The sequence below is a fragment of the Cyanistes caeruleus genome, chromosome 4 (genome assembly GCF_971803275.1).
Source record: "Cyanistes caeruleus chromosome 4, bCyaCae1.hap1.1, whole genome shotgun sequence".
In the NCBI taxonomy this organism is placed as follows: domain Eukaryota; kingdom Metazoa; phylum Chordata; class Aves; order Passeriformes; family Paridae; genus Cyanistes; species Cyanistes caeruleus.
Window position 1 is genome coordinate 57598717 of NC_141704.1, and position 239063 is coordinate 57837779.

A 239063-nucleotide genomic window follows, 5' to 3' on the forward strand; every position below is an offset into this window, starting at 1 on the left:
CTGTTTCATATTACCAATAATCTTATTACTACAACTGCAACATTCATTAAGCAAATGGAGAACAATAAAAATACATGCAGTAATAGCAATCAAATTAAGTTTGAATCTCACATTGAGTGATGGATAATTCTGGATCAGATTGTTCTCATAGTTTCTTCCCCATTATTTTCTAAAAAGGTTTAAATAGCTCAAAAAATTTCAATTACAAGGTTCTCTTCTAGAGTCTGGCCATTTTATGTGAACTGGTTACTGCAAAATGGCACAGTCAGGATCAGAATTGGTTGCAGAAGCTTCCCCTTGTGAGCAGGGAGAACTCTCAGCAGAGACAGCATTGCTGGGTTCCCGTGGGAAACACCAGTCCCTGCACAGGCCAGGTGAACTCTGTGACAGTGATCTAACACCTCTTGGGTATGTCAGATGCTTCCAGGTGACATCCTGAATGGGCTTGCATGGGATTGGGAAGCCATCTCTTCCTTCTTAACATGTAGCGGCTCCTGATGTTGCACTGAGCAAAGCAAGACCACGGATTTGTTCTGAGCCGCCTGTATTTAAAAGATCTGGGGCTTGATCCTCAGCTCAGGGGAGTAAATGGAAATGCATTCATGAAGTGCAGATGGGTAGATTTTCAAGCTGTTCTTGCCTATCAGCTGTGCCAGTTTATATTTAGGTCTGTTACACCTGCACGGAGCCACTTGAACATGTATCAAAACAATTCCCGTCCCTAGCTGTGATCTGTGCTCTCTAGTCCAACAAGAGATCATCATTTGTCTCACTGGTAAAATAACTGCTGAGGAATATAAGTGATTTTTTCCATCTGCAAATGCACAAAAAATATATTTGGAACATTTTATGGGTACATTGCACACCTGATGGAAACATTTATGACTTCTTCTCTGGGTACATCAAAAATATCCTCAGCCAACTTCACTGTTTTTATCAACTCTACTCTTTTATTCTATGTTCATTCTGGCCTGGATTTTTTTTTTTTTTTCCCTGAGCATCACAGATGAGTTTGTAACCACTTTAGTATGCTCTGCCAAATGGTCGTAGAAGAAATCCAGCCTCTAAAGTACAGTATATCCCATTAAATCAATGAGGGGATGGTGTGATATATGCTTATGTGCATGTGAAAATTGCTGTGTGGGAGAGGGCCAAGGCAGAGAGAGGTGCCTGGATTTGGTTTGGACTCAGGAGAGGCTACTGGTCATTGCCTTTTTGTGATGGCCCAGTGCCTTCCTAGTTTGTGTTCCTCCAAATAATTAAAATCCTTTTTTCTTTTTATATGCAAGTTTGCATTTGCCTCTATAATTCAGTACCACTACTACAAATATCATAGAAATACAGCTATGCCCAAGTACATTTTTCAGCAAAATGGGAAAAGAGATAATAAATAAGAGTTTTTAAAAAGATAAAACTTTCCTGGATCCATAAAGAAAGAATAAAATGGGAAGTTGGAGCACAATATCCCACACCTGATGGTATGGCAGCCTGTAAATCTCCTGTCCTTTTCCCATTCATGTTGTGTGACCCTCCTGCCTGGGCTGTACTTGCCTATGACTGTGGTCTTGTAGAGAAATACATCCCAGATGATGTATGCAGCCAACTTTAGGAGGAATGAGGTGGGTCCCAGGGGCTCCCACTATGCTGTTAAAAGAAACACAGGTCTTGTGGTGTGTTGAAAGGAACAAGAGGTCAAAAGGAATAAGCTCTCTGGCCAGCTCCCCATCACTCCTCCCCATCACACACTGCCAGCATTTGTTCTGCTGCAATCCTATCTGGGCTTAGGCAGGAAATGCAAAAATGCTGTCAACTTTAAGAAAAAAAGTGACATGTACCCCTGGTTTAGTGTTTGCTACGTGTTGGGAGCCATCTGCCAGCCCAGTGCTCTGCCTGGATGGAGGTTCCACTGAGGACCCTGCTTCATCCTCCTCCTGTCTCTGTCTGGAGCTGCTGAGGGAGAGGCTTCTGATCTCCAACACCCTCATACAGTTTAATGTGGGCCCCCCTAGGAGGCAGAATTTGTAGGAGATCCCTTTCCAGCCAGCCCTCCTGGGGCTGCAGGAGGGAACCAGGACAGAGCAACGCTTTGTCACCTCTCACTGTGGTTTGCAAATTTGGAGATGACTCATGGGGAGCTGGAAATCAGTAACATGGCTCCTCCTGGCCATTCTCTTGGTGGATGGAAGCTAAGCTGCAGACCTTGGGAGCTGAGTTTGCCCTCAACCTCCTTGGATCTCTGCAAGCAGAGGGCATGTGTTTTCCGAGCTGGCAGGAGCAAATGTGACAGGCGAGGAGAAATGAGAGAGGAAGGAGAACGAAGGGCTCTGCACAGAGGTGACACCCTTGAGGGCAGAGCTGGCAAGCTGAGACCTTGGTCGCTTTGTACCACCGTTGCTATTTGCGGCTGGATGCAGACAACAGTGAGGCAGTAAAAGGCCTTTTATTTAAGGTGGTGACACCTCAGGAGAAAATGAGAAAAAGAGAGGTGCTAAAAGAAAAACACATTGCTTCTCATTCCTCTGTCCTTTCACTTCTTCCTTAAATTTTATGGGATGAACTTGGTCAATTTAAGTACTTGTCAGCAAAGGTCTGACAGGACAACCAAGAGCCATCCACCATGCCAGCTGGGAACACTTCCAGGGGCCAGGAGCTGGCAGGTACCTTGGCATTGCCTAAAGGGAGAGCACTGCTTCCCTCCTCCTTCTCCCCTGTCCCCTCCCCTCCAGGCAGTGAACCTGGTGCACGACTTCACATATTCCCATTAGCAAGCCCTGCAAGCCCCTTGGCTGCAGGAGCACGTTCTTTGTTCAGGAATAGATTAACATGCTCCTAATAAGTGTGCAGCTTGAATCTAGCTGTGCAGAGAAGTTGTGGGACTGGTGAAAATTAATTTGTTATTGGCAAAATGGCAAAAAAAAAGGGACTGTTTTATACAGACTGGGACTATGCCACCTGGCAACATTTGAGTAGCGCTACCTCAGTCTATTTCTCAGTAAGCCCTTGCAGATGTTAGCATCCAGCCCTGCTTACTCTTGGGCAAGGCAAGGCTGGCAGGTGGGTTGCAGGGTTTCCTGCAAGGACATTTTGGATGGTGCTGTTACAGCTGGAGGAGGGAGGAAATCCTGGCTGACTGCCTGTCCTGAGATACAGCTTCCCTCAGGGCATCATCCCATCTTTGCAGACGTGTTTCAACTTGCCAGGTGTACCTTGGGAGCTTTCAGATCCTGACTCAGACAAGGTGGATCTCCATTCCAACCATGAATATTCCTGTATCATCCTCCCTGGTGGGCTCCTCTTTGGGACTCAGTCTCAGAGCAGACATCTCAACAGCAGCAGAGCCTCCCAGATGAAAGGAAGAGCCCATGTGATGCACCTTTGGCAGTAACAATGACAGCTGTGACAGACAAAGGTGTCACCCAGGACACAGGGCTGCTGCTGCCACCTGCATCCCCTGACTTGGCTGGGCCTCCTGGGAAGCTGCACATCTTTATGGAAAAAGCTGAGCTCTGAACATAATATTTTTAGACTGGTTTCCTAAGGAAATGAAGGTTCTGTCGCTTCATGTCTGCCCATCTGTCCCCATCAAACTTTGGATCCACTGGTTATTTGTGAACGAGTTTGATGGAGCATTAGAAGTTTCAAAAATATTTAGATTTCTATTTGTGAAAATTGGTAGCTGGGAAGAGACAAGAAGTGCAAGGTAATGCACGAATCTCTGACAGAAGGGAAGGCAGGGAGGACTCAGCAGTCACCCGCTCTGTCTGAAAGCTCTTTACAAACCTCAGCACGTGGTTTTTCTTGCTGCAAATACGGTGGGTAGAGATTCCCAAAGGGAATGAGCTAGGTTAAATGAAGCAGAAACTGCAGCCTGTCAGAAACACCCCAAATGTGAAACTGAGAACTTGAAGCTTTGCTCAATGCACAGGGCAACACATTTCACTCAGCCTCCTTTGCTCTGACAGGTTTGCAGGAAGCTTGTAAGAAAACATAAGAGAAAAGAAGGAAATCTGCATCACTGTGAAGGTGGATCTTTGGGATTGTTTCATGTTTTACCCACTGAGGGCCTTTGTGTACTTGCCTGTCTGTGCAAATAAATTACTTTATTTAGTCATTAGAAGGCATTGAAGTACCAAGGGGCTTTCTGTGCATAGTGGGTTCAGATATATATGGCCAGCTCCAAGTGCCAACTGCTGCTATGAAGACTTTGCCTTTGTGTTTTACACCCTTCTCACCCTCTGCCTGCCTCTGCTTTTTCAAATCACATGCTCCTTAAGGCAGGGCTTATTATTTTTCCCTTTATGTTCCTGGCATACATTTTGAGTATTGCTGTGAACAGTTAGCAAAAGCCAAAGCAGGATACCTAATGCCTTCAGTTCTCCTGTTTAACATCTCCTGAAATACCCACCACCACCTCTGACTGAGAGGCTTGTCTCTGGGGAACTGAGCAGGGAAGAGATGATGGCCCAGAGCTTGGACTCTGTGACCTCTCTCCAACCATATCTGCTGGCAGTAGAGCTCTCCTGCTGCTGGGCATGCCTTTGGGCCACCAGCTCATTTCCTGGTACAGAGCTGAGCTCTGTGAGAGACCTTTGCTATCACAGGCAGTGCAGGCTTCACTCTGAGCAGCCTGCTCCCAGTGAGGTCTGCTTTGAATTTCAGAGCTGAGAAGGCCAAGGGTTTATCTCAGGATGGGAAGAAATAGCAGGGAATTAAACAGTCAAAGGAAAAGTGCAGTTTCTTACAAAGAAGCGGTCAGTGGTCAGTCTTTGCAAGTCAATAGCAGAAGCAGGGAAGCAGAGATGCTGTGTTTGAGGCACGCTGGGGATGCTGGGACAAGTCAGGGGCCATGGTGAGCTCTGGGGCAGCAGCAGCTTCTGCCACTCCTGGCTGACCACAGGCTCTCTGCTTTGTTTGGCATGGGTTGGCAGACTGATAAAATCAGAGCTGAGCTGGCTGGTTCTTCCACTTCTGTCTCATGCAAATGAACAAGACCACGCTCCCTCTGAGCAGGGAGGGAGCAAAAATTTTAGTAAATGTAGATTGTTAGGTGGTCTGGTTTTGGTCTCTGCAGGAAAAGAGCTCAGCCGTGACTCTTTAGAGGGCCCCTGGGGAAGAGCCCGATAATGTAACAGAATAATGAGTGTCAAGCTATGAAAGCATTTCATTACCAGCATCCTCACCCCATGCAGCCCCAGCCTGCTGCAGTTATCATGTGTGTCTGACAAGAAAGGTCACCGTGAGATTATCCTGCCTCTGAAACAGAGCACTTGCATTCCAGCAAGGGGGTCCTCACTCCTGAGTGGGCAAAAAACATTAGCAGATCCTCAAAGCAAAGGGAAAGCTGAACTTTGGGATGCTCCTCAGGGACGCAGCGGGTGATTTCTCTGCTCTGAAGAACTGAGCTGTTGCCACCTGTCCCTCGGTTCAATCTGCTGAGGCCCCACTGTGTTGCACATGAAGCTGACAAGCAGATTTCTTTCCCCTAAACCTAATTCTCAAAATTTGCATTATTTTCCTTCCCAATTCAGTAGTTTTTTCCCTTCACAACCAGCTGAAATCTTGAATAGATGGTGTTCGTTCAGGATAGGAGTTGGACCACGAGAGACGAGCACTCCTGCTACGCTTGCCAAACTGAGCTGCCAAGTCCAGGTGCCCAGAATTGTTGGGGGACAGTGTCTGTGTAAGACAGCCTCAGCCCTTGCCTTCCTGACTGAGACAAGGGCACAGCAAACCCCTGCTCTCCCATGGGTGGCTTGTGTGATATTGGGCTATTGAAATCCCTCTGTTTATTTCCTCTGTGGTGAGCTACGGGGTTACAGAGTTTTCCCTTCTCCTGCTGTCTGCTTTAAACAAAGATGCATTTCAGGCTTCTCTGTGACCCTGTGGCCATGCCTGGTGTATCCTCTCGTGCCCGAGAGCCGGACCCCAGGATGTGAGCATCAGCCTGGAAAGCACCAGCACAGAGCTGGCAGCAGCAGGGCTGGGCTGCTTGGGCACTGCAGGGAGCAGCAATGAAAGGTGGGCTTAAAATTCAGCCCTCACATTGCTAATACAAACCTGGACTTTTATGCATAAATCTTCCTTGTAGTCAGGCCACTTCCTTTCTGAAATACAAGCTCTTCCATGACAGCAGCTCTAGTTCAACCTTCAAGGACCAACTGGCTTTTTAAATTCGTGTTCTTCTTCCCCCTTCCCTGTACAAGCACCGTGCAGCTGAGCCCTCTGCCCCTGTGGCCGCACTCCCGAGGCCTTCCGTGCCATGGCTGGCACCAGAGAGGGCACCTGCTTTCTCCCTTGCCACAAAGCAGGCTCTGCAGACTTCCATTTTTAGCACAGATGAATCACGTTTCCCCTGCTGATGGCAGAGAGCAAAGACCCGAGCAGCCCCCAGCAGCGGCATCGCTGCTGAACGTGAGCGGTGTCACCGAGCAGATGAAAATGGCTGGGCACCTGTGCCTGGGGGCAGGAGTGGACAAGGACAGGAGATGCTTCATCCAAAAGCTTTAGTTGTGAATTCATATTGTCATACCGGCTTTTTGGCAAGTATTAGGATGAATGTTATGTGTTATATGCTTTTGCTATGTCTTTTCTTTCTCTCTTGCTAGCAAGTTTTAGGTCAAGAAGAATTTTGAATGTTAGGGCTATGTCCCTCTGTACAAAGCAAGATAACCCCAAAGGACAAGACAATGGGGCCCAGGCTGTTATCAGCACTGACCGCTTGCAGAGGAAGGAACCACAGCCCAAATAAAATGGTGATCAGAAGAAATCAAACTTCTATGGCACGTGCTCTAAAAAGGTGAAACCAGGGAGTGGTAATTCAAAATACTTCTTGGGAAAGTTTGAATATGCTTTGAACCCCCACAGCAGGATGGGATTAAAGGAGTGTTCCAAAGATACCAGGTGTGCTCTTGGCAGCGCACCAAGGCACCCGGCCATTTTAACCCTTTGCTTTATTATCTTTTTCTCCTAATTGTCTTTTTGTTTATATTAAACCTCTTAAAATCTATTAAGCGAATGAACCTCGTTTTTCACACCAGCTTCTGCACTCCCAGCCAGTTCTTCCCTGCTCCTTCTCTCTGCTTCGCCCTGCAGATTTTATTTGCAGCAGCAGGAGTGTCATAAGCACCGGCAGTACAAGTGGCTTCTCTCAAAAGGTGGCAAAAATAGGCACTTTCTTGGAGTTCTGTGTTTGGTATAACACCAAGATTTCTCCCTTCCTCAGCCACTAGTGCCAGGGAGGAGGTCAAGGAATTTATACCAGTACTGATGGGGTTTTTGACAGAGAATTTTCTTTTACACTTCTCCCTTCTGATCCTTCATGTGGTTCCTTACTACCACTGGTATTTTAGATGGGACCGCTTTGGGGTCAGGAGGTACTCCATCCTGAAACTGAAGGAAACTCTTTGTTTTGCCACAGCCCAAAGTCTGTCCCAAAAAAACAGTCAGCCTAGGAAGAACCATGAGGTGCATCCTAATTTTTGACTTTCAGGTCTTTTTAGATGCAATGCCTAAATCTGGCAAAAAGAGTCAACACAGACATTTTTGATATTTAACACAATAGCCAACAAAATAATTGTGTTTAAAAATACTTTGCCATCATTTTTTTAATAGTTTAGTTCTAGATTAACTAATTTAAAACTCAGTAATTTTTAAAAAAATAGTATTTGTGCTTTTCTCTTTGATCCACTCTTTTGCTTTTCTTCTGCTAGGACACTTGCAAGCACCTTTGTCTATTTATTTTAATTTCTTTTCTATACATTTGGGGTAGTTTTGATACCTTTCCATTTGTTATGAATACCCTGGATGTTGGGTGTTCAGCCTGGGACACCTGCAGCCCAACTCTGGCTGTACACGAGTGTGCATGATGCACGTGTGCATGATGCACGTGTGCATAGGAGAAGCCCTACGTGTGTGTCTGATACAGGATTGTCTGTCTGCTGCATGATTGTCTGCTGCATTGTTGCTGGCCTGAGGACACAAGTGCAGTGAGGAAGCGCTAACATCAGCAGCCTTGTGCCTGCCAGGTTTCCTGAAGCCCTTACAGCTGAGCACTGGAGACCCGACAGGCTCCAATCCATATTCAGTTGTTTATTTTCTGGGGGAAGGTGCGAGTTAAACTACTCTGATGTCTCTTTACATTTCAATCAAATCACATACTTCAACACATTAAGTGGCTCCAAAAAGATATTGATGGTGTTAGAGCACATGCAGTGCTCCAGCAGGAATCAATCCCTTCCTTCTCTGACAGACAGAAAACCTCCTCATAAACAGTCACGTTGAGATCCTGCTTATGTTTCGTAGTGTTTTGTGCAGTGATTCCCATCAGAAGCCATCTAATCTTTATTGTTGTTAGTTTTCAGAGAGCATTTCCAGTACCCCATAACTCAGACACCACCCACCTCCCAGTTTTGCTCTTTATCCTACATCCTTCTGTGAGGATGGGGATGGTGAGAGGTGTCCGGTCCCATTCCTGACACAAGCAGACGCAACCTCTTAAAACACACAACATGATTTTTTTTTATTTGTTTAATCAGTTTACATTCCACAACTGACAGTTTACTTATTATTTTTTAATTTTCCATGAACAAGTTGTTTAGTTAGTTACCAGACAAGATTTTAATCGATGGAAATACAGTATTCTGTGCCAATCTGAATAAAACCAAAACCAAAACAAATCAAACAAAAAGGAAACTGTAAGATGTAGCCAGTTTTTCAGCAAAGTCCTGTGATGCTTTCTGCAACTCTTGTCTTTCAAAGTTATAGGGGTTTGTTCATTCTCCCTATTAGTTTCCTGATCTTAACTCTGCCAGTAAAATGTTCCTTCAGGGCCACAGTCCTGCAAACACTGATGCACAAACACAAACACCTGTGTGTCTCCAGATTAGCACCTTGGATTAACAGAACAAGAAATTTGGGGGTCTTTCATGTTTAAACAAATTCTGATCACCTCTGCTGCAACAGATTACGGGAAGAAATGGAAAAGTACACTACACTTGATGTCACACTACTTGTGAAATTAGCCACCACACTCATATCTCACCAGAACAACCGAACAAAATAGTCAGTGGTTGTTGATGTATTGTTAGCACCGATGGCCACAGGAGCCACTTCGCCCCTTACAGCAGCACAGAGGTCCCAACCTCACAGGACATGTCACTCTCTATTAGTTCTGACAACTGGATGTTACTACTCAAAAGTCATAAAACTCTGTGTGTATTGGCTAAAAAGCGCTCCACTTGATTGAACAGCTGCAAACAGAGCTCAGATATTCTTTACAATGCCCTAACCATAATCAGAAATGGATATGGTTTTGGACTTTTCAAATATGTTAAAGTTTTATATATTTCAATGTAATTCCCATCTAGCAAAGCACTTAGGCATGTACCTAGCTTTAAGCATGACAAAAGCATCCTTAATGGGAAATTTATGCTTGAAATTAGGCAAGTGCTTTGTGGGATCAAAGCTCTGTAGCAGTGCTCTGAAGAAATCAGGATCCTGAGTGTCCTAATCCTGGCTTTCCTATTTACAGATTTGAGTAAACCAGCTGCAGTCTGGATTTTCAAAAGTGCTAGGAAGAGAAGGCTCCACCTGCAGCTGGTAGAACTTGTGAGGGGGCACCAAACCACTTAATAGAAGGTCTTTTCCCAGGCTTTTGGCTTCCCATCTCCAAAATGGCTGTAATACCTACCTGCCTCAGATAGGTCTGATGGGACTCATAAAATTTTCTATAGAGAAAATATGCCAGATAAATGTGATGTATTGCTGCATTTCTCTGAATATGCCTGAGTATTGTGTCATTCTGGGTCTTTCTTAATCCAGCTTTGATGTGTGTGTGCTGCACTTAGAGGAAACATAAACAGCTGGCCAAGATGACAAATGTCCTGTACCAGTCATATTATTTTACTTGGGAATGTCCTAGGAAAGTGCTGACATACTTCAATTTGCAGGCATTTAAGTGAATTATTATCCTAAGCTTCCCAAACTGTCAATTAGAAACAATGATGACTGCAACTTTCATCATCATCAAGGATGATTATGGGAACTGCTTCGTTTCTTCTGAGCAAGGGAGAAAAAAAACATAAGGAAAAAAGGACCAATGAGAAAGTGAAGAAAGGGAAACCCTCCAAAAACTTCTGGCCAGTGTGGCAGCATGTGGTTAAGCTGAATATTACTTGGGTCAGAAGAAATCCTGAAGAGCAAATATCTTTGTGAGATGTGTCCACAGTGGATGGTGGGGAGTCCAGCGTGTCTGGTTTCTCCCTGCTCCTTGCACCCAGCACTTGTGCCCTCACATAGACGTGTTTTGCACATCCACACCCATTTCCCATGGGCACAAGTGGGAGAGTGAGAGTCAGACCCTTGCTCTGAACTGGCCCAGAGGTTCACGAGCAGCAGGAGAGCTCACAGGGGAAGGTGACACTGGAGCTCTGGTGGCCTGAGAGCTCCACCCATTCTCCTTCCTTACCCCCAGGATCACCCCAGTGCCAGGCACTGCTCTGTCCCCTGGAGCCTGGGCATTTGCTCTCTGTGGCAGGGTCACAGGAGCGCTTACAGCTCTCATTAGGACGTGAGATGGGTTTTTTGAGAGAAAATGGAAAGTTATCCAAGAAGATAATCCAAGTGCAATCCCAATGGTGGGAGGTCAGGCAGGCTCCCCTTGGCAAGCCACATCTTGGCAAAGTGAACCCAGAAGGGAGGAGAATGTGCATGGCTGTATGCCAGGACTGTTGTAACGAATGGGAAACAAAGATAAACTGGTATGGAGTCGCCCCTTAGAACCTCCTCCCATGTGATGCTGTGCACTGACTTTTTAAAAGGAGGTTTTCTTTGACACTAAAACTCTGAAAAACCTGCAAAATCCTTGTGGGACACTGTGAGTCAACAGTTTAAAGAGCAACCTTTGAGAGTCCCACATCCCAGTACCTTCCTCATCCCTCTCACAGAGAGGGAGGGCAAAAGAGTGATGATGAGAATTTAGGAACATTCTAAAAAATCTTGCAGAAAATGGTGCTACATCTGTAAATTTGATATATTCTCAAACTCCTCCTCATTTCCAGAGTTCACTCTTAAAGCCTTTATTTCTTTACCACAGACATCTCAAATAACAAAACAGTCACATATGCAAGAGCTGGTATGGAATGAAATTTAGAGAAAAATGTCTTTACAGGAAGTATGTCTGTATTCTTACACACAGGGAGGAAAAGGAAGAGAGGGAGACAGAGATACATATCTTACTCCTCAAAAAAGGGAAAGGGAGAACAGGAGAAGAATGTCAGGATGATACACTACAGCTTGGGCAAGGTAGTACCATGCTGAAAAATAATATTTGATCCCTGGAACTCAGCTTTATCTTCCACTTTCTAACTAAAGCCTTTCCTTAAGTACTAGTACACAATATTGGATCTTTATTTTACAATTCCCTGCAGGTCAGCTGAAGCGCCTCTTGTCAAAACCTTAACAATATTTTTAAAAATAAAGTTGTTCTGAGAGATGGGTGAAGATTGTCGAGTCACTGACTTAAATTTAGCTGTAGAAACAAATAGTAGTGACCATAAATTTGTACAAGATCCAAAGTTCATTTAGCCTTAGAGTTTTCAGAAATCAGTTTAATTTCTCCACTCCTCTGACTGTTTCTTTTATTCAGGTAATATATGGGACTTATATACAAGAGTTTCAAAGTTCTAATACTAGATTAAACTGCTGGTCCTTCTAGGTAGACTCACTGTCAATATGCAATTCCAAATTTTGGCTCTGAGAGACTCACCATGAGATGGAGATGTATGTTCAGTCTTGTCAAAGCAGCTTTCTGAATAATACAGCCACAGTTCATCCTCTTTTTGAGTCCTCATCTTGGTTTTTCTGAGGACAAGAATAATCCCAACAATAAGGGATGAAATTGCAATCTCTTTAATCTCCATGTAAGCTGTTTGTAAAGCAGTTATTAACATTGAAAAAAAGAATATGAAACTACCCAGACTGTATCTTGGAGGAGAATTTTTTGATTATCACTACCAGCTAGATGACTTTTTCAGTCCAGTTTGGGGAAAAATAAAGCAAGAAAAGTAACCTTTGAGCAGCTCAGCTGTTCAAACATTTAAATTTACTCTTTGAACTGCTTCAGCAATGTGCAGGACTGGCAGAGAAAGGTGAAGAGTTCGGACCAAAGACCTCTGACCTCCAGCACTGGGTTCACCCAGTCATCTGTGCCTGGAGGCCATCACAAGGCACTCACCTCAAATGCTATTTCCAGGGGTTGGGACAAGCCCTATCCTTTTGCAATCATGCTGCAGTTCGGGAGGGGAAGGCTGTTGTGAACATCTCCTTTTGTTCCAACTGGATTTCACAATTAAAACCTGTGTTTTACAGGTGAACCCAGGCCATGCACCCAAAGCACACAGACATGGCTGATCTCCATATGGATGCTCTTCTGCACTAGGTTCACCTAAATCCTGGTTCACCTCACCAGGATTTAAGATCTTTTAAGATCTTTGGATCACCCAAGGCAGGTGAGTGGTCATTGCATGAAGCAAGAAGGAGCTCCTAAATCTTAGATGTCAGTTTTTCTAGGTCACCACCTGTAAGCAACTGTCTCTCTTCCCTACCTGTACAAGAAGCCAAGGGAGATGGGCCCATTAACATCATGAACTCAGATAAATGTCTAAGGTTAATGGGGACAAAGGCAGGTCAGAAAATCCTGGCCTTTCGGTGGCTCAGGGTCACAGACCAAGGCGCTCCTCCCAAATGTACACCTAAAGAGAACAGCATCTGTACAAAGGGCCTCCTAATAAAGGACAAGAGAATCAATTGAGAGAGCTAATGCTGAACAGAAATCCTACCATTGCTTTTTCAGTCCATTCCTTTTCCTTAAAAAAGCCCTTGAGACCCAGTTCTTTGACTGGATGTACGTGTGTGGATGTGCATGCCGTTGGCTTGAGTGTGGTACCCCTCCTCAACTGGTTCAATGGCAAAATGAGGATTTTCCTGGGAAATAGTACTTTTTAGTTTGTTTTGGTTTAAAACTGAGATACATGAGGATCGTGAAAAAAAACCAGTCCTTTGCCTGAAAATCTGTACATCAACCTCAGGTTATTTCAGGCAATCACGATGATACGGACATTTTTCATAAATTTACAAATATACATACAAATATACACATATATACAAGTATATGTGTGTCAGCCTATGGGCTAGATTTAATAATGCTTTATTCCAGCCACACACAAGTAAAATGGTTGCTTTTTACAAAAAGAGATTGGTAGAAAGTTGGAGTGACTTAGCAGTGACTTTTCCTGCATCTATGCAAAAGATCCTTAAGTGGGCTGACATAGAAGTGCAGCCCCCTTACCCAAGTCCCCTCATCACATGTACATATAAATAGGACCCAGTCTTACATCTGCTAATGAAAGAAATTTCTCCTTGATCCAAATGACCTGTAATCAAAGAGGATTTAAAGAACTGAAAGTTCTAAACCATTTTAGATACAGTTTACAGTTTTGAAAGTTGTAACATCTGTCATACTAGGCCTCAAAAGGCTGTAAAATAATTAAAGTTACTGCAGAAAAATACCTTCAAAAGTTCCCAAATATGCTTTTCTGTGTAAGTAAGGGAAATTTTGTCCTGCAAAAGATCAAACCGCAAATACATGGATTTAAACACTCTAAGTGATGGAAATTGCCAAGTAAAAATAGTAACAGTTTAAATTAGATATCTGGGATTGCTGTTGGTGCCCAGGAGTTATAAATAATTCAGTACGCTCTAACTGAACAGTCTAAGGCTGCACTTTTGTTGTTCTGATTACTCGAACCTTTTTCTTATGATCTACATTGTTAATGAATAGCTCTTTGTAAAAAAAAAAAAATACAGCCTTATGCTCTACAGACAGAAGAAAACTCTTCTTGAGATAAAACATCATGAGAGTTTAAGCAAATTAGGAGTGTGTAAGTTTTTTTCAAAAAACATATAGGCACCAAAAGCACTTAGTGTTTTACTCAAGTGTCTGAAGAGGAATTGGGTACTGAAGCTGTTTGGTGTATCTGGCCTCAGGAGACTAAGCCATAACTGAGTCACACTCCTTGGAGTCTGCATAGTTTTGAAACTGGGGCAAAACCCACAGGTTTTTGAAGGCTTAGCTCTTTATCTCAGCTACTGCAGAATTGCTGCTGCTGCTTGAGCATTTCTGACCCACTGGCATAGTAATGAGGCCACTTGAAGGAACTGCCTTTACAGAGATATTCCTGTGTCCTGCTGCTGCAGGTAGGGCTCAGACCCACGAGATGTGAAGCTCCCTGCTCTGCCCAGCAGCTTCAACCACAGTCTTCATGCTGCCAACAACCTGCACGAGCCCTGTGCAGGTTCAGGGGTGTCCTGCCATGGCACTGCCTCTTGGCACAGTGGGATCGCTACACAGTGGGATTGTAAACATTTCTGATTTGGAGGGGATACATTGGAAACTTTTCCTTAAATAGCCAAACACTTTTTGATGGAAAATACCAAATTTATCCCAGTTGTACTGTGCTCCCTCATGCATCTCCAGCAGAGAGTTTGCATGTGATCTGCGTGCACAACCCAACAGGGTCACAGATGGCATCTGAACTGCATTGCAACTCCTGAGTTAAGTGTAAAAGAACAAGAACAATCATGCTGCATTTTGCTATGTATTTTCTGCCTATATTGGACACTTTCACAGGTTCCTGGCATCCACATCATGTGGGATGTGCACATGTGTGTGCTTAAGGAAAAAAGGGAGGGAGGGTGCCCGTTTGTATACACCCTATGCAGGAACACTTTGGAAGTCACTTTTTGCCACTGTGCAGGAGTGTTAATCAGTGAAGGAAGAATATGAAAGTGCAGTCCTATAAGGGACTGACAATTCCTGCTGCTAATGCTGAGGGTGACATTGGAGTATTCTCACAGAATTCCACCAGTTCTGAAGCAACTGCTGTTGGGTCTCCTTTTTTTCACTCTCCCACTTTCCCCTGGAGATAATCTATCTGAGACTGATATTTTCATTTAAAGTCTTTCCTGAGCGAGGGAAGGACAATTGATCTGTGATTTTGGAATGCTTTACTAGAGGTGACCAGAATTTAATTTCCCTCTTGTGGCCTTTATTGAGGCAGTCGTCTAGACTCTTTCTCAAGTTAAATCCTAAACTTGTGCAAGGCATACTGCAATTAAATTGACAGCACTGTATCAGGCTCCAGTTCTCCAACTGATGTCAACACAAAGCTGAGAGCCCCCTGTCAGACCCCCCTGGCACCAGCAGCATTTGTTGTCAAAATGTTGCAATCACTAATTATGGCTCTGAAGAAGGCTGCTTGATTGTGGTGTTAGTGGGGCACACAGGATAGAAACTCTAAACTGAACTGGGGGAGTGCCAGGGAGGGAGGGAGGCAGGGCCATCTGATGACTTCCTTTCTAAAGCCAAAGAATAGATGTTGTGAGTGTATAAGCACACATTTCATTTTTTATGTTAACCAAGACAGCACTGAAACGTTTTCTAAGGCACCTGAGCTTTCTAAGAACCTCAACAGACTATGGAATAGTTGTGTTATATTCCTGGCTGTGACTGGAAACAATGGACTGCAAGTTTTGAGCTAAGCCCTGGTTTTTGAGTTTTCACCTTAAACTGGCAGAACCAAGATTTTATATGGATCTGGAGTTAGCAATCAAGCTTTAGGCTTTTTTGAACTTTGGTTCCTGACCTTAGAAGATCATCTGTCACTAATCTTTATATGCTGTTTGTGTTTCATGCCCATTTTTTACTCTTTGTCTGTTGTTGGTGCCTGGCAATCGTTCAGAACTGTCTCAGTCTTTCACCTTGAGTCTTCCCTTGCTGGCTGGATGAGCAACAGCAGTGTGGACCACGAAGGGGTGAGAAACTTGGGGACAAGAAAATGCAGTGGTTGTTTGTGTGAATGTGCCTGAGCACTCCTGTAGCCCTTCGAGGCCTATGTAGAGATCCAGAGAAGAAAGAACCCGAATAATGTGTGTCTTTATTTAGGCTATACTTGGTAACATATTATTTTCCCTCCATTTCGCTGCTGGCAGTTAGCGTGGCGCTCAAGAATTAAGGACAGATTACAGTGATTTTCTTCTGAGCTCTGCTTATTAGTGGGGCTCCAGGGATGAGCCTGATTCAGAGGCACTGCACGGTGGGTAAATGGACAGCCATGGAGACACAGTCTTCCAGGAATGCTTGGGAATCTGAGACAGCCCCTGCACATCAATCTCCTCCTCCTTCACCAGCTTTGTTTTATTCACCATCCACTGAACGGCACATAGCTAAAAATGGTCCCAAATGACTTGCATCCACAGGAAAGCAGGATACCTGCACTCTCACAATTCACTCTTGGGAGGATGAGGATCCTCTGTTTAGAGTACTCTGAGGATGCTGTTTTTTCCCTTTCGTTTTTTATTGCAGCTGGAATAACATTTTAAAAAGTAATGACAATTTTTCAAAAGCGGTATTTCAAAGAAATTGCTCTGGTCACTGGTGGTTTGTGATCCACTTGTGCCTGTCCCTGGGGCAGAAGGAAAAAAAAGCCCAACTAGAAAAAGAACTGGAGGGACTGTACTATTTAGATGAGGAAAGATCAGTTGTGTGTTTGCAGAGAGGAAGAAGGGATCGATGATATATACAGGTGGCTAATATGGGTCAGGAAATTTAGCACACAAACAGCTGTAGCTTAAAGAAGGTGGTGCACTATAGGGTACATAGGATACAGGGCATGTGTGCTGCTGCCACATAGCCCCTTCACATGTACAGCATCCCAGCAGGGATGGACAGCAGAACCCCTGCAGCTGACTCCTTACAGTCACAGGGCAACACAACTGAGTCATTACACACAAAACCTCAGCCTGCAGATGGCAGTGGGTTCAACCAATTCATCCTGCATCCTTAGGATGGGCATTTTAGGGTATCTGCCTTCACTGCACTCCAGTGGCTCTGTGGTCTCTGGAGCATAGAGATTTATTGTCCCAGAAGTGCAACCTGAAGGGCTACGTGTGGGAAAGAGCCTGCCAAATATGGATCCTGCATTTCCACTTCACAGAAAGGGAAACCAAGAACACACTGGTTGTTCAGGCTAGGACAGAGTGTCACCTTATCTACAGGGCAAGGACTGGAAAAGAAGAGCGTGGGCTGGACTCTGCAGGAAGCTGAATATCATCCAGGAAAGCACATTCTTGACTTAAATATATGAATAGTCAACCAAAGTTAAGGGGATTAGTCACATGCTCCAAGTAAAGCACTTGCTTAGGCACTTGGCCAGAGCAGATCTGATGGACAGGGTCAAGCCCCTTAATGCTGGGATCACTGATAACAGATTTTTAATTAGCTGCTCCTACAACTTAGAAACCACGCCCTAGTAAAAAAGCTTCAATTTCTGTTCAGGAAAAATACTTCAAAGCCTACCCCAAAATACAGAAACTCAGAGTAGCTGTGAGTGTGCTTCAGCTCAGGAGAGATGGAGACACTAACCCTCACAAATTTGTATCTGGATGTATTCTGGATCAACCCTGCTCAAAAGACAAGTCTGAGCACACAGAAGGCGTGGTGGGGCTCTGACCCCTATTCAGGGGTATGGAAGCACATGGGACTCCTCCCAGGTCTTCGAGAAGCATGGAGGGAAATTCACAATCTCCCAAAGGGGTTCTGCCCTTACCTAAAGCAATAATGAGAGAACTGGTGCTTGGACAAGGGGTCCTTTTGGGGATCCAGCTGGAGATTAAGGTGACATGATCACCTGCTGCTTCAGATGGAGCTTTTAAGATGCTTCATAGCCACGCAGGCCTTACACACCCTATGCTAGAGCAAGTGGAAAATCACAGAACTGCGCCAAAGATTCAGGGTGAACACTTTTCTGTTGCAAAGAAAAATAACCATAACCCTCTTCCACCACTGCCACACACACAGACAGACACACAGGCTTATATACAGCTTGTAAACCAACACCATCAGAGAATACTTCATCAAGGCAAAACTGGCTTTAGGCCAGCTGCAGAAAAAAAGGAAATCTTTGAAAATCCATCAAACAGCAAAATTACTTCCATTTCTTTAAATCTTACTGCTATACCTCTTTCAAAACTATATCTGTAAAATACACCCTGTGAACACTGATGGACCACACAAGGATACATCATCACAGGAGCTGCTGTACTGCTCTGCCTGCCACAGGGCCTGATGGTAGACTCCAGATAGGTACCTCTGTGACTCTGGTATTCCTGTGTCACTCCAGATATCTATCTCTATTTACGTGAAACAGCTTTCCTATCACATTTAGCACTGCAGAGGAGGAAGAAAGATTTCATTCAAAGCTGTTTTAATTAAACAGCTGTAATTTTCCTAATAATTCCTTATCAATAAGTTGTTTTTTTTAAAATTTTTCATGCTTTGAAGAAATTAACCATTTTTATAGGTCATTTTTGGTTTCCATTTATTGGTTTTTCAGCTTTCATTTAGATCTCCAAGGCTGTTTTTGTTTTAAATTTCCTTCTTCTGTTCAATGGTAATTCATCAACCTCCTTACCAAGTAGGCACTTGCACAGTCAAATGATTTCAAAACTTTTTGAAACCATTCTATTTGAAAACCTTCCCAGAAATAAACAAAAAACCAAACAAACAAAATCCCCCAAAACAAACAAACAAACAAAAAAAAACCAAACCCAAACCCCAATCTGCTTAAAAAGTAAGCTTCTTCAAAAAGCTTATATTTTCAACTCAAATAAATAAGTAATTTCTCTGGTCACATGGTCACATCTAATGGAAAATGAAATAGTGAAACTTCAGTTGACAGGGGTGGCACTTCAGTGGGAACACACTGAATTAGCAGCTGGCATTGGCATGTTTGGGGAATCTGGAGACAGCAGAAAACAAAAGCTAGGTAGCTGAGCAAGAATGGAAGAACCCCAAATCTACTCTACTCCAACATACCCTCCAGAAACTTTGTTTCTTTGAGCACTATCATACAACTACATGTGTAAGAATTATTTGTTAGCTGGATATTTTTAAACCAAGAAATACTGTTTCTTGCCAGCTGTGTAAATGGTATGACCTGGAAATTAATGCCTGCATTTCTGTGCAGCAGGCACAGGCTTCTTCTCCTGGTGAGATATTTTAGATGGAGAGGATGACTTTTAATTGACTAATGAGGACTGATATCATGCAGCTATCATGTAATAAAGGATTGCTGGTACTATCCCTGAATTAAGAGCTTGTTGGGTTGGACTGGTTTTGGGGAGACCTTTTTTCTTTGTCCTGTCTCCCTTTTTTGTCATATTTGTCAGTGGTGCCTCACTCCTGCGCATGGCAATTCAGTCATCCTTCTTCAGAGTCCCTTTGGCTACACCCTTGGCCCTTCTTCCCCACCTTGCCCTCAGCCACTGGTACCCTGCAAGGACCCACTATCCTCAAAGCCAGAATTCTTGTCTTCCCCTAATGGCATTCACCCACCTCTCCAGACTTAGCTGTTTGTTTAGCTCTTCTGGGATCTATGACCTGAACGATGGGAAGAGCAGAGGGAAGGAAAAAGGAGACAGTAGGAAAAAGGAGTAGCAGGAAAAGAAGAAAGACCAAAAAAAGAGAGTTCCATTTGCAGATTCACACTTATATCATACAATACTTAAGCTCATGGGAAATGGACCTCTGTTCTCTGCATCTAACCCTTTCATGTCCATCTGTACACAGTTCTCTCAGATGGAGAGAGGAGATGTCCAGTGAACCAGGGCAGTTTCCAAAGACAGGATATGGAAAGGTCTTATTTGGCATACATGAACACAATGAGAGGCATCTCTTACTTCTCTTCTACAGAAATTAGCTCCCTTTTCCTCCTCTGCAATGGCTTTTTCCCAGTTGTCTCGAACATCCAGGTGGGAAACTTGATGAAATCACATTCCAACAAATCCCCAGGAAGAACAGCTACCAGGCCTCCCCCCACCTCCCTTCTCCTTGGTCAGTCTTCCCCTGGATCCACCATCCTGAACTCTTAGAAGCTCCGTGAAAAAAAACACAATAACCTGCTGAAATCCACCAGAGAAGATGCGCTGTCTCAGACCTGACGGCTTTCCTCACGCTTCTGCCGCTGCAGTGCCTCAGTCTTGGGCCACAAACACAGCATGGATGGTTTAGTGGACAATCACATTGCAATGTTTTAAATTTTTCTTTTTGTTAAAAAAAAATAAATTAAGTAAGAGGGAAGAAAAAGTTATACACACATGTATCACAGCATTTTCAAAAGGCCTTCTGCCACATTTGCATTAGCAGTTCAGCCTCGGTTGTAAGCCTGGATGTAAGGCAGCTGGAAGATTAAAACCGCATTGTTGGAAAGTCCGCTGAGATGTCCTCTTGGAGATTTTTATTGTTTTCTGGTTTTATTTTCTTAGGTTTTTTTTTATTATTATTAATTATTATTTTCACTTGTTTGCTTCTCTCTAAAGTTTGGCAGGCAAAGAGAAAATGCTTTTCTACGTTTCCTCACACATTCTGTCCATTTTGTTTTCTGTGGAAAGGAGGAAAAAAAACCAACAAAACCTCAAAACCAATGACACAACAGGCTTCTGTCATTTTGTTTTAAGAAAGAAAAAGAACTTGGGTGGGTTTCTGATAATGGCCTTGAGGAGGTACGTTGTTGAAGTGGCTCAAATGCTTCATTTGTTCCTTTGCTTGCTCTTTGCATTTTCCCTTCTGGCTGCAATGGACACGCTTTTTGTGTCATTCCCCCCGCGCCTCTGCCCCCGCCATGTTCTGTACAGATTCTGGTTCCAGATTCCCCACATGGATCCCCTGTTCCCCCTCCCAAATGGCAGTAGGTAGGTGCAACTGTAGGTTCATTTGACCTCTAAGGTATGATGCTGAAGTTAAGAGATGGATGGAAGAGCCACGTGAGAGAAAAGCTTTCCCATCACTGTGAGAAAGAATGAAGCAACACAGAGTCCAGTGGAGATGTGAGTGCCATATTGGACTCAGCTCTACCTTGGCACTGGCATTAATTTGAGATTTTATATATATATATAATTTTATATACATATATATGCATGTATAGGCATACATAGGCATATATATATATATATGTCTGTGTGTGTGTGTGTGTTATTTGTTTGCTATTTGCTTTAGCACACTGTCCCATTCTCAGGTCTAGATTTGGGGCAGTTGGTCCTGGGGACAGGTTGGACAGAAGGGGCCAGAGTGCAGAAGAAGCCAGAGATGAGAGTGAGGCCCAGGCCCCCCCACGCACAGAACATGGACCAGCCATAGCCATGGCTGATGTCGTCGGGAAGTCCGTACAGGTAGCGGGGGTAGCGGGAGAGCTCAAAGTTGATTCCAGCCACGCACGTGCACAGTGAAATGATGCAGAAGGTTCCTGGAGGAGAGCGGGAAGGGGAGAAGGAGGGAGGAGAAAAAACAAAGAGAAGTTAGAAGAGTGATAGACACAACCCTTTCCAAACTGCCCGAGAGGAGCTGGTGCAAGCAGTAAGGAGGTGCCTAAGGGAGGATGTCTGCACAGAGAGTGGCTTAGTCTGGAGGCTCCATGGGGAAAGAACTCAGTACCACCAGAGCCTTGAATATTGATCTGCTGCTGAACAGAGCTGTATGGGAAACTTCAACAGGAACAGTTTTTCATTAGGAGCACTCCCTTGGGAACCAGAGTGCTCCATGGAACCATCGATTTTTCTAAAACTTTGCTTTAGACAAATAGAGAGTGAATAATCTTGTTTTGACATTTTTTGGGAGGGAAAGTAACCCTAAATTTTTTGTTTCGTTCCAGTTTTTCAGTGATAGACTTTATAGAATATTACAATATATTTGACATGTTCTGGCTCTGTTGAAATGTACATTTGAACTTACGGGGGAGATTCTCTTTATTCTTTCCTTATATCAATACAGAATTTTTCATTATGCAGTCTCCTTTTAAATATCACTTTAAAAATCTTTAAATCCTTCACAAAACTCAGATTCTGCCTCCTGCATGATTCCTAGTTTCAATCTAGATGCTCTCTGCCATGTCACTGAAACCTTCAAAATATCCTGTTCTTGTTTTCCATCTCTGCAGCAATATTTCATTTCTTATTTCTTCTTGAGAACACTGCGAGGACAAACTTCATAACTCTGTCAGGTGGTATTATGGAAAGACACACATATCAGATGAGGCTGAACCTTATCCCACCCAGATGAGTCTAATTTTGATCTTTGGCCTCCAGCTTCTTCGAAGCTAAACTCTGAGCTCCTGAAATGTCACAATTGCCACCCACACACCAAATAATGGATAGATACAAATGCTACACACCTGCCGCAAGAGATAGCGACTCAAGTCAGCATGAAGTTGGCACTTTATTTTTCCTCTCTAATCCCTCCCTTTGTGGGCCTCTGAATTCCCTGGAGAGCCCTGGGCACGAGAGATGACCTGCAGGACTCGTGCTGCAGGACACACACGGTCAGTCCTGCGTCTCCTCGCTCTGCTCGTGCATGGATCGGTCACGTGTGACGTGTGCTACCTGCGCAGCACATCCTGCATCTGTTCACTAGCAGCTGCTGCTGAGGAATCTCTTCTTCCTGGTCACATCCCTAAACCAGCACAACTTCCAAAGCAGTCACAGTCAGCCTAGTTTAAGTGAAACATCCTGTGTTTCGGTGCCCTTGCTTCCTTCTACTCCTTCCTGCCCCTGGCTCTGCTTCTCTTCTGCAGCACTTTTGCTGTTGTTTCTCTCCTGCTTTGCTCTTTTTAGTTGCAGTTGCATTGACTAAATGAATTTGACACTCCCCACTCTGATCACAAAGGTAAGACTATTTGGTGAATTCACATGCAATTCGGTTCAGAAACTGGAAGCATTGTCAGGAGCATACATACATCATCAAAGCGTGTGAACTTTCCACTCTACCCACCTTGTTTATTTAGCAGCAACCTCACATAGGCATTAAATCTATAAATCTCTATCATGGACCTGCTGTGAGATCACTGTTATGGTCCTCTCTCTGTTCTCTCTTCTGATCACTGCTGTGCCTGTTTGGATGGCCTTTTCTCCACTATACTTTGGGAAGTCACTTGTAGATAGTCTCTGCTGTAAAGGTCAGGTGCCTCCCCTAAGCCATTGAACAGCTGCCAGATGGCCCAGGATATCCATAAATACTTATATTATGGGAGTGCTACTGGGTACCAGTGAGGACCAGTGAGCTGCTGCAGTAGTACTATGCCTACTTCATTCCAAACAGCCTTCTTGCCCCCCACCAGCACCCCATCAGTCTGCAGTCAGTGGTCTGGACTCTTACAAAAACAATCCTGTGAGATCCCAGGCTCTGGAGTTGTCCTATACTGCTTCAAAGCACAGAACAGGATAAATGGGGAGATCTCCCTCCCACAATCCATTAGTCAAAAATCAGGGTGTTTGATTAAAAACCACATGTCCTTTCCTTGTTTTACTATGTCACTTAGGTTATTCAATAATATGAAGATGTCTGACCAGAATGCTGTGTTCTATGTCAGAGTGACTAGTACATTGTGGGATCAGGGAAAAAAAAAATGATGCCTCAGAGGCACTGTGCTCTGAATTGGCTCATTTCATATGGTTGTGGTTAGAAAATGACAGGGAAGGCCTTTCTTTGCTAGTAAGAACATGGTAATTTCTGCTGTCTCAAAATAGAAGATTTTTAAGAGAGGTGGGTGGGAAAATCTGTGTGGCCAGACTAAAGCTGCATTTGCTAAGTACAAAAGGGAAGGAAATAACTTAGGATTTCAAATACTCCCCGTGCTTGCACTCTTTGTCTTGGTGGCTTTGATCACAAGCTCTTCAGTGCAATGAGTGTTGCATACTCTTCGTATTTGAACAGTGCCGATATATTGGCACTCCACCTTGCCGAGGGTATTCTGCCCCTTAACAAGGGAACAACAAAGAGGACCAAGTAACAACACAGAGAACTAAGCAAATCACAAGCATGAGACTTCTCTAAAAAAAGCCTGGGTTCTTTCTGGAGAATGTGCTAACCCATGATGACAAATAATGCCTGCCGTGCACAATGTCACAGAGTGCAGAGTACAGTCCTCAGCCCATCGCCCCCCTGTGCCTCTGCAGGATGTCTTGTACGACACAGAGTTATCTGTCTCTCTGGCACTCTTCATTGCAGACACAAAAAATGCCATTTTACGCCATCTAGAAAAATCTTTATGGCCATTTTATGAGTCCTATGTGTTGCTTGTGTTCAGCCAAGCAAGGAAGTTCCTGCTTATAGTTAATCTGGCCTCTCACCAGGAAGGCTACTGATGAAAACCGAGTAAGGTTCCTACCTCTTGACTGTTCAGTAGCTTTTCCTCATGAACTGGCAATCATAACACAAAAGATTATCCTTGCAAATTGCACAGTTGTTGGCCATTGTAGTGGAAGAGTCATGGGTAAAAGGATGCAAAACCTGAGCTTACCCGTGGAAATGAAGCCTCTGCTAGTCCAGGTATGACATGGAGCTGAGGTGGCAGGAGGAGGGAGGCTGTCACTCCTGCCCATGACACTCTGCACTACAGACACGGTGCTTCAGAGGCAGCAGGACTGCAGGAGGTCATGAACATTCCCAATCCTAACGATCCTTTTCATCCCCAGAAGTCAAAGTGAACTCATATGCAGTTTTCTCTCAAGTTTTTGCTGTCAGTGAGGTATCCTCCTACATGTGCACTAATGCCCCAGATCCCCTGGAAACTGCATTGAAACAAACTTCAATTTCTTTGTGAAAAACACTCCCCATAGCTGTGATTCAAGCAGATGACCAGACCTGAAGGCTGGCAGTTCAGCCACAGCCCTGATGCACAAAAAGTGAATGGCAGGTGGCAATAAGAGCTTGCTGGTACATGAGCTGCACAGGGAGATAAAGGCCATCTCCTTCAGCAGCTGAGGGGAGCAGAATTCACAAAGTTCCTTGTGCTGGGATTTGCACATTATCCTCCTAAGTGAAACTTAATGAACAAGACAAGGCAACAGTGGGATTTTTGACAAGTAATTCATGTGCCACTGCAAAATGCTTCAATCATGTGAGAGATGAAATTTCATGTAAAGCTGTGTCTGTGCCATAGAAACTGCTGTTTGACATGTAGTGAAACCTCCATCCTGATTCCTTGTCAGGTGGCCTCCCTTCATCTTGGCCTGGTTCTGACAGTGCCTGTCCTGCTAATGGGCTGATGATCATCAGTGGTTTAAGAACCTGAGCTATTAAATACCTCTTGGTTATCTTGTGGCTATCTTTCTTATATATTTCAGAATAATATAAAACCTTACACTGACTGTCCCTTTCATTTAGATTGGAAGGGTTTTTTAGGATAGAGATGAACTTATTTGCTATATATGTATATAAGATTGGGGTCCTGCCTTCCTTGCTGCAGGGGGAGACATCATCTGAAGAGGGATGGCAGGGAAAGGTAATATCAGTGCTGGTCAAAGCCTAATACCATGTGGATTATGAGTCAGAGCCTTTTGCTGTAGTTGTTTTCAAGCATGATTATATCAAGCAGTGCCATGGGCCTCTGCTGCAAGGAATTAATTTTTTCTTTTTTGTAAATGTCCCTTTCTTTCCAATCAGCCCAGCTGTGTGAGGGTCTGCGATGCCTCCACAGTTTTTAAACCTCACCTCCAGGGGAGACCAAAACTGCTTGTGAGTGAACTGATTCAAACACAAACAGGCTCAAATCATCCGTACCAAATCTGTTTGAATTTTCCCTAATGCTAGTATCCCCTTGAGCCGTGTCAGAAGCCACGTCCTTCACCCACAGACCTGGCTCCACTTCCCCAGTGACAGAGCTTGTGGGATTTCCCAAGGTCCATGGTGTTTTGTGAGACAAGAACTAAGCCTTTCTTAGATGCACTGCAGATGAAGGTGAACCTTTGTGGTGCTAGGCACAAACAGACCCAGCTGGCAGGAGCTTCATCTAAACATCCTCATCTTTATTATAAGGGAGGAGGGGTCTGACTGAAACCTGAAGGAGACATCGTCAATTTGAAGGTATGGGAAATCCAAAAAGTGAGTAAAATGATCTGGGCACCAAGCCCATCTCTGAGACCCTCCTCTAACAGATCATTTGTCTCATGATTTGGAAATAACTTCTTTCTCATCTGACAGAATGTTGTTCATCCTCTCCCTTCCCCCCACAACGGATAGAAATGACTCACAAACTGTGCTGTCAGATGTACAAAGTAAACAACCCCAAAAACTGATTCTTCTTGCCCTCTGTTATTTTTTAAAGCATATAGAAATGTCAAGTATTACTTATAAATTAGTAGATAAAAAAAGAACCGCAAAGGTATGGATTTTAAGATGTCCTTTGAAACCGTGCAGCTTTCAAATAAACGTAAATCTCTGCCTTTTAAAGTATTTCTAGTAGCTTCTTGTGGCCACTAATGTCTTTGGAAGGAGTGCTGTTTACTTAATTATCATCACTTTCTTTTATTATAGGGCTATGGGAGAAAAAAATCTCACAAGTGAAACATTACCTTTACTTTCTCTCTGCCCTACTAGCTTTTACTATTTTCAAGGTACATCAAACAAACAAACAAACAAAATTAGGTCTGATCCTAAAGTGGAGTGTGTAGCATTAACTATTTAACTTATATCCCAATCAAATGAAATTATTAAAAAATACACCAAATTCCCTCCCAATACAGTGACGACAAAAGCCTTTTGGAGGGAGGGAGCAGCTTTGCAGTAAACTCCTTCTGTGCACGGATTAAACGCCCCAGCAGCACGCAGCTCTTGAGAACACTTTATTGCTCTGTGCATACACGCACAGAATATAAATTATTGCTTAATTATGTACTGTTCCAGCAGAAGCAGCTTGCAGCATCACCAATAGGCTGCAGAATAGCAAGGGGTTTACTGGAAAATTGCCCTTATGAAAAAAGCGGGGAAGGAAGAATAAATCTGACTGGTGGAGGAGATTTAGTGCTGTGTCCTTGTGAGATTACATCCCCACCTGGGCTGGGATTTAATGCATTTTTATCTTATACCGTGGACCAGATAAGCTGCAGGGTTTGTCGTGATATTGCATTCTAGCCACTCTCAGAATGTGGTTTGCATTTGGCCTCCTGCCTCACAAGGTGCCAGAGGTGGCCAGCGCATGCCAGAGCTGCTGCGTGTCACCTCCCCAGTGTGCCTGTCTGGGGACTGCTGCTGCACCAGCTGCAGTGTCTTATGGCACCAGAGGATTGTGTGTGCTCAGCCACAAACCCAAACGCTTCATGGGGACCATGCTAGGCCTGTGTAAATCAGTATCTCATGCATGGGAGCAGTGTTAGAGCAGCTGAGGGCTGAATTCCAGTTTGCTCTGCCGATACGAGTGTCAGCCCACGTTTCACACTGCAGATTTGCACTTGGTGACATTTCTGTGACCGTATTCCCTCAGAGCATGGGGTGACACAGGGAGTGGACACCCATGCTGTGCACAGCTGCAGCCAGTGAGCTACAGCGATGAGCAAGCACTCTCTGAAGCTGTGAGCTGGCACATCAGGCAAAAGCAACTCTACTTAGCTAAAGGCACAATGGTTTGATGGACTAGGGAGAGAAGAAAGCCTCCAGATCAAAGCCTGAGTGAATAAACTCCAGAGTACTGTAGCAGTGGTGATTCCTATGACCCAACCAAAATAACCTAGCAATAATAAAATGGGTTGACTACGGCCATTAAGCAAACATAACTGGTCATGAACTTAAAGCTACAACACAGGAGACAGCAAAAATTGTGCCAGTTGTAGTAGTGTGATAATTATTCCAGTTTTACTGGAGCAGAAAGGAAAGAAAGGACCTCAGTGTCAAAATGAAGAAAAATCCTAATCCAAGGTTAGAAAAATGATCCCATCTGCGCATTGGCAAGCACAATGCTTGGCAACATACAGAGGCTTCTGGCAAGTTCTCTTATCTTCTGCAGTGTGGAGCTCACAGCATGACCCTGGAAAAGGCCACAACATTAAAGAGAAAGAGGCACTGGAGATCTGAACAAACTCAAGTGACTCCATCACACCTCAGGTTTGCCTCAGATGATGACACATAAATTTAGTAACAAGCTGTGCCTTAGGCAGGTGCTTCCCACCCTAGGCATTTGTCAGAGCTAGAGGGAAACTTGTGGGGTCAGGTTGGGTTTGCCTGGTCACAGGGCATGTCCTGTAGCATCAGGAATCTGTGCACCACATTGCATCTGGTCTTTTGGTAATGAGGTCCTTGCACCTCTAAGTATGTAAGACCATTTTCTTCCAGTCAAAAAACTGGACGTCCCTCAGAAGTAGCCTCAAAGGATTTGTGTAATCTTTTTTGGCAGGAAATCCTAAATTGCTGAAAAGTTCACTGATAGATGTTCTTCAGTACAAGTGAGACTGGAGAACAGGTACAGCACAAGTAAATTCAATGCAGCCTTCTTCCATATTGCTTAATGTGTGCCACTATAAATACTCCTAGAGGGAATACTTTGAGGTCTAAAAGGACAGTTAGTCACATGCTTTTTTAATCCCTTTGTTTGCTGAAGGCGGTGCTAAAAAAGCCATTGGGAGCTTGGGGTGATGGTGGTGGCTACCTCATTGGGATACTCTCCCCTTCTGGTGCTGGAGAAAAGCTTATCCATTTGTTTTTGTCAAGTGACCAAAGGACTCTTTCCTTGTACAACTTTCAGGATCTTTACTGCAAAACTCTCTGGGCTCTATTACTGTTTCCCTGAGCTGACCTCAGAACAGAACAGAAAAATCCTTTCTATATGTAACTGATACAGTTACTGGGATAGAATAGTCAGAAATCAAAATAAGATGCAATTTTGTCTGATCAACAAGAACCACTTGTTGCAGGGCACCCCTGATGAAGTTTACATCATCCACATAAATGCTTGCAAGCAACAAACTAGACTGACCGTGTACAGCCCTAAAGGATCAGGCTGAAATCTCCTTTCCTGTTGCAGAGGAAATACCTGTTCATCCTCGGTAACTCACACAAGTGCATTGGCATGACTGATCTCTGTATGCCCTGGAAGAGCCAGGCTGGGCAGAAATGAGGAATACCCTACTCATTTATAGTTTTTTCCAGGTCCAATTGTTTTTTAAATGCAGTTCCCAGTGTCCAGTTAGACTCTGTCCAGGCAGATTAGACCAAGCGGGTATGACAGTGATTTGCCCAAGAGGAATGTTGTTTTCTCAGCTGACAACCTGAGGAGCCAAGAAAGCAAATCTAAATCTTGCTTCAGCCCCTGCATTTAAAAAAAAGGTTTGCCACACACAGAAATTTCCTCCTTATTCCCTCTGTAAAATTTTCTTTGTGTCTAGCAAATCATGCCAGTATTAATCTTCCTTCTGTTGCATGTACAGTCTTTCCTCCTTTATGCCTTGCATGCAAACAACTCAGCAAAATTTCCTTTTAAAAATACCAACCCAATAATAAATGCCAGTTTTGTTTTGTCTTCCTTTGGTTTTGGTGCATCTTGCCATTGGAATGCAGAAGCCAGCAACAGATCAAAGACCTAGTGACATTATTAAAGGATAAGGGACAACCACTGAATTTTAAAACACACAGAACTTGTTTTTGAGGGCTGTGTGTGGGAAAGTACTTTGTATTTCTATGGAATCTGTCTCCTCTGCTTTATTTATACTTTATTTTATCTTCTGTCAGCTCCCCAAAGACTTACTGACGTCCCTGAGAAGCAACTTGATTGCATGCCCTGCACGAACTACGCTAAGTTGTCCGTTCTCGTAACTTTAGAAGGTACTGATGCTTCTGCCAGTACCTCCCATCCTGGTCAGGGAGAAATTACAAGCCAGTAGAGCTGACTTAAAATGAACACACAGAGGAATATGAACAGTTCTTGCTGAAAAGCCAGATAGAGCTGACTCCTTAATTTATTGTACACAAAGTTCAGGGAGACAGCTTTGAGCTAGGACAGAAAAACAATGAGTTTAGAGGTGTGCATACACTACTTGCCCTGTCTTTTGCTCCAGAGTATAAGATCTCTTCACCTCATTGAAGAAGCTTTTTCTCTCCTTCACCTAAATTCCAGTGCGTTCCTGTGATCAGGTACAAGGTTGGTGGAATTGTTATTGGTATTTCTTCGCCCACAGCCTGCAAGTGCACATCTAGGAGCATCAGAAATAAGCCACAGGAAAAAAAAACAACCTACAACATATTTGAAGGTTAACTTTGAAGTCAGCTGATAATGTTTCCATGGAGATCAAATGCTATGGCGTTGACAATGAATTCTCTTGTTGAGCTTTTCCTTCCAGGGGGGAAAAAAGCCCCAAAGAACAATACTTCAAAATGACTACACACTGCAGTACAGTTGTGTTATTGACTTGCAAAAAGCCACATCTATATCCCTCTGTTTTCTTGCAGAGATGTTAACTCTTAGGTCTCAACATTTAAATGCCAGGTGTGCCAGTATTCACCTAGAGAATCAGATGTATTCCTGAGGTACTGGAAAAAAATAGCATCTAGTGAAAATAACATTCTGTGAGATAAAAGATATAACTCTGCATTTGAACGTTGTAGTGAGAGTTATGATTCCCCTAGAGGAGTATTATAACATGAAATTATAAAAGAGTATTTCAGCTGCTGATATGCAGTGACACACAGATGTCTGTACTACGAAAGTGGGTGATCTTTCATATTTCCAGAGAGTATCCTATTTCCTTTTCAAAATGAGTGCCAGCATAAATAAATAAATGCAAAATGTGTTGTTGGTGCACCAGAGAGCAGAGGGAATTACTAGAAGTAAAGATGTAACATGGACCCCCAGCTCTGCCTTTTCAGCCTTGTCCTGCCATCAGCTGAGCAACATCTTTCTAGCTGGGAAATGATCAACAGGCCATCTTGGCATTATATTAACTCCAAAATATGGCAAAGGGGATGTATGTCTGCCTGGTGATTTCCTAAATATTTATTTTTTGAGTGAAAACAGGAAATTAGCATTCAAAAGGCAAGTGAAAACAGTTGCTAAAGGCTGATTACTAATGGTTCACTGGTCTGGATGATGAAGCACTTCCAGTTCTACCCCCTTATCAGGACATGTGTATGTACAGTGAACTTGTACCCATACATACATGTCTGGACATGTGTCTATCAGTATCCTAGTTTTGAAAGATGCAAGAAAAGAAAAGCCACACTTCAGAAAACTGGCCTAAAATGGGACCAAAGAAACCAGGTCTGTGAGAGATACCACAAACTGTACAGGGAGAGATGTTTTAAAGGAATTGCTTAGGTTGGAAAAGATCTCTAAGATCCTCAAGTCCAACCACTAACCCATCACTGCCAAATCCACCATTAAACCGTGTTCCTAAGTACCACATCTACACATCTCTTGAATGCCTCCAGGGATGGTGACCCTTTCTCTGGGCAGCCTGTCCCAATGCTTGAACACTCCTTTGGTGCAGAGGATTTTCCTGTTATCCAATCTAAAGCTCCCCTGTTACAATTTGAGACCATTTCATCTTCTATCACTTGTCACTCGGAGATGAGACCAAACCCTTCATGGCTACAATTTCCTGTCAGGTAGCTGTAAAGAGGAATAAAGTCTCCCCTGGGCCTGCTTTTCTCCACAGTTAGGAACCCAAATTTCCTCGCCCACTCCCCATAAAGAGGGACAAACCTTAAAGGCAATGGAAAAGGACATTTCTAGAAACAGGTTGACTCTTATTTCCTGAATATAAATGCTCTTGGCCTTGTTACATTACTTCCTGATGGGCACAAAGCCTGTGTGACTGCTTTGAGTTCTGCTCTCCTCACAGGTCCAAAAAGACCCTCATCAGCTCCTTTTCTGCCTTCCAGAACACCCTTGTCATGTGTTTGAGGGTTTTAAACAACCAAGAGCCTTTGAGAGTTTTAAACATTTAAAGCCTATTAGTGCTGTACATTAACTCAAGCTTTTTCCAACCCAAAGCCTTAAATCACTTTAGAACATAATGCAAAATTTAACCAAAAGCACAGTAGGAGCCAGGGTGCTCACGTGTGGGGTGGGGCAGGCATGGCAGAGGAGGGAATCATTTTGTTGTGCTGGGGCTGGTCTCAAAGACTTTCATAACCCATTTATGGCATCTCTTGACACAAACCAGCCTTTGTCTCCATCTGGAGGTCAATCCACATAAATAAAAGTTAAAGTAAAATAAAAGTTCTCACAATGGTCTGTAGGGAGTTTTGCTAAACTTTTAAGCTCCTCTGCAGTCATCATTAATTTAGTACCTCCCACAGGAATAAAACATGATTAGCATCTCATTTTTTTTCCAGTCTTCCAATATTTTTTGAATTGTAAATACTCTTCAAAGTGGCCAAAGGTATTATGCCTTTGAGAAAAACTATCCCAAGCTGCACAGTTCATGTTATTGCAGATCTTGGTTTTTCTAAAGATCACATACTGCTATTTAAAATCTGCCTTGTGTCTTGTGCACTTGTGCACACACATGTGCATTTACACTTGGCTTTCCACAGGGGAAAAAAAAGGATGTAAACTTTCTAAAACTATTCATTTTTATTAGGAAGAAGCACAAGAAACTGAACTTTCAAAGAATAATGTTGTGTAAATGAAAGAAATATATATGTGATCAAAGGAAATACCTTCCATATTCAGTGTTGTGGTTGCTCATGTCACCAAAAGTAAACACTTTGAAGAATGGATAAAGACCATGATTATTAATGAAAAATAGAAATCTTAGATGCCCTGTGGGACATATCATATTTCCCAATGATTTACAAAGAATGGCTTTTCTTTCTCCCTTTGTTTATCTTTCTCTTTGCTTCCTCTTGGCAGCTTCTATGAAGGTACATCATAACTGACTAGAAGATGTCAGTCACAGAGCTTTGCCTTACACTTGCAGCATTGAATTGCTCCATTTTTGTTAAATTATTCAGCAGTGGGACGATCATTTTGAGACGGCAGGACCACAGTTGTGTCGAACAAACACTCTTATTTTCTACCGCTACGTGCTATTTTCAAAGTACAGCGCGTTAAATTTGAGACTCAAATGACTCAACAGCTGGTAACGATACATGGCTGCAAATACACAGATGCCTCCGCTGTCATCTCCTAACATATGCACAGCCCAGGCAGGGGAAGCACAGCACAGAGGCTCGGGGATTTGGAAGACAAGGCTCTCTGTGGAGGCAGGAGTGAAGGAGGATATGGACGCGTGCAGCACAGCTACACCGACAGCGGGGCTGCACGGGCTCACAAGCCCTGTTTTGGAGCCCCACTTTCTGATGGGGTTGGCATCCCAGCCTGGCCATCAGCTCCTGAGCACAGTGAGTCTGTGCTGTGACAGCTGATGGCACTGGCACAGAGCCCTGGGTGTGTCCTCATCCCTGCTGGCAGCTTGTGACAGCCCTGCATGAAGAGTGGCACACCTGGGGCACGAGAAGGTGACCCAGTCTAAATGGTCGGTCCATCCTCTGGCTGCGAGGATAATAAAGCATTTTGCTGCTTTACCCCTGGACTGAGGAAAGGAATACTTTGGAAGTATTTCTGAGAAGGCTGGAAATTACTAATTAAAAGTTATTTCTCCCTGAACACACTCATAACATACATAAGTGGGTTTTTCTTTATTTCTTTAATAAACATTCTCTCCTGCATATCTGAAATAAAGCATTACATTATGCCAACACACCTGCATAACTTAATTTTTTATTCCCTCTCACACATCTTTCCTGCCTGCTTATCTTTACTGCAGCAGCCACCATTGGAGAGAATAGGTGATCACCTCTGCTGTGGGAAGGATTTGAAGCATTTCTAACCCTGACCTAGATCCTCTGAATATGGATGGGCTACAAAGAGTAATGTCTCTGCAGCACTCTTAGAGGGAGTCAGGAGAAACCCAGATCAGTGGCAAAAGTGGAACTGGCAAATGGCACTTGAAACCTCCAGGCTGGCAGATCACCACTGGTGAGGAGGGAGGAGGAGAGGATGAAAGAAATTCCTGATGTTTTTGAAAGCAAATGCTAGAGCAGAAAATCAGGCCAGAAGAACTCCATACTACTACTGTATGTGTACAGCATGACTTCCAGGCCTTTCAGAGCCAGTAGAAAAGGAAGTTTCAGTCTCCCAAGCAAAGCTCCCAGCCCAGTACCTCATGCAAAAGTACAGCAAAGACAAGAAATGAGCTGCTATATGAGACTCCAGGTCGTTTTATTACAGATCTGCATGGTGAAGCCAAATCACATATGAGGGTATTTAACAGCTGGAATAATTTCCAAATAGACTAATTAGAGACTGAATTATTAATGGTAAAATTTCTAATTGGCCTAAAGCAAGGTTATAGCAAGAAACTCTCTTGACTTTGCAAAGAATAATGAATATTTGCAAGGCTAGTAAAATTACATGCTTCTCTAAGGAAATAGTTAGCAAATGGGGAAAAAAAACCCAAAGTATATGTCACAAGACAAAACTGATAAGAGTGAAGAGAACAGGTAAACCAGTAAACAAATGCAGAGATTATTTATTACATTCATTTGCAGTAAATTTGGAACAAAATAAGACAACACAGAAGTCTCTCCCCGAAGGGCTGGCTTGTTAGGCATGCAATAAAACCCCTAACTATTTTACCAAAATGTGTTCTCAGTACAAATTACAGACTTACAAAAGGAAAATACATGGATGTGCAGCTGAAGGACAGAGCTCTGATAAGGATGATAAAACATCATTCTTTGTCAGTCTTTTAATACATTTACAAAGGCAAGTGATGTAGCTTTGGCCAGGGATAATTGTGTGCTGAAGCAAGTACCAGAACAAGATATTGGAAGTGCCATTTTGTATTTCCAGCTGGGACAAGAGACAGCAGTTCAGCAGGGAAGTGCACAAGGTAGGGAGGGGGGGGATTAAATCACTGCCAAAACAGTGGATCATGCCACCAGGAGGCAGCCATCCCACCTTCCCCACAGCAGTCGCTGATGAGGAGGAAAAGGGCTTTGAAGCATTTAGCTTCGAAGTCAGCACTGCCCTCAAATTAGAAATAATGCAAGCCATATTATATTTCAAAACAGCTGACTGAAATCAGCTGACCTGGGAAAACATCAGGCTATCAGAGATTGTCTTTAAAAGATGATTTTATATAGCAGGAACAATAACAGAAGATGTGGTGAGGTTGAGTTTGCATGACTGCAAACCTAGCAGCATCTGAGATGTTGAAACAAGAAAATCCTATGGATGAATGTGCTGGAGAGCAGGTAGGAAAAACCTAGGGTGAGATGGATCAGCTTGTTCACTGATCATGACACAGGAAATATTCACAAACAACGTGATGGAGAACAGAAAGAAGGGATTCCTGGAGACCATGGAATTTGCCCTGGTAGAGTTAACAGTGTGGCAATTTGTAGCATCTCAGCTCTTTGGAGCTGGAACTAAAACTGACATTTGACCTCGACAATATTGGCTAAATTAGATGTTGAGGGACTGAAGACACCAACCAAAAGAATTGACAGGTTTGCTATGATAATAAACCCAAACAAGTTAAGGATTTGAACATTCAAAAGAACTGCTCAAAGCCAGAAAATGTGAGTACCACTTCCTGGGAACTGAGAAAGTGGCCACATCCAGAGTTGAAAAAGCAAAGGCACAGTTTCGGTGCAAATAAATTTACTTTGGTCAAAACAAAAAGTATAAAATATTCCATGTGCATTCCCTCAGGTATCAGATGTTTATCTGAATTCCTGTTAGACTAGGTACTTGATGAGCATGAAAGCATCATGTTTGCCACAGGACTCTGACATTTGGAAGTAGTGTTACAGATGCTCCTAAGGTTCCAGAAATTGTTATAAAATTACAAAATGACTGGTTGGAGCTTTTTGTGGTGCACAGATTTTCAGTAATTTGCATGAAGAGAAAACACAAGAACCTGCAAGAGGATGTGCTTGGAGTCATGTATAATTTGAGTGTGACCCACTTCTGTAATAGAATTAAACAGTCTCAAGTAAGATGAATCAAATGAACTAATTACAGCGAAATTTAAAGGCACAATTCCAAATGGAGAAACTCTCAAAAAGGGAAACTCTCCTGCCTTGCAGGGTAAAATGATACTGACAGTACTGGAATGTAACGACAACAGATAGTGTAATTCTGGGTACAGGAGGCTGTGCAGCAATACCATCATGCAAAATGAGATAAAAAGTGCTAAACATAATTTACAGTATCCATCTGGCTCTGTAGAAGACAAGGGACTGAAAAGAAAGTTCTACTATGGTCAGGCAAACACTGTTGTTCAAGATAAGGAATCCAAGTATAAACTGTACAATAAATTCCTAAAATTATGGAAAATAACCATGGAAGCCATAAGGGATCTGTGATTGCTGTTGATACAGATACATTTGGACTAAACAGAAAAGATGAATTATTAATAATTTTTAGCTTACAAAACATGCAGAGTAGCAGTGTAAAGCAGACTCTAAATCACAATTTACGTGTCCTGGATTCTGGAGGAACTAACACCAAATAATGGCCTGTGTTTTGTAAATGACTTGTTTCAGCAATTTGCTTGAGAAATTAGATCAAGCAAAGTAAAGCAAGTCCTTATGAGGCACTGACACATGGGTTAGCAAGAAGACTGTTTGGTAAATATAATAAAAAACCAGAGGTCCAAGCAAATCACGTCTGGTTTTATTAGATTATTATAGCATACTTCTCAGTGTTCTGTTGAGATTTCCTGTTCAAAGAATTATGGGCAATAAGGGACAAACCCCATAGATATGCTAAGCTGGCAGTGTTTGCGCATTGCAAAAGAGCTATTTGTCTAGAAATAAAAACAGAACAAATTCTACAAGCGTGGCCAAGACGAGTGGTGTTGAAAATGGAAAGAAAGGTTAGATTTCAGCCTGATTCTATGGCTACCAATTGAGCACAGTCTCCTCTCAGCTACAATGAGGTCAGATGGCAGAAACCTTCCAAATCAGTTTTTCCATTATTGGACCTGAGAAAAAGTTAGGCAAAACTAAGAGGCATTCTGGCTCCATGCATTTTAAGAAACAGTACAGTAATATGTTGACAGCATTTATGGCATGACAGAAGCAACAGTTTTATATTCAAACACCATCCAGCAATAAAAAAGTTTAAATTAAAAGACTCATTGGCTGTAAAAGGAATGACTGTGTAACACATGACACCATCTGACAACATTGATAGCTACTGACTTTTAGATTAGATGGCTCTAGTTGTGTATTTTATTAACTGACTGCTTCAGTTTGTAAATGTTACTTTATGCCCATTTGCTGTTAAAAGAAATCAGTATAGCTGTTGCTATTGACTTGTGCAAAACAAGAAAGAGCTTAACCTTTGGGTAATGCTGATCCACGTGTCTGCACTGAAGCAGAAAATAAGTTTGATCTCTTCCCAGCACATCTTTATTTATAATATTATATATCTTGACAGAATTTGGCAGATAAAATAATCTGGTGCCTCTCATTTCAATTAGTTTCAGGTTCCAACTGCTGGATCTGGTTATTATTTTGTCTATGCAAAGATCATGCTACTATTAGATGGCTTCTCACTGCATAGGTACTTCCACTCTGTGTTCAAGTCAATTATAAACCTTCTGGTAAACAGTTTCAAGCAATTGGCTTTTTGTGGCATGCTGTCTTTGTCTTGTTTTTCAAACCACAACTCATTTTTGTAGCTCTTCTGCAAACCTCTCCCGTTCTTTCCACATCCTTCTTTAGCATTGACACCTGATTAGGATGTCCAGAAATAGTTTTGCTTAGCCCAGAGACAACCCCACCTCATGGTCTCATTGCATATTCCATAAAAAATAACACATTTAGCAGCTGCATTGCACTGAGCTTTGTAAGCTATGAGTGACCCATTCCATTACACACAGTTAAAATTGAATCTCTTTTCACCTGAAAGCTTTACCAGTCATCTTTCAAATCACTCACAAATAACATCGAGCCAAAAGGTAACCTCTGCAGCTGCTTTGGAAACCAACCCATATATAATGATAATTTCCGAATAGTAAACAAGACATGGCTAGTTTCTAGAAAATTTAAGTTTTCTGTATTTATTTAGTATACTCTCAATGTTTTAATCTGAATGTTGTGCTGTAGTAAATTGAACAGATTAGAGCAAAATGGCTCCTGTGCAAACTAAGCTTTTAAGTAAATAAGAAACACCAAGCTCATCTGGCAAGCCATCGCCTATAATGTTTTGACACCCGAAACAAACCATTTAGAGACATCCCCACAAAGAGCAGCGTGTGCTTGCACAAGGTCCTAGCAGATTTCAAATGTGTTTGAGGGCACAGAGAGAACTGATGTGTAATGTCTCTAGCACAACATCACTAGAACATAAATACTTGTTACTCCAGCACTTAACTCCTCTTCTGGGACTACAGAATCTTTCCTCTATGTCACACACGGATCTGTGCCACACCACAGTACAGATAAACAGATGATAAAATGCACTGAAGTGATGATCTGCCTGGAGGGCAAAAACCCAGCTAAACAAAAAATCACCAGCAGAGAAAAGAAGAGAGAACAGAAGCGGTGGTGTTCACTTTGAGGTATTCACCCAGCAATGTGTTTGGGACTTGACTCTCACACCCTTCATTTCAAGTAACTGTGCCTTGAAATTTGCTGCAGACAGAAATTTGGATGGCATTGGTAGTAAGGAAGGCTGGTACATTACATGGAAAATGTTGGATGACCTTGAGGGCTGGTGTAGTAGGAATGGGAAGAAGTTCAAAAGCACAGAGTGTCAGGGCCTGCAGCTGGGGAATAATAAACAAAACTTCTTCTGTAAACTGGGAGAGCCTCAGTAGAAAAGTACAAAGGTGGAGAAGGGCCTGCATGTTTCATCCAACTGCAGGATGGCTGTGGGTCTCCAGTGTGATGCAGCATGAAAAAAGCAAATACAACCACAAAATACTTCAGACAAGGAATTACCAGCAGGGGAAGGAAAAACCATCACACCACTTATATAAGGCATTGATTAGACTTTGTTAGGGAATGGTCCTTCTCATCCATATTTGAGAAAGTACAAACAGGAACTGGTGGCAGAAAGGGCTGCTGGATTGATAATTGTTCTTACAGAGAGAAGTCTACAAGAAAGTGTATATAGAGTGGGAAAATGAAAACAGAGAATGCTCTTCATAGGTACAGCAAAAAAAGAGAGATATAAACTAGAGGTTTCATTTGACTCAAGAAAAACTGATGAGTAATAAATAGAGATTATAACTCTCAGTACAGTTTCTAGGAATCAAATTGTCCCACTGTGAAATAGGATAGGGGTAGGAATAACGTCTGCATAATCTTTGGATTTGTATTACTGAGCTTACTAACTGACAGCATTACTTCCAACAGGGGAGCACTGTACTAAAAAACTCAGATTACCCTTTCTACTACCATGAGTTACAAACACTCCAGACAAGTTTTGTGGTGGAAGTTAAATGTAGTTATGGCTGGCTGATTCTTGATATGCACCAGAAAGAGCTCGGATTGAAAGCAAGTCCAGATCAAGTAAACTAACTCTGAAAACACATTTTCAGTGACTTAGAAGAGGGACATGTGGAAAGAGGGAACAGGAAAACAAGAAGAAAAATGCATTTCTTCAAACACCACCATCCTTACCTCCCATGAGGAAGAGAAGCCCTGCCACATACTGCATAAGGCCTCGATCCCAGCAGCACCCCAGCACGCCAATAATCCATCCAAAAAGGATGATGGCCACAGCCATGCCCATGAAACCAGCTGTCATCCTGCGCAGATCTGCAGTGGGGAAGACAGAAAAACAACGTGAGTGGGAACAGTGATAAATCAGCATCATCAGAGGTTCATAACAGTCTTAATCCAAAATGCTACTGATCTGTAAGGACTTCAGTGTGTGTTGGGATGATTTAAGTAAGGATGATTCAGAGCAAGGACAAACCATAAATTAAGTCACTAACTTGGAATGGGTAGATAGAGAGCAGGTGACAATTTTACCACACAGTGAAGCTCAGTGCAGATGCACTCAAGTGACTTGTGACAGCTTGCTCAAGAGCTAGAAGTTGTAAAATGGCCTCAGTGCAATGCTGTGCCTATTAACTGCAGTCTCTGGGCGCTAGCACAACATCTGTTTACATCTTGCCTTCCCATCTCTGGCCATTACTCCTCGTCACCCTGCTCAAACTGATCAGCAAAGCAGTTTCTGTGCTTTGTACCAGTACAGACATGACAGAGGATTCACCTCAACTGTGACCACCTGTGTGATTTTGGGCAAGTCACTGAGCCCCTCTGGGCTTCCCACATGGGCCATAGCATCCAGTGGTGGTGGGAGTGAAACGTGGTGCCTCCAGAACAGTGAGGCACACCGACACTCCGGTGTCAGACATCACTGGATGCACTCCAGATACACGGCTGGGACAGAGGACATATCATTGTCCTCTCCTGTACCTAGATGGTGACCTTGCCAGGTGATTTTTGGTGAGGATGTTTTTGACTGCTCCAGGGAGCACTAAGAGTAGGAGGAAGGCACAGTGCTGGAGCTAAACATTTTTGCTCATCAAGTGGGGACTGAGTACATCTGATGTGGGTGACAGGAGCTGACCTGCATTTATTTCATAAATAAATGAAAAGGCTCCCCAAGTCCTAATGAAAGGAATCCTTAAATAAAGACCTGTCTGTGTTGCATATTTGCCTTCTGCAAAAGGGATGGGACTATGGGACAGCTGGGAACCCTCTTCCTGCATGTGCTGGGAAAAAAATCCTTCACAGTTGGTTTGGATGTGAAATCTGGGCAGTGAGACCACCTGGCACTGAAAGAGCAAGGACTATGTGAGATAAAGAGCATATTCACACCCTCAGATAATGAAACAGATGGGGGCATCTTCACTAACATTTGATTATTCCCTGTCCCCCTTCATGTAGGCATAAAAAGTTTAAGCACTGATATGTCAAGAGTATATGTACAGTAAAAATTCCAACCAAGTCAACTCTCTTAACATTTGTTTCCTTCTTGAAAGCTTTTTTTTTTTTTCACAGCAATGATTTTACTTTTTTTCTCCCAAGAAACAGAATGCTTATGACAGAGAAGAAAGATTTGAAAACTGTGAATCATCCAGCAGTCTTTATGGCAGCTTTTCTCTTTGGCTGGCCTTTGACTATTTCTCCGTTTCTGTTATTTTTTGTTTTTCCCACAGCGGATAAAAGGACCAGCAATACTTACAGCTCAGATTCAATTAATTTTGTGAAGAGTGATAAATTACCATCATCAGAGGTTTATAAAACTTCATATTCAGAATGCTAGGTGTCCACAAAATCTATAGGAATGTTGGGACAGCATGACTTGAAGGCAGTTTACTCAGGTCCATGTTCATTACAGCACTTTTTATGCAAGATCAAGTTGCAGAATACAATCTGCAGAACCCTTCCCTTGAAGCTATAACTCCTTCCTGTAGATTGTCATTGATTTTCCAAGGAGCCTCTCTGACAACATAAAGATAACCAGGTCTTCAGCCCACCAGTAACCAGCCTCTTTTAACAAGATCCACATCTTAGAATAAGTACGTTTATCTTAGGTTTTGTGACTGCCCCACCACATTTGAGTATGTTCAAGGAGCTCTAGTACAGAAAAAAAACAACAACCTAACAATTCCTGCAGAAACTTATACTTCCCCCAGGCAACATCTGTGTTCCTTGGAAATTTCTCAGAGTGATTTCTAAAACAAGAAATGTTAGTAAGTATCTTTGATGGCCAAGTGTCTTCCTACTTTTTCAGTCCATGACGGCCTGGGTTCAATTTGAAAATGAAAACACAAAATCTTTACTGTCCCTATATCATCTTCCATAACAGCACAACACATCCCTCCAAGGTGCTGCACAGCATTTTTGTGTCAGCCCTACAAACCTCTTGCAATTTAACTTGTGACTGCTGACTCTGAGTAACACCATTTGCCTGTCCTAATGGAAACATACCCTAACAACCTGCTTCTAATGAGCTCAGCTTAAATAGCTTTATTCAGCTACAAGATGTCCAGAACCCCTGCCTTCCTGATGACCCAGTTTTCATAGGCCCCAGAGTGGATCACAAGCATCCTCACATCATGTATGCCAAACTCAGGAACAGGGTTTATCCTGCAAAGATCTGTGTGAACTTTGCCACTAAACAGAAAAGTTAAAGGAGTAGGGCCAAGATTTCTAGGCCAAATTTTGACATTTGTTTCCCTCACCCTCTTTTGCTGATGGATCCTGAAATTCCCTTTCTAACACAGCGAAATCTAAATTGAACTTCTTTATGAACTCTTAGTTCTCACTAGTTCAGTGAGCTTAGTTTGAGATTGCCACTGCTTATGCCAGTTGCAAATTTGCTCCTCACAAGTCCATCCACTAGGGATTATCTGAAGCAAGTAAAATATGAACTTTCTTTTCTATTTAAAACAATTTGGCTTTTGTCCTGCCATAACATTCCTTGAGGGGAGCACTTGCAAATGGCCATGCTGGGAAAGGGGGTTGTAAAGCCGGATTCGACATCAGCCTGCACTTGTCCAACAGCATCTTCCTGCCACTCCTCACCTGCCAGTGCCCACAGAAGCTGAGTTCAGTGCTGGGATCAAGTCTATTCAAAGTGATTCTTTTGTGGAAAAGCACTCAATGGATGTAAATTAATCATCACCCTCAGGCTATTTAGAGGAATAGGAGCCTATATTCCCTAGACTCAAACCCTATTAATGGGGCTGCTTATGATTACTGTTTGTTGGTGTGGTGCTTGACATGGAAAGGACAGAAGAAAAGCAAAGATTTGCATTGTGTATTCAGGCAATGTCTAAATTTGTTCTGCTAATTGAGGATGGAGGGATGGCATATAAATAAACAATAGCTCATCAGTACAAATTGATGGGGTTTTGTCTGAATTTGATTGGCACTGATAGGACCTTTCCTGAATGCATCCTGCAAAGGTAAAAAGGGTCATGCTGTCATGTAACACCACTTTATGACATTTGAGCACGTTCTGGGTTTGGTTTATTTTTCTGAAATTGCTTTTGTTTATTTTTAGACTATGAAATTAATAGTTCTCTGCATTCTTTATTTTTGAAAACCTCTCTGAGTAATAGGATCTCAGGGTCACGGCATGACAACACCAATCAACTGAAGGAGTGACTATGCCAGCAAAATGCATTATTGAATCTTATACAGCCAAACGGGAGCTGCAACAGCAAACAAACTTATCTCAGTGCATTCATGTGCATTGCTTAGCTGGTCCTGCAGCTCATCTTCTCCTGGGTACCCATCCCAAGTCCTCACAATGTAACAAAGTGCACAGATTGCAGGGACACTGAATTCCCCTTCCCCACCATCCAGCAAACCAAACCTTTAGAAATGTAGCTACATGGTGGAAGTAAGGAATGTATTACATTGCTTATTCCATAACCTACAATACAGAAGTTAATTTTTAATGCTTTTCCTGTATGACTACTAGTTTCAATGATTCACTGTGTGGACATAGATACCAAGATCACTTGTGGTTGAAAATACAATATTATCTTTCCAAACATTTTTTTAGAAACATCTTCTTCATCCCTTTTTCTTTTTAATGCCAGCTAAAAGCTATGAGTGACTATCTTCTCTTTGGGAGACTTTTCATGTCTACCACTGCTACAGGTGCTGCTGCATGTAAAAGGAAGGGAACTCAATCCTGACTCAAAAGCAGTGTGGGTCATCGGGCAGGGAATACAGGTACCATGTTCATGTTTGTTGGGAACAACAAACTTCTTGACTGGTAGCATTGGAGAAGGGACAAAGAATGGAGTAATCCAGATCCCACCATGGAAGCTTTATCATTTCAGATAAAGTTGAAAGCTACAAGCTTTGTGAATCCTGATGAAGAGAGAAACATTAGCATTTTAGACAATGTTGTTAAAATACAGACCAATTCTCATAAGCCAACATGCATTTCCTAAAAACATTTTTGTTTTCTGCTGGGAATATTATTAACTCTATGTATTTCCTGCAAATAAAGAAAGGCAGAAAAGCTGATTAAGAGCCATTTATTTCCAAGCAACATGTGGTGGAAGGTTCTCACTGTCAGTCTGCAAGTGCCCCTGCCCTTCCTTTCACCCTGATATCTGTCCATCTGTATTTGTTATGAGCAATAAAGTAATTTGTGCTGGTTATCACATTGTGGAAGAAGTTTCACACCCCAGCAGCTGCAAACATAACATGTTCTGATTCAGCTTTGCTTTTTAAAAATTTCATTATGCCTTTTTGACTTCTGATGTTCCGTCCTCTTCCTTTAAATTGCAAGTCATGTTTCTAAAGCAAGGGCTCAAGTCTTCCTGCTGATATCTACCTTTCCACAGAAGTTAACAACACCTCCAAAAAACTAGAGATTGCTTTCCTCACGACACATACAGGAAGGACTGTATGAGACTCTTCTGAAAGATGGGGAAACCAAGTCAAGAATGATCAACATGGCCCCAGCTACGTGAAAAGTTTGTGGGGAGTGTATAATCAAATCTGTATTAGCAGGATTTCTGGACAGCCCTTGAACTACACAGCTCTGCTTTTGCTTTCAGAACGGCTTGTTCTCAAGTGTTTGTTAGCAAATCAAACTACAGTGCTTGTTATCAGACCCTCAGAAAATGCAATATTGCTGCAAATAATATTTCAGATAGTCCATCCTGCATTTCCTCCTTCCTTCTCCCAGTAGAAGAAGGTCTGCAGGGACTAAGCACCCTGAAGTCTATATCAAGAATATCTAGAACAGCTTAGAAGAGATTCTGGGTACAACACAGTTCTTTCCTGAGGTGTCCCAGAAAATGGGAAAATCAAAAGGGAAATCACAAATGCATTTCTGTGCCCGTCTAGGAACAGATGTCAGGATATGATAACGTCACAAGTAGAAATAGACTGGGATGGAATAATTCTTAAGCATAATCCTTCATTGCAGGTCACTGTGATCTATATCCTCCTGTACTAAATTCCCTCTGATTTGTCTTTACCAGGGATTGAGAACATTTGTACTTGAAAAGAGTCAAAATTACTCCTTTTTCTTCCTTTTCCAAACAAATATATGCATTTGGAAATTGTTCAAGAACTGCACACAGCCCTAGAGCACAATTTACCAGATTTCACTGAGCTTTGTTTAAATTACTTCTCTTATAAAAAAATCAGCAGCACAGAGGTATCTTTCTCTGGCATAATCCCTTCTCTTATCTCACCCCAAAACTTCAGGGAGGGGGGCAAGATAGAATTGGACAGACATGTCTTCCACTGAATGCCAGCCCTAGCAGCTCCCAGGTACAATGAACACGTGAGTGTTAATGCAGCTGGTTTTCAGAGGCATCTTCTGGCTCTCACTATTCTCTCTGCAGAGCTTAAAACTGTATTTTGGATGAGGCTGGCAAATAGAGGGTGAGAGTTTTAATTATTTCTTTGCAGTTCAGGTATGAAGAGATAAGAAAAGAAATATGTATTAGTCTACCTGAGACTCTGTTAAAATCTCTGAGTGCCTTTCACTGAATCATGTGGCAGCCCAGTCTTCAGTTCAAAGACTACTCTAATGCAATCTCAGTGACTACAACCCACTTCAACCAAAGTAACAGTAGATTATATTTACATGTAAGTACCTGCACCAGAGAGACTCAGAAATACACATGACACAAACATACACTAAAACATAACTCTCTCAAAGCTGAGAGAAAGAACAGCAGAAGACCTTCTTCACCTCTTTCCAGAAGGGAAACTATCAGGATTTTAAGAGAGATGTGACCACTGGGAGATGTTTTAAAGCATTTCTTCTTCTTCTTCTTCTACAGGCTCATGAAGGTGTGATAACATCTTCACCGTGTTCACTAGATGTTCATTGTCAGTGGTCACAAGACCACAGGTTAAAGGGTCTTTTAAAGGTTAATTAGCCAATAAACTGCTACAAAATAATGTTTCTACTTTCACACCAATAGTTAATTATTTTGTTTTATACGTCTCTGTCATAATGCAGACGTTCTTAACCAATCATATAATGACACACAAAACTATTTGCTATACCTTAAAACTTCTTATTACCTTTACAACTACTTCTATATCTTTAAAACCTTAAAACTTTGAAACCTTAAAACTTTCTATCACCTAGCTTAATGTTCTTCTATCTAAACTACAAACCTGCATTCTTGCTCACGGCCTGAAAATCCAGAAGCCTCCTCCAAGGTCTCAGGTCAAATATTTATTTCTGTGTTTGAGCCTGCATGCACAAGATTTTGAGAATTTTCTCTGCTTGGAATTCCCCACAGGAAATTGTCATCTGTCAAGGATGAAGTGAGCCTTCATGTCTCAAGAGGTACAATGGCCTTTATAAGACACATGGATAATTTCTCCTAAATCACAAAATCCCACCACCTTCTGTTGACTAGAGACTGTTATTTGTGTGATGAATTGTTAAGTGTTTGATTGCCAGCAATGTCTGAAACTGCCTATAAGGAAAAGCTGGTAGGAAGCTTCACAAACTGGCTGTGATCTAGTTCACATGTCCCTCGGGATGAGGTGTATGGAGAGTGGACACCATGAGTTTGATTTGTTCTTGTCAACCTATATGGATCTCCTCCATCAGAGCTCTTAAGTGTTCTTACAGTTATTTAAAACAGAAATAATCACAAAAGGAAGGTTCCAGCTACGCACTGCTGGCACTTCTGCCTGCCTTCCCTCATAAGAAATCCCACAATTTCAGAGTCAGTTGAATAGTACATCAAGGGAGGAATGAAGTCATGTCTTCTATAAAGGCTGACACCTTCAGAGGTTTATGCTGGCAAATAGCAAACCCCACATGACACTGCAATTTCATATCTCTGGCGAGCTGTCATAAAGCACCAGAGGAAAGGGGATCTCCCAGCCCAGGTCATATACTGGTGTTACTGTCTGAAAGCAATTCCTCCACTATTTGGTGAAAATTACAGGGGTCTAAGAAATTCTGCAGTGGCTGAAAGCACTATCTGGAGCTCAAATAACAAGTTCTGATTTTATTCTTGTCTTTACTCATGTAGAGCAGAGAAGAGGAAAAAGAAAACCCCTAGATGATAAGAGAGGGATTTAAGAGAAGGAAGGAAACAAGTTTAAGTACAGGGCAGAAAAGGGTGAGAAAAAGTGTCTCATGAGGGTGAAAATATGTTTTTGTCTTCAAGAGACTTTATGATATGGGTGTTAGAGAGTTCAGTGCATAAAGGGGACATTTGTACAGCAGGAATTTAACACGTCTGAATCAGCTCCACTGTGGAAGGCACAGGATTTATGTCCTGGGAGAAAGAGGGCTGTGAATACCACCCCATAGAAGGGTTCAGCCTTTTACTCCAATCCTGCTTTCTCTTACACTCAAAAAGAAACTTTGGCCAGAGAAGAAAAAGGGTATTTTTGGTATCTGTTGTGCTGCTACTCAGCTCTGAGTGACAGAAGGGTAGGAAGAAAAGCAAAGCTTTGTCCTTACAACCCCTGATCTAGTGGGCCAGAGTAGCTGAGCCTATGCCAAAGCATAGCTCAACTCAGCTTTACTCTGTCCATACCCTATTCTACCCTACCTCCTCCACACCATTCCCTCTCTTTCTCTGGTTCTGGTGAGGAGATTTTATTGGAAAGTACCTGATGCTGATCATTTCTGTTTCTTCAGCGATGTTCAAGACCTGGTTTTAGGAAGTCTTTCTCTCCAGATTTACTATCCGTGATTTCAGCACTGCAATATATGATCATCTAGGAATATTTCCAAGCTTTGGTCCCAGCAGAGTACACTTGCTATTTGCCCAGTCAACCCTTTCATCCCTCTTTTCCCTCTCTCCTCAGAAACAGGGAGGTCTGAGGCACCTGCAATTTTGGCCACTCTTCTTCATATTCATAACTTTAATCCTTCCTTCTCCTGCTAGGTGAAGCAAACATTTCTCAGTTGTGACCAAGCTAAGAGGCTTTTCATTACACAGTTTCCATGGATTATGCAGGTGTTGAAAAATCTGAGGCATTTGAAATAAAATGGCTTCTGCTCAATTTCAGTGAGGACTTTGGGACTTTATGACATCAAAGCTGTGCCTTTTTCATTTTCCTTCCTTCCTGTACTTTTGAAAAACTCAGGTAATACACACTGCTTTATGTTGGTCATCTCTTAAGTGACCTCTACCTGGAGCCACCACAGCACAAGTATGATCTTGATGGGGAGGAAGGACAACAGAGTCGTTCAGGATCACACTAGGCTGACCAGAGGGGTCCCTCCTGGAGGATGTGAGGTGCTATCTCCCTGCTCCCAGCACCTCCACCCCTGCTGGTAGTGGGAGAAGCCAGGTGAAAAGCCCATTTCTAAATGGAAGTTTCTCTGCATTCTCCAATGGTCTGAAAGAAGTCTGTGATGGGCTCTGGGTTCAGGGCAAAGGTGACTCCCTTCTTTGTAGAGTGCTTTCAGTGCTGGTGAGAAGTGCTGAGACTGAATACTCCATTTGCCCCCACGAGCTACAGTGCACAGGAGGCAGAGCAGAGCAGGGCCAGCTTCACCACACAGCCCTGCTGCCAGGCTGTCACAGGCACCTAGAGACACCCTGGGGACAAGGAACTGAGCATCACTGAAAAGCCCAGTGAGCTATGATTTCCCTGAAATCAGTGGGAGGGTTCCAGCTCCAAAGCTTTCCTCTGAAAATCAGACTTTCTCCCATCTCCCAGGGGGCCATGGAAGCCAGTTTACCACTTTTTCTTCATAGGCATTCAGATAATAATGACATACAGCAGCATTTGTATGAAAATAATCTGGACAAAGAAATCCCTATAACATATTCTATATATTAGTTACTTTATTATTTAGTTTACAGGATTGCCCTTTTGCTGTGAGCAGACTCTGCCCTGTTACACTCTGCTTTTTATATGCTGGTCACTGTCACAGTATCTGTATATGCAGATATACATGGAATTTTATTCAGATTTAATCTTCAGTTACTATCTCTCAAACCACTTCTTGTGAAGGCAGATAAGGCTCACCAGGGCCAGAAGGAAGCAGAAGGAAAACCAGAACCTTTCCTATCTCTTTCAGTGAGGAAAGAAGAGTGGACAAAAACAGATGGATAATTGATGAGAGCAATGAGAAAAATTAAAGAAAAGCTTGCATTAAAGAGGAGAAATAGAGTGTGACAAGAAGCAAAAAACGTAGCTGAATGTAGAACTCCAGTATCAGACCGTGTTAAGTGTCTTTTGTACAAAGCTGATTTACCCTAAGCTTCTCCCAAAGATAAATGGAGTTGGAGACATGCAGCAATGGAGCAGAGGAGGAGCAGGAGGGGTAACACAGAAAGAGAGAGACTTGGTAACTTTGTTTTATCTTCTTCCCTCTGCATTTGACTTTCTTCCTCTGCTGCCTGTCCCATCACCAAAGCTTTGCTCACAACCAGGAGCAACTAAAATATTATGCTAAAGGTTTTCCTTCCTTTTCATCCCTTGCCCCAAACACTGCACAAACCTGAGCATACTCCCAGCACAAAGCATTCAGAGCAGAGCATTTGATAAATGGCCAGCATGAAAAAGGCTGGAGGTGGAGGGATGGTATCTCTGCTTTATCAGTGCCCCAGCACTCTGCTCAAATACACTCAACCCACAGATCCCAGCATTAAACACTTTCATTCAGGAGCTCTGAAAGATGTATTCTTGTTTTCAAAAAGACTATTTAATGCAAGCGAGGTTGGGCTGAGGTGTAGGAAGAAAGGAAGGAGGATGGAGGAGAAAGAGGAAAGAAGTAGAGAAAGACATTTAGAGCTGTGAAAAAAACACTGTCCCTTATGGAGAAATTTTGATTTTGAAGTTTACTCTTCTATTAACATTTAAATTGAAAGGCGTTTCTTCCAGGCTCCACACATGAAACCAGAAAATCTGCATTTAAATAGATACCATTTAAATGTGGGGAAAAATATATATCAGCATTGAATACTTTCCCATTTGTCTGAAAAGAACTTCTCTTATAGATGATTATTAATTTTTTTTCTTTTTCCTTTGTGTGTGCTAAAAAGAGAAATTGGAAGTACATTAAAATTCTGCTTGGCACAAGGAAGAGGTGGGGGATGGTTGCTTGATTGACCAAACCCCTTATTCTGAGCTCAGATTTTCTCCAGGAGGGCTGCTGGGGTTTGCAGGAGGCTGTCTAGCCTGCTGCCAAGGTCAGGACCAAGAGGGGCCCCTCCTGCCTGGTCCTGGAGACAAGGTAGCCATGACCACGGTGCTCCAAACCCCACCACAGTGCCCATCTCATGGGGGATGTCACCAGGTCCCCATTCCCAGCTGGAGAATCAAACTTTCTGCAGTATTGTTGGATACCTCTGTGGCTTCAGGACACCATCTAGAAAACAGGGACACACCTCCTCAAAAACCACAGAAAGTCAGGCTTCCTGTGCCTCAGTTTTCATACACTGGAAGAATCTCACCTCACCAGGTCATTTTGAAGATTAATGCATTAAAGACTGCAGCTAGGCTCTCTGTAGTGGTAGCCCCAGAAGCCCTAAAAAGGTCTTGGACAGATAAAAGCTGCAGTATGGGAATTTTTTCAGTGGTGATTTGGATTTCATTCTGATTAAATCTAGAAAAAGCAGAGAGATGTAAATAAACAAAACAGTAGCTCTCACCTAAATACAGGCATCTAGAAGCTTGGGGAGAGCAACTGGAAATCGTGACTCTTAAGGGGGGCCAAGCTGGTATCATGGAACAAAGAACCCATAATCTCCCACTTTGACACTGGGTTTTCATCAGACTCAATTTTTGCAGCATGATCTCGTCTCTAGCTACTGGATTGGTGGCAATAAACATCTGTTGTCACTCAACACTCAAATTAATTTGGCCAACTTGTCCCCATTGCCTCTCCATCTACCTCTCTCAGCTTGCTGGAATCTCACAAAGAACAGCCTCGTTCTTCATGGGGTCTCCAGCTGATTTTTGTCCTATGCAGATGGCAACCACTTTCTGAAAACATATATGTGACAAGAAGAAATTTTAGTAGAAAAAGCAGGTGCCTGGAAAATGGATTCCCATTTGTCCTTCCCTGCCCCTCTCCAAAACCCAATCATTTCTGTGTTAATAAGCTCACTGACTATAATGTGGCATTAACCTTTCACAATTGATGCCAGTGACATTTTGACAGTTCCACATATGGGCCTGCCAAAAGCAGAAGGAAAATAAATTTGCAATTTGGTGAAAGCTGGGTGAGCAGCCAAAGCAGCTTGGGGGAAGGAGAAAAAAAACACCAAAGAGCCAAACAAAAGCCCACTGCACAGATGTTACACACAGCAAACAGGAAAAGCACACCCACAGCTGGAGTACCCCAGCAAATATGTGCTTGGAAAAAGAGCCTTAGGCACCTATTAAGCCCAGTCTAGCTTGAGATGCCTCCCAATAAATTCTTCTCACGTGGCAAATGTAGAAGTCTTTCCTAGCATAAGGGAAATGGGGCACGGCCTTCAATCTGTGCAAACTGGTTAATATCAGATATTGAAGGACTCAGCAGTTGCTCTAACAAGGAATCTTCAATATCCCCACCAATGTGATCAGCTGTAGGGAAACAACTATTTTCTAACACTGTTTTGTGGGGTGCCTTTGAATTTACTTTTCAAAGTATCACTGCACATCCCTGACAATTCAGAGACTGACTCAGCTACTTGGTGCCTGTATCACACCCCATCTTTTTCAAATTACATATATTGAACCTCATAATATCTGGCTAAAAAAAAATAACTTCCAGGAAGAAGTCAAATCATCATGTGACAAGATGAAGAAAAGAATAATCTTATTTGTTCAGTTTGTTCAGGTGGTTAATTAACCCCCAGTTTGGAGAGGCAATCTGTTCTTTCAGCTGAACATGTCCAGTTTCTGCTGCCAGGCAGATAGATGATAGATGGTGAAATAAGGGGTGCTGTGATCAGCCCCCTTCCTTCTGATTCTCATTTCAGCAACACTGAAATAACTTTTCTCCCAGAATCAGAGTCCTATGGCGTTTATGATGCTGCACTGATGCCTTGGTGGAAAATGTGAAGGTGTGTTTTCTGTATTTGTGTATGTAAATAGTTGTGTGTTGTAATGGTATGACTGATGTACAAGGCTAACCAGAGATGCAAAATTACTCTTAAAATATATGGTTTACTGAATTTTGTTTAGGACAATGTAGATCTTCTTTGAATACCAGGCAGAAAAGCATCACAAGGGTCTAGACAAGCATACCCCAGCTTGCAACTGAGAGGCAATGGAGCATGCTCTTCCCACATTTGGAAACAGAGCCAAACATGGAGTCAAAAGGATCTCTAACAAACCCTAAAACACGCCCTAAGCAAGGGCAGTGGGATTCACTGGCCAGCAGCTGCTGGTGGAGGTGGGCTGACATTGAAAGCACAACTTCAGAAAGCTAAATCTTCACACAGGCTGAGGACAGTAAGCCTGATGAAAATGTCAGATAGACTCTTTCCAAAACATTTTCCCTGAAGCATTTTTGTGTTGAAGAAATAACTGCAGGGCAGCTGCTGGACCAATGTATTAACCATGCTCATGGGGAGTGTGAACTCCAAGGCCTTTTCAAAGTATTGTCACTTGATAGGCAGGGGACTGTGGCCAAGGCTGGACCACCTGTGGGTGTTTGATGTGACTGCAGGATACAGGTGACTTCTTCCAGCCTAACATTTGTGTGGGGTTACACCTGGTGGAATTGGGAGGTTGATGGAGGTCAGAAGTGCAGAGTGTCCAGCAGTTGTGACAGAGAGCATGCTGGATTTCATTATGGTGAGCTTGATTTGAAGCCATTTACCTGTCAGACTTGGGGAAACAGCATGGAGCTGCTTCCAAAGCTAGTATACATAGCTCTGACTGATTCTGGCAACACATTCCTTCACCTAAAATAGCTGGTAGGATCCAACTTGGCATGTGATACTATCTGGCCTCATTACATTAAAAAAAAAAGTAGGAACTTAGTCATTATTTGGGCACAGCACTGCAAGCAGGTGGTGTTTCCATACCTGGCATGGGTGAGTGAGCCCTTACCTTGTTCTAGCAATGCTGCTGACACAGAACAGGTGTAGGTGCCTAGCCAAAGCTTTCTCCTAAAGACAGCTTGTTGTCATTTTGCAGAGGGCCTCCCTGTTCCAGCACACAGTTCCCACTCCCCAGAGGGTTTCATTTCCTTCCGTGACTTTCCGTGCTGCTATTCACACTTTTTCAGGAAAGACCTGTCCGTGCACAGGCTTCTCTCGTGGCAGCAGCAGCAGTGGAAACACTGGTTAGCAGCAGATTTTTCTTCAGCTCATATCAGCAGTCCTGCTGCTGATATAATTTCACAAGCCCACACCGAACTGGTGAAACTGTGAGAGATTTTCTGAGAAATTGTCCATTCTAAACAGCCTCCATGCACTGACTGACAGGGTAGGAGACTGAACAATCTTGGAGCTGTATGTGGTCTCACAGGACCTGCTGCCTTTTCATGGAAAGCACCTCTTGATCATTGCTGAGGAGAAGAGCGAGTGCTGCTAACGCTGCAGAGTCCTGCGGGCAGCGCTCTGACTCAGTCTGACAGAGTGGTGTGAGGCCATGAGACGTGGCTTCGGGTCTCTGAAGGGACTGATATTTGCATGGCAAACAGGATGGAAGGACCCAAGTTCCTGAGGATACCAGTAAATATTCTAGCAAGTTATCTAAGGTCACCTAAGCCCAACAAACATTTCCCCCACAACAGCACCAACAGACCCTGGTGGTGTTCCTTCATACCATGTATTTTTCAGCTGTCATCCCACTGGTTATTATTGTTATATAATCAGCACTCCCAAAACCAAAAGCCCCTATGGACCTGTCTGTGAAGTCTGCAGAATGCACAGCAACGTGAGGACAAATGTGACCATCCCCCACCTACCTCATCAATCAGCCAGGAGTGGGGCTGATTATGTGTTTGGAGACAGGCAAGAAGAGAGACACAGAAAGTGGTGACAGTTATAAATGTTTTGCCACTTGAATGTGACATTAATGTATGTATGCTGTGTGTTCACAACGTTAGGTATTTGTGCACAACCCTAATAAATACCTTGTTTGACAGCAGTTTCACAAAACCACTCAATGAGCTAGAAGAGCATGCCAATGAGACAGAGTTTCTAGTTTTACTGTAAAAAAAAATTAATATCCCAGTATTAGTCAATCCTGGACTTAGTGGAAATCTAGAGAAATTCCAATGAGCTCCAACTAAACTTTAATTACTCAAAACCATATTGAAATGACCAGATAGGTAAGTGATAAAAGCCTGCTCCATAAAACATATTTAATTTCTATTCCCCAGAAGAGAGCCTTAGTAAGCTTCTGAGTTAGAAAGACCAATGTGGGATGAATGGCACTGTAACATCTCCATCTCAGGGACTTTTTTGGGGGAGGAAGGTACAGTTGTCCTGCTTCTTTTACTGGATGATGATCTGGTGGCTTCTCTCCAAAGTCAGAAATTCATCATATTACATGACTTGCCTCATGATTTTGCCTTAAAGGCCAAGACTGTGATACTGGCGTGGATCACAGAAGTTTTTAACACAAGTTGGAAGCTGTCAGGCAATTTCCTCAGACTGCCCAGGGGCTGTGGTGCTGCAGGTGGACACATGTGGGACTAATTGGGTGCTGTCCTCTCTGAGGGACAGCCTCACATGTCCTTGTCAGCAGAGCACCCCAAAAGCAGTGACACGTGTCTGTGCAGTTATCTGCTTGATTCTGCCTTTCTATTGCTTTTTGAGATTTTACAAAAGAGGGAAAGTTAAGAATCACTTAAAAATTATGATATACTTCTTACAAAAAATCCAAAAGGTCTCATATAGGCATTTTCTTACAATAAAGCTTCTGACTTTTCATTTCAAACAGCCCTTCTTAAAATTGCACTTACATTTAAAAGAAAGAAAGATTCATAAGTGTTAAGACAATTAAAGCACCTCAATTCAGCCAAAACTCTATTGGCTGCTCCAAAATAAACTGATGTTCATTTTGCTGAAAAACTTTTAAAAGCTACCTGCAGCCCTGCCATCATGCTGTTTTATTCACTTTGCCTTCCCAGCCAGAAATCCTTTTTATTTCAATAGCCCTGTCCATCAGTGCAGCACCTGAGCAGTGGCAGAGGGCTGATAACAACCCTGGCAAGAACGAGAAAGCTAAACTGGGAAGCTAAGCTTTGACAGTGGTGGCAAAACCAGAATTGATTCTCAAATATTTTGTTTCTGAGATGACATATAGTTCCATTTTTGTGCCTTCACACAAGTGACTCAATTGATTTGGCATCTGAAATCCTTGTAGTACATTTTCTCACTTTTAAGAAGCGTCTTGGTTCATCTGTATTGGCTGGTTTGCTCACTTCCTAATGGGTCTCCCTAGATCTGATACAGCATTTGAAGCTGTGGTGAGTACCTATGTGAAGGAGGGGGAACAAATGGAGGAAAGGGTCCATTGTGCATTGCTAACAGTCACACATTTCCAAAAAGCTGTGGTTAGGAGATCCTTAATTCACTTAACCTCTTTGATCTCATCATGCACTATGAGATGCTGAAAGGGAAAGAAAAGATTGCAGGCAGCTCTGCTACGTTTACACATCAAAACACGCGCCTCAACCTAGTACAGAGCAGCAGACAGATAGAGTAAACACACTTGTGAGAGATGGAAAAAACAGCTTTTGATCGGGAAAGAAGAGCTTTCTTCCTGGTTGTATAGTGCTCGTGTATGTGCAATAAGAAAAAAAACCCAGAAAACTCAAAGTGCTTCAGGAATCTATGCACATGGGGGCCAGGATTCACTCCTACTGCACTCCACCAGGCTGCAGGCAGGATTTATCTCCCTTTATCCCTCGGTAATTAGCAGTACAGCACAAGGCAGACGGCTGAGCCTCAGACAACAATGACCTGCACCTTAAAAGCACCTACTCTGCCAAATGCTCTGGCACCAAAAGATGAGATGCATTTTATCAGGGTCCAGAGCCCCATTCCCTTTTCCTTTAACTGAGACCTGTCTATCTAGAAAGCCGAAACACAAGTCCAACGCGTGCCAATATCTGTACTTTAGGAAAATATAACACCCTTCCCTCTACAGCTGTCAACCTGCCCCCTCCAGCCATCTCCCCACCTTCCTTTCTATCTGTTCCTCCGTCTCCACCTCTGATGTAAATCCCTCCTTTTCTCTGCCCTTCTCTGCTTGTCTTCATTTTGCATTGTCTTTCACTTCTCCTTTCTTAACACACCCCTCCTTTTCCTTCCTAACACCCCCCCTATAATTTCCTCCCATCTCCTTTCTCTTTCTCACTAAGCTGACACATCTTAACACCCTCCCTGTGACTTTCAAGACATGTGAAAAGCTGTAGTCAGGTATTAGATTCCTTATCAGGTCAAAAGAAAATATTAGGGAAGTCAGTGGACAGATGCAATGATTATGGTTCAGTGTGGACAAGAATGACATTAGACTCTGTGCTTCCAGATGGGATTTAAATTGTTGGTAAAATGCATCATCATTGATTTTCCACTTCCTCCTTTTGTGGTATCTCTCCAGGGCTAAGGTAAGAGAGTTTGGGTACCTTATCTCTGCATTTCTTATCTCAATGCAGTTGCTTTCTCTTATATATGAAGTCAGCTATGAATATCCAGAGTTTGTGTAGTTAGATATTGTCCTCTACTATTTTTATTGCTAAGTTACTGGTCCTCTTAACTGTAACAGCACTTGATGCTTTGCTTAGCAATTTCTTTACTGTGCTTGCTTTTATTTTTTATTTTTTTTCAATCACTCCTAGTGAAGCATAAGAAAGCCCAAGAGAACCCTACCTTCTGATATTTCTAGTGGCTTGATGTCCTGAAGTACTAACTTTATATCACTTCTCCTAATTTAACCTTTTTAGGACATGGTCACTATATTGCTGTGGTGTCACACACACACAAAGCACGCTCCTGACTTTGGCTTTTCACCTTTGAACAATGTTTTCATTGGGGCCCTACACATGAGCCTCTCACTCAGCCAGGGGTGCAGAGGATGCTCAGATGAGTTTCGGTGTCTCTGTGCAGGCTCCGTTCTCCCATGGCAGAGGGAAAGACAGGGAAATCCTGCATGATCTGGAATTGTAGTGCTGTGGAGCCATCCCCAAGGCATGGTGGTTTTCTAGGTCCTGGCATATCCCTGCCATGGGATCTCCTCCTCCAGGGCAGGGACATCCCTGGTGCCAGCAAGTGCCTGCAGACCACCATCCTGCTGTGTTGAACAAGCCACAAAGGAAACACAGCAACAGCTTAGGCTCCTTTATCTATAAATCCAAGTGACCCAAGTCTGGCACAGACCCCAATCACCACAGCATCTAGACATCATTAACAGCTTAGCTTAATTACACCCTAATTCCTTTACAAAGAGTCTATGAGTAAGATTTCAATTAATTTTAACTATATATAAGTTTAACGTGTCTCTATCATTCCATTAAGATGATCTGGGACGAGACAAAGATAAACATAGATGTCAACATTCTATAAAGTATGAGATTTTTAATTAATTTTAACAAAAAATTAATTATCAAGTTATTTATAAAGCTCATAAACTTCATTTTCTACTCACAGAATGTACTATCTGTACATTTGGGATAGTTTTGTTCTGTCTCTCAGACAAAACAGAGATTCTCAGCCCCTTTTGATCTAATCTGGTTTTACCATGGAGCATAATCAGCAATTCTTATTAAAAAGAGCTTTGGAACCCTCAAATCAAAAACCCATCTAAGTGCAAAGTCCTATTAATGTTTTCAGTGAACATTTTTATTACCATGTGGAGCAAAATAAGTTTTAGCTGAGGCAGGAGCCTGTTTGACTGAACCAGAAACTCGTCTTGCTGGGAGCAGCAATGGGAAATATGCCATGCCCTTAAAATGAAGCTCCTTTGAAGTCAAGCTCTATTCTGGCCCAAACAAAGTCACTGCATTCCCAGGACAGGGTTTGAAGCTCTGCAGGCAAATCACTAAGTGGGCATTTTCAAGCAAAGGATTCCACATGATGAATCAGAAGATGCATCAGTCTGTGGAAGAGGACGTGTCCTGAGTTGAGACTTTGGACTCGTTTATTAAGAGGGCAGCTCAGCTTCGGAATTGCCAGGTCAGGGTTTGCTGGCCATTAAAGCTGCCCTGTTTGCTGGCTGTTAATTTTAAACATGACTGCATAAGCAGCCAACAGCCTCCCATGTGCCACTGCTGAGCCAGCAGCCAGGTTTCCTGGCCACAGAGCTGTCACTTGTAGGGATGCTCAGAGCCTGGGGGTGGCATCTCGAGGGCCTCACCCAGGGACAGCCATTCCCCACATTAAGGGCAGAGTCTGACTGCACCCACCTGAAAATACCTTTATGGGGACATTTCTAAAACTGTGGGAAGGTTTTTTTAGTCCACCCCCTGGCCCCCAGAAATGGTTCTGAAAAAGACTAAGGGATTTGCTCCAGAGGAGCCAGACTTCTTTCTCTGGCACACAGCAAACACAGTTGTACCACTGGGCTTGCTGTACTGAGAAGCCCCAATCCTGAATCTCCTTCAATCCTCCCCAGGCAGGCTCTGGGGTGAGAGGCTGGGTGCAGCCATGCCAGCTGCCATCCCTATGATCAGGGCCAGCAGAGGTTTCCTCTCCCTGGAGCAGGTGTCAGGGCACTGCTCAGGGGAGACAGGAAATTAAGGAGGAGGAGGAGGAGGAGGAGGAGGAGGAGGAGGAAGGGAAAATACAGATGACTGGTGGAAAAACACTGTCTGCTGACACTCCCCCCAGAGCATTATTTCCTTGGCTAGAGCAGACCACACACTTTGTAGTCAGGACTGTGTATTTTGTCTCCAGAGAAATGCTCGCCTTGGCATGACTAATAGCAAACCAAGCAAACCCAGCACAGCAGAAATGTCACCAAAATCTCTCCCACACAGGACCTGTGATTACCATAAGTGAGTATTCTTAACCTGCTGCACCTTTAATGGATAGCTAAGGAAAGATGGGAAGGAGGAGAAAATTATACTGAGTTTTAGCATCTTCCTGATTCTCGGTAAAAACATGGCTTCTGGAAAAAAAAAAAAAAAACCAAGCAAATTCAATTCCCTTTCTACTGCTGATTCCCAGCTTCCAAGCACTGGAAAGAAACAGAGCAAATCCCTGACAAAACCATATTTCCTGACTGGGAAGACAGTGAAAACAAGACTGAGGGAGAGGTTTAGTTCCCAGCCCACACCAACTGCTACACCAGTGGGGAGAAGCATCTGAGGAAAGCAACTGGGAACAAAAAGTCTTTAAATGGTTTTTGTTCCTCCAGAGTCACAGGGGGTGAGAATCCATAGTCTAGGTAAATCTGGGTGTAAAACGAGCAGGGACCCAGCTGGAATCAATTTAGTGATATAAAGACACATAGTCTTAATTAAGGGAATTGTGATTTGCCAATGAAATCCCAGCAGGGCGTCTGTCTGCCTGATCAAAGACTCGACTTTCTGATGGAATCTTAAGTGCAAGAGCCATGAAATTACTTTTTGAAAAGGGAACATGCAGCACAAAGAGGCAGAGCGAGAGGGGAGGAGGCAGAGGGGAGAAGGGAGGGAGGTAGGGAGGGATGGGGAGCAGATTGGAGCTCCAAGGGATGCTGCTGGGAGCCTCCATTCCCTCCCTCCAAACAAAGCTAGAGAGGGGCAGGCTGGGGAAAAAATTATGTCAAACTACCAGCAGAGTCAGCACCTAAAATCATTACCCAGCCCACTGAATAAAGACACATTCCTAACTTGCTTTTCTTTTTTTTTGTGTTTTGGGATTTTTTTGGTTGGTTTTTTCTTCAGCAACACAACACATTTCCCTCATTTTCTTGCAGAAGAATGAAACAATAAGGATATCTGCTCTGAAAGATATCAAGCTTTTCAGTATACATGAAAGTGTTTTGGATCACGTCCCAAAGTAGGCAAATCCTGCATGATCTGGAATTATAGTGCTGTGGAGCCCTAAAACACTGAAAGCTCCATAAATCAAGACACAAAGTTGACAGAACAGACACAATCTACCAGCTTCATTTATCATGTCTGTACCACATAAGCATTCCCACAGGACTCAATAAACTTTCCAAGTCCCACCTCTTCATGTAGCAGGCTCAGTACAAAGTTACATGGAATTAACCCAGAAAAGCCTCACCTCTGTTTACAAAAGTCTAGCTAGGCATGTAGGGGACATGACATTTCCAAACATCTTACACTGGTCTTCTCTGACATTTGAAAGTGTATTTTTTGAAAAAGCTCTCTCATCACCAGAGTAAAACCCAATGTAGTTGTTACAGAAACTATTATATCAGAAAAAGCCGACTGTCACCTTGTCATATCATCTTCCTCAAAAATGACTGAAGCAACGGCTTTATGCACCTGCTGTGCAGGGCAGGGCTACATTTAATGGAAGAATAGTCCCAGGCAAACACACTGGGTTGTATTACTGGTCAGGCAACAGCATGAACCTAATAAATCTCAATCGGTACAGTGATGCCATGCCAGGATCTAAAGTAAAAGAGAAAATATGCAATCAAGCCCTATGAATTTCTAGCTGCGTTTAAAATACCTGGAAGAAAGCAATGGACCTGGTAAAATAGAAATAATAAAATAAAGATTAAAGCAGTGAGAGGAAAACATTCCATTTTCAAGCATCTCCAACCATTTGTGTAGCAAAAAGCCTGTGGGTTTCTGACAGGTGGCTGCACAGCACAGAGAGCAGCTCTGATCCTAGCCTGGTAGAAGGAACATGGTGCCTCCACTGCTCCCTACTGTTCACTTTGTCCTTAGTGACGCTGTTAGATCTACAAGGAAAACAAACCTCAGCAACATTCCCTGAGTCAGCTCCAAAGCTCTGCCTCATGACTGTGCAGCCCTCAAGAAAAGCTACAGGTTGAATAAATAAGTGCATCAGAGAACTGAAGCATTCACCTTAATTATCCTATTTAGACCTGTGGGTGTCTCCCTTCATGCCCCACTCAGAAAGCATCAGTCACCCCGTTAAATGAGTAAGGTGTGGTCAGCTATGCAGCAGCTGCACAACACCTGCTTCTGGAGCCAAATGGGAGCTGCCACAAACCAGAGGTGGAACTCCAGGTCATGGGTGCTTTGCTTGCAGTGGTAGAAAAACCTTTGAAATTTGCACTGGTGAAAGAAATATTTTCCTTGCTGCTTTTTTCCCCACAACATCTGCCATCAAGAGGCCCTTCTCTGCACAGCTTCACCTCTGTGGGATGAAAGAGCCTCCTTCACCACAGCTGTGGCCACCAGCTCCCTTTCACTCAACCAGCTTCTCCCACTTCTCAATCCTTTCAGAAAATTCAGGGAAATGGATTTTCTCTCTTGCTTCTTTTCCCTCTCTCCTGCCACGCTTACTGTGTGCCAGGTGTTCCAGTACTTGAAAATTTTGAAGAGCAAGTTTATATAAGAAATACAGCCCAAAGTATAAAGGAAGGTGTTTTCCAGGACCATATAACAAAAAAAGAAAAAAAAATAGCTATTTCACATATGTGCCATCTTCAAAACACTTTCTTCTCACTGTTAGAACAGGCTTCACAATGAAGCAGCAGTTTACAAGCTTAGGTTTTCCAAGCAGGTTCTGGGCTGTGCTTGAAGGGCTAGTTAGAAACACCAAAGCACACTATTAATTTGTGCATCCTTAGTCATAAACTGCTGGTTCTGCTGTCCATCCCCAAGAATGCTTAAGATCTAGAGGAAAATATCCCAACTCCACCAAATTCTCAGTTACTCACACTTTATTTTCTGAGCCAAAGAGCAGCGAGCAGCCACTCAGGGTCAGGAAAATATCTAAGTTTCCAGTTGCCTTGACAAACAGAACTTCTTGTGCCTGGGACTTCATGTTTTCTCAAGGTTTCTGAGTCAGGAGTGCCCAGCACCAGCTGTTGAGCCACCACCTACATCTGTGTGTGTGTGTGTGTGTGTGTGTGTGTGTGTGTGTGTGTGTGTGTGTGTATGTGGCAGCTGTACACATGTGGCTGTTAATGCTAAAATATGCACACTACACAGTCTTTGAAAATTTCTCTGAGGGGCTTCCTTTAGGATACTCTTCTGTATTTCCTTGAAAAACCTATGAGGCCAGAGTCTTGTAATGCCACACCAAGTGCCTTTTATCACTACAGGACTAGATCAGGAGGAGGATGGTTTTCCAGTCATGGCAAAATATGAATGTGAAGGAGAGGTGAATCCTGCTCCTGGACTTCAGCTCTCCACCCAGGACAGTGCATATCCCTCCTTTCCTTCCCTCCCTCCCTCCCATAGGGTGAGTTGTCACCTTTTCAGATGCTACAGCTACATCAGACCAAATGAAAACAACAGGAATGAGGTTCTCCTGCCCTTCACAGACCATGTTTTTTAATTCTCTCCTTGTGATGGTATTTCTGAGCACTTCTGCTTTCTCAGAAGAACTCTATGAGTGTGGACAGCAATTTCTCTTTTTAAGAATAAGGATTGCTTGCAGAGAGGATAAGGGTTGCTGGTAGAGAAGATGTGATCAACAGTCATTCCCTGTGTGCAGGTACTAGCTAACTTGCAGTTCATACTTGTTTTTGTTCATCAGGAGATTCCCCCTCCCCCCATTTCTTATATAATGAAAAAGTCCTAATCCCTCCCTCCCCACAAACACTCTGCTTAAAATCAGTGCTCATTGTAGTTGGTCCCGAGATCTCAAAGGGCATTAATTGCTTTGGGCTTCACCTCAGAGCAGTTGAATACTGATAATAACTGGTTTGCCTGGGCTTAGTGCCTAAATAGCTGATAATTACAGCCCAAGAACAGCAAGGAGCATGCTGTCTTTCTGCCACAGCCGTCTGTCTATCTGGTTTGCTAGGCATCTGTCCACCTGTCTCTAGGCAATTGTTCCTATTTCTACTTGACTTTCTTCCCCATTTCTGTCATTTATTTTGCTTTTCAGTCTTTCTTTTTTGTGTTGCTTTTTTTTTTTTCCAGAGTTCTGACATCTTTGGTCTCTTGTCAACAAAGAACACAGCTACACGTTCAGAGATCCAAACATTTTATCATCCCCCAGAAGCAGGGGTGATGTGCTCACTCAGGATGTGTCAGGTGAAACGTCAGAAACAATTAGAGAAGAAGAGAGACTTTCCAGCCCCCAGGGGAACCATCCTGTCTGCATTCTGCGCTTCACCTCCTGACTCTGCAGGAATCGGAGCACTGAGCTGCCGCAGCACCCATCCAGAGAGACAAGTGGGAAGAGATATAAACATGCAGGGAAGATGTTAGAGGTTTGGGACGATAAAGGGGGGTGTATCCTGCAAGGTAAACCAATTGGATCCTCATCTACCATCCTCTTTAGCTGCGACAAAATGCAGTCATCCCTGTTCATCTGAGAAAAATGTGCCCCCAGCAGAGACAGTTTTCATATAACCTCACTGTGTTATTGTGACCATCTGCTCCCCCATCCTTGCCAGACTCCCATGGACCAAGAGGATCACCACACTGACCAGGGAGTCAGGCACTGAAATAGAAGCACAGTGGTACAAGCCAGAAGGGTGATGCAGAAATTTGGGTTGTGCTATAGCTCAGTGCACTGGAAACTCAGAAGGATAAAAAGAGCACAGAAGCCTACTGGTAAGGTGGGCCAAAACCCAGGGTTGGCATATTGGTTTGCAGACCATGGTGAGAATCTGTGGAGCGTCTGATGTCTCCACAGCCTGCTGAGTACAGTGGAGAGAAGAAAGGGTTGCCATGCCTGCCACTCTGTCACACCATCTGAAGAGTCACAGGCCACCTGGGACTGCTGGGATGTGTTGTTTGTACAACCCAGAGCTCCCTACTAGGACTGCCACATGCTGAGGGCTTTTCTACTAAAGGAGCTTACAGAACTTTTACTCCCCACTTGGTTGCCTGAACAATGTAGATGGGCAGCAGAAGGAGCTCTGGACACTGCTGTGCACATCTTCCCACAACTCTAAAAAAGTTGTCATTTGAATCCTCTGTGAAAGTTTAGATCCAAACTCCCCTCCTGCCTTTGCCTCCCTCTCTCACACACAGGTTCTAAGCAGGCAGCTGTTGGGTCCTGGAAGGAGCAGCCTATCTCTGCCCTGAGAAATTAGCTTGCTCAGCTCCTCTCTTTCTCCTATCAATTGTACAAAATATTTTCCCTGCAATCTCTTCTTCCACCTCTTTTCCTGCATGATCCAGCAAATAGTCCTTTTTTTCCCTGTCAAATAGCACCATTGCCTCTTGTGTTGTGCACCCTGCCAGATGGCAGGGGGAAACAACTATCTGCACAAGGAGGCATTCTGGCTCTGTGTGCACATGAAACAGCCAAAAGGAAAAGGAAAAACACTTGCAGATGATGTGCCTCCTGACAGACTGATACAAATCCAGGAGGCTGATAGTTAAGCCTCTTGCACTTGTCCTTCATTTCATTTTTTCCTGTGCTTTGATCTGTTGGAATAGATGACTGCCAACCAGCAGAGGCTGGAGAGGAGTAAAGGTTCAAGCTCATACAGATGCTGACCTAGAGATTTATGTCATGGCTGTTTTTTTCCAGCCCATGGCTGTTGTAAAAAAAATGGATGGGGAAAGAGAAAGCCCTTCCCACTCCAGCTGGATAGGCTTTCCCTATAAGTCATTCACCCTTGTCCAGAGGTGGGATGGAGGTTGTGTTTGCCTGGATAACTGTTGCAATGCCATGGACAGTATTTCCTTGTTTGCTAACTTCAGACAGGATATCTGGGACATGAGAGATGTTTAGTCATGTTCTTGTCACAGCATGATGGTTCTTTACTGAGGCTGTGATGGCATGGATCATATCTTCTAAGTCTTCCAGGGCAAACAGCCCCAGAGCCATCTGTATCTTCAGCCAGCCTGATCCTAAAGACTTCACCTCAGATTTGGACCTGAATATGCACCTTGAGGGAACATGGAACATTAACCTGATGCTGACAAATGCATATACAGCAACATTATTGCTGTGGCCTAAGGCAACACAACTATATCCTCCACTGTTCTGGTATAACCATGTCTCAGTCAGCCTATGGAAAATATTCCATATTTGAAAACCACCTTTAAAAATGCGTGTGGTGTGTATGTGTTCAGATATGACTTTCCCGCGTTGTTAGTGAAAGAAATTCAGCTTGAAAGTCCCCTTCAATTGACACTGTACCTAGGAGAACAAGGACAGGTTGCTTGGGAAGTGTAGATCTCTTTATTCCTAGGTTGTCTGGAGAAGAAAACTGCCTGGCGTCTTAAAATTTTGAATGATTCAACCTCTAATAGCAGTGAATGCAAAACAAAACAAGCCTGACGCCATCTTCTCAGTGATGTGCCATGGCTTATTAGGAAGGGGTTATAAGCTGCTTTCCAGTGAACTTGTTCTCAGACAGATAAGCTGACTAGTGGGAAATCAATCACTATGAATTTTGATAGCAGTGCCTGCTGAAGTAATTACTTCAAACATCAATAATGCTGCTCACCTGCCTGTGCAGTTTTCAGTCATGCTGAAGGTTAGATTAACGCCACGGAGCTCCTGGGGACTTTTGTGTGTTTTGTTTATGTTTTCCCTATCTTTTTCCATCTCCTTCCTTAAATATTTTTATTAAACACTGATTTAATTGAAATGTCACTTTGTCCATTCCTCTCTTTCTCTGTCTTCTCACCCAAGTCATCAACAAGAGTTTGCTCATATCAGTGAAATTGTCTCTGCAATTCTGTGCATACAGGAGCTGCTGCTGATCCCTCCTGGCAGACTTAGTGAGCGTTGAAAGCTCACGTCACATCTCTCATCAGCTGCTTGTGCCAGTGTTTAAGTTAATATATATTTAGGGAGAAGGTCAGAAACACTTCGGTGCCAAATGCTCTTTTGAGAATCATGGAATAATTTAGGTTGAAAAAGACCTCTAAGATCATTGAACCCAACTCTTAGGCTAGCACCATCAAGCCCACCGTTGAACCATGTCCCTAAGTGCCACCTTTAGAGAGCTCCAGGAATGGTGACTCCACTGCTTCCCTGGGCACCCCGTCCCAGTGTTTGACAACTATTTTGGTAAAGACATTTTTTCTTATATCCAATCTAAAACCTCCCCTGGAACAACTTGAGGCCATTTCCTCTTGTCCTATCACTTGCTCCTGGGGAGAAGAGCCCAGGCTTCTGTGCTCCTTTCAGGCAGTGGTAGAGAGCAACAAGGTCCCCCATGAGCCTCCTACCTTTGGCCTCGTTCAATCAATTCAGCCTGTCCAGATATTTCTGCAAAGCCTTTCTACCCTGCAGAAGATCAGCACACCCATCCATCTTGCTGTCACCTGCAAACTGACTGAGAGGGCATTCATCAGGTAACTGATAATGATACTACACAGGGCTGGCCCCAGCTGAGCCCTGGGGAACACTGCTAGTGACCATTCACCACATCTCTCTAAACCTGATCATCCAGCCAGTTTTTTACCCCCCCAAAAAGTGCACCTGGACAAGCCATGAGCAGCCAATTTCTCTTGGAGAATGTTGTGGGAAGTGGTATCAAAGGCTTCAACTAAAGTCTAGTGGTCATCATCCACAGCCTTTTCCACACCCACTAACTGAAGATCCTCACCATGCCCTGCATACAATGTGATTTTAGTTCCCATGTCAGGTCAGGTTTTGCCACACAGACTGGGTGCACTGATAATCCACTTACTAAAATGTTAAGGTGATACAATATCACATAAAATGTCCCTGACTCTAAAAGAAATCCCTTTGGAAGCGACAAGAGGACAGTTGATAGAACATGTGTTCTCATCCTTGTATGTTCAGCATATGGTAAATTAAAGAGGGTATTAGTCCACAGAGAAACTAATTATTTCATCTAGTTACTAAACACCATGATAAAATTATAATATTACCAAAATGTGTATAATTTTCATTTTAAATACAATGAATGATCTGAGTTTTGGACTACTGTGCTTCACAGACTGCAACCTCCTCCATTTGCCACATCTCCTAAGCCCCTGGATATCTCCTGCTGCCTTATGCTAAATATCTTCCAGGTCTCCCACTGCTGCCACTTTTGTACCCAAATTTCACACAGCCCCAGAAGTTCTGCTCTCTCTGCTGGAGCAGCAATGTATTTATTACTACATCATTATTGTATTTCAGCTCGCAGCTACAGTAAATTCCATCCTGCTGTAACCCCTACCTCCATCTACCATTAGACAGCCTGGGATTCCCACAGACTTGGCAAATTTGATAGATTTGTTTATCAGCTCATCAGAACTGATGCGTGCATGGACTTACTGCCTGACTGAAACTGAAAGCTGGCAGAGATGTGCCAGGGGGTACTTTTCTCACTTTCTTTATCTTTCTCCATCCAGTGTGGAGAGCAAACAATAGTAATACTCCAGGAAGCATTAATTTGCATTCAGGTTTCATTCCAATAAACAGCCCACTCCTCAACAATTAAACATTCTGGAAGCTCCCTTTACTGTCCATTATGCTGAGCTAATACAGCTAATATCTAGTTTATATAGATGTCCTTTGTTTATAGCAGTGATTGAATACACATCAAAGATTTCAGCAGAGAAAGTCCTCTGCAGATCCGATATCAGATCCAGAAAGTGTCCTGCTGATGATTGCCCACATAAATCCAAGCAAGGAAAGAATGAAAACCAAGTGCTTTCCTGTCTGAATGGCAATTTCCACTCCCAGCAGAAGATGACATCCATCACTTTAGCACCACTTAGCCCATCACCACAGACCCAGTAAGAAGGAAAGAGCAGGGCAGGGAAGAGTACTCGAAACCATGAATAATCAGGATTTTTTCATGTAGGTTTCTTACTTATCACTTAGCTGAAGGTAGCCAAAGGGAAAAAGAAAAACTGCACTTTTCTCTAAATTCTAGTCCCATTATCTGAGTATGGCTTTACTGAAGTCAGGTAACAGAACTGAATCTGGTCTGTACTGTCCATAATGACAAATCAGTCTTTGCTGACCTCCTGTGAGAATGTCCATTCAGTTTATTAACAGGAAAGTGCTCTTAGTTGACCTGACACTGTTTATACCATTGTTATCAAAACTCCTCCAAAACTAGCTGTTGGAAGAAATGGGGACATCTCTGCAAAGAGGAACTTAAGTAGGAGAAAGAAGCTTTTGGTGGCTGAGAAGGGGATTTCAACACTACCCAGACAGAGAACAGCAGGTCACCACAATGGTTCCTACCTCTGGATTTTACAAAAGATTTTACACTACTCCAAAATACATCTAGAATCTTTAAAAAATTCTCCTCTGTCTTTGAAGCAGCAGGAAAATTTCATGGTAAAAGATCTGAGATTTTTGGTATTTTTTTGATTTTTGGTATTATTTTTTTGGTATTTCAAATAAACATGTTTAGAAGGGATCTATGAAAATGAGTGAAGAGGAGGTGACTAAACCTCCAAACAATGGCATTTATTTTGATCAAGAGTGAAGAAGTTGATAAAGGCGTTCAGCTGAACCTGGTAAACCTGTGAATGAGCACAAAGACAAGAAAGACAAGAAATGAAACTTGGTGCTGAAAAATGTAAGGTAACAGAAGGAATTATTTGAATTCATTGCACACATTAAACATTACTGACTTAGTAAATTATCTATGAACTCCATGGATAGTTCAGTGTGGGACAAAAACAATCTTCAGGAAAAATTAAATATCAAGGTGTATGATGAAAAGAGGAAAGAAGAACATTGAAATATGATAGTTTCTTTATAGTAATCCATGATATCCAGATAGGGAAAGAATTTTGTTTAAAAATTGGAAGGGTATGACTGGAAGGAAAAAAGTCAGGGGAGTCAGTTACAGAAAGAGCAACTGCTACAAGTCTGGAAACACTGAGGAGAAAAAATACTGTAATGACTGTTCAGAAGAGGAAACCTCATCCCATAGGGAAGAATTGCGTGAAAACAAGAAATGGTGTAGAAAAGTTAAATTAAGAGATTCTATTTCTCCCTTCTTCCTATGAGAAGATAAATTAATCATTGGATTGAAAAATGACAGTTGCCTGGAAACCAGCTATCACGACCAGATTACAATCAATAAGGGCAACAAAAGTTCACTATCTGCAAGCAATACTTGCATACCCACATGCATACAAAGTACACAGGTACCAACAAATGGTCTTTAGGCTTCAGGAGAAGGTATTTAATGAAGGTTTGAGTGGAACTGAGAAGGGACCAAAGATTAGAGAGGTAACAAGACTGAAAAGTAATAGTACTTTATATAAGAGGAGTTAATTAACTAGTGAAAATGCTGGTATCACAGTGAAAAGCTTACAACAGTGGATAAGAAAACAATGCTTGGTTTGATGGCAAATAAAGCAGTAATTAGAAATTAAAGCAACATATGGCGAAATGGAAGGCAGCAGTTACAGGTGGCAGTCAATATCGATGAAAATGGTAGGGTGTAAGTAACTGATCAGGGAAACTGAAGAAATTAGGGGAAAATGCCTGCCTGACAGAATTAAGAATAACAAAATTATAGAACCATTAAGGCTGGGAAAGACCTCTAAGGTCACCGACTCCATCCCTTGACTGAATTCCATCATACCAACTACACCACGACCCTAAGTCCAGCTGTTTCTTAAATGCTTCCAGGGTTGGTGACTCCACCCTGGGTAGCCTGTTCCAATGCCTAACCACCCTATCAGTGAAAACTTTTTCTTGATGTCCAACCTAAAAATTCCCTGGTGCATTTTGTAGCTATGTCCCCTTGTTCTGTCACTAGCTGAAGGCAGAACAGGCTGGCCCCAGTATTCCTTGGTCCTGCTGGCCATCCTACTACTGATACAGGCCAGGATACTGGCCTTCTTGGCCATCTGGCCACAAACTAGCTCTTGTACAGCCACTGTCACCAGCACTTCCAGATCCTTCTCCTTTGGGCAGCTTTTCAGCCCCTCTTCCCCCAGCCTGGAGCACTTCAGGACATTGTTGTGACTCAAGGGCAGGGTCTGGCCCTTGGCCTTGTTGAATCTCACACAGTTGGCCTTGGCCCATTGATCCAGCCTGTTCTGATCTCTCTGCAGAGCCTTCCTACCCTCCAGCAGATCAACACTCCCACCCAGCTTGATGTCATGTGCCAGCTGACTGAGGGAGCACTTGATCCCCTCATCCAGGTAAAGATATGAAACAGGACTGGCCCCAGCACTGAGCCCAGTGACCCACCACCAGCAGGATATATCTCCATTCTCCATCATCTCATTCTCTGGGCCCAGTCATCCAGCCAGTTTTTCACCCCCAAAGAGTGCACCTGACCAAGCCATGGGCTGCCTGTTTCTCCAGGAGAATGCTAAGGGTATCTGAAAACACTCTGAGAGAAGAAGAAATCTGCAGGTAAGTGGAAGTATGATACTAGATAAAAGTGGCAAAATTGTTAACGCCGAGGTATCAAAATATCTTATAACCATTACTGTGGCTGATTAATACACTATGTATACATTTAATATTTACTGAGTTGGCAATAATTAATTCCAAACATATTGGGAACCAGGGACAAGTTCTATAGGCCAAACATGCAATGCCCATAACTCTTGAAAGGCTGGCTTGCAAACATCCCTAAGCACCATGATGTTAATTTTTAATACGCTGTAGAATTTTGAGGAATTTGGTAGGACTGAGGGAATCTTAATGTTGAGTCAACAGTCAAAAAGGGCAGAGGAAGAAGGGAGGGTTTTCAGCCTGACATTACTCCCAGGAAAGATCAGAAATGCTGAGTCAGTGTTAAGTATATAAAACAGTTTCAATGAAATTCATGCCAAGAAACACAGGATTATGGAGAAAAAGTATTTTTAAAGCAATAGAGTTTCATACTCTAATTAAATTACAAACTCCATTGACAAAGGTAAGTGAATATCCTACAGAAATTTTGGCTTTTGTAGAGTTTGTGACTTATTATCTCTTAGCAGTGTGATTTAAATTGCATTATACCTTGACAATAAAGTACCTATTCAATGAATTGAGGACTGTCTGAGGAATCTCAAAAAGGAACAAAGAACAGAATCATCATTCAGTAGGAGGATTTGGTGTGAGGTTCTGCATATATCATGAGTAAACAGAACGTGATTTAACATCTCATCACCGATGTAGAAATAAATGCAAAATACTTGAGGTGAACTTTGCAAAGACTGGTAGAGAAGCAGAAATATTAAATAAAGTGGATCCCATCTAAATTATACCTGTTCAAACTGAATACATTTTAATTCAGCCAAATAGAGAGTAATATGTTAAGGGCCAAGGAATGCAGATGATATCTACAGACCAAGACACTGCAACTGGGAAAGCAGGGACCTTGAGGAAGATTAAGGTTCACTGTGGATAAGCAGAACTATAGAAAAATGGCTGAATGCTAGCCTGTAAAGTGAAACACCTTCAAATGAGAAATGAGGCACAAATTACACTGCAAGTGTTTAACTACTGGAACAAACTGCCAAGGGAAGCAGTAACTTTTCCATCTCTCAGACTCCTCACATCAAGAGTTGATGCCTTTTTGGAAAATGTGCTTTCACCAAACACAAATTATCAGCCTCCACACAAATGGAAGTCAATGAAATCAAATAGCCTGTGTTCTATAAAAGGTCCCACCATTACAATGTCTTCTATCTTCTGGCCTTAAGGTCTTTGGCTTTGCAAAAGGAAGCGTTTCAATGAACCAAAAAGATAGCAACATAAAAAATGCAAATAGCAGAGATTTTCAAATCCAGAGCATGGAAACTTTTTCCCCACGCTTTCTTGACTGACTATCCCATAAGGTGCTGTGTTCTTGGGCTCAGTGAGGATGTTACCTGCAAATCACTGCTGATCTCTTTCTGGGCTTCCAAAAAACATCTTCTGTTTCTGGTCTGCAAATCCTGACCCTCTGTAACCTGCCATGACTCAGGGCTGAGGTAAACTGAGCTTCCTTGCCATATCATACCATACCAACCCAGAACTTGGGTTTGGTTGTTTTATTTTGGGCAAGAAAGGAGCACAGTGGGAAGGCACAGAAGGACTGCTACTCTTGTGACTGAGCCTGTGTCCTCACAGCTCTCTGGCCTTTGGAAAGGTGCTGAGACTATGGGTCACTTAATGCAGTTAAGTGGGAAACAGGAGCCATGGGGCTACTGGGCAAGCACATCTGTCCCACAGAAGAGAGCTCAGGAGGATGCCAGGCATAGTCCCATATCTAGAGGAACTAATGGACCCTGGCCAGCTGTGGATGTACATCTCAGAGCAACTTTCCCAAACAGATCTGCTGATGTTCAAGGAGCGATTACTGAAGGAGGTTCTCTAACCAATTTGGCCAAAGAGGATCAGACTGAATTAAGAGGAAAAGGTAGCTCTAACTATCATTCTCTCTCAGTGTTTGTATGAAAACGGTTTCCTTAGAAAACTAGAGTAAAAAAAAAAATCAGTATTTATTGTCTCTTGCTTCATACCTGTACTGAGGCTCCCAGAAATATAGTGGCCCAAGAGGGAGCAGAGTACTGTAAATGCCTAGAAACAAGCTACATCAACATATGGTAAATACAATCACAGAAAACCAAATTAAGCTATTTATATGCAGTTTTGACACATAGAATTCAATGTATAAGGCACTGAGCCATGCAGACCTTCGGCACACATGCTAAAAGGATGTCTTGTTTGCCCTCACACCTGACAACAGAGATAACAGAGTTATCTGTTGTCAGCTGTGAGGGCAAACAGAGGGCAGTAAGAAGAAGAGTGGGCAAGAGGGAGGGTGGGGCTGCAGTGAGTGTCTGAGGCTGGTATGGTTTATCATGACAACTTGCAATGCATTATCCTGTTGCACTAGATCCATTGGTATTGCACTCATCAGCACGAGACTGCTGGAATTGAGGAATCCTATCTCATGGTGTTAGTGGTGAAGTAAACCAAGCCATTCCCACCACTCCATCCTGCCAAGTCACAGGCTGTTTCTGGGCATGAAAAGAGTATTGTGAGAAGACACGGGAGAAATGTAATCACGTCTTTGAGTCTGAATCCTGGCATCAAAACAGGCAGTTTGCCAACTACACTAAGAATAACACTCAAGCTTTGTCTTATGACCAAATTAACTAGTTCTGGTTTAGAATGTTGTGTGTACATAAACACACACACACATATGCATATATGTATGCAAATTTATATTACTGTCAGCGTGTACATATAAATAAATATACATATATGTGTAACAGTAGGACCCTAGCAATGCAGAACACCAGCACAAGAACCTCTGATTTCTGGACAAGGAAGAAAAGTCCATAAAGAAAACACAAATGGGTAAGAAAGACAAATGTGAAAAAGAGAGTAAGGGAAAAAGACGTCTATACGTCAGAGAGCCTGGGAAAAAGCAGGAAGGATATGTAAGGAAAAAGGGTTTGGAAAGGGCTTTTGACTGAAGCAGAACATGGGGAAACAGAGGCAAAAGAAAAGTACAGAAGGGGCCAAACATGAAATGCCAGAGAAGGGAAATAGCAAACATCAGAAGGGAATTCAGAGATTAAAAGATAGGAAAAGAAGAGGACATTTTCCCCTCCCTGCTCACTGGTTATACTTCTCCATCTCATGCCTTTTATTCTCTCTCATGCACTTTCTTTTATTCCTACCTGTCCCTTCTAGATGTTTCTCTTAGAAGAATTAATCTGCACAGATTCCCTCACTGTATCTCTGCTCTTCCACTTCCCTCCCTCCCCAGCACACAAGGAATGATAAGAGAAGGGACCTCTCACCTCTACCTCTCCCCAGCGTGAGCTTTTGTCAGCTTATGAACCACTGCCAGGTACACGCTGCAAAGACAGGACAATTTTCCATCAAACAGAAACTCTCATTCTGACACACCCAGAGTTTGTTTCCATCAGAATATGTTCCCTGGGGGATGGAGTTTTACAAATTATATGCAGTGTAATATTAATTTTTGCATGTTACTTCAAGGTGACATGCTGTCTGTTAGATGACTGTTTTTTCCTAACAGGATTATTCCACTGGGAAGAAAATTAACTCTTAATATGCATTTCTCTTGTACTCAGCCAGGTTCCTGTTCTAATTCTCCTTCAGTCTCCCTCATATACTCCCTCCATCTGCCATCCTCATCCTTTTCCCTGGTGTATCCCACTTTCACCTTTCTTATTCCTACCTTCCTTATTTTTCTTCACTACTCTTTTTCCCTTCCTCCATCCTGCCTCTTTCCCCTGCTTTTCATATCCTATACTTTCCTTCTTTTCCTTTTTCTTTATTTTTCTATTTTTCCAGTTTTGCTTATTCCCTCCCTGTCTCATTCCCCTACACCCAGAAAATAATGTTCTAGGTAGTTCTGCAGCCACAGAGCCATAAGAAGAGTCAGCCAACCTATTTAGAAACCCAGCCAGTCAGCCCCATAGAGCCATCAGCATCACATGCTGTTCTGTAGGCTGGTAATTTCAGCTCCCACAGACATAAGGGAACCAGAATAAAAAACAGCACCCTCTGGAAGCAGGGGTTCAGCATCTTTGGCAACCTAATTTAAGAATCTGACTGGGCCTACACAGTGCTACAGACTTTGAGATGGATGGATGTGTAGAGACTGCTCTTAAACTTCAGAAGTTGTCTTGTCTGTAGACAAGACACACAAGTCTTGTAGGCTGTTAAATCAGTGGGAAGAGAGGGGGGGAACAGTTCCAAAGAATGAATTATTCCATAATAAATAGTCTTGAGGTGGCTGTTAAAAAAGCCTCAAATCTAGCCTAAATTAATAGCCTAACTTTCAGACAGTAAAAGCTGTGTAACATGAAACACCTGAGACAGGGGAGAAAATAAAAGGGGAAGTCTTCATGAAGGTATAAAAATGGTAGAAAGTAGAGGAAAATCCAGAAATATGAGAAAGTTATCTTGTTTACTAGTGGACAAACTGAAAAAAAAAAAAAAGCCTTTGGTAAATCAGCAGTACATAGAGGGCTAGACTTGCAGACAAGCTGAAGAGCTCCCATTGATTTCTCCCGCATTTCAACTGCTCAGCGTTTCTAGAAGGCAGAACCCTAACACCTCACCTGAGCTGGGGACTAATCTAAGAGACTTGCCTTTCACAGCTACTGCTCTGGCCACGTCACCCTCAAAATGCTGACTTCATTGCATTTTGCACGGAGCTGCAAGTGTGGAGAAGAGCGGAGTGAAGGAACAGAGAATTAACGCTAACGCGTCTCACAGAAAAGCGGTCAATAGCTGAGAAATCTGTCTCAGGCTATTTCCCTCACACCCTGTTCCACAGTGTAATTTAATCTCCTGACAGCACGGCCTGTCAAGCCCTGGAAGGGAGTGCATGTAGACACACAGGCTGCTGTGTCTGGCTGCTGAGGCAGCGGCAGCTCAGCTCTACAGAGATGTACACAGCAAACTGCCTCTTGCCAAGACTGGGAAACACATGGGCCTTTTCACGGGGGGTAAAATCAGTGCTGCCTTCTGCAGCTGGTGGGAATTGGCCTTGTCATGTGTTTATCCACTCTGTATGAAGACATGGGATTTACATCATCAAGCATGGAGTGCAGTGCTACTTAGCCAGTGGTACTGTCTGCTCAGGTTCCTGTTCAGAGCTTCCCTGCAAGGTGGGATACACAAAGAGCATGTAGGAAAAAAGGTAAAAGGTAGGAGATGGAAATTAGAATGAAATTAAGAAAGGAGGAGGCAAACATAAACCTGCAGCATAAGCTATTAACAGTTCTGTGAATAATCAAAGCTTTCTATGTGCAGAACATCTCAAATAATTGCAAAATCGGTGGGGTTTACGGATGGCTTAGTCCCCAACCAGCACCCAGGATCTTCACTCACTTTTTGGAATTAAGGGACCCAACACACTACAGAAGTAATGTGCTGTTAAAAATGTTGACTCTGACTTAGAAACAGCATAACTGCATGCTGACTGTACCAAGACTTTCAGATATGCACAAAATGCTTGTGGCCTACAGCCTCCAAAACTCCAGATCCTGGCTTGAGGATGGCTGGGAGGAGAGGTCAATGGAGAAAACTTCTTCAGCTGTTTGGTCTACAGAGTATTTGCTGCACACCACCTAGGATGTTAAGAATCAAACCTCCTGTGGAAAAAAAAAAGTATCTACAGAAAGAAAAGCAAGCAATTTCCAGAATGTTTTCATAGACAAAAAAGGATACAAAATGTAATCTAGAGTATAGAGTATTTTTTCACTTTTCTGGATTTTTTCATGGGTTTTGGGTTTTTTTGTTTGTTTTATGGTTTTTGTGTTTGTTTTTTTTTTACTTCACTTGTGTAAAGCAGCTTCAAAATAGCCTGTGAACTAGTAAATCAATAGAGCCTTTTGTCCAGGAATTCTTTTAGTTTGGTTTCCATGTTTAACCTCTAAGCCATGCTGCCTTTTCACTGGTCTCTGACAAGCGAGAACATTGTGACTTTTGAGCAGAGATTAGGACATCCCAACAAGACCCTCAGCCCTGGAGTTCATTTTCTTCGTTGGTCCTTGTCAACCTGGAATTGAAGAGCAGTCACTTATAAGATTTATAAGGAATTCTGAAAATCTGATTTTGCCCTAATGAGAAGGTAGTTTCCATTTTGTAAAACAAGTTAGTGTGTAGAACTGTGTGCTATTCCTACCTTAGCCTTCATGATTAAAGACATATGACTTTTCTGTAATTGTATATTAGTCTCCTCCTGTGACTATTATCTTCTCACATTTTTTCCTGCCATAAAAGAATTTGCACTGGAGAGGCTTTAGAAAAGAAAACAATTACACTATTTGAGAGTCATGGATATCTCTGCTCTATGGACACATTACCTATTAACAGGTAACCTTACATGTCACTGTTAACATTTGGAAGATTCATCTGGCATTTCTTTCTTTTAATTCAGTGTTAATAATATTAAATAGAAAATTACAGTCTTGGTTAGAAAGAGCCTGGGTTTGAAGGAAATGCAGTGTCTGGAAAATGCCACAAAGGAAGGAACAAAGATGGAACATTAAAGATTTTCCTCATGAGTCGGGGGCATGCACAGAAGCCAAGAGACACATAGAATAGTTTTAGTCAGAAAAGACTTTTGAGATCAAGTCCAACCACTTAATCATGTCCCTAAGTGCCACCTCTACATGGCTTTTAAATACCTTGAGGGATCCACCACTTCACTGGGCTGTTCAAGTCCTTGACAGCTCTTAGGTGAAGAAATTTTTCCTAATATCCAATCTAAACCTCCCATGGTGCAACTTGAGGCCATTTCCTCTTGTCCTATCACTCGTTACTTGGGAAAAGAGACCAATCCTCACCTCAGTACACCCTCCTTTCAGGCAGTTGTAGAGAGCAATAAGGTCCTCCCTGAGCCTCTTTTTCTCCAGGCTAAACAACACCAGTTCCTTCAGCTGCTCCTAATACAACTTAAGATACATCTATTCCAATTTATATTGTATTTAACTTAATATGTATTTCAGAAGAAGTGTTGAATGCAAACAATAGCAGTGATTTCACTATTAAATATGAATCCCTGGGAAAAAAAAAAACAAACCAGGTACCACCTATGAGTAAGCATGAGCAGGAAGAGGAAACAAGAGATAGTGGTTGGGCTGGATCATTGCTGAGTGAAAGGAGTCAAACCAATGTTTGTGTGTATGGAATTTAGTGTTCTGTGGAAAATTTCCCCTCCATTTTACCTTTTCTCTCTCCATTTAAAGATGAAGGGTGACGCTTCTCAAAGCTGTTGTCAGTGGAGAGGTTGAGTAGACCAAAACCCCTTTGACTCTACTTCCCACTGTACTTTTCTTCCAATAAAAGCTACTGGTAGTGAGCCATCTTCTCAAGCCTCTTGCCACACATGTACTGACATGGCTGAACAAGACCTCTCCCCACCCCTCATTCAGATCAGGGGGAGGAATGTGAGGAGACGGAAAGGGAAGAGACAACACAGAAAGTGGAGCAGAGATGGGGAAAAGGCATAGGTAGAAAACAGGCTAATAGAGTGACAAAGCTATTATTCTCAGTTATGGAGAACCTCACCCTCAGGAAATTAGGTAATTTGAGGCTTTTCAGCAGAATGATTAAGGAAAGGTAAGAGCTATTACCTAATATAATTTATTTTATAGGGAAAACTGGAAAAGCTAAATAGGATGGCTAAATAGAAAAATCAGAAAGATATGTGCACAAGGTGTCCTTTGTACAGCTGGGTCACAGAGGACACTAGTCCTGGGGTCCACTGCACAATATCATTAGTATGGTTAAACTAACAGAGAAGATATTTGGATTAGATTAACAGGAAGAAATGTTTTACTGTGAGGGTGGTGAGGCACTGAAACGTGTAGCCCAAAAAAGTGGATGCTTCATTCCTGGAAGTGCTCAAGACCAGGCTGGCTGAGGACCTCAGCAACTTGCTCTAGTGAAAGGTGTCCCTGCCCACAGCAGAGGTGTTGGAACTTGTTGATTTTTGAGGTCTCCTCCAGCCCAAACCATTCTATGATTCTGTGATTGTGAGACACAGACCTCAAGATGCTCTACACACAAGGTACCCATCTAAAAGGTACATAGGAGCTGCAAAAGGCAAGCAATCAGTGGTGGAGGGTAAGAGAAATTCTCCAGATGGGATACAAGTGAGTGCACATCTATCTGCATGATTTTTTTCTACCATGCATACTTAAGCAAATATTTAGGAATGATAGGATGAAAATCAACATAATAAATGGAAGCTGCTCTGATTCTGAAGACTGACTGGCTGACCCAGGCAAAAGCTCCACGTGAACATTTAAACTTGCCTGAAGACTATTTGAGAAAACAATAATGAAATACATTATGTAGGGAAGGGACATGTGGTGATCACTGCACCTTAGAGAGGAACCTCCAAGCTCTTGCCAGTTCAGCTCTGGTTGGCACCATCTCCCTGTCCTCCTCCTTTCATACACAGGCTCATGAATGATGCTATTAATCAGCATCAAGTCCCCAGAGCACCTCCTGCTCTGGAATGCCACCGATGAGCAGATGGGATTTTTGGCAAGAAATGACCTGGCACGAACATGAACAGAGGAGAAGAGTACTAGAGGGGAGGGGGAACTGCCTGGAGCTCCTCGTTTAAGAGAATGGAGGAAAAAAGATTTATCTTCTCTGCTGATACCACATTCCAATGTACAGTCATGTAAGGAATTATCAGAAGCCACCTGTGCACATCAACACAGGCCAATTTCCTTCCTTAACAGTCTGGTATATCTGTATTTGCGTGGGTATATCTAATGGGTAATGCTAGCAGCTACCTACAGTGGCTCAATGCAGGTTAACTAAAAAATGTTGACTCAGCCTCCTGTCTGGGCTCTGCAGCTCACACTGATGTCCAGGCAGATGCTGTGCTAAGAACCCACCTGGATATTTTAAACTAGCAGAGCCACAGCTGTCTGAACTGCAGCAATGTTAGCCTTTATGTTAGATGTTATGAATGTTAGAAGAAAGGCCTGACCTAAAGTCCTTTGAAGCCTGTTGCTCGTTGCTCTTCCACATATCCTTTTGCTCAGCAAACAACAGACAGGCTTCCCCCTTGCCCATGAAATTCACATACAGGAGGTATGAGCTCATATTCTTCAGCCATGAAATGTGCAAAACACCTATGGTAGTTTTTCCATACTAAGCGTTACAGGAAATAGCCTCACTGTGAGTGAAAAAAGATTAAGATCTTACAGGTCAGGGAACATTCAGTTTTAATTCTACAAATCTTAGTGGTGGTGGTGGAAGCTGGGGAGACACATCCCAGGTTACAATCTGCACCTTTGGAGTGCTGCAATGCTGAAAATCACATTACACATCTTGAAGTCAAATACAAATATAATACTTGAAACAGCAAAAAAGACTAATTATTTCTGACATATTCCTCCTTTTTTTAAGAACTCTTATGTCTTCTTGCATTTACCGAATTAAAAGCACACCACAGAACACAGAGTTACTCTGTCAACAAAGCAGTGTGTGTGCAGCCTAGAAGACAAGCACCTGCTCAGGGATCATTAGTGAATGGAGAGGGAAATCCTTCCCTGTCCCACACTCTCACTTCACACACACTTTGAAGAGACATGCAGTGCATCGTTTGGTGATGCACATGGCACAGAAATGCTTCTTTCTGTAGCTCATGCCATACAAGGCTCGAGAAACACTTTACAAATACTAACAAATGAAACTCTGTCTCTATAACATCAGGGTTATCACCTCTCTTGATTTTACCATAAGTCTCTCAATTTTACTTGTCCTAATCTATTTTATGTGAAGCTGTAGCTCGCACAAGCCAAATGATGTGCAAGATCCATAGCTATATAATTGGGCAGCAGCTAGCAAAAATCAAGTCCTATGATTCAGAAATCTGAAAGTAATTGAAAAAGTTTCCACTTAAGGAGAAAAAAAAAAGACTTTCTCCTTAAGTAAATTCTCTCATTGCATGGCTGGCTTCTGATTTCTAATTCTTGGGCTGGTAAATTGGAGTATTTCTCCATTAATGGGCAAGTATTCTTATCCCTAGCTGGCAGATCAGAAAATTACAAGGCAGCGCTAAACCTGGCTACAGTATAAGTGAGTATTCAACACATAACACAGCTAAATTCCTGTTACATTCTGCAGCATTGAGCTGTGCCTCTAAAAGGGCAAACGATGCATTTAAGAACAAAACATGAGTAAAGTCTGTAGCAAAATCCAGCTGTCTTACTCTTAGCCCAGTGTTTCAACATCCAAGCATGAACGTCTAAACTCGGAATTCAGAAAAAATCCCTATTTTTAAACAAAAATCTGCGAGCCTCTCTGCAGATATCCTCCCTGATATCTGAGGAAATCAAAACCTAGTAAAAAACACTGGAGTCACTCATACCTAATTAGGGACCTGAAGACAAAAAGGAGTACATTTTTAAAGGATTTTGAAGGTATGGCCTCTTGTTTAGATTGCAATAAACTAAGGATGTGTTCCCAGCCCAAGCAGCAGGAACAACAACAATGACTCACATGATGCAAACCAGCTCAAAAGACAGCAGACAAGTCAGACAGGAGACAGCAGACAGCAGACAGGATTAGGGACATTTCCAGGAGCTAAGGAGTTAAGCAGATTTCACTCCCATTCATTACACATCCTCAAAAAGTCATTACAGAGCTAGCAGACCTGGACCCAGAGAGCTTTTGTTTGGCTTGTGGTGTGTGAGAGGAGCTGGAGCCCACACCACGTTCAGTGCCTGCTGGACAGGGTGATAGGAGCTGTCTCATGCAGTGAGGAGCTTGCACATCATTCCCAGTGAGTACAGGGATACCAGCTTTTCACGGACAATACCTTGCTCTACAAACAAAACAAGAATCACACATTCTCCTCTGACTTATCCTGTCGTCCCCCTCTGTTCCACTTCCCCTGGATGTGACTGAAAGCTGGACACCTGAAGGAATAGAGCAATTGGCTTACACCACCCAAACACGAAGGAAAAGAAACAGCAAAACAAAAACAAACAAAAAAAAAAAAGCTCTCCCCTAAAAACTACAAAAACAAAGAACCTTTTGCTGGCAGTTTAATTTCAACACCAATCTACAGGGAACAAGAGGACTGGGTATGTTATGGTCCATAAAGTAGGTTATAAACAGTTCCACAAGTGCAACACCATATATTGTAACATGCAATTTTATAGAAGCCTTCAAATGAGAATAAAACCACTGGGTAGTTTGGGCTCTCTTACATGCCTACAAAAAAAGTCAGGAAAGAAGAGATGGTACCACGACTTGATAAACTGCAGGGGAGAAAGATTCACCAGAGAAAAGGAGCCAGTAAACATTTAATTTTAAAATATGGTTTTGTTTCAAAAATAATTTGGTGGGTCACTTCAATTTATTTCCAGGTTAAATAAACTGAGCAAGGCTTCTGTGAACTCTCTTCAAGGCATAGCTGTTAAGTAATGGAAAACACCCCCTTGAGTAATTAGTAATCAAGCCAGGAACTAAGGAGGGATTTTAGGAACAAAATACCCTACAAAAATTAGTTAGTAGCCATCTCTTAAATGCCTTCTGCTCTCCTTTTAACCCTGGGGAAGAGAAGGGGTGAAAGAGATAAAGAAGACAGAAACAAAATTAGAATAATGCTTTGCCCTTCCTTGCACCTCTCAGGAGGGTGAAAGTTTATCTTGAAGGTGAAGGTCAGGGGAGACAGCTACAATATATGGGTGTGCAAGTCCAGGAAATCAGAGGTCCTTCAGACTTCCCATGATGGAGGAGCTCGGCCTCATGTATCCTGCATTGATCTGCTAGCACTCCCACACATAAAAATTGATCAGATTGAATCTATCCATGCTCACCCAAGGGATTCTGCCTTTAAGCCACTTCTGTTTGCTCCCAGACCAGCAGGTCATGTGAGCAAACTTGTCAGAGCAACAAATTCTACTATGGCAGAGCTCACTGCCATAGTGCCTTTTGAACTGGATGTTGACAGCTCCCACCTCCTCACAAACCAGAGCTGAACCCATGAGAAAAAGCACTGAGCTTACACCAGATAAGGAGGACCTTCCTGATCTGTAAAAAACTTCATGTGTGAGCACAGAGTAGCCCTCCCAGACAACCTACAGCTTCCTGGGATGCAACCATTATCACCAACACTACACATATGGCCGACTGGAACATGCAGAGCAGGTCAACGAGGGGGCAGAAATCATCCATGCACGTAAGGAATAAAATCTGTCCTGCAAGTGAACTGTTTCATAGACTGAATACACTTCTGAGAAGGTAAGTTCATCATTCCCACTTTCCACAATGGGATACAATTATTTCTTCTTTTCTCTCTTCCTTTCAACTTCTCTTTTCCTCCCCATCAGTGGCTATTGTGTGCCATGTGGGCCACATTCCTGCCTAATGTAAAATCCTCTGAGTGCAAAACAGAAGGTTGCAGCAGAAATACAACTGGCACTGAGTGCCAATTCCCTCATTTCCTCCTCTATTTCTTTCTCTTCCATGAGTCAAGCTCTTGCTCCCTGCTTCCACACATGCACAGAGCGTGGCACAGCACCCTTCTGTATGAAAGCAACATTTTGTTAAAGCAGCCTGAATTCTAAGTGAATTCCTACTCCAGCTTTTACCCTAACACTATTCTCTTGTCCTAAATCATGTAGCTTTCATGTAGCTTTTCCCTAGGTAGTTCCAAAATAACAACACTTCCTAACTGTACCATATGGCTGACAAGGGACAGCCAGCCATAGGTCACACTCAGACAAATTCCAGCAAAGGCTTATTCTCTGCAAAGAATCACTGGAACACTTTTTAACACTGCTGTTTGCAATAAGCTATGGAGTCACAACCTCAAATAACAAGAAATATTTGCCAAGGAGACAAAGGAAAAAACCAACAGCCTAGTTAAGGCCCAAATCCCCACTGCTTTATTCTGGGTTCTAGTTTTGAAGCCTTCACTCCCCTTTATAAACTAATTAGCTTTATATACCTAGTGGCCCTACTACTAAGATTTCCTTTATTTTCTTCTGACCGCCTGGCTCAGTATTCCCACATGCACTTATATAGAAAGAGGCAACTATGCAATTACAAATGCATCCTTTTGTTGTTCATGTTATTTCATCTTTCACAGATCCCAGTTCTCAATATAGAAGGTAAATCATCATCTCCCAGGAGTTCATATGAACAGAGCCAAGAAGCTTTGTCACTTGAGACCTTGTTTATCTCTTGTTCTGATGATTAACACTGTGAGCAAGGAGGGACTGATGCAATCTGGGTTAAAACCAATATTCATTAAGTGACAGTAATGACCCTCACGCCTTCAACAGAAGCAGACAGCTGCTGTGGGTCAGGCTGTTGCTTTCCTCACATCTTTTATTTCAAATGAGATAATGGTGTTAAAAAGCACTGTGCTACCAGTCTTAGAGATAAAAGTCCACCATGTGCATAGACAGGTAACACAGGAAAACAGCAGCAGTGATCAAACATCTGCAAAACCTGACCGAAAGGGTCAGAGTTTGAGGGCAATCCAGGATGTTTAGTCTCCAGAAAGCTGAAAAGAGGTAGAGCAGTCTTGAGATATATGAAAGGAAACTGTGGAAAGGCAAGCAGTTCTCCTTGTTGCCAGGGAATAGGTCAAGAAACAAGTTTAAATTGATTGTACCGAGCAAGACACAGGTTAGACCTTAGGAAACTGTCTCCAGTGGAGGTTCACCATGGGAGCAGACAGCCTAGGCTGACTGCAGAACTTCTGGGGCAGAACAAGACATGCAAACATCTGGCAGAACAGTTGTGAGCGTAGCTGGTTCTGCCTCCACACAAGGCAATCCTGCTTGGCCAGCAGAGATGTGATTCAGGCCTTTTTCCAGTGCCTCTCAGATAGCAGCATTATAACCTTTGCTTTGCCAGTGTGCTTGTACTCCCAACTGGCGATGCCAACACCAAATATAATAGTCTCTCTCCCTGCCCATGCAATTCAGTGGATGGTCATACTGCTCAGAGTGCCAGCAGAAATGCTACACAGAGCAATTTGCACTTTACTGTTGCTAGCATCAGTCTGTTTGCAAAGGAACTGAGATCAACTAATGCAGGGTATTTCAAGTGGTCATTAAAAAAAAGACTGAAACAAACAAGAAGTAAAAGAAATCACTTCCAAAAATCTGATTAAACAACATCCACACTGCAGTGCTCCATGCCTTTGTGTGTTTTAAAAACCTGGTCCAGACATGTCCATCAACGAGGCAAAAAACTAGCTCATGGTGTAATAAGTGAGTATTAAAGGACACACGGGCTCCAGAGGCATGCACAATATTCTCCAAATATGCCTACAGCTTTATAGTCAGCTTTAATAGCTGACTATTCCAGATAGCTCTGAACTGCACTTGGTGGCTATGGACCGTAGTCCTTCCCTTTTGATTATGTCCCTTGTGCCTAAAATATGAGGTGGAAGTAACTACAAACCAGCAACTTAACTTTATCCTAGTTATTTGGTTGCAAAAACTTGCCAGCCCATCTTCTACAGAAGTAGCTGGAGAGACCGGGCAGTGGAAAAACTGGGTACACCTACCCATGCATTGTGGATTGTGCAATGGGAAAAAAACAAAAAAGACAATTTATTAGAGTTCCCATTTGATTCCAGAAAAGCTACACCAGTTTCAGCAAAGTAAAAAATGCCTCTGTTTTCACCAGTGTCACCATAATCTCTGCTGTGATTGCCACTGGGACTCAAGGCTCCTAGAAACAGAGTGGAATAATCTCTGATCTCTAACTCAAATTCCTCTGGCTCCAAAACACGTTCTGCCTTCTGAACACAGTGTATTGGGAGAAGCAGGAGAAAAACAGAAAGATGTTGGTGTCAGTGGCAATGGTCTCCTTGCTGCAAATGATGAAAAATAAAGATGGCATTGACACATCATGACTACAGTGATGATTATATTGCCTGGAGTTAAGCAGATGAGGGAATAAATCAGTCTTCTGTCACTGACAGGATGCCAAAAGGAGTTTGTAAAGGATGTAAGTAGCACTCGATTTTCCATTTTGACTATTTCTCCTCTTCCAAGTTCCCCCACCTCTGCAGTTGTGAGTGCAAAGAGAAGTGGTAACCATTCAAGGATATGCTGACCTCGCTAATTTGCTTGACTTGCTCCCAAGTCCCTCATCCATGCACTATATCTTAAAAGGCAGCTACTGAGGCACAGGTCTAACGAAGACACAATTGTTATTAAAGCAGGGTCTTTGGCGTTGTGGTGCAAATTAGCATAACAGCATCACACCCTGTGGGGGCATTAAAACAATTGCTTTTATCATTTCAGTTTAGGTCTTCAGAGATTGAAGACTCTGATTGGGAAATTGCTCTCAGAAGTCTCATTGAAGTCATCCTGCTGTATCTTATTAGGATGAAGCAAACTCCAAAGACCACGTCTGTGATTTTCTTTAGATAATACTGAAAAGATCCAGCATGGCCTAGCTCTCATAAAACATTAACACATTTACAGCTACCTTGGTTTTCCAGTTATGTAAACACATTTTATCACAAAGTGATAATCTGGTTAGTTACGGTGACTTGCTCAGGGAAAAAGACAGTATATAAGTGGTCAATCCTGCACTTTATAAACTGCCTAAAAAGCAAACTGAAATTATTCTTGTACACAAGTGCAAGAGAGTAAGGTATAAATCAGCAATTTTCCAGTCGCTGAATAGCCATATATTATACCCACACATGCCATCATTAATTTTTTGCAAAGAATAGGAATTCCCTCACCTTCACGCATGAGTGTCAGGAGCCCTAGTATCCAGTATTCCCTGCTTACAGGAGGAACCAACGCTATGGAAATGCCCTAACCACACCATACAACTGGGGAAGAAGTTCCAGCCCCTCCTCTTCCTGGTCCCCTTTAATTACCTGCAAGTATATGATGTGGTTTGTGAATAAACCAGACAACAGCACAGGGATGTGAGTTAGCTCTGTCTGGCTTGATATAGATCCAGGCAGGAGGGGTAGCTGTGGCTCAAACACACGGTCCTGCCTCCAGACCAAGAACTGGTGTGTGTGCCCAGCACCCATTTGCTTCGTGCACAGCTCAAAACAAGGTTTCCACTGCCCTGTCAGCTGTGTAGAGGACCCTCCTCTTCCATGCAGAACATGTGTCTGCTGGTGGAGCAGCCAAGAAATGTTGAAGCACAGAAGTTCACCCTGCTGGATGAGATCAGTCTTAATCGCTTTCCCAAGACTCTCTATGCCCTTTCTAGGCCACTTTTCCAGCCCAGCTGTTCTGGGAAATCCTGCCCAGGGGTGGGATATCCACCAAGCACCTTCCTCTTTTGCTGGGTCTGTGCAGCTCCAAGTACTGGCTCATCCCTGAGTAACAGGAACTGGGCAGGACAGACCAATAAGCTTGGTCAAAGCACCCAAGCTAACTCTGTGGCAGGTTTGCTTTTGAGTGTGGAAACCAATACAGTCTGTGGTTTTCCATACCTGGAATTACTGTTAAATGAAGTATCAGGGAGTTTTCAACATACAGTTAGCATTTATACATCAATTAAAAGAGCAAGTACTCTTCTCATGACTATTTTAGCTGTATCCACCTCAAAACAGCTGGTTCTTTTTCAGGCCAGACCAATACAAAAGAGAATCAGACCCTTCAGTGCAGGGATTTCTCTTAAGCCTAGCCCTTGGATCTTGCTGAGTTTAAGTGGTTAAGAATAGCAGTCATTGCATTTCTGACTCTGGCCTGGGGACTCCCTTTTCACTGCAGTGCTCCACTTCTCAGTGCTGGAGTGAATATTGCTTCTGTTTCTGGTTTTCCAGTGAGTCTCCCAAAACCACTAAATTCCAGCTGTGACACTACTGTACAGGGTGTCAAATTCCAGCACACAGGTTCTCCAGAGACATGCCACAAACCATGTGTGTCTTTCTGAGCATCAGCTGTTGGTTTGCAAAGAGCTGCTTGATCATAGTTCCCCACCTAAAAATACATTACATGTCCTCTTAAAATTACTTTTTTCCTCAGTAGGCAGTTGTCACTGACGTCACAGGGAAATAATGTGTTTTTCAACGTCTGGGGGTATTTGTGCAAGACAGCAAATTGGAAGGAGAAGCTCACAAGCAACCCTTTTTTATATTAAAATATGGTTTGCAGTTGTGAAGGAGACTGAAAAGACCTGTAGTGCAGTAGCTGAGAAAGGCTGATGTTATGAATTACACCTTGTCCAAGACAAACAACAAGTTCTGTGGTAGTCCAGCTGAAGTGGGCCACAACAGGATCTGTATTACAAGAGGCTGAATGCCATTTCCACTCTAATTTGAGTGTCTGGGTGAGCATATAACACGGGGTGCTTCCTATGGTGGTAGGTAGGTGATACAGCACTTTCATGCTGCTTTCTGTGCTCTCCTCTTGCCTTATATTTATATGACTGAAATAAAACATTTTCCTGTTTTGACTGTGCCAAGAAGCCATGAGCAGCTTCACTTTGCATGCTCATCTTGCAACCCTAATAATCAGCCCCCAGAAGAGCCAAGGCAGACAGGCAGTACGTCCTGCCCCTTTCTTCTGCCATCCTGAAGACATCCTGATCCCATGTGAGAAGCTTCCTTAAGGTTCTACATCTCAGAAAGCAGCAGGCCTACTACCCAATGCTGTTAGCATACCTTTGTGACCTAAAATCCTCAATAAAAACAGCAAATACTGGCCTGTGGTGTCAGCTCTCCAGCTACTGTGATGACAGCTCAGAATGAGCCTTGATATGAAGGTAGAATAAAATATGAGGCAGGAAGTGAGAATATCAAAAGGAAACATGAGAGGATGCTATGCAAGGCAAGGTTCTTTGAAAATATCCTGAAAGACTGAGGGTGAAATAAGAAAAGTTTTCAGCTTTCCACTGTGAGATTTCTGTTTTGCCCGCTGAGGGGGGCTCAGTAGGGACTGACCCAAGCTGGGTAATTTCCATCCTATCACCTGCACAGCTCTCTCCTAGTGTCTGAAAAAATATTGTTATGATAGTCTTGCAAAAATAATGACAAATGACTGCAACTTAGACAAAGCAGCAAAATGCTGAATTCCTGCAAAGAAGGCAAACAGAGACCACAGGTGGAGAGTCGAATGTGGCAGGTGACTCAGGTAGAAGGAGTGAAGGAAGGCATGTGGCATCTAAAAATGAAGAAAAAAGAGCTGGGTAGGAGGCAAGAGGAAAAGGGCAAGGCTGATGCAGCCACACAGATTGATTCATTCCAATGGCAGCTACGCTGGCACAAACCTGAGCCATAATGGAGTGGTGAGTCAGCCCCTTATAATTAGCCCTAATTGGCAACCTACTGAAAGCAGGAGGGTGGGAGAAAGAGCAGAGCAAATTCTGTCCTATATGCACTGGTGCAAATACATAATGTGTAGTTTCAAAATTCATCTTATCAATATTTTGTTCAGAAAGAAAAAATAAACCTGATATTATACAGGCAAAGGGCTTTTTGAACCACATGGAGAATCCTAAAAGTTAATCACTTTACTTCTGCAGTACAGCCATTTTCAGATCTTCAGGATTAATATCATGTGGGTTTCCACATTTCTAGTAGTTTTTCAGGAGACATCACAAGCAGAAAAGAAGTTATTTCTCATGGCACAACACAGCCACTAAAAAACGGCCTCTAACTATTTTTCATTCAATACATCCTATTTACTTGACAAGTTAAATGTATCAATACAAGCTGAGAACTATATTTCTTTGAAGACAGATTTTAGTGTAGAATTTTCATCAACAGCTATTTACAGAAAAGAGACGGCCCTGTAAGTCAGGACATTGGCCTCTGGGAATCTGAATTAACACTTTAACTGAACACAATGAGTTTGATAATTTAATTCTCTGCCAAAAAAACCCATCAATACATTTCAAAAACACACACCCTTATCCAACGTGAATGACAATTTCTCCTCAAGATCTAGGAGCGGAGCACAGAAGCAGTTCCTGCAAGTAAAATTTCTTGGGAGATTTAATGTCTTTGCAATAGGGCCTTTCATCTGTGTACCACAAGGTAGCGTACCAGTGGCATCACCTCTGCTCCCGTGCTAATTTAATGAGAGCTAAATACAGTCATGATGTACTTGCCACAGAAGAAAAGCCTTTCATCCCTACCTGCTGACAAGGACACTCAATGTCTATGAACCCTCATGGAAGTTGAACTACAATCCATGTTCCACTATTAGAAGAAGTAATGAGAGACAGGTTGGGTTATGCCAGACAGAGACTCTTCTTGCCTCCAAGTGTTGGCTGCATGTGGAGCCTCAGTGGGTCTGAAGCTTCTAAAACCAGCTTGATCCACAAGAGCCATGCAGAATAACTCTCCTGACACTGCTCTCTTCCCCACTACCCCCAAGCACAAGAATACCCCGGAGACCCAAGTGGCTGCACTCCTGGTGGAGGTGATGTGGCCCACACACACAACATCATGCCTCAATAACGTTTCTGAGTTCAGGCTGTCCCTATATCCCAATCCTGGCTAACCAGCAAGCCAGAAAACACCTTTCCACATGTTCACTCTGCATCATGAGTCAAGGCCCCCTCAGCCATTGAGCTCACAAGGTAAAATGGAAGCCTTCCCAAACTGCTCCATCCGTGCTGACAGACCCCAAATGACACCCACCAACCACAAAGCTAAATCCAAACTTCTCTTGGAAGTGGAAGACCAGAGTAAATGTGACACTGAAGTAAAGGAGGAATTTATCTTCTAGAAACGAGAAAAAAGTCAAGCTCATCAGCACGGGAAGGTAATTGTTCCATAGCTGCTACCCAAAGCTATTTATTTCACAGTCATGAGTAAAACTCAGTAGCCTATCTGTGGATGACAGCTTTTTACATTTTTAGAGAAAGGAAATGAACAAAAGAAAGAACAAAAGATGCAAGTGAAGGTGCAAGGGTAGAGCAGAGACTCATTGTTTCACTGCCACACTTCCCATTTGGAAGGTCAAGAAAGTGGAGAGAAACTTTTTTTCCTAAAGTTGTCTGTCAATTATTCTTTCTGACTTACAGCCTTCAAAAATCAAAAATCAAATGGGCTCAGCAATGCAGGACACCTGCAGAGCCAGAGACCATCATGCCAAACTGACCTCCAAATGTACAGGTTATTTACAAACTAATGGAGGCAGCAAGCAATTGCAGTGCTGCAAGGGCTCTTTCCAGCAAGAGGCAGACCAGGAGACATCACAGGCTGATTTAATAGATCATCGAAGGCCAGTGATTGAATTTTCACATCAGACATCAATCTCATTCCTTGGTCAGTCTTTATTACATAGAAACAGTTATAGAAGGACCTCTGTGAAGAATCCAGAGAAAGACCTGCATTTCAAAGAAGTGAGAGAGTCAAGGTGGAAAAATTATATTTGTGATTCACCAGAGAAGAAAACTGCTCATGTCAGTCAGGAGGAATTACTGACTAACCTAGGCAGAAAAAAAGGCAGGATATTGGAGCGGCAAGGAGACTAGTGTTTAACTGCTTTTTGGATTTTTATTGATGTATCAATAACTTCTTTTTACTTTACTAAAGGCTCACTGGTGTCTTTGGAAGGACTTGTAATGGGATCTCCTGCTGAAGAAAAGGTTAGCTTAATTCCATCTCAAACCAGTCTTCCTTCTTTCTAATTCTCCTCATTAAAACAAGAACAGATGTCAACAACAAATTCATGTCTGTCTCTTAAAAATTACTTATTTCCTGCTTGGGCCCCAAGCCTGGGAGATAACAAATGTTCTCCAGTGCTACTGGACAGCAAAGCTCAGAGGAAGGCCTTGGGGAGGATTAGACACCAAATGTCACTAGTCCTGATTATCTCCCCACCACCACCTGCCACAGAGAGCTTCTGAAAGAAGGTTGGGACTCCCAGGGATGGGTAGGAAAAGGCAAAATAGGAATGCAAAATAAAGATCTGAAACAGATCAAGGAAATCTTTCTCAACCCAAATTTTGCTAGGGCTGGAGCTAGTCTCATCAAAACTGGTGAAAGAGGAAAATAAGGGTAATTTCAGGGAATGGTAAAAAGAGCAAGACTTTGAAGACTTCTTTTTCTGACCTTCTATATTTCACCTTCTTGTACAGCAATTTTCTTCTCTCCTTGCTCTTTTAGAGCTAGAGCCTACAGAATGATTTAAACTTTGTGTACTAATGCAACATTCACACTGTGTGCTATCATCTCTCACAGATGTGTGACTGTGGAGAGCAAAACAGGAGAAGCAGATTTGGAGGAAGCATTTGGCTGAAGCCTGGGCCTGGCTGTCAGCAAAGTGCAGCTTAAGGAGGGCTGAAGGCTGGGACTAGAAATCCTTTTCAGCTGCACACTGAAGAAATGATGTCAGAGTGTGGTACTTGGAGGGACCCTGGTCACAAGTCAGCAACAGGGTCTCTACACCCATCCATGGCATTCAAGCACCAAGAGTAAACCTGGAGTATTCTGTGGCAAAAGAGTAAACATAGAAAGGTCTAACAGTGGAGAAGCCTATGGAAATGGAAATGGAAAAACAATAAAAAAAAAAACACCTTTTTAAAGAACACTCAAAAGTCACTTTGCCCTTTTTTGTGTTGTTTTTGCAACTCCTAGTTCCTCCTAACCCTGACAGCACCAAATAGAATTATATACAAAAAATATGTGTGGTTAAAACCCAAATAAACCAAACAACCCAAATCACACTGAACACTTCTAGAAAATTTCTAGTTGGAAATCTAGAGAAAAGGATGAATCTGTTCCGCCTCCTTCCCTCTTCTTTCCCCAAACACATCCGACAAGAAGACACAGGTAACAGACATTGTCAGTTCCTGATCCACACACTTATTTTTGATGGAGAGAAATTAGAAATTCTGTTCTCACCCACCTCCACCCACCCACTGGAGCTGAAAGTGATAGATCAAATTAAAATGATGATATTTCCCTTTTAGTATTTTCATTATTTTTACTCTTTTTTACTTTTTCTTTTTTCTTTTTTTTCTGACCAAGTGTGATACAAAAAAAAAGTGCTGTATTTGTTTTGTTGAATTGTGAAAGGTGTGAGAATAACCATTTTGTGAGATAAGTAAAGAGCGACTTCCCCCCTTCCATCAAAGCTACTACACCCACAGCCCATGAAGAGCAGAAACCAGTGGGAATTGGGATATGGGAGCATGAAGAGCAGGAATGCCCTGTTTTTAATTCAGAAGTCGTCTCTGGCAGTCTTTTGCCTCTCTTGTCTCTGCTGGTCTCCATGGCAACAGCAGCCCAGCAGAAGCATCCTTCTCCTGCCGGCTCCAACACAGATGAATTCAACCAGGGGTCAAAAGTAGCCCAGCTTTCAGGGAAGCAAGAAAATCGACTGTCTTCCTTCCTTTCCACTGCTGGCCTCATTTGTGATTGTTTTTTTCTCTTTTGTGCACCGGGGTGGGGGCCAACCTGTCACGTTTGTCTTTCCTTGGAAAACAACCGAAAAAAAACGTGTTTTCCTTTCAGTTGTCTCTCCAGACAGGCTGATGGGCCATACTGCATGTGGGTCAGGATGCTCGGGACACAGACATGCCAACAGAAAGGCAGGCTGGGACAGAGGCCTCCAGCCCAGATGGTTGGACACACATGTCATGAGACACGCAGTGGGAGCAGCCCCCACACTGGACTGATGAATAAAAGCAGAGGCTGCACCACCGAGCCATTAATAATTGCTGCATTGTTGTTTGTTGCCTTGTTCCTTAAATATGTTATTTGAAAACCCAGGAAGCTCAACTGACATCATCCAAACTGACGAGAAATTTGTTACTCTCTACTTTCCCTCTGCATTTCTTCTACTTAAATTGTTTCAGATAACCTGGTTAAAGAGCAAAAGCACCACCAGAAAACCTACTCCACAGACAAGTCAGTAGTGCAGTGGAGAGCAGAGACCTTCACTGGGCTACTTGAACAATACTCAGAAAGGAAGCATTAGCCAAAATCAAAATCACTTTGAAGACATAAATGAACCATTTTCACTGATTTTTTTTTTTTATCTGGAGCTAAAAATTCTCCCAATTATTTTTCTGATTTCTTTGAGTTTGACAAAAAGCTTTTTGTAAGGCTACAGAGACATAAAGATAAATTGTTAAATGGCTCAGTGTTTTCTGAACACATCTGTTACCACAGGGCACTCATGAATATAAACATAAGGGAACAAAATTAGTCCTACACGCAAAACATATCACCCTGTACTGAGTGGTGCTCAGCTGCAGCACTATATTAGGAATGGCAAAGCAGAGTGACATAGACTCTCTAGATGGGTTATACAAGAGAGCCCATTTTGTTATTCCAGATCTTCTTTTATAGACAGGTCCGAGAAGGTCCGAGAGGTAGAACTCTCATTGGTCATTAAACCAACACATCATCATCATTGGACAATTGGAACACCACCCCTTGACTGTTTCTCACAAGTAAACAACAAGGATCCAAACAACACCTGCAAAGGTTGTTGTCTTTCTCCAAGGACTGTTTGAATTCCCCCTTATGATTTCTCAGGCCAGAGAGAAAGTTGTGTTTAGTTTCACACAGACTCTGTGCTCCCTGCCTGCTTTCAGCATCCATACTCAACATCTTGCTTAATCTGAAAGAGTCCTGAAAGAGAGAAGGATGGCTAAACTGCACCCTTTCTCCTTGCTTTCCTTCTCACCTCATATTTTATAAACTCACCAGCCCTCTCAATCCCTGCCACAGCCTCTTGCAAATTTTAGGTGAGTCTAGCACCAGGAGCTGTGTCTAGGTCTGCTTTGGCTCCAAGGCCAAGCTGTTTGCTGTCCCACCCTCAATCCTTGCTTCCATTGCAGGGGTGGGCAGCAGGAGCTGGTGTTGCTGCTGGGAGTCAGGAGCACTTCAGGCCAACAAAGTGTCTCCCATCTGCATGATGGGGAACCACCCCTGGGCAGCTGGAGACTAAAAACTGTGAGACAAACATTTTTAACACTGTCACCACACATGATGTGTGAGGCTCTGCTGCCAAGAAGTGTGGTATCTGAAGGTATCCTGCAGTCTGGTTCCTTGCTGGAGAGCAAAGCATTTAAATGCTTCTGAAATGTCTTCTGTCCTCTGTCCAGGCTGGGAGGTGCCACCAGCTGCCTCTCTCCATCCTCTCATTACTTTCAGATGTGCCTCAGAGAGGACACTGCTCTCCAACACCAGAAAGAAGAAGACTGTCAGAAGTACAAATGTGGTGGCTGTGGGCCCTTCCCACTCATCCCAACCACTCCCAAACTTGTTTTCACATGTCACAACCACTCCTACTCTACTTCCGCAGGTCCCATGCAGTCTTCCTCAGCTTCCACCTGCCTCCCCCTTGCTTCCTTTCCATCTTCACTCACTCGACCCACTCCTGTTCCACTTCCTTGCGTCATTCCACTTCTGGCACGGGGAAGGGTTGACAGCCTTAATGCTGAGCTGTTACAGGACTCGCCCCACTCCCTTCCCTTCTCCTTTACCATCCTTGCACCTATTTATATTGATGATAAACTTCCATCTCCCCTTCAGTACTCCCCTGATAGCCTTCAAAGCATAACTACTAATTTGGATTGCCCATCTGGTCTCTGTTTCACAAGCAACCCTCATGGCAGAGACTGCGAGAATATCTTGGAAAACTCTTTAAAAGCCAGTATTTGCTTAGCCCAGAGGTCACCACTGCATGAACCCCTAGGGTTACCTTTACAGAATTAAAGACAGACAACCCCAGAGCTAGCATGGGTTTTCAGGTTTGGGGAAGCACTGTGGTTCTGCCAGAGAAAGTACAGCATAGCTTTGTTTCCTCAAGATAACCAAAATCAAACAAAGCCAAGGTGGGATGAAAGGGACCATGAGCTGACAGGACCTTATTCCTTCCCTATACAGCTTTACTGAGGTACACCTTTTCACATCTGTGGATTTTGACTGACATCCAGCACACCAGTTAATAACAACAAAACCTTGGATGTTTGGTCAGTAAAGCTTTCACTCATAAGCATCCTCAAGCCATAATGGAAACAAATGTCTATTTACCTTGGGAGATTTTACTGTAAGAGACACTTGAGATGTCCTGAGAGGGTGTACTGAAAGACAGGAATGCACACAAACACACACACCATCACCTTTCACTTTTAAATAATCACAGTGGTATGGTGGAGGTTTTAAATCATCCTGCTGCTGAAGGGAGAGGTGCACTGACTGGAATGAGGTTGACCCAGGAGATGAATTTAGAATTAGAAGCCAAGAATAATATGTCTGTTCTTCTGATTTTCAAAGTAGAAAACAAGGTGGAGAATGAAGAGAGACTGGAAGAGAAGTGGAGTACATAATTGCCTAATTAACAGGATTTTCTCCACTGATTATAATCACTTTCAAATTAAAGAGGATTTAACTGCATCATAACCAAATTTTTTAATTTTTTTTTTTTTTGCATTAGAGAAGTAGACCACTGCAAGGTTGGAGCTCCAGAGATAGAGATCTCATTAGTGACCTGGGGCCAAATTTTCACAGCTGGCCTAACCTGGCATGACTTCAGTGGAGTCAGCAGATTAAATGGAACCTCAAGACTCATTCGCCTACTGTGCTGTGGAAGAGTGGAAATGCAAATCTTGTCTGGGTTCTTTGGCAGCATCCAAGAATGTTCAATCAAACCGCAGAAAGGATTTCAGCAATTATTTTGGAAAAAGATGCTCGGTAAGCCATGCGCTATTATGCTGTGAGACGGGAGAACAGGACCTGCTCTGCAAGGCAACAGCTCAAACTTCATGAAATGAAAATTTCATGCAGTGCTCCAAACTGCAGAATTTTCATGCATGTTTCTTTACTGCTGCAGACTGGTATTTGGGCATCCAAACTTTGGACTGATTGCATATTCAGCCATCATTTATTTTTGAAAGTGAAACATGCTACATATTTGCATTCATTACCTTTCAAGCTTATTTTGTTATTGTTGTTTTTCTTTTCAACCACAAGCAGGCAATACTAGCAAACTTTTCAAAAGCACTGTCTTTGTGAAACTTCACCTTAGCTATGACAAAATTAAAAAATATTGCAAAAAACAGCAGGATGTTGCACCAAACCTCTGAACATTTCAAGTGTGGAGCACCCTTAGAGACACGCGATAACCACAAAGAGGACAGTATATAAAACACTTTGCTTGCCTTGGTTAATTTTTTCCTTATGATAGCTGCAGAAAGATCCAGTGATAGCTCTTTTCCAGCTGAGGAGAGGCACTGGGCACTTTAAATTAAATTTTTTATGAGTGAAATGGACTTTCATCACTTACACATGGAACGACCTTATACTGCCAAATGAAGAGCCATCTTTAACTAATGAACTGATGGCTCCCTGCAGAGAACATAATGCCATACCCTGCACTACACCAGATCTTTCACTTCCTTTGAGGAACTATCACCAACATTATCGACTTCCCAGCGGAAAAGAAAATGACCTTAGGAAACTACACTTATATTTCTCTATATTTTACAATAAAAATACACCTGTATGCATAATTTCTTCAATAAATCCACAATATTCTTATATTTGAAAAACAAGAATACACAAAGACACACAAAGCATAGTGTAAATATGCAAATTTTACACACAATTTTTTACCTACAACTCGGGCATTTACAAGCACAGACTTGGGCATATCTGACATGCGTTCCCACGTCTGAAACATACACCTTACTTTAACAAGCAGTAAATAATGACAGCAAGTGCTCACTGTGCTTACTCAGTAACACATTTTCACTCCTGCCTATTCCTTTCTCCATGCACACACCTGTAGTCACTGCTGTGATGGCATAGCTGTGAGTTAGCACCGTGCTGTGTGAGCCACAGCCACATGCATTACGTTCCTATAATGCCATGCAAGGGTCCTGCACCCTTTGCTAAAACATGCACGTGCAAATGATCCCCAGGGAATCAAAGAAAGGCATTGCAAGTAAGAAATCTCTTCAGGTTACCTAACCCATTCTCTGCTGGTAGAGCATTACTCCCTCGAGATTGTTCCCTATTTACATTGTAGATGACAAAGGCACATCTGACTGTGCACAGGGATGTAAAGCATCTCTGAGGAGGACCGAGGGCCCAAACACATCAAAAAGCGCAGTGCACGTATCAGTCTTCACAGAAGGCAACATACAGATGTATACCGTGTATTGTCTCACATAAAGCATTTCCCCACGGAATAAAGAGATATGATGAATGTCTGACCCTGGTCTCCCTGGGGACCTGAAATGACATCTCTAGCTGCCTGTTTATCACCTCCAGTCCTTGACAGTACTGGCAAGGCCATCCATATTGCTGACACTTTCCTCCGCCCTCACCTCACTGCAACCCTCGATTGCTATGGCTGGGTAGTCCTGCTAATGTTGCCATTTACAAGAACAGCTGAGACAGTAGTGCTGATAAAGCACTCCTAAATCGCCATTATCGATTCAACAGGCATACAGAAAGCCAGGGGGTGCTCACAATTTGTCTGTGTACTTGCGAGAAGGAGGGAGAGTTGCAGAGCGCAGAGCCGCCTCCCTCTGTGCCAATATGCCTGGCTCCCTGTGTCTCCTGAGCACACACCATCCCAGCCTGGCCCTGGATGCTGAACACGTCTGCCAAACCCATCAGCAACTTGGCCCTTTGCCATAAATCAATAAGTTCCCTTCAGAATTCTACCCTCCAAAAATATTTACTGTTCATAATTTAATATAATACTCTCCTGGATAAAGAGCTGACATGTTTAATTACTGGCTCAAGTGCTTTTCTTCTAGAGAATACTGTACACCCAGCCAGAAACATGGACAAACACGGCAAATTTTTAATCTGTTATGAGCTTGGAGAGGGAGGAATTTCAGCCTAGAGACTGTCCTCTGACACTGTCCACCTCTCCTAGGGTGAGTTTGGGTTTGGCCTGAGGAAGGAGCAGCATCCTGCCCACACAGCTGGAACAGGCTCTGCCTCGCCAACACCTGAAGGATTTTCAGGAAGGGAAGAGGTGCTGAAAAGAAAGCTCATATCTTAATCAGCTCAGCAGATCACTGTTGCCATTGATTTGATGGTATGACCACTTATCCTGGAGGGACTTCTTGACCAAAAAGCACTGGCAGAGTTGTATATTACCCACTACTGCTTTCTAGTTTCAAATATCCAGAACCCCTGTTAATGGGCCACCCTAATCACACAGAAGAAACACACTATTTTTTTCCTCACAAATTTCAGACTGTAGTTCTGCTTGAAAAAATTTTTGTCTATTTAAACCCTCATTTTCCCTTTGTGTTTATCTTCCATCTCAGCATGTACATACTGCCGTTTGTCAAACGTGGCATCCTTGTCAAATGCAATGCCTCCCTCTCACGCTCAAGATGCAAACCTAGAGACTACCACCAGCAACCATGGCTTGGGTTTAGCCCTTCTGCAGTCTCCTTATGAACAAGCAACCCAGCTGGGGAATTTTAGTTTCATGATCAGGTTCTTTGATCACTTATCCCATGCTGCCTGCTCTAAATTGCATAATCTCAGTGCATCACTCTCTGAAGGCATGGTAGGAGCCAGCTACGGGCTGCTGAATGAAGGTTGCATGTGAGAACACTTGAAGAAGCCTCAACAAATACAGTTCATGCATACTTTTGCAGACTTTGACTTCTGAATATCAAAAAGCTCCAAAACTTAAGAAAATTCAGCAGTGCACACAGATAAATGAATGTGAGATAAATTATCTCACATTCACTTGTGTGGGAATGAAAATACCCCATTTTGCTTATGCTGCTGAGAAGTTCCTAGTGACCTCTGCCAGCTGCTTCCTTTTTGATGAAATCGCAGCTCTACATCAAAAGCCAGAAGCAAAGTCAACTTTGTCTTAGTATGTAAAGAGAAGTTGTCCTTTTTTCCTGCATGATACATGTCAGCAAAGTTTTCTTGGGAAATATGTATATCCCACTTCTCTCACATTTTCATGAGGTGGTCCCAGTGATCAAGGTGTGGGTGAAGCAGCTTCTCTTTATGTATACTTTTGATATTAATATTGCTGTTGCTACCGTATGTTTCTCATTCCATTGCTGCTGTCTTTCAGTAAATTGTTATCTCAACCCATCGTCTGTGCCATTGTCCCTCTCTTGCCAAAGGAGGTGGGGAGAAGAGGAGTGGTTTATTTGGAGTTTAATTTCCGGCTGGTTAATCCACCACAATCCCTTATTTGAAACAAAACCCAAATTTCATCTTGTTCTCAGAGGAATCCTCTGAACTAACTCTCAGTGACTTCTGATCTCAGTTAAAGCTTGGTGATCACTTCTAAATGCAAATCAAAACATACTTCTAAAGTAGCAGACATGTACTTTGAGCACAAATGTATAAATTTAGACCCCAAATGTCTTCACAGTAGGAGCTTTGTCACATTTGCTGACAGATTTGCTCCCTCTCTCAAGAGGGTAGGTATATTCTCAACAAAGTTTGATTTTGTTTTTTATTATTAATATTTTATTTTTTAACTTTCTGGCTGATTCAGGGGTTTTGGCACCAAGGCTGGTCTTGGTTGGTCAGATTGGTCATGAGCTTGAACATGGCCTAAACCAAATTGGAAGTAAAAGTGTCCCTGCCTCCCTTGCCTCTGAGGAAAGCAGAGTGGTCTGGCACAGTGGATCTGACACTTCATGTGCAGAGCTGATGTGACGCTGCGTTGGGTGTAACGCTGTCACGCGTGACATCCTCTGGTGATGACAACATGCATGCCCACAGCTCACAAAGCTGTGAACTGGAGTCACTACATAGCTCTGGACATGCAAAGAATACGAAAGAATTTGGAAGCTCTTCTGCTAAAACAGTCTGAAAGCTTCAGAGTAACATATCTGTGGAATGGCTAGAGAAGCTTACGCTACATGCTCAATCCAGTCATGCACCATGCAATTTCTTTACACGTAATAACAGATCACTCTTGACAGTGCACCTCAGTCTTCGTCTGCTGCGCTTTCTGCTATTCTTGTCCCCAGACAGCCTTATGCAGAGGCTGCCTATCATGCCAAATTTGCTGCTAGTGACAAACATCTCACATGTAAAAATAGCCCTGAACCAAATATCTTTTTTCTGGCCAATTCCACAGGGCTGAGAGAATATAAATAAAGAACAAACATTTGGATTTCTCAGCTGAAGTTAAAAATCCTCCTTAATTGGTGTCCTCTATAAATCTGGTACTCTTATAAGCTACATTCAGACCTGTAGTCTCCAGATCACCTCCAATGACCAGCTCTAAGAGAAACCACAGATTTGTTTTACTTGTGACCTAACAACAGTCACTGAAAGCAGAGTGGGGGTTTTGCTGTATTAAGAGGTCTGAATCAGGCACTACATCAGCTTATGAAACACATTTAAGACGCAGCCAGTGTATTTACCACTCTATTCACGTATCCTTGTCTCTGGTCCCTCTAGAAGAGGGAGTCTTCCATAACATGCTGCATCCCAGCTCCCTGCTTTTCACACAGGCTAACTCCTACTCTCCCCAGAAATAGCTTATCAGAGTCTCCAGCATTGTTTAGCTGGCTATAAACCAGCAAGCAAGTTCTGTCTCCATGGTGAATGATTCTTTGTCATCTTTTCCTCAAAGCTTTCTAATTAGACATCCTGTAATTTGAAGCTTTTCTATAACATATTTGCAGTGGGGTGGGCGGCTTTGTGCGTAGAGAATAAAAATTAAAATATGGCAGTGAATTGGCAGTCTGTAAATAATTGCAATAAATAAACAAATTTTTAATTTTTTTGTTAATGAGACAGAGACTGCATCTTCCTTTCAGCCAAGCAGCTGGTCATTTTATTCCTTCATCCTTAAATCCCCAAATCTATCTGCCATAACAAAGAACAACAAGTTTCCACCTATTCTCAACATTATGGGATGACATGTCCCATTTTGGAGGTCCACCCTACAGTCTGGGAGTGAAGCAAAGAATGGATGCAAAGAAAGTGAGACCACAACAAAATAATGTGCCATTTAAGAAAATATTCACCTCCAATTTGGAGTTTCTTCTCTAGTCAAGAGCTGATCAAAATTTGTTAGCATTCACCAGTCATCTAGCTGGCTTTTCCTTTCTGAAATGTGCTGCTGATTTCATCTGGTTCCCTTTGGACAGACATTTACCTCACAAAAGCAATCTTTACAGCAGGTACTACTTATCAGGCCATAGAGACATGTAAAAATAAAAAAAGGAGTTACCAAAAAAAACCCACACTGAAAGGGGTGGGGGAAGGGGCAGTGGGACAGAGGAGAAAAGGGAAAAAACATATCTAGTGATTCAAATGACTGCTTTTTCCACCAAAGATCCACATGGCTTAAATTCTTATGGCTGTGTACATGGTTTCTCATGACCACTTGCCCACCCAGAACGTGGAATCCTGGACACTGGTGCAGACTCCTCTGAGAAGGCTCCTGAGCCACACCAAGGGCGTGAAGACTGCACTGTCTGGCAGACCTCCCTGGGAATCTCCAAGCATGGAGCTACTTCAAAACCTCGACCTTCCCCACAGTGCATTGGTCTACTACCAATATTTTCTATTGGAATATTCACCCCTTATTCAAGCAACAAGTTCTCTACTACTGCCTTCTGACCTTCTAAATAAAATATTAACATAAGAAATAATGGTTTTTTACATGATACATAGGCCTGCATGTACACCATACATCCTCTCTCAAGCTTTTTGGATACTACTAGGAATACTGCAAAGAAAAACTGAAATTTCATCTGTGTCTCACTCGTTCCCTGGCTGAAGTTGTAAACCACTGCTTCTAATAATGCAATCAACTCCACAGAAATATATTGCATTGTCACAAAGACAGGCTTACGATTTCAATTTAGGAATAATTAGATGGAACAGATGTGAATGTCAAGAGTATCTGTGTCTGCAAATTCTTCCAATAATGCATCTGATGACCACAAAATGTTTTATGAGGTTCAAGCCTCATCCACAGCTAATGGCTCCCAGTTAATAGAAGCAGTCAAAGGGCAAAGAAAGGAGAGGGGGTGTTTATGAATATTTATGAAGCAAAATAAGCAGCCAAGATATTGCCTTTTAACAGGTTTCATTGCTTCTTTCACTCTCCTGATAAAGTAACAGTATTAAAATCCAGGCATTTGAGTGTTTCTCATCCGCCACTCACAATCACATTCATCTGAACATACATATATTTATATCTACAAATGGAAACAAGAAAAATCAGACACAGCCTATTGTTTTTAAACTGTTTTCTTGCTTGAGGACAGGACCAGATTGACAGACAGCCTTCTTCTGTGCCTCATTCTACAAGCTGCTGAGTGTCTCCTGAAAACACTTGAGCCCTCTCAGAGCTGTGAACAGAAGATGAGAGGCAAGCTCTCCTGAAAGATGTTCAGCAATTGGCAGGATTACTTTCTTCATCTTCAAAACAGAGGCAGTCTGGGAGGCTCCACCAACATGGCTTGTGTCTGTGCCCTTGGAAAGCATGGCTAACTTCTAACAGAATGCTAATTCCTCGTCAGCCTTGGTTACTCCTAACAGTTCTGGTGAGAAAAGTGATGGGAATGGGCCTGGGTGTCCATAGGCATGTAAAAACTTGGGGGGATCAAGGCCTACCAACCCTTATTACATTTGCCTATCATTAGCAATGATTTACTACTCCAAGCAGGTTGGAGCTGCCTGGAACCATACCAGCCTGCTTGTCTGAAGCAGTAGGCTAACACCAGCAAGCAGTTCTACAGCTGGACTTTCTTAACCTGGTACAGTCCCTGAACATCTCAAGTTACAGGAAGACTCCCTTCACCCAGGTAAAATGCCAGGGAAGCCATCAGTATATTGGAAGGCAGCAAGTGATGGATATAGGAGTGGACAGGCCCTCTGTGTGCTGGGTTTATTCACAGCACTGTCACAGTTTACTACAGACTGCTGGCAGAAACTGCAAACGCATCAAACCAGGCATGAAGCTCTGAGTTCCTGCCCAGGTCTGCAAGAACCCACACTGTCAGAGAAATGTGTGTGCAGAAAACACACTCCATGTACCACCATGAGATACAGAAATGTACCTAAATTCAAACCACAGCACACAGAGGTGGGTTATGATTGTAACTGCAGTGCATCTTGTTCTCTCTGCTGCTCCCAGCTGCATACTCAACAGAGAAATGGCACTGAAAAAACAAAGTTTTGCAAAACCTCAAAGAATAATACTCAGACACACTAATCAAAACAACTAAATTGATACAGAGAACATTCTCTTGGGCTGAAGTTCCATCTCAAAACCTTGGGAGATGAAGGCTCCATCCGGCCCTTCTCTGCCTCCCAAGCACTCTTGATCCCAAAAACCTGTGGGAGGATGAGGGTAACACAAATTCTGTATGCCCAGATAAGTCCTTGCGAGCTCTAAGGATCAAATAGAGAACATTTAACAGTATTAAAAGCCTCTGTACCTTGAGCTTCGAAAGTAAGTCTTGGTTGAGTCTGATTCCAGACTTTTACATTTGAGACTGTGCTGAGTCGGGAGGCTCTCAAACTAAGCCCCTTGATAACAACCATATAAAATCTCCATATCCTGGCCTGACATTGTTGGTTAGTCCTACAAACTCTGTTCTAGATAGAAAAGGAAAAAGGAAGACAGCAAAGGGGACAAAGACCACAACATTTTCTCTTGCTGTCTTTCAATGTCTTGGTTACCATGATGTAGTCCAAGTGGGAATATTCATGCACATTTCCCCAGGGGCTGCTGCCTAGACTGGCATGTCAGTGATGCAGAAGGTTTGAAATGGCAGCTTGAGAAGACACTGATATTTTTCAGAGCTCAGCAACACATGCAGAGTCTACTGACACAGCCTGGGCAGTTCCTCCATACACCAAGACTTCGGAAGTTCCCAAAACCACAGTGCCCACGGACACATTGCTCAGGTCAAGGCAAAGCTCTTCACTGACTTCTTTAGCCTCCAAGCTCTTCAACATTTCAGTTGGCTGAAACACGGTTTGCTTGGGTTTCTTTCCTATGGACACTTCTAACTATAAAAGATTTAGATTCTTCTCATCAAAAACTTCTACAAGTTATGCAAACTTCTATGAAAAACTTTGAAAAATTTGAAAATTTAGGTTTGGATCCAAAGTTTGTCTATATGATCTAGGTTTTGGTTAATAATTTGTAAGCAGAGATATATTCTTGTAAGAAAATGCTGAAAACAAGAACAAAAGCATGGTTTAGGCCAAAATTAAATTTCACGTCAAAAAGCCTCTTGATAGGTAATTTTTATACACATGCCTATCCAAAACTGTATGCATCAGGTATGCCTTTTTGGCACCTCTTCCACATAGGGATAAAATGGTACATCTTTTTAGCACTTTCCTGGGGCAGCTTCTCAAGCAGCTTTCAATATCTGCAGCCATGTACCCTACTGTTCACACCTTCTGTTTGTAAATCTTTCTGTCTTGATTGCTCCCAAATTAGCAATGTCTATACCTTGTCAGTAATGTATCCAGTCCTTTTAACAGCTCTTGACCTCTTATCCTTACCTCTACATGTAAATCACTTTAATTCTGGAGATTTTTAGCAAAGATTACACAGTTAATGGATATTCTAGAACTAAGTACGGATCAACCCCTCAATGCCATTCTTGCCCCCTGCTGTTAAATATGTAATGCCTCAGCAAGATGTATACCTTGAAAAATCCCTCAGAAGTCTTTATGATAGAACCAAAATTGTCCTTCTTGCAATATGAAAATGTTCCTTCTTTCTTCAAAATTCCCTTTAGTACATTATATTTGCTAAATGTATTTTTTTGTATTTGAAACTGAATTTCATCTTTGTCTTGCATTAACATAATAAGCATGAGATTCCTGTGACATCAGTATAGCTATTTTAAATTTATTCCAATAGAAAGGCAACTAGGTTCTCATTCTACACTTATTCTCATACATGAGATTTTTCCCCCCATATTCATCACTCCTAAAAGCCAGTGTAATCCTGATAATCAGATTATATCACTTATTTGTCTAACACACAACTTTTTGCCAAGATGAGAGGAATAAGCAGCAACCTTTGCCTCAGTATAAACTGGGATAGCTTTGGCAGTCAGGGCTCACATCTGTTACACTACACTCAATATTGCAATATTGCAAAATGAACTCAAGTCATTAATGGATTCTGAAATATATACACATGGTCTAAACCAGAGGTCATCCATAAAGTATTGTTCCCAATGCCTGGAAATATTTGGGGTCAAGTAAAGTTGAAGACTATTAGTCACTTCTAAGCTCTCAATTCCAGTCTGCTACCTCTGAAACCTATCTGCAAACAGTGGTGGCTTCTCAAGTATTTGTGCAATTTTCTGTATGGATCTTAAAACTGCCCAGGACATTTTAATGCCTTTAATAAAAGTGAAAGTTTTGCTAAATAGTAGTCAAATGGATGCTTTGTAAATTTTAAATGTACAAAGAAAAACTTAAGTTTTTGTTTAGACCTGTAGTGGCACAATTTTTGGGTTTCATGTACTGACAGTGCTGGACCTTATTAGGAAAAAAAAATATTTCCCAGATTAATAGAATACTGGATGTCACTGCTACAATTTCACTTCTGAAGACTTTTTACAATGCTCAAGTCTAACAGAATTGTTTCCATAGGGCTATATGTTAATTATAAAAAGTGGAAGAATTTTAAATATAAACTAGCAGTCTGCTCTGGTGATTGCCAGTGTTTTATGCCCCATGTGTTGGGGCATAAAATCTAAAATTGAAACTGAGCAGAAAATTACTATATAGGCAAAAATGAAAACCACTAACACGTCATTAACAGAGGAAACTTGCATAGTGGTCAAAAATATGAATACTGACAAATGAAAACTATCATTTTAACCTTCAGTTTTAGTCTCCTAAGGTTATTTTAAGTACCAAAGTAGGTACATTATTTTCATTATTACTTTTAAATACAGAGAAAAATTATTTGCTGGAACAGCTCTGTGGTATAACAGCCCCATGGTTTTTCCCCTGATCAGACTCTGTTTATAAGGACTCTGTTTATAAGGAAATTCTACCCTTGTTTTGACAGAAACTGTTCCTCTCTTTAGCCTGCAATTCTATCTATTTTTGAGGGATTCTCTCCAGGACATAATTCAAGGAAAACTATTTGGAGATCCAGAAACTATCTGTGTGAAATCTAAGGTCAAAAGTTTCTATTACAGCTTTTTAGATGATGTATCAAAGGTGCTCCCCAAACAGATGTCTGAACTTCCTTTGAGAACTTCCTAGCTTTATCAGAGACTGTTCCAGTTAGCTCCTTTAGAACTCTGACATCCAGACAAAAGTGCAGGAGAAGCATTTCCCTGCTTAGCTTCTTATTCACAAACCCTTTTCTAAACCTGGCCTGACACCTTTAGGCTCCAGAAGCTCGGAAGTGCCATTGGTAGTAGCTGTTGTAACTCATGAAGAGGGTCGTGGCTCCTGGGAGGGCTTCACAGACCAGTGCAGAAGAGCGTGGCTAACCACAGTCACAGTCTGTGACTTCATGCACAGGCATGGGGACTGCAGTAGAGATTCCTGCCAGCAGAGAGGATGCCTACAAGATGTAGGAGCTGAAGAACCTCACATTAACCATTAGACAGCTGGGTAACACAGAAATCATAGCCCCTGCTGGTGACCAGCTTCCCTTTTCAAAGCAAGTCAGCTGAGAATCTGGCACAAACCCAGACCTGTGTCAGGATGCCCTTTGGACCAATGCACAGCATGAAGACAGGACCTGCTGCTTCCTGGGAGGAGGGACAGGCATAGTGTATCTCTCTTCCTCTGGTTTTCCCTGTCCTGTATGGTTGCAGGTGTGTTCAGGGACATCCTTGAAGCAGGGTTTATATATAGAGATAATATCCTTTATTTAGACTAACTGATACAGTTGGAAGAAATAGAGAGATGAACTTTGAGCTTGAAAAATCTTTTTGTTTTGCTTTCCAGCTCTACCAGTTGAGCTAATATAAGGTATTCTCTCCATAAAAAAAAACTTGGCCTTACTAATTAACGAGTCCTAGACAGTCATGACTACAGAAATCCTACCAGGATCTGAAATGGCCCAGGGTCCTTTCTCTTTGGTCTGTGAGGTTAATTTTTTCTTCAGCTTCCACAGACTGTGTGGGTCCTTTCCTCCCCTACCTAGGCTGTTGGTGTTAGTGATAAAACCCTACAGCATGCAGATGACTCCAGTATGTATTATCTTTCTTACAACCAAAATAAATAGCATTGTTCCCAGATTTTTGAACATAGGCTTGAAGAAGGAAGGAAATACATCGAAGAACCTCCCACTAACACAGCAAGTCTTCTATCCCACATGATCTCACAAACCACTGCCACAACAGGCATCCTTGCCTTCTCCAGCCATCCATCCCCTTCATTGTCCTCTCCCTGATGGCAGGAGACAAGATTGAGCACCAAGCCCATGTGCATTTAGTATATCTTAGGGTAATCAGATACCGAAAAACAAAATACTGAAGTCAGAAAGAACGGTACCTATATCCATTTGGTGCTGTATGGATTACATCCCATCTCATCAGACATATCTGACTATTGTGGTGCCATTATCCATGATTTGCCTGTGTCATGGTTAAATCCCAGTCAGCAGCCAAGCCCTACACAGCCATTCACTCACTCCCCCCACCAGTGGGACTGGGAAGAGAACTGGAAGGATAAAAGCTGGAAAACAGTTTGAGATTAAAACATTTTAATAGGGAAAGCGAAAGCAAAGCCACACACTCAAGCAAAGCAAAATAAGGAATTAGTTCCTTGCTTTGCTTCCCTTGGGCAGACAGGTGTTCAGCCATCTCCAGGAGAGCAGGGCTCTGTCACATGTAACAATGACTTGGGAAGACAAACACCATCACTCCAAACATCCCCCCCTTCCTCCTTCTTCCCCCCACTTTATACACTGAGTATGATGCCACACAGTATGGAATATCCCTTTGGTCAGTTTGGGTCACCTGTTTCATCCGTGTCACCTCCCAGCCCCCAACTTCCTCACCAGTGTCACCCTATGAAAAGCAGAAAAGGCCTTGGCTCTGGGTAAGCACTAATCAGCAAAACCCAAAACACCTCTAAATTATCAACCCTGCAGCACAAATCTAAAACAGAGCCCCATAGCAACCACTGGGAAGAAAATTAACTCTACCCCAGCCAAAACCAGCACAGGCTGTGACAATTAGTGGTGTTTAGTTATCCAGACACATAATTAGAATAAGCTTCAGTGCCTGTAAAATGAACCTGCTTACTTATTAGTAGCTATATCAGGTCATTGTACACATTGGAGACTCCTCATTAAGTTTGAGACCATTTCAATTTCTATGTCCTCAGCTAAAGTTGTTTTTTTCACAGTACTGACAGCAGCTACTCAAGGGACCTCACTGTAATCTCCAAGATAACAGCACCACACCTACGCAATTACACCACTGAGTAGCAGCAGGAGGCTCACAGGATGCAACTTCTGCACACCAGAACCATCACTCACATATTTGTTAGAAGTGCACGTCTGCCCACATTTAGAGCTGAACACAAACCACATCCCTGTTACTGCCTGTCTCTCTACAGAACTGCAAGTCGTGCTTTCACCTGCTGCAATACACCAGATACATATGCATGTACATGCACAGCCTGGGGAATGGGAAAAAGTTATTATTAATATTATTTCATTCTTAATGCCTTAGCAAAAGTTCACATGCTTGATGTATGAGGACATATAAGCATTCATGTGATAGCTTGATCAATCAACAGATCAATAGCTCAACTGATCATCTGTCACCTTTAATTCTTCCAGGATTATATATCTTAAGACAAAAGGCAGTTCTTTCAAATAGCTTACAAAAAAGCAGATGTATCAGCTGTTTTTCTGGACTGTATCAATATTAACAATCACAGGGCCCTTTCAAGCTTCTTCTTTCTTCTGCATCTTTTAATTTCTAGCAGCATTTAGTTGCTACAAAGAAATGGATGCATTTGCATTGTTTCCTACAAACACAAGAATTTGAATGAAGACACAGTTAAGTCTGTAAATGATGCTCAGTCCACGTTTCATTGCTTTTTATTGTAAGTCCTTTGGTAAACTGAGTTCTTTAGCTAGATTATTTGACCAGAAAACAATCATCAAACACAGGTGCTTCCTAAAGTACCTCACGTCGCTCCAAACACGAGTCAGTCTGGCAGTTACAGGAACAGAGCCTAAATTCTCAGGTCCTCCTCTTTTTTATGCAATTACTTGCCATTGAACTTGGAAAAACTATCCAGCCTTGCTCTGCCCCAATCACTCAGTTTATGGAATAGATGTGCTGCAGCACACTAGGCAGGGCAGGCATTGCTAACCAGCACCGGTGAAGCTGCACGTGAAAGCCTCATGTCTGGCTTTCAGGAGAAACTGAACAAGGGTCTTGCAAGTGCTGAAGACATTAATCCTTCCAATTTCAGGCAGATGAGAGGTTATCTATCATCTAACCCAAAGGAGGAGGCACAGAGTGCAGCCCATGGCAGAGAAAAGTCAAAGCTCCTACAGTTTTCTGTACTTATAAAGGGTCCTAGCTCTGGAAAACAGCAACATAGGGATGACAAAGCAAAAAGAACAATTTGAAGACCCCTCTCCAAAGGCAAGTCATGCTCACAGAGTCAGGAAACTGGAGGATTTGCAGAGGGCAAAGGGTCAAAGCAGCAGGAGCTGTTATCACAGACAGTGATATACAATCCTTGATTCACGGTGAAAGAAGAGTGCTTGGAGCAGAGGCTGGCACTTCTCCAAAGCCAGAAGAAAATTGAAACATGAAGAAAAGATGGCAGGTCCATCCATCATATTTGGATTTCTAATGAGGGTACCTAGTAAAAAAGGCTTACCATGTTTCAAGTGAAAACATTCAGTGGCAAGGATCCTTACAATGGAAATTCCAGATCCTTTAAGCTGGGATCTTGACACTAAGATCAGGCAGACAAGACACCACAGGAAGGAGTTAAAGCAGAGTGGTTCATTTCTAGGAAAGTTGTCTTATGAACAGAGAACAGAAAGGACAACAAAACCCAATGAAACTCTCCTAGTCCTGCCAAAACAGTGATAGGTTGTGTTTTTCAGGAATTCATTTAGTCTGAAAACACTTAATGCAGAATTTGCCACATGCTTGGGTCAGCATAAATTGGTGCAGCTCCCCTGATTTCTGTGTGCCAAAATTCAGCACAGGGTACACCCAAGTGCCAGACATTCATCATTACTCACATAACACATCACTGCTCATGTAAGTGAAGGTTTTAGTGCTGCTTCAAGACCCACCCAGCTACAGTACATTTATCTTTCCTGCTGTTCAGTTGTTTTCTATCTACTTAATGTACAGATGTGTTAAGCTATTGTTGTAGCAATGTACATTACTTTTACTTACTTCTGGAAAAAGTTACACTTCTTTAATTTATATCACAACACACATAGACACTCTGAGTGTATACAATCAGTTTGTGAATGTCATGTGACCTAGCTGGCTGAAAGGTACTTTATGAGTATCATAAATCATTCTTTATCTACTTTGGTTCTTTTTATAAATATCACATCTCGGCTTTGTATGTCTTAAATGCTTTGGACCATTTCTTTTGTTTAGGTGGTAAAAACAGCGATAAGAATTTGTTTATGAACAGGGAAAGAAAGACAGGTATTAATATTTCTGTGCTGTGGTTGAAAGCACAGTCCCAACAGGGGCCGAATTTCCAATCTTTTGTATAAAAGCCATCAACAACCTTTTTCACTGGGCTACCTGGGATGTTGTTTAAAGCTCAATGCACATGAGAAATTCCCTGTAAATTACCCACCTGAGGGTATCAACACGGACCCCTGATTATAATAGAAACATATTGACATAAAAAGGCTAATTAACTGCTTTCTTTCTGCCAGTTGCACACTGTGCACACCATGCTCAGCACCTTCTGGGCTGCTGCAGACATACTAGCAAATACCCTTCTTCCATGGAGCTCAGCACAACAGCTGCTTAAAAGGTCTGCACAGAAGCACAGAGGAACAGCAGTATGAGGGGATGAGTGCTCCACAAGCAAAGGGATAGAGAGCTCAAAGTGTATCCCTTCCCTTCATGTGGAGCAAAGCTCTCTTCATGCATGCACCATTTCTGGAAAATCAGACTTGACTTCATATGTTTTTATTCCTCAGTACAAAGTGCCACTGAACTGCTGTAGTCCTATGCAGCATGTTTGAGGCTGATAAGAATAACAGTGTGTGGGGAATTTAATCCGTTTCTCACAGAGGAAGACAGACTGTGGCATTTTCTTGCTGAAAGACAGCCCCAAAGAAGGCTGTGAACTCACTGCATCTGGAGGTTAGAGTCAGGCCAAAATTCATGCAGGAAGTTGCACATTCTAGATTAGACGATCTTAAGGTGTTAAGTAAAAAACAGTACACTTCCATGAGTGCAACTGAAATAAACCGTGAATTATGGACAGGGCTTGATTGCCTTGTATAGTGATTTGCACTCTCATACTGTGAGTATCAAAAGCAGGTATAAAATGCCTGCAGGGGAGAAATAGAGGATGCTGATTAAGGGCATTTTATACACACACTGCCCTGAACTTAATAGGTATGAAAGCATACTACAAGGTAAAGAGGAAAAAATTCACACCCCAGAATTCACATCCTTTGTGGCCATCAAGCCCTTTATACTTGCAGTTGTCCTGATATTAATGCTTATTCTTACAATGCACTAGAGAAAAGTCTGTAACAAAATCTGTTCTAAGTCCCAGAAAGATCTGGACTACCTGAAGCCCATTTTCAGTCTTTCCTGTTCACTCACATTTTTTCATTTTATAGTTTCTACAGTGTTTTTTGACTTGCCTTTTTTTCTGTGTTATGCACCAGAGAAGATGAGCACCCCTTCAGCGTTTTCCCTCTAACTGTTCTGCATCCACAGCATCACCTTCCACCCAGAGAACCTTTATGTAGCCATGAAGGTGACATAAGAATGGGCAGCTGCACTGGTCAGGTGGTCAGCAGCAATGGAACAGCAAGCCTTTCATCTGGGGTCATCAGCAAGGATCCAAATCGTCTCAACACAAAATGAAAGTAAAAGGAAAGTTATTCCCTTTAATGACGTTTTGGTCAACTGTGAAAAAGGAGTTAGTGGTTTCACAACAGACTGAAATGTCACAGAAAATAATTAATACAAGACATAAACAGAAAACAGTGCACTCATGTGATACCAATGCTACCACACAATAACAAAACCAGGTCTGAAAACCAAACTACTAACTTTTCACCTTTTGTCTTCTAGGTAAGGATGCAGGTGCTCTGGTGGGAGGCAGAAACATGCATTTCTGGTGCCTCTGCTGTTCTCATTCAGAAGTAATGAATCTCCATTCACACTCCAGTGTCTGGGAGTGTGAAGCCCCTATCAAAGCCACCACACAACAGGAGAAGAAATTATGGAAATGCAGGGTATCAGTAAGAGAGATTATCTGCTGGTTCCTTCCAAAGTTGCAGTCCAAGGAGGAGCAGAAAATGCTTCTCTGTAACACTAGGTCCTGCTGACTTAGCATTAAGATGGATGGACACTGTTCTGGGGTAAAGCTCTTTATGTGTCAGAGAGCAGCAGAACCAAAAAGAGTAATTTGTAAGCAGCCAGCACCCCTACAAAGCTAGCTCATTTCACATTTTTATATTCTCCACACTCATCTTAGAGATAACACTTTCCCCTCTGGCTAGAAATTAAAACATCTTTTTTCTCTTTTATTTCACTGGCGCTGAGAAAAAAAGCAGCATGAGAAAGATAATGCTGTGGCAAATGCACAGTGAAAATGCTAAGAGTTAAAAAAACCCCTGGCTAGGAATGAGAGATAAGGTTAAGGGCAATGACTTTCTTTTTGCTCCTAAAAATGTAGAACAAAGGTTAGCTGTTCTACTAACCCTGCTCGCTGTTATTTTTTGACTCCTCGTGGCCCCAAGAAGGCCCTGAAGCAAAAAAGTTGCCTCAAATCTCATGGCCTATTTGAGGTGCATTCTTTGAGAACCTCTTTCTTTCATCAGATACAAAGCAGCCAATGAATGAAGACAGCTGTCTCTGAAGAAATGAGAGCACCCAGCCACACACTGGGTTTGAGGTGCTTGGGGCACCCTGGCAGCCATCACCAAAATTAGGGAATTTATTTCTCCCTTTAAATCCCATCACATTAACCACTGCATGCTCAGTTGGACTGCTGCAAAGAAGAGGGCCAGGGCTTAATTTCATTAGCCATCACTGACTAAAATTCCAATAAAATAGGACAGGAGAATAATGCTGGAAGGCATATAGATCTGTCACTATCCTAACATAACCCACATTGTAGTTGACCGTAAAAAAGAAAAAAATATCTCACACAGCAACTGCCTTGAGGCCTCCAGACTAATTCTGACTGCTGTGGCCATTCTGAATTGGTTTTTTTTATCTTATTAACATCATCTGTGATATCTGCTTCCTCTGTCTCAGAACTCTGCTTGATATTGGAGACTTGCTTTCAAACTCCCAACAGCTTTTGTGCAAGGAGCTTGCTTGACTCTTTTTTTTTAAGATGTCTCTCTTAAAATGAAATTGTAAGGCTGGCAGGACTGGACTGAATAAAAGAACCATTAAACCTTGATAATTTTCAGCTAGAAGAAACAATTTAAGCCGAAATGACAGATCAGGAAAAAACATCTACTTTGATAAGCTGGTAATTAAACAGAAGCTGGTGAGGCAGTGTGATCAGTCAACCATGCTGGCCAAGATGTTATTGTCAAGTAGGACAGCAAGTTTTAAAGGCAAATTTTACTCATCACCCTTTTAGAAGATGCCACAGATACTCCACTACAGAGGAGAGGTCATGTACAGAAAAACAGGAAAGATCTTAGTCTTACAAGAGAATCCCCAAACACAAGGAGCACGCCAACAGCACAAAAGAGCTGAAGCAGAGAAATGTTTTTAGTACTTTATTGATTTTGTCACATGTCTGGTGATGTGTGAGCCGAAGGATAACTGACTTGGAATCCCTCAGACAGCGCATTAAGTATTTCAAATATCCCAGGGCAGTAAGCCATCATCTGGAGCAGTCATAAAGCTGAATACTTGGAAAAGGATGGACTTACACGGTATATTTTGTGAGGAGCAGAGCTGGCCCTGAAGACCTAGGACACTTGGAAGTGAAGATGTGCCAGAGGAGTCGAAGGAAGGGACAGTAGGGAAATCTATGCAGAGGTACAGGTTTGAAATTACATCAGCTCAGCCTATGAAGACTGGGCAAAGGCAGGTGGGACAGTTCACAAGATTCAGGCCTGTGAAAAGAACCAACTCACATTAATTAAGCATTCAAGCTTTGCAGAGCTCTCCCAACCCACTAGGTTTGCTAATGCTGCCAAAACTGTTGCTACCAGTCCCTTTGTCTCCTTCCTCAGTGCCAGTCCCCAACATGAGCAAGGTACAAGTGGGGAGCCTCTGGTCCAGGGCTGAATCCCCTGCTTGGGAAGGGAGCTCCACTGGTGTCCACACAGGCCCTCTTATCTGCCAGAGAGGAGAACGGGACCAAGAGGTGCCACTCATCGCTGTTGTTTTGGTATGTTCAACCATAAAAGAAGCAGCCAAAAAAGCCCTATAGCAAAATTGACAAAGAATGCTAAAATCCAGCCTTGCTCCATTTTTTTTTTTCCTCTTTCCCTGCATGTCCAGCCCTCCCATGCCTAAAAGACTCATGCAAGTCACTCATTAGTATGCACATCAAAGAGTCCCCAGTCCTGGTAGATTTGAGTGAAAAACAGATGTGTGGCATCGGCAACGCCTGTGATATTACAATTTCAGTATGTGGCTATCCAGATATCTCAGTTATAACCTATCAGACTGATAGAGACATCAGCAATTTTTTTAAAGTTAAGGAATTTTAAATGGCACAAGCTAAAAATATAAAAATTATATTCCTTGTAACAATATTATGGCTTACAAAGTCTATGTATGCAACAGAGACAATCACAACTGGTCTATTTCCTATTTAATACAAATGACAGGTATTTTACAGGGTACAGAACAGGTTTTTTATAAAGCCCAAACAGTGGAAAAATATAAAAAATCCACAGCAATCATTATCAAGATAAACCAGTGATATCTGACATCACTAGAAATTTATAGTCTCCAGTGGATACCGGATTAGACTTTTGGAGATCACTGGTGGATCACAGGGAGTGAAAAATGGAGGGAGAACAGGAAAAAAAATAACAAGTGTGTAAGGTGCTTCAGAGCTATAAGGTTCAGTTCAAGTTTCAGACCCATCCAAATGCACAGGGATTTGAATCTCTTAAATTTAGCTTCAAATTCATAATCTAAACTTCTCCAAAACCTCCAAGGATTTTTTTGATTTAAAGTTTTTATTAAGTCAAATGAGCTTCAAAACTGAGAGAAGTTTCCTTGTTGCTCTAAGTACTCTGAATCATTAACCAGCAATAATATTTTCATTATCGCAACCAGAGTTTCTCTCAGAGCAGGGAGAGTTTCTCACTCTTTGCTCTTAGATAACCCACAGAGTTTCTTGAGTGTTGGCTGCTAAACAATTGATTATTATCCTGTGGGCTTTTCCCCATCTTTTATTTTATGTAGGCTTACTGTGTGCCTGCACAGATGATAAGATGTATATTTTGCAGCGTGCTGTTTTAGCACACGGCTCAGCATGCAGAGCACACACTCTCCAGTCTGACTGTCAGTGTTCCCAGCGTCAGGACACAGATAAATAGCTCTCAGGATAGGGCTTATTAGGCTCCACAGAATAGCCAAGAAGAGCAATAGATTCTGTGAAGTGAAAGCATTCACCAGGTGGAAAATACTCATCACTGGATTTGAGCAAGGACACATGTTACTCTTAAAATACTTCCTAGTAGCTATAAAAAAAAAGGTAGAAAAGCACATTTTAATTAGTTCTGTCTGGCTTCATCTTCACTGAAGGGAAGGTGTATTCTGCAGCACACCCCAAGTTCTGGGGTCCACTTAAATGGGGAAACCACTGCAGCCCTGTCATTCCCAGCTGCCTCAGTTTACTGTCCAAGGAAACAGGAACAATTTGGGAAATGACATCTGCTCAAGCCCTACCCTGGTGCTGTAGCACCACCAAAGTTCTCACTGCAAACAGCTATGAAAATTCCCATTCCCTGTTTAGACAAATGGGACCACATTCTATTATTTTATATTGAGCACTTTGTCTGCACCCCAGAGGCCTGAAAGTGGCCAAACTGCACATCCTAAGATGCACAAACAAACATTTGAATTCACTGAGTACGTTGGAAAGCATAAGTGGAAAACAAAGGTGATGACCAGGCATTAGGGTACACTGTGGCAGTACAGCTCAGAGTTGCTTCCTGATGGAAGGCTATCTCCATGTCTTTATTTATACAGAGGAGTTCTCTGGCACTTACACTGAATTTGAGAATCTCATGCCTCACTAAGTAAAGTTGCATGGCACAAAACTAACTTGGTACAGGAAGAATTGTTCTACAGAATATTTTTTGTGTGTTTGTTGTTTTGTTTTAAACTTTCTCAGGACTACCTTAATTAGGTTGAGGGGGAACTTCTGCATAAAACAGTTCTCTGGAGAGCCCATGTTTTCAGGATGAGTGAGAGGCTATAAATTTCATGCTGGAAGCAGTAGGAGCATGGGGGCTCAAGGAATTTGTCTTCAAAAGAAACTCTACCCAAACGGAGCCAGAGCAGAGAGTTGGCTCCTGGCAATGAGGGATAAATAACAGCTTGGACAGAGTTGAAGGAAACAGTGTCAGGTCAGAAAGTGAAATCTGTGAGGAGACTGTGAAGTGACAAAAGCTGCCAGAGGCCATGTCACCATCACCTTACCACACCCCTCAGAGGGGGCACTGGGTGCTGGTGGCCGGGCAGAGCTGGCACCCGACATCCCCTGGGACAGGAACAGAGTGAGAGGGAGCCACCCCTGCCTGCCCTCCTCACTGCCCTAGTCAAGGGGCTGGTGTCAGGACTGTAACCAGCCCTCTGACACCAGAGCTGAGAGAAGCACTGCATTCCCAGAGGAGCCTTTGCCCTGCTGCTGCCCGTGCAGAGACAAGTTCACATGTTTACTGAGACAGGGAACTGTGGCTTTTATGCTAACGCTGTCCCTGCTTTGGGCTTTTTATCTTTTTATTGCTGATGCCTGCCCTTGCTGAGACTAGAAGTCCCATATTTACATGAAAATGGTTTCATTTCAGGAATTATTAAGTGTGTTTAAATATTAAACAGTCAATAAATGCCAAACCAAGACAAATATTCATTTAAGATGTAAATAGAAAAAAAGGTTTCAAGTCAGCAAAAGCCAATGAGACATGAGATCCCACTCAGGGGAGTGCACAGGCCTGACAGCCTCAGAACAGATGTCCCATCCCAGAGGCATTGTTTCAACCTCTGATGGCACTTTAGGACTTCTTTATGGTTTTTGTTTTGATTGCAGCCCCAACTCCAAGTTTACCTTCTTTTAGGAAATAAAATAGTAATAGAATAGCACACATACAAAATCCATTTCACGCCCCTCAAGTCCTGAGAGGATTTAGAAACAGCACAGAAGTCATCCCAAGCCAAAATCTTTGTGTTTTATGGATGCACAGGATGCAGCAGAGGAGCACTGAACTGGACAGGTTTTTCTTCACCCCTACCAGCCCCAGATATGATGCAGCATGACAGGAGGGCGCCTGCAGGCTGTGCTCAGCCTCTGCTACCTCACAATGGATGCAGTCGATACCAGGCAGCACTGAACACCCCACAGCTGATGTGAAAATGTTGCTGAGCACAATATTCATTGCTGAAAGAAAAATCAACACTTTCTGTATTGCTTTGCCTGTAGTGGCATGCTCACAGTGCTCGCTTTCCGCTGTTGCACTCATCAATATGGCAAAGCTACAAGACCCTTTAAATTGCAGCCACGATTATTCATGCTTTACCCAGCACTTGCCTGCAGCCAGGTTTCCTTGAGAATGTATGGGAGGCCTAAAAGGGAAAGATTCTGTACAGAGAAGTGTCACACCAGAGAAAAAACATTCTATGAAGGCAGTCTTCTCAGAAGAGGAATATGGTTAGCACACAACCTGAACAAATTGCTGGAGATCCACAGCAAGACACAGGTCACAGCTGCAGCTGGAACAGAACATCAGGGTGAGGGGCAGGAAAAAGGCACACATGGTCTGACTGAAACCTCAGAGAATTGAATTCAGAGGACTTAGTCTCAGGTTCTTGCTTAACAAGTCCTCCCAAGGCTTGATTTCCACACCAGTGAGGTCTGCATGATTTTGCATCGTTATGCTGAAGAGTGTATGAGTCACAACACATGCAGAAGGTTCCTAGAGGTTCTCTCTTAGGTGCCTATAAAGCACATATTTAAACTGCATTTCCTAAATCATAAACAAATACACAAGGCTCCCTGATTTACATTCGAGGTGGATTTTTTTAACATGAAGGTCAACTTGCAAGCTGCAGTGCCAAAGAGATAACTAATTTTATCTTTAGCATCACGGTCCTGCCTACCATAGCAAAAGATCCTCATCACATGAAAAACTCATTTTTAACTCTTATTCAAAATGGACCTACCAGAGATTGTGAATATACAGCCATGATTCAAGAGCACCTGCCTGGCCACATCAAAGAGCTGTCTGGATAGGAAAGTGTAAGATCCCTTGGTGCTTTGCTTACTTTTGAAGCAACTTTCGAGAGGCAATGTGGTTTTGGAGATATGATGGTGGTTCTAGCAGTCAGAAGACCTGGATTCTATTTCTGGCTCTGTCACTGACCTGATGAATGACTCAAGACAAATGACTTCCACATATCTGCCAAGTTTCAGAGAGCAAGTGTGAGACTCACACTATCCCATTTTCCCCCAAGCTGTCCCTTCACAGCCCCAGCTTCCCACACATTTGCAGCACAGTCATGACCTTTGTTATGCCTCATGATACCTTATACAAGTTACAGCTTAGCAGCCGCCTCCTGACATGCCAGCCTGCTGTGCCTGGGGTGCAGAACCCCAAAGCAGAAGGGAAGGTTCAGTCCTCCAAGCCAGTTTTATCAAAAGCACCTACTTCAACTCTCTCTCCATGAATTAAAGCCAGATACATCCAGGGAGGTTTTATTCCTGGAGCACAGCACATTCAGTGTTCACCTGCATACATCTCACAGAGATGTGGAAAGTCAAGAGGTCCACTTCCAATTATGTACCTCTATTTTTCCTTCTGCCACTTCCACTGACATGAAAAATCCTTTTGCACAGGGAAAACATTTTCATTTCCCATGGTCTGCACAGAAAAAAGAGGCGCAAGCTTTCCCAAGGACGCCAAGTGCTTCCGTATCTTCATGACTACAGATTCATTTTCCCACCCAGTAGATCCTTCCTGCATAAAACCATCTCTGTAACCACTGAAGTACATCACTAGTGATCCCATTTCCAAGGGCTGGCACTGATTATTTGTTGAAGGACATTAAAAAAGTATTTTACTGTCATGAGTTTACGTATCTTCTAACACATATATCAGTAAGAATTTATCAGTAAGAAGGGAGTGCTGTAAACTCTGACTGAAAAATCCTACTTGTGAACCACCTATTATCATTATTGTTAAATATTATGATTATTTCATCAGTTACTCCAACAGAGGAAAATATGTACTATGACTAGGATTCACTTGGAGATTCTCTGCCCAATCTGATATCTGACTCTTTGTCTGTAAACAAAGACTGCCTACAGCATATTGATTTTTGCTTAACTTTCACAATTGAGAGGTAGAACTCTAATGCATCCATTTCTTGATTTTTTTTTTTTGCACCAAAAAGTGCTACAAGGAAATATAACTACCTGTACAATATAATATAATTGTACCTGTACAATTTAAACTAGACTTCCGTGCATAAATTCATTAATGTTGCTCTTCATTTGGTAACACTTGAAATCAGCAGAATTTTTAGTGGTAGAAGGAGAATGAAGATTCTTGTTCTGAGGGGAGGAAGAGCCCACAGCAAGCAGCAAATGACCAGCCCTTTCTGAAAGCAATTTTAGTCTCTGTGTGCATGATGTAACACCAAGATTGACACCTTTTCTTCTTAAAAATACACTTCCGTTTAAGTTACTTTATGCAAAGTGTCCCCACAGCCCCTGGATGGTAACAAGAGAGGAAAACACATAGCACCAAGTCATCAGCACTATAAATGGCAAATGCACAGGGGAAGAGAGGGGATAACAGAACACAGAACAGGTGGCAGGGGAAGAAAATCTCTAAGGGAACATCAACTGTCAGTGGAAAAACCCTCACAAGGCTTCTCCCACCAGTACTTTTGTTTTACATGTAATAAGAGAAACGCCAGCAAAGTAGAGGATATCAGTGAATGGACACCTAACATAGAGAGTGACAACAGTGAGCCTAAACAGTCAGGAGCTACATGATGAAGAGACAGAAAAGGGAAACAAGAAGGAAAGAGCCATCTGACAGAAGAAATACTGGAGTTAAGAGATAACAAGTTCAACATCACAGGAGATGATGCCCCTTTTTCAGGGGCAGGAGTTTGAGATCAAGGCACTGCCCTCACCTGTACAGTGCCCTGACATAAGAGAAGCTGATTGTCTCTGAGTGTCCTTCAGCAGTGAGGAAGTGGGAAACTGGAACAGGCTGAGGAAGAGTTCACCTGGCTTTGCCCAAAAATGTCTGCATCCAGAAGGCAAAGAAAGTGAGAATTTTCTTTCCTTTTAAGGAAGGACATAACTTTAAGCAAAACTTAAGAGTAAATACTTTGACAGGAAAGAGCCAAAGCCCTATAATTGGGAGGTTGGATTAACCACTCACAGAGGATTCTCTTAAATCCTTGTTATGTGATTCTTATCTCTGAGAGGATAGTAAATTTTTTTTTCTCAGAGTTTTTACCAACCTAAATAATCTTTAGTATTTAAAAATTGGGAAACTTGTCGTTCCTTCACCTTGGCTTTAAAGTAGGGACCACAAAAATACAGAACAGAGACCATTCATCCTAATCTTCACTCACAAGGAATCAAATAGCAAGAAAACACTATATCCCAAGCTTTATTCCTCAAGATTTCTATGGGAGGACTGCTCAGTTCCTCATTTCCTGCCAGCCCAAGGGAGCCAAGAGTTCCTCAAGGTTGGAGCTTGAGGTCCTCCTCAAGCTTACTCTGTGCAGAGAAACATTTGTGCCTGTGAAGTGTGTACCAGCAAGGTTCCCGCAGCTCTGTTTTACTGCTTCCTATTTCATGGTCTTCTATTTTTGTAATGCTGCCAATCCCAACTCATTGCAGACTATCCTCAGTGGATTTGCAGATTTATCTGGAGAAGCTTCTGGCTGCTCAGTGCACAAATCCTAAATCCTGACCTTGGGAATGCAAAAAAATCCAATGGTAGCTCTGTCAATATTTCAGGTCAATAACATAGCAGAGGCTGTGGTCTGTGCTGGAGAGCACAGCCATGGAGCAGTGAGCAAAGGCTCCCATGGCTGGGTTATTTTGGAGGGTCAGGATATGGTTAACTATTTCCAGATAAAGATCTGTAACCAGGTTAGTTGTGCACGCCAATGAGAAGAAGGAAGAGCAGCCTCCAAGATGTGAGAGCACTGTAGATCTTCCCCCAGCAAGGCAGCACTTCCCTCCAACAAGCTCAAGGCTTAAGATTCCTTACTTAGAGGCAAGTAAAACACAAGCACTGAAGAGATAGGCATGAAAGAAAGGAGAATGGAGGATTACATGGCTCTAGCAAAGCCATAGGGAACTCATCCACATGAAAGTGAAATGAACAATTCACCCAAAAAATGTGCTGTGGATATAGGGTCTTGTTGTCATCCCCTTCACTGGTAGCTATTGATTTTACAGTATTTGTGAGATTTATTCCCTTTTATTTTCACCAGGGGAAATTAGGCTGTCAGGATCTATTAACCCGAAGCAAGCCATTATCCCTCTCATGATTATCACCTTACGGGGCTGGCTGCAAAAGGCTCCCAGGCTCTGTGTGACAGGCTGCTGGCTCTTACACACCCCTCACAGCCACCCTGCCTGTCCCACTCAGGGTGCAGCTGCACCCAGCTGACCAGCCTGCAGAGGATGAAGCCAGAAACCTGTGCCTGAAGTGACACATATCCCCTTTCTCCACTGACACCCAAGGCCCTGCACTTGTGCCCTAATGTTCTGACAATCCCATTGAAAAGCATCCCTCTCTCATGTCCTTGTAGCAAACCAGGAGACTCCCAGGGTAGGCATGGACCAGAGTCAGGAGTGCATGCATGGCTCAAGACAACACTGACATTCACACTCAAATGTAATATAGGTTTCTCCATTTGCCTTTTTACAGTGTCTATATCTGGTCACTTCATGAGAAGGAAGCAGGATATCAAAAGAGATACTCTCAAAGCCATAGGGACATAAAGCATCCAAAAACAGAGAAACTAGTTGGCTAAACACCAGAATGGTGCTCTCACCAAATTTTGTTTGAGAAATGTGCAGATTGGTTAGTGGCAGTTTCTGAGGAGGCTGGGGACTCAAGTTAACCTCAGCTGAGGCACTGTTGTGGAGAACAGCCATCCTCAGGGGCTGTGTTAATTCTCCTACTAAAATCTCTGCTCTACACATTCAGTGTGGGGTTTTCAAAATCCCTTAAAATGGTCAAATAAAAATTAGTTGCCGTTGGATCCAGGCCCTGTGCTGTTCCCCAGTGGGGACTATTTCCATAACAGACTGCATCTCTCAAACTCCACCAGTCAGACACACTAAATGGGAGCTGTGAAGTACGGACCTGAAAATGGGATTCATGCCCTCTTGACTTCTAGAGCTGAGTGCATTTCCCCAGGCAACAAGGGCATTTTGACTGGTGGAATGGCAGGCACTATGGGACACAGTTTTCTTACCTTAAGTTTTTCCAGCCACATGAAAAACAGTCTGTGTTTTTAAAGCTCTTTTGAGGCCCACCCAGTTGACTGCAGAGTGAAGTTCACTCACATACAGTGCCTCATTTCTGAGATGCACACTTAAGCCCAGGAAAAACACTCCACAGTACAAGCTCAGTATGTGATTTTCAGCGCTAATAGTGTGGTAAAATCAAACCAAATTTCCTTTGGAAAAAAGGCACACATCATTCTTCAGTGAGGTGCATTACTGCCTTAAATCACAACTTTCAAACATCTGCCATTACTGCTGAAAAACAGCTTAAGAAAACCATCACTGCCTAAAAGACATACCCTCCTCTTTTACTTTTCTCAGGAATAAATACCTAACTATGCTCTTGTTTGAAAGGATGGAATAGGAAAGAAAAGAAAAAAATGAAAGAGCTTTATTTCAGACCAGAAAGCAAGTATGACAAATTTTTGCTAAATGCAGAATGCCTCCCAGGCTCGGTCTGAAAACAGGATTTCAAAATTTCAAGTACCTTGATAATCTTTAATCCAATACTAACTGCACCAGTCCTAGCTAAAAATTCTCTAGCATTTCTGTCACTTACAGCTCCCAGTGGATATGGGAAGAGTGAATGTGGGAAGTACATCAGGGAATAATGAATGTGGGAAGTACATCAAGGCAGATGTGTGTTGGTCATTGCTCTGCTAAGTGAAGAACAGCCAGCTTTCTCCTAACAGCTGGTTACCAGACCTGGCACTGCAAGTGAGAGTCCAGCTTGGGACTCAACCACTGCAGCCAGGCCATAGCTCCTTGGGAAAGGCTGAGCTGCACCATCTGGAGTTGGCTCATACCTTGCTGTGGGGGCATCTGCATTCCTCTGATATTCAGCCTCTCTCTGCAGAGACACACACACAAGAAGAAAAACAGAGACTGCACATCCTGTGCATGTGGTTTGAATTTTTCCCTCCTGACAGCAAATGGGGATCAGCCCTCCAAGTTCTGGCCAAAGGCAGGTATGTTGCCAAGCAAGCCACCAAGATAGTGTGTTTCCATACATGTGCTGATACCAAGAGGCAGGATTAAAAATAAACCCTGTTGAGCAAGCTCTGATCATTTATTTGAGGCTCTATGAGCTGTGAGCATTACAGCCATGCTCATGGATTGGAATATGACTGCTCCTGCAAAGAAAATGGTGTCCTGGAGTCACTTGTGATGAAACACTCCCAGAGCAGCCCTGATGGCACAGGGAGTGTGCAAAAGCCCAGCTGGGAACCTAAGGGCCAGCCTGCACCCCACAGCCACTTTGTCTTGGGGATGTTTGAGCTAGGCCTCATGTGTTGTGGAGCTTGTAACACCAAAGTGCTCTGGGGAGAAAGGAAAGGAGCAGTCTCTGACACACCATTCCTCATTTAATTCCCTCAGGAGTGGGATGGTGCCAGAGCTGGCCAGAGTAATTAAGCACACCATCTGGGCCTCCGAATCTCATGTACGAACAGACCAAGCCTGCATCTAGTTAACTCTTGTGCAACCAGTCACACACTGAGAGAAGTTACACACCAGGATGAACAAAAATTTGGAGTAGGCGCTAGGGGCACAGCTGTAGAGCCTTACACAGGTGCACTCGGCGCTGCCAGGCTGAATTAGACACTCTTCAATCCAGCCACGAGAAGGGGCAAATGATCCAAGGATGGACAGGGTGCCATCTGAAAATGATCGACAACAGCACTAAAAACAATGGTTGTGATCTTTCAGACTTGTCAGTGAAGGCAGTCAACCCTCTCCAGAGAGTGAAAATTAAAAAAACCAACGAAAGTGACCCCGTCGGCAAGAGCTGGGGGCTGGCCAGCTGCCAGTCACAGCTGCCTCTACTGAAGGATTTCCCAGGTTCAAATGTTGCAAGTCAGGAGAGGAGCCAGTGTCCAGATGGTGCACTGCAGATAGAAAGCAGCAGAAGTCCTTGCAAGAAAAACTGAGTAAAGGCAGCAAATGGGCCTCCTTGGACAGAGATCATCAGACAAAAAAAACCTTGGGGGCTTCTGAAGATGCTCTGAAAACTCTCACTGTATTTTGTTTCACTGTAGTCAGAGAAATAAAATTTGGTTTAATTATCTCAGGCAGAAATTAGGTTACTGCACATCATCTCTCAATTTATTTTATTCTACTGACTTCCAATCCTCAAATGTCCTAAAGGGACGAAGTTCAGGTAGCCACAGAAGGAGCAGCATATCATCACCCAACTAATTGAAGTGGTCATCAGGAAAACCTCAGCTAGAGAGAAGATCAGAGGTGCTGAAAGGTTTGTTTACTAAAACAAATACATTTGGTCACTGTGAGATTTTCCCACTGGCTGGACTCAAGAAAGTGGAGAAAGCAGTCAGAGATACTGTACATCTCAGATTGTGCAGAAATTCACAACTGAGGATATGACATTAAGAGACTATGGAAAGACTAGACAATAGACAGGTAACATTCAGGATCGATGAGAGAAAGTTCTGGCATAAAACTCTAGCAAGTCCAATCTGTGATGTGAGCTGGTCTTAAATGTGCAAATAGTACAGTTCATTCCAGCAGTAACAGGCCAACTCAGTTAAGAAAAACACCTGTTAAGCTCTGCCTGAACCAGAACAGTTTTAAGGCTTAAGGAACAACCCTTTGCTGCACCTTCAAAAATGCTTCACTGGAAAGCACATTGGCACTGCACAAAAACACAAGCATCCCTGTGGAAAATGAGACATGTGATGAGCACAAAGAGCTCTGAACCATCTGAGAAAGCCCACTGCCCTCTCCCTGCCTGCCTTCAGACATGCAGCAATGGACAGGCAGAGAAAAGCAAACCAACCAGTTCATAAACACACTCGTGACATCGCCAGGCTATGTCATACGACTTTCTGGCTGATCAAATGCTCCTCAGTCATTCTGGGAAAGGTTTTGTAATAAAATACAGGATTTATGTTCTGTTACCATACCATGTATTCAAGCAGCTTTGGAAGCCAGGGAGCAGCTTCCCCCAAGGATCTTCAGGAGCACAGCCTACATATGCAAAGGAAGGAGAGCAAGACCATCATCTTTCCTTCTTTTACTGGCAGGGCATGCAAAAAATGCATTCCTTTAAGCCATGGAGCTGCATCTTAACTCCTTTACAGTCCTGTTCTTTAATATGTGTTCTGCAGTCTTTGACATGCTTGAGTGCCTTGATGAAAGCAAAGAGCAAAGAAGGAAAACATGGATCTGTGAGCAAGGGGAACAATAAACGAGGTGCAGTGCAGACACTGCAAGGCAGAAGTACAGCCTGGTAAATAAAGGAAACAAGGGCAGAAATGTAACATTCTTCTCCATTTTGCTACTGGTTTCCGAAGTGGTTATGGAACATCCCATCCCCTTTTCACCTGTTAAAGAAGAACAATAATGCTAACTTACCACAGGGAAGAATAAAGACAAGCAATCTCATGTCTTTGGAGAGTGCTTTGAGAACTTGAAATGGAAGGTATTATAAAACATCATGCCATTGTTTTCCACAAAGGATGGTACAGATGAATTTGAATGGGAACAAGTATCCATGTACATCGTCTTTGTGTGGTACGACGTCCATAGAAGGCCAGGATTTGTTTAGATCTATGTTTTGTTTCAGTAACATGGGAAGGGAGATTTAGTGGTAGCACAGGAGAAACAAATGAAATCCCAAGGCCTTTCTTCATTGCTTTTCCTCTGAAAGTCCTATTTATTGCATTTTCCCTGCAGCAACACAACCACAGCAGCAGTAGCTATGACTGTTTCCATATACAAATCATATTAGATAGGATTTACAATATTAGCTGTCAAATAATATCCTTCCCTCTACCACCCACTCCTTAATATACAGCCAGCGATGTGAGAAAATGAAAATTTGGGTTTGGGAAGGGGGGCATGTCTTCAGGCAGGGATATTATCTGCAGGGCATGCCAGGAAGAAACTCAGAATTGAAAAAGAAAGATAAAAGGGCAAAACCTGAAGTATTTTCTGTGGAGATGACTGTGCTGTTACACTGTTACAACTGCCTCTTTCAAGTGATGAGAAAAGCTGTGATCTTCACCTGTATTCCTGCAAGAAAAAGATTGCTCAAACAATGCACAACTCCAAACAATTTTTTTTTTGTTTTTCAACAAAACATAATAACACATTTTACTTTTACATAAGTGCTTTCAGCTTGGGATCTCAAAATAGTTTTGACTTTTATTATCATAATCACAATACAGCAAAAAGGGGCAGTCCCTTTTTAGCAACAGGATGGCTGAGGCACGAAGATGTTGTGCAAGCAGGCTGTGGTCACAGACAATAGGTGCAGGATTAGAAATGGAATCCAAGTAGCCTGACTCACAGAGCCTTGAAAAAATAAGACCTCATCCCTCATCCTCCATGTGTTTAGAATAAATCAATCCTCCACAAACATGGCAGCTGCAGAGCAAGCACAGCTCACCTTGGACACACACCTCAAAACAAGCACAACACGTCCACCCTCCCCTGGGCACAACCGCTTGCTGAGAACTTCCCTTTTGGACATGTGAACAACCCAAACAGCTCCACTGTCACCTGCAGCAAAGGGAGAGACAGGATCACCCCTGGCCTCTCAACAAAGATGTCCTGTACCACACACCAAAAGGGAGACCAAGCTGAACCAACAGCCCCGGCAGCCCTGGTGAAGCTCTTTCCTGTACAGCACCATACTAAAGCACTTTATTTAAAAAGAAAACCAGACTGACACCACATGGAGCCATTCACTGGGCCCTGCCAGAATGCCACCACATTAAAATGGTGGCACTGTGAAGTCCCTTTTGCAGTGATGTACAGGACCATAGATGGCAAAAGGCAGCAAGGGATCAGAATTTATTCCCGTTTTCCCTGAAGATAAATCTGCTGTCAGCCACTGAAGCTAGCAAAAAAAAGAAAGGAGTCTGGCCAGCAACTTGCAGTCACTCCTTGCAGTCCTGTACATGTCCATCCTTTCACAAACAGCAGATCACATGGACATGCTTGGGAAGGAAAAAGCTGGTACCTTCAAAATGAAAAGCTTCTGTACATGAACACACACAGTGAAAGACACCTGGGGTTGTGCTGACAGCTTTGACGCTCTCCCAAATTGCTTCTGCAAATGCAATTGTTCATCTTCTGTCAAAACACAAGGAAATAAGTTTGCTCTTTGGTGGCAGTTCCTTAATAGGGAAGAGGAATTAGCATCAGCCTTCAATACAGAATGAAGGTCCACTTCATCATCACAGTCAATTCCAGCCAGCATCCACCTACCCTCGACCCATTGGAGGGAAGGAGAGAAGGAGAGAATGAGAGAAGGAGGGAACTATGTCAAGTGAACATTATTTCAGGGGACCCTTCCACTACACTGGGATTATATCATTGTTGGTATTTCTACAGCAGACTGGACTATGGTTCTACTGTGGGAATAAAAGAGAAAATTTTTGAGCTAAAAGAGCCAATCTAATATTTAGTGTCTTAACCACCCATGTGGATAACGTCAGTGTCAAGATTATTTTCATCTCAGGAATATTAAACTGGAAGGAACTTCAAGCACTAGATTCAGGTTTATGAAGGGTCAACATGACACTCCCTGTGTAAAAAACTTAAAAATGTACACAGAAATCAGTGTTGTTAAAACTAGAGGAAGCTAACTTTTAATTTTACTGGTAAGTCTTAACAGCAACCCTTAAAATAATTCCAAAAATAGATGTAACATTTTAAAAGGAAATTTTGATTTAGAAATTAAGTTTTCTTCAACATTTCTGTGGGAGGAAAAAAGAAAACAAACCCCTTTAATTTATAAAGTAATGCTTAAAGGAGTTTCCACTAACATGATGCTACTAAACTTGCTTAATTTGCTTACCAAGGTGTCAGTTTGTGGAAGTGGTCAGGGTGTTGAGGGAGAGGAGAGTCTGTTTGTCTGGGGTGGGGGTGTTTTCAGGGGTTTTTTTGAGTTTTTTTCCTAAATAAACTGCAGGATGCTATGGTATGGGCAGAAGCAGCACCTTTAGTTACTGGAAAGTTGCTGCCTGTCCATAAAGCCTTTGCATGAGCCAGCCATCAGAGGGAAGTACTTTGCTCCAGGAATGTGCAGAATCTGGCACTTTTCCCTGTGTGACTTCATCTGATTGGTGATTGCCAAGTCCCCTAATTTGTCAGTGTCTCTCTGCAGGGTCTCCCTGCTCTCTGGGGAGCCAACAGCTCCTCCCAGTTTTGCGTTGTCTTCAAACGTGCTCAGTTCGTCTCTTCCAGGCCTACATCCAAGTCATCAATGAAGATGTTGAAGAGCACAGGGCTGAGGATGGAGCCCTGCAGGGCCCCACTGGTGACAGGACCCCAGTCTGAAGCTTCATTTGCAGTATCCCTTGGTGCCTGACTTGTGAGCCAGCTGCTCACCCATTGCCTATGTGATTGTCCAGCTGGGTGCTCACACAGAGCATCCAGCCACCAAACAGGAGAGGCACCAAACAGGCAGTTGTTCCCCCGAGCTACAAACCAAGCCCCTTCCCGCCATGCTGGAGATGATATCAGTACTGCTTTCACTCAAAGGAGAAGTGGACCCACTATTAGCATGCTCATCTCTGCAAAACAGGTGGGGTTACCTGCCAGGGACACAGGAATTGGGGCCAGAGGGAATTAAGCCATAGGGTGCAACTAAAAGTCACAGCATGAGTACTGCCCCAGCAACATCTGGTGTGGTTACAGCCATGGGTTGCTCAGTTTTAAGTAGCTATATTGTACATTTTCCCTCAAATATTTTTTTTTTTTACCTCTGTCCATTTCCCACAGTCACACAGCACTTTACATCGTAAGATGCCAGCATAACAAGTGACACCAACTCCTTCAAGAAAGCGTTGCTGATTTTTTTTACTCCATGTACAGCCTCCAAATATCATAGTAATAAGTGCTTTGTAAAGGGCAATAAACAGAATCTACAGATTTTGACACCTGCTAGTGTAACAGGCACTTTTCAAAGATGAGGAACATTAAAATGTTCTGAAAATTGCCAGCGTCTGGAAACCTAATTCCCTAAAACAGAACCTGATGTAAAAAGGGAATATAGTTTTGAGAGCTATTATCCTTTGCAAATCCCTTCTTTGACCAAGGCAAAGGTACTGAGCTAATGGATCTTTTATAAAATACACTTTCACTAAAAGGTTTTCTTGTGACAATTTGTAAGCCATTACAGGTGCAAAGTCCCTTGCAGAAATTACTAGTCTAGACTGAAAGACTCAATTCTTAAACTGAACCATTTAAATTTTTTTTTAACCATCACTCTCTCTTTATTTGTGTACCAACAAAAATGAAAGTAAATGCTTTATAAAATATTCAAAGGCTTGTAAAATCATACAACAAAGACATTTTGACTTAAGCAATAGTTAACATTGCTAAATGACAGCAAAGTATTTATTCATCTGTAAAACATGGATAACATCTTGGGACAAACAAGCAGTGATATTTTCTCAGGCATCAGTCACTAAGTACAATACTAATCTAACTTGGAACTAAGTACTACCATACTCAACACAACAAAACAAAGCACCACCCAGAAATTTTGCAGCTCTTATAACTGCTTTCATCCTTGTTCTGTCAGGCATCACATGGCACAGTTTCAGAAACAGGACCAAAATTAAGGAATATTTAAAAGCTGGCCTGTGTGTAGGAAAGTTTCTCCCTGGGGTGCCAGGTGATTCTGATATGCCAGTTGAAATAAACAATTTCCACTGCTCATTGCAGAGGGGAAAAAAGAAACAATGACAAAAAAAGCATCTACATATTCACCCCTTTACTACATCAGCTGCAGACCACCAGTGCAGTGACTCTTGATGATGCCACTGAAATTTTGGTAATCAGCCATCAGACCTGTACAACATCAAGACAAATCCCAATATGTCCACAAGCTGTGGTTCCATGGTTGCCTTTAGACTCAGGTGGAAACTGATGACTCATTTTCATAATTTTCATCATAGACAGGAAGAACAGTGACTTGCTTTGAAAAAATCAAGGGTGAGAAACTGGAGAACAAATATGATCTGGTCCAATTCAAACCCCAGGAAATAAATAGTTAAGGAGTTAATAAACAGCATTCTGCCCATGGAATAAATACATTCTTATTAAGAGGGAAAAAGTACCTTTCATCACAGCTCAGAACCCTGAAAGTGGCATGTAAAGGGGTAACAACCTCAGTTTTGAGTCATGTTTTTTAATTGCTGTATGAACTATGATTTTTTAAAATGCATTTATATTTTACAAGATGTTTTCCTGCTGATTTCTTACATGTGAAGTCTGGTTATTTTCTGGAAGATGTTAAAATTGCTTGAGAAAGTGTGAAAGCTTATTTATCATAAGTCCAAAGCCAGGGAAACTCTAAGAATCATTAGTGAATGGGATTGCAATCAGGCTATTAAAAAGTTTGGGGAATTAGGCAGTTGTAGGTATAATGTGTGAGTTGAGCTGCATGAAGAAGGCTGATTGCTTATTTTCTTACTTTCTAATATTTATATTTGAAGGACATAACCCATGTTTAAAGATTCTGCATCTTCAGTTGTATAAATCAGTTATAACCTGCTGCTGGCCAACCGGGTCACGCTGACACAGGATCCTGACACAGGCTGAACTCTGGACATGCACCAGTGTCCTTCAAGAAGATCAGAAGTTGTATTTCTCATCTTTTCAGAACTGCTTTGAACTATCACAGGCAAGCTTGAACATTCTATTGACAGTAGACCCAAAAGGTTTGTAAGACAGTCAAAAAGCAGCACTGCACAGGAAGGACACAGAATTGCCAACATCAAGAGATGCCAAAAGGCTAATATCACCCAAGAAAACAGATATTACATTTTCTGATGCAAAACTTGACCAGGTGGTAAAAAAGTCATATCTGTGCTGCAACATAGGATGTAGGCTGTCACTGCTTTCCAAAATCTTTGTAATTGCTTCTTCATGAATGCCTGCACTTTGTCTGCAATGCAGGAAGCACTTTCTCAGGCCCTAAACCAACTGAAGGAAGAATTTAGGTTTGGATCTGTCTTGCTTATCTAGCATTACAACCTTAGGCATTTGCAAGGCGCAAGTTTAAATAAACTATATCTTTCCTGAACTGCAGTTTGCTAATGGCCTTGCTTTCCCCACCAGAGACCTTACACACAACTCAGCATTTAGTAGAGGAAGAAAGTCCATGACTACAACTCTCTAAAAATCACATCTCTGTGATGAAACACAGACAGTGCAGCACAGAATAGAAAGAATAATATTGAGCTATACAACAGGACAGAGCTTCTTCAAAGCTTTTTGGCTTTGTAGGTAAAATGTACATTTTGACCAACAAACAAGAATATTTGGGGTTGGGGACTGAGAAGCAGTGGATACCAGAGGGATGAAGAAGTCTGGGAATGAGATGAAAGCTCTTTGTATATGGTGAAACAAGGGGCCAAGAGAGAAGAAAAGAGTTTTAGGAAATCCCTTTATTTGTATACATTCTGCTCTTCCCCTCAGCCCTCTCCCACTATCCCCATCCTCTGGGACACAGCATTTTTTCAGTTTAACCTGAGACCCCTAACCTTCTGCTTCCAGCCCACTTCTACCACAAAGTCTCCTCCTCTGACCCTCTTCCCCACACAAATCTCTTTTCACTTTCTCTTGCCAGAAAGGGCTTGAAAGGAGGAAAGGGCAGGGCTGGCCATTGCTCCACTCTTGCATATTGGGCAGAGAAAGGGCAGGATCAGGAGGGACAGGGATTCTGCTCCACTTAGGGCAGGAGTGAAGCAGGAGCAGAGGTGAGACACAACATCTCAGAGCAGTTATCACCCCAGCTCCCACTGTCCCTTCCCTGGCTTCCAAAACAGCCTTCCTGAATGAGCACAGCTCTGCTTATTTGGTGGCCTCTTAGAGCAAAGGGTCTGCTCTGCTTTGGGGCTGCTGGAACAGGCTGCCAGGAAGGGGACCAGCCTGGTGACAGAGGGCTAGAAGATGTCACTGGAATAAAGATGTCACAGGAACAAAGAGTGATAACAGCTCTCAAAAGGCAGAGGCTGGAAGTGTGAAGCCAGGAGAAGCCCCTGAAAGGAATTGCAAAGCAGAGGCAGGGGCAGGATGGAAGAGCTTCTCACCATTTCTTGAGAAAATCAGGCCAGCTGCCATCTCAGCCAGCCTCTCCTCTCCCTGGGTCACCTCTGGACAGCCTGGTTCACTGTGGATTCATAAAACTCTGGCTTTGAGGGAAATGTTGCCTCTACAGAGCACCCCATGCTGCTGGGTGGGCCTAATGCCAAGCACAGGTTGTCAAGTAAATTCCAACCACTGGGCTCAAGAAGTAACATATCCTGAAAGAATGCCAAACCAGAGGCATCTCCACAATGGGGACTACACAGCACAGGAGATAAATGGACAACATACTGAAACAGAATAAATCCAACAAACTGCAGCTGGACTACATGGAACCTATTGGAAAACAGCTATTTACTGCTCTAATTGAGCCTGGCCAAAACAGTGCTGTGAAGCAAACCCTGCCTGAGAAAAAGATATGTAAACAGATCTTGCAGAGAGGAATAAAAAGGCAAGAAAGGGTAGAAAGAAGCTCTTCCAATTTTTTTGTGTGTCTAGAGAGAAAATATCAAGTGCCACATTCCAGAACTAGGGGCTAGGAATCAACTACCATCTTATCACAGATTAGTTGGCACCAGCCATGCTGCCACATTAGCTTTTAACTGCTCCTTCCAGCTCTACAGTTGGTTTGTTTTATGAGATTGTGTGAAATGTCTAAACTATATGGGACTCAGTTTCCTTAGCTCCAAAATACAGCAGTTGTTTCTCTTCATTGGGACTTTGCATTTCTGTCACTCTGTAGCCTGCTCCCCCAGCTTTACCCCATGAATCCGTGTGGCAGCCTAAGCCCTAACTGCTACCCTCTGATGAAGGTTCTGACTTCTGCTCATGCTGCTATTGCTAAAACAGGAGGAGAGGGTAGAAAAAATGAGAGAAAGCAGATGCTCCCAAAGTGATCCAGTCTGGGAGATGCTCCCACTGCTCATGGGCCCTGGGTGACCGTCTCCATGAAGGGAGAGCATAAGTAGTGGAAGAGGAGAAGGAAACCAAAGATGAAAAGGAGACTTAAGACAGGTGTTGAAAGACAAAAGAACCAAAAAGAGATGAGAAGATGGAACATAAGTGTGCTGGGTTTGTATTAATTGATACTTAGTAAGAAGGAAGAAGCAACCCATGGCAATTATTCTAATGCTTCTTATTCTTTTAGTCCTGTTAATAAAGGTTCCTTCATACCTTTTAAATTTTGAGCCTGTTTTGTCCTTCTCACAGCAAGAAATGAGTAAATGAAATTTTTAGCCAATGCTAAACCCACCACAATATGATAAGGAAGAAGACAAAAAAAAAAAAAAAGAAAAGGAACAGAGAAGGGGGAGTTACCTCCTGAATTGAAAGTAAGAGTGTGGTCTTCCTACTTCACTGCATTTACCATTTACATCTATTTATCATTTACATCTATGAAGTGTGGGGGGGTCATTTTTAATAGGGATGGTATTCCCCTTAAAGGGATACCTCTCTTAAAGGACTGAGCACAAGAAAAAAAGTGTTCACAGTTTCAGTACTTGTTCTCTGGATGTGATTTGACCACATAATTTTGTACATCAGCCTTTGTATCTTTTGCAGGAAATGGAGAAAATCTCGTTATCCTCACAAGGGATTAGTGAGCCCAAATTCAACTTTTTGTTTCCCAGGAACCTGGATGCCAGTTCTTGGCTTTAAACTTGTTTCAGAATAGCAAAAATGAGTTGACCTGTACTAAAAATCAAAGAGACCTGCTTTTTCCAGACTTAATACAGTCATACCATTAGATGGCCTGAAAATTAAACAGATTAGCCCTAGGTAGTGCTAACAGATGGCATGGCAGGGCACACACATGGCAGAGCAGCAAGGCACCACTTGGTCATCTCCCTGCTCTGCTGTTAAACTTGTGGTGCTCCAAAGTTGTATTCAGCAATGGGCATTGGCCCCAGTTTGCTCCACTGGCAAAGTCATCTTGGACTGGGAACAGGACAAAGACTGAAGCCCCGCACTTGTCATGCAAAGTAACACATCTCAAAAGCCGCCCTGGGACTCCTTGTTATGGTTCCTGCTAAAGGGACTGTAAAGCGAAATCAATTAATACCAAAGGCAGCAAAGAAACTCAAAGAGACAAGGAGCAATTAAAAAAGCCTGTCAGAAGGGGGCAGGGAAGGAAAGACCAACTTAAGTCATCATTAAAGGGTTGCAAGAACAGAAAGAAAAGAGCACAAATCCCCTTCAAAAGGGGACTGCAGACCATTTTCCAAAACATCCTTTGAGAAGATGTTGTCTGTATGCTGCTGGGGCAGCCCTGGAACCAAAAGAGCTGAAGGAAGGGAACACCTCCTCTCCAGCCAGGACAGCCTGGTGGCCTGGCAGCACAAGAAACAAATATTCAAAGCAAGCTCTGCCACTTCTCAATTTCCCTCTGCAAACCCTCTCCTCCTCTCTAGCCGTACCCCAGCAGAATAAGAGAGCGCAACAAGCCCTGCCAGGGGCAGATTCATCCCCAGCTTTCAGGGCAAGCAGGATGATAGGTGTTCACTGATTCTGAAGCACATGGGGTACATGGGGTGAGTGAAGTGCAGCGATTTTCCCTTCGGAAGAGGTTTTGCGCGTCGCCTGCAGCAGAGCAAGTGCACTGCCATCTCGTGGTGCTTGGGAAGGACTCAGCCAGGTAAAAAGGCAGGATAATCAACAAACGCCGGACACGGGGCTCATCACACTGTGTTTGTGCTGGGGCCCGACCGGGAGCAAAACGCCAGTGTGGGTGAAGGGTAACACGATCCCTGCCTTTCCCATAAGCAGCGGCTCCAGAAACAGCTGGCTTCGACAAGATCTTGTTCCCCTCCTTCAGACTATTCACCAGACACGCACCCCAGCAAACACAGCTTCCATTTCACACAGAGATCCCACAGGGACTACAACAAATGACACGAATTTGGGCAGCAACATGAGGTGAAGATACCTGACAACACAGGGCAGGCTGTGTTTATCCCAGAGAGCAAGTGATGCTCTTCTCACTGCCCACCTACCATAAAACCTTGTGCTGTGGTGTGGCACAGCATTAAATCTAATCATTTCTGATTAAAGCCCAGGATCACATGCACAATCCAAAGCCCTAGAACTGCACACATCACACATACTGCGGAGAAACCTTTTTATTTAAGGCCAGCGCCTTCCTCATCTGAGACTGTAAAGATCCAGGGAGTTAATATAAACCAGCAGCAAATAGGGAACAAAGACCTTGTGTATAAATAGCTCATCAGTACGTAGAAAGACAGCTATGCAAAAGCAGAAAGAAGCAGACTCGTACATGTTATTAAATTACATCCAGAAAAAATAGTTTTAGGATACATTGGTGGTTCCAAAGACTTTGCAGAGCTACTTCTCCTCCTCAAGATCAACACTGGATGGATGGGTGCACATATGCTTTGGTTATGCTGTAATTCTAAGCTACTGGAATGGTACTATGTCCCAAATTAACATGGCCTAAGAGCTATTTCCCCTCCATACGAAAACCTGAATTCTGATTTACAATTAGCAAATGGAGATCATTTCACCCTAAGGGGAAAGCTTCACAAACCTTTACAGCCTGGACAATGTCAAGTTCTGCTTCTGTGAAACACCTGCCTGCTCAGCACCAACCCTTCCATCTCTGCCAGCAGACCTCCCTAACAGAGAGCAAAGGTAACATTAACTCCAGTTCTGTGCTCAACGAAGGTAAAAAGACAAGTCTCAAAAGCAGGAAAAGTTTTCTTTGGTTATCTGCAGCTTGGCTATTAATTCTCTAGAAAACAAACAAACAAACAAACAAGATAAACTCTGTTCCCAGCTTCCTCCTTTTCCTGTATATGCCTAAATAATCTTTCCTAAGTAGATACTACTTTCCACCCCTACCCCATGCTCAGCCCAAACATGGTTCCAAGCAAGCTTGGAGGTGGAGGAAGAGCCTTCACACAAGGAAGAGTGAGCCCACTTGACTCTACAAAAGGCTGTATAGATTCATTGATTGTCTCTTGACCCCCTTCATACACATTCTTCACTCTTAACTTTCTCATTCACATATTGATACTTTATTGTTGTTATTGTTTCAGTGTCAAATATCCACGTGCCAGTAAAACAGTCATCAGTCAAAAATCTATGTAACTCGGGTTTGAAAAATCTGAAAAAGACAATAAACATGAAATAATAGGCAGCACAGGTGTACACTTAAAAAGGAAAATCATAAACTAACATTTTAAAGGACCCTCTAAAGAAACCATAAATATTTTGTCCCTTTTATAAAAGAGGCAGAGACCAGAGAAAGAGAATAAGAATCTTAAAATGGATGGAAGAATGCCATTGACCAAATTGCCTCAGTGCATACAGGAACTCACCTGCACCCCCATACACAGTGTGTGAGGGATCTCCACGTGATCCTGAGCTCACCAGATGGAAAATACTATATCAGTTCTCACATGAAATAGACTTCTAGGGTAAGGATTCCCTACATTTTGTGGGAATTCTGTCAGGAAGAGATACAAAGCCTCGTGTACCTCAAGGGTACAAACAATCAGCAACAGATTAGAAAAAAATTCCATACAGCCTCTGAGCCTCAATAGGTTTTCAGCCAGAGGAGGGAGAAGAGGAAAAAGTAATGGCTTTTATTACAGTTATTCTCCTCCTTACTCAAACCCATAAAAAGACCGCCAAAGGAAGGATGAGGATGGTGGCAAAGATTGCCAAAGCTTACAGCAGTTTTAGAAGGTGCCTAATTCAGGCTCAGGGCTCTAGCACCTCTCAGCAATAGCTTAAAAATCTATAGAGTACAATAAAGTACAGAATATAGAGCACATCCTCTTTTGGATGCACAATCTGATATTTTGTTGCACATTGTCCCTCCGTTTGCATACACATGTGCCGTACTAACAAATACATGTATGTACACAGAGGTTTAATAGACATACATATACATAATGCTGCCATTATTTCAAAGCTTTAGGGAGAAACACTGCAGACAGCAAGAATACTATGAAGTTAAATCAGGCTGAGCTTGTTTCCATATCACTCACCAAAGAAAAATACTTCAGATGACTCCCAGCAGAAAACACGCAGTACGGGATATCTACAGGTTTTGTCAGAAGTTCATCCTAGGCACAACTCAGATTTATGGACCAAGCCTCTTGTGTCTTGGACTTACAAGGTGCAGATTAGCCACTAACAACCCAGACACGTGCAAGGCCTACAGGGTGGAGTTCCAGTTCTACAACCTTCATATTTGCTCATGGCACAGAGGAAGGACGTGATGCTGGAGTGAGGGCAGGGCCTTGCCCTAAAAGGCTCTGTGGCTTGGCCCCTTGTGAAGGTTGGAGGATATGGGCTGGAAAACACCTCAAGTAAATATGTCCTTTCATATTTAATAGTCAAAAAGGAAAGTGTGGAAGAGACATAGCTTCAAGGAGAAGATTAAATTAATTTGTCTGGCTGGCAGAGGTTACACAAAAGGCTAAACTGGTCTTTTTTGTGTCCTACTAGCTCATAGGCATGAAAGTAAATGTCTTGGTTTAGGGGGAGTAAGTGGCTGTAATCCTTTACTGAAAGTGGTTCCATTATGTGGGCTCAACATTTCATTTAATTTAAAACTGTCACATTCAGGTATGGGTCTTTATGCCTTTTCCCTTGCTGATCTGATTAGATATCCCAGTGAAAAACTGCGCAGAGATGGCAAAACAACACCAGTTCAGAGTGCCCACGTGTATGAGCAGCCCTGCCTGGACACAGCAAAGCCACTTCCCCTGCTCTCACACCACTGCCCCATTGCATGTTACATGGACCTTGGGCCTCTCCAATAATCTGGGCTGGGAAACTGATTCCGAGGAAAAATAAGGATTTTGTTTCCCCTCTGTGGGTCCTTATGAAAGAGGAACAGATCCCTGGTCCAGGTGACTGTACAGGCACCCAAAGTTTGGTCTGGCAGCAGTGAGGAGATGACAGAGAGGAAGGAAAAGTGGCAGGAAACAGCACACTACAGATAGAAACATGCACAGTGCAAGACTTGGAGTGACAACATCATGAACTGCAGTGTCTCTGTTCCATATGAAGTAGACTTCACAGCCTACTTCCAAAACTTTATACTATCATATATTCTCTATGTGCTCCACGATAAAAAAAAGGTCTTTTTAGAATACAAAGAGCTTTCTAAAGTGCTGCTAGGACTGTGTTACTCATTTTTTTCAGCACAAGCACCAGGTGTCTTAGTTACAACCACCCCAACCACAGAGGGCTCAGAAGGAGCTGTTAAAACTGGGGGGAAAAGAAAATAAAAGAAGGGACATAGAAATAGCTCTCAATTCTAAAAATATCTTCAGTCTTATCTCAGACTTTCTGAAAGCTGTAGGAAAGAATTTTTCCCACAGGAAAAAGAGGGTGATTTCCCACACACTGCTCCCATCTCAAGCTTTGCATGGCTGCAAGTTACCTGACTTTCACCACATGCTATCATTTTGTCCAAAGCACAAAATTATGACCATTCTAGGCCATGTTAACTACCTGGCAGGAAAAAAAAAATATAAGATCATGGTAGGAGGGGAATCATTACTCTGCCAAGAGGATTATTTTTTATTTAGTGTTGGTATTTAATTTTTTTAAGATGCTGGAATACTCTCAGAAAAAATAAATTACTGAACAGAAGCCAGCTGACATACGTATTTAATTGGTATCACATGACTTCTCAGTTTAATATCACCTCTACATCTGTGAGAGGACATTCATGTGCATTTAATCTACAACTGCTGCCAAGAAACGTTGAAAGAGTAATTTTCTCTGTTTATGTAGGTCCTATGTTGTGTTATCTTTTCGAGCTCCAAAACAAGCAGAGGAAGCATCTGCTAACTGAAAAAAAAAAAAAAAACAAACCAATTCCCAGGGCAAAGGAGACATTATCCAACATTGTGCAGGTGTTTCAAATAAGGTATTAAAGCCAGGTTAATTTTACACCGACTGGAAACAAGGAACAATGGAAGAACATTTCAAGTGACAGTCATATAATGTGTCTCCATCCCACATATACTTCATGGCATAATGGCAAAGGATGGGAATGTTATTCGTATCCCTCAAGAAAGTTGACAAATATCAGAAAATATTAGAAAAGCAAAGTGAAATTTTCATTTTCATGCCAAAAGTCTGGCTCCACTTATTAGCTCTTTCACAGTCATTTATACAAAGCTCCAAGCTCCCTTTACATCCAGAACCAGAATTTCACTAGTGCCCAAAAAACTGCTCTTTAGAGCTTTTCTGTCCTGCTGTCCAGCCATAATGCAAAATTCATCCTCAAGTGTTGCATTTTTACCACCACTGTGTATTACATTCATCTAGGAAAGAAATCAGAATGAAGAATATGCCAGCAGTTTACCACTGGGATTAAACTGACTCTTATTTTTGCTCTTTCAAGACTGTGTTACTTGTGGGAAAAAAAAAACAAAACAAACCAGCACTGCTGCCTCTGTTGGCTTTTTCTCCTTTAAACAGTTGATAAACACAGCTCTATTTCCCTGTTCTTTCGAAGCCTTAAATGTCAATGTAATTCCAGGTTGGTTTTTGCTATGTCCATAGACAAGTATTACTATCTCTCTGTCTGTTCCTTGGACTTTCTGCAATACCTGTGAGAGTAGAAGAGCAGTGAGAACTTTGATGGAAAAATGAAGGTTTTTGTTAGAGAAACTGATAGAAACACCAAGATGCAGTCAGGCACACAACCCCTTCTCCGAGGGAGACACATGACCTCTTCCTGAAAACATCATCTCTTCTTGCAAGAGTTGATGCAATTATATCCTGAAACCATCATGCCTAAAATAAGAGTATCAAGAGTTTTTGGGTGCTGTTCATAGCTTATACTCAGATCACGCTCACATAGGACTGCCTATGGTTAAGCACTTGCTTCTGCCTTTATATTCACAGCTAGATTTTTCCAGCTTCCCTTTAGGGAAGTTTTTGATGAAATTGCAGATCCTGCAGTGAAACATGAAAGCAGCAACACTTGGATCTCTTCTTGGTGTACCACTGGAAGCTTTCACAGAGGATGCTTCCCACAGCCACGCTTCATGCACTGCCTCTACTTGACGGACTGTGTTTGCCTCTCACAGGGTCATAGCTGGGCTCTCTGTGCTGTGATACCCTGAGCAACTGCAGCTTTCTGCCAAGTCCTGGCAGGCTTTGTGACCACAGAGCTTCCCCCTGCACACAGGACAAGGCTCATCACACCACCCACCCATCTCATAAGCACAGCTACCACTTCAACTTGAAGCTAGTTAGTCCTGGAAACTAAAGAGTGTTACAGTTCTTTAATCTCTGAGTTCCCTCGGCAGAAAAAATGTGTGTTATCACCAAATACTCTTTCTATTTCTGTTTTTAAATGTTATTTTTACAATTCTGATGCTATGAAAAATAAATTAAGAAAATTTAGAGCAAATTGTTTAGATACCTAGATATTTAAGCATTTAGAGCAAATTTAGCTCTCCAGCTCCAGTTCTGACCAACATCCTAGAGAGCTGTGCTTACGTACCTGAAAGCAGAATTCAGTCCTAACTATCCAGAAGCAGGCCTAGATCAAAACACAGGGTTAAGATACAGGGTTTGAACCTAAGGCATGCTCTTAGAGAAAGATTTCTTCAGGAATAACTTGAATGCCAGAAAATTAAGCTGAACCAACTTCATAAATGTTTAATATTATCTAGTGTTAGAGATTTATGTTTAATCAACTAGCTTGACTCAGAAAATAACTACAGTTTATGGACTTTCCCATATACATCCGCTCAGCAGACCGAAATTCTGCTTCAGGTTGAACTTTTCATTCTGCTCATCTTTCCCCAGTTATGTTCATCTACACTTCTGCATTATTTACAGGACCTTCATTTACATAGTATTTAAGTACCTTGTAATGACATAAATCAGGGAAGCAGCATTATCCCAATTCTACAGAAAACAGCTGAGGTGCTGCAGTTATATGGATTTCACACAGCCACATCAGCAGGCATCAGTGATGAAATTTGGAACTCGAGACTAAAATCAAGCCTGCACACTGCCTCTCCTTCCAGCTCACTTCTAGGAAGGTGATTCTTTTTTATGATCCTGGTTCCCTGGTATCCTGATTGTCAGCAAGACATGTTATCAGCATGCTTTAAAACGAGTGGATCTGATAGCAACAATATCTGTCCAGCTTATCAAGTGGTAGTGATTGACACCCATTACCTCAGGGCTGAACATAAGCTAAAGTTCTTCATCCTTGAAAATTAAACAAAATTATGGAAGCAGCAGCTGGACCCTATAGCCAACACTGTATTTCTACTACACCACTGTCTCCACTCAACAAAGGTCAAAGCCTATTCAAATGAAAAAGAAGGAGCAGGGACCCATTTTCAGCATGCCCAGATTGCTCCACTGGTTTGCTGGAGTGATGGAAGAGAAATGAAGGAGTCAGAGACTGACTCTCCAGTGCTAAACCAGTGGGTTGACAGAGGAATCAACCCTCTCTAATCCCAGAGACACAAGGAGTTGCACTTTCTGGGATGAAAGAGATAAAATAACCCCAGAGCATCTTCTAGGACTACTGTAACTCCTACCAGGCTACCAAATAATTTTTTTTCCCTGCTGTTTCCTGGCTGGAGCTCGTGTGCTGCACTCTTCCAATTCACCAGTGACTTTGGTAGGAGTGAAGCTGGTCTCTGGCATTGCACTGCCTGCTTTCAGCAGTGGCAAACACGAGGACCACAGATGGCTGTGGCAGCTCCAAGGGGGACGTGGCGGTGCACAGTGCCCCTTGCAGAGTGTTAATGAGCGTGACAGGGAGCGGGGCTGCAGCACAGCAAAACGAGATTTTGTCCAGAGAAATCCCCCAAGGTCCACAGGTGTCAGTGCTGAAGGAAATAGCTCAGAGGCATGAACCCAACCCCTTACACTACCAGATGTTGCCCAAACAGATTTAATATGCAGCACATAGATATATATATATTTTTTTATTATTATTAATTTTTTTATTATTTTTTTTTTCTTAATGAATAGAATGAACTAATCAAGCAACACTCTCCTGGGTGCTTCCTATGAGCACTTCCAGTGCTGCCCTTTTTGGCATGGATAAGACCCCCTCTAAACATTGCATGACACAAGCAGGGAGGTGATGGGCATGCTAGCAGCTCAGATGTGAGAGAAGAGAACCAGCAGAGAAGCAGGAACTGCTCCAGCACCCAAGCCATGGCAGAACAGAGGACTATCTCTCCTCAGAAGTCATATTCATTTTCCTTACCACTTTTTAAGCAGAGACTTGCATGAAGCAGGGTAATCACTGTTTTACATGGCTTTCAGTACTGTCAGATAAAAAGAGATAATAAACGCATTTTCTTCCTCTCGTCTTTATTCCCTGACTCACTCTTCCTTGCTGTCTCCTGCACTTTGACACTCCATCCTTTGCAACCAATTTTCACTCCCTTCACTGATTATTTTTAGCTTGTGCTGCTCAACCCGTCCTTACTTCTCTTTTTTGCCCTGTCCTTTCCCCTCTATCTCAGTCTATACGGTCACTGGCTCCTTTTCTGTCCTTTGCCATCCTTCCCTCCTCTTATCTCTGCTTTACCCCTACACTGCACACAAGTCTTTTCCTCTCTCACGCTTCTACTGGCTTTTCTAGGAGATACTTCTAAAAATGAAGGATGTATGTAATTATCTGAGCAAATGAAGAAAACGACCTAAGACCCTTTTGGCAGGTGCACCTCCAGGGCAGGAGTGACCTCCTCTCATTCAGTAATGTGCTGAACACTGCAGAGTGACCCAGATGTGCGAGACACTTCAAGGCCTGCCACTCTCCCACTATTTCATGTACATCTGTAATACCATAAGACATCAGCTAATCCACCTGACTAGAAGTCAGGCTCTTTACGGTGTTCTGGTAAACCTCTCCTTTGAAGCAAAAAAGCAAGAATTTAATTTCTCTTTCAGAACTTTTCTTGCTTTGCATTATTAATAACATTTGGCATGCTGTAGCCCTTAGGTAACTAATCCTTACAACCACTTCTCGCCTCTAGCCTGTCAGGTAGGGAAGTGTTATCATTTCAATTTTAGCACTACAGACACCCAGAAATAGCAACTGAGCTGGTAAAAACCACTGGAAGAGGAAATTCAGAGCCAGGGAAGAAGCCAGAAATGCCTATTTCCCAAAATCTTTATTCCACCCTAGTCTCTGGGGAAGAAGGTGGCACTAATAGCATCTCATTAGCATATGTGTAGGAAAGCTCAGTGGGAGGTATGGTTTGCCATACTCCCCTGGGGAAAGGCAAGAAGGTGACCTAGAAGAGAGATTTAAAGGCTCTGACAGGCCTGATATATGGCAATCTAGAAACAGCCTAATTGGAGAAGAAGGCTTAAGGGTAAATCCATCCCAGGGATAGGGAGAAGCTGAAACTCACCATTAAACTCAGAAATAGAAACACTGGAGCGTTGTGCAGAGGTGGGGGAGGCAGCAGGGGACAGACTTGCTCAGCTCCCCGTGTTTGGGAGCTCCTCAGTGCTGGCACAGAGCCCCAGGGAGGCATTTCTGCTGCCCCAGGAGCAAGGTGAGGCTTCCTCTGGTTTTTCACTGCACTGTGGCATGAATAGAATTTGTGTTGCTCAGGGGAGCCTGCACTGTGCCCCACCATTCAATGAACACATCATTCTGGATTCAGGATAGTGCTGTATTGTCTTGACTACCTCAGAACAAAAACCCAGCAAAAGGTACAAAAATAAATCTGAAACAAAATATGTGCAGACCCTGTCAGCTCTTCAGAGCACCTGGTTGTTTATACATGCTATTACAGCTTCCTGGAAAGTATGTTCAGAAAAATGATTATGTTTTAAAGTGGGGAACCTTTTAACTCAGCATTACTCAGAAATTATAAAAATATTTCTGTTGAAACATCTTTTTAAATAGATAATTAGATTTTTGACAAAAAGACATAGAAAACATTCTCTTTCCTTGAAGAAAAAAAAAGGTTTTGTTAGAGAAAAAATTGCTGAAGTCTTTTCAGTATCTAACTGAAGTTTGAGAGGTTTTGGGAATCTGTAATCATAAAAGAGTAAGACACAAAAGAGTTTTGCCTGAACACTATAAAAGTATTGCTGGGAAATGCCAACAGGTTTTTTGTGGGTTTTTTTTTCTTTTTTTTTTTTTTGTCAGGATTTTTAACGAAAAAACATTCTCCCATCACTCTTATTATTCATAGCTAGAACAGTCAAACTTGGTTCATTTAAACAGCAGCTCCAGTTCATGCTTTCTCTCATACATGATGTTATACTACCCACTTGTTCTATGCATGCAAACAAGTTCTACTCTACTACGCTAACACAAAAAATTAATAAACTGAATTGTGCCTTGTACATCAAAGCAACTATGGGCTAATCTATTTCTGATAACTTCCCTTCCTATCTTCCTGCAAAAAACACCCACCTTGTATTTCAGAACAAAGGTTTGATTTAAAGAATTTTGCAATTGGATTGAATTTTAAGTAAATTCAATCAGGAAACCAAAGCAGGTAGAAAACACTGCTGCTCTTCCCACAGATCCTTTTCTGTCTAAAGATTCCCTCTTTACAGCTCTTTCATCCCCTATCTCATTGCTAACAACCTGTGTGGAACTGAGGAACAAAATCCTGGTATCAGATTTTTTATGAATAATAAGGGTTTGTTTAAAAAAAGGTAATCTTAGAGTTGCATTTCACACAAAATCAGTCTAAATATGGAATTTAGAAAGCTGGGGAAGGAGAATTTTTCTGTTGAAGTGTATTTATTAATAATTGTTTTCTTCTCCTTGCTAATGTAGTGCTTCTGGAAGTTGCCAGATTGCAAGCTCTAGAGGCACAAGTCCTATTTATTCACAAAATAGGTCAAAAATAGTCATTGAAGCAAACACTTTCCCACACACACATCTCAGCCAAGAATGCACTGGAGTTTGTGCAGATTCAGTGGTGCCAGTTTTCTGTGCTCAGCTGCTAGCAAAGATTTGCTCTGCTTAATTGTGCTATGGACATCTTCCTCCTCTGAACAATATTTGCATGTCAAATCTTTAAAGGGGCATCACATCATAAAGGCTTTTCATTAATTTTTGACCTGATTTACCTTGAGGCTCAGCTTCCCCTATGTACATAAAGGTACCAGCCTTCTGCCCTTCACAAATTCCAAAGCTGTCAGCAATTTCTGAGTTGCTGGGGGTTTTTGTACAAAAGAGGTGTACATAGTAAAAATGAAGATAACCAACTGCTCTTTCTGGTGCACACACCCTTAAAAAACAAAAGAAATAATACAGTCATATAGAAACCCAAGCTTCTCTGTAAGAATTCTTAAGCATTAGTAGCATCCTCAGCAGCTGACAACAAAGACAGCCTTCAATAGAAGATACTTCTATCAGTCCTCAAAACAAAACTACCACCCTGCTCATCCAGCATGCCACACTCACCTGCTCTGTCTCTTTTATATACATTGTTATTGACATTCAATAACTATAAACTTAGCTTGGCTGTGAAATCTTGCTGTGAAATCACAGCAAGAAATGTAGAAGGAAATGTAGAAGGACGGAATGCAGTTCTGTGTTTAAAAAAGCCTATCTGAAAAGTAATATTCACAATGAAGAAATTAAAAGGGAAGTGTTAACACACCAGAAACAGGTACCCTCCTTCAAAGAGTATGTGTCAAAACTGGAGGCACCTTCTGTGCAAAGATCATGTCAGTAACAAACACTCTCATCTGTATCATGACAAAAATGCAAGGCCTTTCTGCCTTCTGTGAGACACTTGGGCCTCAGCAAGCTGGCAGGGAGTGAGGCTGGGATTACAGAGCAGCACAAGACCACACCGTATTCTCTCCTCCCCTCCTTGGTGAGCTGTCAGTTTTTGAAGACTGGTGAAAAGCCAGAAAGATCTCTCATGTCATTTTAAAGGACCAGAAACAGTTTACAATGAATAGGCTTGAATGAGACACATCATTTCCTCTTTTTAAGTAATTCCATGAATATGTCTTTTTCAACTGCACTAACCAAAGCACTTGGCCAAAACTTCCAGACAGATGAGATGCTTTCTAGTTGCAAACAAGTAAAAAGATGTATGGTGCCCCTGATGACATAACACTTCTATTCCTTAATTAGTTCCTCCAGTACTGCTGACTCATAATCTAAAAGCCTCAAAAAGTGCAGCCATCCCAGGATGCTGTACCCAAGTACTCATGAGCCAAATCCAATATGCATGGCATAGGAACGCCCTTGCCTGCTTCCACCAGCCAAACTGTATTTTATGAGATTTTAAAAACAGCGGGAAGGAAAAATAAATCTGCTTTTCATTAAATATTTTTCAATATGCCCACACATGGTAGGTGCCTCATACCTGCCACTCAGGTGGTGCAGCTTTATTACCAGCTCTCTTTCCCAGCTTGCTAAGAAACACTGCGTAAAGTCACCCTTCCCTCCTGAAATCTGCTGATAAGAGGGATAAAACTGCAACATTATATAAAAATTCAGCTCAAGCATGCCCTTTACATTTCAAGAAAAGGCTCAGGAACCCTCTTCAGAACCCAGTTGCTGGGGTTTATCTCAAATAAAGTTATCCCAAGCCTACTCCTTCTCTCTCTCTCTCTCTATTAAAACTCTCCCCCTTTTCACAAGCCAGTATAATCCAGACAAACTCTCCCAGCAGTGTAAATACTTGCAAAAAAGTACAGGATGATGATGAAAAACATTGCCAAGTAACTGTTGTTGTGTAGTTTAGCGTGGGTGAAAATTTGCTGTACTGAAGTCCCCAGTTTATTTACACAGCAGAAAGAGCTCCTGGGGTGGCAGCTTGGAAGCGCAGTTAAAATGAGCAAGAACTCATCTCAGCTGTGACCAGGAGGGAGCTTACCTGCCAGACTGAGCCCAGCACAGTCTCCTGATTGATTCAGCTCTTGGCCTCTCTTCTCAGACTGCTACAAGGTGCCAACTGCATAGGTAGCTGTGTGAAACAGTTGTGAGCTCACAGAAAGAGCAGGGACAGCGTCTGTCTCCCCACACTGAGGCAATTGCTCTTCCTGTCTGAGCACAGGGTAAAGCTCAGATGTGTTCTCACCAACAGCATCTCTGTGTCAATCTTAAGACACCCATTAAGGGCACTACACCTTGAGTAGGCATAGAGAAATTGTGCAATGTGTCAACACTTGTGATAAAAGTTACAGATACCACCCAGCCCTCAGAATAACCACTTGCATTGAGTTCCCCGGTTCTCAGTGTAGAAAACAGTGTTTATAGTTAGCATTAATAGAAACCAAATTTTTATATTCACCTCTTGCACACATGGGACTTACAGGCAACGTAAGTTTTCCCTCAGTCACATTTATATATACTTATATATATATTATATATATATATATTTATATCTACAAGTGTGTGTGCTACAGCTATAAGGGAGACAGTAAGCAAGGGTCACTGCAAAGAAACAGGTTCTATCAGGAATGAAAACACAAGGCTGTAGTCCTTGGAGCAGGGGGAGCATTTATTATCTACACTTCAACTTGGGCAATCATACCATGTGGAAGGAAAAAGTTTATGCCTTTGAGTCCTTGCTTGAAGCAACAGAATAACAGCAACACAGTCCTGTAATGAGCAGAGCACTGAGGACCAAACATCAAGAATGCTCTTGGCATCACTGTCATCCCCCAGACTAGAGGGGATTTAGGACTCAAGAGGATCTGCTAGAGCAGAAGTGCAAGAAGAGAGGCAGCCTTATTCTGCATGGAATAGTTTAAATAAGCTCAGTGGGAAAAACAAACCCCTCGTCTGGAAGATGGGACGTGAACTGTGAGGAAAAAAAACAAGTTAATATTCTTAGATATCAGCATGGTTCTGCTCAAACTGCCCTATGAGAAACCTTATGAAAGTGCTTCTAGGTTGAAAAGGGAATACTGGAGAATAAAAAAAAGAGAAGTTGTTCTGTAGAATATTTATGGCAAAGGAAAATGTAGACAACTGCAACATAAGGAAATCACTGGGAACTGGAGAAGGGTTTATCCAGACATTTTAAGGCTCTTTCTCTGTGAGAGAGGCAACATCAGTCTGTGCCCAGAACCCCTGAGATTGTAGCTAAAAATTTCTGCCTGAATAGACCAGAAATGCCTCAGCCAGACTGTTTTTAAAGAACACTCAACCCCCACACACACTTCCAAAATTGAACTGGTATGTGTGGATAAGGAGCTACACTTCTAAATTTATCTCTAGCCACTTAACTAATTCCAAATAAAACACCTTTGATATTTTGTGCAAGCAATCTGTTTAAATCAAGTGTCCTGAAGAAACCCCTGACTACAAGATTAATCCCTCGGGCACTCCCTGGTTGCGAGTTGTTAGTTATTATGCTTATACATTCTTCATGGAATGTTAATGTAAAACAAGATCTGTCTTCATTTTCCAAAGGGTTAACAAAAATCCCAATAATTAAATTAGCAGCAATCAGCTAAGGAGCTCCCCAGTGCCAAGTCTAGTACACATCAATTCCTTTTCTCCTCCAGGAAAATGGATCAGGTAATAAAACTTCCAGCTGCCCTCTGCAGGGCTGTGGCAAGCACAAATGTATACGTGCACTGGCCCATCTCTCTCCTTCCATCCACACCTTGACTCCAGCTCCACGTGACAGATACAACATTACATAAAACGGGCCAACTCCCTTCTGATTTTCCTGCTTTCTCCAGGGCTGAATCTGGCCTAATAAGACAACAGCAACAAGTGGTTAGAAAGGGAGACTTAAAGTATTTTAAAAGATCCAGATACATACCTGTCCCAAAAAATAAGAAGTTACAGGTGAGGTCAGGAGAGCACCAAGCTCTCCTTTCAAAATCCTCCCAACCTCTCTGAAAAATGCTTTCTTTCCAACATTCCCAGCAGGTGAAATTGCTGGGACAGGCTCTCTCCAGTGGTCACTGTTCTTTCTAACAAAGAAGAACACCCCTCCCCTTCCATATGTTAAAATGCCAGTTAGGACCCTTGAGGTGGCAATAACCACGAGGTTAGAGCAGCCACAGAAACTTCTCCTACACTCTTCAGACGATGGATAATCTGTCTTGTTCTGGTTCTTGTTAAAGGCACGTCATAAACTGGGAAACAGAGCCTTCAAAAGAGTCACATCCATGCTGGAGAGACATCCCTGACAAGAAGAGAGCACAGCACTTGGTGAATAACATCACCAAGACGTTCTTAGTCAACAATTAAGGGAATCATGCTGCATCCTGAGCAATCACGCTGCCAGTCATATACGACAGAGCGGGATGCAGTCCCAGAGGAGGAGGGCAGATGCTCCTGTCCCTGGAGAAGGAAACACGTGGGGTTTTTTGCAACCAGAGAGCCATGGCTCACTGCTGCTGAGGGCTTCCCAAAGACATACTGCATCAGCACATTCACCCATCAGTTTGGTTCTGCTGCTGCCCAAAATAGCCTGGTTTATTTGTGAGCAGCCACAGCTGGAACCAGGGGTATTTGCAAAGTTTGTGCCATTATGTAATAATCCTGGCAGTAAAAGGCATCCATGGTGATTATGAAAATAATTTGGGTTTGTGATGCACATTTTTAAAGCACAGTACATGCTATTTGTTTTGCACCTAGAGAGTGTTATGTTTCTTACTGAAAATATGAAGGTGAAAAATTCTTTGTTGAATTCAGCATTTACAAGTTGATTTAAATTTTACATCAAATGTTTATACTACAGGGATTTTGAAATTTGCAAGAATCAACAGCAATAATCAATACTAGCTGACAACATCCACCTTGCCACATACTTATAGCATTTTGAGAAAGTGAAGCCTTCAATTTGTCCCTGAGGGAGTGTGAGGTGACACACGACACAGTAACAGCAAACTAACTCGATCTTTGTCATCAATATTTTTAATGTAAACTGAAAAATACAAGCTTTTTTTCAATATTAACTGCATCAAAACAGTAGTGCATGCACATAAAGAGTGAATTATCTGTGCATTACTATTAATAAATAAATTCTATGCACTGTTAATAAATATGCTAATAGCATTCAGCTCATAATGCTGATATTCCTCAGATACTAGAACTGTGTGACAGCTGTGTCTGAATTTTATTCTGTGATTCAGCTAGAATAATAACTAACTAGTTATTTTCTTCTCTTTTGTAAGAAGAATGTAACAAAAGATATCCCTGTGATAAAACTAGCACAAGGTTAAGGAAATGACATCAAAAGATTACAAAAGTAATTCCATAATGCAGATAGTCCCCTCATTGCTAGGTTTTGCAGCAAGTGCATTTCAAAAGCTCTCTACAGTTAACACATCTCTAAAACTGAGGTTCATGAACTCAGACAAATTCTCCTAACTAAGAAATAATTTGAACAAAATTAAAATTCAAACCCTGGCTTGCTGTACCACCTGCTCTATTGTGACACTGCGGTAGTGGAGTTTCTGCAGCTCTAAAGACAGAGTTGTGCAGTCAGAGTCTGAGAGCTGCCAAGGCAGCACAGGGAGCACCTGAGCAGCCCCAGGCAGGAGTGCAGACAGAGCAACTGCTGCCCACAGGATCCTGAGCCTGACAGCAAGGGGATGGGGTTGGCATTGCATTGTGTGCGACATTACAAGAGACGTTTTTGAACAAGATCTAATCATATTGTTGAAGAACAAACCTGCCACAGGAGCTCAGCTCTCAAAAAAAACCCACAAGTCAAATTCTGCTGATTTTGTCTGGGATTGAGTTCATTTTCTCCATAGGAGCTATTATGGTGCTTTGTTTTGGATTTGTGCCAGAAACAGCATTGGTAACACGAGGATGTTTTAGTTACTGCAGTGCTTAAACAGATGCTTTATTCCTCGCTACACCTCACCAGTGAGTGGGCTGAGGGTGCACAAGAACCTGGGAGGGCACACAGACAAGAGAGCTGACCCCAAGTGACCAAATGGGTCCCATTCCCTCCCAAGGAAATCAGGGGCTCATGCTGGGCATTGACAGAATCTCCTGAAAAATGCCCCAGCCCACGTGCTGCAGGTGTTATTAGCAAGGTGTAGTCTGCCCTTCTACAGCAGAAATGGACATGGAGAGAGGACAGGAGGGAAACAGAGCAAAGATGAAGTGTACAGACATGTTTCATCCACATAATATTCAAAAAAGTTCACAAGAACTGCCTTATTACTATTTCTAGTAGCAAATTTCTGACCCTGTCTCCCTTAGAAGAGATTTCCTTCAGTTGAAAAATACCCTTATCTGATAGATAAATACCCAATACCCAGCTAACAGTGAGATAATAAAGCCAGTGAAAGCATAGGAACAGGGCTGTCAGGAAGCAATATGAGAATTAAATAACTATATTTTTTCTTATAGGAAGCATCCACAATGACTTTTTAAGGGGAGGATTTTAGAGTCTGGCTGCCGTAACTTTTGCATGGTAACTTCTAAATCCTATTAAGGAGTTATAGAGGAATTTGTTTGTTTCTTTAATTGCTATGGATTAGAAGTCAATAATAGAAAAAATCAAACAGTGCCAGTTCACACTAGAGCTTGAAGAAAGGACAAGAGAAGAGTATGATTTCTTTGTAAATGTATAAAGTTGAAAATTCAACTCGTTGGAAATATATGCTATTTTGTGCAATTACAGTCCTCAATCTTCCTGTGAGACACAAGCTGTTTTTCCTATGTTTGGTCTACAGGGAGTTCTGAAAATAAGCAGTTATCTTTTCCTAAAAATTCTGGATTATCCCATATTTCTCTAACATGCTCTCAAAACCTCAAGAATAACATTTTTGTACAATGGTGTGACTCGATGATGACACAGTTAAACATTTTGCTGGGCACATAAAATATATGTGCAAACTCAAGCCAGTAAATATTGCAAATAATATAATATTCAGTTTTCAGTAAATATTCAGGCAAAATGTTGCCTGAATAAACAAGACTTTGCCTGCAGTACAGTCATGTTACATTTGTAGCTAAACTGGAGCTCTGCATTACTCAGTTTGAAACAGGCCTCTGCTAGTAATCTTGGTGATCTGAAAAAGGCTGTTTCAGGACTGAAAATGGGGAAAAGGGAAAAGGGGCAATATTGCATGGCCCAGTAGGAAGTACTGAGTCTTCCTACACTGGCTAAGAGCTAATACCAGGCTAATGCTCCCTGGAGTAGCAGCCACACACTCCAGCAGCGACTGCTGTCACCAAATACTGCTCCCATAAGTGCACTAAGGGCCACCACAATACTGCAGATTCTTAGAATCATAGAACAGTTTGGGCTGGAATGCTGAAACTGTCTTTGAAGACCATCTAATCCAATCCCCCTTCCATTATATCAGGCTGCTCAGAGCTCTGTCTAACCCAGCCTTGAAAGTTTCCAGGGATGAGGCATCACCACATCTCTGGGCAAACCTGTGCCAGTGTTTTACCACCCTCACTGTAAAATCTTCCTTACATCTATAGCTTCTCTGAACTGACACTCTTCTTGTTTAAACCATTATCCCTTGTGCCACCACAACAGGACCTGCTGAAAAGGATGTCACCTTCCTTACAAGCCCCCTTTAAGTATGAAAGACTCCCAAAGGTCTCTCCAAAACCTTCTCCTCTCTGGGCTGAACAACCCCAGCTATCTCAGCCTGTCTTCACAGATAATGTGTTCCATCTCTTTAATCATCTCTGCGTCCCTCTGGACTCATCCCAATGGGTTCTTCCTGTGCTGAGGAACCTGGAGCTGGGTGCTTTATTTCAGGCTGTCCCCCATATCCCTCTGTGAGACATTCTAGCAAGCAAATACAGAAGGGTCTACATGTTTCTGGTTGAACATTGTCTGCCCAGCTCCATCTGGTAGTTTAAATGGTTTGTACTGAGAATTATGTTTATCTCTTTGCCCATTCAGCTCACTGAGAAGTCATCTTTGCCACCTCTCATCTCCCTCAGATCAAAGGAATCTCAGTCTCTACCTGTTTACAGTCACCACAGGCAAAAGCAAGGAAATGAACCCTCAATCTGACATACCATTGTGCACATAACTAAAAATTCTCTCATGTAGAGGCACCTGGCACCAGCCTCATTGCTACAAAAAAAATCTAAATCAGGCAAAAAGATCAACTGGGGAGCGATCCCACAGGTACGTGGAGAAAGAACAGGCATATGCATATCTCAATAATTTAAAGTTAGGAAGAATAAAATATTCATGCATTTGGGAAGGATGCAGGGGGGAAAAAGCAGGAAAGGTGAAGAAAAAATTCAAAATATTTTTTGAAAGGTGGGAGGGAAAGGGAATTCTAACTAATGAATGACCCACTCTCCCAGACTGATACTCAGGCTCATGCTGCAAGATCATTGTTTCAAATAGCATTCCTGAAGGGCTCAAGGTCTTGCAATGCAGTATATGGATGTAGCTGTAATAATGACTACTCATCTCAAGGCAAACTTAGCATTTAGGAGGTCCTTTGACCTATGCTGCCATTTCCCACAAGCCACCCAAAGCTAGTTCCACCACCAGAATAGTCCAGAAAGTTTGCATCCGTCATGACTTGTGCTGGTTCATCTGCTCTGGGAACAAAGCATGAATTTTTCAAGATTCATTTGTAGCTTTCAGGGTCATTTGGGATCCCAAGTATCTCAATTGCTTTTAGATATCAACACAATATGGTAATTTATTTCAGAGTTATAGTTCTCTTGCTTTTGGAGCACAAGTATTCACTGTATGTGTGGAGAAAGCTTTCCATACATAGCAAAAAATATCCAGTATATATCCAGTACTATGGTGCAATTTTGCACACAGCCTTTTCTCCATGAGTTGGTTCCCAGCCAAAATACGTTCCTCCACTGAGAAAACTACATCTTCACTAGAAATCTCAGACCTAACTAGCACAGCAATAACAAAAACAGCCAAATCTGCCAAAGAGAACCCTTTGCTGGATAACTGCCTATACTAGGAGGTAATGCTGCCCATAACCACAGCCAGATGCTGACAATCTTACTCAGTCTTCTGAAGTGTGCTGAGCACATTCCACTGGCCATCAGGCCCTTTCAAGCATATTTCAGAGACCTCAAATTCAGGTACCCTAATTCATTTCCCTCTGAAAAGGCCCATGCTTTTATAAGTAACTACCTCACTGATGTCACAGCTATGCTCAGACAGAATTGCTTCCTATCAAAGCTGAGATGCACAGCTTTCTCTGCTTTTCAGTGGCTGCCTAAAGGTCATATTCCTCTCTACAGCTATTAATTCTGCATGTGCAGCAGAGGGTATAAAATATGTTTATGAGATTTTGGTGTCTTTGTAAATATAGTCTGGAATTCTAGTATATGCACCAACTCATAGCGCTGAAGACCTCAAGGACAGGGGAAAAATAACATCCTGTTCTCTTCCCTCTTCAAGGCCCAGGGCTCACCAAAATGTAATGACTTCGAAATGGATGGAAAGCAATGCCACTGCCACAGACAAAAGGATTTACAAAAGAATTAATAAATGACTATCGCTTCTCTTGCCTCAGGATTTTCTGGGTAAATTATTACTCTTTAAAGCAGTGCACTGTGAGTAAGCCGCCTGACTCCCATTAACATTAGTAGCAGTGGCATAGCATAAGCTTTATGTGCCAGTTCTGAGGATTAATCACAAAGTTGTATCTGTAGGGCACTCGCTTTGAACTCAGCAAATCTGCAACAGAACAACTTTCCTGTCAGATTCTTCTTTGAAGAAAAATCACAAGGAAGTGGGTGGGCTGCTGGCTAAGCCACTTCTTAACCCACCAGCACTTCCCCCATAACTCCAACAAAACACTAAAGCAACAAGTGAGAGCGTTAAATAGCTCTCTCTTGCTGCATTTCCAGTAATGTTAGCCAAGGTAGTGGAGCAAGCAGGGATAATTTTTTTTTTTAAACAGGAAGAAAAAAGGATAAAAGAAATCACTTAGAATTAATGCAGTAAATGCACCATCAAGATAAGACTGGGTTTTTTTTTTAATACAGGATGAAAGCTGGAACACTTGAGAATAATTTCCATGTATGGATTTGGAAATCTAAAAATAGCACCTCATTTAACACAGAAAAAAGACAGTAACTGACCCTAAAATAGATGGTGATGAATATATTCAACATCAAATTTTCTCTATTTTCTCTTCCCTTCTATGCTTGCTGGCACCTTTTCCAGAGCCCACCCCCTTGTCATTTCCCTAAACAGGGAGGAGAGGCAATAATTTCTGAGCAGGCTCAGAGCAGCTTTAGCAGAACAGGACAGCCACTATGGATAAAGCTTCACAGGAGAGCAGCTCTGTCAACTCAAGTCATGTTATTGTTTGCCTGAGGTGCTGGGATTTTGTCTCACTTCATGCTACAGTGACAAATATCCACCTCTTTTGGTTTCTATGTGATGTTGCTCTAGAAGCTTTCAGACCTTCCTTTTCTGCAGCTCTTCTGTTCTCCTCTCAGCAGCAGTGCATCTCCCTGGCACAGGCTTTTGGTTTTTGGTAAAACCCCCAAAATGACCCACACAGAGGCACCATCAGTGAAAGGGGAGTACAGGGATGCAGCCAGCCCTCAAACTTCAGCCTTCCCATCCCAGGGGCTGGAGAAAGGCCCAAGGTCCCCCTGCATCACTGCAGCTGCACCTTCAGCTCACAGAAAGCCATAATCACTGACCCTATACTAACTCCATTTCTCCCTCTTCAAAACTGAATAAGGCCTCCTCCACAAAGCTCTTGCTCACCAGTAAAATCTACAGGTGCAACACGTTCTTGGGACCATCTCTGTCCTGCCCAATTACAACACGTTTGCATTAGGGGCCAAATTTCTTCTAGACAGCTCTAAGATGAGAAGCATATGAATGCATCACACAGACTCTGCCACCAAACCAGTAGATGGCCAAAGCTGAAAACCTGAAGAAAAGGGCCATGAGTAGAACTCCTCCAGCAAAGCATGGCACTGAAGCAAGACATATTCTGACCTGAGCACAGCCCTGGGAGCCAGACTGCGTGGCTTCAGCTGCCAGAGTGCTGCATTTTGGGAATGGCAAGGCAATGCTGCAGGAGAAGGCTCGAGACATGGCAGCAAAGCTGTCTAAAGTCAAGAGAGAGCTCTGCACCAACAAGCAGCTCTTGCTGGAGCAACAGTTTGTACACGGTGATTAAGCACAGCGGCGTGGCTGTAGCTGGGAAGCGTGCCCAGTAATTGCCTGCAGAACGCCTGGGTTTAGCTGGTGCTCTCAGGTCTCTTGCTTTCATGAGCAATACATCATTTCAGCCTCCCCGCCACACACCCCCAAATAAAGAGAAAACTCATTGCAGGAGCCAATGTTCTGTTCCTTCTGCCCGTTCATTCACACCAGAAGCCCACCAGAGCAGCCATGTCCAAACTCATCTCAGTTACTTTTAGAAACAAAACACAGTGAATTCAGGACAACCAAAATATCTGTTTTCCGCTCCTTCATAAAAAAACCCCACAAGGATTCAACTGTCAGCTATTGATATTTACTAGCACAAATATTTCACTTACACTGCTTACTATCCTGTGCCATTTACTGCAGATCTGCCCCTGAATTCACATTCAGGTGGGTATGAGATGGGTATATACAGCAGTGTCTACATAACTTTTTTTAATTTTTAATTTTAATTTTAACAACTACAAAAGCAACTATTTTCTTGACCATTCTATGTACTGACAGACATTTTAAAAATATTTCACCAAGACCTGTGTTTTGATACTTGAATGCAACAGTGGACAAGATTTTCATTACACAGCACTCGGTCAGGAAACAAGTGCAGTGAATCTCACATGCTGCCCACTCACACTTCCCTCAAGACATACCTTGTTGGAGTAAATGCACTGGTGTGACAACATCCCACATGGTTGATTGAACGTTCTGATGACACCCAAATGAACTCATCATCCCATCTCCCAGCCCTCTCTGTAAGTCAGGGAACTAGATGTGCTGTATTACTGGACAACTGCATGGGATCTGGTACCAAAGAACCCCATGGGTGCTAACTAACCCATGTGCATCCCCATTTTCTCATCACCTGCAGCTCTGCCCTGGATGCTGTGGCCTCAGATATACAAGTTCTGTGGTATTGCAGCCACACTTTAACTGGTCAATAACAAAATAACAAATCTAGCCCAAGCCAAATAGTTTGAATTTTCCACACTCATGCCTCAAGGCACATTTACCTGTTGTGTAATCCTCAGGTCTGTACAAACAGACCCCATCCCACTGATGGGGTCAGTATAAATGATGTGCAGGCAAGAGCTCTCTTCTGTGTGCCTTAGTATTTGGTTTTGGGAGCTGCCTGCTAGCTATCAGCTGGCAGGTGATAAGAAAAAGTAAAAACACACTTTTAATATCTGGTTTTGTTTTGCCTTTCAGTTGAAATAAAGAGATTGATCTCTATTGATCTGTGGAAAGGCTCTGTCTTTCTGCTGCTTATCAGAGTTGTGCCAAGAGCTTGACATACACAAACACAAACAGAAGTAAATTTCAAAAAGTAATGAGTGAGCAATGGCAAACTCATGCCATTCTCATTCACCATCAGACTTCGCTGCAAAAGGAAAGTGACAGAGGCAACAGCTTCTGGTTATTGTCTCAGCACTGTCAGCAATGTCAGGAATTTATTTGATTTTCACATAAATCTAATGCATCCACATCACTGAATAATAAACAGAAGAGAGAAGTTCTCACTATACACAGAAGAGCATCTAGGCATCACATTTTTATTTCCCTCAGCAGCTTTTCCATTATGCTCTGTTTTCTCTTTTAGCTTCTCCCTAGGCGTTTACACACATCACCTTAGCTCCCTTATTCTTATTCTTAAAGGCACCACTAAAAGCTCATCCAATTGCATTCTCAGCTCTTGGAAAATCACACAGAGCCTCTCAGGCATACAAAAAGTTCCTCTCTGCACTCACCACTCCCCAAGGCTGCAAGATTCCTGCTCCTACACCAGGGAATGTTTTCTCTACTCATGCCTACAGCACAGGAATAAAAGATTTGGAAAGCAGCAGTATCCCTCCAACTGCCAACCATACCACTAAACAGCCACCACCAGATGTTTTTCCCTTTCTATCAACATCAAAATGAAGGCAGCTGTCGAAGCAGATGGCTTTCTGTCCCAATCTAGCTCACCTCAATCCCACCAAAATGAGAATGCTGTGTGGACCAGAGCCCACTGCAGATAACTTGGGGCTGCATGAGCATACTACCCATGTCCTCCTTGAGTGATATTCCTTCTGCCAGCTTCACAGACAGGCTTGCAATTCCTACAGGCCATCCCTGCCTGGGGATTGGCTCTCCATGGTCCCTCTCTCAGCTAATGCATCTTCTGAGGACTGTACCAGTTTAGGTGCAGTCTAAACCTGCAGACTGCAGGTTTAGGAGCCTCCTAGACCTTCCTATCAGGTCTTAGCCCTACAACAATATTTACTGTGCCTTCTCTTAGTACTGCTATGGTACAGTAACAGATCAACTCATCTGCTCTATGGGGAAAGGACAGCAAAACACTCATCACTAATCCAACAAGCCAGTGACAAATGGCTTGTCTTCTCTGGCTTGTAAAATACTGAGACTCCCCTAGTTGTGATAAAAACCCACAAATATCCTTACCTTGCACTTGTCATCTGACTGCCAAAAAGTGGGGATTCATTTCCCTCTGGAACTCTGCTCTTATTTGCATAGAGGATTGGTTCCCATTGAAAGCCAATGCCAGAACTGTTAATCAGGGAATCCTATGAACTAGCAGCCAAAGAAATACATCAAATGATCTAATCCATCCATGCATCACACAGATTTTCAAAGTGCTTCTGCCTGTGCAATCCTTTGTCTTGTCAAAAAGCTTTACCTAGCAGAGCTGTCAAATCAGCTTTTCAGAGAACTACTGATTCCTCCTGGAAAACAGGGTGGACACTCTGAAATACTAATCCTTTTGCTATGCCAGGGGAGGTTTTCTTGCATTTCTCTGCCTGGTTCCTTGTTACAAAAGCCTTTCATTCTCAATTCTTTCTACATGAAATATTTGGTCCTCTGTGGCAGTGATGACACCATGGACTTTACTACTTCATCAGCTAAAGTCAGTACAGAGTGGTGCCCCAGCAAAGGGCTAAGTGTCAGAGCCAAGGCTTATTTACTGAATAATAACCCTGCTTTCATGTAGAGGCCTAAACACCAAAGAAATACAGCAGAAATAATCAACAGATAGGTCCTGGTACATTGGGTTCCATGGGGGATGAAGATATTCCTGAAACAAGCTGAAGACCAGTTCAGCCCAGGTTTAGGTAACTCTCTGGTATCACAGGTAGCTCTAATGCACCTTCTGGGAGCAGATGGTTCACAGCCAGTAATCATGGTCAGGACAATCCTTGTCAATTAATCATTTCCTGACCCATGCCATTCTGGGACAAGGAGCAGAGCTGGCTGTGGCCAATCTACCCACCAAACAGGATTTGCCACCCATAACAGGCTCTGCCCAGGCCATATCAGGAAGGTCATTTTTACATCATATGCCTACAGTTATCCTTTCAGTGTGCATTTCTTTCAGATTTTATGTCTCTGTAATAAGACTGATAATTATTATTTCTCAAAATGTACTAATTTGATTATTTTTCAAATGAAATGATGGTTAAGATTACTTGCAGGTAAAATCAAGTACCAGTATGTTATTTGTGCTGTATCAGTTGCAGTAAAATCAGCAAGGACAGTGGTGTAGAGTGCAACTTACACATGGCAAAAAACCCACAGCACCTACTCATACTGTAATGAATAACCTTTGACCCTTGTTCCTCACCTTCATAACTCCAAAGACCTAGGTTTTAGCAGGTTCTGAGGAACCCCCACTTTGTTACAGCTAATCCACCTTTGAAGGTAGTTTTGCTATTTTTCTAGGCAAATATATATATATGCATTTGGATTCTGGTTTTGGCCAGTGAACTTCCATTTGAAAACTTGAATTTTTTTTAACATCTTTAGAAAAAAGCATTCTTGATATTTGGTTTTGCAAGGCTTTTCCAGGAGATAGGCTGCATAATCCCTGGCACTACAGGTCACAGAATTGTCTAGCACTTACAGCAATAGGAGTCCAAAGACCTGAGTTCTGTTTCTGGCTCTCCCTCATTCTGCACATGACATTTAAGCAAGTCAATTTACTTCTCTGTAACTCTTTCTGTGAAATGTGTGTACTTGGGTTGTATTCCTCCTTTGGCACTCTGTTTAAGTCCAAAGGATACTGAGTGAAAATAATTTCCTGAGTGTTTCAAGGTGTTAGGATGGAAGGTGCATTAAACACCATCAGCAGCAGCAGTAACAGAAAAGTTTAATTGTGGCATCTGTCCATTTCCATTGAAATGCCAGAAAGTCCCAGATCTCAAAGAGTCTTTTCTCTCCTTGATATCCCTTCTGTTACATTTGTCGCAGTTTTGGAGATAGGCACATGACTGAACACACTGAAGATCATGCAACAGCCAATGTTTATTGATGGACATCCCCTTTTATAGGGGGTTCAAAATTCCCACACTTGAACACTTGTGTGGTTGGGGTCTCAACACCATCCAGCTCACTGCCAGTCCCATGTCTGCATTCAGGACTGAATGGGGTCCCCTCTTTGAGTCGGAATCCAACCCATTGTCTTACCTGAGGAGTTATTTGCTTCTACTCTTTAAAGAATTAGGCTAGTCGAGTTGGGGTTCTGTTATGGTTAAATTTATCTGTGCAGCTTCAGACCAAATTTTCTGCTTAAAAAACACAAAGTGTTGTCACCCCCCTGCAAGGGCCCTTTGCAGACAGGATGACAACAACAACATGATGATATCCATGATGAGCCTAGTTTGAAAAGGCTTTCCACTGAACTCAACAAGCCTAGCCCCCTGCCCAGCCAGTGATGTACCCTGTGTAGCACTGGAGCTGTAACATGCACATGCAGGAGTTGTCAGAAGAGATCACCAGCAATGCGATCCTTCAGGCTAGTATGCCGCAGGCTAGCTGCTTAGAAGCTACAAATTACAACTGAACACTACAAGCAAGAAACCATTCAACTTTAGAACCATCAGAAAAACCAACTAACAGAAAAAAACAATTTTTCTTAGTTTGGGTTTGTGATTCAAATCCTTAAATCATCATATCATTAAATAAATAAAATCCTCAAATAAGTTGTCACTTCCAGAGTCCTAGATTTCCACGCAGTAGATGCACAAATTTTTCATTCACTGCTCCATGATGTCTGCTGAGGGCCATCAGGAACATGTTGTTTGTAGTCCTGAGCAGGATGTAGAGCAGGGCATACATCTGGCAGGTACCCATCATGGTCTGGTATCCGTGGAGATAAAAGCATACCCACATCCCCAAGTAATAAAAGCCCAAGGACCTTCCCTTTTATTGGTGGTAATGTGTCTCACACCATTACCTTGGGTTTTGGGTGACTGGGCATCACTGGATGATTATAATGACAAAGAGTGATTTAAAATGACTGGATTCTGGGAATTTTTTAATACTGATAAATGGTTTAGGGTAGATATAGCTTTAGTCACTCTACTCTATGGGGTCTCACCAGACATTCCCCCTTTCTGTTTATCAAGAACATGTTTTAAAGAGCCGTCTGCACATTCCACAATGGCCTGTCCTGTCTGTGAGCGAGGAATACACCCCAGAGCTGTGGGACTTGTATTTTCTGAGGTATATGCAGGGCCATTGTCTGTTTTAATGGTATGGATAATACCTAAAGCAGTAAAAGCTGATTGTCAGTGTGCGCTGATATCCCAACTCTTTTCTCTTGTGTGTACTGAAGCCCAAAAAGCTGATGAAAAGTATTGATTGAGACATGCACATACTTTAAACAGCCAAATTCAGGGATATATGTGGCATCAGTTTGCCAGATTTGTAAGGCACACAGGATTTACTCCCGTCTGGTAAATCTGGTGGTGCAGTGTGGCCTTGGCAGTCAGGACAGATGTTAACTATATTACAAACCTCTGTGTTTGACAGCAGGGATTGTCACTATAGGGCTCGAATACCTTGATGGAAAAAAGTGTGTGATGCGTTTACTTGTGCAAGCATATCTGGCAGTGGTGCTGTCCAAGCAGGCCTAGCTAGCCAATCTGCTCGAGTGTTGCCCTCTGCAATGAAACCTGGTAAATTTGTATGACTTCTGATGTGTAAGATGCAATAAGGGCAAGTTCTGGCCTGAATGGTATGCCAAAAGGTTTTCAGGAAGTAGTGGTGCACTGTCAATTTCTCTTAAAAGATCTTGGTCTAATCTCTGTGTAATATCAGCAACATAGGCAGAGTCAGTCACAACACTGAAAGGAATATGGGGAAATCGTTGAAGGCCATAGCTACAGCACGTAGCTCCACCAGCTGAGGTGATCCATTCTCATAACCTTCTAATGTTTGCCATCCACCTTCCTCTTTTGATGTTACAATGGCTTTTCCCATTTACCCAGAATCATCAGTGAATACTGTAAAACCTTTTAGGGGTGCGCGACTATTTGGTGCTTTTAGAGACAGTGCAATGGACCCACCCAACTGCATTGATTTAGGGCTTGGTAGATGGTAAGTAATTTCTCCTGAGAAATTTTTCAAGGTGCTTTGTAAAGCCGTGCTATTGGCTTGTTCAACAATTCAAATTGTTCTTGTGACACAAGTAAATTAAATTTGGAAGGATCTCTAACATTTAATTGTAAACATCTCTGATGGCATTTGATGAAAAATTATGAAATCAACTGGAAGACAGTAGGTGCCATCTTTTTAGGTTGGTGAGGTAGGAACATCCACTCTAGAATGTGCAAACCTTGGACCAGTGAGTATCCCACTGTCCAATAATACCAGTAGGGTGAAAATCAACAATGAAAATAAATACAGTAATGCACACCTCTGGGCATATCCAGTGGATTTGTCTATTCATTATAGCTTGCTCTGCTTTTTCAAGAGCAGTTTTTGCCTCAGGGGTTAATTTTCTGCGACAGGTTAGCTCAGGATCAACTTTAAGGATGTTGAATAAGGGTCCCAATTGTGGGTTGGTCCATCCAAGATCAGGTCTAACCCAGTTTATGATACCCAAAAGTTTTTGTGCATCATTTAAAGCTTGAATTTTGGTTGAAAGTTGCATTGTTTGTAGATCTATGGTCAGATCCATCATTTTGAGTCCTAGGTATTTCCATGGTGGCTGCTGCTGCACCTTTTCTGGTGCTACCTGCAGCCTAAATGTTTTTAATGCTTGCATCAGGTTTGGCCAAATCTGAAAAGAGTTTTTTGGTTGGAGTTGCTCTCAAGGTACCCATCCATGTAGTGGTAACAGTACATCCCTGGGAATTGTTCTCTTAATGATAACAGTGCCTGTGCAACATACCACTGACAAATTGTGGGGCTGTTTTTCATGCCCCACAGCAAAACTTTCCACTGATGACACTTGACTGCTGCAGCATTATTAATGGATGGCACAGCAATAGCAAACTTTGGGGTATCTTCAAGGTGCAATGGAATAGTAAAAAAACCAATCTTTTAAGTCCACAATCAGAATGTCCCAGGTGGCAGGAATCATGGTAGCAGATGGCATACCAGGTTGCCAAGCGCCCATGCTTTCCATGACAGCATTGCTTTTTCGTAAGTCATGGAGCAACCTCCATTTACCAGATTTCTTTTTTATGACAAATACCAGGGTATTCCAGGGGCTCATTGAAGGTTCTGTGTGTCCTGGAGCTAGCTGCTCTTGTACCAGGGATTTTAGGGCATCCAGCTCCTCTTTCTCAAGGGACCACTGTGGAACCCACACAGGTTGTGTAGTGAGTCATTTTAGAGGTAACGGGGGATGCTTTACAACCTTTAATAGAGTGGCCCCATTAAAAATCTATCCTCACCTGGACTCCCCAGGCAGACAGAACATCCCTCCCCCACAGGTTAAGTGGTGCAGCAGTGATGCATAGCTGAATCGTAGCTGTCTGACACTCAGAATTTTTGACCAACACAGGTTTGTTACTCAAGCAGCAACAGGAGATTCCACAGGTGTGGTAGGCCACGATGGAGGTCAAATGTTGGCAGAAGTGATGGTAACATCTTCCCCTGTGTCGATCATTCCACTGACCTCTACCTGCAAGGGCCTTTCCCATTGATCATGATGGTATAAACCATATTAGGTCTTTGATCGCCTACAACCTGAGTCCAGTACACCTAGGGCTCTCCTGTTGACCTGAAGCCTCCACCTCCTCACATCTTAGAATAATTTCTGGGGACAGAAGACTTAAAAGGAGTGAGATTTGGGTTTTAGCAGGAATAGTCATGGGTGGAGTAGGAGTTGATACTGTGGTATGTATTTGTCCTGTAAAATCCGAGTCCGTAATACCCGGGTGTACAAAAGTACCTTGTAGTGTGGCACTGGATCTTCTAATTAGCAGTGCATGTAGCCCTTTCCCTATGGACCCCTTGGCCTCAAGAGGGACCTAATGTACCTTTGATGTGCTTATAGTTGTTGGGATTGAGATGGAAACACCCATTCCAGCTGATCCTCTTGACCTTCCTGTGAGCTGGTCACACAAGCTGGCACAGGAAGGCAGGAAGATGCTCGTATCATCGCACGCCTCCCTCTTGCTCTCAGTCTCCTGTTTCTCTGGTCCTTAAGAAGTTGTCCATTAATATGGAATTTGGATTTGAATAGCCTGGTTACGTGCTTGGATCTCCCACATCGGTTGCAGTTCACATTTATATCCCTCTATCCTTGAAATGGAATCCCAATGGAATGGGCTTGCGGGTGGAGTTTGCTTTCATGCGGCCTTGCTGTCCACATCTGTAGCAATGGGGTGGGGTGGCAGTCTTACAGCAGCTGCAATAGAATCTGCTAACAAAAATACTGTGGGATTCAGATCCAGCTTTAGCACAGGCATTCATCATGTCATATAAAGATGGATTTTCATTTGGCAACAGACCTAGGATTCCTCTGCAATCTTCATTAGCATTGTCCCTTGCCAATTGTAAAATTAATTGATTTCTGGCCTCAATATTTACAATTTGTTTTTCCACTGCATCCTGCAGTCTTTCTCTAAATTGCAGGTATGGCTCTTTTAACTCCTTTTTTAAGATTTTAATATCTCTGGATCAAGTTAGCCATGTTTGCAACTTTGAACAATGCCTGCATCCCCAAGTCTTTTACTTGTGCAAGCACCAATGGATGTACCCTTGCTTGAAGACGTGGGTCCCCCACCTGTAGTAGTCCTAGAAGCTGAGAAACCCCTGTCCCAAAAGGTAGATCTTGCTGTGAAACTCTCAGATTTTGTAATTCCTGCTGCTCTACACTGCGTTACCACATGGACTCAAAAATCATATATTGAACTGGGGTATATATCAATTTTTCAAGATGTTTAATATCAAAGTGTATTACTACTTCTACATTTAAAAATCACAGCATGTTGGAAACTGCAGGAGACCCCAGTCCATGTTTTGCAATGAGCTGGCATAGTTTGGAAAGAACCAGCCACTGGAAGGGTGTATATTTATCAGGCACGGTCCTGCTGCATCTCAGCACTGGTTATACTTCAACCATCTTGTCCCCAGGCTCCCACCACCTGCTACAGGCACATCAATTTTGTCTGCTTCCCCAAAAACCCTGCTTGCAACTGCGGCTCACTTTACCTGTTGCCAGATGCTGACCGGATGGGGCACAGGTGCAACGCAGAGGCAGCATTTGGCCAAAAGGCAATGGCTCAGGTTCCCTCTTGTGGGTGTCTCTCGAGTCCCTTGTCAGTACACATTTCTGTGGGTCCCAGCTCTGGCCATGGCGGCAGCAGCACACACAGCGTTGCGCTTCTGGGGTCCTGTGTCCCATTGACACTTCCAGGTATGAGGGTGGCTTGAGTTCCAGGTATCCACAATGACACGTCTCCGGTGTCCACTCACAAGTCACAGTGGCACCCCAGGCAGAGGCTGGACCGTAGGCACAGTCTCAGAGCCAATCCAATCATCCTGGGGCAGAGGTGGTCCAAGTGCATCCATGGTGGCAAAGAACACGGCACAGTTCAGCACGGCTAACTGCACATGGGGGTTGGCCCGGGAACCGTGCAGAGCTGCGGCACGGCCGTGCCCCACTCATCTGATATAGCACGGTCTGGTGCTGCTGGGTGCAGCTGCAGGTGTCTCAGCCAGCACAGCAGGGCACGGTGCAGCTGCAGGGCCCCTGTTCAGTGCAGCAGTGCAGCTGCCACTTAGCAGAGTTGTGCAGTCCATCCACTTCTCCCACGTGCTCAATGCCTCATCCTCACTGCATGTCTTAGTTTTTAACTGCCTCAACAAGCCCAAAATGAGCCTCCAGGGCTTTATAACTCTTATGGCAGCTTCATTGTCTGTGGTGGCTGCTTTGATTATGAATTCAACAACAGAATGACTAGGTTGGAAGAGGCCTCCAAGGTCATTGAGTCCAACCCATGCCCTAACACCATAGCTAAACCATGGACCCAAGTGACACATGCAGTCTTCTTTTAAACACATCCAGGGATTATGACTCCACCAGCTCCCTGGGCAGACCATTCCAGTACTTTATTATTCTTTGCATGAAAATCACCCAGTCTACACCCATGTTTTTATAAAGCTTTTATATCACAACTTCTTCAGCTGTGTCCAACTCTTGGTTCTTAGTCCATGTCAGCAAGGCTAAGAAAGCCTGCTTTTCATATTCTGTCCTCCATTCCCATAGAAGGAGGGTCCATACCTTCATAACTGAGTATTCTTCCACTGAAATCCATCCTCCCAAGTTTTCTGGTAGTGTTCTTCTATTTACAGGAGTATTTACAAAGGGGTCCAGACTTAAGTGGTTCTTCACACTGCTCCTTTTCCAGGCAGCTGTACACACTGCAAGGCAAGCTCTTCATGCCACCCTCTGTCCCCCCACTCTACCCACCACAGCTGTTGTACCACGTCAGGGTTCACCACTTGTTGTATTTGTCGCAGTTTTGGAGACAGACACACAAAACTGAACACACCAAAGATCATGTGACAGCAGCCAACATTTATTGACGGACACCTGCTTTTATAGGGGGTTCAAAATTGCCACGTTTGAACACTTATGTGGCTGGGGCCTCAACACCACCAAGCTCTCTGGCCAGTTCCATGTCTGCATTCAGGATTGAATGGGATTGGCTGGGGTCCCCTGTTTGAGTTCAAATCAAACCTATCATTGTCCTACCCAGGGAGTTATTTACTCTTTAACAAACTAGGTTAGTCAAATTTGGGTTCTGTTATGGCCAAATTCATCTGTGTAACTTCAGACCAGCTGTAGCTGTCACACTCTTCAGTATTTAGCAACCCAGATGCTGATATCACACCATTTTCATTTTAGAATATCTGTTCTTGTTTCAGTAGAATCATTATTTCAGTATGAATATAAACCAAACCGAACTCTTAGACCCCAGCCTATAGCTCCCTTCTGAGTAGGATCTTTCTCTATATGGCTTCATGCCTCTACTGAATCCCTCTGTGGAAGAAAAAAGATAAAGCCTCGCCTTGGCAGTTTAACACTTTTCTTCCCTTGGCAACACCATCAGGCATGACAGCAAATTACAAGGAATGACATTACATCATACTCAAATACATGATTATAACATGCTGCAGAATGGATTCTAGAAGGAAGACTGATTTAGTGTATGCCTCCTGATGAGTAAAGAGCAGCTGGTACTGAACTAATGCATTGCTGAAGATTGTATCAGATTAAGCCAGTAATTCAGCCACCTCCATGTCCTCTCCCATAAAATTTTAATAAACCCAATCTTATGGGAGGAAAGAAAAGACAGGGACCCTACTGAATTATTTATAAACTTAATTATATATGGCAAAGAAGCCCCTCTTAGGTGAGCAACTGATATTCTTCCATTGATTTTCTTCTCTGAGAATATCTAGGTGAGAATCAAGTTTGAGGGGGCAAAAAAACCTACAAAATACACAAGGATGCAAAGGGCAAGCCAGAAAAGACAAAGCTGATGAAGGCACAGATGAGGGAGAATTTGTATTTATGAAAGAGATATTGATCAATTGCACACACCAGTGGCAGACAGATTCAGATTAGCTGTCATAATTCCAGTGATGCAGAGGGACATGCAGGCTCAAGCTCCATTAAGTATAACCTACATCCAGAGCAGCCAGATGAGATTTGCAAGACTGAACTCTGAATTCCCACAGGAGATACCTGCAGTTGATTTATATTCCTGATTTCTTATTCCCCCACCAACTGTGCAATCAGCTCCTGGAGGTGGGTAGGGAATAATTGAACAGCTAAACTGTGATTCACCCAGCCAATTAAGGAGTCTTGGGATGGGCCCCTAGAAAAATCCTTCAGCTTCATCCAGTCTTCATGGACCAGAACCACATTCAGCTCTGACAACATGGCCAAAATGACAATGACCCAGTTCACACTAAAAATCTGAGGAGGTAAAGCTGTATTGTAGTTTCTGCACCTTAACATATCAACACATTTTTTATTTTTTCAAAGCAGGAAGATGTCCTGATTGTACATAAGGATGAGGTTTATTATGTAACTCAATATCCAAAGAGCATCACTGAAAAATAGTAATTAAAATGGCAACCACTGCCTAGTAGCAATTGACATATAAAACTCACCTTCACGTTTCAGCCTGCAGCTTCTGTCAGGCCGGAACCAGGTTGCTTGATTCAAGATTTCTAGCCCTTTCTCTCATGCTGGCTGCTATGATGTTTCCATGGATGGTGTATGGCTTTGTAAACAAATCACACTAAGCTCATTTCCAAAATGTTCCACTTATGTCTATCTTCTTACAATGAAGTAAGGAAGCACTTAACTCCTCATTAGTAAGTCTGTATGTGGCATGTAATCACCTTGAAATATTTAACTGCCGGGATTTCGTCTCACTAACATTGTGGGGTGGGGCATCAGGCCGGGGTATAAACAAACTGGGACATAAATCATCATAAACCAGGCATTAAATTGGTATATAAATCAAAAATTATAGAAGTCAGATGGATGAGACCCATTAGAGCCTCCTGTTTGTTCTTTCCTCTTCTTTCACCCTAAGAATGCACAAGGCATCATTCTTGATTAGCCAAGAGACAGAAGAACGCCCATCTCTCCCCCTCTGTGTCTCTCAAGAGGGAGAGAAGGGAAACAGAGAGCTCTGTATGCATATTAATAAAGCTATATTTTGACTGGCTGAATGACTGGAAATTATTAACAATGGTATGTTTTACCTGTCAACATCTCCACACTGCAACAGGCGTTTTTGTCTCTAATACTTCTTTGCAGAAAATCGCTAGTGGAACTGGAGGGGGTTCGCTCTCAATTTTCCTGCTCTCAGAACAGCTCTGTAAATACCTTAAGACTCTCTTCAACAACGAAGATAAAAATGTCTTCTTTTTTCCTGTATAACAGTGTGAGACAATTACCTAAGCCACAGTGAATCTAAGTGCCTGCACTTACAAATGTAACAGAAAAAACAAAACCAAAAAACCCAAAACCTAGCAACATGAAGGTTACCAACTCAAGCATGCCAAAGCTAGGAAATACTAGAATGGGACCCTCTGAAAGGGTCAGTGTGAAAGGTGAAACTCCTCAGCAAAGAGCAATTGGAGCAGAGATGAGTCAGTTTGCCACGCCTCCTCTTCCCTCTCACACAAATATTTTCCTCTTCACTTACCCTAAAACTCCTCAGTGATGGCAAGTCAGTCCAAGAAATTTCTTTAGTGGTGGTCCCTAGCTGTGTTTTCCTCATTTACTCTGACTCAGTGGGAGCTGGGTGACCATTCTAATTGCATAGTGTGGCACTCTATAGTTACTCTGAAAGTCAGTGGGAGCTGTGCTGTGGAATTACAATAAACTCAAGCCTTCTTTTTATCCAACTGGACATCCAAAAAAACCAAACAAGTTACCTTTGATTGTCAGGCCTAAAATGAAAATTATAGTCAACCACAAGAGGTTACTAAATATGTTTATATTTACGAGTCCTTCTTCAATTCAATGACTAGAAATGTGACCAAGTCCATGAAGAGGTTAACTCCATCATAGGATCAGGAGTTGTGTAATATGCAATTCAAAAGGCCAACAACCATACATTCAGCAATGAAAAAGAAACCAGAGGAATCATTGAATGAAAACAAAATATCCCAAATGTATGGAACAAGGAAGAGTATGTGATTACAGTTATTAAAGACTCAATAATGAGTGTACTTAGAGGAGATAAATTAAAGCCAAGTATGCAGCCCAAACTGGGTCATCTCCTAACTTTACACACTTGTAGTTGCAACTAAAATAAAAAACTAATTTAAAAATGCTCATTTGATTTTAAGTGAACTTCAAGCGAAAAACAAACTGCAAACCCAGAAATTCTAGTGTGGGGATTCTTACTGTTTCAGAAGAGTGGCAAGAGGGTCATCAGCAGAACAAGAGCATCCTGATTCACTGTGAGCCCCGTTATGTGAGCTGGGGAAGAACCTATTGGCTGGGGGAGCAGGATGAGACCTCCCCTCTGCCAGTGTTTTACAGCTGCATTAGCAGTAGATGTACAGTAAGACCTCTGACTTGTGCACTTGGAACAGGGCTTTGGAGGGGATCTTATACTTTCCTGTTTGTTCCCCACTTCAACACAAACAACAGAGCTTGACGATTTTTGCACCTTCTCTACAAAATTGTTCCAATCCACCATTCCAACCTTTTTCCCAATTGCAATGCTTAGTAATCCTTCCTCTTACCTCTCCCAGCTCTCCAGCACTGTTTTACCCCTTTCCTTGTCCTCATTTTCTCCCTTCCTAAATCTTATCCATATTTGCTATTCAGGCACCCCTGTCAGCTCAGGACTGAGGTTAGGTCTAGTGGTCTCCTCCCTTACTCCACCCCCTGCTCTTCTGCCCCTAAGAAGCAGATGAAAAGTAGTATGCAGTTGGGAAAGTTATTCATCAATGTAGGTATTAAGGTCACAGGCATATTAGCAGATCCTAAGATGAAGCCTAGCAGAAGGCAATAAAATCCCTTACAGATTTCAAAATAGGTCTTAGACTTCCATGCCAAAAAAAAAAAAAAAAAATTGTATCTTAGCTTGAAATAGCAGGATATCAAGAAAACCCTAGAGCAGAGAGAGAGGGAAATGAGAAGGTCTGTCACTACCACCTGGTCATTAGCTGTGGGAACAACAAATGCAATGAAGATCCAACAACAGGAGACCTCCAGGCATGTGAGCACCTGCTGCCTGACTAACCTCTGGGATGGCTGCCCTGTCTGTTGTCATAACCAATGCACTAAGGAATGACATCATACTGTCAGCCAAATGGCACTGACCAGCAGGACAGGGCCATACTTCAGGGTGTACTTCCATCTGGGGGCCCAGGTAGTTTAAAAATGAAGCAGGATTTCCTTGTAGACACATAGGAGGGAGAGAAAGAAAGGACGAAGAAAAGTGGGATGCTGCCTATTTACTTCATGTTTTCATTAGTATCCATAAAAAAAAAAAAAAAGGAAAAATATTCTGGGGTCAGCCTTTATTAAAAATGCAACAATTAAATATTTATTGCTGCTTATAATACCAGATGAGGCCAAGTGCATAAGCTGGTGTTACCAAGGCATTGTCAAGCTACCAATTGAGCTTCTGTGCAAATATCAACTTCATGTTCCATGGAATTAGAAAGCTTTGGAATTCTGTAGAAATTAGAAGTCTAGACATAACAGAAATTTGAAGTACAGGCATTTTCCTGAGTGTTAATTGTTGCTGGATAATTTTTCAGTAGTTTTACTGGTTATAAGGAAGTATTTGAGTGCTTTGTAGGATCCTGCAGAATTCAGAGCATTAAGATAAATAAAATACACTCAGTTTCAGGATAGATGCCGTATGAATTAAAATATTACCACTCTGTACACCCTGCAGAAATTACTCATTTCCTCCAATACTTGCTCTTCTCAGAATGTTCCAGGCTATTACTTTTGACTTTAGAATTCATTTTTTATGCAAATGGCTTTTAGACCACCACAAACACAGGAGCGCTGCAGTTCCAGAGTGCAAATGAATGTTATCACTCCAATAAAAAGCTTTATAATTGTTGTTCTGACAACACAGCTGTCTCCACTGATACTTTAAATTCAGAGCCCATGTCCTGTGGTCCTACAGTAGAAACATGGGGGTGGTAGACAGGCAAAGGAGATCCCACACTGCCAGGCAAGGAGAATCTTCAAAAAGCCCAGGAAATTTTAAACACTTAGGAAGCACCGGCTACCTGTTTATGAACTGGTTCACTCTAAAGCAGTCTGGTGACACAATTTCTAAGCTGTGCAGGAAAAAATCAGTTTCCATAGCAATTCCAGCCACTTCCTGCCCAGATGCAGCACTCTTCAGATTCCTGGACACAAAACACAGCTGCTATGGAAGACAGGCTGACAAGGCAATGGTAAGCTGGAGAAGAACAGACAAATTCCCTCTTCTTTGTACTTCAAATCCAAAGTACAAAATCAGGTTTGCGACATATAGGGAGGAAGGAAAAATAAAAGGCTTCTAGGCCCAACTATCTACCTCACATAATAGGCTCTGTGAATCAGCAAAACTAGAGCTTTCGGGGACAAGGAAGATTTTTTTATCTCTCTTCTGATGTAGAGACTTTCATGCACTCTAACACAAGCCACTGGGAGCTCTGCCAAAGGCTCCAAGTGCCATGCAGCAATTGTCCCATTTTCAACTACCAAGGCAAGAGAAAGGGAAGAGGGAGTCATTGCACTTGTTCTCTGAGAGAAAAACAAATCTCACTCTTCAAGAACACACATCAGCAACTTGCTTGTTTGCAGCATTTCAAAGCCACAGTAGTTTCCTCATCCACCTTGGAGGGAAGATGGCTCTTTTACATGAAACAGTTAATTCTCAGAGTGCAGCATAAGATGAATATAGAGCAGGGGTTGCCTATAGCCTACTAAAAAAATAGAACAAAACAAACACACCCACACAAAGCAAACCAGGGATTAAAGCAAAATGACCTTACTACAGTCCTTCTGGTGGTGTAAAAAAATAAAAAAAACAGCATCAACCCAACACATGTTTTTTTATTCCCCAAAGTGTAACACAGTAGACTGGACACTCCCTGGGCTTTGAGTTCCCTACCCCTCAGTGGCTTTAAGGAACACAGCTCTGTTGGCTCCTGGAAGATGCTAAACTGAATATAGCACATCCCCTCGTTGCCTTGGAGGTACTGCCATTTTCATTACAAACATGGCCTTTCAACTGCTTTGCTATAATATTCCAGATAAGGGTTTTCTGAAGATTTTGGGACAAGAAAACTAAAGAATTAACATCAACATAGCCTCCCTTTTATTGTCAGCTTCCTTAAAACACAAGCCTGAAGTTGAAATATTTGTTTTATCACCTGAAAACACTTCATTCTGAATACCTGCACCATATTCTACAGTTCAAACCCCTGCCACGAGCACATTCCTAGGTTTTGTGAACACATCTGTAGCATAATGAGAGTGAACCTACAGGAACAGCATAAAATACTTGGAACAATGTGTGAATAAATAGAGACCTGCTCACATTTTCTTGGCTTTTTACTGCAGTAATGCACCTTCATTTCTAAGAGCATCAATGATGCCGGTCTCATTTTTCAGAAAACAAACCTATGGATCAGGTTTTGCACTCAAGGCCAGGGCCAAAGTGTGACAAGGTAAATGCCATCTTCCTTAAAGACAGTTACTCGTAATCAAAGTTGTCGGACACAGCTTTCCTCTGCTTCTCTTTTCCTCTCTCAGCTCATCTAGAGACTTGCTTTGTCTAATTAGATGAACATTTATCTCCTGACAGGCAAGAACTGACAATACTACAATCATCCTTCCCTCTATCCCTGTTTAACCAGAGAAAGTTGAGAGGAAGTGATTGCAGAGAAGACAAGTCCTATTTCCCCAGCTTATACTGCCATGGGCAATCAATTTGAAGCAAAGGTTCCATCTTGAAAATGTCAAACAGAATGAAAAGAAGATAAAATCAAAAATGGTAAAGTCAGCTCTAACCATCCCTCTATGACCAGCTGCTCTCTCAGGTTCTTCTAGTACAGCTAACAGCACAGCTAGAGGAGTATCTGCTTTGTGTGCTGAATGGTGCCATAAGGTCCTCAGCCTCAAATTAATTGTCCCTCACCCACTCCTGCAATTCAAGGCAAACTGCTGGAACATCAGTCTTGCCCACCAGTCTAAAAAAAAAAGTAGTTTGCAGTCTATGGTGGAGAGCCCTCTCTCCTCTGATCCCCAACCCACTGAACATGCAAAACAGATTTCCTTTTCAGGCACCACAGGTGGCTGTCCATACACCAAAAAAAGAAAATAACTGCAACTGAAATACAAATACAGCAAATTATAACAGTGGCTTTAGCCTGGAAAAGGCATTTTTCTTTACTAGGGTGACCAGATATCCTGCTTTCTCCTTTCCAGTTCCTCTGAAGTTCTCCAAGATGGCATTCCCCACCCCCCCCCATGTTTCTTCAGGAAATACTTTTTATTTTTTTTCCCCCTATCTCATGCTAAAATAATCCATGTCAAGAGAAAGAAGATAGCCAGGCCTGGGCCCTTCTTTTGCTGCTTGTCTCAACATTCACTAAAAGAAACAGAAAAATATTCAGAGCAAAATAATGGCCAGGCTGACTTGGAAATGTCAGATTGACCAGTGGTAAAACCCTTTATATGAGCCATTGCTGAGATAAAGATTAATTTTAGGAAATAATTTTTGAACAGTGAGATTCCCAGATTGCAGAAAATTCCTTGTTACAACAGTGGCAAAACTACACATACACAAAAAAGTACAAACCAAAGCCCCTTCCTGCTGCCCTATGAGCCCTGACAGAAGATGTCTTGGGTGGTGGATGCACTTCTTTTATTTCCCATAGATGAACATTGTTACATTTTACGTTAACATAAAATTTGCACCAACTGAAAAGACATGTGGTAGGAGAAAACCTGAAGCAAACTCAACTTTCTGATCTTCTGATTTCAGGGACAAATTAGCATAGCGGAGTATTTTGCAAGACCAACCTCTTACAATCTGCTGAGAGGCATAACTTCAGTTATTCCTTTTCTCTGTCATGTCACAATAGAAATATGTATTTATCCACAAAGACATTAAAAAAAAAAAATAAGCATTTAGCAAGACCCTAAAAGGAGGGTCTTGAGAGGAAATCAATTATAATATTGCACTTTCTCTGTCAGAGCTTGAAAGGACCCTCTCAAAGCAAGAGCCACACAAGGGTGAAGTGAAACATACTGAAAGCCATGGGAACACCATGGGCACAGTTCTCAAACTGACAGAGTAGAAGCTCACAATCACCTTTTAAGGCTCTCAAGCAGAATCAGTATTGCCTCAACCCCTGCCACCTTCAAGGAGATTTAACTGCTTCCACCAAAACAGAGCCTCTCAGGACATTCATTGGTCCCCATGATTATGTAGTAACAAGAGAAGTCGCAGTGAAATCCCTCCTTGTGAAATTCTACCTCTTGCATTTTATCAGCAAAAACACTTTTCCTTCTCCAGGATGAGAAAGAGACAAGATTTAAGGTCAGCCAATACGTCCCAAGGCAATTCCATTCCTGTCAGGTCTTGTCACTTCAGCAAGCATTACAAGTTGGTGACCACTGGCTACAATTATCACTGAGGGCTGAACTCCTTCCTTGTGCCTTAAAGGGTGCAGTGATTCTCTTTTGAGATCTTCAAAGGAGAGTGATATTACACTCACACAGGAGCTGCTGGCAGCAGGGCACAGTCTACAATAAAAGCCAGCAATGAATTCTCCTGGAAGCAGGAAACTCAGCAGCAGCAGCATGAGAATGTGCTCACGTACAGAGCATTTCACTGAATTAAAAAATAGGGCATTGATTTTGTTATTCATTTTTGTATTTAACTCAATATTAATCCCTGCATGCAAATGCCTTTTCCCCACTGCCACATTCCCATGCCTCAGCAGAATTTCCAGTCGGCAGCAGAAACAGAGATGTAGGTCCTAAGAACAAATCGATCCGTCTGCTACAGAGACAAACCGTATGTGAGATGAGGGCTCTGAGCAGGCCGTCACTCAAAGCCTCTGCTCTCATTTATCAGGGAGCACCTCCCGCCTGCACACGAGGAGAAGGGTGAAGAAAGGCAGCGACACTTACGCAAGGCATGCCACTCATCCTGGCGGATCGTCTTGGTGATGTTGTAGGTAAGGTTCTTGGGGATGGTGGCTGAGGAGTAGTGGTACTTGATGTACGAGCACCGCTCAATTGCTCCTGGGAAAGGCAAAATGCAGAAAAGCCTGGTTAAATGAATGTAACGTGTCCTGCCAGCCATAGGCCAGATGGGTTTGGCAACCAAAAAACCAAAGCCTAGGAGCAAAGCAATCCCTACCATTCCTGCTCACCGTGCCAACCAGCACTGTTTCTGACCCACGCCACGTAAGCTCAGATCCAAACTTATGATACAGGAAGTTTATCTTTCACACATTCCAGAAACCTTCCAGACTGGCCCTGGAATAGCTGCTGGTGTCTACTTTCACCATGAGATATCTGTGTGGCAAATTACCCCTTCTTTCATGTCTCTCTGAACTATGAGCTAACGACTGCCATGCAGTTAACATATAGAAACTATAAATCCGTGTCTTAGCTTTTTGTGCAGTCAGGGTCATGACTCAATGCCCATACTTCAGGAAATACACAAAGCAAACACCTTCGATCTTTCCTTATATAATAAAAAAATAACACAGAAAAATTACACATTTAGATAGTGATAATTTCCTGACCCTTTCCACCCCACAGCAGAAGGACACGACAGACTACACTGTCTCTTGAAGGTACACAGACACTTTAACAGCAGGTTCAGAGACAGAATTCATTGGCATAGCTGAACAACGAGGTTCAGATGGCAACATCAATGGCTGAATGGGCCATTTTTTTCTCTGTATTTCCCTCAGAATTTCACCCATGTTCCATGGAAAAAAGAACCATGTGCTGCTTCTGATGTCTTCTGGTCACATCATTACATCTCCTTTTACCAGTACTTTCCTTCCTGTACAATAATTTCCCCTCTAGGATCTGATCTGCTGGCATCTCTCTGCATAGTTAGTGTCCTTAGAAGAAAGCATCTGGTGTAGTCTGATGCTTTCCATGAATTACAGCCTAGCCAAGTTCCATATCTGATCAGAAACCTGTAACAGTGTAACAGTTCTTGTATTGATGAAAGCCAGTCAGGTTTCCTACCTTGCTTTTGCCGGCATTCTCAACTAGCACTGGCTTTATTAGACCTTCTCACTAAGCTGTCAAAGCTCATGAAAGTAATTTTCCCACTAACATTATGTTATTTTAGCTCAGGCCTTTGATAAGTAAATAGGTATCCTTAATGGGGTTGGCCATGCTGTTTGTTATTAGCTACCACTAGTCAGAGAAGGAGCAATGATGGAAATGCTTTTATGTATTAAAAATACATTAAGATGAGCACTCAATATAATAAATTAAATGAAACAATGAATTATATAAATAATAAAGAGCACTATACATAAGGAGGCAGATAGAGGACCCTTACTGCCAGCCTGAACTGAAAAGGCAGACCCATTAGCCTTATATTGACAGTTCCACAGGGTGAAATATGCTTTCAAACCACTACAAATACAGGTTTCTACTAAGGGTTGTAAGATACTACTTGGCCTGAACTTAGATCATAGACCATGAATTCACAGCATGAAGAAGAAAACCCACAAAACAAGTTATTAATTACAGCACAGTCTACCAGCATTTTCCAGAGTTAGTGTAGTATAAACATTTGAGGTCCTCATTGTTTGCTTCTCTTAAGTATTCTTCACATTCTGCCTTTGACAGCAATTAGATTAGACAGAGCCAAATATTATAGGGGGAAAAGGCAAAATATTTACATATGTATCCGCCTGCCCTGACAGCGTGATGGGCTTCTGTGTGAGTCTGCACCATCTGGGCACCAAATGTACGCCCAGAATTAAAGTTTCAAACTAAGAATAGTATTTAAATAAAAAGACAGCTAGTGTGCAAAGAGCTTTTAAAAAATCCCCAAATCACAACCTCACTTTCTTATAGGTTTCCTTATGCCCTTTTGCTCAGTTGCTTTCATAGATTAGCGGCATCAGCAAGAAAACAATAAATGCTTATTTGTCAGAAATTAATCTTTAAGTTATCAGCTACCTGCCCAAACAAGAGATTTATATAGAACAGTACACACACAGAGCCAAGACACAAAATAAAAGCTTACAGAAAGAAGGGAGAAAAAATCCTATTCTATTTGCAGCTTTTCTGGAACCAAAAAGGCTAATTTCTAGTAGGTCCATCAGATTTCTAATTCTGCAAAGACTTTTGTTGGTAATGCAGCAAGCTGTTCAATATCACTTCTATCACCAAAGCCTAAAGCAGAAAGAGATTATTGGCCGAATTCAGGTCATCACTTGACCATATCCATAATTTTGGGCTTATGCTCACTTCCTCATAGCTCTAATGAGATTAAAGTGCACAAAGGTAGCTTTGGGACCACTATCAATCAGAGTGGGCAAATAGGGCATGGTACAGCACTTGGCATGGCAGCTCACAGAGGGCACTGAAGCCCTGCCAGCTCTACCAGGGAGCAATAGTGACCACTCAGCAGAAGCAGACAGCATCTTACTGAGAAACTCAAGGTTTTCATGGCCCAAAATGACAATGCTTGTGATTGCCTGGCATTTAAACATGAACCACTTATTTAAGCCCACTCTCACAAGTGTAGGAGAGTGACTCTGCTGAGTCAATGCAACTACATCAGCATATTTCTATCTAGAGTTGAGAATAAACTTTTTAACTTAAGGAAAAGGCTTTCAATTGCCTGGACCTGGCAATAAAAATTAGGAGAAGGAGATTTTATGGACAGTGATGACTTGATACTTCTGATGTTTCCCTACTTGTTCCACACAGAAGAGAACAATATTCAAAATGCCTAAAGATCCAATTCCTGCAGGCCCCTGTGAGAGCAAAAGCATCAAGGGTCAGAACTACTGCTCTGCTGGAAAGCCTTCTCAGGAAAATGCTTACAAAATCCTTACCATCAGAAGAATTACTAGCTATGCTCACTCCAGTCTTTGGGGTAGGAAGCAAAGCAAGCCTTCTCTTCCACACCCTCAAATAGGGTATCTGCTATGTATGGAGCATCCCCAGCCTTCAGCACAAACTTAGACCAAATGCAACTGCAGCTTTGCTCTGCGCTTTGCTCCAATATCTGGGAACGGTATTTATAGAGCAAAGCAGTGAGTGGGGATTTTTTTAGCTATGAGCCACCACAGCAAGAGTTATAGCTGGCCACAAGAAACACGAAAACCACCACAAAGCTGCTCCAGGGACAGATGCAATATATCCTATGCTTCTCTGACCAAAGGGAAACGCCTGCTGAAAAACCTAAATTAAAGTAGCTGACATCTTCCAACAGAGTGCTAAGAAAATGACCAGCAGAAGGATGCAACTTGAACCATGCAGAGCAAACCTCTGCTATACCATCATCACAAGCACAGATGCTCAGGGGATTCAGCAGCTGTTAACTGTGGCTGGCAAACCCCCGTTCCTGCAAAGATCAGATGACAAACAAATTTGAGATAAAGAAACTAGAGACAGCTTCATCCTAAGCAGCTAAGTATTCACAGCATCAAAGCTGCACCTCCTCTTACTGACTCACTTAGCTGCTCAGTTTCCTTCCCATATCTGCTAATCATTGCTCCATACTATCACCTTATCATTCCATAATACTTTCTCTTCTCTCCCTTACAAGAAAAACTTTTAACCTAGGCCACAGCAGAAATACCACCAGAAAACACTGGGGTTTTTCTATTCAATTTTTAGAATTTTACCAACTAGCATGCTGATGTTAGTCCAGCTGCTAGAGAAGCTCAGGTACCACTGCATTACTGGATCTGTAAACACCATCCCAGTAAAGGTCTCAAAGTGTTTGGCAATGCAGGGAGTGACTGAACCATTATCCCACTCTAAACAGAAGAGGGTTGTGATCAACTAAGGTCATAGTGATGGTGTCTAGACTGTATTTGTCTGGTAGGTGAACACACAACTTTTTCAGAACTTTTGGACCAGTATTTCTTCATTACCATTTTGCCCTCACCACTCCCTTAAATATATTTCAACTCTTTCAAACTGCTCCAAGCAATTTTTACCACAGTTCATTTAAAAAATGGAATGAAAATTCAAAATGCCACCAAGGTTAGTTCTGTCCCAAGTTTTGGATCTCAGAAGCACCCAAAGGCATTTGCCCTGGTCAGTTAGACTTCTGCAAAGGTGGTTACCAAGTTTGATGAATTTACAGCATCAGTGGGAGGGCATAGTTTAGTACTTTTCATAATACAGACCAACCCATCTGCGAGCTGGCAACAAAGTAGTCCCTGACGTGGTATTTCATCAAACTGGTAACCTGTGGGAGCAGACAGGTGACAGTAATACCACTCAGATCCAGCCCAAGAGTTACTTGCATGGGTGACCTGAGTAGTCCCCTCCTGTTTTGAGGAGTAGAATATTTCACACTTCCCCCCTGCCTCAGCTTTCAGGGCTGCAGATTGCAGAACCATCATTAAAGGTTCAGCTACAGATGAGCCCAATGCCTGTGAATAAGTTACCTTTGGTAGCTAGAGGACTTGCAGACACAGATATAAATTTCTCCCACACTAAGATTGCTCGCAGAAGTCCCTGTGTTAGAGCAATCAGGAAACTCAGATGCAGGGAGCCAGCAGCTCACTCACTCTGGATGAGCTTAGGGGCAGCCATTCCAGACTCCACAAGCTAGGACTGAAAGTCACCTTGCACTCTGTAACATGCAGAGATCTGAACCAGAGGGTACCCATTCATCTCTTAGAGTATGCATATTGGTTTCTAAAGAGGATCCAGATGTAAAGCTAGTATTTGTTTTACTACATCTCCTGTCAAAGCTTTTGATTTTATGAGCTTCTCTGAAAAGACTGGTGTGGATATTTCTGAGCCTTCACTACCTCCAGGCAGCTTTTCCTTCTTCTGTGTTGCAGATACCTCTGGATGAACTGTTTTGGAGCAAGCAATTCCAGAAAATTCACCCTTTGTGCTAGTTCTAATTTTCACAAACCTGTTTGAGAATTACTACACAAACATTTCCTAGTAAAACAAATCTTAGCCTCTGGCTTGCAAACTGCACTCACTACATATATTTGCTCTTCATTATGAGAAACAGCCTTCAGTATGAGAGATTGCCTTAATTCCATGGTTTGGTTACTGTTCCCTCAACGCTGACTATCTCCATAGCAAACAAAGAGATGTAGATTGGTCATTTAGCCTCTAATTGTTTCACATTATCTTCAGAAAATCTTTAGAGCAGAGGAAGTTCATAGTGCGTTGTTTTTCTTAGCATAGCAATTCAGTAAGGTTTCCAGAGGCTACAATCATAGTTAGGACCAGGATTTGGTTACAAAAAGCAATTCCATGTGGCATATGTATCAATTGTTGTCTTAAAAGTCTTCTTTCTCTCACCTTAAAAGTTCATTGCTTATTTGTATTAAAATTTTTACATTCTTCAAACTAGTCCTGGCAATTCAGGTGCAATTCCAGAATTATCAGATGCAGATGTATGTGCTGCCCTCACTTTTAATCATTTCTTATGAGTTATCAAAACTCATCTGGAGGTACCTTAATACAGGCAAGACTCTTGCAGTTTCAGCAGTAATTAACTGGTCAAATTAAACCTTGGAGGAGGATAGAAGGAGAAATTATGTTCTACTTTGACCAGCTGCTATGACATAACTGCAATCAGAGATTGCAATCAGCTTGCAATCATGCAATCAGCTATGCTGACTAGTTAATGAGCTCAGGATGACTTTTTTATATGAAAAAAAAATTCGACTTTTTTAGAAAACATTGTAGCATCTTTAACAGAATTACTTTGTTACTTCTGGAGTAGCACTAACCATGAAAGTACCGGTGACATATTTTTTTCCAGATCTATAAATACATTAATACCAAAAATGCAGAAACATTATTCTTCTGCATTAACTGTAGAATTATTTATGTAAAAAGGGTTCTGTAGATGTCAACCAGCCCAATGCCCTTCTCAAAAGAGGCACAACTTTGAAGTTAAAATCAGATCATGTTGCTCAGGGCCTTGTCCAATCAAGTTTTAAATACCTCCAAGAATGGAGGTGCACATCCTTGAGAAGCTATTCCAACATCTGACCACCCCTAATACCTAATCAAAAATTCCATTGGTACCACATGAATATTTTGAATAATAGAATACCTCAGAGTAAAGGGCTAAATATCTAGGAAGAATATGCAAGAAGCACCACCTTAATCAACATGTTTGGTGAATATTCATTAACTTATATGCATAAAAAGAAGCCAGTGTTCTAATTAATGAAGCTTAACATAGATTTTCAGTTTCAGCATAGGCCAAACTATGAGAACAAGAGATGAGGTTTCTTCCTAACTGGCTCTGGCATCATCCTGCACCAAGGATCAGCTTGATCTGCCAGCAGGATTTGTTGCAACTTGTCCTAGATAAAGTGAAACGACTCCTGGTGCTCATTGCTGCTTGCTGAGAGCTGCCAGGAAATTGGGCTGTTGCTTCCTTTCAGTTGATGAGCTGGAGTTTCTGTCTGTTGGGTGTAGGACTCAATTACTAGCTCCTAGCTGCCTCCTCTGCAAGTGGATAGAGGTGAACAGTCAGGTTCTACTGACCTTCTGGGTATCTGAGTAAAAGCAGACAGGGATCTGGTCCAGTGCCCTTTCCCATTTGCAGACAGACCCAAGGGTCACACATTGGCAGAGACAAGGAACGTGCCTACAGGAACACGTGACACACAACAGGAGTGCACTTTTGAAAATGACCACCTGATCATGTCTAGTTACTGTGCTTTGGTTCAGAACACAATGTGCCCTGAGATGATGTCCATTAGATTCTTCACAAATAAAGCTAAATCAGAATATGCGCTAATGGAAATTCAACTAATGGTACAAGAGCAGAGCCAGTTTGAAGTAACATCCCCTCCCTGATAACACAAAGTGAACATTAGGTCCAAAGCACAAATTGTTTCTTTTAAATTCAAACATTCAAACTCATCATACCACATATCAGGGGAAAAAAAAAAAAAAAATTCAGGTCACCAGAAAAGTTCTGTACAGCCACAAAACTGTATTAATCTGTGACTTATTTTGAGGTCTTTGAAGAATAATTTTAAAACAGTATTTCAATTAGAAGTCTGAAAAACCTTCTTTGAAAACTCTACAGCATTTTTCTAAATTTCATAGGTTTTTTTCAGCTGAAACCACCAGCAGCATTAGGTTAAGTTTCACAAGTGGTTCTGTTCCCTTGCTTCAGAAACAATTTTCTACATGAAAAGAAACAACAACTTCCTAACCATACTTAAGTAACTATAAATGTACTTACAAGCACATTGCACACCTATAGACTTCTTGTGGGGTAAAATGCAGAAAGTCTGCAGTGCAGCCAGTGAAAAATGGCAACAAAAAAAAAAGTGCAAAATATGCCAGTGGCAAATAGATATTTCAATGTACAATCTTATTTAAACTTGCTTTTTACATGTAGATACCTTCACTAGCCACCAAAAAATGCAATGAACACAGAACTTCAGGAAAACATACTCAGAAGATTGCAGCATCCCCAGTTTTACATGAGGGAAAAGCTTGCCTGTATCCACTGAGTTGAGAGCCACTGAAAGGATGAGACATAAAATAAATATTTTGTCCACAAAATGGCACATACCCAGCAAATACATTAACAGAATGTACAGCTTAAAGATTTGCATTAGGAAAGTGAGGAACCTTTTTTTTTTTCAGAGTGAGCGGCAGTACCTTGATGCTCTTTTTTCCTTCCATTTTTTTCTACAGCTCATCTAACTTTACTTTCATATAAAGACTCCCTCAGAGCTTCTAGCTTAGTGGAACTTGTTAGGCAATGCTCAGCTGGTAAGGCAGTCTTGTAAAACCTTAGCAGGGTGGATGGTTGAAAAAATCCAACACTGTACTATCCATATGGAAACGGGGTAATAGACAACAGCATGCCATTCCCATTCTTTCCAAGTCATCTGGGATGAAAACCTGCCAGCTCCCTTTCAGTACTGACCCACTAGATTTCTAGAGATGTAGAAAAAATCAGATACAATGCACACATGAGAAGGAAGTCATCCCTAAAGATAATGGATCTCCAGACACAGAACAGCTTTGTCGTGTGAGGACTTTATGTGACCAGATTCCACAAAGCAACTTCTGCATATTTCAGACTCTTGCACCTACATTTCAGTTTCTGTTTCTACATCAAAATAGCTACATTTTCTTTTCAACCACTGTGTGAGCAAAGACTGAGGTGCAGAAGACATGTGCATATGTATTGAGCAGACAGTAACATTTTCAGAGTAGAGAAAAAATAAAGTGCTTGAGCAGCTTTTGCCAGGCCTGTTCCTCACATGCTCTCTGGATAGCCCAGCAAATAGCAGCTTGCTTAAAGCCACCAGCTGGCAGAAGATAAATATTCCACCCATGATAAGAACAGAATCCAAGTATAAGACCAAAAGCTGAATTTGCATTGGAAAGTGATGAGCTCATGCTTTCTCTCCAGGGACCAAGGAAAGGGGGCTGGCAAGGAAGCAGGAGCAAGAAAAGGGTTATGAAACACTTTTTTACTTCAGCTATTAATAACAGTCTCCAAGCCACAGGGCACTTGAGAGGAGGAAGGCATCTCCTTGCTTCTATTAATCTTTTTGTCCACCCATTTGTTTTGGGCTGGCCACAGGGGAGAGGGAAGCAGAGCACAAATGAAAAGTTAAGGAGGTTAAAAGGGCTGAAAAATATTTGCTCCTACATGTTTGGAGGCAGAAATTAAATGATCAATAAAAAGTCAGTGAGACAGCAATTACCAGTAAAAACTCACTGATGACCCAATAGCTCATGGAACAAAGCAATATTTCAGCACTGCCATCAAGCCAAAGAAAAAGCACAGCAAAGGCTGTTCCACAGACAAGTTTCTTCTATATCAACACACGCCCTGTGACTCTCATAGTAAGATGCTCACATGAAGCTTGGTGATTACTGAACCCACTTCAAAACCTTTTTCAAAAGGACATCTGAGAAGCAGGGTCCCAGATTGTCAAGAAAAAAATAAGGGTGGATCCACTGATATCACTCATTCTGCTGAGTATCTGTGATCACATGCAGTGAAGTCTAAGGGTGCCTATCTCTCTGCCTTGGAAAGCTATTTTACATGCTACTTTGCAATGTAAATGCAGCTTTCTAGACACATTTAGTTGTCTTCTTAAAGTGAGAGGAACATAAGCTTTTTTCTGTATCCCCTGTTAGTTTACAAGCACCACAAATAGCTGAGCTGGAGAAAGCATTTAGCTTTCTTGTAGCACTTCAACCTCATGTTTAAACAGCAGAAATCACAACATGACAGAATCATTCAGGATGCTTGCATGCAACATTGAGGAAATAAGGCTGTGACCTAACACAGACAAATCTCCCAGAAGATCCCACTTACAGGGGATCTTACACTTACATTCAGCACTACAGCAGTCTCTTTAAAGAAATCCCTTAAATGAAAGGACTGACATGAGCTATGCAACATCATTATGATCTTTTCATGTAGGCTTTGTCCTGCAACTAAGTGCAGGGGTGGCAGGCAGTGTTTCACAACTTTAACTAGAACATTAAACTGTGGTGAGGAGAAAAGAGAAGAAAGAATTAAGTTTGTGGCAGGAGTCATATGCTAGGTATTTATATAATTAAACTAAGGAGACAGCTTTTTCCTTATTGTCAAAAAGCGTTTTGCTTATAAGTTGAAATTAAGAGGTATTTTTCTAAGTCACATGTTATATATAAAAGGTGAATTGGCTTGCCTTAAATTTGGGGAGTACACCCCTGTTAGCATAGATCCCATTTTGCACATTTTAAACTAAAGGTAACTAGGAGAAACCACAGTTTTTGAAATTATCTCGGTTCCAAAAGCTGAAATACCAGCAGGCAACTAGCCTATCAAAGAAATAAGCGAGGAAGAAATCTAACATTAGCTTTGCAACTAGGCTGGGCCTTTTCCCCATGAGCAGACTCCAGCATGGATAGACCAGAAAGAAGACACCCTGCTATTCCCATAGTCTGTCTCATCAGCACAAGATATAGGGAGAACAGTTTATCCATTGAGGACTCTATTGAGACTTTAAAACTGTGCAAACAGACTTTGGACATATTCTCTCTTATGCAGAAAAATTCCATCCTGAAATACATCTTTATATTCTAGATTCTCTAAGATTCATAAATCTTTTTTATGCTGTCCCTATTCTAGTTATTTCAAGAAAAAAAATAGGGCAGTGTGGTTGGAATAAAGACATTTCCAAGACATCACTTCATACATAAAGTACTTCTGAGACAAGGATCCCCTGCAGTTATTAAACGTATGTGTAGAGTAAAGCTAACAGATGAGATCATCTCTAAGTGAGCAGAGTTTCTCCCTGCAAGTCCATAATATCTCTTGCCTCAAACTCTACCAACTCAATAACTACTTAGATCACATAGCCTGATGGACAAAAGCTACTAGAACTACCTTAAACATTGAGATTATTTTTCCTGGTGAGCAGAGACCATTATATTACACAGGCAGTATGTATAATGTCTCTCCGAAGTGAGGAACAGCTTCATGTTTGGCCACGCTCCTTCCCTGTAAAGTCATACCCTGGATTGTCCTTGTTCAAATTATTAACTGGTGAGCCACAACCACTAAATTGCAAAGATACTCCATCTTCCTTTGTAAAGGAGAACACATTCAGAGGGACAAAAGACTGCACAGCTCACTGCCCTTCCCCTTCAAGGCTGTTGTAACTGGACTTAGTATTGTACATGAGGGCTTGAATCAAATAAAGGCCTTTAGAAATTGAATGCTATGTAGGTATTTTAAAAGGTGTCCTGGAATAGTCAAACAAATTGAAAGACAACTAGCAGAAAAAGGAAAGGAAGATAAAGATCATGGTAAGAAGATCAGACAACTGTGCTGTGAAATCCAAGATGAGCAAAAGCACAATTTGGTCATTCTAAAGCCTATGAGACACAGATATTGTTAATCTTTCTACTGCTGCCTGAAATCATAAGTGGTTTCTCCCACCAGAAAGAAATTATTCTTGAAGAAGTATTTGAAATAGGAAAAGTTGCTGGATGTGATCAAAAAATATTTTTCCAATTGACTGGACTGTGCCCTTACTTATCCGGTGATGAGTTTTGCAATACCATCATATGCCCTTGTGTACAGAAGGCTTAGGCATTGAGCACCTCTCCAAAAATGCTACAGTAATTCATTTCTGGTGCATCAAGTTCTTGCTGCACTCAAATGTACTTCAGTCAACAACTTTGGGCTAGAATCTCAACACTGCTGCAGACACTGCACCAAACAACAACACGCTTCACAGCAGATGAAAATACTGGAAGGATAAACGCCCTTGCATGGGGATAGAGGGAACCAGAAACAGAGAAGGGACCAAACTTCTCTCCAGCCCAATCCTTCCCTTTGCTTATTCCCAGTTCAAATCTGCAAGGAACAGGGAATGCCAATAGCTGCCAGCTATGGAAAAGTTAGCAGTGAGATGACCTGTTGCCAGCATGATGTTGAGCAAGGAATTAAGTTATTCTAGTCAAGTCTCAAAGGTATTTAGTAACCAAGCACTTCAGCTAAGATTCATTATATTTCTCTTATAATCTTTCATATTATAATATGTGCTTTAATGCAGAAATAAAAAATAGCAGAAGCCAGCCCAACTTATGTAACAGGGCAGCAGAATAAAGTAGGGAAAACCCCTATAGGTCTAAGAGCACCTATTATTTTTTTAAATGCCAAATAAAGTTAGATTGTTATAAAATCATGTGACCCTAGCTTAAGCCCAAAGCTGATGTATATTTAAATGTATTAAGGTGTGGGATGAGAATTTTTCATCCCATCTACTGCTGGGCCAGTGCAAATTGGAGGGCAGACTGGAATTTTCTTTAGGAGAGTTTTGTGACATGATGTTCCCTTGCCTATAACATACCCTTGTCTTTCAATAAATGTCATCTACCACTTTTTTGCACCTTCCCATCTGAAATGTCAAATCAAATCAGAGGATCACAGTATGAAGATCTCCCACTCACTGCAATGTAAGATGTACTGACCAGGACAAGCTGGACTAAATATTTCTGCTGCCTGTCAAGAAAGATGTATAGAAGGAAAGACACAATTCAAAGTGCACTGAGAAGCATTAGATAATAGAACTCCATGAATGGCAGAAATAAGCATTGTCTGAAAGGTGAGCACTACACATCTGAACACCTTTGTGTGCATTTGTCACCACCCAATGCGTCTCACAATCCCTGTGCCTGAAAGGCCAGCAGAATCCAACCAGGATTCATGGCCTGAAGTGTTATTCAGCTCTTTACAATTCAAGAACCTGCTTTATGATCCCCATCCTGACAGAAGAGGAGGCAACCATATCCCAAAAGATCCATCACCATGGACCAAAGAAGAGCTCTCCTTCTAAGCACCACTTGAAAGGTGCAGAGCAGGCCTTTAACACCACACTAGTGAAATTCCAATTTAGAGAGAAGGGACTATGGAAACAGGCATTTATTCAGACACTGAAAGCTCAGAATTTATCTTTTATACTCTATACTCCTAGTCTGAGCCTTAATAAAGGCTTGTGTCTCAGTAGCCTCTGATAACAGCCAATGGGACAAATGCTGTACAATTACAGTGAACAGAATCTGTGCCCTGAAGGACTTTTGCTGATCTCGTTTAGTACCTCCCCTGTTCATATAGTTAATTTTGTATAATATGTAAAGATAAGACTTGAACTGCAATGTTTGATTTTAGAAATTAAAAACTCCATGATTCAGCATCCTATGTGCTTCTGGACACGTTTTTAACTGTACAATTAATTCTAAGCCCAAGTGTCATTATATGTGTTGTATTCTATGAATGCTCCACTGTCTAGTTACTACTCTAAGACTACCTTGCACAGTATTTCTCTATAATATCTGAAGCTATTTATTAAAGACAGTATTTCTGCCCAGCATTAATTTACATACTATTCTCCTCCCAAAAGAGCATGAGGCTGCAGTTCATTGAGTGCAGGATGAGGTGAAAAAGATCCAGGACGATTCTAAACATGTCTCCACTGGATCATCAGCCACTCTGATGAAAACAATGAAGACAATATGCCAACCTAATAGAAAACACATTCATTGTAAAACATCCAAAACTTTAAGAATATTAAGTTAATGTCATATTTTCTTATCTTCTAGGGTCCTGCTATATCAGGTTTAATTACAGCAATTGTGACAAAAATCATAGTAAAGAGTATAGCTGCAAGCTGATCTTGCCCAGAAATTCCACCCACCAGGGTAAGAGGCAAATGCAGCACCAGGAAGAGACTGCATTACAAGCTCAGTGAGTTGTACTTGCCAATCAGTTTCATCAAAAATATTTCTAACTACAGCCTACCTTAAAGGGAACAAGAGATTAAGGTGGCAGGCACAAGACTAAAATTGGGGAGGCACCCCCAGGACAAGGAGCCTTAAGAAGGAGAAGCAAAATGCCCATCTCATGCTGCAGTAGAAATATAGTAAGTGTGCTCAAGCGCCAGACTCACTGGCAGCACAGTCAATACCCCAAACTGAACACCCAAATCTATTGTATGACATTACTGCAATCAGCTGAAGATGGCACTTACATGTCCTCCTCAGGCAACTGACCAGCCTGATCATACCTAGAGGAAAGAACACCCAAGTTTAGGTGGTTAACAGAAGGGGTTACAGGACTTGTGCTTGTAGCTACACAATTTGGCAACAGGCATAAAACAAAGAAAAAAGGAGCTAGCAGCACAGAGCTCTAAAAGGAGTAAGAAATAATTAAAAAAAACCAGCCCAGTTTCTGGAATTTATACCAGTATAATATATGTTTGTATATCTCATTTGCAAATGTGGTAAATTTTACACCTTAAGGATTAAACAGCTTTTCTGAATGTAGCCACAACACAGCCGCAGCAGATGCAGGATCATCCCTGCCTCAGTACAGGGACATAGTTCAAGTAAATTAGTCCAATCCTGGAATATCAGTAAGTGAACAGCTCTCAGATGTGCAGGATGTGACTTTATCCACACAAAAAAGAAGCCTTTGCCAGAACAACACACAAAGGCAAGACTGGATGTTGACACTTCATAATGGACTAAAGAAAAACTACTTAGGAAATACCGAATCATAGAATAGGTTGGGTTGGAAAGGACCCTAAAGACCACCCAATTCTAACCCCCTGCCTCAGACAGGTACACCTTTCACTAGGATCAGGTTGCTCAAAGCCTTATCCAACCTGTCTTCAAACCCATCCTGTTCCAGAGCTTTAATATCTTTCTGAGATTCAATAAACATCTTTCCAAAATGAAAGCAAGTGATACAGAATTGTAGAGAACAGCAGAAACAAATATCCAGGTATTATTTCCCACATTCCAGCAAAAATCTTTCCTACTGGAAAATAACCAAGTTATCTTAAGAAATGAAAAATAACAGTATTCATTTGTTACTCTATAGACTTTCAACTACAGAATAAAGATGTTACTATGAAATTGCATGACATTAACATACTTCAAAGAAGAATACAAAGTACTCTTGACATATAGATCATTAAGAACACTTAGGTTGTCTTGAAAAGGAGGGGGCAAAAGAAAATACCTCGATTCTCTCTTTGGATTTCCTACAGACTTGGTGACATTTATTGTAATCCAAGAGTGCTATGGCAAGGAAAAGGAACTTTGGTCTTGGACCAGGTTCCCATGAGCCCAGGTACTGTGTGCTTGTGAAACTAATACTGTCCCAGACCCAATTTCTTCACTCTTTGTTAAAAATCTCAAGTGCTTCTGCATGTCTCCAATATCACACTTATAAGGTGATTTTGTACTGGGGTAGAGAGATGTACTTAAACAGTAAAAAACATAGCTAGATATACTACTAATATTCAAAATCCAATAACAGACATAACCAAGTGGAATGATCTCATGATGCTCAAATTGTATATGTCACCCACAAGAGTTGTTACTTGAGGCCAAACCTGCAATTTTATTATTCATATTGTACCAGGGCAAAAAAACAGAGTCTGAAATAGTCCTGGTTATTTAAAAGATTCAGAATTTTGTACCCCACAATGAAGTAAGAAAATGCAGACTCTTGAGGTCCCACAAGGAAGCAGGACATAGTCATGCAAGCTGCACATTGCCTCTGTGGCAGCCTTCAAGCCTCAACTCGTGCTCCTCTGATTTTGCCCAATTAGGATAATTTAAGCCTGAGGCTTTGATCATTCTGGAGCCCTGATTCCATACCATGAAGTACAAAAACAGTAGAGAGGTTTACTTCAAACAGTTGCACATGACCCACGGCAATAATATAACACCTGAATCACTTCAGAACTGGACAGCTCTGCAACTTCTCACCACTGACACTGCAGAACTAGGGCAGCAAATATGCTGACCTGGACATAAAGCTGAGAATGATTTCCCTTCAGCTATTACTCCTAATCCTATAAAGTGAATCTGAGAAATACAATGTGGCCGTTGTGCACAGCAGTTGAAAGATGCCAGTCTCACTTCTAATAGGAGAAAAGCAGACTCACATCACCACTCCTGCTAGGAGAATATTTATGAGGAGATTTTAAAATAGTTTTTAAGTTATGCTAGATATAGTCAGTTACGTATCCCTATCTGGAGAATGCTGGTGCCTGCTGGATCCTCAGCCCAGAGAGAGTTAGAAAGGATAGGGACAAGCACTCAAGTGCCCTTTCAGAAATGGGTACCCTCTACTTGCAGCAATGTGCACATGTACAGCTGTGCTGGATCAGGGATGGAGTCAGGCATTGCTCTGCCACATCCCTTAAAAGCAAGATGGAAAGTTCTGACAGTATCTTTCATTAGGATTAGGGCTATGTTGCTCCCATTAGTCAGAAGGAAAGTGGAAGCACTGTCCTGCCAGAGTCCATAGCATGTCTTGACAAGCAGGCCCAGATTCCTGTGTCATGAATTACCTGGTTGGAAGAACTGCAGCTTCTTTCAATATCAAAAATAAATATCCCTGTCATTGATTTAATCTTTGGTCCCTTAACTCTGCAGTTCACCTCTCTGAACTGCAAACAACAATCAACTCACAAGTATTTAGGGAAGGACAATAGTTTCTCCCTATTTCAGAAGAGTGAACCGCACTATTTAGCATGAACCCATACCAGATGATAATGAAATGAATTAGCAATAAAAATTTATTTCATGTATAAAAACCTTTTAAAAGAGAAATAAGCCAGGCTCCAAATTACCATTAAAATTAACTTCCATTGATGCTCTGCCAGTGCTGCTGAACAAATGTTCTTTGCAGAAGCCGAGTGGATTGATGATTGAGTGGTATCAATTAACATGAACTGTTGTGCTAGTTGCTTCATCTGGAGATCAAAGTATTTTGTTTAAAGAGAACAGAAAAATGCAGCACCAATAAGGTTTCCCCTTTCTACATTTCCATTTCCAGCACCTCATCTCTGGCACCACTAGCATTCTTTTCCAAGCATAACTCTCTGTATTTAAGTAACCATCAACCATAAAGTCAAAACAAAAACTCCATCTTCTAGGAATTAAAGCTTTAAATAGAATGGTTCACAGACCACAGGAAACTGAAGTGTTGTATTACAACACACAACTACCTATGGCCGAGTGATGTTCAGGTGACTGCACGCAGCTTGTGCTGATTTCTGTCCCTGTGGCTCCCTGGCAAGATGACAAATCTCTGTTCAAGGTGGCTGCCTGTTTTCCCATACATTTTCAAGCAACACTACTGAGTCTTTCAGCCCTGTTCCTTGTCAAATATCAATTTGAGAGTGTCATGCTTATATTTTCCTCAGCTTATAAACCACCCAGTTTTGTTGATCCATGCCAGTGAGCTGCAGCTGGAGGCATCTAAGCAATAAGCGAGTTGTGACAACAGTGAAGGAGCATCAAGAAGGGGAAGTCATATTGAAAGAATTATGACTGCCCCAGAAACTCACACACTTTCTGTCAGGTCACTCAAAACACTCCAAATCAGCAGTCTAGACTGAAGCAAGTGTCTGGGGAACAGTACACAAACTATTTTGGCCTTAGTGATTTGTGCCCAGTCATCAAATGAATGTTTTGTGTTCAACCCAGGCAGGGTAGGACAGGTACACAGGTTCTGTCTCAAGGCTTGGTCTCACCAGAGTTTCTCTGTACTGACTGCAAGTCCCACTGTGACAACCAAATTCAGCTAAGTATTCTACCTGGATCTCCAAGCAGGCAAATTCACTACAACACATTCCAAATGTGGGATGTTAGCAAACACACCTGTTAAAGCCACAGGAAACAGATTCATGAGATTTGTTAATATAAATATCCATATTAGCACAAGAGTTATGCCTGAAAGGAAGGGACAGTTTAATATCTAAAGTACTTGCACTGCTTCTCTTTAGGGGCACAGAAAGTTCTACTCCAGCAGCTGTAGCCAAACTTGACTTCACTTGGCTCTAGCACACTCTCCCTGCTAAAGCCCAAAACACCCTGTAGAGACAAATAACAGCAGGTATGGAAAGGAGTTAAGGAACATTGCCACATTCTCTTCAGTTTTTCAATGAGGTGGAAAGTCAGTGAAAAAAATACTCATGCTGATGGCAAAAGCTTCAACAAAGACTCATATCAACAGAGCAAAACTATCAGCTGTGAGAAAGCAGAGATTAAGACTGAAGCCATACCTGAAAGAAACCCCAAAGGTACAGCCCCACATTTGGGAGTCACCCAAGAAAAAAAGAGCCTAAATTTTACTGCTTCATATCTATATCTTAAGACATTTGTAGCTGGGATTATACACAGCAGTTGCTTGCAATAGCAGAAGACTTGACCAATTCAGCAGCTCCCCCTAGTCCTGCACAGAGATGTCAGGAGAAGACAGTAAAAATTATCTGTATTTCTTGGACATGAATGGGGAAAAAAACACAAGAGTAATTAAATATTTTAATTCTCCTCTCTAAGTTCTGCCCATATGGCCTCACTACATTATTTGAAGTACTCTCTACTCAGCTAACATTTTTATTAAGAATAAACCACCTCTAGCCTCCATTCCACTTTAACCATCATTACCCACCCATAAGACTTGCTCAGCACAGCCACTGAAAGTCTTCTGAACAGCAGAGCTACACTGCCTTGTACAACAGAGCAGCAGGGAATACTTTAATTAGTGCTTTCTTCTGAAGGGTAAAAAAAATATTCTGAAATCACTTTGCCTGGCAACAAACTGTTTCTTTCACACTATTGGAGAACTGAAACTGAATCCTTCTTCATGTACTTCCCTTAGTTTAATTTTTTTGTTCTTTTGTTTTACAGATTTGCTTCTATCATGATGAAAGCTACACAAAATATTACAAAAGTGATGGAGAAGAGAATGTCAATATTAAGGGAAATTAAATTTTCATTTATCCTGCAAAAAGAAGTTAGACAAGATGGGTGGGAACAACCCCAGTGGAAAAAAAAAACCCTACAAATTCCTTTATTTCTCCAGATTTCCTTTGCCTCCTTCACAGGGTGGCTCAGTTCATTGGCTCTGAACTCAGAGTGAAACAGAGGTCACTTCTACATTTCAAAGCAGGTATGGCTCACACACATACACCAGCGCCAGAAATCTTCACATGGATCAGGTTCTGGAGCTACTCCCCTGCCAAGCTGGGCATCCAGTCACCAGCATTTCAGAAACAATTAAATACATGTTTTCCTGCTATGCAATGAAGCACATTTCAATAACATTCTTGTGTACTTATTGAAATGTTTTCCACTGGAAGATCTCCAGAATGATAAACATTCATTAATCACCATAAAGCTACATGAAAACTACACCAAATAGGTGATCAAAGTCAGAGTTGGAGGCCATTTTACGTTAGGTCAACGTCATGCTGCTCTTCTGACACACTGCCAACTTGCTGCGAGCCATTCCAGCCCCAAAATTACCTTTCTTGCAAGAAAACGCTTTGGCCAACAGCACCCCTGCATTTGCCAATCATCCCCAAAGCTCTGGCTGAGAGAAGAAAGGGCAGATCCAGGCATCCATGAACTGATGAGCCTCAACTAGCTTAGCAGCTGAGCCAGACCACGGATTGGCAGCACAAGTGACCTTCAGGCATCTCTAAGGAAAGCTCATGGGTCGGGAGGAGGAAGAAAGGGCACAGCCAGATCCCACATTTCCCCACAGGCCATGGGATCACAGATCTACAGCTCAGCTAGCTGAGTTGCCCACACCTCAGGAAAAGATGACAGAAACCTTTGCCATGGCAGCAGGTGGCTCTCACTGCCCAGACCTGACACAAGAGGTTCTCAGTGAACAGCCCAGAGCGTGAGGCTTGACTGGAGTTAACAGAACCCCAGAACACACACTCAAGGGCTAGTCTGTATTGAAATAAGGGTTTTGACATGATTTTTGCAATAAAGGTAAGATTTTTTCCTGAAAAATCATACTAGCAGAAAAGCCAACATACTGTGTTACAAGAAAACCACTTGATACTAACATGGCTTATTTTTGTTCCAGAGCAGGAACAAACTATTCTATTGGAAAAGCTGGAGCTGAAATAAGAAAACTCAGACACCAACATTTTTTACAATTAGAGAAATTGCTAACACATCACTAGGCTGTTTGAATTTTATACCCATGTGGAAGAAAAGACTTGAAACTCCATTTACAGAGAATTTGCACTGCAGAGTACTGCTGTGTCTGATGCTCAATCAGAAGAACATAGAAGTTTGGGTACTTTCATTTGTATACATGAGTATTCGTACATATGCACGTTTTAATTAAGCCTTATTAATGTACTTAGTCTATTTTCTCACTGTAATTATACAGTTATGCAGAAAAACATTCAAAAGCCTAGATGACTCAGGAGTTTGACAGCAAGATATGAACTGCCAAATTTAGTCAACAGTACAAACCCAGCTACCCAGCTTAAATCAGTAATCTGGAGCAGACAGTCATTTAAATACAACTCTGACAAGTTTTATCCTTTTTTCATTGTTAATTGTCTGCTAACAGGCTACAAATAAAATCTGAAATTTATTCATTATTCAAAATGATTCATAAATGTCTTCCCTGACTAACCCTCAGCCTACAAATATCTTAAGCTATGGCTGTCACAACTAAGTAAACAATTTGCAATTCATGGTGTAACTTATGCAATGAATTTCTACACCTTATGTAACCAGCTTGAACAGTTTAAAGAGCTGACAAACACAGCATACATTTTTAATTGCATACTCCCAGTTAACAGTTGGGTGGTTAAAGGAATCACCCTCCCTGGAAACACACAGTGCCATGTGATTTAGGTTGCAAATACCAAATCTTTTGCTTGAGAACATGCTTTGAGACTCACTTTTTTTGCCCACACCAAATGAAGTAGGCAAGCCTTCGAGCTATAAATGCTTTTCCACACATCCTTATGCTGTTGTAGTAGTATTAAAAGCTTCCATTTTAAGCATGATTTTATAAAATTCAGAAAAATACAATTTATTCTATCTTCTCTAAAGTACTGTAAGATCTGGAAAATGCACATTTACATGGAAGCTACTGCATTCTTCCTAGTGCCATAAAGTGTGCCCATAAGCTCTGCATCAAGGATTGGGGTCACACTAACATGGGCCATGTGCTCCTCTGCTCTCTTCCTGATGCTGCACTCCACTGCAGGTGTTAAAACCTAAATATATGAAACTATGTTGCAGAAGATGGCTTAAAGCAGTTCCTCAAACAAATTAAAAGCTTCAGACAACTTGAGCTGACTGTTTGTCTCAGAATTCAATTCCACCATTTATCACCACACTCAACTCTGTCTCGTGCTGAACTAAAATTTTACATTTCAGTTCATTATTAATCATTTTTTCTATATGTTTCTCCAAAGTTTGCTCTCACTGGAGCCACAGAGTTTGATGATCTCCTGTCTTGCCCTCCACTTTTTTTTGCCAAGGTACAAACCAGATTTCTATGCCACTAATAGGGCTCTTAGAACCTTTTTAATTGTGTTAAGTCAGGAGAAGGAAGGTGACTTTAATGGGACTACTACTGAACATGAGTAAAGCTCTGAAATCTGGCCCTACTAATTTAGCTTTGAAAAAAAAAAATTAACTCCTAAGCCAATCATCCCAGTGTCCCAGTTTTAGTGTTCTTTGATTTCCCCCAGTATTGCTTTGATAGAAAAGTTAAATATTTCTGTGCAGCCAGGCAATAGCTATCAATAGTTCTGGAGCTCTCTGATGCTTTGCCCCACTTACAACACACTTTAAAATCATGCCAGTTTAATATGTGTTCTCACGCAGGTTACAACTCCTATTTTTCACTAAAAGAAGCTATTTCTAGACAGGACTGCCCAATAGCAACAAGAGCTTTACAGGAGCCCAGGCATGAAACAGCAAGGCCCCTCCATGAGGGCATTGGCATCACATCTCTGAAATATTTCTCGACAATGAGTATAGGGCAGTGGTGAATTTGATCCCAGGACAGCGGTCTTAAATTAAAAAACCACTTTTCATAGCCAAATAATCAAAGCCCTCCATGTATTTTGGTTTGTTTTTTCATATTTCTGCCAACTTCCAGTACAATACTTTTACAGAAACATTACTGAAAATTTCAATATAACAAAAAAGAAAGAAGAATTTCCTTATAACAACTTCAAAGATTTTTAAAACATCACTGAAATTTAAGGGAGGAAAGACCAAAAAAAAATAAGCCTAGCTTGAACTATCAAAAAAACCCTACCTAAAAAGTCTGGTACTACCTTTCCACAACTATGTTCTCATTTTTCAGACAGCTCTCACCCCTGGGACTCCGTCTGTCCTCAAGATTTCTCTTTACCAGTAGTAACTTTACCATGTTCCTGATGATTTCCCCTGGAGGTATAAACAGCCCTGTGTACTCCCCCTGTCAACACACACACGTACTTGTATTTCCTTCCTTCCTGCCCATGTTCCACTGCTATTTTAGTCTATTTTTCTGTCTAGACAAATTTTACAGCTATTTGTATTACTGGGCTATCCTAATAAAAATACCCCTGTGCAATCTGCCATCACTGTGCCTGTGCCACTTAAGATAAATATAAGCACAAAAAATAAAGCTGAGAAGGCACATGAGCCTCGTATCTTTTGGATATACAAGAGTCATACAAATATGAAATCTGAAAGCAGTTATTGCAGCTCTTCAGAGGAGGATTTATTTGACTGTTTTCTGAAGAAAACCCCCACAGTATAGATGATGGTCCAAACAACCCCACCTCTAGCAGTATATCCCAGGCAAATGATCTTTCTAGACAGGACCATAGCACTTACAAAAAGTAACATCAAATTCTGCATTATGAGCCAACTGCAGAGCAGTAACCTTTTGGATTTTACCAACACTTCCGACAGTATTTTGTCTATTAAGACTCAGCTCTGAGGATGTAGCAATTAAACTCATGGAAGACAGCTGAAAACCTACCCTGAATATCAGGGTATTGATCAATAACCAGAAGAAAATTAAAATTAAGCCAGTATTTGTCAATCACATATGTTTTATAAATATCAATATTTTTTTGAGCTAGATTGATTTTTTTTTTCGCACATTTGGAATGGATGTTGTCAAACAATGCACAGAATAAAATTCAAATATCAATGAGAGTATTAAAATTTAGACCTCAGACATAAATCCTGCATGAAAGAGACAGCCTTTATAATACTTTTGCCACTTATAATATTCCTCTCAGCAACACCTGGCACAAAGCAGCAGTTATCCCCTAAAATCTCACATGAAGTGATATATATCACAATAAAATACATTTAATATAATCACTTATAATACATAAAATGTCAATTCAATTAGACTGCCACCATTACAGCTTCCTGGTGATAATTTGCTCTACAAAAGTGTGACTCTTCCTATTTGTTACTCAAGGGGGGAAAAAAGTGGTGATACTGCACTATGTAAGGGACCATCAGAAGGAAAGAAAGCTGTCAGAGTCACCGGTTTCAGCCTATTGAAATTCACAGACCTATAAAGCACTTCAAATGGAGGTATGGATCCCTAAATAATGAATTTAAGCCTAATGGCAACAGCCTCACTTTTCTCATTATCTTTCACAAACCCATAGAAATAGTTCCTGGACCATTGGTCGAAGACCATTACTTTAGGGCAGAGAAGAATTACATGCTGACACTCACAGTACTGCTGACTGAGTCATAAGGTGAATAATTACACACTCTGCAGCAAAGCACAAACTCCTGGGGCTGGCCAGTCCGAGGCTCTGTGCCAGCACACAGGGACCTGTGTGAGTATGGCTCCAGTAAGCAGAGTCAGTGCAAGAAAGGAAACTACACACAGGTGTTAAACTGCACACAGCAGCATTCACCAGGTAAGTGACTTAAACAAGGTTGCTGCTTGAAAGCTTTTAACTACCACCCTCTCTTGCAAGTCACCAACCCCACACATTCAAAAACCCCAAACTGAAAACACAACACTAAAGAACAGGAAGAGTCTTATTGGAAGAGTCTTATTAACTCAACTGAACCCATTTTTCCTGATCCCTTTGGCCCTTGAACCTTTTGGGGGAAAGTGTTGACAAATTCTCTGTTGTTTAAATTTATTTTCACTTACTTTTAAGTAAACATAGACCAAACAAAGACCTTCCATGAGTTTACTTAAAAGTACTTTTTCCCTTACTGTTCACTCACCAGCTCCACAGGCCCAGTCACACCAAGTCCTGATGCCCTCCAGACCCAATCATGGATCCATTGTGTCCTGCCAGGGCTGCAACAGCTTCAGGGGAAGCTCTCAGGCTCACGTAGACCCCCAGCTAAAGCCTCCCTAGATTGAAAACAAAGAAGCTGAACATCCAGCCTGCATGGGGACAACTTCACTGGCCACTGGTTTTGTTACCAGGATCACACACAGCTGTTCTACAAGCCAAGCCTGCATCACCAAACCCCAGCACTCCCCAGGGGGATGTCACTGCCTTAGGTGGCTCAGGGAAGAAACCCCCACAGCTCCTCCTAAGAGGTGATGATCCCCCAAACCACAGGCCAAGGGAAGAGCCAGGAAAGAAAAAGATGCCATGGTGTCCCACAACTAATGTGGTATTTTCTCTTGCTGCACGAGCCATGAGGACATGGGGGAGGTACCTGCAGCAGGTCCCCTGTCACCTCCCAGAGCAGGGAAGCTCTCCATCTGAGGACAATGCCACTCGTGTACCACAGAGCTGCACTCCAGGGCACACAAGGGGCCTCGGCCAGCTGCTGCTTTTGCTCACATGATCTGCCTGCAAGAAGAGCACTACCCAGTCCAGGGGATCACCAAAATCCACCCTGCCGGTTTGGCCACAGCACCTCGGTCCCCAGCCCACAGGGACACCCCAGCACCATCTCTGAGCAGCCTCAGGGGCATCCAGGTGCATAAAACCAGGCCCTGCCTGTACCCAGCCATGCACACACCTCCATCAAATGGTGGGAAGAGCCTCACGAGGGGCACAGACCCACAATACAGAGCACAGGGGCTGGTAATGGAGTCCATCATCATAACAATGAGCAAGCTAAGACCATGGCACCCCTCGAAGTGTAAACCAGAAGCTCACAGCAGAGCTCAGGGAAGAGGCAGCAGCCTCAGGCTGAGCTGAAATGGCCCCCAGGCTGTGTGGGGGGCCCATGTGGAGCCAATTAGGGCCGTGAGGGTCCAAGATTGCCCCCAGCTGGCACCACCTCTGCTGAGGAGCAGCTGCCACCAGAGCCTGGTGGCGAGAGGAGCTGGTTTTCCCCACAGAGACATGGAGGAGCTCCAGAGCTGAGCTCTCCATCACCGCCTCAGGGGCTGCCTACAGTGTGGGTCACTGGGCTGAGGATCGCAGCTGCTGCAAATGGTGTCCAGTCAGGATGTGGCCCTGCCATGGCCCAGCTTGAATGAAGTGTGGTGTTTCCTTTTCCCTGAAGAAAACTTCTAGCTGATAAAAGGCAAACAAATTCCCTCATAAATGCTGTAGGATTATTAACAATGATCTTTTGGAAGAAGCAATTAACAACTAGGGGCTTTACATATCTCCCCTTCCAGCAGTAAACAGCCACTGAAATAAATGAATTGTCAAGCAAAGAACAAGAGGAAACTGCATGAAATTTCCACCCTTGCACCAGAGTTTGGATGACACTTGTGCTTCTGTTTTTTACTTGCCTCAATTCTCCATAAACTCCTTGCATGATCAACCCTTCTGCTAATGGTCTTGGATTTTTTCTGCACCCCACCCAGAGTCCTGAGGCAGTGCCCAGGCAGGTGCCCACTAAAAATGATCTCTGAAAATATTTAGCAAGCAAGGACCAAAGGTCTGATTCAGAGACTCCGTCTTTGGATGTCCACTGTGCTGCAGATAAACAAAATTAAAGCAGTCTGAAGTTTACTTGGGGAGGAAACCAACACTAACACTAACACAAATCTCATCCCTGAGTGTGTTTGGGTTCCTCTATAGCCTACACTCACAAAAGAAGCTGGGTCTCTGGCAAGGAAGTAATTTGTGAATCAGCACAATGGAAGAACCAAAAAAAACAACCTTTACTCTTCTTATCTGTGTGGCAAGGTACGTGATGGGTAAGCTCACCAGATTTTCATGGGTTTAGACTGGATATGAAGATAACATATTTGAAAGACTGGGCTAAATTAACAAGATTCTTGAAACTTGTACACTCATTGGGAACATAATACAGAAGTCATAACCATGTAGCAATAAATTAATATGAAGATTTGGTATGTTGGGTTAGAAGATGTCATTTGAATGGCTGGTGCATTCACAAAGATTGTTTTGGAAGAAACAAAATGTGTGGTAGAGGAAAGCTGTCTGAGACAGGTGAACAGGTAATCTCCAGTTCACCTCTTCTAGAGCAGGCTGACTTCATGCAGCACAGCCTCCCAAGTTTTGCCTCCAGGGCCTGTTACTTACTTCTGCAGCTACTTCACTGACAACACAGTACTATATGTTTTGACAGCAGAGGGTTCTTTGTAGTTTTCAGACTATTTTGTCACTTCTTTCTGTGTCATTTCTTAAGATATACTCCTTTAAATCACACAAAGTAATTCTTCTCCTCTTAGCATTAACACCCACCAAATATTTGTAGTCTCTTTGTGCATGCCCACCTTCATCATCTCTTACCCACATTAAGCACACCTAATCTTTCAACCTAAATCAATCCTGAAGCTATCCCAATAATTTTTTTTTTCTTTTCTTTGAACTCCTCTCAGTTTGTTGAGACACTCCTATTAATGTTCTGTTCAAGGCTTGATGTGATAGTTTTAGATGTATATGCATAAGAAGTGTATAGATTTAATCTATTACCACCTTGAACTGCAGTATAATACTCCTGTATATGCAGTGCAAATACTGCTTTGCAGATTAATATGGAATGCCCTATCCCTAGTTTCTGAGCCGATCTCCAGGCTTTTGATTCTTTTTGAGAGTCATGAGTTCCAGATTATTTTCATATCTTGCTTTTTCCATTAGTAGAGACACAGGTTCTGAAAAATCTCAATAGAAGGAGCAACAGATTAGAGTATAATAATGAGAAAAGAAGGCTTCAATGTATTTTTCAAAGTCTCCATGACATTTTGCCCTAAAGAAAAAATTGGTTTGGCTGAATTCTTGTTTTGTCTCTGTGTGTACAGTGATTACTGCTGGGACAGCAAAGGACCACCAAATCCCACAATGTCACAATCCTGACACCACTGCAGAGCATCATCCATCACTATATACAATTTTTATAGCCTTGGATTATGTGGAGCTGCATTCACATGGTGAAGGAAGCTCAGTGACAGGATCACAAGAAGGCATGTGGTACAAAGTCTTGCTGACAGATGGACAGGAGATTCAGAAGACAGTGAGAAAACAGTATTGAAAAAAGGGACTCAAAGTCACCCAACTCATACATGGGACAAATGAACAAGTAGACAGAGGAGGATCCCCCAGACATATTTAAGAGGCCCAACCTAGCCTCATTGATAAGGTCTAAGTCTCCTCCCTTGCCTGAACTGATTGCTGCCCACTCACTGTGTTGAAACTCCCTAAAAAACCATTAACCTATGTGTTCCTGCTGCGAGAGGCCACGATTGCTGTGTGCTGGCCACCTCTGGTTCTTCCAAGATAGGGAACATTATGAGTTACACCCTTTGCATGGGAAGACACAGGTCCGTGCAAAAGAGGCAGGAGATGAAGACTAGAAATAACAGGCCAACTTGAAAGGCCAAGACTAATAATAATAAAATGGGACTAAGGAAAGGGACAGAAAGAAAGGGAGCAGAGAAGAGCAGGGATCAAAGGGGCAGGGAGAATTGTAGCATGGAGGGTGAGAAGAAAGGTTGTGACAGCCCCAGACTGTCACAACCCAGGGTGGCAGACTGCATCTGGCCACTAAGAGCACAATTTCATGTCACACACAAATATTATCCACAGGAAGTCCTGGCAGCTTCCAAAGGGGCAACCTCTGCATTTCAAACACACAACAGGGCCCCAGACTGAGTCACTAGTAGGTGAGCTGGTGTTTGAAAGCAATAGCCAATAGCCATTTCTGATGAGACAGAACCTGGCCACACATCTGTTCGAGAAGCCAACAAAGATCTCATCTTTGTCCAGACAGAAACTGAGTAATTATATTAGCATTGTGACAGAAAAATTCCTTTCTCTAATTGCACACTCTTTACTAGCTGATTTCAAATGCTTTACAAAGGAGGGATCTCCATTGTCACTAACAGGTAAGTTGGCTGAGGTGCAGGGCATGAGGTTGCTTCCTAAACTGGTCTAGCACAGATCAGGAAATAGAGACTGGCCACCTCTCCTCTGCTCCAGTTTGCTGCTTGCAAAGGAATGTCGCCTATAAGCATGATATCTCTCTCTGCTTAAAGGGCGCCACTTCTTCAAACTGATTATGCTTCCTCTGGTTTCTTACAGCTACTCTGGTGACAGGAAAAAAGCCAGGTGACATCCAGTCTTCCCTTTAACATTCATCATCAGACATGAGGTAGATGTGATTAAAGGGAAGGACCAGAGCCCTCCCAAGCAGAGAGGTACCTCACTTACCCTGTACCCAGCCAGCTCCCCGCTCCTTGCTTGCTCCATGACTACTCAGCATGCTAAGGACATGACAAGTGGATCAAAATAACATTTAAGACAGGACCTAACACTCATTAAAAGGAGGGTAGATCTCAATGCATGCTCAAACTGCATCATCGCCTCGACCTAAAGAGATGGGAGATGGCAGCTTGCCACGCAGACTGCTGGTGGTTTCTGTCACAGCAGGCATTAGACTGCCACCCATGTACATTAAATACACAAATGCGCATCAGCAAGCTCAGGAGGATGTTCAGTATCATACTTCATAGGTGCTATGCTCAACAAGGAGAGCTATGGGGCTGGAAACCCCAAATCTCACTTCATCTTCCATTGACCAGCTGATCCCTTTGCAGAGCAGAGCCCCAGCTATTCCTACCTTGTCCCATCATCCCCACTCCTTCCCCTTTTTAATCCCATACACACATTTTGCTTTGGAAGATGGGCACAAAGGTGAGGGGAAGGAATGGAAAAGGGATTTCTCCCAGGCCTACTATCACAGGGGCTCACCAGTGGATTTGTCTGGGAAATACTTGGTTAAAATGAAATTCATTTGTGATGGAGAAAAGCATTGCATAAAACCTACTTTATATTGGGACATCTGCTCTTTGGATCATCCTGTTCTGGCTTGCTTTACAGATAGCACACATTAACCAGCTAATGATGAAGAGTCAGCCTAGCTATGGATGAATGGCTTGGATTAATCTCTTTTGTCTTGTGTATGATAAACACCAACTTGTTAGCTAAATCCTGCCCATAGAAACTTTATTAAGGATGATTATGCATGAGTCAGAAAGGACACAGCTTGACTTTCAGATCCCAATTTGAGAGTAAGGGCTGGCTGGTTAGAAACATCACCTTGAAAAACAAGTAAATTTGATCTGGATGCCACTGAAGAGAATAAATACAGAGTTTGGTGATGTCATTTTTCTCCAAAGTCACTCTTCTGCAGCAGAATTTTACCTTTATTTGAACAAAGACCTTCCAGTTTGGGGCAATGACATTCTTAGCTGTGACACTACGTATAGCTGCAGAGGAGAGAAACCAATAAAAGTTATTTATAGGGATTTTAAGTTGAGTAGATAAAGATCAAGATGTTTACCTGGCCCATTACTAGAGTCAATGGGCTGGAGGATGTTTTAAAGGAACCAAAGGGGGATGAAATATTTACATATACATACTAAAGTTACACATTATGAAAATTTAATGCATTTAATTTTCAACTTATTTTTGCCTTTTTTCACATTCAAGTGCAAGATCAAGCTAGCAAAAGTTAAGATGCTGTTTTAGCAAAGAAAGATCCATCAAAAACAGATGGAAAAATGAGAAAAATCAGGAAAAAATTAAATTTGAATCAAGCAGAATAAAATTTTTGAAGCTTTTCAGTGATATATTAAGACAAAAAAAATCATTTTAGGTCAACCCAGAATGTTTTGGCAAAACAATAATGAAATGTTTTGGTTTTTTACTGGATCTATTTTCCCTTGATAAATATTCCCTAAAAATGGAAATCTGTTTTTAGAATATTAGATATTGTCCGTTTCCACAATTATATCTGTCCTGCTGAAAAAAATTTACTTTTTCACTGCCTTGTTCCCCTCAACCCTTCCTTGCCTCCTGACACTATAGTGATTATTTTTTCACTGTGCTTGACAAAAATTCACAAAACCATGTGATTCTCCCCGACACTGATAAGTTTACCATTTACAAAAAAATTGGACCAGCTCTGCAATGGCAGTAATTCAACCATGTCACAGAGACATCATCCTTCTCTTTTCTATATGTCTAATTACATTGACCTGAGGCTTTATTCAGAATCATAATACTGGAGACAAGAGTCTCCATTTCTCTTCATTCCCTAGGCAGACCATTACTAGAGCTATTCAGGAAGAAAGGATGCTTTTATAGCTAAGGCATAAGGCTAGGGGTCAAGAGTTTTGGACACACTTCCAGCTCTAGTTCAGATTTTTGTGAGATTGCAGGCACCTGAATTTCTTGGCAAAAAATGGAAAACAGACTATCTCAATAATTTTTTCACTGTTTAGATTTTACACTTTGTGGCAGTCTTTTTCCTCAGGACAGTAGTCAACTCAGATACACAGTCCTTAATCAAGGATTTGCCCTTCTGCTGTGCCCCTTGGTAGAAATCTCATCCTGAAGCTCAGTTTTAATGTTCTGAGATGAGTTGTAAAGCACCCATGACTGCAGGACTACACACAGCTGCAGAAAGAGCCCGAGTGCAGGCACGGAGTAAAGCTTTCCCCCACTGTAAGGAAAGCCAGAAAGACATGATTAAGTAACAGGAAAGAGTTGGCCTCCAAGAAGACGCCAGTTCTGCTTCCCTATAGCTGTCCAGAGAGACATTGCAAGCACAGTTCAACTGCCATGGCCTGGGGAGAGTGGTAGAACAGAGGAAGCTCTGGGGGTTTAGCAGCAGGCAGTAGTCAACTCGTGCTTACCAAGATAAATGAATAAATAAAGCAAAATCAAAATTAAATATCTCAGTTACTAAATCAGGGGCTTTCAGCTGACTCAAACTAAATGTCTACTTTGGTGTTTCAGTTCTGAGAAAAATCTGCTATTTTGAATTTCCGGATCAGTTCTTGCAAGCCTTTCCCAGATTGAAAATCTGCTGCCTGTAGCTTAAAGCAAAATGGACCAACTGTTCTCTCTCCTCCTGGGCCATGGCTCTGGCTCTGCATCTCACCCCATCTGTACCCCAACAAAGCTGAGAACCTCTGGGTAGTCACAGCAAGTCTGATGGTTCTCTGTGGCTCAGAAAGACCCAGCAGACAGCATCCCTATTTGTCCATGTTGCCAATGTGATATTCAGTGCAGAACAAAGCTGAGCGTGTTGTATTGGCACACTGGGTAAAAACTGATGCTGGGCACAGCCAGGGCTGCTGGTCTCTGCTCTGCCTCAGCAGAGGTGGGGGAAAAGGCTGCCAGAAAGGCTTTCTGCCCCCCTGGTATCTTCTGAAGGTGGGGGCTGTCTGGGGAGTGTGACTGTCCCATGTGGAAGTCAGAGCAACCCCAGAGACTGCTCTAATTTATGCAGACCTGAAATACCTTTTACAGCTATTTTACAGCTTGTGTTCTTTTCATTCTCTTGAAAGTGAATAAGCACAAAACTTAAAGTCTGTTCTCCTTGTACTTTTGCTGAGGTTTCAGTCCAGCTGTACTGACCCTGCCTATGCTTAGGACTTCCCAAAAAAAAAAAAGCACCATTTGGGATGGTAGTTTAGTCATGCAGACAACTGTCTGCTTATAATTGACTGAGACCAATACATTTCACATAAGCCACTTATGGTAATGACTTTTGGTCACTAGTGATGTGAGCAAGGTCAAGTTAAAACCCACGGGTGAGAGACTGCATAGTTCTTTTTGAGCCCCTGAGGACATCTGTTCTTCAGTGATGATAACTGAAGTAGCAGGGTGGATTGCCGGGAAAACTTAATTTGCAAGCAAGAAAATATCTTGGAGTTTGTGCAGAGCTGTCAGCAAAGTGACTCTGCTGGGCTGGAAATATTCTGAGCGAATATGGTAAGGTGAAACTGGCCAGCACCAAGGCCTCAGTGCCATGTCACTCCCAGAGCTCTATTTTAAGGATTTAGGAGAGATTTGAGTTGTGTAGAAAAGTTTGTTTCTTCTCCCAGACAGAAACTATTTTTTCTATCCTAAAAGCAAAACAAGCACCTAGAAATTTTAATTTCTGTTTTCCCTTTTACCTGCATCCCCTCCTTTTAACTATTTACATAATTTACTTACTCTCCCAAAATGAAACAAGGTCTGAACTGCATGTTGCACAATGCCAGTACAGTAGGAAACAAAAACTGACCATCCATGACCTGAATCATAACTAAATTCATCCAATCATAAAGCAAAAAGTTCAGCTCATCCATGTGTAAGGGATTCTTCCCTCCCTTTCATTTCTTGCAAAACAGAACCACACATCTTCTCCAAGGCCACCAGCTCCTCAAGGAGCAGCCCAAACATGCTCCTGCAAAGAAGGTGCTAAAGGCAGGAGATGTAAGAGCTCAGGGGCTAAATAAGGGGCCCAAAAGTGCTTACTCTCATATATAGGTTGCTTGAGAGGGGATGGGCAATGAACACTTCTGAAGGTTTGGCCAGTAAGTGCAGATTCCCTGCAAATTCTACCCCGTGACTACCTGCAGGCTGTGGAAAAGAATATAAATTAAGTTCTTGCTTTTTAATTGAAATACAGCAAATCTCTGGGTTTTAAATAGTCTGTTTTCCCATGTGGTATAACATCTACGTAGCACTTTTTAAGTGGCATGATGCAGCCTGTCTGTGTTTAAAACAACAATAATAATCTTATCTCGAGCCCTCAGGATGCTGAGGGGTTCCGCGTTGGGTGAAATGCCACCCTTGCACAGGATAGGCCGAGGAATTTGTGTGCAGTGGTAGCTTGTGATCTGAGCACTAGGGTTTAGAAAAGGGCTGCATTTCATGACCTACAAAAGAGAAAAAAATGAGATTTACATTCCAAATGTGCTGAGCAGTCCTTTCCCTTTAGTTATTAGAGGCACTCGGCATAATTCATAATCGCCTGATGCCAGGGGAGGGGGGAGGTGCCCACTGCCGTTCAGCACCAAAATCCCTCCAGGAAGAGCAGTAACAGGGTTCTGCTCTTATTTGTATCGTGACAAAAAATGGCTGGCAGGAAGACACCAGCAAATATCAGAATAAATAATTCAGTAAGTGTAATAGAAGGTTACAAAGACTAACAAATGTTTCTGTTTCTTCTCCTTTTCTCTCTCTCCCCATCTTTTATGTACATGCTCTTTCTCTTCCCTCCCAAATTTCCCTAGTTTTGTGCAACACGTCTCTCCCTTCTTTTCTTCATATACACAAAATTATGGCTTAAAATGCAGCTTTTCCAATGCTGCTTTCTAGCCTCTGTTGTGCTGCTGATGGTTCTGCTGCATCTGTCCTTCCTCTCTAACTTTCCCTTGTATTCTTTCCCTCTTCTTCTGCCTGGTCCTTTCATTACCCTCCACATCCCTTCTTATGGGACAGCTGGCCATGCTGACTTGCCAGGGTAAACTCAGTTCTGACTTATGTTACAGTAAAATGCTGAAGATGTTGATAAAATCTTCTTGGCTTGATCTTGGAGCAGCAGCAGAACGTGACCCTGCATTAAGAGCACTCCTAGGCTGCACTGCTGTGGCACCAGATCCACCCAGTTACCCAAAGCTTTGAAGTGGGTGCATTTATGGCTTTGTGTATTACACACATAAAATACTCCAAGTCTTGCTCTACATCCAGGAAGGCCAGAGAACCCTTTGACTGACAGGTAAAATCTGAACTCTTGATGTCAGGTACTCATTTTCCAGAGCCACAGCTTCCGTGTAATGGTCAATAATAAATTAAAAGCACAGAAGGCAGCTCTGTTATCACTCACTCAGACACCCAGTAGAGGCCATGGGACTGTCTGGAATTCATTTCTATTCAAAGAATACAATCTGAGTTTTCCAGGTGTTTTCAATGGAGAATTGGCCACCTCCAAGAGGAAGCTGCTCCTCAGGTTAATACCTTCCCCAGTAACTGGCCTTATATCTCATTTGAATTCGGCTGGTTTAACCTCAGCTTTCCACCCGTGATGAACCCAGGATTTGCCTGCTAGATACAGAGTCCTCTCTGAGCAGGTCCTCTTTCCATATGCAGTTTTATAGCCTATAATGAAGCCATCCCTCAATCCTTTCTTTGTTAAGCTTGGCTGGTTGAGCTCCATAAGGATTGCGTTTCCAAGTGTGCTCTCCTCAACCCTATCCACAGAGCTACCTGATTTGCACTATTATTTAGCACTCCCCAAACTATTATTTGTACACTTTATGGATCACTTTGTCATGCTTTTCCCTACTCTTTAATAAAAATGATAGCTAGCTTAATGCAGAAAGCTGTTACCTGTAACATCCTGTGAAATCTCCTTTATGTCTATAGAAAGTTTAATTTTAAACTCCATAATTTACCCAGATTTTTAATCCATTTAATGTGCATCATGTTGATTTCTGTAGTTTATTAGTAGTAACTAATTATAATATTAATAATTAATAATATTAATATTAATGTTAATAATATTAATAATATTAATAATGTCATCTGGTACCCTGCCAAATGTCTAAAAAATGAGAAGGATAGTCAATCAACACTAGCCCCTTTATCAACAAAAATTACTTTAATGAGATCTATTGTTACAAATCCATTTTGATTAGCATTAGTTAGCATATCTGTATTTAATTCTTTATTAATTTATTCATTAATTACATTAGCTGCTACATTACTTTTCCTAGCATTGTTATATTTACAGTTTTCAAGAGCTGGAATAATATCAGCTTTCTTCTACGTCTTTGCTATTTCACCAGTATCCTGGCAAATTCTAAAAATCACCATTTATATGAGTTAAGTTTGGACATTTTCTTAGCCAGGTCTTTTAAAATGCTTGGAATCAAATTATGCAGATCAATTAAATTAAAATGACTGACTTTATTAACTGTTTTGTCAGTCTAAATTACTGCTGGAGAAGAAAGTATTTTGTTGTCATCACATGGCAAGAATATCTCATCTAGGATTTTTCCCAAAAGAGAAATAAAAATTATTATTAATTAAACATTACTAAAGATATCCTTGTCTTCCACAGGTTTTCTTAATCATTTCCATTTAGCAAAAGACAAATACTATTGTTAGCATTTCTATCATTAATATGCTTTGCCATTACAGAGCATATAATAATAATAATTTACTTGAAGTGTCTGCGTTTTAATAACTTTTGGAGCTCTGGTTCCTGTATCGACACAGCTACCTATTGCTTTCCTTCTCATACTCTTCTCCTACCTAGCTGTTATTGTTCCAAGGTTTTAATTTCCAGATATTTCAGTGTGTTGCCCTTTCTTCTTCCTGCATGTGAGAAAAGGCCCATTCACAATTTTTATTTCCTGCTATTTTTGCCTCCCCTCATAGTTAAGCTATTGTGGTTTTTAACAATACTGTCTTCTTTCTCACATATAGCACTATAGTTTTCTGCAGACATGTAGTAGAATGTTGTTGATAAGTTCCCAATTACCTGTCAAGAGTGTTTAGATTTTATCTCCAAATTAATTTGGTCCTCCATTATTTTCAGCTTTGTGAAATTTTGCTTTCACAAAGCTCTCCTTTTGCTTTCAGCCTTCAGGGCTTTATTTTGTTTAGTACTTTGCAGTTCAGTGGGATCCATTTCTCAACAGGCAAATATCTACAACTCTTGGATATTTACCTGTCTCTGCATACCCAACTGCAGACGTGCAGAGCAGGGAAATGCTCATGCAGAGGGGATAGGAAATGCGCTGGATCCACTCTTCCAATGCCAGACCAGCACAGAAAGACTTCACAAGCCTGAATTTGCCATCATATCACCATATGGCCTGACACCCCCTGTGATGTTAGCACCGTGCTGACCCTGAGAGTCAGCAGCCTGGCTTTAGTTTAAATCCCCGGTACATAACTACAGAGTTATCAAAGTGTACTGAACGCTCTGAATCCGTGTTGAAAGGAACAATTTAAGTGAGTTAGGCAGAATGACTTAAGTCACCCCTAGCTATGCAGTGCTCTGCCACCCATGGGTAAAGCAGGCAAGTTTTCTAAGCAAATCCTTCCCCAGCACACAGGCTTAGTAATCAGTGAAAGCTGCTGGCTTGCTCCCATCCCAACTGCGGTTCAGCTGCTGCTCTGAGGTCAGCTCTGCAGGCACTTGATAAAGCTTCAATTAAGTGCTCTTCTTGCAGCACTGGCTGATTTACACATCTTGTCCCCACATCAGCCATTTTGCTGAATAAGCCCGCGTGACGGCAGGGACCGCACACACACAAGGGCTCAGCTTCCCCTGCCTACAGCACAGTTAAGCTCCTCAAGCCTGGCCATCACCAGGCAACTTAAAATAAATAACAATATTCAAATAAGTGCTTAAAAGGGTGGGGGGGAATAGAACTGCAGAGCCCATAGTACAAGTATTACTACAGATGCTTCAGCTGGGTAATTAATAATACATGGCATATCTATTGCAGACAGTTTCTGTTATTTCCTTGCAGAGTTGTGCGTGTCGGTGTTTAGCTGCTACTGTGATGGGATGGTATAAAAATTTCAGTGACATGGGCATCATGGTATGCTTCTCTAGCCTATGTAATAGCCTGAAAGATCAGCATCCTCCCTAAAAGGTTACGAAGGAAAGGCCTGACCTCACCTGCTTGTAAATGGGGGTCACACTTATCTGCAGTGAGCAGCTTTTATCGAAGCCTCGCACTCGCCTTCAATTGCTTGGGCTACAAGTCAGAATGGAAAGTGACTCATGATGATTGCAAATCCCTCTGGGAAAAATGAAAAAGTAACAAGCCTAAGACGATGGAAATGGTTTGGTTGACATAATGTGCACCAAGGAAGACAGGCGTTATTTATTTGTGAGTGAGACTGGTTGAAAGGGAACGTTTGCATTTGCAGCTTTCACAGAAGAAATAAGTTCTAAGAAAGACCACAATGTCAGAGGTGTACTGGATTATTCAGTTAAAGACCTGATATTTTTACTTGTAAAGGTAGTTATATGAATTGGTATAAAGTCTTAGATTATTTTTCCTTTAACTTTTTTTGGGCAGTCGTTCAGAGTAACAACCTCAAAAAATTCACTCAAATATTTATCAGCCCTGGCACAAAATCTTCTTTGCCAGGAGCGTAGTAAAGAAACAAGTGAACATAATTTTATTCTCTCCTCAGGAAAAAAAAATACATATCCCAGCCAAACAGGCAAATGGAATTTGGCAAGACTGAATTGTTGACATGCTTTTATTACACCAACAAATAAAACATTAACTGCAAGTGTTACATGGCACTTGCCTTGTATATAGGTCATTTTCTCTAGGCAAGCCTCCTGCTCCGCTCAGGGTAATAATTCAGGGGACTCACATGGCAGTGAACCTGTGCAAGAAGGAGTGATTAGTAAGTCCCTGGGAGATTTAGTTTAGAAGACCTTCCTCCATTTTTTCCTTAAGACTTTTCACAAGCAAAAATTAATGCTGGGCAAAATGTATGTCCCACTGAAGTCAAAGGCATGCTTGCTTCCAACTTCAGCAAGGTTGACTTAGGTCCCCTGGACTTAAAAGCAGTTTTGCCTGAGCAAGAACAGAGTAAAAGCTATGTGTGATCTTCAGCACGCTGCCCTGGGCTAACTCCAGGGAACACAGTCTTCTCAAAGCCCAGATGCAGACATGAGAACTTATTTAAGACTACTTTAAAATGCAAATTACATTGGTGTGCTCATCATATGCCTATGGATCCACTAACATGAAAATACGCAGAGTCCAGAAATATCCATGATCTAACTTAACTCTCAGCACCAGGACGCTGTGAGTTAAGAGTGAAAATCCCATATAAGGGTCCATCCTGAACTTGCACAACAAAGTACTGTCTATCAGCATGGATTTGTTCTGATTTTTCATGTTTTTCTAGGTTTAGGTCTGAACCCCTAAGCTCATTTTAATACAGATTTTCTGCAGACTCACTGACAGAACAAATGACAGGCACCCATGAATTGCAAGGATATAAAAACTGTCTAAAGGCCAAAGCTCTGTGGCCAGAGTTGATACAGTGAATAATTATTATCACCAATTACTTTTTGGCGTTGCATTTTGCAGAAGCAATCTGATCACTGATTATTCAAGGTAGCAAGGGAAAAAAAATAAAATGGCACCACAATTACTCTCACTTAATGATTCTGGCAACCCATGTTGGTGCTACCTACAGCACCAGACCCATGGCAATGTCCCAGGGTTTACATCCCATGGAAATGGCCATCAGCAAAGCAGGAGCAGTTCCCCATGGGCAGCAGGAGCCCCCAGAGGTGCAGAATTTCAGGGGGTCACAGTCTGCACAAGGAGGGGGCGTGTGCCACGTGCCACAGGGAGCAGGAGGTACCGGGCTGTGCAAAAGGGAGCTGTCAAACCAGACTTATTCTGCAAATCACCCCACAGTGATGGCTGTGGAAAACCTGCATTGCCAAACATGAGCCTGCAAGGACAAGGCCAGCCAGGGGATTTTGCCAGGGTTGGTGCTGCCTGGAGGCTATGACCTGCCTGATCTGTGACCCTGCCTCCTCTTCCCCTTCCCAAGCTTCTTGGTGCAAGGTAAAGCTGCAGAGACCACACACTCCTGGAGATTTTGTTCCCAGCCTGAGCTTGTTTAAAGGGTTAATTCCAACAGACTCCTGCATCCTCTCACATACTCCTCAATACACATGCTTCATGTTAGTCACAGCTTCCTAGCAAAGCTGTGTGCTCTGATTCAGGCTAGGCTCTGCCCATGACTGAAAAAGGGACATATTTAGTTGTCTGTCTTAGTCCTGATGGCAACAAGCTGATGCCTGCTGTATTTCATGGGAGCTATGTCCCATCTAATTTTAAATGTCACTTGTAATAGCTGGTTTTTCTTCCCCAAATAACTTTTGCAGCCCTGCAGCTGAAGTCATCTGGAACCACAGGATTGGAGTTTGAATGGTCCCTGATATTATCAGTGAGCCGAGCCATTGCTCTGCACCTCAGCCACCATTTTCCCTTTCCATCCTTTACTGAGATGTACGTGCAAATCCAAAGGAACCATTCCATCAAATGTGGTGAAGCTATCAAACACGCTGTTTCTCTTCCACAGCAGAAGAAGCCTGCCTACAGCCAAGGGAATACCTAGGCAGCTGCAACCGGTAGAGAGATTTAGAGCTTTCACAAGGCATGACAACACTGATATTAAAGCAATAGAGCAGTCCTGGGATCTTGAAAAAATGCAAAGACAATAGTGTAAACAATGAGGAGGACTCGTTTGATAATGATTTATTCCCAGCATACCACAGTATGCTCTTGAGCCTCCTGAATTCACTGTCATCTGCAATGCTGGTATCCCCTTGGAGGAATTGCTGCACTATCCAAAAGCTCAATTACGCAAACTTATTCAGAGTCCCTTATGATGTTTTGGTTATAAGGCTCATGCTGTATATTGATTTGTCTTCTCCTCCTCCCTGCTCACCTCGGGGCCTCATTTCCCATTTTGTGTACATTGGTTTCCTGGATTGCAGAGGGAATTGTCTCAAGGTCATACCAAGATGCTTCAGTGTGTCTCAGCTATGAAAAATGTATGTAGCCAAAAATATTGTTTAAAAGCAATAGATTGAATATATAATGCCTGTGGCCCAAAGGAGCCCTGATGTATTTAAGATACAGGGATATAAAGGCAGACTTTTAAAAACTGCCCGTACTTCACCAGTTAAAAGGATGAGAACAAATGAGGCTGTGATCTGTCAAGTGATCCTTCATCACTCCCAGCACAGGCCCATAATCCTTTGGTTGTGATTATGCAAGAGAATATTACATTGATCCTGTAAAATATCTCTGATTGGATCAATGTTATTTTCTCTTGCATTGACAAGGTCTTACCAGAGAATGACTATAATTCCACTGCTAACACTGTCTTAGTGAAATCCCCCAATAAATCCTCCAAGCAGCACTGTTAGTAATACCTTTATTAGACTAACTAAACAAGATATTTATATGCAGGGCTTTCCAGAGGACTCTGGCTCCTGCTTCAGTTTCTGGAGCAAAACTCGATCAAAAGTGTTCTGCTGGAAGAATTGCCCCCAAGGAGGCTCTGCAAGGACAGAAATGGCAGGTGAAATTAACCTTTGAAGATGAAAAAGGTTGGTTACAGGTTTGCTCTTGTCCTGCCCTTACTACAATAAGGACACAAATGCATCTTTATTAGGAAAATCTTACCATGGGTCTGGTTCACAGGCATCATTGGAGTTCAGGCTCTTCCCACACATTCCACAATGTCTAGAAAAACCTTTTTTCCAACAGTTTGCTAACAGCCAAAGGGGAAACATGGTCTTTATGTACCTTTTGTCACTTTAATATTTGTTCAAGGAGAGATCCTGGCCTTCACACTCAACAAAAGTCCTGTTCCCCTTGCAGCCACTGCTGTCTCTCCTTACTGGTGCTTCCATTCTCTTAACACTATTTCCCCTCTCTCTTTGCATAAGTTTCCTCTAACCTTGCCACCATTTTCTCTTCTCCACAACTCCAAGTTTTCAGTCCCAGTAGTTTCATTCTCACTCTGACCTCCCCTTTATCAGTGAATTTGAATGTTCACCTTCTGGCTTAAAACATGATGCTCCAGTGACTGTGATCACCTTGCTAAGTCATTTTTCCAGGCTGCCTGAGGGCTCAGGCACCCACTGCATCTCTGCTTTCCCTTGGTTCACTTCAATAAATTTATTTTAATCCATGAAAGCTACAAATTTATTTCAGACTTATCTCCCTAAGCCTTTAAATAAAACCATAAGAATCATGAAAAAACAAAGTAGTGCTTCTAATGTAAAGCTGGAGCACAGCTGAACGACTGGTACATACAGCCATACATCAATTAGCAGATGAAAAAGCTACAAAGACAATATATCAACAGAAAAATATCAAACAAAAAAACAGCATGGCAGACAATAGGCCTTCTTAAATCCTTTGAAACCAGATTGGCATCTGTGATGGGTAAACTTACATGTTTTATGTGAAAACTTTCTCCATATTTTTACAGCGATCTACTAAAATGTCAGAGGAGTCACTTCTCAGCTCCCACGCCCTTAGAAACAAAGGAAAAATAAATGATATATTATCTTTGAAAAGGAGCAGCCTGATGGTAAAAGAAACTGTTAAAGACCATAGAGGGAACTCCTGACCTATTTATTCCACTCACATCCAATTCTTTACATGTTGCCTCTATCTTTTGGTTCAAGTATGTGTGCACCAGATGCCTAAACCACAACGTCAGCTTTGAAGATCATTGCCATAGGTCTGGTGGAGAGTGAAACTTCCTCAAATTAAAACTTAAACTCAGGAGCACTGACCTGCATTTTAGCACAGACCAAAACCCTGGAAAGAAAGATTTGAAATGAGTGGAGAAATGGTCATATTTGGTCCCCAAGTACTAGAACCAAGTCTTACCCTGGTGTAAATTGCCACCAGGATAGATATAATTGAGGCAATTTGTGCCTTCTGAGAGCTAAAAAATTGGATTTCATTTCAAAACACAGATACTAAGGACATGCAATGAAGCATTATCACAAGCAGCCTGAAGAACCTTAGTCCTCGGAGGAGGTATTTCAGTGCCTAACTCATGTGCCCAAGATGAATATTCAAAGAACCTAATTTTCCAGGTGACAGGTACAATGTACCATCCAACCATAGCAATCAAGTGCAGGTCACCTCAAATCTCAAGTTCAGGAACTCCCAAAATGCCATGAATTACATTCAAAGGAAGGAGAATCTTTAAAGAAGCTGTGCCTTTCCAGTCATCCTAATGCCACCAGCCAAACACTACACCCTGGTAACACAACCCAATGGACATCAAGACCCCTCAGATGGAAGCAAGGCTGGCAGCAAGTGAAGCAGAGCCTGAGTTGAAGATTTGGCCATACCTCAGCACTATGGGCAGCATTCCAGTAAAGGAAGTGCTACTTCATTCCCCTTTCTCTCCCTTTGCACCTGTATTCTTAGGGTCACACATGGGCAAAGAGGACTTTGGTGCTGAAGAGTTCATCTGCTCCTGCTCCTGCTGCTTCTTCATTTGAAGGCATTGATAATGCAATTAGTCACTGTGTCACAGGCCGGCTGCTAACAATAACTGATGAGCAAGAGGGGAAAGATGTGCCACAAGTTCTGGTGTGGCAGAGAGTGCAGGGGACACCCATAAGAACAGCACAGGGGACAAGAAGGAAAGACTGAGGGAGAAGCAGAGGCCATCCCTGCACTGCCATCACTGCCATCAGACTGAGGGAGACCTTACACTGACAAACATCTTTCCTCCTTCCAAGCAATCAAGTCTCCTCTCCCTCCTTCCCTGGAAGACACTTAAACAAATTGCCACACTCTTCCCAATTACACCTTCTGTTTAAAAAAATGTTTGAAACAAGAGCCCATTCTTTCTCCAAATGGTATTTTCCAGGACCAGAGGCCAAGACATGGCCCATTCTGCAGCCACTTCATCACTGATAAATATGGACCTTATGGAGTGGTCAGTGAGATTTGGTCCTGCTCCCGTCCCCACAAAGTTGATGCTCTGGGAGTCTGTGACTACCTTTCCCACCAGGATCAATGAGTTAGAAAGAATAGCATTTGAAAACTGGAGGCTCCTCAGGACACCAGGTAGAAAGGATTCCTCTTTCCTCTTGGGCACAAAATATTATTTCATTGAAAAAGGGTGGCTTAAGTCTACACAAATGAGCCAAGAAAAACACTTAATCTCAGCCCTTGTTCCAAACCCTCGGTGGTGTGTGGTGGCTTAGCATAGCTCACACTCACACAGCTCAGCACACAGGCACAAGACCTCAAATCCAGCTGCTCCCCCACATATGTGACATGCCTGTAGAGGTAATGCCATCAAACTCCAGCCTCCCCTTGCTTGGTCTCTGCTACCACCCTCTCCCATTCACTCAAAGCAGAATTGGGCCTGTTCATCAGACTGTGGTCATTCCTCAGTGGAAAGAGAAAACAGGAATCCCTTCTCTGATCCTCCTCAGATACAGCCCTGCTACCACAGGTGCTCAGGCAGAAGGCTGGATAACAGATCTTTCCAGTAGTGCAGGAAGCAGCTTTGCCACTGGGAGTGTTAGACAATTCTCTCTGAACTTCCAGACAAGAAGAGTATCCACACTTGTCTTGCTCTGTACTGATGTCATCATGCTTCCACCATTCCTGGGAGCTGAATTATAGCCCCAAAACACCATCCCATGTGATGTTTTCCTACCTTTAGTGCTGTGGAGCCTTTATGTTCTCTGTAAGACCTTTCCCAAAAACTTCTTTGAGGACTGTGGTCTCCTGCTTCACACACAAGTGAATGAGGCACATAGTGGGTGTTTAGTCCTCATAAGGTGGTGGATCCTGTGCCAAAATCCATCCCAATATAAGGAAACTCATCCAACATCACCAGCCAAAGGGCTGAACATTTTGTGAACTGAAATACACATCTCATGATAATTTAAATATGTGTGAAGATGAGTTTAATTCTGGTGCTGCCAGCCATTCTGAACATTTAAATATAGTAAGGAAATTCTCTTTTATTTTACATAAACTGTTTTAATGAAGAAGCTGAAGGCTCTGCATTCTCTTGGCTTATGAATATAAATAGCTGAGACTCTAACAGGCCTTTGTTGTTGTTGAGCTAACGCGGTCTGAAATGAAAGAACATGAGGGAGCCAGGAAACAAAGACCCTACTAACCACATTATTTCAAGGAGAGGTGAAGTATGCATTAAGTGCTCAGAGTCCCCATCTCTAGTCCTTCCTGAATGTGTGGGATGTCACAGGAATGAAACAAAGTGTGGCTCAGATCTAAAGACAAAAGCAGCTGGGATAATGCAGCTGGATTTGCCTTAGGTCCCTTTCCTCTCACCAGACACCTGTGGCTGGTGTCAGGCAGCTCAGTGACAAACACCCCTTCCATCAGGTCCTGATCAATACAGAGCTGAATATGTTCTTTCATAGGAGAAAAAAAAAAGAATTAACAGCAATAATAAATTAATCCTTCACAGTCCTATGGATGTTTCACAAGCACACAATATTGGAAAGCACTCTGTTCATTCTTCTTGCATAGTAGGCAATATGTCATAGAATCATAGAAATATTTAAGTTAGAAAAGGTCTTTACAGTCATCAAATCATTCTAGATGGAATCTGGCCCTTCTAATTTCTTTCCTCCATATCCTCATCCTTGTAGTCCCCCTGAGCTGCCTGCCTCTTTCTCCAAAGGTCACAATCTCTCCTTCCAGCACACCACTAATCTTGTGTCTTTACTGCCCTATGGATCTCCAATCTTTACCTCCACTGCAACAGCAAACCAAAGGGCCTTGCTAGCACACTGTCCCTAAAACATCAGCCTGCTGCTCTCAGGCTTATCTCTAACAAGCCTGGCTTTATCTCTTTCCCCCTTCAAATCTAGCTTAAAGTTCTTTCAATGAGCTCTGCTAACTTCTGTGCAAAGATGCTGCACAGAATTCCTGTACTTCAGGAATTGTACTGTTGCCTTCATCTTGATACGTCCCCTCTCAGCACTTTTTGCCTTCCCTCAGTTCCTTAAGCACTCAGTAAATTGTGTACTAGTTACCTTAATATTGCAACAAACCATTTCCTTAGGGGCAGAATATAAAATCCTTTACCAAAATCCTGATAATTTAGGTCTAAGGCATTTCCTTATCTTAAACCCCCGTTATCTTCCTAGCAAAATATATCAGGGTAGTTTGGCACACTTCAAATAGGAAAACATACCTCCCATGTTTATTTCATTTTTGCCTGTGCATTTAATTAATCACTCCTTTAGAACTTACTTTAAACACTGCTTGGTATTATTATGATCAAACTAAAAGGCCCACTGTGGCCCAGACAACTTTTGCTCCTTTCTTTAAATATAGATTTGCTACTTTTCATTCCTAATGTACCACCCTAATTAGACAGATTTATTGAAAATCCTTTTTACTGGATTTGCAATGTCACATCTTTCAGGAGACTGAGATGGAAATTGTCCAACTTCCCAATTTGAGCCCATTAAGTTATTTGAGTTTTTCCATTTCCCCTGTTCCTGTTGGCTGGCTCCTTTGTCTCTCTGATCACGAAAACATTCCTCCTTTTCTCTTTAACCATTACAGAATATCAATAAGCAAAACTGGGCAGTCTTGGGAACTGGTAAATAGAAAGGGGGTGAAATTTAACGTAAAATATGTAATTAAGGCTCAACAATGACAAATTTCTTTCCAATGTGAACTGTTGTCCTGCAGAACTTTTGCATTGTTGAGCAACTGTCCTCTGTGTAAAACAGGGATAATTCCAGTCTTCAAATTCCTTTATGTTTAAAAAGCAAGAACAGTATTCGTGTACTCTCTTAATCAGGGCCACTCAAGCACCTAAAAAAAAGCAATGTAATTGGATCATCAGCTACCATAAATCACCACCTTTTCAAAATCAACCTAGTGACCCTTATCTACAGCTGTAACATCTGAAGACTTTTTTATTCCTTTTTTTTTGTGTTTGTTTCTGTTATAATATTTATGTTGTTAAGTGACCATTAGGCAGAAAGAAAAAATAACTACACTATAAAGGTTCTTTTGCATACTCAAAGATAGGCACTGATTATTACAGACACAGAGACAAGAATAATACATTCATATTGAGACAGAAAGATCTTTTCAAATAGCTTTTGTTATCCAATAAAATTAGCATAACTGTTTCATCCTATTAGAAAGTCTAGAAATACATTTAGGAAGCTTTTTTTGAAAAGTCTGTTGCTAAAACTCAAACCCAACAAAAGCTCTCAGAATTAAATAAGGGCTTCAATGAGAGACTGTGTCTTTCACTTAATCTGTTGGGATATCTTAACAGGATACATATTGCTGTGTATACAGGACATCTTGGAATTCCTTTTCCTTAAAACCCCCAGCTATGCAAATACCATTCTTCACACACACACACACACCACTTCATGGAAAATATCCTGAATTAATACTTAATATTTATTTATCTTCTTTGAGGGTCTAGCTGAGACTGAAGTATGGCTGTTACAAGCACTGGACAAACTTGCTGAACTCTGCTGGGGGCAGCCATGCTTACACCTCTGTAAGGCTACACAGGATAAACTCACAGCAGGAAGGCAGAGCAAGTTATAGAAGAGTCAGTGGTAGTGACTTCTCTGCCCTTTAAGCTGTATGTCTTAGTGTCTCCCCTGTTCAGTGTACAACTCTGTTTGATCCAGTCAGTCACCAAAAAAGCAGGACTCCATATTGAACCCTGTGTTTTCCCCCCATCCTTCTCCTCCACCACCTGGACAATCCCCTGGACTCTTTCAACAAGCACCAGCCACCTCTTCACACTAAGCCTTCTAGGCCTTTCTGTCACCTCAGATCATCAGCATCAAGGACTTCTTGCCTGCCCTTATTCTTTTACCACCCTCTTTATCTTTCCTTTCCTTTCTCTGCATGTAGATGTTATCCGTGCTGCATTCTTTCATTCACAGACCTTTTGCTTTGCTTTCCCCTAGCTATTCCTGCCCTGTACCCCAAATCCCAGCTGATCCATACCAGCTGGTTTCTGCTATTCCTCACACAGCAGGGCATCTCTGATGGGAACCCTCCTGCCTGACTTTCTTCGCTATAATGCATTGTTCCCCCATTCAGTTCTGCTTGTTTCCTAGACTTTACTCCAGTTAAATCTCAGACACACAGTCACAATCACCTCTTTGCCACATTTGGCTCATTCCTCAGGCCCTCCTGCCTTCTCCAGCCCCCACTTCAGCTGTCATGCACTATTTCACTCAGTTCTTCCATGAGAAAATGACAAACCATGATCTTCCTATTCCAGCCACTTTACCTTCTGTTTCCTCTTCCCCTCCTACAACTCCTTTCCCATTCTTCTCTCCTACAGATGAAAAACCTCCTATGTGGCTCTCTTCCTTTCTTTTATTTGCCACTGAGCCAGTCTTACCCTACCTCCTGCCTTTCCTTACCACTGCTCTTGTCCTCTTGTTCTCTCTTTGCCTTGACCTCTCACGCCCCTCTGCCTCTTTACTCTCATAACACAAATACCATCCAGCTTCTTTTCCTCTTAAAATATTCTCATCTTAAAACACTCTTTCATCTTAAAACATTTATTTTCCTCTATAAATACCATGTCTTTTCCTCTCCTCCCTTCCCCACCAACCTCTCTGAATATGCCAACTACAAACGTGTCCTGGACTCCTCCCCACTAGTTCACTGCATCTTCCTCTCCTTTGCAATCAGTGCTAAAGTTTTTACTTTAAGGTACTGGGCAATCTTCAGCACTGAATACTCTGTTCTCACCTGCTGCAGCACACTGGCTACCTGCAGTAGTCTCTTGTGCTGTTTAAACCTGAAGCGGTGACTCTCTTCAGCTATCATGGTCTTACTCACTTCTATTGCACCACCTTTGAATCTGCTCCTTTTGCATGCCCTCCAGAAGACACTTTTCTTCTCCCAGATCCGCTGGGTTCATGGGGCTTTCCTCTTTCTGTATTTCACTCCTTGGTAATTTCAAGCACAAACACAGATTCCGCTCTGATCTCCACACAGAAATTTCCAGGCTCACTCCTCTAACACAAACTTGTCTCCCTAGGTCCATACCCACAATATCTCAATATTTCCTCATGGACACACATATAATAAGCTCAGCTTATTGTAATTAGAACAGAGTTCCTAATGGTCTTCTTCCTTCTTTACTATATGCTCTCTTCAGTAATTCCCCTCTAGATCACCGCAGACAATACTATTACTTTTCTTGTGATTCTGGTCAAGAACTGCAGCAACATTTTCATCTCATATGTCCCACAACGTATATAGATCCAGAGGACATCTAAGATTTGCATATTCTTTCACCATCCAGGCTCTCATCACCTCGTGCCTTTATTACTACAATATTTCTTTTTCTGACCTTTACAAAACTTGCCCTCCATGTATCCATTTAGGATGCTGCTAGAAATGTGATTTTCCTAACACATCACTCTGACCACGTCATTTCTCTTAGCAGCTGTAGACTGCTGTCCCCATATCTATCTCATTAGTGTAATCCACTTGTCTTCATTAAGGAAATGTCAACTTCTTCCTGCTAGCCAACCAAAGAGGTCAATCCCCATCACCTACTTATTAATATTTCAAGCAGACATGACCCATGACTTTTCTGGTGCCATTCCTCAGTCTTTGGAAGACCATCCCATAAACATCCACACTTCTTATTCATTATCCTTCTTTACAGCTCCTGTAGGATTCCCACATCTGTGGTGCTTACAGGAATGTAGTTTGCCTCCTGGTGTTCTAAAGGCGCTGCCACTCACACTGAGCATAATTACTTTGTAGTCTCGTTGTACTCTCTCATAAGGCTGCATTCACTGCCAATATTTAAAGTGCAGCCACATGTCAAAAGGACAGAGACATTTTTCTGATCCATGATTTCTGATCCATGATTAAAGCTCGTAAATCTGAGGGTAGAACGCGAACTGGCATTAATAGTGAACGAAATCCCTATTATACTGCTACTGAGCTGAGGTATGAGAGATTTAGTCCCTTGCCTGAGGTCATGAAAAAAGACTATGGCAGAGCTTGGACTGAATTCTGGCTTTGTAAGCCCCTGCCCTAACTGCAGTACTATCTTTCTTTCATCTATTTTGGTACTTATCTATGAAGGATTATGATTTCAGGCAGGCTCGGCTGGGCAGTTCTGAATATTTATTTATAAAATAACTAGGTCTAATGAGAAAGAAAATGGATAAATTTCCATTTTTTTGCTCTGATTTGTCTCCTGCCAGGAAAATATGTTAATTTATATTCTTTCATTTTAAGTGGATTCTATTCCGAAGGATCTGTTAAGGGAACTTGAATTCCAGAATCCATGTTATTTATTTATTTATTTATTTATTACTTAAAAACTAAGAAACACCATCTCATTTCTTTCTTTTGATCCTAAAGAGGTAAATGTGTAGCTAAGAGTTCCAGCAGCAGTTTGTGAGCAATGAGCCATTAAGTAACTCACATTATAAATGACTGTCATTATTTCTGCTAAACCTACAAAACATAAAGACTTCCTACCTGCTGGTTCTGCAATAGTTAATGAAGTCATTCCCCTCTTGAAGCGTTTCTAAATGCACAGAAATACTTTTTCAGTGAGAAAAAGCAATATTAATATGGATTTTTATTGTGGGAGATGACAAAATAATTCAGGCCGTTTCTTCTCTATAAAGTAAAATTATCTTTCAAATTTTTATTTTTACAGTGAATAGAAGACAACTGTACTCATATTAAATCTTTCCTCCACAGCTTTTACAAATTTTTAGCAGTAGGCAGAAAGGATAAAAATTCTGAGATTTCTCAGAAGGATTTGGATGTTCAATTAAATGAACAGGAATTAAGCATGCAGTCCTGCAGGCAGCTCTGCAAATATCAGTTTCTCTTGAGAAGGGCATGATCCTGTCATTTTTACTCAGGCAAAATTTCCATTTGTCTTCACTGGCAAATTTGTTTGAAAGCCAGCAGCTTGATTGAAATTTGCCCTTTAAAAAGTCATGATTAAAACCCGTTGCTGTTCTGTTAAACTACATATATGTTCTTAGTATTTTTAGCAGATATATATTATCAAACTAATTATCTCAGATGTGTCAGAGGAATGTGTCAGGTTCTTATTACTTGTGGCAAAGAAACTTTTTAATGAATTGCTATTTAAATTTGATGCAATTAAAATATTAGATTGCTTATTCAAAACATGATGGGCCAAATCCTCCTGGAACTCATACACATGAACCAGTGATTTCATCCACTAAAGGATTTTAGAAAATCCCTGAACAAGAGGATGGCTTTGCTGTATCTCAGTTGTTTGACTTCCAGTCTCACATCAACAGACTAAGAATAATTTCAGCATCAAAAACTGGAAAACTGAATACCTGGATAGCCTAAGATTCCACTCCAGTGCTGTCTACTGCCTGAATTTCAGTGGATGCCTCCAGCAGAACTCCAGCTGTGACAGGAAGGAGTACAGACCTTGCACTGGCCTTTCTACCCAGGGACAATTTTATCCTCAAAGGAAACACTAAAGGCCTGAACTTGCTGCATTGCCATGTTCAATAAAACATTTACTATTGACTTCTCTAGGATCAGAATCAAGACTTCAATAAAGTCCCTTTTTTAATGAGTCCATTTGGAAAACAGTTAGGATTTCAAGAACAGATTTTAAACAAAGCATTTGAGTCTTTATGTATAAAGGATACATGAAAAAAATGGCTGTCCTAATTTACCTGTCAAAACCATTGCACTTTAAAAGTCAAATCTAGAGCATTGCAAGGTATTGCAAGAATTTTTACAAAAATAAATCTTTTTGCTCCTAGATATAGCTGCAAGTAGCCTCTCTCCAGTAGCCTCTTTCCATTTGTGTATAAATAATCCCTAGTGACGGCTGGAGCAGTCCTGCTAAGCCTTTCTTCCTCAGTTATGCCATGCATCTGACAAACCAAACCAGAGAATGCTTTCATCCCAGAAATCTTGTGTACTATTTCAGGTGGAGGTAGGTTGCACAGGAATTACTAAGATTTTAGGGTTTTTTCACTGGTGGCATGGGCTAAGTATACTCACTATAAAATGTTTTAAAAACAGGATTTACTATGACTTCCACAGATCTCAGGTGAAGAAGGAAGGTAGAAGAAGGGTTGAAATAATAAGGTCATGGTAAATTCTGGGGGTTTTTTAATAAAAATTGGATTCCAATGGCTGGCAGCAGAGCCCCATCCAGTCAGGTTTAACTGGCAGCCTTCCAAAGGCAAGATGAAAGGTCCTCTGAGTAGTAATTGTCTAAATGGAACAGACTCTGGTTATTGTGCAGCTTCTTCATCTACTTTATTGTACCTTTATAATTAAATGATGTAATTCCCTTTTTTCCTTTCTTGTTTTCCTCTCAGCTATTGCAGGAAAGCATCTGAGCAACATTGCCATAGGATGCAGGCAGACTCTGTGGCTCCTTTTTTTTTTTTCTGGCTCACTACAAGCTGTATACAAGGAGTTGTGAACTACTGGTTGCCAAAGCAAGACATAAACTTTGCCTTCTCCCAGACACTCACCTGCATTCCAGCTCTCTGGCTTCTTAGTGCTGGAGTTGGTTGGCTCACTCAGAGTTGTCGCTCAGGCGAGAAATTGCTGCTTTTGCTAGAAACTCCACAGTAAACAGGCAAAGAATGGATCTGGTAGGACAGAGTGAACACTATGCTCAAAGGGGCCTCCAGCAGCAAGGCTATCCAGTTTGTGGAGGAGACTGGACAAACATATGAGAATCAGAAGAAATCCAGAATATTGTGCTGAACAAACCCAGAGCCAGCATTTCCTGACTCTGCAAAGTTTTAGGAATCAGGAGTGAAACTCTGGTCTTGAGATGCTAAAAGGTTTGATCAGATGTGAAAGTAGAATCAGAGGAACAGCTCTGTTAGCTCTTTCTTCTTCACTGGTCCCTCTGTACAAGAGTGCTTTCCCTCAGTCCAAGTAGTCCACTCCCAGAAATATAGATTATTCAGCAGAGTAAAAGTTAGCAAGACTGAGAACTCAGATTGCATGTTCAACTCTAATGATTTCTTTACTGACTGTCATTTCTGTTGTTTCTGATTTGATTTATTTTTTTCATGATGACAAAGAGAAAAAATGAACTGCCTAATTTTGTTTCAGCTTCAGAATACTCCTCAGGTCTTTGGTCTCATGCTTGTCTGCCTCTCCCTGAGTATTCTTACTAAAAGGGGAAAATGATACCTTAAGTTTTAACTTTCATGTTTTTCAGATTCTGAGATTCTGTGCTGCCTAGGTGTGTAGTTTTGAGCTTCATGTTAAGTGCCAGTAAGTTCTCTTCACAGGGTAGGAAGACAAAACAATCCTTTTCCAGCTTGGTACCAAGGACAATCATTACAAGTTTCAGGCCCAAAAGCATAAACAACAGTTGGACTGAAGAGAGCAAACAAGGAGGATGGGACTTCATAACCTGGAGCTGTAATTGGACAACTAACCCCAATGTGTAAATGGACCAAAATGTGTAAAAGTGTGAGACCTCATGACCAGTTGTCCATTTTGTGACCATTTTGGGTCCATCTTGGGTGTGGCCATGTCCAGGCTCTTGTACTGCCCAAGGTGTATCCTTTAATGCCTTTTAATAAATACCTACTTAATTCTTAACCCTGTCTAGCCTCTGTTCTAGGTCAGCCTTCTGAAGGCATCAGTTCCAATCTCTTTTAATTCATTGCCTATTTACCTAATAGTATTATTTTGAAATATTCACATGGGTTCCATGAAAATACCAAAAAAGTATAGAAGAAATAAAAATAGGACCAATTATTTTATATATGCATTACTATCTATTATACCTATATATTAAAAACCTGAAACAACAGATCTCCAGTTTTTTCTAGCAAAATCCAGCATAAAGGTCTTGATTTACTTCCCAGAAAGTAAAAACAAATACAGAATAGAATTACGGAAGCAACCCAAACTATTCAGGAACAGAACTGGTTTTTAAAATCACTGGTATCAGAATATTGCCAAGTACCACAATTCCTGATCCTGCCACAAGCCATTGCCTATAGCTTGTATTAATTTCAGCAGAGTTCATAAGCAGAATAACTGCAGGGTATTTGCAAAGCTAGTTAGGCTCTAAATGACCATTTTTTGTTATACTTTGATAGACAAATCTCAATAGACCATTCTCAATACTGGAAGCTTTGCCTAGGGAAAAACGTAGGATCTGTTTTAAACTAAATGGATCACAGATCCTGTCCACCTTTTAAAACAAACAAACAGAATAACAAAACACTTCATAAAATTTATATATTCAATTATATATAACATTACACACCAGATTTGGGGCCAGAACCTGCATTAGTTCATCCACTTCTGGAAGAGGTATACTACATTAAATTAACAGAGGAAAGAGAGTTAAATCTCTATATACCAATAAGAGCCTCTTTTATAAGGTATTTGCCCTGGATCTCACAGGGTGATTTCATTTGTGCAAGGATATGTGTAACCCCAGTCAGGTTATTTGAACACTACACACAGAGAATATCTGCAGCCCCTCACATCTGCACCTGACACTCTGTCCACACACCCATCCCTGCAACTCCTGACTCCCAAAAAAGTATCTCTCATGGAAGTGAGAGATACTTTTAGTTTTAACCTTTAGTTAAAAACTTTTTGTTTTCACTTTCATGATAGATCCTGTTGGTATGAACCTGGAATACCTGACTTCCTTTGAACTCACAGCTCTTCTCAACATTGGACAGCTTACTACACTTTCTACACTTTCATCATATAAGTGAGGATCAAAAAGGAAACATCTCCATTTTTATTTCTGAGCAAGTCAAACACTTTATTTTATTGAATTGCCATTATACTTGCTTTTTCTGTGTGTCAGTCTAGAGGGGGCAAAGGAACACACACCTCTATAGCATTTATGGGTGACTCTTCATCATGGCTGAGAGCTATAGCACAGACAGATCCTCACCCCAGAAAGGCCATCCAATGAACTAAAATGCTGCTGTTCAATGGTACACGTCTCCCTCCTTTGACACTTCTCTCATCCTACAATGAGATTTGTTAGAAGCATATCAGAAAACCTTCAGAGCAGGCAAGGAGTGACACACCCAGATATTTGCACACAGCTTCTTTATGTGCACAAGTTGCATTTCTCACCTGGGGGCAGTGACTTTGCGAAGTGGCTCTCTGGCCACCTGCAGACACACATATCCAGGAGTGTGTGTGCAGGGACACTCACTGCGCCTGAGCCCGGGGAATCCCTGGCTACCAGCTGTGTGCTGTGTGTTTAGAGTTAGTTCATACAAGCACACACACTCATTCATTCACACATACACAAACACAAGCAGACTACATCAAGATCTTTCAAAGACCACCTTCTCCTTCATTTAACCACCTCATTTTGATTTGTCACATTTTTCCCTATGGTTAACGCTTAGCAGAGCTGCCATTACACATAACCCAGCACCATGCAATTTCAGCTGTTTCAGGCAGGAGAAATGGACATTCCTGATCCCAGGACAAGGCAGGTGGAGAAAGAGGAAAGATTCTCACTTATTTCAGGATGAAAATCCTCTCTAATAACCACAGCTCCATTTGCAAAGGTGAGCTCTGTTGACACGTTTGCCAGCTGTCAAGGTTGAATTTGTTTATGCCCCAAGCACAGTGAGCACACGTGGCAGAACAATCTAGTTCACCACGGCCAGCCCAGCACATAGCATCCTCACCTAGGTAGGAGAGAGTAGGAATCACTCCCTTGGCACTGGAACCAGCAGCAGGGTGTCTGGGTGCTGAGGGGCTTTCGACATGTCCGCTTGCCCTCTACAAATGGGGCTGAAGACACCCATCTATTTCCTAGGAGTTGTTAACTGGCAGCTGGATATGAAGGGTCCCTAGCAACACAGGCAAGATCCCAAGCAGTGATCCAGGTACACCACCTGCTTGGATGGCTTGGTACAAGTTTCTACCATGCTACTCACATCCAGTGCCCACTCATAAAACACATGGAACAAAACACGTGCATGGGCAAACACTGGGTGTGAGAGAATACCCTTCCTGAGTAAGTAGCTTTAGGCAATAATTCCACTTGTAATGTCTGAGGAGGGAATTAATGAAGGCTATCCAGAGAGTTTGGGATAGAGAACACTCTTGGAAGACAAGTATTTTGGAAGATGGCACAGAAGCAATGGTTTCACTACAATGGAAATTAACCAATGGGGAATCTTCTGACTGCAACAGGAGAGCCACGGAAGGAAAATGTTATTTTGTAGTACAGAGTAACCGTGCCGTGGGTAGCAAAGATGTCATCCTGCACTGAAACCCTGATCATCCTGCCAAAACATGCACCTTCTGTTTAGGCAGGGGTTAATGCATGTGGCCCCTTCCTATACTTCAGATCAAAGAAACATTTCAGGCAAAATGACCATCACCTTGAACCACTACCCTGGGGGAAAAATTAAGACAAAGGACCAAAAAACTAGACGAAAAATAGCACAAAAATGCTACAGGCGAACAAAAGCATCTCCACCCCAAGAGAAAATTATTCCTTTCTAATAAATTCATGTAATGTTTTACAGATATTGAAAATATTCCAAAGCATAGCTCAGTGTAAACAGCAAGCTGGGTCTCCTCCTGCTCTTTAGCATTTCTCTTTGTTTACTCTCCATTTGAGGATAGAAAAAGCCTACATGTGAGCATTGTAAATGGTATATTTCAGGATGGATGGGGCATTCAGAAAGGCAGTGATGAAACACAGACATACGTAGCCTCCAACAAAATACTATGTGCTTTGCCTGAGCCACCAGGGTCAAACAATTTTTTTTAAAAAGAAAATTTAAAAATCCAGTGTCTGCTTAATGAATACTTCTTTTTTTGTGTGTGGAAATAATCTGATACCATGGTGATGGAAAGACTATATCAAGATTAGAGAGAGAGGCATGAAAGAGATATTCCAGGGTGTGTGTGTTCTCACGCCCATTGCTTCTTGCTCCCAAACCCCATGTCTCAGGAGTAGAGATCCTGTGGGAAATTGCCCTGGCAGTGCTTCTGGAAGCAATGCCCAGCCAGGCCAGTTCACCTATTGCAAGGAGAGGTACTTGGCTAGAGACGCTAGCTCCCATCTGTGAGCCCAAATGGCTCTGCTCAGCCCCTGCTCATCTCAAGAGAGCTTGGCATGTTCATCTGGTAAAAAAACAGCCCTTACCTTTGGCAATCAGCTCCTCCAGCTCCTGGTCGAATCCTTGTCGGTGGCATTTCCTCCAGAGCCCCATATTGGTGGAGTTGTACTGTCTGTTGCACTCGTCGACTGCGCTCATAGCAAAGATCTGCCTCCTGTTTCTTGCCAAGAGGAGTTTCCCTTCCCAGCGGTCCAACCTAGACCTGCTGGCCCTGAGAGGCAGGTTGTTGTTGGAGTTATAAATGAAGCCAGGATCATTTCTCTTAGTGGTGATGCTCTTGCACCTCTCTCTGTGCTTCCTGGCATCAGTTTCATACCAATGGTCAGAGCAGATTGCCACAGCCAGCATGCCAAGGGCACACAGAGCTAAAGAGAGGCCAGCATAGAGCAGTAACCTTCCAGCAGCCATGCCTCAGCTTCACAGAAACACCATGGACATCTTCACAACAGGCAAAGCCGCTGGGGGTGAGACCACGCAAAAACCACCGGAGCAGCTGCTAGGTGTCACTTGGCACAGACTGCCTCAAACATCCCAAACTCCCGTGGCTCACATCCACGCTGCAGAGGGATGCTGAGAGCACTACAAAGTTCTGCCCTGGAGGCAGTCTTGGAGTCTCATCTGCCTCTTCTCCTCTGCAGAGGAGACCTGGTGAGGAGAAGCACAGCCTTTCACCAGTGACCCCCGCACTGCCAGCACCCGAGTGACGGGGCCTGAAGGGCTGAATCCCCCTGAAGAGACCCGATGGCTTATCAGTTCATTAATCTCTTTCAATCTGGCCCACTCAGAAATCCAGAAGAGATGGCTTTCAGATCAGCAAGCTCACTACAGCATCATCACAGGACAGAAAAGTTCAGCAGCCTGACATCTCCCACTTGCAAGCAGCCAGCTGTCCCGGTTTCAGGAACGGGTGACTTGCCTTTTCCTCCTCAGTGGCTCAGCAAGAGCATCATCGTCTGGACGGCCGGTCACTTGCTTGGCTTTAAAGCGGGGTCGGAAGGGAGGGAGCAAGAGCGGGGGAGCAATCTGTTGTTGTTGTTGCTGCCGCTGCTGCCGCTGCTGCTGCTGCTGCTGCTGTTTGAAATCGTGGTTAAAACATCCCCTCCCCGGCTGGCTCTGGGAACGCGGGCACTCACGGGTCTCTCCCTCAGCAGACTTCGCTGACAGCCACTGGCATCTTGGCTCCGGAGACACCTCGGCTTCTCTCTGCCAGCCTTGCCATTCACTCTCCCGCTTTTGTCGTAGGCGCCGTCATCCAGGCAGCCGAAGGTCGCGCTGCCTCCGTTCCCCGGCGCTCCCGGGCAGCGCCCGGGCCGCCTCCCGGCTGCGGGCCGGGCAAGGGCGGCGGGAGCAGCCGCAGCCCCGCAGGAGCCGCCGCCGGCCGCGCACCGCCCGCTAGGCAGCGCGGGGGGCTGCCCTCGGCCCCGGCATCCTCCTTCCACACACACACACTCACACACGCTGCTGCCCCCCCTTCCGCCGGCAGCTGAGGAGCTTCCTCCGTCCCCGGCGCTGGGATGTGTTGTGCACAGTTTTCCTAACACGGCGGCACGTTAGCCATCTGCAAGATGAAGGCAGGCAGGGCTACGGCTGGCGGAGAGGATGCTGAGGATGCTGAGGGGAGGGGAGGGGAGGTCGGGGGAAACCGAACCAAAACAAACCGGGGCGGAGGGGCGGAGGGGCGGAGGTGGGGGGGAGCTACACACCTTACACGGGGAGAGGAAAGCAGCCCCTAACTGTTGTCAACAGCTTTCGGGCTGCACCATTTCTCTGCCATATGGCCCGGTCTCCTCGTCGGAGATGAGATTTTTTAGCTCAGCAGCTTCGTACGAATCGTATCCCCGGCATCAGTAGTTATATATGCAGACATATTTCTTTCTCTTTAAATTTTCACTCCCTTTCTCTTTAATGGGAATAACTCACCCATCTTGTAGATATCAAGTGCAACAGAAGGCGGGCTGGAGTCCCCAAGCTTTAGAAATCTCATTTCACCGTTTTTAACCCAAATAATAGCAAATCCAATCTTCTGTACACCTGGGAATCTTTCCTTGTTCAAACACCGAGCCCTGCAGCCTTGGCCGAAGCCTACAGACCGAGCATACAGAGCGCTGAGCCAAAAGCCAGTGATGTCACCCATGCAACGTGAGACTCATTTCTTATTTCTCTATCCTCCTTAAAGATAAACTGCACCACTTCCCAGGCAGGAAATGTCGAAGCCTTACTCTCTTAAGAGGGGAAAATGTAAAACCTGGATTTAACTGGATCCTGATCATTCTCGATCACAAGCCCTTACATTATGCCAACCAAATCCAAAACAAGCGGAGCTGTTTCTCACTGCACCAAAAAAAATCCCAACCTGCTACATAACAGAGAGAACGAGCTTGAAAGAAACCCTGGATTCTAGACCTTCTGTGTGATCCAGAAAGCAGAGGCCTCCAGACTCTGAACTGTACTGCTTCAAAAAGAAATACACATGGTCATTTCCCTTGGACCAAAAAAGGGCTGGATGCTGGCACATCCTGATCTGTGAGTACCACAGCATCCTGGAGCTGACAGAGGAACTAAGTTAGCCCCATCCAATATTTGGCTCCCACTGACTCCACAGCATGAATGGCAAATACTGTAGTTGCTCCTATTGCACCAAAAAGTCCGCGGCCCAATGCCTCCCCACAGATGTATGCTGCAAAAATCTCGATCCCTGCTGGATCCTACCAGCTTTTGGCCCCTGAATCCCAAGCTGTGTCCCCTGGATTGAAAATAAGCACAGCCTCTCTGGGGCTGGTGACAGCCCTCGACCCCAGAGGGGAGTCCTGGGATTTTGCTAGGTTTTAACCCTAGACACCCAAATTATACTTGCTCCAGTGGGGAGAGCAAATGTAGTAGCTGTTTGTGTATCAGAAATATGTTCCTGGATTGTTTTGTGGAATACAGCTGCACCAGGAAAAAAACTAACTCATATGGCTGGATCATAATATTTGGCACCAAAACAAATAGTATTGTTGAAAAAAACAAAACATCTCCCATTTTACCTGGCAAAACCAGGGCCCATATCAACTGGGATTTGCACCTATGGAGGAGTATCTATGTCATTAAACCATTTTTGGTGTGAAATGTTCTGTATTCTCTAATCAACTTGCAGGATTGTGAGTCTGGCAAAGTCAGTCATCCAAGCCATAAAGGTTACAATCATCTGCATCTACTGAGTCGGGTCTATTGCAAAATTTCACTGTTGTATTATGAATATTCACTGTGTCTGGAAAGCTCAAGGTAAATTTAAGAGTTTTACTGAAAAAAGGGACTACTTTAATTTTTTTAGCAGTAACTTCCCCTTGTTGATAATAATAACAGTCAATATTTAAGGATCTCCGGTTTTTTTAAAAATTGTTCAGCACAGATGGATCCACTTCTATAATTGGATGTTTCAAGGAACTACATGTCCATAGATAAAAAGAATTAGATGTTGCAGTGGGCCTGGAGCAGCCATACTTGTTGTCTGTTCAGAAATAAAATTGGAGTTTTGTGGTTGAAAAGCTGTTGGCTCCTATAAGAAGATAACAAACAGGTTTCTCATATCACACCCACACAGAGATGAAAGTGCACCTGGATTTCTTTGTCAGTTTTTAGCATCAAGTCCAAAGCTGAAGGATGAGAACAGGGAACAGGCTTAATTTTATGAACCATATTTTTTGGCTGATTGTTGGATTTTCTGTTCAAGCACAAGAGCCTGCTATGTTTATTCTCTATTTAGATTGAAGTGGAAAGCAAAATTGTTTTCTAGTCTAAACATCCAGTTTAGACAGAATTGAAAGACTGGGACTAAGAGCAGAATGGAGGACCCAACTATTAGAACAGTTTTTTCTTGTTATACTGGCCAAAGATATGTGAGAGGGTGGGAAAATCATATAATTCCTTCTTGTTAAACATCAGGATTACAGTCCAAAGAACCAAGATTTGGTTGGACACAGGAAGGTCCAGGTGCCAGGTTTTCCCATCACACTCCAGGAGAGCAAGACAGTTTGGGGCAGGAGGACTTTTGTGCCTAGAGAAGCCAGACTTGTTCCCTCTTTTTATTCTTAAGCATTGGTATGAAAGCCAAAAATTGACATTCAGTTCCAGGTTTTATCTTTTTCTCTGAAAAGTCATTTCAGTGGCAGTTTCTATCCTTTTTTTTTTTTTTTTGCTTACATTTGTAGCTTTTTCAGATGCAGTCTATATCTTTCTGCAAGTCACCTTAAACATATAACTGTAAGAGAAATTGTTGGATTTTAGTCCCTCTTTAATTCTCAGAATTAAACATTTTTCTCCTTCATCATCATCATTATTATTCCTTTTTTTCAGGAGGGGAGAGTATTGCTTGCTGCAGGCATTAGGAACCTTCCCAGTGTCTCTAATTGGGATTATTACAGACAGCCCCTTCCCAGCACAAACAGATCATTATTAAATTCTCTTCCTCCCACCCCACCCCTGCCTCACCAGAGGGGGGAAAAAACAATTCTTATTGAAAAAAAAAACAATCTTCCGATGAATGTAAGCTGGGAGAAGGACATTGTACAAAAACAAACCCACAACCCCTCCACGCACGTTTGGGCACACGGAAACCACTCCCGACAGTGAATTAAGGACATCTCAGCACAGGGCGCTAATTCATGGGTCTTAAATGAATCAGGGAGTGAAAATGCAGTTTCAGCGATGGATTGAAAGCTGAGGCGTTTTTTTCTGCGGGTCACGATTTCAGTGATCCAGGGAGAAAGCTATAGCACACGGGTGCACAGGAAAAATGTCTGAAGGCACGGGACAGAGGAGCGGAGCACGGTGATTCTGTTCAGAGGCAATTCCTTGTCCAGAGCCCAGCTGCCTGCTGGACCTCACTACGGATGGTGTCCTCCAGCTAGGGCCAGTCTCCTCTCCATTCCCTCCCAGCATCGCTTCCTCTCTCCCGAGCATCCTCCAGCGACCATCGCGCCTCTCCAGAGAGCTCCAGACACAAAAGCAAAGCGAGCGCCTGTAAAAGGTACACAGAGGTGGGGTCTGGGGCTAGGAGGGGGAAGGGCAGGCTAAATGGACAGACTAAATGCACAACCAATAGCAATTTGCTTTCCTTCGTCGGTTTGCTTTTTTTTTTTTTTTTCGGTGGGGGGGTCTGTTTTGGTTTTTTGGGGTCTTTTCTACATCAAAAATGACCTCCACCATATTTTTCTCCCTTCGTCTTTTTTTTTTTTTTTTTTTTTTTCGTTTAAAGAAAAAGAATTCAGTGCCATCTAGTGGGGGAGGGGATGGAGCAAGTCAAGGCGCTGCCCATTGCCAGGGATCTATGCTTCTAATTCAGTTATTCAACAGGGAGAGATGACCCTCAGTGTTTCCCTGCTCTCTCTGTGATCTTCAGCTCCCCAGAGGTAATGTTTAATTTACATGGGCTCCAGTCTTCATTCTTTGTAAAGAATCACCTACTGAAGTCAAAGGGACTCGTCCTAGTGTTGTATTACCTGAAGCAGTACAGGCTCTGGAGGCAGTTCGCTGCCCTAATTACAGGATTTCAAACACAAGACAGTAATCAAACCAAACACAGATATAACAAATTACGTCTACTAATATTTTTTATCATTCCAGTGCACCTTGAATACTGGCCTCCATGAATCCTCAGCATGTCAGCCCTCCTAGTAACACAGCCATAAAAGAAGCTACCATGAAAGCATCTTATGATAACTTCCACAAACACTTGAACCATCATTCAAACAGATTTTGGATGTTCAGGTGACTCAGAACCAAGCAGAGGCTCTATAAAGGAGGATATGAACAAAAAAACACCATATAAAAGTTTGTTATCTAAACCCCAGGCATTAACCAGTTGTCAGTGTCCCTTCTATCTATTTTTTTTTTTCATAGAAAAAGAGTTTTTCAAAGGGAAGTATCAGCCAGCTGCATAAACACAGGCTAGCCACACAGACATACACACACACAGAGACACAGAGAATAGGCACACAGCTGTCTACACACTCACGTGTAGCTGTGCACACACTGATATCTAGATGCACTCAACAGCACCTAGCTGGATGTCCTCTGCCCTCCCCACTGGCAACTCCCCAAAGAGATTAGTTCTGCTCTCTCAAAAAAAAACCCAAAAATAAAAAGCATTTGGATTGTAAAGTTAAGCAACTTAGTGAAGGCCAGATTTAAGATCACCCATGGAGAATTAATTTGCTCAACATGCAAACACACTATGATATGATCTTTAATAACATGATTTTTGTTTCCATGGGTCTCCCATTTTTTTATAGTGCAAAGGATGAATGTTGCTCACTTAATGAACACTATTCAAATTTTCTCCTATCCTTATCATCCAATGTGTGGTACATGTACTATTTATTGCAGAGCATCCAGATCTTGCATTGCATACAGAATGATTAATTTCCTCATGGGCTTTTCTATAGTGGTGCTCTAATTGTAGTGTTGGAGGGCTGGGGGTTTTTTACAAACATCAAGGAACTTATCTTCACAGCTCCCTGCTGAGGGACAGAGATAAAAGGCAGTATTTTCAAACGTGTCAGTGTATTTTGGGTACTCTATTAAAGGAACTTAGAACCTAAACTTCCAGAGTACTTAGCACCTTCCTTCCTCAGAGAACATCTCACAGCCCCTT

The 239063-nt window shown here is 42.3% G+C and overlaps 1 protein-coding gene and 2 long non-coding RNA genes across 6 annotated transcripts; 1 reads left to right on the forward strand and 2 right to left on the reverse strand.

Moving 5' to 3' along the window:
• Window positions 1–8493: 8493 nt before the first annotated feature.
• On the reverse strand, window positions 8494–235304 carry TMEM178B (transmembrane protein 178B). 4 transcript variants are annotated; one of them, XM_086884922.1, is made up of 5 exons: window positions 232456–234655; window positions 177119–177232; window positions 39521–39658; window positions 21281–21356; window positions 8494–20495 (listed from the first exon to the last, which is right to left on the reverse strand). In XM_086884922.1, the coding sequence occupies exons 1-5, from the start codon at window positions 232835–232837 to the stop codon at window positions 20471–20473; spliced, it is 735 nt and encodes a 244-aa protein (XP_086741048.1). In that variant the 5' UTR covers window positions 232838–234655; the 3' UTR covers window positions 8494–20470. The 4 variants fall into 4 exon arrangements, with proteins under 4 accessions (XP_086741048.1, XP_023793684.1, XP_023793679.1 ...); XM_023937916.2 differs by having other exon boundaries at window positions 21231–21356; window positions 232456–234626; XM_023937911.2 differs by having other exon boundaries at window positions 8494–21356; window positions 232456–234644.
• LOC111936813 (uncharacterized) lies at window positions 126982–148050 on the reverse strand. The gene is made up of 4 exons (XR_002868336.2): window positions 147949–148050; window positions 136644–136731; window positions 128022–128134; window positions 126982–127069 (listed from the first exon to the last, which is right to left on the reverse strand). It is a non-coding gene; the product is annotated as an uncharacterized LOC111936813 (long non-coding RNA).
• On the forward strand, window positions 201667–209690 carry LOC147653667 (uncharacterized). The gene is made up of 2 exons (XR_015285666.1): window positions 201667–202620; window positions 204979–209690. It is a non-coding gene; the product is annotated as an uncharacterized LOC147653667 (long non-coding RNA).
• Window positions 235305–239063: the final 3759 nt, after the last annotated feature.

What these genes read in the sequence shown, in the direction of transcription:
- TMEM178B (XM_023937911.2), bottom strand. Translation starts at nt 232,837, where the DNA reads ATGGCTGCTGGAAGGTTACTGCTCTATGCTGGCCTCTCTTTAGCTCTG. An exon ending in GGAGGAGCTGATTGCCAAAG is followed by an intron (nt 177,233 to 232,455) that starts GTAAGGGCTGTT and finishes TGCCTTTCCCAG; the next exon opens with GAGCAATTGAGCGGTGCTCG. An exon ending in GCTTCTCTTCCTCATGGGAG is followed by an intron (nt 21,357 to 39,520) that starts GTAAGGATGGTG and finishes GCTCTCCTCCAG; the next exon opens with GAACCTTCTGCATCATTTCA.